The 242,225-nt window shown below is 39.5% G+C and overlaps 6 protein-coding genes and 3 long non-coding RNA genes across 12 annotated transcripts in view; 5 read left to right on the top strand and 4 right to left on the bottom strand.

Annotated features, from left to right (window-relative positions):
• Window positions 1-13,286, top strand: part of LOC119894852 — a 39,383-nt gene extending 26,097 nt beyond the window's left edge. The window contains exons 2-3 of the long non-coding RNA XR_005442986.1: window positions 12,633-12,816; window positions 12,945-13,286. This is a non-coding gene — a long non-coding RNA (uncharacterized LOC119894852). The remainder of the gene's footprint in view (window positions 1-12,632; window positions 12,817-12,944) is intronic.
• Window positions 13,287-17,731: 4,445 nt separating this feature from the next.
• On the bottom strand, window positions 17,732-69,731 carry ptprb (protein tyrosine phosphatase receptor type b). The gene is made up of 40 exons (XM_038707769.1): window positions 69,310-69,731; window positions 65,991-66,396; window positions 59,658-59,777; window positions 58,363-58,503; window positions 58,013-58,285; window positions 57,670-57,936; window positions 56,643-56,759; window positions 56,392-56,538; window positions 55,765-55,882; window positions 54,096-54,241; window positions 48,888-49,154; window positions 48,639-48,697; window positions 46,637-46,841; window positions 46,457-46,554; window positions 45,953-46,118; window positions 45,749-45,879; window positions 44,476-44,623; window positions 44,122-44,391; window positions 43,109-43,284; window positions 42,841-42,991; window positions 42,430-42,530; window positions 40,988-41,153; window positions 40,618-40,893; window positions 35,930-36,208; window positions 33,557-33,706; window positions 31,711-31,850; window positions 30,974-31,110; window positions 30,786-30,892; window positions 30,580-30,685; window positions 29,712-29,792; window positions 28,254-28,271; window positions 27,903-27,984; window positions 26,040-26,130; window positions 21,802-21,878; window positions 21,588-21,722; window positions 20,366-20,488; window positions 20,092-20,255; window positions 19,817-19,952; window positions 19,482-19,602; window positions 17,732-19,231 (listed from the first exon to the last, which is right to left on the bottom strand). The coding sequence occupies exons 1-40, from the start codon at window positions 69,376-69,378 to the stop codon at window positions 19,209-19,211; spliced, it is 5,988 nt and encodes a 1,995-aa protein (XP_038563697.1). The 5' UTR covers window positions 69,379-69,731; the 3' UTR covers window positions 17,732-19,208.
• Window positions 69,732-72,748: 3,017 nt separating this feature from the next.
• Window positions 72,749-122,912, bottom strand: ptprr (protein tyrosine phosphatase receptor type R). The gene is made up of 17 exons (XM_038707768.1): window positions 122,823-122,912; window positions 121,720-122,119; window positions 115,427-115,725; window positions 97,265-97,378; window positions 97,016-97,165; window positions 95,549-95,656; window positions 93,616-93,738; window positions 93,415-93,536; window positions 93,200-93,328; window positions 87,626-87,815; window positions 85,109-85,193; window positions 83,134-83,213; window positions 80,725-80,862; window positions 79,136-79,246; window positions 78,889-79,046; window positions 78,683-78,796; window positions 72,749-77,790 (listed from the first exon to the last, which is right to left on the bottom strand). Exons 2-17 carry the CDS (start codon window positions 121,799-121,801, stop codon window positions 77,697-77,699), a joined length of 2,097 nt encoding a protein of 698 aa, XP_038563696.1. The 5' UTR covers window positions 121,802-122,119; window positions 122,823-122,912; the 3' UTR covers window positions 72,749-77,696.
• A 161-nt stretch (window positions 122,913-123,073) lies between these two features.
• Window positions 123,074-133,203, top strand: LOC119895421 (tetraspanin-33-like). Its single transcript, XM_038708546.1, has 9 exons — window positions 123,074-123,319; window positions 124,405-124,585; window positions 127,001-127,078; window positions 127,165-127,290; window positions 128,563-128,637; window positions 129,593-129,688; window positions 129,864-129,920; window positions 130,060-130,107; window positions 133,063-133,203. The coding sequence occupies exons 1-9, from the start codon at window positions 123,231-123,233 to the stop codon at window positions 133,201-133,203; spliced, it is 891 nt and encodes a 296-aa protein (XP_038564474.1). The 5' UTR covers window positions 123,074-123,230.
• A 3,014-nt stretch (window positions 133,204-136,217) lies between these two features.
• On the top strand, window positions 136,218-147,383 carry LOC119895007 (tetraspanin-8-like). Of its 2 annotated transcripts, none has more exons than XM_038707765.1 (9): window positions 136,218-136,375; window positions 137,889-137,954; window positions 138,050-138,166; window positions 138,815-138,889; window positions 141,342-141,437; window positions 143,664-143,777; window positions 143,855-143,893; window positions 144,002-144,085; window positions 145,567-147,383. In XM_038707765.1, exons 1-9 carry the CDS (start codon window positions 136,313-136,315, stop codon window positions 145,708-145,710), a joined length of 798 nt encoding a protein of 265 aa, XP_038563693.1. In that variant the 5' UTR covers window positions 136,218-136,312; the 3' UTR covers window positions 145,711-147,383. The 2 variants fall into 2 exon arrangements, with proteins under 2 accessions (XP_038563693.1, XP_038563694.1); XM_038707766.1 differs by lacking the exon at window positions 145,567-147,383 and adding an exon at window positions 144,772-144,831 and having other exon boundaries at window positions 144,002-144,178.
• A 954-nt stretch (window positions 147,384-148,337) lies between these two features.
• On the bottom strand, window positions 148,338-165,052 carry rab21 (RAB21, member RAS oncogene family). The gene is made up of 8 exons (XM_038707767.1): window positions 164,628-165,052; window positions 155,485-155,544; window positions 155,285-155,392; window positions 153,173-153,236; window positions 152,826-152,880; window positions 152,598-152,686; window positions 150,960-151,099; window positions 148,338-148,853 (listed from the first exon to the last, which is right to left on the bottom strand). Exons 1-7 carry the CDS (start codon window positions 164,763-164,765, stop codon window positions 150,960-150,962), a joined length of 654 nt encoding a protein of 217 aa, XP_038563695.1. The 5' UTR covers window positions 164,766-165,052; the 3' UTR covers window positions 148,338-148,853.
• Window positions 165,023-168,564, top strand: LOC119895009. 2 transcript variants are annotated; one of them, XR_005443018.1, is made up of 4 exons: window positions 165,023-165,151; window positions 166,301-166,643; window positions 167,608-167,718; window positions 167,967-168,564. It is a non-coding gene; the product is annotated as an uncharacterized LOC119895009 (long non-coding RNA). The 2 variants fall into 2 exon arrangements; XR_005443017.1 differs by having other exon boundaries at window positions 167,608-168,564.
• Window positions 168,565-171,840: 3,276 nt separating this feature from the next.
• On the top strand, window positions 171,841-225,236 carry LOC119896042 (leucine-rich repeat-containing G-protein coupled receptor 5-like). 2 transcript variants are annotated; one of them, XM_038709515.1, is made up of 21 exons: window positions 171,841-172,022; window positions 172,129-172,454; window positions 188,829-188,900; window positions 193,526-193,597; window positions 196,473-196,544; window positions 198,806-199,021; window positions 203,751-203,822; window positions 209,399-209,467; window positions 210,654-210,725; window positions 213,667-213,738; window positions 213,845-213,913; window positions 214,773-214,844; window positions 216,447-216,512; window positions 216,831-216,902; window positions 218,287-218,358; window positions 220,295-220,420; window positions 220,880-221,034; window positions 222,272-222,355; window positions 222,548-222,791; window positions 223,453-223,607; window positions 223,695-225,236. In XM_038709515.1, exons 2-21 carry the CDS (start codon window positions 172,150-172,152, stop codon window positions 224,423-224,425), a joined length of 2,868 nt encoding a protein of 955 aa, XP_038565443.1. In that variant the 5' UTR covers window positions 171,841-172,022; window positions 172,129-172,149; the 3' UTR covers window positions 224,426-225,236. The 2 variants fall into 2 exon arrangements, with proteins under 2 accessions (XP_038565443.1, XP_038565444.1); XM_038709516.1 differs by having other exon boundaries at window positions 171,841-172,454; window positions 223,453-223,601.
• Window positions 225,237-230,038: 4,802 nt separating this feature from the next.
• LOC119896041 lies at window positions 230,039-231,277 on the bottom strand. The gene is made up of 3 exons (XR_005443156.1): window positions 231,189-231,277; window positions 231,051-231,072; window positions 230,039-230,284 (listed from the first exon to the last, which is right to left on the bottom strand). It is a non-coding gene; the product is annotated as an uncharacterized LOC119896041 (long non-coding RNA).
• Window positions 231,278-242,225: the final 10,948 nt, after the last annotated feature.

Here is a 242,225-nt window from a genome sequence, read left to right as displayed (position 1 = left end):
CAGCATTCTAAATTTAGTTTCAGTAGTGTCAGCATTCTGAGATTAAAATCAGCATTCTAAGAAAGTGTCAGAGTTCTGAGTTTAGTGTCAGTAGTTCAGAGTTCTGAGATGAAAGTCAGCATTCTAAATTTAGTGTCAGTAGTGTCAGTATTCTGAGATTAAAGTCAGCATTCTAAATTTAGTGTCAGTAGTGTCAGTATTCTGAGATTAAAGTCAGCATTCTAAATTTAGTTTCAGTAGTTTCAGAATTCTGAGATTAAAGTCAGCATTCTACATTATGTGTCAGCATTCTGAGATTAAAGTCAGCATTCTAAGTTTAGTGTCAGAGTTCTAAGATTAAAGTCAGCATTCTAAATTTAGTGTCAGTAGTGTCAGCATTCTGAGATGAAAGTCAGCATTCTAAATTTAGTGTCAGTAGTGTCAGCATTCTGAGATTAAAATCAGCATTCTAAGTTTAGTGTCAGCATTCTGAGTTTAATGTCAGCATTCTGAGTTTAATGTCAGCATTCTGAGTTTAGTGTCAGTAGTGTCAGAGTTCTGAGATTAACGTCAGAGTTCTTAGTTTAATGTCAGCATTTTGAGATTAAAGTCAGCATTCTAAATTTACTGTCAGAATTCTGAGATGAAAGTCAGCATTCTAAATTTAGTGTCAGTAGTTTCAGAATTCTGAGATTAAGGTCAGCATTTTAAATTAGTGTCAGTAGTGTCAGTATTCTGAGATTAAAGTCAGCATTCTAAATTTAGTGTCAGAGATCTGAGATGAAAGTCAGCATTCTAAATTTAGTGTCAGAATTCTGAGATTAAAGTCAGCATTCTAAATTTAGTGTCAGTAGTTTCAGAATTCTGAGATTAAAGTCAGCATTCTAAATTTAGTGTCAGTAGTGTCAGTATTCTGAGATTAGTGTCAGTAGTGTCAGCATTCTGAGATTAAAGTCAGCATTCTGAGTTTAGTGTCAGTATTCTGAGATTAAAGTCATCATTCTTAATTTAGTGTCAGTAGTGTCAGCATTCTGAGATGAAAGTCAGCATTCTAAATTTAGTGTCAATTCTGAGTTTAGTGTCAGTATTCTGAGTTTAGTGCCAGCATTCTGAGATTAAAGTCAGCATTCTGAGTTTAGTGTCAGTATTCTTAGATTAAAGAGAGCATTCTAAATTTTGTTTCAGTAGTGTCAGCATTCTGAGATGAAAGTCAGCATTCTAAGAAAGTGTCAGTAGTGTCAGAGTTCTGAGATTAAAGTCAGCATTCTAAATTTAGTTTCAGTAGTTTCAGAATTCTGAGATTAAAGTCAGCATTCTTGAAAGTGTCAGTAGTGTCAGAGTTCTGAGATGAAAGTCAGCATTCTGAGTTTAGTGTCAGAATTCTGAGATTAAAGTCAGCATTCTACATTATGTGTCAGCATTCTGAGATTAAAGTCAGGATTCTAAGTTTAGTGTCAGAGTTCTGAGATTAAAGTCAGCATTCTAAATTTAGTGTCAGTAGTGTCAGCATTCTGAGATGAAAGTCAGCATTCTAAATTTAGTGTCAGCATTCTGAGATGAATGTCAGCATTCTAAGTTTAGTGTCAGCATTCTGAGTTTAATGTCAGCATTCTGAGATTAAAGTCAGCATTCTAAGAAAGTGTCAGTAGTATCAGAGTTCTGAGATTAAAGTCAGCATTCTAAATTTACTGTCAGTATTCTGAGATTAAAGTCAGCCTTCTGAGTTTAGTGTCAGTAGTGTCAGCATTCTGAGATTAAAGTCAGCATTCTAAATTTAGTGTCAGTAGTTTCAGAATTCTGAGAGTAAAGTCAGCATTCTAAATTTAGTGTCAGCATTCTGAGATTAAAGTCAGCATTCTAAATTTAGTGTCAAAGATCTGAGATGAAAGTCAGCATTCTAAATTTAGTGTCAGCATTCTGAGATTAAACTCAGCATTCTAAATTTAGTGTCAGAGATCTGAGATTAAAGTCAGCATTCTAAATTTAGTGTCAGAATTCTGAGATTAAAGTCAGCATTCTAAATTTAGTGTCAGTAGTTTCAGAATTCTGAGATTAAAGTCAGCATTCTAAATTTAGTGTCAGTAGTGTCAGCATTCTGAGATTAAAGTCAGCATTCTGAGTTTAGTGTCAGTATTCTGAGATTAAAGTCATCATTCTAAATTTAGTGTCAGTAGTGTCAGCATTCTGAGATGAAAGTCAGCATTCTAAATTTAGTGTCAATTCTGAGTTTAGTGTCAGTATTCTTAGATTAAAGAGAGCATTCTAAATTTTATTTCAGTAGTGTCAGACTTCTGAGATGAAAGTCAGCATTCTAAATTTAGTGTCCGTAGTGTGAGCATTCTGAGATGAAAGTCAGCATTCTAATTTTGTTGTCAGTAGTGTCAGCATTCTGAGTTTAGTGTCAGTAGTGTCAGTATTGTGAGATTAAAGTCAGCATTCTAAATTTAGTGTCAGTAGTGTCAGCATTCTGAGATTAAAGTCAGCATTCTAAATTTAGTGTCAGTAGTGTCAGCATTCTGAGATTAAAGTCAGCATTCTACGTTTGGTGTCAGTAGTGTCAGCATTCTGAGATTAAAGTCAGCATTCTACGTTTGGTGTCAGTAGTGTCAGCATTCTGAGATTAAAGTCAGCATTCTAAATTTAGTGTCAGTAGTGTCAGCATTCTGAGTTTAGTGTCAGTAGTGTCAGTATTGTGAGATTAAAGTCAGCATTCTACGTTTAGTGTCAGTAGTGTCAGCATTTTGAGTTTAGTATCAGTAGTGTCAGAGTTCTGAGATTAAAGTCAGCATTCTACGTTTAGTGTCAGTAGTGTCAGCATTCTGAGATGAAAGTCAGCATTCTAAGTTTAGTGTTAGCATTCTGAGATTAAAGTCAGCATTCTAAATTTAGTGTCCGCAGTGTCAGCATTCTGAGATGAAAGTCAGCATTCTAAGTTTAGTGTCAGCATTCTGAGTTTAATGTCAGCATTCTGAGTTTAGTGTCAGTAGTGTCAGAGTTCTGAGATTAACGTCAGAGTTCTTAGTTTAATGTCAGCATTTTGAGATTAAAGTCAGCATTCTAAGAAAGTGTCAGTAATATCAGAGTTCTGAGATTAAAGTCAGCATTCTAAATTTACTGTCAGAATTCTGAGATGAAAGTCAGCATTCTAAATTTAGTGTCAGTAGTTTCAGAATTCTGAGATTAAGGTCAGCATTTTAAATTAGTGTCAGTAGTGTCAGTATTCTGAGATTAAAGTCAGCATTCTAAATTTAGTGTCAGCATTCTGAGATTAAAGTCAGCATTCTAAATTTAGTGTCAGAGATCTGAGATGAAAGTCAGCATTCTAAATTTAGTGTCAGAATTCTGAGATTAAAGTCAGCATTCTAAATTTAGTGTCAGTAGTTTCAGAATTCTGAGATTAAAGTCAGCATTCTAAATTTAGTGTCAGTAGTGTCAGCATTCTGAGATTAAAGTCAGCATTCTGAGTTTAGTGTCAGTATTCTGAGATTAAAGTCATCATTCTAAATTTAGTGTCAGTAGTGTCAGCATTCTGAGATGAAAGTCAGCATTCTAAATTTAGTGTCAATTCTGAGTTTAGTGTCAGTATTCTGAGTTTAGTGCCAGCATTCTGAGATTAAAGTCAGCATTCTGAGTTTAGTGTCAGTATTCTTAGATTAAAGAGAGCATTCTAAATTTTGTTTCAGTAGTGTCAGACTTCTGAGATGAAAGTAAGCATTCTAAGAAATTGTCAGTCGTGTCAGAGTTCTGAGATTAAAGTCAGCATTCTGATTTTAGTGTCAGTATTCTGAGTTTAATGTCAGCATTCTGAGATTAATGTCAGCAGTCTAAGAAAGTGTCAGTAGTATCAGAATTCTGAGATGAAAGTCAGCATTCTAATTTTGTTGTCAGTAGTGTCAGCATTCTGAGTTTGGTGTCAGTAGTGCCAGTATTGTGAGATGAAAGTCAGCATTCTAAATTTAGTGTCAGTAGTGTCAGCATTCTGAGATGAAAGTCAGCATTCTAAGAAATTATCAGTCGTGTCAGAGTTCTGAGATTAAAGTCAGCATTCTGATTTTAGTGTCAGCATTCTGAGTTTAATGTCAGCATTCTGAGATTAATGTCAGCAGTCTAAGAAAGTGTCAGTAGTGTCAGCATTCTGAGTTTAATGTCAGCATTCTGAGATTAATGTCAGCAGTCTAAGAAAGTGTCAGTAGTGTCAGCATTCTGAGATGAAAGCCAGCATTCTAAATTTAGTGTCGGTAGTGTCAGCATTCTGAGATGAAAGTCAGCATTCTAAGAAAGTGTCAGTAGTGTCAGAGTTCTGAGATTAAAGTCAGCATTCTAAATTTAGTTTCAGTAGTTTCAGAATTCTGAGATTAAAGTCAGCATTCTTGAAAGTGTCAGTAGTGTCAGAGTTCTGAGATGAAAGTCAGCATTCTGAGTTTAGTGTCAGAATTCTGAGATTAAAGTCAGCATTCTACATTATGTGTCAGCATTCTGAGATTAAAGTCAGGATTCTAAGTTTAGTGTCAGAGTTCTGAGATTAAAGTCAGCATTCTAAGAAAGTGTCAGTAGTGTCAGCATTCTGAGATGAAAGCCAGCATTCTAAATTTAGTGTCGGTAGTGTCAGCATTCTGAGATGAAAGTCAGCATTCTAAGAAAGTGTCAGTAGTGTCAGAGTTCTGAGATTAAAGTCAGCATTCTAAATTTAGTTTCAGTAGTTTCAGAATTCTGAGATTAAAGTCAGCATTCTTGAAAGTGTCAGTAGTGTCAGAGTTCTGAGATGAAAGTCAGCATTCTGAGTTTAGTGTCAGAATTCTGAGATTAAAGTCAGCATTCTACATTATGTGTCAGCATTCTGAGATTAAAGTCAGGATTCTAAGTTTAGTGTCAGAGTTCTGAGATTAAAGTCAGCATTCTAAATTTAGTGTCAGTAGTGTCAGCATTCTGAGATGAAAGTCAGCATTCTAAATTTAGTGTCAGCATTCTAAGTTTAGTGTCAGCATTCTAAGTTTAGTGTCAGCATTCTGAGTTTAATGTCAGCATTCTGAGATTAAAGTCAGCATTCTAAGAAAGTGTCAGTAGTATCAGAGTTCTGAGATTAAAGTCAGCATTCTAAATTTACTGTCAGTATTCTGAGATTAAAGTCAGCCTTCTGAGTTTAGTGTCAGTAGTGTCAGCATTCTGAGATTAAAGTCAGCATTCTAAATTTAGTGTCAGTAGTTTCAGAATTCTGAGATTAAAGTCAGCATTCTAAATTTAGTGTCAGCATTCTGAGATTAAAGTCAGCATTCTAAATTTAGTGTCAAAGATCTGAGATTAAAGTCAGCATTCTAAATTTACTGTCAGAATTCTGAGATTAAAGTCAGCATTCTAAATTTAGTGTCAGTAGTGTCAGTATTCTGAGATTAAAGTCAGCATTCTAAGAAAGTGTCAGTAGTGTCAGTATTCTGATATTAAAGTCAGCATTCTAAGAAAGTGTCAGTAGTGTCAGCATTCTGAGATTAAAGTCAGCATTCTGAGTTTAGTGTCAGTATTCTGAGATTAAAGTCATCATTCTAAATTTAGTGTCAGTAGTGTCAGCATTCTGAGATGAAAGTCAGCATTCTAAAATTAGTGTCAATTCTGAGTTTAGTGTCAGTATTCTGAGTTTAGTGCCAGCATTCTGAGATTAAAGTCAGCATTCTGAGTTTAGTGTCAGTATTCTTAGATTAAAGAGAGCATTCTAAATTTTGTTTCAGTAGTGTCAGACTTCTGAGATGAAAGTCAGCATTCTAAATTTAGTGTCCGTAGTGTGAGCATTCTGAGATGAAAGTCAGCATTCTAATTTTGTTGTCAGTAGTGTCAGCATTCTGAGTTTAGTGTCAGTAGTGTCAGTATTGTGAGATTAAAGTCAGCATTCTAAATTTAGTGTCAGTAGTGTCAGAGTTCTGAGATTAAAGTCAGCATTCTACGTTTAGTGTCAGCATTCTGAGATTAAAGTCAGCATTCTAAATTTAGTGTCAGCATTCTGAAATTAAAGTCAGCATTCTAAATTTAGTGTCAGTAGTGTCAGCATTCTGAGTTTAGTGTCAGTATTGTGAGATTAAAGTCAGCATTCTACATTTAGTGTCAGTAGTGTCAGAGTTCTGAGATGAAAGTCAGCATTCTAAATTTAGTTTCAGTAGTGTCAGAATTCTGAGATGAAAGTCAGCATTCTAAGTTTAGTGTTAGCATTCTGAGATTAAAGTCAGCATTCTAAATTTAGTGTCCGCAGTGTCAGCATTCTGAGATGAAAGTCAGCATTCTAAATTTAGTGTCAGCATTCTGAGATTAAAGTCAGCATTCTAAATTTAGTGTCAGCATTCTGAGATTAAAGTCAGCATTCTAAGTTTAGTGTCAGCATTCTGAGATTAAAGTCAGCATTCTAAGTTTAGTGTCAGCATTCTGAGATGAAAGTCATCATTCTAAGAAAGTGTCAGTAGTGTCAGAGTTCTGAGATTAAAGTCAGCATTCTAAATTTAGTTTCAGTAGTTTCAGAATTCTGAGATGAAAGTCAGCATTCTAAATTTAGTTTCAGTAGTTTCAGAATTCTGAGATTAGTCAGCATTCTAAATTTAGTGTCAGTAGTGTCAGCATTCTGAGTTTAGTGTCAGTTTTCTGAGATTAAAGTCAGCATTCTAAATTTATTGTCAGTAGTGTCAGTATTCTGAGATGAAAGTCAGCATTCTAAGTTTGGTGTCAGTAGTGTCAGCATTCTGAGATTAAAGTCAGCATTCTAAGTTTAGTGTCAGCATTCTGAGATTAAAGTCAGCATTCTAAATTTAGTGTCAGTAGTGTCAGCATTCTGAGATTAAAGTCAGCATTCTAAGTTTAGTGTCAGCATTCTGAGATGAAAGTCAGCATTCTAAATTTAGTGTCAGTAGTGTCAGCATTCTGAGATCAAAGTCAGCATTCTAAGTTTGGTTTCAGTAGTGTCAGCATTCTGAGATTAAAGTCAGCATTCTAAGTTTAGTGTCAGCATTCTGAGATGAAAGTCAGCATTCTAAATTTAGTGTCCGTAGTGTCGGCATTCTGAGATGAAAGTCAGCATTCTACGTTTGGTGTCAGTAGTGTCAGTATTGTGAGATGAAAGTCAGCATTCTAAATTTAGTGTCCGCAGTGTCAGCATTCTGAGATGAAAGTCAGCATTCTAAATTTAGTGTCAGCATTCTGAGATTAAAGTCAGCATTCTAAATTTAGTGTCAGCATTCTGAGATTAAAGTCAGCATTCTAAGTTTAGTGTCAGCATTCTGAGATTAAAGTCAGCATTCTAAGTTTAGTGTCAGCATTCTGAGATGAAAGTCATCATTCTAAGAAAGTGTCAGTAGTGTCAGAGTTCTGAGATTAAAGTCAGCATTCTAAATTTAGTTTCAGTAGTTTCAGAATTCTGAGATGAAAGTCAGCATTCTAAATTTAGTTTCAGTAGTTTCAGAATTCTGAGATTAGTCAGCATTCTAAATTTAGTGTCAGTAGTGTCAGCATTCTGAGTTTAGTGTCAGTTTTCTGAGATTAAAGTCAGCATTCTAAATTTAGTGTCCGTAGTGTCGGCATTCTGAGATGAAAGTCAGCATTCTACGTTTGGTGTCAGTAGTGTCAGTATTGTGAGATGAAAGTCAGCATTCTAAATTTAGTGTCAGTAGTGTCAGCATTCTGAGATTAAAGTCAGCATTCTAAATTTAGTGTCAGCATTTTGAGTTTAGTTTCAGTAGTGTCAGAGTTCTGAGATTAAAGTCAGCATTCTACGTTTAGTGTCAGTAGTGTCAGCATTCTGAGATTAAAGTCAGCATTCTAAATTTAGTGTCAGCATTCTGAGATTAAAGTCAGCATTCTAAGTTTAGTGTCAGCATTCTGAGATGAAAGTCAGCATTCTAAGAAAGTGTCAGTAGTGTCAGAATTCTGAGATTAAAGTCAGCATTCTAAATTTAGTTTCAGTAGTGTCAGAATTCTGAGATGAAAGTCAGCATTCTAAGAAAGTGTCAGTAGTGTCAGAGTTCTGAGATTAGTCAGCATTCTAAATTTAGTGTCAGTAGTGTCAGAATTCTGAGATGAAAGTCAGCATTCTAAATTTAGTTTCAGTAGTGTCAGAATTCTGAGATGAAAGTCAGCATTCTAAGAAAGTGTCAGTAGTGTCCGAGTTCTGAGATTAGTCAGCATTCTAAATTTAGTGTCAGTAGTGTCAGCATTCTGAGTTTAGTGTCAGTATTCTGAGATTAAAGTCAGCATTCTACGTTTAGTGTCAGTAGTGTCAGCATTCTTAGATTAAAGTCAGCATTCTAAGTTTAGTGTCAGCATTCTGAGATTAAAGTCAGCATTCTAAATTTAGTGTCAGTAGTGTCAGCATTCTACGTTTAGTGTCAGTAGTGTCAGCATTCTTAGATTAAAGTCAGCATTCTAAGTTTAGTGTCAGCATTCTGAGATTAAAGTCAGCATTCTAAGTTTAGTGTCAGTAGTGTCAGCATTCTGAGATTAAAGTCAGCATTCTAAATTTAGTGTCAGCATTCTGAGATTAAAGTCAGCATTCTAAGTTTAGTGTCAGCATTCTGAGATGAAAGTCAGCATTCTATGAAAGTGTCAGTAGTGTCAGAATTCTGAGATTAAAGTCAGCATTCTAAATTTAGTGTCAGTAGTGTCAGCATTCTGAGATTAAAGTCAGCATTCTGAGTTTAGTGTCCGTAGTGTCGGCATTCTGAGATGAAAGTCAGCATTCTAAATTTAGTGTCAGTAGTGTCAGAGTTCTGAGATGAAAGTCAGCATTCTAAATTTTGTGTCAGTAGTGTCAGAATTCTGAGATTAAAGTCAGCATTCTAAGAAAGTGTCAGTAGTGTCAAAGTTCTGAGATTAGTCAGCATTCTAAATTTAGTGTCAGTAGTGTCAGAATTCTGAGATGAAAGTCAGCATTCTAAATTTAGTTTCAGTAGTGTCAGCATTCTGAGATGAAAGTCAGCATTCTATGAAAGTGTCAGTAGTGTCAGAATTCTGAGATTAAAGTCAGCATTCTAAATTTAGTGTCAGTAGTGTCAGCATTCTGAGATTAAAGTCAGCATTCTGAGTTTAGTGTCCGTAGTGTCGGCATTCTGAGATGAAAGTCAGCATTCTAAATTTAGTGTCAGTAGTGTCAGAGTTCTGAGATTAAAGTCAGCATTCTAAATTTAGTTTCAGTAGTGTCAGAATTCTGAGATGAAAGTCAGCATTCTAAGAAAGTGTCAGTAGTGTCAGAGTTCTGAGATTAGTCAGCATTCTAAATTTAGTGTCAGTAGTGTCAGAGTTCTGAGATGAAAGTCAGCATTCTAAATTTAGTTTCAGTAGTGTCAGAATTCTGAGATGAAAGTCAGCATTCTAAGAAAGTGTCAGTAGTGTCCGAGTTCTGAGTTTAGTGTCAGTATTCTGAGATTAAAGTCAGCATTCTACGTTTAGTGTCAGTAGTGTCAGCATTCTTAGATTAAAGTCAGCATTCTAAGTTTAGTGTCAGCATTCTGAGATTAAAGTCAGCATTCTAAATTTAGTGTCAGTAGTGTCAGCATTCTACGTTTAGTGTCAGTAGTGTCAGCATTCTTAGATTAAAGTCAGCATTCTAAGTTTAGTGTCAGCATTCTGAGATTAAAGTCAGCATTCTAAGTTTAGTGTCAGTAGTGTCAGCATTCTGAGATTAAAGTCAGCATTCTAAATTTAGTGTCAGCATTCTGAGATTAAAGTCAGCATTCTAAGTTTAGTGTCAGCATTCTGAGATGAAAGTCAGCATTCTATGAAAGTGTCAGTAGTGTCAGAATTCTGAGATTAAAGTCAGCATTCTAAATTTAGTGTCAGTAGTGTCAGCATTCTGAGATTAAAGTCAGCATTCTGAGTTTAGTGTCCGTAGTGTCGGCATTCTGAGATGAAAGTCAGCATTCTAAATTTAGTGTCAGTAGTGTCAGAGTTCTGAGATGAAAGTCAGCATTCTAAATTTTGTGTCAGTAGTGTCAGAATTCTGAGATTAAAGTCAGCATTCTAAGAAAGGGTCAGTAGTGTCAAAGTTCTGAGATTTAAGTCAGCATTCTAAATTTAGTTTCAGTAGTTTCAGAATTCTGAGATTAAAGTCAGCATTCTAAGAAATTGTCAGTAGTGTCAGAGTTCTGAGATGAAAGTCAGCATTCTGAGTTTAGTGTCAGTATTCTGAGATTAAAGTCAGCATTCTAAATTTAGTGTCAGCATTCTCAGAATAAAGTTAATCTCAGAACTGCTGACTTTAATCTAAGAATGCTGACAGTACGGACACTAAATTTAGAATGCTGACTTTAATCTCAGAACTCTGACACTACTGACACTAAACTCAGAACTCTGACACTAAATTTAGAATGTTGACTTTAATCTCAGAACTCTTACACTAAACTCAAATTGCTGACTTTAATCTCAGAACTCTGACACTACTGACACTAAACTCAGATTGCTGACTTTAATCTCAGAATACTTACACTAAACTCAGATTGCTGACTTTAATCTCAGAATGTTGACACTAAATTTGGAATATTGACTTTCATCTCAGAACTCTGACATTACTGACACTAAACTCAGAATGCTGACTTTAATCTCAGAACTCTGACACTAAATTTAGAATGCTGACTTAAATCTCAGAACTCTGACACTAAACTCAGAATGCTGACTTTAATCTCAGAATACTGTCACTAAACTCAGATTGCTGACTGTAATCTCACAATAGTGACACTAAACTCAGAATTCTGACTTTGATCTCAGAACTCTGACACTAAACTCAGAATGCTGACTTTCATCTCAGAACTCTTACATTACTGACACTAAACTCAGAACTCTGACTTTAATCTCAGAATGCTGACAGTACGGACACTAAATTTAGAATGCTGACTTTAATCTCAGAATGCTGACACTAAACTCAGAATGCTGACTTTCATCTCAGAACTCTGTTACTACTGACACTAAATTTAGAATGCTGACTTTAATCTCAGAATACTGTCACTAAACTCAGATTGCTGACTTTAATCTCGGAACTCTGACACTACGGACACTAAATTTAGAATGCTGACTTTAATCTCAGAATACTGACACTAAACTCAGATTGCTGACTTTAATCTCAGAATACTGACACTAAATTTACAATGCTGACTTTAATCTCAGAATGCTGACAGTACGGACACTAAATTTACAATGCTGACTTTAATCTCAGAACTCTGACACTAAACTCAGAACTCTGACTTTAATCTCAGAATGCTGACAGTACGGACACTAAATTTAGAATGCTGACTTTAATCTCAGAACTCTGACACTACTGACACTAAACTCAGAACTCTGACACTACTGACACTTTCTTAGAATGCTGACTTTAATCTCAGAACTCTGACTTTAATCTCAGAATACTGACACTAAATTTAGAATGCTGACACTAAACTCAGAACTCTGACTTTAATGTCAGAACTCTGACACTAAATTTAGAATGCTGACACTAAACTCAGAACTCTGACTTTAATCTCAGAACTCTGACACTACTGACACTAAACTCAGAACTCTGACTTTAATCTCAGATCTCTGTTACTAAACTCAGAACACTGACACTAAACTCAGAACTCTGATACGAATAATCTCAGAATACTGACTTTAAACTCAGATTTTTTCACGTTTTGCCTGCGTGATTTTGCTGATGTTTAGATTTTTTTTGATTTAGTAGTCAGTGCTTGGTTTTTGTGCTGGTTTTATGATTAACTAGTTAAATCTTTTCTTTTTGTGTCGGTTTGAACTGTGTATTTTATTAATTTATGATCGGAAGTATACACAGGGTGTTTTTATTTTGAAAATCTCCCTGTTCAGTTCGATCTGCTCTGTGCAGCTTGACATGGCTTCTGTCAACAATAGACTTGCGTATTCTTCGCAGAACCGAGAGCTGCTTGTGGGACGCGCTGTGTCTGTTTGACTCCCAAACATTGACTAGAAGGGCCACAACCAGCTCCAGCAGCCGCGGCGCAGTGGACACGTGCGGACTTGTGTAAAGTTTATGTACTGCTGGATTTGATATGCAGAGTTTTCCATGAGCAGAGCACGCATTTAAAGGCAATATCGGCGTCGATCATGTTCATTTAATTGCGGGAAGCTAAAATCGTAATTGCGATCAATATTCAATTAATTGTGCAGCCCTACCTATGGTTACTTACTGTAAAAACACCTGCTGGCCCCTCCTCTTCCTGTCTCTCTGTATGTGTCTGCTCTGCTGACTTTCGCTATCAGCAGTACGTTGACATCTGCACTTGTGTCTCCTCCTTGTGTTGCTCTACCTCGTCCATGCTTGTAAAATAACCACCATCTGGTGTCTTGTAAAATAATAGTGTCACGAAAGACTGCACCTGTCACATACGAGAAGATGACCATATCGTCAAGACAAAGGAAAGCAGCAAATCCTCACCAATGAAGTTAAAACTAAAGAATATTGTTTTTCTGTCAATTAACTAATCAATTAACTAATCGTTCTAGCTCTAGAAAATATACTACTGAAAAGTAAAAGTCATTAACAAGGGCTGCTGCTATTTTTATCATTGATTGAATCTGTTGATTAAATTTTTGATGAAATTATTAAAGATAATAGTGAGAAATGCTTATCAAAAGTTCCTAGAGCCGAAAGTGAAGTAGTAAAACAGACGCTGGTCGTTGTGTTGCAGGTGAAGTGTGATCAGTACTGGCGTGCAGACCGAGAGCCTCTGTCCTACAGTGACCTGGTCATTCAGATGCTGTCAGAGCATCGGTACCTGCTCTTTATCTCAGTTCCTGATCCAGTTTGTCAGGATGGTCCCGGGACTACGTGGACCGATCACCCACCACCGGAGCCACCATCGTACACTGCAGGTAGGACAGAGCGTGTGTGGACGTTTGATTGGCTGAGAGGAAACCGAATCTAAAGAGCTAAAATGATTTTTAATTTTTCTCTCCAATGTGAGGATTTGCTCTTTAAAGCTGACTCTGTGTGTGTTTAGTGCTGGTGTTGGCCGTACAGGGACCTTCATCGCCTTGGATCGGGTTCTGCAGCAGCTGGACTCCAAAGGAACCATCGACCTGTACGGCTGTGTCTTCGACCTCCAGCTGCACCGCCAACATATGGTCCAGACTGAGGTACAGCCCCATCCTGCTGAAGTGTGCCACATAAGACTCTAGGGCTGTATGAATACAGGACCAAACTAGGGCTTAAAGGCCAGTGAATACAGGACCAAACTAGGGCTGAAAACTACCAGGGATGTGATTTTTCCGCATTAATCTGGAATTCCGGATATTCCGACCTAAAAATCGGTCCCACGTGAATCATGAACAAGGATGTTTGTTTGCGTTCAGCTGCCCGTTCCACACCTGCGCAGTGTGTACCACAGTTGCTCTCGCGCATCTGTGGTACGTGACGTGTTGGGCAGTAATACTGTATATTATACTTTTCCCAGTAAAGTACAGTGTGACGGATTACTATTTCCAAAACAGTAATTATTACAGTTACTAGTCATATTAAGGACCGGACCTTATCAGATATTAGCCAAAAAGGAAGCGAGGGGAACAGGGAGAGAGAGGTATTTTCGACAGCTGTTAAGTAACGTTGTTGCCATTATTGTGTCACAGGCTAAGATGCAAAGAACATTGTCATCCGTTGTAAACTTTGTGTGACCAGCAAAAAGTTTTCAACCGCGAACATTTCTACATTGACTTAGGCTAATTGAAGCATCAGCTAAAGCAACACAGCAACGTGAAACTCAGAAAGAAACTCCGGCCGCTGCTGCCAGTGCTGCTTGGACTCATCAGGAGAGAGTGGCGTTATATCACCCAGTAGTAATAAAAAAGTTAAAAAAAAAGGACCCAGCTAATATTACTTTTTTAAGGAGTATATGCTAAGTAACTAGGTAATAGCTATATTATTTCTGAGTAACTTTCCCAACACTGAGACATGTGACAATGACAATAAGTATCGGATAAATTGGGTATGTTTTGATGATTGCTTGTTATGAGCTATATCTAGTGTTTACTTTGACTTTGTTGTCAATTGATCAATCATGTAGCCTATATACTTTGCTGTATGAACGGTTGCTTTTTAAGTCGTCCTTATGTTAAAGGTTTTGGCAAGTTATAAATGAATGTCTTGTGAATGGTTGTGACAGGGTTTATAAGGCCTGGATCTGCGGGGTCGCTCTGCGCTCCTCATTTACATTTACATTAATTAATCCAAAGCGACTTACAATTGCTATACAATACATGTCATGCTGACACCAAAGGCATGCGTCTTATCCATTGCGCCATCACCACCCCTCAAGACAGGCAAACAAGCTCTCCCCGAGGTAACCATGGCAACGGCTTCTGTGTAGCTGCCGCGATCCCGTGAAACTGTCGAACTTTTTCCTACAGTTTATCAATAGACAGCAGACTGATCAGCTGTTTGATCTGAGTTTCCTGAATAATGTCACTGTTTCTTTCAGTCAGGCCACCAGGTCTTAAACAGGAAACAACCTTTTGCTGCTGTCTCTAAAAATATTCTATTAACTTCTACTAAACTAATCTAAAAGTTAGTAGTTATATTACTAAAACAATATTTCTACAAACTAAGTGTTGTAGTATCACAAGCAGGATATCAATGATTTGTGGGGTGACTTTTGAGACACTACAGCCTTTAACAGTGTAGTTATTGAATAATAAAAATAGGCCTACCTAATATTAGGTATGCAAAAGTCTTTTTTCCCCCAAACTAAGTGTTGTAGTATAACCAGCAGTATATCATTAATGTGTAAGGTGATTTTGGGGCCACTACATTGTATAAGTGTGAAGTTATTGAATATCTCTGCAGAATGTGTTTTCGGTGTTGCACTTTGTAGAAGGTCCCTGCGGACTCGTCTCGTCGTGCCGCTCCTAGGAAGACTCATTTGTGACAATGTACTTGTAGCTTGTTGTCTACTTAACTACGATAATAAAGAGGCGCCGTTTGTGCTTATGAGTTATTGATCCCGGAAGTTCGAATCTGTGAATATAGGCTATTTCCAACTTTACCATTATCTAGTATGACATCTTTTCTCGTAATTACGAGATCAGGATCTGACTGTTTCTTTTTTAATATTCATATATCTGCCGCTGCAGATTAAATGCAATCAGCTCATATCGGCCGATAATATCGGCCGTGCTCTATTAATAACAAAACATAATAACTTTACAAATTTTACAGAAAACATTTGCAAAGTTACTAAAGCTAATAAATGTAGTTAAGTAAAAAGTGCATTCCCCCCCCTGAGGTGAAGAGAGTAGAAGTAGAAAGAAGACAAACACATTGAAACCTAAACTTTTGAGCAGTTTCTGCACCTTGTTTCTAAAGTTACGTTTCCCATGACACTGTGCATCCTGGCCGGACCTGAGCTCGCTGTGAGGACCAACTTGAAGCTTGTGGGACATTGGACGATTTTTAACTTTTCCTCTGTATAAATCTCTGCCAGGATATAAGAGGGGGTATGGACTGGAGGTTTGTTCCTGAGGGAACGGCCTCTCTGACAGGGCTCCTTGCATCTCTTTTAAGCCCCTGACAGCTGTTGTATCTGGGTTACCCAGTTCTGCTCCGGCCTCAGCGTGCCCTAGATCAATATGGAAATCAGAAGTCCACAGATGAACTGTAGAAAAGGATCAAAGTAGCCAGAGCTTATTCTGCTTGTGAATCACTGTTTTCTTGCCCAGGGTTGGGTGTCTTTTAAATTTTATGATTCTGATTCTACTCATGGAATCCAGTTCTTATTGAATCTCTGCTGGTTCCTTCACCACAGATGTTGTCAGCGCTCGCTGACCTTCATCTTCCTCTTTGTCTCTGAAATGAGTCTCTGTCCTAGAGCGGCGTCTCTGGGGACTCGTTTCATCTGTAGCCATCTTTGGTTTCCCTTCAGTATAAAAGGTGAACGTCAGCTCACCTGTGTTTTGTACCTGAGGCATTGCTGCTGTTAGTGTTAGCTGGGGTGTCATTGTAGCTGAAAGAGCGCATCACGTTGAACACGGTGAAGCGTTCCTTTAGATGCACACCATTTTGTAGGAAACGCTTCGTCATGTTGGAGCTGCTTCCTCCCTCGCACCAAACCTCCTAACTGCAGGTGCTGCAGTTTTTTAGTGAAGCTAAACCAAACTTTGGAGCCTTTTGCTGCGGTTAGGTCGGCGTAGCAACTCCTGGCTGATAAGAGACAGTTTGATGGGCTGTAAAATGCTCACTGCAGTTCAGGCAGGAGCTGAGATATGCAGGAAGTTGGGAACCGAGAAGCAGGATCCAAACGCACGGGTCTTATCCAATCCACAGTTCTTGGAAATTTGGTTCTCCATATCGAACCCTATTCTTACCTGCTTCAAATCGCCTCATTGTTAAAGGAATAATACCATATTTTGGGAAATCGTTGTTTGCGTTTCTTCTGGCCATCTGATTAGAAGATCAATATTAATTTCATGTTCCGGTGTCTGATACAGAGAGGCAGTGTTGCCAGATCCTGCTCATGAATTCCTGCCCAAAAACTGTTCAAAAACCGCCCAAAATATGTTATCAGTATTTATTTCAGTATTTTAACTTCCACGTGTCCTTAGGGTTACATTAGATTTACATAGCCTACATACTTTACATACAAGAAATACACACCGGCAGCCGAAGCATAGACCGTTTTAGGTGCATTAGCGCCACCTGCTGGACTGGAGTGTAAGGTTTTAATGACAGCATCAAAACCTTGCGGTGAAATGATCCTCCACACACTGTATTTTTAAGTCAAATTTATTTCATCCAATGACATGACACACTTTAACTTGATTCACGAAATTTGGGATAGTGCATAGATTACCATTGTTTTTTATATATATATATATTTTTTTTTTTGACAGATTACCTTTAGCGCAGCACCCTGTATGTGTATATAGGGTGCGAACTACTGGGGAGCCATGGGAGCTTTGTTCCCCTAAAAGCATGATTTGTGATATTTGGGAGGTCTCTAAAATATTGACAGCATGCTTTATTGCCATTAATTTCTATATTTCTCTATCCATCCATGCGTAAATTCAGGAGCGTCAGACTTCATTCAGCCAGAGAGAACGATCACTGACAGTCAGCAGTGGGCCTGTCCGCTCCACTCGGTCTCCGGTATACGGGTTGTGCCGCTAGTACGGCCGACGCGAAGAAGACATCTGAACGCAACTTTGTGGAACTAGGTACAGTTTGCAGAGCTGTCTGGTACCGTGAGCAACGTGACTTTGAAGTGGGCGTTGCTCAGATAGTGATTATTGATTGGATGGAGTACATGCACTCTTAAGTTTTGTCAGAGACAAATTGGTCTTGTTTCAAATTAGCCTACCTATAAAGTGCTACTGTTAAAAACCGCCAAACTGATCCAAAACACCGCCCAAACAAATTTTGACCCGCCCAATCAAAATCGGGAACCCGCTCAATCTGGCAACACTGCAGACAAGAGTCCAGGATGTTTGAATTCACTGTAATGAGGGTTTCAGCGGTTCAGCTACAAGCCTGAAAAAGTTTCCGGAAACTGTAGCTCAAACCTTGTAGGTGTGAAAATGTCAAAAAAAAAAAATACAGGAAGTTCAGCCATCACAATGCAAATTTTTATCAGCTTCTGAAGAATCCGTGTATGGTTCATTCTTTGATTATTTAGTTTCAAAACCAAAAGAAAAGTTGTGTAATAAGACCACTGCTGATGAAAATGTGTTTTAACAACTGATGATGCAGGATTTAATGAATAAGTTTGCTTCACTCAAAAAAACAAAACAACTGACAAACATGGTTTGGCAGCTATTTTTAATTAGCACCTAATAATCGAGTTTACAGTGATTTTACAGCAAGTTATAAAATTATATTCTCTTAGGGCTGATAGTGATAGGGCCAACATTGATATAATGTCAAAATATATTTGATACGAAAATGTCACAGTATGACTAAATTGAACATAAAATAATCAAACTGGTGGTATAAATTACATCAGGAAGAAACATTTGTGTAATCATAACTTTTAATGTCTAATTTTGTTAGTCTTTAAATACAAATAATATATCACAACATGTTTCTACTAAGAAAAATGTCATAATTGCCCAGCACTGTATTCGTTTAAAGTGATTTAAAACCAATGATCATTATGTCCAAAAAATATAAATCATTTTTAAAAAAAACCTGAAACATCCAGCAGTCGAACAGAAAGACAAAGAAGCTTTCCAAATATTATTTATAATATAAAAAAATGTTGGAATTGCAAATGAAAATTTTTTAAACATGTTTTCAAACTTCGGGATCAAACAAATGTCACACAATTCTCAAAAATTTAAACAACAAAGAATATTTTATCCCAGAAAGTAAATTGAAAACATTAATACATTTTAACACAGGGGAGTTCCTGCCTTGCATTCAGACTTTTATTTTGTGTGGTAAGTTTTGACAGTTTAAAGAATGTGTCTGTATGTTTTAAAGCGTTTCCTTCCTCCAGTTTAAAAGTTACAGTAACTTAAAGTCTGAATACAGCAGGTTATCAAGTGTTTTATTTCATTAATGACACACAATCTCAGTATTTCACAAGATAAAAATAGTTGACCTACAGTTTATATTCATTATCATATAAAAAAGAAAAGAGTATTACATCAATATTTACATACAGCAATATGTGTAACTTTTTAAATAAACAGCTTATATGGAGCAGTGAGTGAGAACAGTTATATTAGAAAATGGAATAAGGGTAGTTGGCACGATGTCACTGCTAACGAGCATCAGACTGATTTTGTCTTTAAAAAACAACAATTTAACACCAACGACCTGAGATCGACCCGCTTTTCCTTCAACACTGAAAATCATTAACCACGTTAATTAATAGGAGTCTGAAGTTTGATTTTGGAAGTCACAACTTTATCTAATTAAAGTCTACCTGTAATACCAGCAAACATTTAAAGTTCCGTTTTAATTGTAATTAAAACATGTTTTCCTGTTTACAACGTCAGCATTTATCTTCCATAAACTCTTATCACTGATATACTGACAAGTGTAGAAGTTGTTGTAATGTAAAGGTGACTTAAAGGACTGCAGAGGAAAAATCTTAACACTAATTTGTGTTTTAAAAGTAGTTTGTCATTTGTGTTATATTTTTATACTTTGCTACACAAAACAGGGAACAGACAGCAAATGCTCTGTTAGCTCAGTTTTTTTTAATAATGTATTTAGGGAGCTAATGTAGCAACGCTTCTTCTCCCTCGATCAGATGGACGTCATCGTCTGTTTAGCGTCCAGTGTAGATGAAATCTGAGGAGAGACCAAAAAAAAAATTGTCATCTTTCATTGTGTCTGAATGCTGTAAAAGATCTGTCACAGGAACACTTTTTTTTTTCTAGTATTATTAAAAATAAACAAGATGTTCTGACACATGTAGTTTTTAAAACATAGAGCTAACAGCACCTCAAAAGCTCACTGATTCACAACTGTTGTTGAATTTCTCTTTGCTGGTTAGAGTAAGAAGTTCATTTAGTTCTGGTGGAGTTTTTAAAAGTCTTACCACGGCAGTACTCGGGGTTGAAGTTTTCATAGATTGGGTAGAGAGGATTCTCCTGTTCACTTCGATGCTTCCTGGCTCTAAGGACATCCCGCACACACTGGTGCAGGAAGGCATACTGGCACTGCAACACACAAGGACATCAACAAGTCTTAGATTACAGCATGTCACTTTGCATTCAACACTCAGTCATGTTTGGTCCACTTTTAACTTGTATTTCAGTCCTATATTTAATGACCTTTTATCCCTGGTGTAGTATATACACACACAGGTCTTTCAGCCCTAGTTTAGTCGCGTATTCACTGGCCTTTCAGCCCTACAGTCTTATGTGGCTGTACCTCAGTCTGGACCATATGTTGGCGGTGCAGCCGGAGGTCGAAGACACAGCCGTACAGGTCGATGGTTCCTTTGGAGTCCAGCTGCTGCAGAACCCGATCCAAGGCGATGAAGGTCCCTGTACGGCCAACACCAGCACTAACACACACACAGAGTCAGCTTTAAAGAGCAAATCCTCACATTGGAGAGAAAAATTAAAATACTATATTATATATTCATCATTTTAGCTTTTAGTTTCCTCTCAGCCAATCAAACGTCCACACACGCTCTGTCCTACCTGCAGTGTACGATGGTGGCTCCGGTGCTAGGTGATCGGTCCACGTAGTCCCGGACCGTCCTGACAAACTGGATCAGGGACTGGGTGCTCTCTGGGACTCCGTGATCGGGCCACACGGTGTAGTGGAAGTGACGCAGCATGCGAGGGTAACTGCGGCTGCTCTCCTGCCAAGAGTTAAGTTTTTAGTTATACATCAATAAAAAGCTCTGAATGAAGTGTAGATTAACTAGCAGGAGAAAACATCTCTGTACAGTCAGAGATAATAAGCAGGTACCGAGATGATCTTGAACTCTCTGATGGTCCACTCGGGCAGGACGGACTCTGACAGCATATGAATGACCAGGTCACCGTAGTACAGAGGCTCTCGGTCTGCAGGCCAGTACTGATCACACTTCACCTGCAACACGTCAACACAACGACCAGCGTATGTTTTACTACTTCAGGAAGACTTTGTTCATTCCGCTCCCAGCCGTCTCTTTTCTTAACTGATTCAGGTTGTAAGTTACAATTATTAAGAAAAACATGCAGCTTTTCTGTTTCTGACATTTGAAAACATCACTATGGAATCTGGGAACTTTTGATTAGCATTCTGCACCATTATCCTTACTAATTTATAAAAGAGAATAAAAATAGCAGCAGCTTTTATTAATATTTTAGAATACTTTATAGTAGTATATTTTCTATAGCAGAAATGATCAGTTGATCGACAGATTAATAGTTAAAGTGGGATTGGTCAATAAAACAATGAAAAATATTGCTAGGGAATTTTCCGCAATAACAATATAACCAATGTTTGATTTAATTCATTAGAATAATGAATGAATTATCTCTTAATTTTTCTATTGTTGCGAAAAAGAGGCCTGAAAAGACTCCTGCATATTTGTTAAACAGATTTTATCGTAGCAGTTTTGAATGTTATGCTTCAGATTCACTGTTTCGCATCAAGTGTTTGTTCTGACCATAAAGAAAAGTTTAAAACCACAATTAACCATCTGGTTTCTTCAACTTCCACTCAGGAGCAAAAAAAAAAAAACAGCCTTCAAACTTAAAACAAATAATGATTTGACATTTATCCTGATAATCGTCCATACCGAATGATGGGAAGTTTTTTGTTGCGATAACATTTTCGGCCATATCGCCCAGCCCCAATTAAAAGCAATTTTTCAAGAAAGAATAACAACCATTTTCTAGTTTTAGCTTCCCAACGGTGACATACTGCTTTTCTTCGTCTGCACTCGACTGTTTTTGGGGGGTAAATCATCTTGAGCTTTATGGAAAGAGGTTTTTTTTTTTTTGGTCCGGGGATTAAACAAACGTCCTCTGTCTATTAGATTTTAATATTTATAGTGTTCCCTCCAAACATAAAGTGGAAAAGGTCACGAAAATCAAAAAGGGCACCATGAATGAATCTATATTAGATCTGGCAGGTGTTAAATATATTAGATATATATATAGACCAAACAAAAACACCAAAAATGTAACCGTAAGTGACTCACCCGCCCCTTCTCCACACACTGCGTCACCATCACCACATTGTAGACGCCGTGCTCCCACACCATCCGCCAGAAATCGTCCTTAGTGCCGGGCAGCGGCCCCTGGGTGGCGATGTACTCCCTGCGGTAGTTATTACCCTGCACACACAGAGCAGAGGGTTGTTAGTGTGAGCGCCTGTGTGTGGATGTTTAAGTGTGTGTGTGTGTGTGTACGCACAGGTACGTAGCTGGCGTTGATGTAGTCGGAGCAGGGGTCGTCCTCCAGATAGGACAGCTTCACTCGTGTAGAATCATCTAGAAAAAAAACACTTATTATAAAAGATAATTTCTTTTTTGTTTCAGTGTAGGTTGAACTTTTAATGCAATAATGTGGATCAAAGCTCAAAATGTTCTTGTGATCCAGACAACAAGTGAGCATCACTTTTGATTGTGAGGCTGTTATTTATTGGTTAAGATGCTTTAGTGAACTATTCACCGTCAGAAAAGTCAGTGACACGTTTGATTTGCGTTTCTTTATTTAATTTTAATCAGTTATGAATCTGAGCTCATAGTTTCTGAAAGTTTCACCAAAAACCTCCCAGACGTCACTGATTAGCTGTGTGTCTGTTCTGTGATCAGCGCTCATAACTTACTGTAACCCAGAGGTAAAATGGGCAATAAATAGAATAAATAAAAGTTGCTAACTCACTAATGGAGAACGTCACTGTAACAAGGGGGAGGGAAAAAAACAAAAATAAATGAGCACAGTTCAAACGCCTTTCGGCATTCAGACTTTAGAAAAGTTTTTTTTTTTTTTTTTTTTAATCTGAGCAGGGCTTCAAGCTGGGATTGATGATGCTCAGACAGAATAAAAGAATAAGAAGAATGCTGCACTGTAATCCATATTATATATTATATTATTAGCTATATGTGGTATTGTATTACTATTTTATTTAGTGGAGAACTTGTTAGTAGTTTGCAGCAGTATTTCTTTTTTATTTTATCATTTATATAATTTGTTTAAGAAATTGTAAAGTAACATGGAAGTTTACAAAAGTTCACATTGACACCATCCAATACAAGGGTATATTGTTATTATGGCAGTCTGAGTGTTAGTACACCCTAGCCAATAGTGTTTAGACCCGCCTCTCAGCCGTTTGCGCCAGTGGGAGGCAGGAAGTGACGCCAGTGTAGCTGAATCATCGTAGCGGCGCATTAATTATAAACTTTAAGTGTTTATTTAATTCTGTAACTAATAGTGTGAAAAACTAGTGAGAGTCTAATCCGGAGGGCATGTTCAAGCTAATGTGCCGATCCATTTCACCGCTAAGTTTGTTTTGTTCCGCTTGCCTATATGCTAATGTCCGCCATTTTTGTGCCGCATTGTTGTCATTGTAAACGGCGCTTGCTGCCTTGAATCTACATGTTTATATAATCCAGCAAATAAATCTAAGTCAGAAACAGTCGTGGTTATTTGGAAAAGGTGCAATATATAAATGCATCTATATTAGACGTTGAGAGTCGCAACAGGTCGCTCAGAACTGCCACTGCAACTAACTGTTATAATTAATACACTGATTAAAATCTCTGATTAGGGCTGGATGATGTGACCTAAAATCAAAAGCTCGATTACAATTAATGAACAATTATTTAGTTTTTTTGCCCTCAAAAATCACTGCCAAGGTTTGTACTGTAAATATGCTCAACTATTAAAGGTGGGATATTTTTGGGAACATGGGAAAATTACATATGTTAGAGGTTCTGATTATTTGTCCAGCCCTAACTCTGAATATAAAATACTGAAAAATATCACACTTTTCCCAAAGCCCAAGTTGATGTTTTTTTCTTAGTGAGAGTTCATCCGTGATTCACACAGAAGAGGGAGAAACGGCCATGATTCATTTTACTACGGGAGTGTGGGCATAATTACAGCTGCTGTTGTAAATGCGTCACCTCAAGTTATTGATCACATTTTTCTGTTCGTATAGAAACACGATGAACAGCTCTAAAAATAAACACACACACTGTCACTGATTGACTGCAAACTCCTAAATTTGATTTTAAAACTGTTAGTTTATGGAAATAACTTAAACATTATTAAACTGACTTTGCAAATTAATGAAGGAAACAATAGATGTTATCATTATCAATTTGTTATAAAAATAATTTTAGCATTGGTAAAGTAGACAAATATGTCTGGATATTACATTACAATAAATTTCACATTACAGGACGCACGGCGTGTCAGGGAAGGCAAATTAACTCAAACACATCATGCTACAACCTTTTTGCTACTTAATAATAAAGGAAAAGTTGCAAGGTTCTCATTTTCCAAGACTAATCTAAAAGAAAAGTCTGTTTGATGTTACATAATTTACTTGGATAGTTTGCTGAGTTCCCCATGTGCTCTGGTGAAGGGTTACACTTTCTTAATGTATGAAACAACCAAAGCAGGCCCCATAATCGCCCACAACAACCTGAAAATGAGCAGTGCGTGTTTTGGTTGTTTGATAAACTGATAACCAGAGCACACAGTGAACCAGCTGCCCGTAAACACACAGCTCAGAGCATCCAAATCTCTATCCAGATAGATAAATCTGTGTGCTCGAGTTTGAGGGTAGAGATGCACCGATCGGTTTAAGACAAATTCTTTGATTCTAGCTTCTTTAATGGGAATATCGTCTTTACTAGGGTGACCAGACGTCCCCTATTCCCCGGGACAGTCCCTGGTTTTGGTGGGCTGTACCCAGAAATGTCCCCGTTTGTGTAGCTGTGCGCTAATCATAGACTGTATAAGGTGTTAACAGACTTGAAATCAGATTTTACGTGGCCAGAAAGAATTGGACAGCAGAGCACACTGGTGTTGTGCCGAAAAGTGAGCGCAGAAAACCGACTGCCGTCCGCGGGAGCGCGCTCCGCATGTTTAAGCTGTATTGTTCAGTGTCTTTACAACTGCAGCTGCTTTTATCTGGATCAAACAGATATAATGTCTTAATAAACATCACTTTATGTCCGTGGTAACAGCAAATATGTATTTGTGATACGTTTCTTCTAACGGAATAATCACATTGTGGCTAAATAAGTGTTTGCAGTTTATAGAGTATTCAGGCATGACATTTACGTGATTAAACGCAATAAGAGAAGCCTGCTGTTGCCGATGGATTATGTGTTTGGTAGGCCTATGTCTAATATCCTTGCTGCTGAGTTATATATAAAATAAAGACATGATCACTTTTGCAGTTATCCTTCTGACTCTACATTAATTAACTTGCTGGTTACCAACCAATCCAGTGCTTTTTACCTGTTGAAATACCTTTAAATGGCCAAAACAACCCAGAACATGCAGTATTTCACTTGTCTGAAAGGTGGATTCTGTTTCAAAATGACTTGATTTAATTCAGAAGTTATATTTGACAGATTATAAAACTGAATATCTTTTGAGTTGTGGACATTTGAGGACGTCCTCTTGGGCTTTGGGAAACACTGACTGACATTTTATAGACCATACAACTGATCGATTAATTGAGGAGATAATCAACAGGAATTAATGAAAATAATCATTGGTTGCAGCCCTCCTGTCACATTTACACGCAGGTGAACTACTGAGTTGATGTTAACCGCGGTGTGCTGTCAGGAGGTGCAGTGACTTAAACAAACGGTAAGTCAGGAAGGTAAATAAAATTTAAAAAAGTTACTTGTTAAAAGGTCCGTTAGCTGTAAAACAAAATTGTAACTAGCAAGTTATAGCAGTTATGTTTGCTCAAGCGGAACTAAACACGCCATGAGGTTCGGCTTTATTCGGCCAAAACCATAACCGAAAATGCAATTCAAGTAATAGCACGACCTGATATCCAGGTAGACGTGATTTTAAAGATCGTTGATCTTGCCAGCCCCTTTTAACAAGCGCACCAAGAAGTGGTAATCCCTCGTTCACTCATTCACTAGTTCCTTTATAATGGACACTCAGATTTCACACATGTATGAATCATCAACATCGTCTGTCCTCGCTGAGCTGTAAAAAGTGACGCACGCCGCGGACTGAGGATTGACTATTCTGATAATGACTGATGACTGAGGGGAAAGACAAACAAGTTAAAAAAGAAAAAGATATTTAAGGAAGTTAAATTTACACTCTTTAAATGATCCACAACTCACCTTCTGCTGCAGCACAAAACATCATCTGCATGTTTAGTTTGTAGTTATTAATGTTTTTATTACCTCGACCCTGAGACTGGTACATCACTGTCGCCATGGGAACAGGCGCCGTCTCGTTAATTAAAGCTTTTAACAATGTCGTCATTGTAATGATTTTCAAATTAATTGGTCTATTTTTTCCCTCACTGGGGGACTCGATGGCAGGAGGGTTTCTCGTTAACTTTTTACCCTGTGTTTAAAATTTTTTATTTGTTGCTGCAGCAGACACGATTAATAAAAGCCATAAATCTCACACACACACAGTCACGCAGCGGTACTAACATGGCAGGATGTTGTTGTAGCGGTTCTTTCCTCGGTTCTCCGGCACTCTGGCGACGTCCATCGTCTGGTTGCGTCCCACATCCTTCAGATCCTTCACAAACATAAATGATTCATTCACAGTCTGAAGTATTTCTTCCTCTCAAAACCCCCTTTTACATTTAACACATGAAGCCAAACGTCTCTGGTGTTACATGTTGTCTGAACAGCAGCAAAAGCCCAAATTAGTTCAAATGAGCCGAACCTTTAACATCTGCAACAGTCAAATGCAACATACACATAAATGCAGCAGGAATATAATATTCTTACTTAAAGGCAGGACTTCCACTTGCAGTGGAGTATTCCCACAGTGTAGTATTAGTACTTTTACAGTCTACCCCCCAGTTTCCTGATCTGACAATAGCCGTGTTTCCATCAACGTTTTTTAATGCACATTTTGAAGTATGGCATTAAAAAAAGTTAGTGAAACGGCTAAAATATTTATTTAAATTCTTAATTTCGCAGTTTTTACGCTCACTTGAGGTGGTTTTTGCCTTTGTCGAAAAAGAGTAAGGGCCTGATTTACTAACGTCCCGAATAAAGAGGACTAAATTGTGCTTGTGTGCATTCTAAAATATTGCACGTGTAATTTTAGTACCTGTTATGGGTGATTTACTAAGAATTATTGTGTAGATGACAATTCTTATGGTTCTAACGGTTTCCGCCATGGAGAGTCGGGAGGGAAAGCAGCCACCATGTAAAAACCTTGGTTTGTTTCGTTCAGTACGTCCCGAGTGTGGAAATCGTCTGTACCTGCACATCCTGCACTAAGGACTTGAGACAGCACACCTGAACAACTGCTTTGGGAAACCTCAGCAGAAACAGATGCAGTATGCTGCAATGACCCAGACGCCAGGAAATGCCAGCAGATCGTGCTTCATCCAGCCAGAGGGAACGACCACAGACCGTCCTCAGTGTGCCCGGTCGCTCCGCGATCTCCTGTCCCTGTCCGCCCCGACGCCCCGTTCCCTCTCCAAGACCTACAAAGGGTTGTGTCGCTGTTGTGAACAGTTGGTGAACGTTCCCTCTGGCTGGATGAATTTTACGCCTGATCCATGCTGTACTGCAGCTGGGGGCTCTCTGCAGCACCAAGCAACTTTCTAAATTCCTCCATCTGACGGAGAAAAGAAGTCCGGTCGAAACAAAATTTGCTTGACTGGCATGAATGTTAAAACAACAGTATCACCAAAGCTAAAGGAAAATACAAAACAAATTCTATTCATATATTTCATTGAATAAATTAAATACAATAACAGTATTTCTATATATTAGATATAGAATATTATCATCTAATATTGTTAATTTCTCAACGTCTTCTTTCATCACGGCTGTGTCTCCTTCTGGCAACGATAACAGCAGCCATCTCTGCGCATCACTTGGCGGTTTGCACCTTCCTCTCTAACGTATTAAATCCAGAGGCTGCTGCACTCACATGAAATAGCGTTTAGGCTTGGTAGATCACATTGCGTGTAGTAAATAAATGTATTTGCATGTTACGCCCCAAATTGCATCTTCATTAAGGCAAAAGTAGTAAATGACCAACAGGTGCTATGTTGCACTTTTTAAAGACGTCACTCTGCGTGCACGCCGTTAGTGGATCAGTGTTAATTTGCTGGTGAAATCAAGTTTGCACACGTTTTTACTCGCGCAAACCTTTAGTAAATCTGGCTCTAAATGGGAGATGGAAACAGCCTGGCTTGTTCGCTCCAACCCAGCTGACGGAAACTCACTGATTTTGCAATGTCTTTTTTGCAACATTTCAAAAGAACGCTTAAAATTTGCATGACAATTACATGAAAACATGGCTAATGAATGTTAAACTTATACCTCAAACTCCTCAGACAGCAGGTAGTTGGAGTCGGCCTGCAGCTTTGTCAGGTGTGACTCAAAGTGGCAGGCTTTGATTGGACTGCACAGAGAGACACAGATATTTATTAAACAGACGTTTTCAAAGCTGCAAATTAACAGAAATTATATTTCTTGAGACCTGACCGACTCTTCTGCCTTATTCAAGCTTCACCATCAGTGTTATCTTAGTAAAAACTTCATACTTCAATGAAAAGACCTCAGAGCCTTTCTGCCATCTCTGAACCTTTGCTATAAATGATCGGTTTCTTGATGCGTAAACTGTCTCTGACTGAATTGATTCGGTTTACCATCGAAATAAGAGACACTCACCTGGTGACCCGACGATTGCTGCAACAAAAAGAAAGACAATCAGTTATTAGTCATGGAGCTTAACAGTCCTGTTTTAATGTTCAGGAGGGAGATTCATATTATTTATATATATAAAATGTTATGTTTGTGATTTGTGAGAATGTGAATGAGATTACCGTGGTAACCCGGACACCTTGTCTACTGACTGTTTGTTTTTTAAAAATTCCTCCCAAACTATTGGCCCAAACTTTGATGTGTGAAAGACCTGCTCCCAGAGACATCAGTCCAATCAGTCATCTTTCTAGCAGGGGTGCGAACTTTTGGCAAAATAAGCCATTGATGTGGTTCATGTAGATCCAATGAGTTTTTCAACCCGGGTCTGGACTTCCTAGCCCCCAGAAAGTGCTCCGTGCTTTAAAGTCAATTTTATTAGTGGCCAAAAAGCGGCTATAAAACGGTGGATACAAGCTCTGCAAAATGACTCATTTGACCATCAGAATTTGATCCGTTCGTTGGATAGCCACATGATTATTATCACTTTACCCCCATTCAAGTTAGCGAAGGACTAAACCGGAAGTTAGCCGGTAAGTCAAGGAACATATAGCGTCAAATAGCCACCAACTTTTCACCCCTGATGAGTTTCTGATCCAGGCACTGATGTCTTATAGGGCTTTTCCTGTGCTGAGTGTCTGGAACACCGTGAGTCCACGTTACCACGAGCTGGATGTTTAACTGCTGCTGCAGCAAAAAGCAGCTTCTTATGGCTTTCCTGATATTTTCTCCAGACTTTATGGAACAAAAAATACGTTTGCAATATTTAAAATTAAATCGCAGCCCAACCCGTCCTGGACATTTGATTTGTCTGTAGGAGCCACCTGTAAGTAAGGTCTCTCTCTATGTTTATGGTCTTTTATTCATAATATTGCACTGATATTGTTGGTGGTGGGCGTGTTCGCCGGGGTTAGAGTGGAAGTGACCCTAAATTGTCCTTAGTGTGACTGGTTGTTTGTCTATGTGTGGCCCTGCGATGGACTGGCGAGCTGTCCAGGGTGTACCCCGCCTTTCGCCCCAATGCCAGCTGGGATTAGCTCCATCCCCCCGCGACCGTGTACGCAGGATAAGTGGTTGACGATGGATGGATGTTATTGTCCAACTGACGAGCAGATGTTATAAACGTGCAGCTATCAGCTCTTACAGCCATCTAGAAGAAGCTCTGTTTCCACTGTTTGTCAAACTGACACCTAATGAGCTGCGGTCAATAAACAAAAGCCTGATCAGCACACAGACACACAGAGTAATTACCAGATGCTGTGGACTGTGGCGGGTGGGAGAGAGAGAGAGAGAGAGAGCATATTATTGGAAACTAATACCTCACACGCTCACATAATGAACGTAGGAGATATTGGAAACTCTAATCTCTCTCTCTCACTCTCATATACTGGTGAAAAATAATTACAGCTCTGGCGCGCACACACTTACCTCCTGACACCCATATATAATCCTGAAGCTGGAACCTCCTTCCACATACTCATCCTCACCACCGGGTTCTCCTGCACAGCCCTGCACACACACACACACACACACACACACACACGTTAGGAAATATCTGCACCAAACAAACAGCGTAAAGCACCTGAAGACATCAAAGAGCTGGGAGTGGAGTCTGTACTTCCTGTTCTAGTTTTTACTTTTGTCAGACAAACTTTAAACAATAACAATCTGTTCACTTTGAGTGTGTGTTTAATAGCGTATAATATAATGTCAACTGTGAAGTGTTAATATCACTCTTTTTCAGATTTTGTTTCTCCAAATCTGATTTATTTATTTCTTTGTGTTATGTTTTATTAGTATCCACAGTACATTTAAATGCAATTAATTTGTATATAATTGTGTGAATGACAAGGAAAAACAACCCATGAGGCCTTTCAGTCTCTGCTAATTAATGTGTATAAACAATCTATTTAAGTGACTCATTAACTTACAGCCTAAATTAACTGATCCTTATAATAACCTCAACAACTAAAATGGTGTGTGACATTTTCTGGCACTGGAGCTCATTAGGCTGGAGTGTGCCACCGAATAATTATCAATGACTTAGCTTATGATTTATAAATTGTGAAGTGGTTAATGACAATTTGCATTTACAGAGTGCAGTTTGAAAAAGCCAGTGTTAAAATCTTAAACCCACCCAGTTGTTTTCAGCTGGTTGTATTGTTATTCTGTTCCAGTATTTTTATTGTGTAAGAATAAATAAATAAAATTAGGGGGAAATATATACAAATAAATGCTCATTAAAGGATCTTATTAGATGATGTGATTGAGCGTAAAAAAGTGTTTGTGCACTCACACTTTGCGCAGCCTCTGCCTGTAGACCAGCAGAGAGACGACGGCCACCATCATACCGATCAGGAACATCCCGGCACTCAAACCCTCCACTACGCCCCCTAAAGGCTCTGACGCACAACAACAACACAGGAAGGGACAGGAAGGGACAGTTAGATCCATGCGTGAAGTGTGTGTGCGTGCATGTGCGCGTGCGTGTGTGAGACTCACCTGCGTGCGTCCTGAGTGGTGAGGACAGGTAAGTGTCGCTGAAGAGCGGCTGAGGAAACTCTCGGTGGTTTTCATCAAACAGTCTGGTGAACGCTCGCACACTCAGCCTGAAAACAAACACACAGTCATATTCTTCAGACTTCAGCAGTGTGTGTGTTGGTGTACGCGTGCGTGTCTGTGCGTCGTACCTGTAGGAGGTCTTGGGTTTCAGCGGCCCGTCACAGAAATCGCCATATCCGTCGTTCAGATAGAGGTCGTCGTCATGATAACGATCACAGGCCCCACCCAGCCGATCCCCTCCTGCACCCAGGTTCACCTCCACCACCTGATCGATTAGTGAGTAGATACAAACAGTCACATAGATAGTAAAAAAAAATATTTATGACTTTTGTTATTTGTATTTTTTTAGTAGTCTGTTGAATTTATGTTTTTAGTGATATTTTAAGGCGTTTTATTATTTTGTTGTAGATGTTGCTGTTTGAATAGATTGTTTTGTTATTGCAGGTTTGTTTTTATTGTTTTGTTGCTGCTGATGGTATCAGACAACTTGAATAAACGTATTTTCAATTGCAAGAAATATAGTTAAACACTTATGTGTCATTTTTCTCCCGTTGCAATTTTGTTTTCTTTATACTGAAATTACAACCTACAACTTAATAACATGACTATAAACATCTTATTGTTACTGTATATACTGCCACAAGCTGTTTAATGCATTCAATTATTCATTAATCTGAACAAAATAAAATACTTTTATTAATCATAATTTTAACCCAAACCTATTTACATTTAAGAAGCTTGAATCAGAGAACTTTGACTCTTGAACTTTTGACTTGATTGATTTTCAAAATAGTTGGCAAATCATTTAATAGTCAACAACTATCTATTAATCGTCGTAGCTTTAAGTGATTGTTTCTGTTGTCACCTGTCCAGCGGAGATGTCGGCGTCCTGTGGACAGCGGCTGGAGAAGTATGCGGTCTGATACGCTCTGACAGAGGAGTTGTTGATGTAATCGCGGTAGGATGGCAGAGGGTGGCGCTGGTCTGGCTGCAGCATCTCATTGGCTGTCAAAACACATGTAAACAGTTAGAGGAGGAGCTGAGAAATTTACTTCCTGTTGGCAGGTTTGAAATTGTTTTGGGTAGCTTCTGGTCATTTGGGCGGGGTTTATAGTTTGCTTAAACTTACAGTGAGCCAAAGTCCCTCCCCTTTCGGCCCATGCGGAAAAAAAGTCGGTAGTGAATAGCAAGAGACAACTAATGTTTTGATCCCGTTGAAATTGTGTCCTGATGTTTGTCAGTTTAAAAGATAATTTAAGTCAAGAAAGTCGCACTTTGTCATAAAACTGTAAAGTAACGTAAAGTTGTGTGTGAAACCGCTCATTGAAATACATCTCTCATCTCGCACAATATACGTCACAAACATGTTAGCGCTGTAATGCTAAGCTAACATTTATTGCTTGTGTGCAACTAGCTAGGTAACTTAGCTATGTTGCATGCACAGATAGATTTCACCCGATGTGTTTAATCCAACGACTCCTGGTCCTTTCATCACATCTTTTACACATGGAAGCTCTTTGACTTTAGCTTAAAGTAACGTTAGCTCCAGTAACGTAATCTTCAGTAATGTTAGCTTAAGTACCATTAGCTTCATTAACATTATCTTCAGTGACGTCAGCTTCAGCAACGTTACATTCAGTGACGTCATCTTCAGTAACATTGGATTCAGTCATGTTAGCTTCAATAACGTTATCTTCAGTGACTTCAGCAACGGTATATTTAGTCATGTTAGCTACAGGAACATTATCTTCAGTGACGTCAGCTTCAGTAACTTTAGCTTCAGTCACGTGAGCTTCAGTGACGTTAGCTTAAGTGACGTAAGCTTCAGTCATGTCAGCTTCAGTAACATTAGCTTATGTAACTTTACATTCAGTCATGTTAGCTACAGGAACATTATCTTCAGTGACGTCAGCTTCAGTAACTTTAGCTTCAGTCACGTGAGCTTCAGTGACGTTAGCCTAAGTGACGTAAGCTTCAGTCATGTCAGCTTCAGTAACATTAGCTTATGTAACTTTACATTCAGTCATGTTAGCTTCAGGAACGTTAGCTTAAGTGACGTAAGCTTCAGTCACGTTAGCTTCAGTCATGTCAGCTTCAGTAACATTAGCTTATGTAACTTTACATTCAGTCATGTTAGCTTCAGGAACGTTATCTTCAGTGACGTCAGCTTCAGTCATTGAGAGAAACAGTTGTCACATACCCGACTTTAGGGTTTTTAGTCTTTCTAATTACGTATTTTCAGTCATACTTAAACAGTTTTACGACAAAATGCCTCACCGTTAACTACCAAACATATTTTTTCCAAATTAAGGTCCAGTAGCAGTCCACCGGAAAGAGAGGGGCTTAAATTCTCTATAATCTAGTAAATGATCCGAAGGCCAGAGGGGCATCTTCTGAACACTTTGTTGATTTTATTCAGCTACAAAACATTCCAGGGAGGCTGTACTTCACTGTAACATTATTTTAAAATAAATAAAAAACTGAATAAGCATCAATACGAAGCAAAAGATTTGGCTGCTTTCATGAAAGCTGGGCAGCTATTTGTTCTCCAGAGCTGAAAATCAGTGCTGGTAAAAACGTTTCTGGTCTCAGAAGACTCAGAGCAGAAGGCAGATTATAAAACCAATGTAAATTTGTGAATCCTTTATACCTGTAGTCAGTGGATTCATATTAAGCATTTAAAGTGTGTGTGTGTGTGTGTGTGTGTGTACCATCTGACTCGGCCACGATCACAGCGAAGTAACGGACGGCCCCGTTGGCGTCACTGAACCAGGAGCAGTTGAAGCGAAACAAGATGGAGGACGATGTGACCTTCGATGACCTCCCACTAACACGTACGCTGGGGGGCGGGGCCGGAGGGCCTGAAAGGAAACCGATTCATTAAACAGACTGTCAGCCAAATAAATTAAACAGCATAACGTTTATTTTGTTTTTCTTTGTCTTTTAAACTTTATTTTTACACTATTTTATATCATCTTTGACACGTCTCCACTTCCTCCCACTGCAAAAAAATAAAGCCAGAATATCCCGGACCCGTAACAACATTGACTAATTATTATTAATAATGATTATTCTATAATATATGTTTTGGTTATTTTAAATTATAAGATGGTAAGTCAGAATTATGACTTATAAATCACCTCACTAGTAATTATGAGAGGTCAGACTTATGACGTTAAATGATTTATTTACAGGACATGCCATAATTATGAATATTTTAAGATTAGGTCATATATTTGACTTACCATGAGTGTATTTATTTCTGTTATGGCTACTTTTTCATGTTTTTGAAATGTGCTTCTGTAAAAAGGAAAAGCCTCCAAACAGAGAGAGAAACTTATCTCCCTCTGCTCAGTTTCTCTCAATAGAAAAAGGCTCTCAGGGACTTTACAGAGTCGTCGTCTTTTTATTTTTGTTCCTCGTCTTTTTCTTTCTGTCTCAGTCCAGTTGTGTCAGGATGATTTATAATGCAACACAGGCAGAGAGAGCGAGTGTGGAGACAGACGGATGTGAACAAAGAAAGAAAAAGGGTTTTGGGTCACAGTGACTTTTTATGAAAAAGGAAAAAATAAGCTAGTGATCAGACCAGAGTATCTTTTCAACGCTGTGGTGAACAAACAAACTAAAGAAAGTTCCTTTGTCATTTGTTCTTTTCTGCACTGGCTGTTAATGTTAACACACAAACTACTTCTTATACAGAAATAAGTTGTTACTAACTAAACCTACTTCCTGTCTGTGGCTTTCATTGGTTCCTGCACACAAATATTTAGTTTAATTTTTAAAAAGGTTCAGAAATTTTCTAAAACATCTGCTCACTGTAGTTTCTTTCAAACAAACAGAGGGAAATAGTGCATTTGTTGGGGACTAGACAGAAAAATTAAAAGTTGTATTTTAATTAATATTTACTAATCAGCTTTCTGACAAGCAGAGCTGAAATTAGGTTTAAAGGCCGTTTGTGACAACTGCATATAGAGATACTAATTTTGACAATTGTACAACAGGCTGTTTGAAACAATCAGCACAGAGATGTTTGATTTGTGTTCACTACAAGGTTATCGAAAACGAGGCTTGGGAAAACAGTTTTGTTAACTGAAATTTAAAAAAAAAACTTTTACAACGATAAATAAATGAAACTGTATTGTCTTGTTTGCAAAATAAACAAATTATGCAGTAAATGGTTTTAGTTTTCGTCTTTGTCAATGTATTTCATAGGGACTACAACTAACACTGAAACTAATGAAAACTAAACTTAGCATTTTCAAAAAAACAAAAAAAAATAGCAAACTAAACAAAAAGTGTAAACAAAAAGTAAAAACGAAAATAAAAAATATAATAACTTTGTGTTTATTAGAGCCCAAAAATATTGTGATCAAATTTATTTCCAAGATCAAAACCCCTTGAGATGTACCATCTCATTTTCGAGGGCGTCCTGACCAAAAACATACGATAATACAAGATGACACAATATACAGCAAACAACAAACACACTTACAATAGTAAACATTTAAGATTACAAAAAGAAAACACACACAAATTCTAGACACCAACACTAACAGTAAAACAGTACAGTAATAATTAAGAATAATTAACAGGAGCAGTCTGTCGTAAGGTGAGTAATAAGAGCATTTTAAATGAACCTAGATACTATTTAAGAAAAAAAGGAGTAATTTTGGACCCAGCTTATGTCTTTTAATAAACTAGATTAATACCAGCTTTATCTTTTAATGGTGCCACCTGATTTAATCAATGACTAGTTTAAAATTAGCGGGCCGTTTTCAGAGAACAAACTTAATGATGAATTTCTGAATGAACCCAGTTTGGCTGTTCCCTCCGTCTCTCTGCGTCTCTCAGGGGAACAGTCCTATTTAAACAGAGTTTTTATTTAAACACCAGACTCAACTACAGCACCTGAGGGGAGAGTGAGTGTGTGTTGTCCAAAAACCGGGATTTACTATACTTGTGGGGGCCACAATACTGGACCCATAAGTTTAAAGCGCTGTTTGAGAGCTGAATTAAGTTAAGTTTAGGGTAAAGGGCTAGGGAATGCATTATGTCAATGAAGATAAACATGAGTGTGAACTCACGGTCTATCATGGTAATGGTTGTATGAGTCGCAGGTGGACTCATCTGTCCGGCTGACGACACTCTGACTGTCACTGAGTACTTCCTGTACGCCTCCAGGTGGTCCAGCGTTACAGCGGTGACGCCACCCGCCAGCCTCAGCTCCGAGGTCAGATCCCCGTCATCGTGGCGACGACACTTGACCTCGTAGGAGTCGAAGTCGGCGAGGGGAGGCGACCAGGAGCAGGAGAGGGAGGACGAGGACAGAGGGAAGCAGTGAATGGACTTCAGTGGAGACGGACCTGGAGGAAAGAAGGAGACAAGGACACATGGAGAGGAGGAGGAGGAGGAGGAGGAGAGACAAGAGGAAACAAGTGGGAAGAGAAGGAGTGGTGCGAAGGAAAGGTAACAAAAGGAGGAGGAGAAATCGGCAGAGAAGAGTGTAGGAGTGGAAACGAGGGAAGGAAGAGACGGAAAGGTGAGGCGATGAGGGAGAGGAAAGAAGTTGAGGAGGAAAGGAAAAGAGGGTATGAAGAGGCAGAGGAAAGGAAGGAAGGAGACAAGAGGAGAAAAGGAAATTAAAAGGAGGCAGGAAAGGAGATGATAAAGGTGAGGAAGAAAAGACAAGTGAGGTGAGGGGAGAATAAAAGGAGTGAAGGAAGGAGTTCGGAGAGAAGAGGAAAGAGGAGAGTTGAGAAGAAATGTGAGGAAAGGAAAGAGGATAGGAGACATGGAAGAGAAGGAGAAAGGGAGGGAAAAGAGGATAGGAGGGAAGGAAATAAGAGACAAAGGAGAGCAGAAGGAGGAGTTAGTCCAATAAAATTATTTTATTGTGTTTTTTGCTGAGTCACCGTTCGTGTTTCCTCTTCTTCTTTTGTATTTTCACAGGAAGGTCGTCTGTACTTTAACTAATGAGGGACGAGTCTGCTGCTCGTTTCGTCTGATGAGGCGATAAAAGCGTCTCTGAACGGGATGATGAATGTGTGAGAGGACGGAAAGACGAAGGTGAAGGAGAACACATTCATCTTTTTGTTTCTGTCTCCTCGAAGCAAACGGAAGATAAAAACCCCATAAACTCGCAGTTATTTATGGGAAAACATCAGCTGCTGTAGTTTAAACACGCAGACTTTCTTTCGGAATTAATCATTTACGAAACTGTCAAATGGCAACAGGATGTTCTGGTTTGTGTGACCAAACTATTGAACAATCGGTCTTTGTTCTATATTTTTCTTAATGTCAAAAAATCCCATGTGAAGTCTGTGGCGATCAGCTCCAAGCCCATTGGTTCCTCCTGAGGACACGTCACAGATGCATGATGTAGTTTCAGGAGGAAATAGTGCACTTGTTGGGGACTATTTTCAGCGGCGGATGAATCTGCATGTGGTTCTCTAGTGAGTACTTGAGGCAGCAGGACGGACTAATAATGTTATGTCAGATCGCTACGCTCTGTCACGTCTTTCGCCGTCTGTTACCAACGCACATGGTGCTAAAAATATACATAAAACAAAATAACAGAAAAGTCTAAGTAGGTGGGACAAAACCCGGACTTTCACAGAGGAGACCGGAGTTCGACTGCTGTGTGAAAGAAAGTCAACATTGATTCCTTTTACTGATGTTACATAAGTGGTGTTACTGAACCGTATTGGTCCAATTTTGACATTTTTTCCCCCTGAAGAATTAGTCTTAAAAACTCACCTCGTCTCATTTCGGGCTGTATCACTTTTAATATACACCCACAACAACAGATGGCGCCAAATGTCAGCAAAGCGCATGTTACCCTCCTGACTGAAGCGCGTCACCGTCCCAACTGAAACATGAGGACACGGCGACCGTTTCGAACAAAGTGGCTGAAAAAGTTGGTCAAGTTAAGCAACAGCTGAGGCGGAGCTGTGATACCAATTTTTATTTTTCCACTGAGATGGACAGCTACCGGTAGACTGTCTGTTTTCATTTTTATGATATTTACTGAAAATATCATAAGTAATTTATTTACAAATGCGATAATCTGATCATTTTATTTACATAGTAATTTTAAATGTGACTTTAAATGCAACATTATTTTATTTAAAAGATGTTAAAAACAACAACCTACCTTGTTTTTTATTATTATTAAAATATATTTTTTACTTTCAGTCTTTAAAAACGGAGGGGGGGGATCGTCTTATATTCAGACCATCCGGTAATTTAAGTCAGGTGAGTAATGTACTTATTTTAAGTCAAACCAGGATCTTTTCCTAAATCTAACCAAACTGCAACGTTTCAAAACGTTAACCACTAGTTTCATTTTGAAAGTTTAACCGTACATCGCATATTTATTCTTGCCAACTTGACCGCGGAGCCCGACACGTACAAAAAGGGCTGAAGGGTACCCACCCTCGCTTGTACTGACTGCACTATTTGTTAAATCTTACCTCTCCCTATGTTTCTATTGATGCCGTACGCGTTAACAGCTCTTACTAGTGTCTAAGTTGTTTCGGATAAAAGCGCCCAATGAGCAAATGCAGATGTAACAGCTGTACAGTGTGTTGAAGTTAAGCGTTTGAGCTGGTCACCCAGTTTTTCACACCACTGCAGTCTCACTCCTGCAGCCGTATCTGGCAGGAAGCGGCTTCTTTTTGTACATATAAGTTGTATTTTCTTGTCTCCCCTGTGTGATCAGGCTCAGAAAAAAAGATCCTCTCTGTGCAGAACTCTTTATAAACCCTCAACGCCAAGGTCCCCACTGCACCACAGGAAGTTGGTGTGTACTCGCCACAATATACTGACTGTGTGTGTGTGTGTGTGTGTGTGTATTTCTGGTAAATACTGCATCACCTCTTTGGCTGACCTCAGCTGAAAGAAATGAGAAACTAGGTCAGTCCATACATATTTATAATGTGTGTTCAGTTTTATTCCTTCTGCCGATCAGTTTTGATCCCTGCAGCCAAAACAGAATGTGATTAAAAATCAGAAGAGGAAACAGAAGAGAGCCGCGTTTTCCTTCTGCTTTCAGGGCCTTTGTTATGTTCTGCCATCTAGTGGTTTGAATAAGAAACATCAGATCTGATTCATGAAGAGCTTGAAGAGACTTTGAGTAACAATGAGAAGGACATCTTAAAGCCACAGCGCACAGTGATGTGACACGAGTGATCTTCCAGCTTTGTGTGGAACTTGAGCCCAGCACCCAAACGTATCAAGTCTCTCAGAAGAAGTTAAACCAGATCCCAAAGCGGGACTGAAGGTTATATAAGAGAGAGTCGTCGTTTTGCAGCACTCTCGGTCGTAGACATTTTGACGATGTGTTGAGGCTTTTCTGACTGTTGTGATTTGAAATATTATCTTTATTTAAAAAATGCATTTCTTGTCCAAGTGCAGAGTCCAAAAAGGTACAATGCTCCCTTTAAAAAGCTCTTATGTTATTTAATTTAGAAAAATTCATCAGCTACAGAGGTAAAATATTGACCTGTGATGTTTTATGTGTATATGCAAATATGATGCCAAAATCAATAAATAGCTTCAATCTTATATTGATATTTACCACTGGCAACCCAGGAGCGTGGCTTAAATATGCAAAATAAAAGTAATCTGACTCAGCAGCTTGAAATGATCCATCCAAACATTTAGTTTCAGAATACCTATAATGGTGCTACATGCTACATGTGCAGTATTTGCACACTCAGTGATGATGTTGAAAACTTTTTTGTGGACTATAGAGATTGTTTGCACAGAGGGGACACTTTCCATTTCTTATTTCAGCTACAGCCATTAAAAGGAAAGCTTTCTTATTTTGGGAAAATTTCCAACAGTGAGACGAGAGAATGAAAATTCTTGGCTGAAACCAAATATAATGAAAAAATTTGCCGAATACCAACCATTGCATAAATGAAATAGTCAAAATGAGCTTTTTCCTCAGTGTTTCCTGCAGGATGTGGAGAGACTATGGTGGGGGGTCCGGATCCCGAGAGGGTCCGGTAAAGTAAATTACATGTGTCCATTTATTTTTAATGGACACATGTAATTTGTTTTATACTTTCTGTGAATATAATCCAATTATTCTTATTACCATCCAGTCCGACCCAGTCAGATAAATAATGTTGTATGTGGTTCTCCTACGGCGTAACACGAAGACTTCACAGCCTCTCTTCATACTAAAGTGACAAACTGACAGGATAAAGTCTCTAACCTGCCTGTCAGCTCGCTCTGGGCCGCTTCACTTACCGTAAAGGCTTGAATACGTGTGCACTCCAAATGTAGGTGCGGCTAGCTTAATCTCCTTCTCCGAAATGAGTGACAGAAACACTCTTTTCTAAGAAGTCAGCCACAGATGGAGTGGACGTGCTGGGAGACGATTCAGCAGAACAGCGTCTGCAAACTTTTGCGTCTTTCTCGGACACTTTAAAATACTTCCAGACTGCCGACATGTCAGCGTAATTGTTGGGTAAAATTCGGTCTTTTGACGTATTAGGCCGAACACCGGAAGTGCTTTTTTTGGCCAAATTATTTTGGTGACCGAACATTCGGTGCATCCCTAAGGATGATATCAACGTGAACGGAGAGAGTCAGGACATGGTTAGCATAGCTCAGCTCCAATTGATTTGCAGTTTTGGGTTTTTTGGGGTAAATATTTCCGAACTGTCATCACGGTAGAAATTAAAACCTCATAAATTCAAATTCAAGACAATTTGATGAGTTTGGAATTTGTAAAACTGAGTTTAAGTCTTTTTCCACCTACTTGTCCTGACGCCTCTCTGGATTGGCCGGCTCCTGACTGCGGGTCCGGCCCCTGCTCCACTGATGGTCGCCACTGTGAAGTTGTAATATCGCCCTGGAAACATCCCGCCAAGGACGCGGCTGGTCAGGTCAGTCTGTGTGACTGACAGGCGGTCTGGAGGAGTCCACTGCAGGCTGAAGTTGTCGTAGTCCCCGGAGTTAGGACCGGACCAGGACAGCTCTATCGTGTCATTGGCCGTGCCTTGTTTGACTGACAGGTGGGTGGGCGGCTCTGGAGCTGGAAGGAACATTAATAGTATTAATACAAATAGTTAATATTGTTTAAGTGTCATTAACTACAACTAAATCTGTGTTTAAGTGTTTGTGCTTACAGGTGCGTCCGACGGCTGAGATGTTATTGGTCAGCTCCCCGCTGTGCGTGATGACCTCAGCACGGTACAGCCTACCAGGGATCAGCCCAGAGAACACGTGACTCGTGTGCTCTGCCCCGAGCGTCTGGGCTCCCAGAGTGGCGCCAGAAACGTCGTACAATACCACCTTAAATCACACGTACACAACGGGTAAGATTTAGTAACAGTGCTGCAGGAAACAGAGGTTGTTTAAGAAGCAAGAAAATATCATTCAAAATTACTTTTAATTAAATTTTGCAATATGTTTTTTTTACAGTGACTTGAAATCATGTTTTATATTAGCAATATGAAATCCGGTGGCCTCCGGCAACAGTCAATGAGAGCAAACTGACCGGGAAGCGTCCCCAGCGTGTTGTGTATCTGCTCTATAAAATGTAAACCTGCTGATTCCCTCTTCTCAGCCTCAAGTTCATCCAGCACACACAAGGTCAACCAGCCTCCATGTTTGTTCCTGTCTGAAGTCACATTTGCGTTTCAGTGAGATGACTGGGAACCGCCACTCTGAAACCGTTTAGTATAAACCGCAAGTCTGTGGTCCTGCACTGTTGTGTGTTTTTTTAAGATTAAAATACTAAAGAGGTGGAATTAAAATCTTATTTAGTGGTTGTACCAGAACAGGTTTACATGGTTTCATTAAAAAAAAAAAACACCATATTTTTTGTCATACTGCACATTGCTGCAGCTCCTCTTTTCAGCCTGTGTTGAAGGCTTCATTTTAGCTATGGAGTGATACATCTTGTCTCTAAATGATCTTTGTTGGGAGTTGCACATGCTCAGTTCCTAGTTAAGGACTACTAGCCAATAAGGAGCAGTAAGCTTGGGTTCAGCTGTACATGTTGCCGACCAGCTTGGCAACACGGACTGGAGCGAGAGTTTCAGAGCGGTGAGTTATTAATCTGTATCCATAAAGTTTTAACTGAGCTCTGTCTCTACATCACAGGAACAACTTTATGTCCACTGACTGCCTGGAGGGTAGCTAGTGTTTGGAAGGGAGAGGAGAGCTGTGTGCTGCAGCTCGCTGTTTTTGGTGTTTCTGAGGGCGTGTCGGAGTAGCCGCTTGGCGAGTGTTATGAGGCGCATTTAGCTTTCATCCAAGGGAAGCGGCTGGACTACAAACGAGCTGTTTTCAGTTCAGAGCAGAGTTTTCTGTGGGAGATGGGAACTCCCTTTGGGCTTTTTCACTTTGCAAACCTGTTACATTCACAAAAAAAGAGATAACTCAAGAGAGGGGAAAAGCCAAAAATCAGAATACCACCCCTTTAAACTTTGCTTAAATCTGTTGTTATGTCTGAGGTATCCCACGTTTTAAAATCAGTTAAGATCTGAAAATCCTCTAGTGTGGACATTAGGGGAGTCCTGGATCATAACTTCTGAAACTTATCTTATCTTCCAGCATCCATTACCTGATAGCTGCTCCTGCTTCCCTCTCCATGCTGCCAGCTGACCATCAGTCTGTCCGTCCGTCCTGAACTCTGAACCTGAAGAGACGAAACTGAAGACGGCACTGCGGAACAGAAAAGAAAGATTATAAATAAGGAGTAAAAATAACAATGAAGAAAGATGGTAAAGAATAAGAGGAAAACAACAAAATGTAAATGTAGAAGAAGGATGACGGGAAAGCAAATGGACTGGATGAGTGATGGAAGAAGAGATAGAACAGACAAAGAGAGAAGATGAAGAGAATAAAACATGAAGTTGGAGAGGACAAAAGGACGACGGCAAACAAAATAAAGATGAAGAAGAAGATGATAGATAATATAAGACAGAATCCAGTGTACCCATCAGTACTTATATGATGGCGGCGTTGTACTGACCGGTTCTGGCCAGCACGGCGGAGTCGCTGTTCATGCCTCTGCTCCAGCTCACCACCTGCAGTCTGTACAGACGTCCTGCTCGCAGGCCGGAGAACACACAGCTGTCTACAGCTGGACCGACCTTCTGCAGGTCCACCAGCTCCCCCGCCGCCTAACACAGGTACAGTACGTCACACGGTGACATGAAGTACTATTTATCATAAATATATTACGTATCAAGATAAAAGTACATCAAATGTTTACATGTAAAATTTTTAATTAATCCCACCTGTTGATGCTCCTTCCTGCTCGCCGCAGCGTCCTGTCTGTGATTGGTGGTTGCCTCTGTGACGCTGTAGAGCGACAGGTCGTAGATGTCGACGTGGCCGTCCGAGGGACGCCAGGAGAAAGAGAGAGAGGAGGTGTTGGTGGAGGTGACTGTTAGATTACTGACTGCAGCCGGACCTGGACAACAAACACAGAGAGGATTTAGGTTTAGCAGGTCACAGTTCAGGACTCGTGAAATAAAATGTGAACTGCTCGTGAGAAAACGATCACTAGTTCCTTCCGTCATCATTGTCTGGTATTAACAGGAGGTTAGTTAAGGCAACTCTGGAATTAGGGGGTTGAAAGAGGAAACCCACGACCCAAGGAGTCACATTCTGTCATTGAGTTACTTACGGATGGAATTATAACGAAAATATTTCTTTCCCCTTTTTGCTTAAACCACCTCAAGGACCCCTGGACTGCCATCACTTTTATTTTTTTAATTTAAAATATCCAAACTTGATCTGAGCCTAAAGATTTACACAGCAAAACGCAGATTCATGAGCAAAATTGAGTTTAAAAAAAAATTCTTTCACTTTTTTGTTTTCATCGGACTCTCTTACCCAGTGAGAACCACAATGGAAATAAGCTTTTATTGTGGTTGTATTCTCGTCGGGAACAGGTGATTATAGTTTTATAGATCTATCTGGGCGATGTGGCCAAAAATGTAATAACGATAAATATAATATCATTCAGTATCAATAATTATCAGGATAAATGTTACATCATTATTTCTTCTCACAAATCTGAGGTAGAATATTCAAAACTATAGATAAAAACTTCTCAGTCCTTTTTTTTTCCCTCAACAAAATAAATAGTAGAAAAATTAAATGCTAATTTGTTCACAATTTAAATGAATTAAATCCAACATTTAACAACAAAGTATCACAATCAACCGATGAATAAACTAACACCACAGAGGAACATGCGTCTTTGACCCAAGTCCTCTTCATAGTTGTTGTAACTTTAACTCACGTGTTTGTCCCTCTGCTGTGGCCTCCAGCGACGGGACGCCGCCGCTGAGCGTCGCCACCTTCACGCGGTACCACTTTCCTGACGTCAGACCTTCCAGACGCTCGCCTCGATTCTCTGCGGGAACCAACCGAGTGGCAAGAACGACGCCGGCCTCGTCCAATAACTGCAGACTGTAGCCGTCGTACACGCCCGACGGCTTCTCCCAGCTGACGGCGAGACTGTGGGTGGTGTGGTCGTTATCCGCCTGCAGGGCGGTGACTCTGGCCGGAGCTGCAGGGGGGAAATACAGTAATCAGCTTTTTAAAGGTTTTTCTCCAATTTAAATGAATCAGATCAAATCTTGTGGCGTCTTACCGGTCCTGCCTGTGGCTGTCTTCCTATTGGTTAGCGTCCCGCTCAGTGATTGGATGGTAATGGTGTAGGCGCGGCCTGGGATCAGATCCACAAAGTCCAGGGAGGAGACGTGTTTAGGGACAGTGCGAGTCTCGACGATGGCGCCATCCTGGAAACAGGATGTGACAGAAGAATATTCATGAAACCACCGTCTTATCAGTTCATCCATTTCTCTCCCTCGTTCATCCTTTCACCAGTTCACTGATCAATCTTTCATCCACCATCTCTATATTTTCCTTTAAAGTCGGGAGACACAAAATAATCTTCCGTCTCTTAACTCGTCTCCTGGATGTCAAATACTGGAGCATCTTTATCTTTTGTCCTGTGAGAGGTGTAAAGTTACAATCAGTCCCATCAAAGATCAGATTAGACGACCATGTTTTAGAAATGCAAACAAGCTGCTTTGTTTACAACTTAAACCCACAAGCTAACGGGTCGAGTGCCGTTATACCGGCTAGCTGATAGATTTGATAAATGTTTGTAGGAGGAAGAGGAAAGATGGATTTTGTTATATTTATATATTTTATATTTGTTATGTTATTCATCAGAAATGATCCCTGAGGGGAAACTCTTGTGTTACCATTGATCACTAAGCACATCGAGGCAGAAAGGAATAGAAATAATAATAGAAAGCCGGTAAGTAGAAAATGTAAGAAATGTACAAATCTGAAAACATAAGTAAAATATAGGAGGAGTGCAGATTATTTGTATTTTAAAGTATTAACAGAAGTGTAATGATAAATAGTGGTATTAAGTATTAAAACAGAGAATACTGCGCAGTATGTCAGTTTAATGAGTTTCTGCCACTGAGGGAGGAGTTAAACAACGTACACGAAGGACACGGGATAAGAAGCTAGAAAATGTATTTTTTATTTCATAGTTTCTTCAAGGAGAGTAAAAAAAAATCTTTTCATCGCTGGTCCTGAACAAGAAAATACATTTTCTCTGGCCTTTTTTCTATCGCCACTTTTAAACATCCTCCTGCAGCAGGTTTTAAGAAGAAGAAGATTTACTTTATTTAATTATTTAGTTATTATGTTAGTATACACACAGGTCTAAGTTATTGTCATGGCGACACGACTGCTTCATTTTTGTCTGTTACACTTTTTCACCTACTTGTTTTAAGTTGAAGTGCTTTTCTCTTTAAAAGATGACTTCATACGTCCAGGGGTTTTTCTGCTCTCTTTGAATAAATACTGAATTTACTCTTTTACTGTGAATTAGTTGGACTCACCGTGGTGGACAGAGAGACGTTGTACACGTCCAGGTCTCCGTCTCCAGGCGTCCAGGAGACCAACAGCCCGCCAACGGAGTCCGTCAGGCCGGAGCGAGGCCCCAGATGAAGGTTCCCGACTGCACTGGGGACTGGAGAGGACAGTCTGGGTTCAGCAGAGCCGGACTCAAGATGTTTAAAATCAAAGTTAGGCGATCGCCTCACCTGTCCGCACCTCGATGAACTGCGCCTTCTGGTACGGCCCGCTGAACGTCGACACCACGATCTTATAAAGACGCCCGGGGGTCAGAGAGGTCAGCCGGTGACGTCGCACCTCGCTGCCCAACGTGACCGGAGGGAAAACCCGAGTGTCGTTGAAGAGCAGAGTGACCTGAAGACAAGCAGAGTGAAGAGCAGGACTAAAACTCCTCTGAGGCAGCAGCGATCACTAAAATCTTTGTCCTCAAAATACAGAATGAACGTTCTCAGTTAATGTCTGCGTTTATGGTGACTACATGAAGCTTAACGTCAGCAGCAGAAATTTGCCGGATGGATATTTATATATGTAGAAGTGTCACATAAAATCAGAATAGTAGCTGTAAAAGTTAAGCAGTAAAAGTCAGTAGGCCACATTAAACACTTACAATCACTTTTAAACTCCACTTCCTCATAATATGGTTAGTTCTTTGCCTAAAACAGACTCTAATCATCAGCAATACAAACGCTCACCTCATAGTGGTCCACGTCTCCGGGGGCGGGGCTCCAGGTGACGGTCAGTTCAGCTGTTCCTGCTTCACCTAGCGACAGATTTCCAACAGCTGACGGAACTGAAGGACAAACAAGACGTTAAAGCTCAAAACAGTCAATAAAAAGCATGTGTTACATTTGTTTCCCCGCTTTCTGACTCACAGGTGCGTCCGTCGGTGGAGACGCTGCTGACGTAGTCTCCGCTCCATGTTTCCACGGTGACAGTGTAGAGTCTCCCCGGCGTCAGAGACGAGAAGACGCACTCGTTGTGTCCGGCGGAGACGATCTTGTTCTGCAGCACGCTGTTGTTGTAGTGGATCAGAACCACGTAGCGGTCCAGATCCCCAGCTGCATGACGCCAGTACACCTGACACGGGGAATAACACTTGTACTGAACAGAAACTTAACAAATATGACGGTAAAGCTGCAATGATTAGTCCCAGCTAATCTATGAAATTACTATTAAATTAATTACAAACTACTTTGATAATCAATTAGTCGTTCTGAGTCATTAATTAAGAGAAAATTTCCACACGATTTCAGCTTAAATGTGAATATTTCCCGGTTTCTCCTCTGACCTTCTCCAGCGGCCTGTACTACGAAGCGAAGTAACTGGATCCAGATAACTTCAGGAGTAACTTTGTGATGTCGGGTGTAACTTCCAGATTAACCCGTACGACCAAAGGTGGACAGGTGTTAACCGAGGTCTGTTGCCTTGGTGATTTATGCCGCATCTCTAAACTGCTCCGAGCAGGTTTTGTTCGTGGTTAACTCGAGGTTACTCTGTATACGTGGACTACACACCACATCTGTACTCAGTGTTAATGACGAGAAGTATTAATACACGCCACTTCATAAAATACGTCATGTCAGAGAATATTCAAGTTTTTTACTTGTAGATTAATCCTGGAAATCAGATTATTCCCCCTCCGGCTTTTTTTTTGTTTTGTTTTTTATTACAATGGACCTTATGTGCAGTTGCACCTTTATATCCATCATATTACACATAAAAGAAGAGCCAATAAAATAAATAATAGAGACTTACAAACAAGAACACTGTGAAGATAATTACTAAATGCAATGCCAACAAGCCTCTCTGGCGTTGTCGGCCGCCATGATATTAGATTTAGCCGTTAACGTGTCTCCTCATATCCTGACACAATCAACATGCATTCTTCCGAGGAAAATACAGAGCATGTGCCGTTGCAGAAAAACACCCCTCTTATGCGAATGCGCACCAACTAACATCTTATTCACAGTCGTCAACCCTGAGTTTACTCAGAGTAGGCCACTGATCTTGAGCTTTGAGAAACACTGATAAACATTGTTTTTCCACCATTTTTTGACAGCTTATAGACCAAACATCTAATCGATTAATCATGAAAATGATTGACAAATTAATCGATAACAAAAATAATAATTAGTTGAAGTCGTATATGATGAGTGACGTTTCTAAAAATATTAAAAAAAAGGCACAATGAATTAACATTTACTTGGATTTAAATGGAACAGTGGATAAACTACCCGAACTAAAAAAGACATTTTCCGTTTTATCAGTACACACTGCTGTTCTTTTCAGGGAACTAAAGGAAATTTACCAATAATTATATTACGATATTATGTCTAAAAAAAAACCTTTAAAAAGAAATTATTTCAGAATAAAAGCTGCTCACAGCTTGTCCACACGGAGGCTTTAACCTGTGCCGAGGCTTTGCAACCAGATTGTGTTTGTTTTAAGGGCTCACAAACCACAACGGTTGTGAAATACTGCGTTATAGTCATATATCCTGGCGAGCTCTGTGTCTTCTGCTGAGGTTTGACACAGGAAGTAACCTGCTGTAAATCTAATATCCATCAGGGCTGCAACTGAAACGATTGTTTTCATCGTCACTTATTGTGTCGATTAAGAGTTTAGTTGTTTGGTCAATAAAATGTCAGATAATAATAAAAACTAATTCCCAAAGCCCAAGATGACGCCCTCAAATGTCTTGTTTTGTCCAAAATATATTCAGTTTACTGAGGAAAAAAAAAAAAAAAAAAAAGACATTTAGAGGCAATTTAGAGAATTTTTTTAAAAATTGCTCAAACCGATTAATTGATTATCAAGATAGTTGGTCATTAATTCAATGATACCATGATATATAATCAAGAATTTAAAACACACCTTGAGGAAGTCGTCTCTTGCAGAGTGAACAGCTGATGGGTTTTGCACAGTGGCCGGTTCTGCAACACAAACAACAAAATAATGTTTTAAAAAGTACAACATGCATGTTTTATTCCAGCACATATGATCTTCATGCTTTACTTAGCTGTGACTTCAGGTTTGGGAAATAATCTAATTCAGTATTTGAGTGTAAATCTGAATAGAAAAGCACATCAACATTAATGTCACAGTAATCATGAACTCTCTCACGTGTTCGTGCTTGAACCGTGGTGGCGTTCTCCAAGCTTCCGCTCCGCGTCACTATGATGACCGAGTACAGTCGTCCGGCTACCAGCGATCTGAAGGAGCACTCGGGCGGCGAGGAGCGGGACACGGCCAGCGTGTGGACGGTTCTACTTCCCTCCTGAAGGCGAACCAGGTAGCTGTCTACGACACCCACCGCTGGGCGCCAGGACACCTGCAGGGCGTCCGACCTGCCGCTGTTGGCGACGGTTACCTCCGAGACCGATGCCGGGGCTGAAAGTAAAAGATGACAGCGGTCACAAAAGATCAATGTTTTTGTTTAGAAAAGATAACCATAGTTCAACCAACACGGCCTTCACATCAGATGTGTATTTCAGTAAATATAACATTTACACCAACGCAGTATTTATTTATTGATATCCATCTTCACCAACTCAAGCTGTTGGTCCAAACATTGTTCAAAGTCACATAACTTCATTTAAAATTATTTTGGCGATTCCAAAATTTCCAAAGATACTTTTAGGAAAGTATTTTGAACTGTAAATAAAATTAGCGTGTTGCTGCCACCATTACAAAGAAAACTATGCTCAAAAGTTCTCATTTTAATGAGATGCTTTACAAGATTTTTTTAATTTCATAACATGTTTGTTATAACCTTTAAATTCAATTAATTTTATTTAAATAGCACCAAAACATAACAAGTTATTTCAAACTGTCTTCAAAGCACCGACAGAGATCACTGATATTATGTCCAGGTATAATAATTAATATTTAACACGCCTCTGGAGAAACTAGGGGTTAAGTGTCTTGCTCACGGACACATTGGTGAATGTTGCTGTGGGAATCGAACCCGGGTCTCCCACACTGGACGGACGTGTCTTAAGCTCCATCGCCACACCTTACTATTAAAGTAATAGTTCATCATTTTGGGAATTACATTTAGGCTTTTTTGCCAAGAAGATCTGTGCTGTAAGCTTGGAGCTGGAGTTGTGTTCATGTGTCTGTTTGCGTTCCCCCCTGCTTCCAGCCTTTATGCTAAGCTAGGCTAACTGCGTCCCGCCACAGCTCTTTGTAACATACAGACATGAGATCCGTCCGAACGCCTCACTGTCAGAGAGAAAAGGTTCCCGCTGGACGGCGCCAGCCAGTATGTTTTTAGTTCCATCTATCGACCAATAGGAGGCTATCTCGGGGGGCTGGGGGCGGGGTTTGTTTTTGTTTTCGCCGAGTGCCGATTGGTTGGCAGGTGAACACACATCCAGTCTGTCCTGAAAATAACTGGGACATTATGTGGGAACAAAAGGTGCTCTGAGCAGGAAGTAAGTGTGTGTGTGTGTGTGTGTGTGTGTGTGTGTGTGTGTGTGTGTGTGTGTGTGTGTGTGTGTGTGTGTGTGTGTGTGTGTGTGTGTGTGTGTGTGTGTGTGTGTGTGTGTGTGTGTGTGTGTGAGCGCAGGAAGCCTTTGAGCACTGGGAGTGTCTTTCATTCCAAACCTCATTTCTGGCATTTCGGCTATTGTTCTAAAAACTGCGATATTATCACCGAATACACTTTTACACACACACACTCACACACACACACACACACACACACACACGTTAACCTCTGGACCTTTAAATGTTGGTAACTCACTCTTCTTATATAAATCCATAAAGGTTCAGATAACACAGCATTGGCTCCATTTGTAAATGATGACTTAATTAATAATGACATTGATGATTAAAGCGTTTATAAGTTTTTGTGGAGATGATTTTCGCTTGATGTAATATAAAGACAGAATAACAGGAAGTTGTTAAATAAAGTCTTTTTGCTTTTCTTTTTTTTACATGAATCACCTGATCAATTAGAAATAAGGAGCATTCGGCTCTTTAAAGCTCAGTTTTATTTCTTTAAATTTCCCTTTTGATTTAATTAATTTAATCATTGTTTACGCAAAGTTGTAGTTACATAATGTATATTATGTAACAGTGTTGTAGTACTCAAGACCGGTCATTGAGGACTCAGGATTTTATTTCAAGACCATAACTTTGGGAATATCAATAAATTGCTTTTGCATTGTCTGATTTATTTGTTAACTTCCTAACTTTGATTGGATGTTAAACGTATTGCTCCAAATGCAACCAATAACCCTAATTAAAAATGTGTTGTTCCTGTTAACGGCTGTCCCCGCGATGGTCAGCATGGAAAAGGAGTGTTGAATAAAATGCTTATGTTGATTTCAGAGTTTGTATGTGGGTGTTTTAATTGGGAATGTAGATCTTTCAGTTCAGTTTAAGAAGTACCTCTGATCTTGTTCCACATTTTATTGTGTGCCATGTAATGTGGGGAACTGATCTTGCTCTCAGCCCCTAAAAGTCTTGGTCTTGGTCTTGTCTCGATAAACTCCAGTCTTGGTCTTGACTTGGTCTCAGTGTGGGCGGTCTTGCCTACAACACTATTATAAAAAGCTACTAAGGTTCTCGTACATTTGTTTTTTCTTTCCCTCCTAAAACATGATTTTCTCTCTAACGCAGGAAGTCATCTAGTTTTTGTTCTGCACAAATTCAGCTGCTTTAACATTTCACTATATAAGTCTGTTATTTTTAATAAAATTAAGTTGCCATTTTTTAATGTTTACAATTTAATGTCAAACTATCAAAATCCACTTTCTGGCTTTATTTGTTGCTTTGAATTACGTCCCATGATCTTTTAATCAGTTGTATACAAGAACTTATTGTCACATGATAAAAGTTTCATTCTGGTTGAAAGCTCTGGGAAGAGCTAGTAGTGAAATATGGTGTAACAACATGTTTTTTATGGTTTCAAACTAAAGTTTCCAGGGTCAAGAATTAATTTTCACAATAAGATAGAGACAGGTTTCTCACAATAAAATGCTATGCTAATAAAATGTTATTAACTTCGACTCAGTTTAAGAACTAATGTATTGACAAGCTTCTGAGTTTTGTTGCTGTTGCTCCTATTTAATCTGTTTTATTCTATTTATAAATCCTGTTTGGGTCCTTTATATATTGTCTTATGTGAAGAACTCTAAATTGCCTTTTCATTTTTGAAAAGCTGCTAAACAAAGAAACTTGACGTTGTTACATGTTTAATTATCTCAGTAGTGTTTGAACACAGAAGAAAACAAATCTGCATTTTCAGTTGTGATTAGGTCAGAATGACAGAAGGTGAACTATATCTGAGATAGATAATAAAAACACGTTACTCTCTTGTCTCAGGATCTTCTGGCTGATGTACTCTGAACTGTTTGTGAACATTCCTGTTGGTTGTTTTTCCTGTAAGCAGCAGCTGAACGTGTTTGATGGGAAACCACACAAGTCCTGAATGGGAATATTGTCTCAACACAAAAAGAGTCTGACTGACCGGCAATCAAACACACTTACATAACTCTCATAACCAAACAATCGTGCTTCTGCTGAAAAAACAAACGTCTACTCTCACAGTGACAAACTGGGAGAACGTCTGGTTTTAATCTTTTGCGTTAACTTAAAGGGTACTTGGAGATCCAACCAAAAGCACATTGGTGTTACATGTAGTTTCCACTTTTTAGGAATTTTCTAGAAACAAACATCAGCGTCTTGAAACTAGACAGAATAAAATGGCCGGACCCTACGGGTCTGAAAAGTTAAGCCAATGCTGAAGAGCCTTAAACCTGCGTCCTCTCCAGCAGCCAGCAGGGGGCGACTCCACCGGCTGCAGAAAGAAGTGTGATTGTATAGAAGTCTGTGAGAAAATGTTTCTACTTGTCAGCTGATTTATTCCCTCAGTAAACACTTTCCTGATGAGTTTATGGTCTCAGTCGCTAGTTTCAAGTCTTCTTCAACACAGCATGATGTTCATTTAGTAATTTATGGTCCCATTTAGAGGAACAGAGACCAGGAAGCAGGGGAGGCTTTAGGGCGGGGCTACAAGGAGATTGACGAGTTGAGGCGACTCATATCTGCTGCTCTGTGTACATTAAACCAGCGCCGCTGAAAAAGCTCATCAGGAGTCAGCGGTTCATTTTTCCAGTAAGTACATTTTGTTTTAAGCCTGTTTGTCGTTAGCCAGAATTAGCATCTCAGCTAAAATCACAGTAAACGTGAATTACAGATGCACCTAGCTAACCAAGCTAGCCTGCGCCACAGTCCAAATATCATCATGTCCGTTGCCTAGTTGAAAAAATAAAGAACAAAAACAAGATGTCCGCTTCTTTGATACCGTCTGTAGCTGCTACACAATGTGCAGCAACTGCAATCTGAAGAGTTCAGTTCATACTCGTCAAAATCTGAGTTTTGGGAGTCGTGGCACTGCAGTGTAAACAGAAAATATGTATGCAGGCAGAGACACGGCTTCTCACTCATCAGGTTCATTGGCAGGGTTTTAGAAACACTTATGTGCCCCCGCCATAAAGAAGGGGTCAATTATTTATAATTGGCCAAATGTTTTCTGTATCTGTATTAATACAGTTAACTGTTATACAATTATGTTTTATGTACATTTTATTTCCAAAGCTCTTTTTTAAAATGCCTGGAGGAGAAATACTGAAGCCTTTATTTATGTTATTTTATTGGCCTAAAAGTACTCACATTTAAACCTACTAGGGATGGGTATCGAGTAGCGATACCTTTAAGGTATCGACCAAAACAGACGAATATCAAGTATTATCGAAACGTCTCCAGTCAAACCAGTACTTCATTCGATACTTTTTGCAAACAGATTGCATAAAAAAATTACTATTTGTATGGTTTTGCTTGCAGTCAACCACACAAGCAACACACCGAAAGAAAAAGAAGAGCACGGCTCTTTTTTCTATTGTGTGCCTAACAAACAAAAAAATTTTACTTTAACAACAAAAAAAAATAGCAAGGTATCGAATAAGGTACTAGTTTTGGTAAAATTTTAAACGATACCAACCCTAAAACCTACTGAGTGCTTATTTTACTCTACTGTAACTTCCTGATCATATTCTACAAGCTCACCTGATCAGTATTTCAGTCAGTGCACACGAGGACAGCTAAACATGTCAAACGTGTCTACAGGAAAGCATACATACAAATATGGACAATAAAGTTTCCAATAGTAAATCAATAATGGATACACAATTGAGCTACTTTTTACTAAAATCACTGCCAAAAATACATAATTATTTCAAGGAAACTTCCAAGAAATTACTGAGAAACTACCGACCCATAAAATAAAGTGTTACAGTGATAATATCAAATTTAGTAACTTACCGGCGCGTCCTTCCAGACTGGTGGTTTCAGACTGCAGCCCCCCGCTGACAGTGGTGGCTAGCAGCCTGTAGAGGGCGCCAGGCGTCAAACCAGCCAGCAGCAGAGAAGAAGAACCAACCGTAACGCTGTAGTTCTGAACCACAACGCTGTGGAGGGAAAAGGCAGCTTAGAGTCATGCTGATGTGGAATAATTAACTTTAAACTTTTATTTCTCCCTCTGTTCTGTCGCTCGATTCGTACCAAGTCAACATAAACATCCTCCATGGTGCATCAATTTAAAAACATCTGTATACATAATCTGACAGACGAGCACAGACAGAACAGCTTCTGCTCTCACAGCTATCAAGATGTGTGACCCTATCAAAATAAAACTCTGCGTATTGTGGTTCAACCAGTGGTTCCCGACCTTTTCAGCTCGTGACACAGTTTTAGGTGTGTGTGACTTCACCAAAGAGTGAAATCCTCATGTGGTTTCTCCCATGGTTTAATTTCAATAACTCATTGAGGCCCAAAGAGCTTCGACGTTCAAATATTTCACAATAAAAGTCCGAAAATTTTTAATGAATTTGTGTAGCTGAACCTTTTTTTCTTTCCTGCTCGATAATTAAACTTTATTTTATTAATTTTTTTACACAAAATGATAGTTGCATGATAAAATATTATATAAAGCTAGCAAGGTGCTCCTAAATTACATTTTTCTTTTCCTCCTAAAACATGATTTTCTCTCTAACGTAGGACCTCATTTAGTTTTTGTTCGGCACAAATTCAGCTGCTTTAACATTTCACTTAAGAAGATCTGCGCTCTGATCTTTTAAAATGAGCTAAACAAATAACTAATTTAATGTAAAACAATCATACTCAACTTTCTAGCTCTTTCCGTTGCTTATGAACCCTTAAAGGAGACCTATTAAACTGATTTTCTAGACCTATATTGTAGTTCTGTGACTTCTGTATGGCAGCTTTGTATGATTCAAAGTTCAAAAAAATATTTTCTTTTCTTATACTGGCTCTTCATGTAGGCCTTCATTTCAGCCTCTGTCTGAAACAAGCTATAGATGCTCCTGTCTCTTTAAGGCCCCCCTCTCAAAGCCCACTGTCTTCTGATTGGCCAAGACCTGAAGCATTTTACCAGGCTGTTGTTGTTGCTGGGCAGAACAGGCAGACTGAGCCGTTGCCGTGCCGTTGCTATGGGAGCACATGACCATATATGGAACAGCGGCTCCGTCTGGCTCCGTTGGTAGAAAAAGCAGTTGAGAACAGAGCGTTCAGAACAGGAGGAAATCTGAGGTTTTGGCACACACTGATTTCTTTTAAATACTTTAACCTCATTTTTTGAAGCTTTGGCCGTGTTTAACATGAACATCCAACATTATAACATTGTAGAAAAGTCATAAAATGTGGAAAAGCATGACAGGTCTCCTTTAAGATTCATCTTGTGATCCTCCAGAGGGTGCCAGACCCTTACGCCGGGAACCACTGGGTTAAACATGTGGAGATAAAGTTTTACAAATAAAATATGTGACCAACAGTAAAAACATCAGAGAACCTGACACCTGTTTTGGTTTTTCCGCACAGTGTTAGAGCTGTTTGTTTACATGTGACCGAGCGAGACGTCTTGTGGTCCCTGCTGTGTCCCTGAACGCACCCAGACTCTGGTTTAGAGACACACCTGTCGTGCAGCAGGATCAGTGAGTACGAGTCCACGTCTCCTGGTGGTGTTTCCCATGATACCTGGAGGCTGTTGAATCCAGAGCTTCTCATAGTGATGACACGAAACGCCATGGGAACTGCAACACACACAAACACACTGAGCAGTTAAACATGCATGTGAGGACCTTAAGTCTTTTAAATATATAATGTAATTATTAATTTAACTGTACTACTACACTTGAGGTTCACAACATGATGGTCTTGTTTTCTACATTAAATTAAAAAAGGGTGAGGAAAACTGTTTTATTTTTTATATATTTATCTCGGTATTTTTTTCTTTTTCAAGGCCTAAACATTTGATTTTATTTTAATGGTAAAAGCTTTAACAACTCCACTTTAAATTTTAAATATAAATATATGAAAGACTTCTGGTCCTGAACTTCCCATCCCTGGTCCTAACAGTGCAAATACCTGCTTGTAAACGTGACAGAATGTACTACTACTGTATATTTTATAGTTTATTTTAATGATGGAAAGGAACAACGGTTTATTTAACTCCTCTTGTATCCCCAGTAGAACATTTACAAAGGTCCATTTCTGAAACCTCACAGAGGAGCATTAACAGATATGAACATATAAAACACACCTGTCCTTCCCTCCAAAGACACAGAGGTGTTCAGTTTCCCGCTCCTGGTTGTCACGGTGATGGTGTACCGTCTCCCAGGTGTGAGCACATTGAACGTGCACTCCCTCATGTTTGGCTCCACCTCCCTGGTGTCCACAGTGACGTTACCTGCGAGATACAGGAAGCAAATGAGAAAGCCCGTCTCTCCAACCTTTTCAGTTATTCATCAGAACAGATACAGGTGAGCTGATCTACGGCGTCTTGATGGTTACCGTGGCGAATGGTCAGGAAGTAGCTGTCACGTGACCCGGAGGGGGCGTGGCTCCACATAGCGCTGAGCGAGGTCTCGTCCGAGTGCCGTATGTGGAGGTCCGACACTGGAGCCGGAGCTGCAGGGACAGAAGGACGAGGTTCAGGTCGTCAAACACAAACACAAAACGCTCTGCAGTAATTCTCTTCTGTATTTCTACCGCAGTACTTTCTTTTTGTAGTAATAACTATATATTTTTACACACTCTCAGTTTTGCTGTCATGTATTTCTGAGGTTTTGCTCTGCTTTTTTTGTCACGTGTAGTGCTGTTTTTGTAGTGATATATATTTTTTATGTCATGTACTGACGTATTTTATCTCTTATATCTTTGCAGTTTATGGAGTTATGTTTCTGCAGTAATATGTATTTCACAGTTATGTATTTCTAAAGTGTTGCTAAGTATTTTCTGTCATTTTTTATATACATATACTCCATCTGTTAGCTTTTTAATCATCAATTTCAGTGGCAACGATTAGTTCAAATAATTCTATATCTGTCTTTCAATTTTCTGTAATGTACAGACATATTTTATCTCTTGCTTTCCTGTATTTCTGGAGTTCTGTAGTTATGCTCCTATATTTTCAGGGATATGTTTTCTATGTTTCTGTATTCCAGCAGCAGTACATATTTTCAGTTATATATATTGTATTTCTGAACATATTTTTTTGGTCATACTGTTTACTTAAGTTATGTTTATTATCATTTAACCCATCTTTGACTAAGTAAGACCTGTTTAGATCAGTGATCTCTTTTACAAAGGTGACCTGGCCAAGACAGCAGCATGAAAAAGTTTAAATATGTTAAGTTATGTATTTCTACAATAAAAAATTTCAGTCATACATTTCTGTAGTTCTTTCTGTATTTTGTCAGATGTTTCTAAAGTTTATATATTTTCTTTCTGCCATTATATATTTCCTCTGCTAGTTATATATATTGTCTTCTGTATTTTTGCAGTAATATATATTTCTGCCGTAGTAGTAGTAGTAGACCTGTTTGTCCTTCACAGCTGCTCTCGGCCGTCAGTCCTCCACTCTCCACTCTCAGCACGGCTCTGTACAGCCTCCCAGGCGTTAGACCCGTCCCAGGAAAGTTGAAGTTCACTGCCTTTCGGTCCAAATCGGCGCTGACTAACTCCTGAGAGCCGTCAAACAGGAACAGCCTGTAGCTCTCCCAGCGTCCAGCGGGGGGCGTCCAAGACATGAGGAGACCGCCGGAGGAGGAGAGTGTCAGGGAGAGGAGGGACGCCGCCGCCGGAGCTGAAGACAAGACGAAGACAGGATGAAGAAACAGAAAAGGGAAAAGGGCAAAAAGAGAAAAAGAACACCACCTCACCTGTCCTGACGGTGATTTCTGATTGGTTCGTCAGCTTGCCGCTCCTCGACGTCACTGCGACCCGATAGGCTGAGCCAGGAGTTAACTGATCGATGGTGACCGCCGTGGCGTCCGATGGAAGAGTCGTCTCCCGGCGGCTCGTGCCGTTGGTCAAGAGGGTGACGATGAGCGTGTCCAGGTCGCCGCTGGGCTGTTGCCATGACAACGACAAGCTTGTGCTGCTGCTGTTGTTGTTGTTGTCGTCAGCTCTGAGGTTGGAAACAGCAGCGGGAACTAAAAAGAGATTGAAATGTAAGATTTCTTTCCTTCCATCCTGTCCCCTCTCTCTCTCGCTCTCTCTCTCACGCTACCTGTCTGAGCCTCCATCATCTGGCTGTTCTGCAGCCCGCCAGCCTCCGTCACCATGGTAACGTTGTACAGTCGCCCCGGCGTCAGGTCGAGGAGTTTGTGTTGTGTCGCCGTGCTCTCCAAGGTCTCGTTCCTCAGCAGACCTGCAGACACGGAGGAGAGGAAGAAGTAGTGAGGTGGAACAAAAGGTCACATGACTCTCCAGCAGCTTGTTCATTGGGCAGAAGACCCTGTAATCATAACCTATGTTAGAGGACGAACTCAAACCTTTTACCTAAGTAGAAATATATATAGTTTTTTGGGTGATTTTAATACTTTCAAATAAAACTCTTTATTTTCTAGAACTTCACCTTTTGAAAACGGAGATCGTTAAATTTTTTTTAACTATAACAGAGTATTCATTCTTTTAGCAGCGGAGAGCTTTGATGTTCCACGTCATCATGTTGTACGCTCACAACGACGTCCTCACGTTTCCGGGGTGAAAACGCTTGGTGGCACTAAAGGACTGGCGTTAGACAGTTGTTTGCATGATTCTGTTAAAAAGTGATCCAAAATAATAAATAACTAGAGCATTCGAGCTTTTTGCAGCAGAAAGTTAGGGCTTCATGTTGTACGCTTGTGGCGACGTTATTACGTTATGTTGCGGTGAAAAATCACACGATGGCCACACGAGTAGCGCCAGAGGAGCGGCTAAGCAGGTTGATAGGAATGTCCGAGAGAGATTAAGAGAAATACTAGTAGTTTAGCGTAGTTTAGTATAGAGTTATAGTAGTTGTAGTATATTTAAACACAGTAGGCCTAATTATCAAATATTGTAGTAGAAGTAATAACATGAACTGTGAACATACAGCACTTATTAAACATCTTTGCATCCTGCTCATAAAAATGAGCAAATATAAAATTTTTTTTTACATATTTCAAATAATTTGTGGTATGTTAATAAATATTTTTTCATCTTTCTACCTTTAGGAATCTTTTAGATCAAAATGTTTTATGCGTTTACTTTTATGAGAAAATATTCCAGATTTTGTATTTTCTTTTTAATTTATGACACAATTTCACTTTTTTTATTTACTTTTATAAATTATTATGTTTTTTGACTTACATAAGTTCAAATGGATAGAAATGACATCACAATAAGCTAAAAATAAATTGTTGCAGGGTTACCACCTTGTTAAGGTTATGTGGTATGACCTTTGTGAGGCTTCGGGGTGTCAAATTTTGACGTTCAACTCATTCGCACTGCGAGCTGTGATATTATGTTCTTCTTGTTGGGGATGAAACATGACAGACGTACCCGTGTGATCCCACAGTTGCAGCCTGAAGCGCTGCGTCCTGCCTGGGCCGGCCTGCCAGGAAAGGCCCAGGCTGCTGGAGGTCCTGGAGGTCACCGCCAGGCCGCTCACCGCTGACGGCCCTGAAGAGGCAAACGGACACGGTGAGAAAATCCATCACTGATAATTTTGAGGTACTTTACTGGAGCATCTTCAGTTTCTGCTACTTTATTCTCTTACTTTACACTTCTGAGGAAAATTTTAATTACTAGTTACTTTGCGGACTGATATGAATAATACAAAATATTAACAAATAAATTAGAATACATTATTGCGATTAATTAATTAAGCTGCAACAACAATACAGTGATGAAGAAATGGATGCATGAATAATTGTAATGCAATTATATCATGTATGTTATTCTGAAATGGGTCATTCTGCTTAATGAGTACTTTTAATTTTGTTCTAAGATTTATTTGTGCAGGTCTTTTACATGTAACAGAGTATTTCTACACAGTAGTATTGCTAGTTTTACTTAAGTGTTTAGTACTTTGTCCAGCGCTCAAAAATGACAAGGAATCATCACTTTGATAGACATGTGTTACGTTCTCCGTGTGTAAGAAGACCTTAAACTGCTTAATCTCCAAGTAATGTGCTCCCATTACTAGTGCAACTAATATATAAATATATTATTATATTATGTTCACAATCCCGACATTCAACCTCTCTTTTGGTTGTGATGCCCCCATGAACCCCCCCAACCAGCCCAGTTTCATCTCTGTGTGAGCCTAGCTTAGCGCAAAGACAGGAAAATCTACAAACTGCATCCTAAAGCAGTGGGACTTCAACGTGATTTATCTGTTGTGAGCGTGAGGAAGGTTTCGGCAGGAAGGATCCATCGCCTCAATCTGTGGCCTTGTCATCAAAGTCTGAGCGCTGTGGGAGTCCTGTTGACACACATATACTATAAAAACACTCCCATGCTTCTCTTCAAGCCATCCGCCTGCCTGAGCGCTCCCGGCTTCCTGGTTTGTGTTTTTCCCACAATGCCTCTGTGTGCGCCGAGGTTGAACGATGTTATCAGGCCGCGACATCTCTGCCGCCAAATGCCACAGCGAGACAAACAGAAGTCTCTCCTCTGCAGCCACCTCTCAGTCCGACTGTTGATGTTTCTGTCTCCATCAGCGGCTCCTTCATCACTCGCGGTGTTTTCAGGGAAATGAGCAGAGCTGGAGGAAGTGCTCAGATCCTTGAACTAATACCACACTGTAGGTCCTGCTTTGGAAACTATACTTAACTAAATGTGTGAGAGTATAATCAGGAAAATGTAGTAAAATGTCCCTGTTGTATCTTCATCATTAATGTGTAGCAGGATGTTGCTGCTGTAGTCGTTGAGCTGCAGCTCATTCTGAACTGTTCAGTTTCAGACTGCAGCTGATGATTCTTTTCATTGCTGATTATTTCCTCCATAAAATCGATTGTTTGGTTTGTAAAGATTCTGCAGTCACAGTTAGCCAGAGCCCAAAGTGACTCCTTCACAACGCTCGTTGTGTCAAAACCACAACGTTCTTTTAACAAACATTACAGTTATTACAATCACTCAGAAGAAAAGCAGCAACTGTTCACATGAGAGAAGCTGAAACCATCAGAATAGGGCAGCACAATAAAACAATTATCACAATATAATTTTGGTCAATAACAACAGCATCAAGTGTTTGTTCTGACCAGAAAGAAAAGTTTAACCATCTGGTTTCTTTAACTTCAACAAAAATCAGCCTTTAAACTTCAAAGATTTAATTAATTGATATTTATCCTGATAATTATAGATTTTGAATTTATACAAACTGTTGCGTAGTTTAATGGCTTTGTGTAAAAATCTGTGTAGTCATTACCGTAAAACTTTAATAGCTTTTTCCACCAGTATAAATTTTACTTTAATACCATTTTTTTCATTTTGTATGCAGCAATGTAATGAAAACAAGCGTACCCAACAACACTGAGCAGGAAGCAGAGAAAAGTGCTGCAGAAGTTATCAGTTGGAGAGAAACTTCACAACTTGGATAATTTTTTATGAAAAGCTGTTTTGATTCTTTTGATCGGTGGAGCCTTGCAGACTAAAGGAAGATAAACAATCGAGGAACGGACACATTTGGACTTTACGACCGCTTCAAAAAAAAAAAAAAAAAAAGGTCTACGCCGGTATAATCTGAGTGAATTAGACTTTGGGGCTCGTTCTTTCCATAAAGTGAGCTGAACAATTAAATTGTGGAGAATCTAACCGATTTAACGATGTGTAGCCTGTTTGTACTGACAAGTTTAAACATTTATATTTGTATTCACGATCTAAGCAGCCAAAGCGAGCGACCCGACAGGGTTTAAAGCTGTGTTCACACACAAAGTCAATGCAAACATGCGAATTCATGCAAATTCGCTCCAGGCGGTGCGGAAGACGCGTTTGTTGTGACATTTGCTCAAGTTCAGAAATTTGCTTGACACCATGTTGTGAAAGACCAGGCAGAGCTGGCCGACGCAGAGCTGTTTAAGTCCAGGGAAGTGTAAAAGAAAGAGCCGGGAGCCGCACTGCAGCTTTTGGACAAATAAACATCCGTAGTCGGACTGAATTATGCTCGGACAACTACGCCGTTTACCCGCGGGAGGAGCTCAGTAAACTGCTGTTATTAAATTAGCTTTTTACTTTAGTTTTTGGGATTAACAAAGTTGATTTATCTTCACCGGAGCTTCTCAGCAGCTTCCTTGCACATCCGGTTCCACTGTTGTTGTTAGCCTCGGTTGGCACGCAGAGCTCTGCTGGACTACGATTTCATATTTATATAAAAACCGGACAAAACTGGACATTACTTGGAGAAAAGAAAGCGAGGAGGTTGAACTACCTGGTGAGTTCAGAAAACATGTGTCTGTAACTTTATTCCAGCTGTCGTTGTACTTTACTGTGACTAAGTTAGCATAGCCCTGATCGATCCAAACTCCACTCAGAAAACAAACATTTTAAAAGTTGTTGTCCTGCTTACTTGTTGACAGACCAGAGAAAGCATGAATTCAGATGTCTAACAAATCTGCATCATATTGTAGTTGTTTCGGCATCAGTTTGATCCGTTTATTGCCATTAAATCACAGCAAAATGTTTACTTTAGGTTCATACAGCTGTAATATCCACGGGTTGTGTTTATTCGCATTATCGCCTCGTGTGTGAACACTTCGCAGTTGTCCAGCGATACAACGCACGCGAGGAAAGCGTTGTATGTGAACACACCTTAAGAGGTTTTATACATCCAGAGAACTTTTATAAAAACCAGACCAGGCGTTTAAGACCTGCGTTAATCTGTCAAAATGTGTTCCCACACCAGGCCAGTGAACGGGGTAGGCGGCTGTTTGGGACTCTGCTATTAATTGAAGTTTTACGGTTAACTAAAGCTGTAAGTAAGTGAAAGGTAAGCAGGTAAAAACTGACCTGCAGGGGTCACATGAACACTAAAGGTCACAGTCACAGCGCCTCGAAAGATTAGAAACCACAGAACAAGTGTTTTGCATTGCTGAGAAGGTTACTGTCGGTACTCGACTGGGTGCAGCTACACCCTGTTTCCTCCACACACACACACACACACACACACACCCTTTCCCAATGCTTCCCCCAGAACAAAGAAACAATGGAGGCAGGAAATGGCTGAACTCTGAGCTCTGCCCACGATGGAAATACACACTGAGGGCCCAACTTCTGTTCTGGACGCCCGCCATCACGGAGACACAACACACACACACACTTTTACTGCTCTATCACTCTCTCTCAGCAGGGCCGAGGTTCCTGTGGCTAATCACAGAGCTGCAGAGAGGGAAGCTACATGACATTAACTCAAGACTCTACACAACAAGGAGGTTGTGTTCTTTTACTTCAAACGGCGAGAGGTCAGAGGAGATGGAAACAATAGGACGGAACACAATAGAGTGTTTGTTAAATAACTGTGAACGGGGTGTTTAACTTCTAACACTGCAGGTTGTTACAGGTACAGGTGTGTGCAGCCGTCCCAGCTCAGTGATCAAGTCTATTTTTATACATCAGCAGTGGAAGAAGAATTCAGACCCTTTAAGTGCTAATACAACAGTGTGAAAACACTCACAGGCCTGCAACCAAAACTTACAATATGTAAGTTTTATCACAAACATGTACTTAGTAAGAAAATAAAAGTACTCATGTTGCAGTAAAATGTTTCTCCATTATATCTGATGCTTCTTACTTTTAAAACCAGCTTGTCTGTAAAGCACTTTATACTTAACTAACCTGTACCAAAGATGCCATTCAAATAAAGTTTGACTGAACCCAACAGCATGTAAAAATTGGTAAAATCAGCTTCACCTTGACCGTAAAATACTGCTTTCCTCTGGGAGATGCAAATCTCAGCAAGTAGCCTACAAAATCTTTGCCGAATTATGCGTCCACCTCCTAAGGTCCTTTTCAGACACTTTGCTGTTCACATCGTTTAAACGTGGTTAACGCCACATGTTTTTGCTGCAATTCCAGGAATGGTACTTTTACTAAATGTAATAATATATTAACGATTGTTAACCTTCATAAAAAGAAATACTAATCATTTATCACTACTGATGACCCCCACAAAGAATTGTATAGCGTTTAAAAGCATAACACCTGTAAAAATGGCACAATGAACATTTTCACTTAGGGGTGTACTTACTTTTGTGAGATACTGTCTATTCTCTAGTGATAAGTAATTCATACAACTCCAAAAAATCCAAACTATAGGGAGGTTTTTCAGACGCCTCTGTGGCACTACTAGAGAGAATGATGCTCGCCTGACTCCATCCAAATGTCGCACTCTGTCCTTTGTTTCTCTCCTGGCCAGGTGTGCGATACTGCCTAGATGGAAGGACGCCGCTCCGCCCACCCACACTCTGATGGACGACACGTCCTGTTTAAACCTCGAAACATGCACTCTCCTCTGTCCCTCCATCTATATCACCTTCAGGGAAACGCCTTAGAGCTAGCAGATGTAAAGGTAACCGCTATAAGCTGTCCTTCATCCCAACTTCCATAGTGCTCCTAAATAAACAATCTGCTCGGAACAAGACGGCTTGAAGCACTTCCGGCACTTTATTTATTTATTTTTAAGCATAGTTTAATATTGTTTGATCGCTTGCACTAATGTTTTTTAATCAACCAGATCTTATATGAGTATTTCTTTTTTTAATACAGAATTGTGGCGGTTGTACTTTTATTGTCTGTCATACTGTTTTCTGCTTTATGTGCTCAAGTGCAATTGAATATAATAATTCTGAGGTTTCATTTCACTCAGGTTCTACTCATCTTGTAATCAATGATCGACAGGGGCAGGGTCACGGATACTTGTGTGAATGTAATGTAAATGTATCGTGGATTGTATGATGCAAGTGAGTGTAAAGTCCGGATGTGATACTGGTGTGTTATGTTTCACTTCTTGCTCTTACATCCTGGACCAAAGTGATTTGAAGTAAACTCTGTTAGAGCAGGTTTTGGGGAGGGATAAGGGAACGAGCTGGTACCTTTTCTACATTAAGCAGACACTGCACACGTGACATTTGTTTAAAAAAGTATAAAATAAATATTTGATACTATAAATCCAGGTTTCCATCCACTGATCACCGGTTTCATCTCAACTCTAGCTAAAAAGCTAGAAAGAAACGGGGGTAAAAGTAAGAAGAAATAAATGAGCAGTGTCAGCTGCGTAAAATGTGTAACTTTACAACAATCAACTGCAGGACATCCAACAGACCTTTTCAGTGTGACACAGGTGTAACTAAAAACATTAGTAATGGCTGAATTCCATTTGCTGCTACTGGGAGTGCTGGCTCACTGACTGGAACAGAGCCATCAATAATGTTATTGGTTACACCTGTGCAAAAGGTCTATTGAGATCAGATCAGATTTTAATGTATTAAACATTTGTTCAGAAATCTATTCATAAAAGATGGATATCTGTCAGGATGCACACGGGAGGGGGGCGGGACACTTAAATAAAATGTAACACAGTGGATGATCCAAAGAGGTGCATGTGTTTTTAAATTTTAACTCTCACTCACTTCCTTTCCATCATCTGTTTACAGACTAAATGTACTTTTACCTGGCACAGAAAATAAGACAACATGATCGCATGCAGCGGAATGAGCTTCAAAGTTAATTCTTTTAATTACTTTACACTTTAAGCACAAAAAATGATTAAATACTAATAAAAATGTATTGACTTTTAACTGAGCAAACACCCTCTGTGGAGGACGACTGTGTGACACTGATGAAAGCTCCGGAGCAAGCAAAGAAATGGACTGAGTTTTGTGTAGTATGAGGACTCACTGGTGTGCAGGGTGAGGTTCGCCGTCTCCTCGTCTCTCCGGGACTGAACCAGCAGCTGGTAGGCGGTTCCAGGCTCCAGGTGATCCAGCACGCAGGTGAAAACATCTCCTACCTCCTTGTTCCCTCCATCCTCGACTCCTAGCTGGTTGGTTTCCAGATAGTTAGCTCCCATCTCCACCTCTTTCACCTCCTTCGCTCCTCTGATCTCATTAGTCTGTATCTCCTCGTCTCTTCTTCTACACTCGCCGCTGTCTCCTCCGGCGTCTGGAGACGTTACGGTGAAGGAGCAGTTCTGTCCGGTTGTGTTGACTGTCAGTGATATGGAGTCCAGGCCGGATACTGGTTCAGACACGGAGATGCTACATGGGATGGACTGGCCCTCTGTGGGAGCCGCACGGCTCAGATCCTGACGGGGGAAACAAGACGCAAAGATTTCCATCTTTCAGCTCTTTCAGGTCACTTTAGATTCATGTTAGTTCGAATTTGTTCCATTTCTGAGCAGTGAGTTTATTAAAAAGTCACCGCCTTCTGCTAATTAGCTAATTGCCAGCTTGATAAGATCGGGCCCGCCCCAGTACATTTAAGTCACAGAGCTGAGCATCCGTTTACAAAAGTTTAATTAATCCAGAATCCTAAAAGATGTAGAAAAGTATTCCATCCACTGCACAAAAAAAAAGGTTTTTAACCCGTTTCTCAAGTTGTGACTGTATTCCCTATTAAGGTATATGGACATGATCTCCTTGCTTGTTTTGTATAAAACAAGTCAAATATAAATGCAAAAACATAAATTTATAGTTAGTGAATTGAACATAGATACATATAACTGACAATAAAACTCTGAATTAATGATCTGAGTACTTTCTAGTTAACTGGACAGGAATAACTTGGCAAACATGTTGAAATCTTATTTATGGTGCAGAAGATTAAATATCTTTTCATCCATTTAGTCTTTGAGGATCTTGGTGCTTCGCTCTTAGATTCAAATGTTATGATAATCCATGGGGCTAGGGTCATGTGTGAAGACTGAGATGGAAGTTGGAGATGTGGGTTATGCAGGAGTGGTTTGAGAGGTTTCTATAGATATTTTGCTGCTCTCCATGAAGTAGGAAACAACTAGCCTTTATAGCCAGAAGTGTTTTATAGTGTGTAGTAGTATTTCTTTGATCCTATTGTTCTGATAATATTTCACTCACTACTGAGATCTGAACCAGGCTGACTTTAACTGTTAATATATGGCAGACAAACAGCAACAACACAGTAAAACCTGTGCTCACCAACCACCATAGCCCGAGACACTGCTGAGAAGTTCTGGGCGGATGGATACGTTATGCTAAGCTAGGCTAACTATGTCCTGACTGCCAGCTCTGTGACTCAGAAAGAAAAGTGTTTGTCCCAAAATGTTAAATTATTTCTTTAAAATGTCCAGTAGATCACCAGTCAGACTTTACAGATCTTTGTGTTTGTTTGTTTTTCTTATTACAAAGGGACTCTGGCTGATGAGTTGATATTCAGCAGCTCCTTTTCCCTCCATTAGTGTAAGCATATTTTGATCCGTGCTCACTAGAGGAGCTGTAAACTGTTTCGTCTGGAAACACTACAAATGTTCAATGTTGGGGAACACAGAACTCAAATTATTTTAATCTACTACAATAAAATCTTCATATTGTTCAGTTAAAATTATGTTAAATCAAAAACAATGGAGCTTTCGTGTTGCTGCCAAGACGCTGTCAAATGGACAGTTGTAATTAATCGGCTTTAGCTATTTAAAGTGTAAACTGTAACTGCACGTGTTTTTATCACTTTTGGGTTCAACCTCGAGTTCAACCAGTAATATTTTAAACCGGAAAGCAGTACAGTAAATTAAATAATTTGTTTCTGATAATGAGGTTCAGCGAGTTCAGAGACAAACGGTACCGCAGGGAAGACAGAGACATACGGGAAGACCGGGAAATGACGACTGAGGAAAATTGAAAAAAGAAACTGATATTTTTGGGAAGTCGTGTCCAGGTATCTTGTGTTCTCTTCTGTGTTGCAGTTAGTGCACATTGAGCTTGTGTGAGCTCTTGTTCTTGTAGGTTGGTGTTCAATTAGCTCTTGGTAGCTTCTGACCTTGGAGCATAAGCAGGGTTGTTTGGGCTGCAGCTTGATGTTGATTCTCAGTTGGATTGGCAGTCCTATTACTTTATTTATTCATCTAGCTTTTATCCAAAGCGACTTACAATTGCTATATATATCAGAGGTCGCACGCCTCTGGACTACAACTAGGGGTTAGTAAGTATCTTGCTCAGGGACACAGTGGTGGATGTGTCGCAGTGGGGACTCACACCAAAGGCATGTGTCTTATCCACTGCTCCATCACCACCCCTGCCATCACTTGTTTCAAAATGCCTCGCTCGTTCACTTCTAGCAGAGGACACCATTTCCCCATATGTCTGCCTCTGTGCAATCAGCTATCCAATAAAAGCAAATATTTTCCCAAAAAATGTTGTAACAAGGATTTTTGAGACAACCTTTTCACCCTTTGTTAAAAAAAGAGAAGATCATGGCTGAAAATATGGCAGTAAAACAAACCATGACTAGAATGACACACAAGAAAAGACAGTGGAGAAAATCCCTGATGACTTACAGATTACTACCCTGTTCCCATATGTACTGCTTCACAAGAGAAAAACTTTTAAGCCCTGAAAGTAAGGATAGGATTACCTTTCAAATACTCACGCATGCTGTATCATATCTTCAGCACAGTGGTAGCAAAGCTGCTCTCAAGTTCATATATCACATTTTTCATTCTTATTAGATGCTGTTAGAAGGACTAATTTCTTGATTTAATGAGAAAAGAGACAAATATTTATTTTCCGTTTGTTTTTCAGTTTCACCTGAATTCCTAGGCATGAAAATATAGTATTGCTTCCATATTGTCCATATTATATGGTAAAACTGCATGAGAATGTGAATTAATATTTAACTTTAGTAGTAAAATGATGAACTGGTTGAATCATTTAAGCCGTGGCTTTGTTTAGATAGATATACTTTTCTGGGTATAATGAAAAAAATGCAAGAAACATTTTTATATACTGAAGTCAGTTCTTCATTGTCAAAAAAAAAAAAAATTGAAAAATTGCCTTTTATTTTTGATATGAAGCTCAACTAAAGTAAAAAGTGTCTGTTTCAATCTTATAAGCACTTAACATATTTTTTCACTATTTGTTGCACAAAACTTGACATTATAAGCTTGATATTGCATTTGAAACTCCTTTGTCAGTTGATTTCCTACATAGATCATAAAAGGTATGAAGTAAAGAAATGTGAGCAGACTCACCCGGAGCAGCAGCAGCAGCGCCGTGAACCACAGGCGGCATAGATAGCTGTGAACTTTACATTTCAGCATTTTGATCGTCCTTCAAATCCTGAGACACACCACGCACCACCATACTCCTGAGGCTGAGGTAAAAGATGTATGTTTATATTCACTTAATAATGATGAAAATATCCCTCTTTTGTCTTTGAGGTCTTCAGCGGAGAACGAGTCCTTCTGCAATACAAAACAGCTGGAAAACAACTAGCTAAATGTCCTTTTTCTCTCTTAGAAAAACAAAATACCTCAATTTGACGAAAAACATTAATTAGGTCGTTTGTCCTAGAAATTTCATCTCTTTTGTCCGTTGGCTCTTCTCTGCCTCGTGTCCATCCTCAACTCAGACTTCAGACACAGTCTTTCCTCTCTTTTCTCTGGACTCCCCGTCTCACCAGCTGTCTGTCTTTCTTCCTGTCTGTCTGTCGGTCAGACTCTATAGTGTAGAGGTCGGGAGTCACTAACAGGCTTCCTCAATCAAGCCAACAGCTCTGTGAGTCACTGCAAAGGCACGTCTACAAACCCTGCCTGGATGGAGGATATAAATAGGCCTGTAACCACAATGGCAGCACACCTAGCTGCACTAACAGCAGAGGTAGATGTTATAAATAGAGACGAGTGTTTGATTAATTCCCACTGAGACCAAAGTTTGCTCCATCTCTTTCTTTCATGACAGCATTTTGTGTGTATTCATCTGAGTGGGTGTAAATTTAGTTTCCCACATTAAATCCGTCATTTTGTTTCGGATTTGCAGTTATGGTTCTGGAGCAGCTGATAATTAATAAACGTTGGTAATTAGCAGTGCACCTGCTTGAAACTTTATAGCAGTATAACAGTATGTATATTTATATTATTATCGAACCAAATGACTCTGATGTGAAACTGGTGCTAGTACTGTCAATCCAACTGAGAATCAACACCAAAATGCAGCCGTTCAACAACTTTAGCCACTTCTAACTTCATAGTTTGGGTTTCTGTACCTACACGCGTAGACTCCAAGGGCAGAATCTGACAGCTAACTGTACGCTACCTTACAAGAACAAGGGCTAACACACGCTAGCTATACGCTACTAGGACTAAGCTTAAGTAGTTGTTGGTTAACACATAGTTCCTTACTGCTTCGCCTAAAATTAATCTTTTTATTTAAATTTTGTTATTTATTATTAGGAAATTGTTTGAAAATTATGGAGCTATAAAACAAAAAAAGGTTCCTATTATGTGGTGCATGTTTATTTTAAGAACGGTTGTTCTAAGTTAGCAGTTTGTTTGTTCTATCAGCATTTTATATCATTCCATGAGTTAAATATCTTATTATGTTAACAAGATGAGAAGCCTTCCATTGATCACTCAGTAATTAACATTTCTTAAGTTAACTTTGGCTTCATTGGTGCATAAATACATTTTAAGACTTATTCTGACAAGGTGGTAATTTCATTTTTTTAAGATATCAAATTAGGCCTACAGTTAATGTTTATCTTAAGAATCAGTTCGTCTATTATCTTTATAATTGTTTTTTTTTAATTAGTCTATAATAAATGACCATCTTAATTTCCCCAAAACAATCTAAAAATCCCAAGCCGAAATTTTAATTACATTTTCATGTCAAATACAATGATAAAAAACACAGAAAAACATCAAAATCATTAATTTCGTCTCGATTTGTTTCATCATTACTGTATATAAAAGTATTAGTTTGTAATTTAAACTTATTTATCTCTTTGTTTCCTGCTGCTGGTTTTGGTTTCCAATCATGAGAGGAGCTCAGTACTAATACAGCTGATTTACAGATTTAAGAATCAAGTTTTACAATAACACTAACACTTCCTCAAGTCTTAGAAGACAGAAGCCCAGAGCAGTCGTTGTTATTTCTAATTAAACACTTCAGTTGAAATTACAACGCTATTTATCTAAGAAATGTTCAAGATAAACTTTCTTTGGTGATACTGCTCATCAGACAGACAATCAAACCCCACATTCAAAACATGTTTTGTTAAAAATGTAAATACGTTAAATTAATCGTGCACATTCTTATTTTGTGTTTGGAGATAAAGTTAATTTCTCATCGCCATAATAAGTCTTGCATTGGTACATCTGTTGCCTCACAATTCACATAGTTTACATTTGAGTTGATTATGCAGCATTACAAGTTAAAATACCAAATGCTTTGTTTCAGTTGGCTGGAGCTACTTTTAGTCATCCACACCTCTTTCCTTCCTTCCTGCTCCCTTCCCCTCTCTCTTTGTCTCACTCTCTCTTGTTAAATGACAGCATGTTTCTAGGAACACCAGTTTAAGATCCATACACACCAAACTGTAACTGTGTCTTTACAGGTCTCCCTAATAAAATTTCAAATCAGACAGCTGCAGCTTATTCAGGACGCTGTTGCTGCTGCTCGAGACCTCACTAAGACCAACAAAGTGGATCGCATCACTCCAGTTCTGAGGTCTTTACACTGGCTTCTTGTCTGTCGAGTAACTGATTTTACAATACAGCTGTTGGTTAGTTCTGAACTTCTGTTATGTTATAAACCATCCAGACTCTCTGCTTTCTGTCCCCACAGTCAAATCTAACCCAGGAGAAGCAGTGTTTAGTTTTTATGCTTCATTTATCTGGAAGAAACTCCCAGAAAACTGCAGATCTGTTAACTGTTTTTTTTAACATAAAAATGTATTTTAAGCCTTCTGATTGGTATCTTACACTGCTCTATAACTTTTACTGCCGCGTTTTACCTTTTTTTTTTTGTTACTCGTTTTTTATTTTATTTAAATGTCTTTTTATTGCACCATGTTGCTTTTATGTAAATCACTTTGAATTTCCTTGTTGAACTGTGCTATACAAATAAACTTGCCTTGCCCTCCATGAAGTAACTTCACTGTCAAGAATCTGAACAAATCTTCAAAATAATCCACAAACATCCATAAAAGTGAACATGACCTGTTAAGTCATCCTGTGCTCGATCCTGGATCCCAGCTGAGGATCAAAGCTCTGGGTCGGCTGAACTGTGTTTACCCATCTAACAAACAGGAAACATTTTTCTTCCCTAGTCCTAACTTCAGTCTGAAGCAGTGTCACCAGTTTGCGATATTCAAATGGCAAGTCACACAAATGCACGGTACAATGTTCAATCAATAATATCCACAAATTTACAATAACTTCAAAATGTCATAACAACATAGTATGTGGTAAACTGATCCTGGATCTACGATAGCCAGTGCTGCCACTCACAACCTGTTTTTTCATACAGCATCTATCTGCAATCTGTAAGCTCTGGTAAACTTTCAAAACCTGAAAGTTCCAGTTTTTTCTAAATCAAATCATACAATAACTCAATAAGTACAGTTCTTTGTTTTTTGCACCCGGCAACATTGGTCTGAAGGTTATCAGTCAGTCAGAGTCCAGGACAACATTAATTGTTTATCCAGTGTTTATATACAGATTACAGGTAACAATATATATGTATATATAGTAGAGTAGATAAAGAGGTTACAGCACTACTCAGTGGCTAATGTTCCCGACTATTACAACATTCAATTTGATTAGTAATACAGTTAAAAACCACGTACCGTACGTACACTTATTAGCATTAGGTGTACGCTGACCGAGCTGAATTGCCCACACAGCAGGAGTTTAAAGGGACACTAACATTTTTATTTTATTTTAATGTGGCTCTACATGGAATCTGTCCTAAAAATTCTTGTTCATATTGTTGCCGTGCTGAAATTCACACTAATTATTAGAACTGATGTGTGTTCAGATCAAGATTGTTGAATTTTAAGATATTGTTAGCATTGACATAAATGTGCTTGCTAAATGAATCTGCTCGCTAGTCAGTGAGCTAATGGTTATATTTATTGAAGGTTTACTGCCATATTTTGTTTATTTTTTAAGTTTGAAATAAAGTTCTAGTTTTTCAACCCTAACGAGTACTAACTTAGACACAAGCCGTCACCCCTCCCTTTCAGATCAGGACCTTCTGTCACATTTGACTCCTCCTACAGCACATGCATGTACAGCAGGTCAATCTAATTAAAATATTTTTTTATGTATTCATCATTATGTGCAGGAGAAATAAACATGCAACAAAAAAGCTTTTTTTAAATGATTGTACCACCACCTGGTTTTGTAACAAACAGCTATCATTAGCAAGCTAACTTAAATCAGCTGATTGTCTTCGTAGTTAACTAGCAGAAGAAAAATGTGGTGTGGAGGATTAGTTTGAAAATAAACCTCTGGTTTGCACTAGAACTTTTACACAAGCTGAAAATGGTCATTTCATCAGCTATTATTAGCAAAAGAACTTTATTAGCCAAAGTTGGTCATTTCATTAGCTAATCCAAAGAAGGTTAAAGTCGACAGCAACTGGACTTGGGTGAGGGACGAAGTATTTGGTGAGGGCCAAAGTTGGTCCTTGTACTAGTTAATGTTAGCAGAAGGACAATTTATTTACATGAGCTTTTTTTCCCCTCACTTGTTATAGTAGTAGTAAACTAACCAACTATCGTTTGCATGATCTTAAATTGGCAGTTTAACTAGCTAATGTTGTTATGAATTGCTCTGCTCTTATTGACATGGGTAAACAGCTTTTTCAATTCTCCAGGGCATTTTATTTTAATAAATATTTACAAATTTCAGTTTATTGGTTTAGGCTGTGTTTTAAAATCGAGTAAAGTGCAACTTAACTGTGACATTACATTTAAATTTTATTCATTTAGCTGACGTTTTTATCCAAAACGACTTACATTTTAACAACTAGGGGTAATGTGTCTTGCTCAGGGACACATTGGTGGACGTGTCACAGTGGGGAATTGAACCAGGGTCTCAGTGTTTGTTCAGTGTATTTGTTCGGAAATAAGGTCCCATTGGGCGAAAGTGAAGCGAGAGACTTAGGCTCTCTATTAAACCCACAAAAAATGTAAGTATTTATTACTCTATATATGTTGAATTGTATAATTGTCTGCCTGTTGAAGAATTCTCTAATTACAACTAATTAACAACTGATTGGTTATTATTAATTCAAGTGTACTGTGTCCAATTCCCTATTTTTAGTTGCACATTTCCGAATCCTTTCCAGGAAACATCCTATGATGCATTTCATTTCTCTATTTAAAATTTGCGAAAACTATGTGAGCTCTAAAATAAAGCCTTACACACAATGTTAAACTCCGACATTGGTAACCAATGAATGCATATAAAGAATATTTTGTTCTCTACAACAGCATGACAACTGTCTAAAACTGAAAATGTGTAGTGTCCCTTTAAGCTCCATCAACAGTCAACAACAACAGAGTACAGGACATGAACCACCACCTACTGTACATACACAATACTACGTCAGAGGCAGTGTGTGTTGTTGCACCCGCTGCTGCAGTGGGTGTGGAGGTTGGGATCAATTCACTTTCTGTAGTGAAAGTGAATTGATCCCATCATCAGTTCAAACAGAGAGTTACGTCAATATCACAATGTAATATTTCAGATTTTTAACCACTTTGGAGTTTGAAGTCAATCCAATTCTTGAACTGGCCGAAGTCAAAATTGTTTTGACGGTGGTCCCACGAGGCATGTTGGGCACGAAGAGACGCAGGTCCAAAGTCCCTTGATTGTATAACAAATAAAAGGAATAAATAAAAAAATATTTGGTACATAAAAAGAAAGAGTCCTCCAAGATTCTCTCGTTTATTGTCCGTCAGCGGTCCGGTCCCAACGCTCCCAGTTTTAGCAGCAACACCTCCATGTTTGTAGCCCATGGATTGAAACTCGACTTCTTACATTAGGTTTAATAGCACTTTAACATGTACCACACAACATTATCCCATTCACACAGACAGTGGATTAGATGTATTTGTTTATGTTCTTCGTTACTGGCATTACTGTAGAAACCCCAGATCTCTAAAACAAATCAACACCTCAGGAACTAATAAAACCACCTCAGTATTTATTTCATTTCTTAGCCTTTTATGGTTAAACATGTAGTAATATTGGGCGTATAAAAACTGAGCATCACACCCTTTTCTTGACTTTATTTTTCCAATGTAATGGCACTCGAATGGTTTGGTTGAGTTGTGTAGTCTCATTACTATTTTGACATTTTTCAATGCAGTGTCAATGTAATTATAAAACTTATCTAAAGAAATACAAAATCAATCCGTATTGTTCACAACAACTTTATCTCTCAGTATTTCATGTTTATTCTTCTACTGCTTAAAACGTATTCCTCCATCATTAAGATAGTAAAGCTTAAACAACGGGTGTGGCTTGTTCAAAATTCGATTTGCTGATTCGGATAAAATTTGTATTGTTTTTTTTCATCTGCTTCTGTTAAATTCAAGATTTAGAGATTTGAGGTTCGTACCTCACATCGTGAGCTTTCATGCGAGGTGACAAATGGATAATAGCTGCTAAACTCATCAAAAACATGTAAAAAAAAAACAGTATAAAAATAAAGGTATTATTTTGATACACTAAAAATAACGCACTTACTAGATTTACAACAGCACACTGATGAGATGACTGCACCATTGTGACAATTATTTCACATTTTTGGTATAAAGCAACATATTACACAACATGGGAATTGTCAATTCAATAAACAGGGTTAACTACTATAAAGAGTTTAAGTGTAAATCTGTCGTGTGATGAATAAGTCTCAGCAAACTATGTTTTTCAATTTGGCCCTGTGCTGAAAAACTAAACTTTGGCTAAAATGTCAGTTTTCATTTTAATTGTGGATCAAATCTATAAATTATGCCATTTTTAAATGTTTTGTACATTTTATTCCTTGGGTCTTTCTAAATGTTTTAACATGATGGTGGGGTGTTGTGTCCATATATTCTAGGATAACTAGGTCTCTATTGCTACCATCAATTTATCTATTTATCTATTTTAGATAAAACAACAATTAGTAGGTCAGCATTTGTAAACAGCTCCCATAATTCTTACTCAGTCAAAACCTCGGCGAAGCTGAATTTGTGAAATAGTATTACAAATTGTTATAATATTTTACGAGCATGGTTTAGCTGCGGAATATAAGATTAATTGGTTTAACAAAATATTGCATAAGCATAGCGGGCTAATAATAGCATGAGCTTATAGGTTAGCATCCATTAATGACGTTAAAGCATACGGATTAACACCGAACTACAAAAGCTAGAATTAGCCTCTATGAGATTGCTGTACTACTAGTGCTAGCTTAGCAGGAGCTTATTTATCATTACATTGGTTTGTTAGCCTTTAGCGTGTGATCTATGGCTGGAGTTAGCCCCGTTTGTGACTTCAGCACTCTGTAAGTTTCAAAGCTGCAAAACATACGTCCAGTGGAAATGCGCAGAGCAGTGACGACAGGGAAAATAAAGATTATAAAGTTGGTTTAATCATTCGCATCACAAAAGTTGTACTTTTATTAGTCTTGGTTACAAATGAAATGGGTTTTAAGATAATGTCAGTTAGTTAGCTTGCTAACCATAGCATTGACTCACCTACTCAACACTGTCTGGTTAAACAGAAAGTAACGTTAACATAAAAACATAAAAAAATAAATGTGTTTGCTAAATGTTTCTGCTGGCTAGTTGTCAAGCTAACTTTTCAGGTTACTTGAGCTGAAGGTTTTCTGACATATGACATTTAAAATTAAGTTCTAACAATTAAGAGATGATGATGAAATAACTTTGATGATACAACCCGCCTCAGGATAAAAGGTCCAAATTAATGTTCGACTTCCCCAAAAAGTTTGAAGGTGGGTAATGTAACGTGGCAGAATCACGGAGTATCGTACGGAGTGTGGATGTCACAAAGGGAGGCTGGAAGGGTTTGTTCAACAGTTGTATCGTAGCTTAACAGAAAATGCAACCTGCTAACAGTCAATTTGTGATTGCCTTTCTTATAAGAACCCCACATTAAAAAATAATTTTTAAATCTAAAAAGACACAAACAAAACAGTGTTATGAAACAAAGTACCATCAATTTCAGTCAAACTATTTCTACGTCTCCTTGACAGAAAAGAGGTAACAGGACAATCTGGTTAGTTAAAAACGTCTCGATCCGGCAGTCAGTTGGTTGAGAGAAGTGAAGTGGGCGGGTCTTTCCAGTTCTTCTGGAGAACCCCCCACCAACAACACATGAAGAAACAGCAGAGAAGAACGGATATATTTCATTTCCAGAAATGTACCTTTCCTCTTTCCTTCAATAGGCTCCACCCACAACTCATTGGTTGTCCATGTTGTCCATTAAACTTAAAAAGACCTCTTCCAGTTGTTTCTAATCTCAAGAGAACTTCCAAATCTCAGGGATCATACCTGCTAAAGGACTCACTATGACAACACATCCAGGTTTAGGTCGACACCTCCTGTGGCGGCGCACACTCATTGGCCTGTTTCTGCAGATAGGCGGGTCTCGTACAGGCTCAAGGCGTGATGGACGAACTCGTACTGCTCACCTGTCTGGATCATCCCTCCTCTGCACAGACAAAAAGAGAGATTATAAGTTATAGTGTTTAAAGAAAATAAACCAACACTATAGTAAACATACTGATGGAGCTGAAATGTGGGGTTTTTTTTGTTTTTTAATTTATATTTTATATCTTGATAATGGAAATTCAGGAAACTTAGCCTTTTACGTTAAGTTGTTGAAAATGTTTATAGCAAAATTAACCATTTGTTTTAAGATTTAAGGATGGTTTCACAAGGTGAGTTTTAGAGGTAGCACAACACAACAAAGTCATCACGACAAGGTGCAAACACAAAATGGCTCTAAACAGCAAGAAACTAAGCAAAAATGCTTCCACACAAGTTAAAACTTGAGCAAAACAACGGGAGCGTAAACAAAAATGGGAAGAAAAAGAAGACAAACTGAGGGAAATGACCAAAAGAACTGGATTTACTGGTGAGTCTGAGCGGTAAAATAAAAAGACACAGATGACTACATTGTTAGCTAGCAGCTACAGCAGCAACATCTGTACAGCTAGTACACACACATTCAGTCAGAACACACCAAAAAGGTCTAAAACACACTACATAATATTTTTTATTATATGTAAATGGTTACTATGTTGGGTAAATTCTTGCTGTGGATTGGCTGGGACTCCAGTGTTTCCCCACACTTACTTAGGCGTGTCGCCCAGCTATATTAACAGCCGTGACTGTGTGGGAAACACTGCAATCATTAGGTTATCATTAGGTCCCAGGGACTGACGTCGATGTTCCAGCCCGACAATAAATGTTCATGTATTTCTCCGTGGTTTTCTGAATGAAAGTGAAGCTAAAATCATTCACGGTCACTCCGCAGAAAAGGTGGGCTCTGTCTTTTTCCTTCCCAGTCGGTAAAAATGGAAGGAAAAAGAGTGTTTTACCTGTCAGCTCTGAGCCGGCAGGTGATGCTCAGAACATCCACCACTCCCTCCAACTGCAGCTGTCGACAGCCTATCGTTGTAGCAATGAAGCATCCTGTCCGGCCAATCCCGGCGCTGCAAGCAGAGGAACGTGGGTAACTGAGTTATTTCAAAACATTTGTCAGGAGTAATAGAAGGGCCCTTTTCACATTTCCCCCTCTTTAGACCTGCAATGGACGATAACGGGTCCCATGGCGGCAGCCGTCCGTCTGTCCGTCTCAACGTCGGTCATGAGCTGCAGTAGCGGCATCGCCGAGTCGGGGGTTTTGTGGTCGGGCCATGATGTGTACCAGTAATGCTGCAGCATGCGGGTTTGATTCCCACACTGCACACAAAAAAATGTGAATCCCACAAAGGCATTTATTTACTTATCACAACACAGAAGTAATAACTAAGTTTGAAAAGTTTGCGTACCTTTAATGTAAGGCTGCGAGCGGTGTAATGTTCACACTCTCTGACGCTGTTGACCAACACTTCGACCTTCCCATAGATTCCCCTCTTTTCAGGCCAATACAGAACACACTTCTACAGAGAAATGCAAAGACAGTGGAAACATATTTCATACACTGCTGGTACTTTCCATTCCTGCTGAGTACTTTCCAAATCATCCCATCAGTTTTTAGACTGATTTCCTAGTTTACAAGCAGCTACTGGTTTCATTTTTTTTTTTTTTTTTTTTTTTTTGGAAAAACAACTTTTGTAGAGATTTGATTTGATTTACATTATTGCAATGTTTTCCTCAAGCACCGTACTTAAAATAAGAACCTCTACATTGTACTTGAACATTTCAGAACGAAAAATTGTACTTTTTACTCCACTAAATTTATTTGATAACTTTATAGATAGATAGATTCAGATTGTTTATGCAAAATATTATCTAATAAAATATAATGTACTATTTTACTATAGATTAAGATACCCACTAGTGGTTAAAATTAGCTCCACATTTAGCAGCTACATCAATAATTATTATGCTGTAAATTTATATATGATTCTGCAATGGGCAGACTTTTGGTACACGTTGATGATCATGCTTTTGTACTTTTACTTGAAGGAGACCTATTATACTGCTTTTCCAGGCCTATATTGTAGTTCTGTGACTACTGTATGGCAGATTTGCATGATTCAAAGTTATAAAAAACATTTTTTTTTTCATATAGGCCTTCATTTCAGCCTCAGTCTGAAACAAGCTGTAGATGCTCCTGTCTCTTTAAGAGCCCCCCCTCTCAAAGCCCACTGTCTTCTGATTGGCCAAGACCTGAAGCATGTTACCAGGCTGTTGTTGTCGCTGGGCGGAACAGGCAGACTGAGTGTTGCTGGGCCGTTGCTATGGGAGCAAATGACCATATATGGAACAGCGGCTCCGTCTGGCTCCAAATGTCTTAGAACGGAGCAGTTTGTAGAAAAAGCAGTTCAAAACAGAGCGATCAGAACAGGAGGAAATCTGAGGTTTCTGCTCACAGCGATTTCTTTTAAATACTTTTACATACATTTTTTGAAGCTTTGGCCGTGTTTAACATGCTACATTATAACATTGTAGATAAGTCATAAAATGTGGAAAAGCATTAGAGGTCTCCTTTAAGTAAAATTTTGAATGGAGGACTTTTACTTGTAACAGAGGATTTTTATACTGTAGTTGTGTTTTTTTTTACTTACGTAAAATATCCAAATTATTCCTCTGCCTCTAACACTGGCAGATAGAGTAGGCACCAACTTATTAAAAAATATTTCTCTGTTGGTCACGGACGCTCACACATCTGTAGTTTTAGAACAGCAGCGTCTTCACGACAACAAACAACCAAACTCACTTAATCCGTTACCGCTTGTATTCTGGGTTCAGCTTTACTACAATATAAAAAAGCTTTCCAACAACTAAATGTTAGAGCTTTCTTAAGAACAGTCCCAGGTCACATGTAGAATTGAACTTTGCCCTCCACATCCACCTCTCTTCCGCTTCTTTTACTGTACTTTAGCTTAACTCCCCCCTCCTCGTCTAACGATACCTCATTCTTCTCCTTCAGTTTGGTGATCATGACGATGACGGGGGACTCCTCCTGCCAGGCCATCTGCCAGAAGTCGTTCACCGTGTTCACCATGGGACCCTGGGTGGCGATGAACGCCTTCTCGTCGCCTAGGTAACCCTGGGAGGGGAGCCAATCACACAACAGCGTCAGCAGCTTGCTGTGAGGAAGTAACGGCACTGTTGACACGAGCTCTGAAAGACTTCTTAATGTGAAGAATTCAAGAAATTCATGACGGCACCTTTTGTCACTTTTGTCTGACAGTAGGAAAACTAAAATACCTTAATCAGTATTTTTACATTTATTTAAATTGACTGTTCTTCTCGAGGTGAATGTATGAAGTGTCCTGTAGATGCACAGAAAACTTCAAAGTAAGGTGGTATTATTTCTTTGTGGTGTTTGAGTGATGCAAGCAGTCAACAGAGTTTGTGAATATTACTCAAAACGTTGAATATCATTTGGACTTGATCCATTATAGCACCAGAGGAAAACTTTTACTTCTTAAGGACAATTTACACTTCTGTGTCGACTCTACGCCTTAAGGCCAATTTATACTCCTGCGTAGGGCCTACGTGCGTACCTACGCCGTAGGCTACGCACGTAGCGCTGCAGCGTCCACCGTGTTGACTTTTGCCGGCCGAGCAGGCTAATTTCCGGTTAAGTGCTCCGCTAACGTAAATGGGAGTAAAATTGTAAACGTGCGGCTGGTGTAGCCTTTTAAAATGTTGTCGACCGAGTGGATCACATTCTCATTTTGCTCGGGTTGCAACGTCCAGTATTGTTTCACTGTGTCACAGCCGCTGTTTTGGCCGCTATCAAACGTTACTTCAAAGCACGGGGTACTTCCGGTCGAGATGGCAGCATTGCGAGGCTACCCAGCCGACCAATCACAGAGCTTACGGTCCGCGTCAACTTGACGTGTAGTTACATTTTTGAGGAGGTGCATGTCAGGCGATGGCGTAGCCTCTGCGTAGCCTGTAGGCTACGCCGTCACCTACGCCGTCGATTCGACGCAGAAGTATAAATTACGCTATACCTGACGGCGTAGACTACGTGCCGTCATGAGCATTTATACTTTTGCGTTGGTGTCTGCATCGTCCTGCAGTTACACCTCCACAACACAAGTTGGCGGTGGGGTTCCAATGTTCCGCTGTGTTCACTTTCTTCTTCGTTCGTGTAGGCTACTACAAACAACGGCGACTGAAACTGAGCGGATCGTTGGAGCTTATCGATGCTGAACAGCAGTTACTTTTAGTGAAATTACTAAAACGCAGAAACAAGATAAAGTGTCGGAGGAGACGGTACGTACGACCCCTGAACTGGTTAGGGCAGAAGAAGGAGGACAAGCCAGATATTATGTGTGTTCGAGATGACTGCGGCGGACTTTCGCCGACTCTAACATGAGCTGCAAGTGACTGCAGGGGCGGAGTATAAAAACAGCCCCATCAAGTCGGACACAAGACTGCGCGAGCTTCTTGTGAGTTTAGAACAATGACTGATCCTGCGACATCAGCATATCAATCAAAAGGTGGTTCCGACTTTATGCAGCCAGAGAAACGCAATGCGGGTGTCGGACTCGGTGACTGCACAAGTCAAACAAACATAACGCATAGGAGGAAATGCGATGTTACCAAGTGGACCAATCACAGGTCTTGAAGTCTGCATTGCTGCGACATATATTTACATTTTTTTGGAAAGTGCGCGTCAGGCTGCGGCCTAGATTTGATGCAGAAAAATAAATTGGCCTTTATATTCTGCTTTTTTTATTAAAAACACATTTTTGTGACACAAATATTTAAAAATACACATTTGGCATTAAATATGCTGATTTCATTTCTTGGTCAGTCATATTGTCTAAATATTAATTCATAATTGTATTAATATAGCACCTTTTGAAACAAAGTTATAGTGCTTCAGTCAAAACGTTTTAGGTGAAATAAAAGAGTTTTGATCAAAGTGATGCTTCTTCCTGTCGTGTGATAAATGTGCTTTGGACACACACTGCGTGGTATGTCCAGTAGGATAAAGAATCTGAACACAGCTTCTGTTCTCATGCGGTCTGACAGTTTAAATAGCTTCAGTGGAGTTTCCTGACAGGAAGAGAGTCTATTGTATAGAGTCTGAGAACAACATTACAGACTTCTGCAGTTTTTTGCAGTACTTTCACTGCCTTTGTGTGTGTCAATGAAACCAAAAGACATTACACATCAGTGATGTGATCATGTCAGTGTTGGATGATTGTTCTCAGGTTTAGAGAAGATTTAACAAATAAATGTTGTAAAAACTTGCCATGAGTCCTTTAACAAGTGTATAATTTGATCTCCTTTGAGCAGCCACAAAAGCTACAGAGCCAAAAATAGGAGGCGATTCTGGACTACTGCTGCTACCCACCCGTATGTAGTTAGCATTGATGTAGGAGCTCAGCAGGTCGTTGCAGCTCTTCGACTTCAGGATCACTCTGGAATGAGGGTCTAGGACACACGGCAAAGATAGGAGGTGAGCAAGGGGAAGAGGAAGGGAAGGAGGCAACGGCGGAGGAAATAACAGGAGAGAGAGAAGACGAGATTTAGATCGGGCCTTTACATTTGGATTTCACTGGAGAGTTTGATCTGATCTAAATGTTCTGCTCTCCGTACCATCAGTTTCATATAAAAATGATTGGTGTATGTATCCTTTCCCCCCCATAATCTCTGTTGGCTCCTGACCCCATCTGGCCTTAGTCTTGATTTTGTGTCTATGTTTGTGGACTCTACTGCGTTTTCAAAGTAAAACTGAAACCTTCTAGCTTCGTTTGCTCCTTCCGTCCAGACTAAAACGGCGAAAAACAAAGACCTAAAACGGAAAAGTTTGGAAACGCTGCCGCCCCCATTTTGCGTTTCGAAACTCCGGAGGGCGTTTTAGTGAAGAAGGGCCAAAACGGAGGACTTTAGAAACGATGATGCAGACGCTCGGCTCTCTGAGTCTTATAAGTCATGCAAAGCAGACACACAGTGCGGTCAGTTTTTGAGTAAAATATTCTGTACCGTGCAAATAACACTTACACTGTGCATGTCGCCGTTTACTTTGCGACGACTCCCAGTCTGTTTTCCGCCGCCACACTCCCATGTTACATTCAGTAACAGTCCCAGCTCATTATCGGTGCATGCAAAGAAAAATCTGGTCAGTTTTTCTTTATTCTTTAGCCAAATCTTCTGTAGCTACGGAATAGACCATCCGCTTCATGCTTACACTGGCACGCCCAGCGCACCCGAACGGGCACGGGATGTGCGTTTTAAGTCGTTTTAATGTAGACGGGGATCACCTCTGATACGCAGCTAAAACGCTGCTGTGGACGGAGATCGTATCCGTTTTAATTCTCCGTTTCTAAACTAAAACGGAAAGTACTGAATCAGTCTCTGTTCTGACTTACACCCGTTTTACATGTTTTTTTAACATTCAAGTACCTTTTAAACTGTCTTGACCCTGATATGCTTTTTGGACCAGGTCTTAGTTTCCGTCTGGATTTGACCCTGACCTGCTAAAGATGCCGTCTTTCACTTAGGGTCAGTCTTGACCTGCTTTTAGACTTGGCCTCACTTGATTTCCATCCCCTGTAAATCAGTCATTTGGTCTTATACCCTTTTCTTGAGCCAGTTTATGACACTTTCTGACACATTTCTCTTGTGGACATCTCAGGTTTTGTCTGGTTTAGTCTTTTAAGGCTTTTAATTGATGCCAACCTCCATTTAGACTCGGTCCCAGTTAAAGTCTTGACCTGGTTTCGTGCCTGTTAAAGCCTAGGCACCATCCTGATCTGCTTTCAGACTGTCTAGACTTGGTTTCAAGCCCCTATTACGCTTCAGCTCAAACTCGACTCAGCCCTGTGAACACTGAAGAAAAGACAACACAGAAACTCAAACATGGGAAGGAGTTTGATAGACAGCCGACTAGGTGAGCATTCCTTACCCTTGATTGGCCGGAAGGAAGGAATGAAGGAAGGAACACCCCCCTTCCTTCACTGTTGTGTTGAAAACCCTTTCCTCTCTTCACTACACAGACTAATAACTAACACTGTGTGTGTGTGTGTGTGTGTGTGTGTGTGTGTGTGTGTGTGTGTGTGTGTGTGTGTGTGTGTGTGTGTTATATAACGTCTTAATCAGGCCTGGCTGGTAGTGTGAGAACAAACTGTACTCTGAGGAAAATGTATTGTTCAAGTGTGTGTGTGTGCTCAAGGAAGAGGGAGGTGCGATATTAGCTGTCCTTGGGGTTGTTGGCCTTTGACCTTAAGCCCCTCCTACATAATCAAACAACTTCCTGATTCGACAGGAAATGGCAGATGAGGACTGTTTTTGAACCGTTACTGTTTCTTAGCAACAAGAGTACTCACTGGGAAGTATGGTCTTGTATCTGTTCTTGGGTCCGTAGTTTGGGATGTCCAGATCTTTGGGATCGATGAAATTCATGGGGATTTCCTGACACAGAAGAAGAGACGTTCAGTGTTACATATGTGTATAAGAAGTCATCCTGCAGCTGCATCAGTGGTGGAAAGTAATGAAGTATAAGTACTTCGTTACTGTACTTCAGTAGTATCTGTACTTACTTGAGTATGTTTAGTTGTTGCAACTTTTTACTTTCACTTCACTACATTTCAAAGCCAAATATCTGACTGTTTACTGCGTTACATCCTGCATTAGAGCTCGTTACGTTGTTATTAGTCGCCTATGCAGCGAACCTGAGTGGAGCAGCAGGGAAAAACAAATGTAAACTGATAAAGCCGACTCGGCACGAATCAACGCCAGCCAGCTGATGCGACACCGGCATACGCAGTGATAGAAAACAGGTCACTCTCGCCAGAGACGACCTTGCCTCACTCTCATGTCAAAGGTGAAAATACAACTATGATGAGGGGATGAAGAGGGACCATCTTTCTTGGACCGTGTAAAGAAAAAACTCAATGGAGAGTGAACTACGTGAACGTCGGGTAAGCATGAGGTCAGCAGATAACAAGTAGCCTAACATTAATATGCAGCTGCAGTGAATCTGTCTGTCCTGTGCTAACCAGCTCAGCAATGTTGAGTGAAATATAACTATTAACTATTACGTTTGATAAACGCACACGGACCACGGTGTTTATAAACTGTAGCTTGGAAAAGATGAGCGCATTCCAGCAAGAAACATCTGTGGGAGCAGTCCAGACAGGATGTGAAGGCACTAATCATACAACATTTTAAAACAACAACTCTGGACTAATGCAAGATGGGAAGCAGTGGATTAACTAGTACTATTGAAAAATAAAAAGCTGATTAGTGGATGGGTGGATGAATGTCTCAGTAAATACTAAGCATCACATATTCAGCCCAGTCATTTTATAAATAGTATTTTATATTTGAAGATGTATTGAAGGAAACCTGGAGGAGCCAGTTTGATGCAGCTGACAACATTAATATTTAGAAAATATCTATAATTCACAGGGGCTGAAGTTTGTCAGTAGAGTAGATGCTGGATCATCAACCAGTCTGAGCACAGCTGATCCACATCCAGCCTTTAGTCTTTAGCAGGTCCCACAGACCCAGGTCAAACACAGGCAGCCTCAGCCAGTGCGAGTGCATGACACAAAGACCCAGAAGATTGCCCCCCCACCCCCAGTCTTAACAGACTTCATGAGTTAGCGCGCAGAGGTCTGTTAAAACCGGCGCTGGATTTTTCTAGAAGAGGTTTCTATTCAGGCTTCTTACAGAGGGAGGATTGTGGTGTCAGGTGTGACTGTGCAGCAGTCGCAGGGAACGCAGCTGCTAGAGCTTTGGATTATAGACATCTGAAAACTGAAGCCAGCCTTGCTCTGTGTGGGACTGTGAGCTGCACTTTATGAGAGGTGCTCAAGTTAACACGCGTGGGGTTTTGGTGAGATTGTGAATTGAGAAGTTCAGTTAGGTTTGGTTTCTGCCTCCTTGTCTCATCTTGACATACCCAAAGTCCCAAATGGGGTTCTGTGTGCGTCAGACGGTCTGAAGGGGATACTTCAGTTTTCCTTACTGTGATTCACTATAACAAACCTGCCTTGAGTGAGTTTAAAAAAGATAAATTGTGTTTTGAAACTAGGTACTTTTTTTACTTTTACTTGAGTAACATTTTTCATGTGGTATCTGTACTTTTACTTCAGTATGAAAACTGAGTACTTCTTCCACCCCTGAGCTGCACCGACACCCGACAGGTAGACGCACATCTTTACAGTGTGAAGGGATGCTCTGATCGACTGGGTCCCAAGAACTGTAACTGCATCTGTAGGGGCTGGGTATCGTTGGAAAATGTTCTGTACCGGCGCCAGCTGATCCAAAATCCATCCCATCAATGCATACCTTAATTTGAGGAATATAAAGATGCTGCAACTCAATATATGGTAGTGCTTGTCATAACACTTCTAAAACACGGTCCATATTTCCACACTCCTGTTTATATTTCTACATTTATATTTGTATGTTTCTTTTTATATTTTGTACTTGCCAAACTTTTATTATTTCTATTCTTTAATGCTTTGATTATCAAAGTGAGCAAACTAACTTAACCTCGCTGGTTGCTGCCTTTATGCTTACATTTTTATGCATCCATCTGTTGTTTATATTGATGCTTTTACCTTGTAGCACTTTGAGATTTGCTTCAAATGCAAAGAATGCTGAGTAAGCATTTAGTGCCTACTTTCGATACTTGACAGTTTGATACCCAATACTATGGACGCATTGCAGTACTCATAACGTGTTGAAGTTTAAAATCCTGCCCCGACAATCAATAGTCTGGTGGTAGTAGTCTTAAGTTTTTGCAGTTGCTTTGATATTACAATCAAGTCTTCCTGGAAAAATAGGCTGCATTACTGACATTTGGTGAATTATTTTACTGTTTAACTACTTACAGCGAACTCAGCGTGCAGCTTGTGTGTGTTGTTGACGATGTCGCGGAGCTGCTGCCGGGCCAGGGGCCGGCCGGCGGCCAGCAGGTACTCCCTGGCCGCCGCCTCTCTGGGGGTCACCACAGTAACGTTAAGGGGCTCCACTGCGCCGAGAGCCGACATGTCCAACACCAGAGAGACATTAGAGCCACGTCTGCAGGGGAGGTGAAGATAAATGAGGGAAAGAAAAACAAATTGTGTTAGAACTGGACCGCCATTGAAGTCTGAAGCCCTCTGTCTTGTGTTTTATTGTTATTTACTCACTAGGGGTGTGATGAAACACTGAGACGTAACATTTGCACAAGTTTGGTGGCCATGACTACAAGAGAAGAATATATTTTAATAGACCTACTATTTTAAAACAATATTTATAGATTAAATATTTGATGGGGGGGGGGTCTGGGGCTCCTCCCCCCGAAGATTTTTAGCATTAAACACTTAATTTCCTGCATTCTGGAGACATTTTCTGCACCAATACAAGGTCGAAATGTCTTTATTTTTATAAAGGGAAGCACAAAATTCAGGTGGCAGGTGACAATTCAGAAAATCTAAATCTAATAATAATAATAATAATAATATAGTAATCAGTAGCTTATTATTATTATTTGCTTAAGTTACTTCTTTTGAACAACGCAGAGGTTTCCTCATTATTTACACTGCAGGTTTTCTAAAGCACAAACAAACCTTTCTCATAGCATTTTTATTTGTTTATCTCTCTCTCTCTCTCTCTCTCTCTCTCTCTCTCTCTCTCTCTCTCTCTCTCTCTCTCTCTCTCTCTCTCTCTCTCTCTCTCTCTCTCTCTCTCTCTCTCTCTCTCTCTCTCTCTCTCTCTCTCTCTCTCTCTCTCTCCTCTGTGATTGGGCCAGTCCAATGTCAGTATTGAAAATTACCCAATGGGCCGCTGTTCATGCTTTACAGGCCGATTGTTGGCCCGTTTTTAATAAATAATTTACGTTACACCGGCCCACCAGGCATTTGATTAGCAGTCCAGCCCCGTCTGTGGCTATTATTAAATATTCTATTACATGTGTAGACATGACGACAAACTGATCTTGTCTTAATGTTGTTTTCTTATAGTAGTTGTAGTATTATAAGTCCTTTCAGTTCTATGCTTGGCACGTGCTTTTGTCGGGCTGTATTTTAATCGCTGCTGCCTGAACACCAGTAAATATTAGCCTAAAATGTAGCCTAGTAACAAATCCCAGCTTTCTGTTGAACCTTAGTTTCTAAAATCTCTGTGGTCCATAGCACGCGTTGGACCACTGTCACAGCGCCACACTTTATTTAAACTTCAAAACGAACTCGGTGTATTCGAGTTTTATTTTGTCAGAAAACTGGCACTACTTCACAGGTGTGCAGACATCAAAGGTTAATCACAAAATAACAGCAAGCCGTGGTCAGTTTATCACCATATATTAGCCCCTTTACTAACAAAGCTAATCCCAACCGATTGTGAGCTAAAGTTTCATGTCATGTTATAGCATTAAGTTTTTGAAGAGACGATGCCAGCAGAGTTTGGAGGATAATACAACTTACATTATTCAGAGTTTCAGTCACTTGAATTAATGTCATCCAACTTGTGCTACTATGTGACGTGACTCAGGGCGTGTTGTGAGCAAACGTAACATCATGTTTCTCCAGTGTTTTCCCATGACTGGAAAATTTGTCAGCTGTTTTCCAGGTTTTCCAAGACGCGTGGGAATCCTGCAGTTGCTCTGCTGAAGTTCAGAAAAATATCATTTGGATGTGAGAGTTAATAAAACCAGCTGGAGGAGAAATCTGCCTCTTTCTCAACCAGATAAACATAAACGCATTCTGCATGTTCAGAACAAATCTTTTTTTTGCTAAACAATCATTCGACAGTATCTGGGCCTGGATGTGCTGTTCAGCAAGTGAGCATGAAGGTTTATTTCTAAACCTCTGTGACACTGTTTCAAGCCTTCATCGACACTATTCCAACAATCTGTGGCGCCATTTTTAAATCACTGCTCTCAAATTGGACTAGTGAGGCTGTACTTTTTCTGCAGCAATGCTTGTTCAACCTTTAGTAGCAGTAATTTCCATCTCATAATCTCTTTCTACCTTTTCAATAAAAGGTTTTACCTGCAAAGTGTTTACTGATGGCGTAACCAAATGTGTATTCCACGTGCTGGTTGTTGTCTAACAGACATCCTTAGCTAAAGCAGATATCCAGATGACGTATTATATAAAAACATATTTTCTTACTTAAACAAGACATTTTACATGACGCTGACAAATTTCTTTACTGACTTATCTGACCAGGTTAATCCCTGAAACAGGAGCAAAAACACTGAACTGATTTTAGAGTCATGCTGAAATTGGTTTAGACTTTAGAAAGAGAAGAAAATACAAGGTGTGCTTTGATGGACTGTGTTTGGGTGGACTCTCATCGTCTGGCTACGTGTCGGACGGCTTCCTCTCCAGGATGCTGTTAATTCCTTTTCATCTGATTGCTGATTGGCTGCCATCCAGAGTGGTCAAAACACACACAGTTACACAAAGAGACACAGACACCAAGAAAAACATCCTGTTCTCACTTTGGGCCTGAAATCTTCCTTCCTTTTCCTACCTTAAGATACTCAGCGTGTTCTCTGCACTTAACACCCTCACACTGAACTCCGCCAGAACAAAATGGCCTCCGAGGTTCGAGTCTGCGGAACGGGCGGTAAATCAACGGAAGAGTTCCGAGCTGCAGATAAAGGTTAAGTGCTCAACTCTGAGCTGAGGTGCAGATAAAGACGTTATCTTTCCGATTATGTAACTACTTAAAAGGGAAATGAACTTCGGCCAAACGTTGAAGAGCTCTTAAAGCAACATTTGCAGAAACACAAGTTCACCATCTAAGGTCAGTCTTACTTAACAAAGAAAATGTTCCTCACGCCCAAACGTGGCTTTCAAACTTAAAATACTTTTACTCTACTGGAGGAATGAATGACATCTTCCAAAAGATATTTGGTCCATAGATTTGTATTTTCGTTGTATGTCTTTGCAGATGAAGAAAAATCTTTCAAAGTCACTTGTTTTTTTTCCTCCTGGCATCTTGACCTTAAATCCAAGTGAACGGGCTCTGCTCAGCATTTTTACACTTCACTAAGGATGACAGGACGTGCTCGTTTATGGAAGCATCTGCATTTGTTTTGTTTCTCCACTTTATTCCTTTGGCAAATAAAACCAAAACTACATGCATGGTTAGGAACCACAAGAGCAGGGGTCGGCAAATAAGTCTGGCATCGAGAAAAAACTTTTTCAAGTCGTTACATGGCGGGCCGGAACAAAGTCAAATAATTTCAAGTTATGTGCACGTTTAGCTCAGTCGGTACTGTGCGGGACTCCCGTTAGGTAGGTTGTGAGATAGATTCCAACTTACTGTGGCTATTTTTTTATCCTTTGTTAAACAAATTGAATGAAAGGACACTTTTGCACTTGCTCACAATAAAGCGTGTGCTGCAGTGTGTGTTTGTGTTCCAGTGTTTGATCTACATTCATAAACCTATGGACACTTATTTTCATTCCCCTGAGGAAATTCAGGGGAATCCAATCACATGTTTACTGACTGCTTTTCAAGAGGTGTGTCAAGCAGGCCAGAGTTTCTTTTGAATGTCCTTCAGAACTCTTCAAAGTAAAAGCTCTTAATAAACTCGACATCAAGCATTGCTGCAAAAAACGTTCTTGCACTTTTATTTTAGAGGCTCAGATTAAACAGGTGTGCAAAAAATTCACACAGCTGACTAGAGCAGGATTTTAACAGTTTGGGGCTGATCCCATCAGGCGCCGCCGCCTTCCCCTGCCTGAGTCTGTCCAGTTCCCTCTAAACCTGGAATGAGGAGAATGTTAAAAGTCCGGCAGGTGGTGAGGTGGGGCTGGAGCAGGAAGTGTTGGCCACCGATACCAGACAATTAGGGGCTTGACAGTCAAATCTGTTAAAAAAACATGTTCAGGTCATTAGCAAGAACTAAACGAGCAGTGATCCCCTCTTCTGCCCTTTCTCATGCCAGACCAGACCTGCCTCACTCCATTCTGCTTCCACTGCTGTTCCAGTTTATATTTATTTTATTGATATATAACTGAGCTGACCTAACTGGTAATAATGAATCATGTAAACTGCAAAAAGTAACCTAGATGTTTTCTACTTCTTGGCTCGTAGTAAAAAGGTTATTAAAGGAGACCTATTATACTGCTTTTCCAGTCCTGTATTGTAGTTCTGTGACTCTTGTACGGCAGCTTTGCATGATTCAAAGTTCAAAAAAAGAATTATCTATTTGATACTGACTCTTCATGTAGGCCTTCATTTCAGCCTCTGTCTGAAACAAGCTGTAGATGCTCCTGTCTCTTTAAGCCCCCCCCCCCCTTAAAGCCCACTGTCTTCTGATTGGCCAAGACCTGAAGTTACCAGGCTGTTGCTATGGGAGCAAATAACCATATATGGAACACCAGCTCCGTCTGGCTCCGTATGTCGTGGAACAGAGCCGTTGCTAGAAAAAGCTGTTCAAAACAGAGCGTCAGAACAGGAGGAAATCTGAGGTTTTGGCTCACAGGGATTTCTTTTAAATACTTTAACCTCATTATCTGAACGCCATCAAAATACAGGCAGCAGTTCCACTTTGCCACAGCGATGTAATAAGTTTATAGTAACGTCACGTTGGAGAAACTACCGAAACAGCTAGCGTGTTCTAATGGCAGAAAAGCAATACCTGGAGATTCAATAAGGTAGTTCGTTGTATGTCAGGATCGGGGCAGACAAAAAGGACACTCATCAACCCATATTTCTGAAATGTTTTCTATATAACGAAGCCGATCAGAAACAACATAACAGATGACTGGTCATCGGATTTGGGCTCCTAATAGTTATTCTATGCCAATAAATTGACAAAGACCTGGCTGCTTTCACCCAAAAGGGGCGGGGCATAAGGTGGGGGCAGTGACATCATATTCCAAGGAAAACGCTCCCTTCGGGGGCAAAAAAAAAAGACGTTATTATCCGCTGCCTGCCAACCAGGAAGCAAGTGATACACCATTACTTTGAGTTTGTTACTTTTCGCGTTGCCAAAATGCTGGATAGTTTTCTTGCTTTCAGATTTATTTATCGAGGAGGAGACGAGACTGGGCTGTGTTAGGTGAGGGATTCCCCAGAAAGTAAAAGTAAACATTACCGCAGTCGAGCGGCGGCAGGGACCTGGCGGTTTTTAACGGTAGAAATGCGGCAGCGGACGCTGTAACGTTATATGGATCGGATATGCCCAGCGCTTGCAGTTTGTGTTCATATCTTTCTTTTTCTTAAGTTTAAAGGTGATCCAAATAAAACCTGACTGCTTTTGTGGCGTCTCTGCGGGGGAGTCGCGGTGTTGGTCTGTTGTTTTGCGCATGTCACGTGACTGAAAACTATGAATACTTGTGGATCAATTCAGTTAGTCTGTAAAAAACAAAATTCATATTGTTGCCATTTAGTTTGAGTCCAAACAAACTAATATGCAGAGAGGCGGGGCTACAACACAGGAAGTCATCTCTCTGTCTTCTTACCTTTCTTGCAGCCCTGCAGCAGGTTTCATCCTGAAGGGGGAGGGGCAGGGCTTGAGCTCGTTATTGGCTGTCGTCGGGGCAAAGCTGGCCAGGTGGGCGTGGTCGTTGACAACAGGGACAAGGGCGGGGCTAGGAGGACAAACACAGGCAGACACGTGGTTTATTTCAGTATCTTGCTTTTGAGGAATATTAGGATGCATTGTCAGCTGACTGACCTGGGCAGAGGGACTACAGGAGGAGCGAGGCGGCGGCAGGCTACGATTGGCTGCTGCTGGGGAATGGGCGTGGCAACAGTTGGAGGGAGCTCAGCTTGGACCATGCTTCCTGACGTCACAGCCTGGACAACAAATTAATGAGTCATTCCTATATTTTCTATGTATTTTTACACTTTAACAGTTCTGGTGCCTGGTGCCGACCTTGGTGCCCTTTAACCTCTGGGTGGGGTCTGGAGGGACAGTCGGGGTCAGGTGGCGGTCAGGGGGCGGAGCTTTCAGCTGTCTGTCAGAAACCTGAACCTTTTCCTTAAGTCGGTACAAAACCTGGAGATCAGAAAGGAGAGGAAAGAGAATTCATCAATACATTTTCTTTTCAAATGAGGGACTGATGAAGGATCTGTGAAAATCCAGGAAGTAGTCCCATCCCGCCTGAGTACACGTCTGAACTGTGTCCATAGCACTGACTATAAAAAAACGTCAAATATTTCATTCTGACATCATTTTTTTTACTTATTTAAATCAGGAGGCCTTTCTTACTTTATAACTAACCTTTCGAAAAGTTCTTTATTTAACACTGATTCATTGGGGAGTTTGAGACATTTCGGTAAATAAATAAAAAAAGTATTAAAACATTTCTCTTTTTCTCAGCTTAAAAAAAGTATTAAAAAAACTATTGGTACAGAATCAAATGTTCAAATGATATTCAGCTTTGTTTAGTTGACAGAGCTCCTTTTTCCTGCTTCTGGTTGTCACAAATTTATCCCAAATGTGCAGACAAACCCCAGCTATTTAAAAAAAGTCGTGAAAAGGTTTTGACTAAATCATTAACAGAAACTCTGTGGGAGACATTGTTCATATGAACCTCACTGTAATAAAAAGGCCTATTTTGTCTTTAAATTAAAAGATAAATGTCTGATGTTATATAATTCTGCTTGCAGTGAAATGTGTCTCCTAAAATTTTGTTCATAAAAAAATATACAGAAAACACCAAATACTGTTTGCAGACAAGATCAAGCTGCCTGGGTATTATACTTTACTTATTTATATTTAATAGCAATGAAATATTTGTATTTAGTGTATCTGCACACGGTTCATTGCCAGTGCAGTACGGTCACAGTCACTAAATTTAATTTGGTTTTCCTACAATAATCTGCTCCTGACAACTCAGGCATGATTTTATGCTCACATTTATGAAATCTGAAGAATCACCTGGATGTAGTTTTTTTCTAAATTCACTGAATACTGAAACTGAAGCCAGATCAGAAGGAACACAGCAGAGAAAGACACAGTGAAGAAAGTCTGTTCTCGAAAATGCAAGTTTCCAGCTGCTTTCTCGATATTATTAACATAATAATGAATAAAAAGCTAAATTGCGAGCGGAGAGAGAAAACTGTAAAGAGAGGACTAATAAAAATGTCACATTTAGATTTAATTTAAATGCAGACGTTTCATCCAGCACATCAGGTCTGAGCCACACAGGACAGAAAACTGATTATGAGCTGGTTTCTCTGTGCAAGTTCTCCCTCTTGTGGATTAAATGTCACACTGCAACACCAGAATGGGGACAATATTTTATACATGACGTATGTATACACATAGTATTTATTTATTACTAGTTTCCTCTTTATTAATATCTTTATCCTTTTCTTTTACCATCTCTTTAGTTGACTTTCTCTTTGATTATTTGTTATTTGTTTGTGTTTTATATCCCGGTGGGACTTTAACCTGAATGCACAGGTAGAGACGCTTGTTGAGGGTTAAGACTTGGTTTTAGGGTTCAGGTTAGGGTTAAGCATGTGTTTGTGGAGGTTGAGGTTAGAGTTAGGGGACAGGGAATGCATTTTGTCAATGTGATGTGTGTGCGAGTCTGAAGGCCAGGGTACAGTGACCCTGCCACCGTGGCCGGCTGCCTCAGCCAATCAGAGTGGCCGGGGTTTAGGAACGTGAGGTCAGCGATAATGCTGATCTGTGTGTGCTCTTTTACTTCATCCATCTTTGTGAGGACAGGTTTGAGTTTTACACCTTCAAAGTGACGACTGCCTGGTTCTTACTTCTTCAAGGAGTCTGAGGTTTGGTTTTAAGGTTTCCCCACAAGTTTAGTTGTTCCAAATGTGTGTGTGATACTGTATTTTACCATCAAGCAGGTGATGACGATGACGAAGATGGTGAAGAAGAGGACGACGGCGTAAAAACCTTCTCTGCTCCACACGTGATCCCTCTGCCCGCCCTGCAGGACGTTTTTCTGCAGGTATCAGAGAGAATGAGAAGGGAAATAATTTGAGTAAAAGCTTTACAAGACTTATACTCGTAGCAGCTCCAGTCCTGCAAAATGATTAAAGAATCCATCTTAAGCAGGCCTGTAAAAAGTTCTACGTTAACTCATTTCAAAGCACTGATCATTTCGCTGAGCTGTCAGCATCAGACCATCTAATATTTTCTCATACATGCAGGATAATTACACACTTGCAGTTTCAGTCTCTTGATATTTAACATTCAGCAGCAGAAAAGCAGAAGAAAAACTTTACTTTCTGGCACCAGGTCTGATTTAGCAGCAGTTTATGCAGATCAGATGAACTGCAGCTCATTTACAGCTGCAGTTTTAGCAAATACAATCCAAACTGAAAAACTGTCGTGTGGTGAAAACTGTGCCCCTGTGTCCCAGGTATTAGTCTAACCCAATTTACATAATTCCATGACATGATGTCTGCATGAAACGTGGGTAAATGAACAACACGGTAACAAAATAAGCAGTCAAGAGTTGATTATTTTATTTATCGACTTATCTACAGATCATTTTCCCCATTAACTGATTAGTGTTTGATCTGTCAAACATCAGAAAAGAGTGAAAAATAAACAACGTAATTCAACAGAGCCCAAAGCGATAACTTCATATAGCTTTGTTTGTTCAACCAACAGCACAAAAACAAACATTTTCAATGTAACTGATTGGAAAAGTGACAAATCTTTACTTTAGAAAACGTGGAAATTTCAAATATTCGGCATCAAATCTGTGTGAAAATTTACCTTAATAATGAACTGATTATCAAAAGAGCTGCAGATAAATTTTCTACCCATCAACAAATCGTTGCATCTCTAATCAGATCTAATCATTTCAGTTAATGGTATGACAGTACAGCGTCCCCTTATTGAGAGTTTGGAGGCGACCTCCAACAGTAATTCACTTATTCCTAAAAACATCTCAGAAGTAGCATCTTTAGTGATTTATGTGAGATGACTGCAGTGACAGGATACATGTTTTAATCTCAGATATTTGCTGGAGTATTCCTTTAAAAGGATGCAGACAGACCTGTTTTGTTGCGTCTGCTCCTCAGTGATACTTACAGGGAGTTCCTGATCTGTTACTGTAATAGTTTTATTACAGACGAGCTGTCACATTTCTCATGGCTGGAAGTGAGAGTAATAATATTAATACAATCTATAAAGCTGCTCTGTTCTTCCTCAGGCTGATCGATGGGACTTTAATACTTCCATTAAACCTTTAGCAGCAGCACTCTGCTCTCTAATAATCCTCTCCAACCGTCTCCACGGGGACCAACGAGGCTGCTTAACGAGCCGCCGTTACCTAGCAGTAGACACACACCTCGGTTGCGACTTCAGTGATGCCGAAGTGTCCCAAGTGGCGGTGAAGGACCCTGACGTTCAGTGATTGGATGACCTCTTCAGCAGGGCGGGGCTCAGAGATCCCCAACCTATCAGAGGACACGAAGAGCTCGATGCCATTCTTCTCCTCCTGTAAGAGCAGTCAGTCAATCAATCGGTAAAATCAATCAATCAATCAAATCAATCAGTGGAGTGTAAAGTCTGAATGGTGCGAGTCTGGGCGCCTTACATTCAGCCGGTTGATGTGCACGTGTCCTGTGGGAACGCCCAGCGCCGCCGCTACACCTTCGCGGAACCACCGAAGAAGACTGGCGTTCAGCCTCCTCACATCCACGGCCAGGTACTGCGAGAGAATCAGAATCTTCAGTTAGCCTCACTTTAGCCTTGGCTTTACAGAGCACAAACGGTTTAGACACTGCGTTGCACGAAACATGGTGTCGTGACCATGTATCCACCGGTCCTATTAGATAACGAGAAATAACTGTATCAACTTGATTGAAAAGTGTCTAAACAGGGAAGGGACTCAAGAGGGACGATAATTTGGTATAAATCAGAACCAACAGACTGTTGAAATCATAAAAACTGAAGAATTCTATATTTGGCTATAAATCAGCAGGGGAGCGACAGGTTTATCTTTGTGCTCCATGCAAACCTCCACCAACGAAGACAGCTCCTCCATTCTAGAAAGAGAAATTAGACACTTCCAGTCACTGAGAAATGTGCTGGTTTATAGAGACCTAATTGCAATTATAGGACAAGAACCCGATATTTTGAATCCACCTGGAGGAAAGGACACCCCGCCCCCAGAACTAACTATGGTCGCGCTCTGGAGCCCTGCAATAGATGATGCTAAACGTCCATCGCCGGTGATCATTCCTCTAATGACTGTATAGGCGACCAACTGTATATTTCATGCATTACATAAATCAGTATGTCAATACGTACAACAAGCCCTCAGTTAGGGTTGGATATCGAGAACAGGTACCAAGTTGGAATTGATACCACATTTTCAAGAACTTGGAATTTGATTCGTCAAGACCCGTGCGTTTAAATTCTGCTTCTCGGTTCCTAACTTTCTGTAGTAGCTCCTGACTGAACTGCAGTCAGCATTTTACAGCCCATCAAAGTGTCTCTTATCTGCCAGGAGCTGCCACGCCGACCTAACGTCACCTCACTTGTTACGTCGACAAAGCCTGAAGAAGAGATTGCTTCTGTTTCCTGTCCTGGACTGTGGCGGACCGCAGCAAACGCTTGGCTTAGTTTCACTAAAAAAAAAGAAAAAGAGAACAACACAGCAAAAATGCACCAGCTGCAGTCAGGAGGTTTGGTGCGAGGGAGGAAGCAGCTCCGACATCTGAAGGAACGCTTCACCGTGTTCAACGTGTCGCGCTCTCCCAGATCCAGCTAACGCTAACAGCAGCAACGGCTCAGGTACAAAACACAGGTGAGCCGACGTTCAGCTTTTATACTGACGGGAAACCAACGGTGGCTGCAGATGAGACGAGTCCCCAGAGACGCCGCTCTAGGACAGAGACTCATTTCACTTTCAGAACCGAGATTCAATAAGAACCGGATTCTATAAGTAGAAACTATAAAATTGAAACCCAACCCTACTCTGGGAATACAAACCTCTCTGAATGGTGGAGTTATTTCTGAACAGCCTTATAAGTTCACATTTAGGCCTAAAAAAGTCTAAGAACTAAATCATCACTCCTTCCTTAGAGACACCCAACATGGACCTGGAGGATTTCTTCAGTTTGCAGCTTTTATCACCGAGCAGATCGAATCATAACATCATGTCTGCGTCTCCTTCTGTGTTATTTTATCTCCCTCTCTGCTACGCCCACCTCGCCCCCTCTTGTTTGGCTCCTCTGGTTTTCCCAACAGTCACTCAGCTTTCAGTGAAATGTGAGATAGGTGAAACACGGTGTGTGTGTGTGTGTGTGTGTGTGTGTGTGTGTGTGTGTGTGTGTGTGTGTGTGTGTGGATCGATTAGGGCTGCAGCTAACGAGGACTTTAGTATTCGAAGCTTCTATAGATTATTTCAATGCTTCATCGATACGTCGTTTAAGAAGTACTTTTACTTGGCGGCGGCGGCGGTGAGTTAAAAAAGGTGCTGCTCCCCGACACCCAGTTAATGCTCGACTGTGAGGTCACAGCTCGCGGCCCAAACAGGAGAACAACAAACGCACGTGGTCACATTTTCAGCTGAGGACTGCGGCTTACTTTGGCTTCAACTCAGTACAGTAAATCATGATTTCAGTTAGACGCTAAAGTTGCTGTTACCTCGTCTGTGGTCCGCTGGCAGAACACCGGCTGCTTTCTGATCAGGCGCCGTCGTGCTGTTGCCGAGGCGACATAAGTTTCGTTTTACGGTGGACGGACTGTGACATTACAGAGTTGTTGTTTTCTTTTAGCTTAAAATAATCCCATACTTTGGACACTTTCTTCTTCGTCCCTCGCTGTTTTCCCTCTTCCTCCACTTTGCAAACAGCACGCGATGTGCGACGGTAATAAATGTCCCTGCGAAACAGTGCGCTGTGTAGTTATACGGATTAAAAAAACGAAGCATCGATGGAAAGAATTTGCGTCGATGCATTTAATTAATCGATTAATCGTTTCAGCCCTAGAATCGATACTAATAAACTCCCATGATTCTCAATACCAAGGAGGAAAAAAATAAAAAATGTTTTCTGTCCTTGTGCTGCTGCCGCACCTGAATTTCAATAAAAGGTTTATTTTTTCATCCGGTCTGTCTCTTTCTTTGTTTTATATCACTAAGAAGTATGAAATATCTTTGATTGGTCTAACATAACAAGACATTAGAAGACATCACAGACTGATTTTTTCAATATTTCCTGAAATCTCACACATAAAAACTATCAAAATAATAACCGCCAGATTAAATCAACCATGTTCATTTTTTGCAACCAGCGGCACCGGATGTGACCACATTCAGATGACACAGTGGCGCTAGCTAGTTTTGTTAGCAAGGTGCATTTGTAATTCACATCAACTGTAATATTAACCTGGGATACTAAATTTGGCTAGCGACAAACAGGCTTGAAACAAAACATACTTATCAGAAAAATCTTTTTCAGCGGCGCTGGTTAAATGTACACAGAGCAGCTGAGGGAATAAATCAGCTGAGAAGTAGAAACATTTTCTGTGTCCGAAATCCCCACTCACTCCCTACGCCCTCTGTAGAAGACTATATAGGGAGCTCACTCGCATTATTAAAACAACACTTTTGGACACAACCCCGATCCTTATTCCGGCGCCGTTAATTATGTCACTGCCGTCAGACAATCAGTTTTTTTCTATCAGCGCAATGCATGATGGTATATATGGCTTGGTTAGTGACATCGGTCGTCCAGTACTTTTCAAAATGCATTCTGGGATACACTGAGTGGACTATATAGGGTATAATAACTCTCACTATACATTCGGACAGCACTACAAAATGGCGAGCTCACTATAAGGTCCACTATATAGTGAGTAGTGGGTGATTTCGGACACAGCCAGAGACTTCTATACTTCTTACAGTCTTTGAGTTAAGTTAAGCTGAACACATCCTGAATCTCTGAGTCTGAACTGGACGCACAGAGATTAAACAGATATTGATAATTACATCTGTGACTTAAAAAAAAAAACAAGACCAGTTCCCCAAAATGATCGGATTGTTCCTTTAAATCAAGTTAAAAGAAAACAAACACGTCTGACCTCTGCGAGTCTCCGTCCATCAGCTTCAAACCCACCGACTGCTGCTGCTCTAACAACACTGTTAGCTCTGTGTGTGTGTGTGTGTGTTTGTGTGTGTTTGTGTGTGCGCTCTAATGGCTAAAACAACATGTTCTGTTGCCACTTAATTCAATATCAGGAACAATAACCACGGCCAGACAGGCTCAACACACACACGCCGCTGATGTTATTATCAGTCTGTCTCTGGTTACAGTTTGTTCTGTTAAAGAAAAACTCTATTTTTCCTCAAACTGTCCAAATAAATAACCAGGCACCTGATATATGGTTTTATTTTCATTATCCACTACTATTTCAATTATTTTCCAAATGAAATCAGTCAATCCCTCAGCCTATAAAGTGTCCGTCCAAAACCCCAAATATTCAGTTTACTGTTAGAAAACCAAGAAAAAGTAGAAAATCTATACATTTAGGAAGCTGGAAACAACATATTTTTGTACTTTTGCTTTAAAAATATGTCTCAAACTATTAATAAATTATCAAAATTGTTGCGGATTCATTTTGTTTCAGCTATGACCTGCAATAAACCACTGCAAAGTTTAAGCAAAAAAAACTGAGCCAAACAACAATTAATTAATTCAGCAACAATAAATAACATTAAAACAGACAGCAACCAATTAAAGAAACCGTTCAACCAAAGAATTAAATAGTAACAGCCAATAAATAAGAAGAAAAACCTGGATAACCTGAAAACAACTCTAAACAACAGCTCCAGTCTTACCAAGTGAACACGGTTGATCTCCCCGTCGCTCACAGGAAGATTTTCACTCAATAGATACAGAGAGAAGCTGCCCGCCTGTCAGTCAGAGCTCAGGGACTTTTCGCTCCATTTCCTGATCTAGCCATTCCGTGATATCTGATTGGCTTAGAGGGGACAGGAGCTCAACCTGTCACCCGATTGGCTGCTGTCCAGGTAATGCCATTATCCTGCTGCGCTTCCTGTCAGGATCAGGTGCTATTTCTGTCCCCCACACACACAGAGTAATAACCACTAACTAGCTGATAGCCCTCGGGTCAGCGGGGGGGGAAGCCAATTTAGACCAATCAGATATCACAAAGGGGAGGGGGGTGAAGAAAACTGTTTACAAGGCGGGGATGAGTGATGAGAACTAAAAACAACAACAAAACCAGAATTAATTGGTCAAAAGAGGCAAAAAGGTGAAAATAAAAATAAAGGATTAAAATGAGCCGTTAGCAGCTCGACCATGAATCTCCAGACAAGTATCACAGGAATCTGCGATACTGAAGAAAACTTAAAAACAGGATTGTTGTCAGGTTCTGCGGCTCCTCGTTTCTGTCATTTCTAAGCCGAGTGGACGTGGAAGTCCTTTTCTTCCTTCTACCTTGCTGTAGGCTTCACATTGAGTCTTTACTCTTATTTTAACATCATAAGATCTTTAACACACACCTGTTTTGATCAACTTTTAGCTTGTGTGACATGTTCTAATTTTACGGTTGGTTTCCTGAGCGTTACCATCCCTAATTTATTCAAAAACATCAACACTGTTTTTATTTTAGTATTTCCAGTGAGCTGAGAATCTCTGCTCTTTTATGAATGTCATGAAGCGATATGATTGGCTGAAGCTGTACACAGAGATATATATTATGTCTTTAAAATTCCCTATATTTTAATGAATAAGCCTGAAATATTAAATTAATGAAAGAGTCAGTTTCTGCAGCTTGTTAGCTGTGCGGCTTCTCTTCAGGGCGCTGACAGAGAAAAACGTGAGCGCCACGTGCAACATCCAGCTCAATGAGATCACACACACACACACACACACACAGCTGAATGAGTGGGTTGACACGAGGTTAAATTATTCACGCTTGTGTTGGTTCCTTTGAGAAAAAATGGCTGCAGTTCAGAGCAGAGAAAGCTGAGGAATCTGTAATCTGACATCTGACCTTCTTACTGCTTTAATTTTTATTTCTGTTTAATCGCTGACTGTGGAATAGTTTGCTAAATTAATATTACATTAATATCATTCATCATTACAGCATTATCTGAACATAAATATGTCGCAACGTATTCAAAACAATCAAACTGACAGCGACCAACAGCACTTTGAGGGCGGCACTGGTCGCACTGGTTATAATTCGGGATGAACTCGAGATGCAGCGTTTCAAACATCTTTGCATCAGTAACATCCGATTTATTTATATAAACTTATTAGTAGAGGCCCTATGTTTTTCCTCATTTAGAACAGTGACCAATCATTTGGTATCAAATTGGTTACGTGACATTTAGTTTGATTCCTCCTGAAGTGTCGAGGCGTGTCACTTTAGATCAACATGGAGGAGAAAGAGCTCAAATGTTTGAAGACACTTTGGATTTTTCAAGCGAGAAAAGACGCATGCAGTTTGCTAAATATGTGGAGTGTGGAGACGTCTTTTTCGATTAAGCTAACGACTAATTATGTGTATTCTAAAGAAGAAAAAGTTGCCCGTTACTCGATTAATTTTGACAATTTTTTAAACTTTAAATGCTTCTGACGTAGGTTTATTTCAATACTGAGTAATGCAGTATGATAATAAATGTATTTCTGCATCAGTGTGGAGCAAAGAAAACAGACTGTACTGTTATTGTTGTCTCTAATGTTAGTTTCAGCTGCCGTTAAATAAACTGAAAATATGAAACGGCCGAACGTTGGATGACACACGGTTAACGTTAACGGGGCAGAAGTTACTTTTAACATGAAGGCGATGAAGAAATACTTAGAAAAAAATTTTAACGGACTACATGTCCTCATGCTGATAATGTGCCGTGCTCGTGTGGAGACAGGAAGTAAACAGGATTTGCGGCGCTGCCGTCAGTGCTCCGGGATACTTTCACGTCACGTGTTCCTGCTGCTTCACGTGTTCGTTGTTTCCAGTTCACAGAGCGGCACGTTGTTGAGTGTCAGTCGAAAATACTCCCAAACTTCAGACGGTCGAAGGCGCGGTCTTGAAGCTGGAGCTTTTCCGGGGGAATCCCTGCTAACAGCGGATGCAGCGAAGCTTCGACGCACGTAATGCGAGTCGACGTATTTACGTAATCGATCACATCGACTACGTTGACAAATCGCCCCAGCCCTATCTACAACGATGCACAATGTTTCCTCTTAACGGTTGTTCCCACACATCCATGCAAAGAAAAGGCAACGGCACAACACAAATGCATCAAAAATTCTTAGTTTTAGTTTAGTTTTGGAAAATTCTTAGTTTTAGTTTATTTTTGGAAAATTCTTAGTTTTTTTGGAAAATTCTTAGTTTTAGTTTATTTTTCATTTTTGGAAAATTCTTAGTTTTAGTTTATTTTTGGAAAATTCTTAGTTTTATTTTAGTTTTTATTAGTTTCAGTGTTACTTTTAGTCTAGCAGGATGCCAAGCTCAGTTCAGTTCAATTTATTTTTTTCACAAAACATTAAAATACAAGTATAATCAGAAATATTTGTGGAAAGGGACACCCTTTTTTATATATGAAGTAGTGACGCATTGTTGAAATAAATACAACTAAATGAAGCACATGAAATCTACAGTATAATTTCTAACCTACACACACAAAACCCTAAAATCAAACTACCCTAATCCTACAGTGGTCTCAAGAAATGTATTACATCAGTGTCTAGCTCTATCATTCTTGGTTAAATAGGTGAAATACAATAAACTGAGGTGAAACACAATTGATGGACAGCTTAGACATTGGAAGATAGTGGAGGCCCTTCGTGGAGCCACAAACAACAGGTCCCTAGCACCCTGAAGGCAAGTATGACTGGAAAGTAGTTAAAATGAAAATCTTAACCTTTATTAATTCAAAAAATAGGTATAAAAACAATGTGAAGCACAAAGAGACAGTTTGGCTGAGATATCAGTGAGCCCATAAAACACACACTAGCTGACATGCAGTCAATATAATGACCAGCAGACACGTTAACGCAGTGGAAGGGGAGCTCAGTCAGTGGGCAAGTTCATTACCTGATAATCATGTCATCATCATCTGAGCCAGACCATCAGAACAGAACAAGGAAAAGAAAACCATCAAGACAGCGACTCACTACCTGCAACCCAAACTAAACACGGTCACAACAACTGCCCCACAACGTTAGTTCAGTTCGGCTTCATATCCACTTGAAATGTAGGCTTATTTAGGTCCTATAAAATAAATAAAACAAAAACTAAGGACTTTTACTCTTTAATTTTAGTTAGTTGTTTTTGTAAAGCCTCGTTTTTATTTTTATTTCAGTTCACCACAATGTTTCTTCACATCTAGTTTTCGTTATTTTGTTCTTCTTCGTAAACGATTATAACCTTGCCCACCCAAGAGCCAATGCAGTGTGCAAAAACAAATCAAAAACAACATTTTTTAAAGGTCAAAAAGAAATCGCATAAATTAGATGCTTACAGAGTTGCATTACTAAGAAACAAATATAAAGTAATTTATGATTCATCTCAAATAAAATCAAACTGAACCATGCTGAAATGCTTAGCTTATGCTCATTCCTTTGCATCACGTGGTATCGCATTGTGTGGAATATAATCGTATCGTGTCTCATAGGTAGTTGCCTCTTATCTTTAATGTATGAGATGTGGTGTTATACAGAAAACAGATGAAACTGCAGTCGTAACACAGAGTCCTGGATGAATCATGTTTCTCTCTGTGGGTTTTAAGTGGCGTCACAGTTCTTTCTACTAGCAGAGGTAACACACACACACACACACACACACACAGCTGACATTAATTATTCAGCACACACACACACACACACACACACACACACACACACACTAGTCTACAGCGTTCTTATGCGAGCAGGCTGATAACCTGGACACAGCGAACCAGCCTGCTGTGATTTAATTGTTCTTGTTCAAATATCTATTTAAAGAAATTAACGGATTCGCAGGAAAAGCAGCAACATTCAAAGAGTCAAACTGGCCCTTTCAGCCGATCAGATCGCTTTAAATTAAAAATCCAAACCCGCTGATCAGGATGTTTGCCTGTGATTCCTTTATTTGTCCTATGATTTGTTGTCTGCTGAGATTTTCAGTGCCTCAATCGTCTGCTTGCATAGCAGACACTGTACCCTACACTTTGCTTTGCTTGCTGGTTCTTAAACCCAAAAGCAAATGGCGTTTTGAGGCAGGCTGTGGTCGTCTTCCAACCACCAGGAGCTGGCCTACATGTTCCACTCTTTATTCCTCCCTTATTTTCACATAATTTGCACTTAGTGAAGATACTGAAACCAAATATTTCCTGCTGATGCTTCACCTTAAAGGTTTTTCACCAGCAAACCAGCGGCAGATTTTACTGTGAGGCATCTGGTAGCATTAGCAGCACTCTTCTTCAATGAATATCAGTCTAAAATGTATATTGTGAGGCCCCACAAAGAACCGTGAAGATGCCGTGAAACTGTAACCTGTGTCAGCAGTAGGGCTGGGCAATAAAACAATAATGATAATTATTGCAATATAATTTTCCTGAACAACAATATAATAAATTTTCAATATATATCATCAATAAATATTTGGTTTAATTCATTTGAATCACGAACAAATTAGCACTTTTTCTATTAAAATATTTATTTTGTTTAGGAAAAGAGACTGAAAAAAGATTTACTAATCATATCTGTTAAATTTGTTCTCCCTCAGATTTGTTGAGTGATCCACTGTTTGATCCAGTGTTTGTTTCTGACCATAAAGAAAAGTAGAACCACATAATTATCCATCTGGTTTCTTCAATTTTCAGTCAGAAGCAAAACAAAAATAAAATCAGCCTTTAAACTTGACAGAAATAATGATTTGACATTTATCGTGATAACATTTTTGGCCATATCGCCCAGCCCTAGTCAGCAGCCTGGGTAACAACCCTCTACAATACTGACGAGGCTGCAGCTCCTCCTACTCTCGTGGATTTCAACTAAATATTTCAAAGCACAGAAACAAAATTCAGCCTAATTCAGCTTCACCGACAACACACACATTCAGCTTTTCATGCTGGAACACACAACCTCATTCTAACACTCACACACACTAGACTACAGCAGAGTTTGTGTGTGACAACCAGCCTGCACGTGATGTGAGCAAAGGCCACACACACACACACACACACACACACACACACACTAATGTCTTGCAGGCATGTGGTGTGATGCAGAGATGGGAGGCGACTGGGTACCATCTGGGTCTTACACAACCTCTCTCCCTCCCAACTTCCATCTAAACACATTTTCTTCTGTTATATTATGTTCAAAGACAAATATTGTAATAATAATAATAATAATAATAATAATAATAATAATAATATTCTTATGGATAATATAAAACAATAGAAAAATAATCATAGGGCTGCAACTGATGATAATATTCCACATTTAAAAACACCCATCATAATTTCCTAAAAACAAATCGCTTGTTTTGTCCAACATAATGTATAATAATGTAGAGCTGGAATGATTAGTCAGTTGATCAATTTAAATTACTCCCAAATATTCTCTGCAACATGTTAAATGTGAGGATTTGGTTTTTTAATAACTGTAAACTGAGTATCTTTGGGATTTGGACTTTTTTTCAAGACATGAATATCACGTCGGCAGATTTTCACTATCAATTAAGAATTATCGACTGATGAATTAATACTAAAAATAATTAGTTGCGGCTTAAATTAAAATCATAATAAAAATGACTAGAAAAGCAGCAAATAATCACAAGAAGCAGGAACTAGCTAATGTTTGGCATTTAAATCTGAAACAAACTTGCTTAACATTAACATCAATTACCACAATAGTTGCCAGTTTATTTTATATCAATAGACTAATTTACTTTTTCATTTTAGCCATAATCAATAACTTTTATCAAATCTGCCAGATTCGTACATTTTGAATTACTGACTCTCGTGTGTGATCCGATAGTGATGATGATGAAATTCTAATAAATCAGCATCAGCTTCAAATACCAATCAATAAACAAAATGTGTTGTTGGTTGATCACAGTACTGACACTCAGATACACAAAAGTTACACAACAGATTTTGGACTGGCCTAGTGAAACCTGCAGGTATTTAGAGTTTGTAAATGTATTCCTCTGCACAAATGTGTAGTATTCAGTTTTTTCCTCTCCATCCATTAGTGACGTGGTCATAGTGTTGTGATGGAGCAGCAGCAGCCTGCAGGGACAGGTCACATGACCACACACAGGAAGTCAATTAACACAGAACAGGGTTATGTAACACAGCGTTTGAGCCTCCGAGCATTTTCTCATTGATAAAACAAGGGGCAGAAAGGGCAGCAGAGGACGGAGCGGGCTGCAAAAGTCAAGTGTTATTTTCTGTGATCTCCTGTCCTGTCACTTTGTGCTACACCAGTAAAACAGTAAAATAAAATAAAAAGATAAGAATTAAAATCTTACGGAGTATTAGGGCCACATAGGAGAAAAAAAATAAAAATAAAGTTGTGTTTTTAAGCTACATGTTAGGGGAAATATCACAAGGGCAGCCTTCCACAAAAGAGGCAATTTCCTCCAAGTCCGTGTGATTCTTTCTTCAGAATAGAGACAGTTTCTTGCATAGTCTTTTCAAAGTCCTGATACTTATGATAATTTGGTGCTGATGTGTGATGAGATTTAGTATCTCGTTATTTTCGAAACCTATATTGAAGTATAACTTCACAAGATTCTCCACGTTCCTCATTTTAAAGCAGCAGGCTGCTCTTCTGAAATTTCCCTTAACATGTAGCTTAAAAATACAATTTATTCTCGTAATATTACGACTTTATTCTGATAATCTCTGATTTTTTTTACTCCTCAATGTGGCCCTAATACTCCATCGTAAAAACTAACAAATAAAGTCATCACCAATTTTTGAGCAAGCACACTGCCTTCTCAGCGCACTGATAGATGGTTGCTTAGGCTTTTCTAAACAGCTGCTATGTTTTCAGGTTCCTCGGGTGCTTGTGATGGTTGCAATGGATAAATTGTTGCTAGCGTGGTCTGCATGTTGAGGAGGCCACGACCAAGCGGGGATAACCAGGTCTAAAAAAAGTGACGTCAATGCTGAAGCGCCTTAAAGCTGCGTCCTCTCCAGCAGCCAGCAGGGGGCGACTCCAGCGGCTGCAGAAAGAAGTGTGATTGTATAGAAGTCTGTGAGAAAATGTTTCTACTTGTCAGCTGATTTATTCCCTCAGTAAACACTTTCCTGATGAGTTTATTTATAATTATTAAATTATGGTCCCATTTAGAGGAACAGAGACCAGGAAGCAGGGGAGGCTTTAGGGCGGGGCTACAAGCTGATTGACAAGCCGCTACCATGGCGACCTATCAATCAGGATAGAGGCGACTCTGTGTACATTTAACCAGCGCCGCTGAAAAAAGTTATTAGCAGTTTGCTGTTCATTTTTCAAGTACGTACGTTTTGTTTTATACCCGTTTGTCGTTAGCCAGAATTATCATCTCAGCTAATATCACAGTTAACGTGAATTACGGATGCACCTTGCTAGCTTGCGCCACACCAAGCTAGCTAGCGCCACCCACTCCAAATATGGTCACGTCTGGTTCCAAAAAAAACAAGATGGCGACGGCCAAAATGCCAAACTGGAGGCTTCAAAATGGCAGTCCACAAACAGACGGGTGACGTCACGGTGGTTCCGCCCACTTTTTAAAATAGCACATCCTCAGTGAGCCACGTTTCAATGAAATATATGAACTGCTGGAGACATGCAGAACACTCACCAACGCAACAAGCTTTAACTGACAAATAATACACTTCCTACTTCTTTAATTATTTGGTCTCTTCATAAAGCTTTTTGAATAACTGTTCTTTTATTTTATTGGTCCAAAAATGGAACTGCACGACCAGGTAACCTGAACATGAATAAAATATTTACTGAAGCACAAATTTAGATTTCATATAAATTATTAATTTCGATCTTAAATGTGTGTGCGTTTTATTTATCATCAGGCACTGTGCAGGGTGACCTATATCCCACTACAAAGACCTCTGGATTCTGACTGCTGTGAAGACCGAACCAGAAACAAACTGTAAACAGACAGAAAAACTCCCAGCATTCACGTCTGTCTTTTGGTTTCCACCGGAGGTTCCTCCAGATTGCCTCTCCTCCCACAATGCATCTGCGGCGACAACACTTCTGAATGTTTTGGCAGAGGATTGTACGAGTGTTGGTGTGAGACACGCAGATATTAAATTAAATTAATAATCTGCTACATGTCTCCTATTAATAAATGTCCGCCCACTGTGAATCAGACTGTGTCCAAACACTTCCAGTCTGATCCTGTTAAGTTTAACACTGTGTACTAATGACAGCCCACTGCAGTTAGTACACAAGACATTAATATAGTTTATAGTTAGTTACTTTGGTATTTCGATTTATTGTTTTAACACTAGACCATGTGAATAAAGTTGATTTTTCATATCTACAGTCTGTATATCATCGGTCATAATCCCTCCAAGAAACAATGCACATCACATCTTCAGTCTTTGTTTCAGTACTATACTGCATATAGAAGTGCTAAACAAAGTACTTTTTGAAGTAGACATTCCTGCTCATCAAGCTAGTGCCATAAGAATTCAAGAATTTAAATTTATAAATTTAAATGAATTAATGAATAATAATAAAATATTAGTTATTATAACATGTAATAATAATTTAAAAATGTAATCGATTGATTCTGAAAAATAAATAAAGAAGATTAATCAAGAAAATAGTTTCCAGAATAATAAATAATAGGAAAATAAAATAGCAGGCTGTAACCCAATAGCAATGGTCGGCAGTAGGCGGCCAAAGCTGGCCCGCCAGCAATAACATCTGGCCCGTGGCCAGATTATTTTGGCTACGCTCAGCCTGTAGGTCTTAATGCTCAATTACAATTTTTTCAGTTCACATTAGTACTTAAATGTGCCACACGTATAATAATAATAATTATTACCGCGGTTCCGTCTTCTACAGCAGGAAGGTGAAAACAGCTGCTCTAGAGTGTCCAGACTCACATCGCATTTAAAAGGATCCGGGGTCTCATTTATAAAACTGCGTAGAAAGTCCAAAAGCCAAAAAAAATATTCAGACTTGTAAAACCGTGCATACACACAGTTGTAAGCAAGTTCCCTTTATAAATCACAATGAACTTGAGCATGTGAGGGAGCTCCATGTCCGACCCTTCAAACGCCCATAGTTGCCAATAAACGGTCAGTGAAACGCCGCTCATTAATATTAATACGTCCTGACTGCAGGAAGAAAAGGAGGTAAATTCTGACAGAGAAGCTACAAAACGAGATTTAACTCAGCGTGAACCTCATGTTCCTTTTAGTGAAGCTGAAGCTGTTTGGTGGGTAAAAAAATAAATAAATACACTTTTCATGCAATGCTTGTGCACCGGAGGAAAGGGGGCACCGGAGCTCCGCCCCTTTATAACGGATCTGCAGGAAGGGGCCTCCCTCCTTGGTAGTGACGTCACTGACCGGAGGGGGACACAAGACTGGATGACCCAGGTACTAATTTGGATTCCCCCTGTTTGAAAAGAGAGTAAACCAAATGCTTTCCAGCTGTGTTTAAATATTTATTTACAGCCCACTCACTTAACAAGGCTGGCGATGAGTTAAAAGAAATCTGACTTAAGCTGAAAGATTTACTTAATAAAATAGTGTTACATTTTCCATAATGTGTTTTTACAAGCAGCGCATCACATCCGCACGCTGGCGCTCAGCGTTTGGCTCTATAAGGAAACGAACATGTGATACATGAAACTATTTACTTATATTTGCTCGACTGACGCACTGAAAACAGCATCAATTTAAATATATTTTTGTCCTCCTGTTCACCCTATTTATGGAATAAATTTCAATCCATGCAAGTATTAATTAATAATACCTGATTACAGTCATCCGTTTTCCTTTAGGAATATAATTAATTAAAGTCCAATTTACTGACCAACAAAAGAGGTTGGTGTGTGTGTTCTGGGGTAAACGGCTATGTTTACTACAGAAAGCCTTCGTTGTCCAAAACGCTGTACAAAGTAGGGATGTGGAAAAGAGACAGACTGTAGACAGAGTTATTTTCTTTTTTCCCCAGCAGAGTTGGGTGAAGTTTTGGAAAGTGCTGCAGTGTGTGTTGGTCAGCCGGTCTCGTTTGTTAGTGCAGCTGTTCGGTGCTCCTTTCAGTCTGGAGGTGGTGGAGTACAAAGTACTCACAAAATACTTCACCTTAGCCTAATAAAACTAACTATTAGGTCCTAAATCCAAAATATGCAAAGATTAACTACTACTCTAATATGTGTAAAAGTAGTAATACCAGTGTACAAATACTGCATCCTGCATTCCAAACTTTGCAACCTTGCAGTTGAGTTTCACTTTTGTTACGTCAATATAAAACTTAATTAATCTTATTACAAACATCAACTTTTGGAATTTATCTTTTACACCTGGCATTAAAATGCATTTTGGATGACCCAATTATAATCAAATAGTACTTGACCTCATGAAAAGTACTTTTGTAAGTGCACCCAAGACACATCGAGGACAAATTGTGATCCCATTGGCCAAACCCACCCAAAATGACCACATTGAACACAAGTGTAAACTACAGGCCGTGGGTCCGTTCAGTTAAGGTTGCAGCTGTCGATCATTTTAGTAATTGAGCATTCTTCAGACTAATTCCATCAAGTAATCAGGTAAGTAAACTTTAGCTTGGCACCAAACCGTTTTTTACCATCTGAAAACGCCTAGCTGGGAGCGCTAGGCTGCGTTTTGGAGGCGCAGTGTTTTTTTTTGAGGCTGTGGTTGCTATGATACATAATCTCCGTGGGAGGTGATGTGTTGCAAGTAGGGTACTTAATTTTACTGTGTAGAAAATGTCACTACAAAGTAGGCTTACTTGCTCTGCATGAAGAGAAGACGCATGAAGCATGAGGACAGAGTCGCCGTATGTGGGTCCATGAGAATTTTCGGGCAAATAAACACATTTTGTTCAAGACCAGATGTGCGCGGTATGGTGTTTGTCCCGCCCCTCCTGCACTGTGATTGGACGGCTGGGAAAAAGTGACAGTGACAAGCGCTGTGTTTTTCCCAAAGTTGAACATGGCCTTTAATTCTTTTTGCACAAAACTGAAATTACTATGAAACAGTTTATTTATTTCAAACAGAATAATACTTAAGTAAAAATTGTCAAAACACACGTCATTCATTCATTCATTTGATCTAGCTCCCAAAGACGCCTTATGCGCTTTTATTTTGAAGGCAGCAACCTCACGAAAACAACAGGGATGAGAGAAGTTAGCAGACAGAGACAGGATTCACAACTTGGATTAATTTTTCTGAAAAGCTGTTTAGATTCTTTTGATCTGTGGACCCTCACAGACTAAAGGAAGATAAATAGTCAAGGAACGGACACATTTGGACTTAACGAGCGCTTCAAAGTTAACTTGAGTCATCACTTTTCCCCCCCTTTTCCTCTCTTGTAGCCATGCAGGTTGCACCAGTAAATCTAGAAGAATTATACTTTGGGTGTTGTTGTTTCCGTTAAATGAATTTAACAGTGGTATTGTGGAGAATCTAACCGATCTAACGATGTTCAGCATGTCCATATTAATTATCAATTAATTATCTAAGCAGCTTAGAAGCAGCTAAAGCAGCGACCCCGCAGGGTTTAAGAGGTTTTATACATCCAAAGAACTTCTATAAAAACCAGACCAGGCGTTTAATTGAGGCAGGCGTTTATTTGTCAAAATGTGTTCCCACAGCAGGCCAGTAAAGGAGGTAGGCGGCTATTTGGGACTCGGCTATTAATTGAAGTTTTACGCCATTAGTCCTTTCGGGAATTTATAGTGTGTACAGCAAATATCTGACCAACAACCAGACAACTGCTTTACCAACACAAACATCAACAGAGTGCTCTATAAGTTATACTGAGGTGCAGCTCCTCTTAACTCATGACTGTGACGTTACAACCCAAACTCACGTGTGCACATTTTCAGCTGAGGACTGCGACTTACTTTTGCTAGCCTTTACGGTGGACGGACTGTAACATTACAGAGTTGTTGTTTTCTTTAGCTTGAAATAATCCCAGACTTTAGACACTTTTCTTCTTTGTCCCTCGCTATTTTCTCTCTTTCTCTACTTTGCAAACAGCGTCATTATAATGCAAAGAATTTGCATCGATGCTTTTTAGTAATCGATTTAATCAATGAATTGTTTCAGCCCTGGTGCACACATGTAGCAAGGAAACGCTGGCAGGCGGCAACTAAAGTTTCACTTTCCAGCTCAGCTGAGGAAAACACGGTGCATGATCGCGAAGGAAAACAAATCATGGTGTAAAGGGGAGTTCAGAAAGTTATTGGACCCGCACAAATGCAAAGGAGGACGTGACTTGGTTTAAGCTGGACCGAGCGATCGGCTGTTAATCTGGACACTGGAGATTCATAATAATACCAGATGTCAACGGCCTCTATGATTTAAGCGAACAACAGAGGAATAGCTGTTCTTGTGCGAATCGATTTTTCAACAGTCACCATCCATTTTGACCTTCCCGTCTCTCTGTATCGCCGTCCGACTCCCCCATTTCTCATCTTCCCGTCTCTCTCATTAACAACCTGAACATACCTGTCTCTACGTCCGAGTCTGCGTCTCAATGTCACTCTGAAGGTCGCTGCTGTTTATCTACGTTACGCAACCACCCATTGTGAAGGTAAGTGGGTCTCTCTCACACACACACTCATGATTAGTGTTTCCATGGCAACAGAGAGTTCAGCATCCCTCCTCCAGCGCCGCAGCTACAGAGGAGTCTGCAGCTGCACAGCCATCATTCACTTACAGTCTGTTTGCTGTGACCTCTGACCTCCTCAGTATTAGTCGACCGTAACGTTTGATAAAAGAAGGTCATCTCCTCCCTCGCAAAACGATGGTATCAGTGAGCGTCGGTGGGAGTGCAGGAGTGCTTACTCACACACCAGCTTCCAGATATTTCTAGTCTGCAGCTTTCAGCCGCTGGAGTCAAAATGAGGCTCTCAGCTTCCAGCTGTATGATCCTGCATCGAAAACACCTTTAGACGATCAACGTATCCTCACTGACAACAATAAAGTGGATTAAACACTGGCCTATCATGGTGCATTTGACACTTATCACTAAAACCCACAACACAAACTGGACTGGCCAGGAGTACAGTAGCCAGGATGTGCCAACTAGTGAGGCAACCCTTTTTACAACCCTGCCTAATAGGGCTGAACGATTAATCATTTTCAAACCAAAATCGCTATTTGAAGCTTGAAAACTAATGAGAACTGAAGGAGATGAAGAGGGAGAGACAGCGAACCGACCATGTGCGCAGCGTTTCACTAACTGATGTCCAATAACAATTCAGAATCTCAACCAATATTCACTCGTTTCTAAAAACTGGATTGACTAGAAAGAGGCAGAGGAGAAAGAGGCAGAGGAGAAAACGGTGAAATCAGCTGGGGAGGTGCAGAAGAGACATCTTTCAAGGCCTCCATTAAATTCCAACCTTGCTGCCACAGTTTGTCACAAAACTGCACGCCAAATACACGTTAAAATTTCGGGATCATTCAAAGTGTTGTTCAAATGAGAAGCGAAAGTTAACACTATTCAACAGGTATCCACAGAAATGACTGTCAGGTGACCCAATCAGGGAGCATATTACTCACCACGGTAACCAGATGGCGTGCAGACACTACAGCGTGCTCCGGCGGCACCTCGTGATGGGGCCGCGCCAGCAGGTTGAGGGTTCGCTGACCCCTGGGCTCCTGACGGAAGCGAGACCCCAGGAGGGCGGCTGGCATCTCTTTGTCTAACCTGGCAGGGTGCTGATGAAGGTGATGGTGGAGGTGGAGGCGGTGGGACTCGTGCTGTGGGTCCAAGTCGTGCTGGTGGTGCAGAGGCGGATGGAGACGACTAGAGCGGCGAAAAGGGAAGAGCCGAAACTCGTGATCACCGGAAGCCGATTCTGAGGAGAGAAGAAGATATGAGATTAAAAATGCTTTTGTGTACTGTTGCTACACGTTTCATGTTTTGCCTTCTTGCATGACACGTATACGTTTTACAATGATAAAAGGCTGCAGTACCTACATTAACACTGACAGAGACTTCTGAAACATTGCGTTGTTGAAGAAGTAGACAAAAGCAATTTCTCATTTTTAGTCAAATGCTGTCAATTTTGCTGAAATGAGAGGCATCTCTGGCAAAATGAATAAGCTGTAGCTAGGTAGCCAATTACCGTTTACTCCAAGAGCCGGTTAAAAACGCAGTCTGCGGCTGGAAAATAAAACAAAGAACCCACTCTAAGGGTCTCAATTATGGGTCTATATACCAGGCACATCTAAAAACATTATAATATTGTGGTTCACTGTGAGTACCAGAACCAGACAGAGAGGAAACCTTTGCAGATGCTGAGTTATTTAGCTGATCAGAGCTCTTCTCGCGTCGACATTTCTGTATTATAAATTCTTTATTCTAAAATTCAAATTTAAAAATGGTACTGTAGTTTTGATTTCTAATAAGCTGTAATCATCAAGATTAAAACAAAACAAAAAAAAGCCTTGAAATATTTCACATTATGTGTATTTAATACATGAATACATGAAATTATTAATTAAATTACGGAACTTTTTACCAATTACTTTTCCCAAGATACTCAATTTTTTGAGATGCACCACAAGACTGAGGCCAAAGCCAACAGGTCATCGACATCATCGACTTCTTTTTCAGGGTTTGATGTGCCCAATTTAGAGATCAAGGAAAAATCTAAGATTTAACTGCCATTCTTTTCTAACATACTGATGCTCACTACAGAAAAATCACACTTTTAAAAGCAACACAAAGGTTTGACTTATGCTTATTGTTCCCATTTTAAGGAGAACCACCAGAGGATTTTGGTGAACTAATGTCATGAGACTGATGGTGTTCTTCTAAAATAACCTGTAAAGTACTGTAGTTAGCTAATGGTGTGCCAACTCTTGGACATAACAGTTGGTTACCACTGCATGTAGTGAGCTAATGCTAACATTAGCAGCTCATTATAAAGCAGACAAACGCACTGTTTAGACCATTCCTTTCACTTTTGCATTGTTTATTTTTAAAAAGGCAATAAAAGTGACGCACTTTGGTACGGTTTTTTGCCCGTTGGGCAGGACTCCCAGAGACACAGCAGTGAAAGAGATGAGAGCGGGAGATCCCATCTGTCTCTCTGCTGTCACAGCGTCTTTGGTCAGGACAGAGCATTTCATCCATCTGCAGGCAGGCTGAGAGGAAACCCCTGCACGCCGTCTGAACTCACCCAGCCGTGATGAATATGAACACTGCATAATTCATACCCAGTCTTTACTTATCCTGGGAGAAAAATTAATCTACTGAGCAAAGCGCTCATTCCCCGGCAGCATCCGGCTTCACATTCACAGCTACAGACATTCATAGTGAAAGGACCCGAGGTGGACCTGCAGTCTCTTTAAAGAAACCTTCAGCGGCTGGAGCTGAGCCCAGTCGTCTTGACTTCCAGTGTCTGTTGGTTGGAAAGACAACATGGACGTGCAGGTTGTTGACACAAGCACCAATAAACATTGTATGCAGACCTGAGAGCCATTTAAGGCTTGAGGAAGAGCTGATGCTGGAAGTTTCTCAGGCTCCCTCCACACTACTACGTTTTCGTTTTAAAACGGAGAAAACGCTGCTGACCCCGTTTAGGTTTTAAACTCCAGGTTAGCGTGTTAGTGCTTACAGGCAAAAACAGAGGACTTTAAAAACGATGACGCAGACGCTTGGGTTCCTGTTTGGGTCAAACAAGAACACGATGCTACTGCCAGAGTTTCCGTTTTGGTGTATTTTTATTTAAATATTTTGTACCGTGTAAATAACACTAACACACTTGTTCTGTGCATGTCGCTGTATTTGCTTTGCGGTGACTCCCAGTCTGTTTTCCGCCGTCACTGTCTCTTTGTACTCCCGCGTTACTGAAAGTAACAGTTCCTCCTCGTTGACGGTCCATGCAAAGAAATCTCTGGTGAAGTTCTTCGTCTGTAGTAGTACTCGCCAAATCTTCTGCAACTGCCGAGTAGACAATCTGCTTCCTGTTTACACCGGCACGCACATGCCCAGTGCACCTGAACGGCCACTAGATGTGCGTATTCAGTCGTTTTAATATAGACGGAGATCAGTTCTGACAGGCAGCTAAATTGCTGGTGAGGACCGAGATCGCTTTGGTTTGAAAACTACGCAGCAGCTTGGATGTAGTTTTGTACAGCTTCAGTCTGACCTCCACGCAGTCTGAGCTGACAGAGTGCTCGTGCGGGCGTCTACTGTTTGTTCTGGCAGAAAATAAACAAAAAAAAGGAAGCCAAAAAAAATATCTAACAGCATGATCTGACTTCTGTCTACCAGACCGTCTGCCTGCCGAGTACAGGGCTATTTCTCTTGGCTGGATCTGGAAAAATCTGTCACTAAAAGGCATGTCTGACAGATTCATGCGAGCTTCCTGTTTTTCTGCTTACAGCCAGTTCAGAGGCTGCAGCTCTAAAATAAATGCCTGCTTTATATTTTGCTGTGTTAGATTAAAAAAAACAACCTGAAACAGCAGTTTAAAAGCAGGTTTCAGTCCACTGAGGGAGTCCTTAGAGACGGCTGTGGAGCTGACACAGCGTCTCTCTGGTCTCTCTTCTTTTCTCCCTAGCCGCAGCGTCCTGGTTGCTATGTGCGAGGCTGAGCTGGGCTGTGCTCTGATTGGACAGAAGAGTTGGCCTCGCCTCTGTGGGAGCTGTCAGCCAATCCCAGGTCGAGTTAGAGAGGGCTAACCCGGTAACTCTGTGGGGAGACGCACTAGAAAACAACCTGGGTTTGTCTGTCTGCATCTAACGTTATACAGCTAAATTAAAATTAATAAACATTCAAAAATTAAGCCTTTTGACTTCTGTGGTTAAGAACATAACGCTAACTGTCCTAAAGAGGCCGTTACAGCTCAGGACCATGGAGGTGTTATGTAGAAAATACTAGCAGCTCCAGTTTGTGCCTCAATATTCATTATTACAGTCCAGGTATTACAGAAACTTCCTATCCTAACCGCTTGGTAACCATGGTAACAAGGGTTAGGAACTGATTTAGGAAAAAGGCCGTTACAGATTAACAGTTCCTGAGTCAATGTTCCTTTCCTAACTTTAGATAAGAAAAGTGTTTTACAGAAGCATCCTAACTCCGTAAAATCTTAAATAAACTCTCCTAACTTCAGGAGAACTGCTGAGCTGTCCTAACTTTACTTTTCCACCAGCTAGAGTTTGCTAACTCGTTTAATCCATGTGGCTGCTCTTTACAAAAAAACAAAATGTCAATGAGCGGAACTTATTAACTGATTCGACCGAGGTGTTTGATGGCAAAGGAAGGCTGTCGGCGATGTAACGTTAGATAATGTCTCATTGTGTAAAGGCTTGACCACTTAGGAAGCTGGTGTACAGCTGATCTTTACTTTTATTATTTGGTTTAAAATACATTTACTGCATTAAAGCTCAAGAAAGGATAGTTTCAGCTTATTTGTTTTTATTTTCTCTGCATTTTCCCTGCAAAATCACTCCAATAATTGTAGGATGCTTAATTCTTTTCAAATGGAGCACTTGAAGTCATCTGGTATTTTTTCATATCGCAATAAATATCACAGAAAACAAATTGCAATGTCAGGTTTTTTTCCCCCAATACCGTGCAGCCATTCTAAAATCACAGATAAATTGTCTTTTTTTTTTGCATTTTCACAAATACAATAAAAAAAGTTTCCCTTAACTGCCGAATCGGACATTTCAGTGTCGTCAATATTTGTCACTGAAATGCAGTCGAGTAGAATTATAAAGTAGGAGAAAATATTTAAATAAATTACAAGTACCTCAAAATTGTACCCAAGTACAGTACTTGAGTAAAAGTACATAGTTACTTTCCACCACTGCCAATCTGTGAGATCAGGCCAGATGTGACAGATCCTGATTATAAACTGATATTTGGTCACTATCATCACATAATATAATGCCTTCACTATAATATACATTATTTCAGTCACAGTGAGCTGCTGACTGTTTTAGTACTACTGCAGTCCATCGCCTCATGTTATCTTACATAAAAATTATTCCCATAAATTCCACTCTGTGTGGCATACAGAGTTTAAATTTGCGGGGAAAGAGAGGACTGGTTTGCATGAGTTGAGGAACTTAATAAAACCATTGCATGAAACAAGTGGTTTGGTGCATCACAACAGACGTGGACTCCTTCCTGCAGTTACAAAAATGATCCATCTGGTGTTCTGTAAAGTTTTTTAAAGCCATTTAACAAAGATGTAAATATATGATTCACTCTGTTATGCTCTATGTTTCAAAAAGTGCCACACAAAAATCAAGTTTCCTATTAATTTGGCGTGTGCTACTGTTTAGCCTGATAAGGAAAACACTTAAAAAGCTGACTGAAGTGGGTGTAACATCACTCACAGCCTTCTGAAAGCACCAGTGGAGTTAAGGGTTTACTGACTGCAACTATCTGGAGCAAGAAAATCTAAATTTGGGTAAAGCGATGGGGCTTGGGAGGAGCCGAGGGCGCAGAGCAAGTAACAACTGCCACTGACAGGTAGAGCTGCAACAGTTAATCGAATAATCGATTAGTTATCGACTATAAATTTAATCACCAACTATTTGGATAATTGATTAATCAGTTTGAGTCATTTTTTAACAAATTATTTGAATCCAGCTTTTTAAAGTGTGAATGTTTTCTGGTTTCTTTCCTGCTTTATGACAGAAAACTGAATTGTTGTGGACAAAACAAAACATCATGGGCTTTGGGAAACACTGATCGACACATTATAGACTTAACAGCTAATCGATTAATCGAGAACAAAAACAGATTAATCAGCAATGAAAATAATCTTTAGCTGCAGTCTGGGACAAGAGCTGGGACACTTGGTAAATCAAGCACACAAACAAATATCTGTATATCACCAATTTAGTATTATTTTTGTTTTAAAAAAGGAAACATTATGAAAATCGAGAGAGCTCCACTCGTTTGGCTTTTTGCACTCACATCAATACAGTCGGCATCTAACGGTCATTGAAGGAGCTGCACCTGGGAGCCAATTAGGCATTCAGTTTTATAAGATCTCAGTCTAGTGGTTTAGTCTGACCTGGATTCAGTTTCTGAGTTTTCACACAGGAAACGTGGCATTTAACAGCCCTGAGGCTGCAGAGGGTTTATCTGTGTTTATTGTGCTGCAGTTTCAAATAATCATAAGAGGTGTTAAAATGTTTAAATCTGTTGTTTTGGTTAAAATATTAACTGTTAATTAAGCATTGAGCTTTAAACCTCAGGAGGTCTATCCACAGGAAAGGTCTTCAGCACCAGTTTCATAATAAAAAAACACAAACATTATCTGGTTCCAGCTGATTCAGTGTGAAGATTTATGTTTCTCATTTAAACATAGGGGGGGGGTGTATGACCTCTAAGAACTGAACATTTGAATTTGGACTATTCCTGTATCAATAGTAGAAATGATCATCAATGTGTGTTGACTTTATCTTGAGCTACTTTATGGCAAATTCTTCAACCATGTAGGATATTTTATACACACACACAAACACACACGAGAAGACAGCATATTCTGGGGGCATTTCTCCACATACTGTATTAGGCTGTAACAAATATTATTTAAGAATTAAATAGAAACTATATGATAAAATACCTTTAAATTGCCATCACAAGTTAAAGATGTTATTTTGCTTATTTTATCTGGAGCAACACGGATGTTCGGGTTAAAAACAAACAAATGTTCGCATTTGAGGAGCTGTTACCAGCGTTTTCTGGTCATTTTTATAATGCAACTGAGAGAAGACTATTAAATTACCAAAAGAAATAGCTAAACCATCGTGCCATTTGTGCACTTTTGCAGTTAGTATGTCTTGTTGGAGGCAATATTGAGATAACAGACGCTTACCTGTGATCAGCAGCTGTGTCCATATTAGACAGAAGACGTGAAGAAACATGGTGAGAAATCCTGCTCCTCCTCTGCGACCCATTCTTCCTTTCTGCAGCTCAAACTGAAATAAATCGGGTCCTGCAGATTCTCTCAGTGTTGTTATTAAAATGCATCAAGGAAAGCAGCCGGTGTATATTTCCGTACTTCTATCTGTAGGTCCGCAGCATGAGGGAGGAGACGCCGCCAGAGCTCCAGAGAGACGCTCCAACACCGGTTCCCTGCGAGGCTCCTTCCCCGCCCTTCGATGTCCTCCAGCGGCCTGGCTATAGCAGGAACAGCCGCTATGCAGCAGGAGCAGCTCCGCCTGACATTCAGAGACAACAGGGAGGTGTTTGGCGAGATGTGGTTCAGGTGGAGGCTGGTGGTGATGATGAAGAGAGAGGAAGAGGACATTTAGTCAAGATTTGATGACAATAAATCTATCTGTGTGTGTGTGTGTGTGTGTGTGTGTGTGTTCCTGGTTAATTTTATTTTATTTGTCAGTTTGTTTTATTTTTTAGCCATGTTAGCAGCCGGGCAGTGTCGATAACGTTAATAGTTGTCTATAACAACAAAGCTACAGATCGATAAAAATAAAAGTGTAAAGTTACAGTTTATAAATAATCAAACTGTCCCCCAAAATGTTTACGTTGAGCCACCAACAAGTCAAAATCTTCGAAACTTCGATTCACGATATAATAACTTAACGTGACCTCGAACAGAAGCGTTAATGCTAATATAGCCACATTAGCATTAACGCTTGTTAATGCTAATATAGCCACTATGCTCAAAATTAGCATGTTACATTAACATGCTAATGCCCGTTTAGGCTAACATAACATCAACTCCTAATTTAACCCTAAGCAGCAAAGTGGGGGAAACGTCCACGTCAACTATTGATGATGGAAATTTGGAAATTTTAATATGATTCCCAAGTGATAAAAGCACCGCAGCCTCAGCTAGCAATACTGAAGTAGCAGCTTGTTATTTACTCTACAGCTAATTTAGCTAACTATGCTAATGCCGTGTCACTTTATACCGTCTCAATCAAAATACAATGTGATATGTAAAATCACACAAACCGTAATTACTCGCAGTAAAGCGGGGAGAAGCATTCACATCAGGCCGTAGTTGTAATTATGAGTCAATTATAACATTTATGGCAGTTAGAAATAACCACTAGCTTAACGTAATTAAAGTTAAAACAGTTCAACCTGTGGCAAAATGGCCGCCACTGACGACAACCGTTAGCCCGTATCTCCACATAAAATAATAATAAAAACAATTGATTTCGCCGATTAAAAAGGAGCTAACAAGTCTGTTTTCAGTTTATATTAAGGATTTGCCTCTTAATCTGTTATTTAAAAAATTAATTTAGCTGTTTTCTCTGTCATTGTGTGCCAACCTCAGCAGTTTTGGATGAACTGGGTTGGTTTCCAGCTGCATGCTTAACTCTGTTTAATTTGTCTGCTCACATCTGATCATCAGGAATGTTTTTTTGGATTTACAGAGATGGGACCAAATCCTTCTTTTACAAAGTCACAAAGTTTCAACTCAAGTCCCAAGTCCAGACAAGCAGGTCCGAGTCGTGATCCGAGTTTCGAGTCCTAAACAAGTCATAATGTTTTCTTCACCAAATTTAATACAATTTCTTATTTTTAACAAGAGTTAAATTATTGATTAAAGCATTAACCTGCTTTAAGAAAAAGGCTGAGGCTCAGTTTCACACAACAAATGTATAATTTCATGAATTAAATGAAGTGTTAATGCGCTGCATAGTTTTTATGTACATGATAATTTATATTTGGACTTGGGGAGGGTATTAAGTCAATTCAAGTCAAAAGCCTCAAGTCCAAGTGAAGTCACGAGTTGCAAGTCTTGATTTTGGCAAGTTGAACGTGACTCGAGTCCACAGCTCTGGTGATTAATCCTTTACATTATCAACGCCAGACTTTAATTTCAGCATCTAGGCCATCATTACATCCTATTAGATATTAAGGAGGAGACGAGCCTCACTCTCCAAAGAACAATGAAATCCAAACAGAAAAATCCACTTTTACAATGTCTGTGAAGAGTCTCAGTCATCCAGGTCATAGTTTTTGAAGGCTGGGTTAAATCAAGGGTTACTGGACTGGGTTGAAGACACTTGAAGATTATCTCCTCTCATCCAAGACTTCCTGGCAGGGAGTCCCAGTTATTTAACCACTGTGGGGTCGGTATGAAGGTGATGGATACCGCTTGGTTCGTTATTGCTCCTGGTTATTGTATTGCATTGTCACATGAGGCCAAATGTGAGCGTTTTTTTCAGTTTCCTGGGAAGGGATGAAAGGACAGCATTGTAAGTGAGGTGTCTCAGCCGTCCTCCCATGTTGAGAGATGGTTTCTCTACTCTGGTGTAAATGGTTTTTTTCAGTCCTCTTTCGATCCATCTGTCCTCCCGGTTCAAGACCTTCCAGTCAGTCAGAGCTAAAGAAGCCTCTTGGATGAGAGGTGAAAAATCTTCGAGCCTCTTCAACCCAGTCCAGATCCCCTTGATTTTAACCCACCTTGGATAACTACTATGAGACTCTTTATAGACATTTCATTGTTCTTTGGAGAGTGAAGCTCATCTCCTCCTCAATATCTTATCCTGAAGCAGCTTCCTCTACCTCCCATCTTTTGCAGGAAGCCCTGCCCATCATCTGTCTCCTCGTTTCACTTTCATAACCTGCTCCGAACAACAGTCAACTCAGGTCAACATCACTGTCCATTTGGATGTTTTTCTCCTCTAACCAGCAGCAGCAACATGCCTCTGGTAAACCCCTGGCTCAGGTGCCTCTTCATCAGCTTCAACGTCTTCTTCGGGGTGAGTAACTGGATTTTAAAGCAGGCTACTTGTGTTTTTTGAGAAGATACAAAGTGCACAGAGGAGAACAGTGATGATGACTTGCAGCTGAAACAGAGAGAACATTAATGACCTCTGCTGGTGAAATACAGGAGGTGCATTTATGAGTCAGGGTTTAAACAAACCGGAACAGGGCTTTGCATTTCACTGTTATTGATTGATTGTTTGTTTGTTTTTACGTTAAAAAACACAAGCCAAATCCATAGTCATGGCCACATTAAGCCAATTACAAAGTCAGCCTGCTGCTCAAGCCCTCACTAAGACCAACAAGGAGTATCTCTCCAGTTCTGAGGTCTTTACACTGGCTTCCTGTCTGTCAATGAATTTTTAAAATACAGCCGTTGGTTTATAAAGCACTGAATGGTTTTGGGTCAAAATACATTTCTGATCCATCCAGACCTCTCAAGTTGTCTGGGATCAGGTCTGCTCTCTGTCCCCAGAGTCAAAGCTTAACCTGGAGGAGCAGCGTTTCATTTTTATGCTCCATATATCTGGAACAAACCCCCTAGAAAACTGCAGGTCTGCTTTAAATCACAGCTAAAGACTTTGTCATTTTGCCCCTGCCTTTTATTAAATTCCAGGCTTTTAGATTAATATTTTACACTGCATTGTAACTTTTACTGTCTGTTTGTTTGTTTTCTATCTTAGTTGAATTAAAATGTCTTTTTATATTACCCTATGTTGCTTTTACATTTAGTCTTTGTTTCATGTTTAGCACTTTGACTTGTTGTCGAAATGTGCTACACAAATAAACCTGCCTGCCCTGAAAGAGTCATGTGACTCACTTTATGTCAAACTGACTGATTTACGGTCAGTTTGATAAATGGAAAATATTACAGATGACCTCAGCAGAGCTGTATCAGGTCTGCAAAGAGCCCCAAGCTTCAGTGTAAATTGAAACTTACCAGCTGCTCTCTGTTTACAACAGTGAAACAGTTCGTCTGTATTTGTTTTTCCACCATTAGAGCTGCAACTAACAATTATTTTTAATATCAATTTATCTTGTGATTTTTCCACTACGTTTTTTGGACTATGAAATGTCAAAATATAGCAAAGGGGACATCTTCAAACATCTTGTTTTGTTCAACCAAAAGACCAAAGCCCAAGACTTTCAGTTTACACTGATATAAAACAAAACAAAAGCAGCAAAAGCATTTTTTCCAGCTAATCACTGAATCAACTATTGGTTTCAGTGTAGGCTTCATTTTATACAAATGCAAATTTGTGCAATTGAAAGTTCTTAACAGGATTCTAAGAGAACAGAAAAGCAGAAACAAGTATGTATACTCATATATAAACACGCATGTACATTCGCTCATACTCATACCATCATATATATAATAAATCTCATGTGCAGACTCAAACAAGACCTCACAGATATATGAGTTCATGTTTAAAAAGGCTCAGTCATTTCCTAAAACAGCTGCTTGCTGTAGTTTCTATCAGACAGGAGGAAGTAGTGCATATGTTGGGGATTATTTTCAGCGGCTGATGAATCCACATGTGCTCTAGTCGGCTCTACTGAGTATTTGGGGCAGCAGGACGGACAAACATTATATAGTATGGATTATGGACTGCATCTCTAGTTCATTTGCAAATAATTATCCATGACTGGCAAAGAAAAGTGCAGCCACGTATTCCAACAAATATATTATCCTCACAATGTATAAATATTTTCTCAGTTTTAAAAGGAAAGTCTTTCCATCTCGTGCATCTCTTCGATGATTTACAGCCAGTTCTCCTCGGTAGGTGGATCGGCCTATGCCTATTGCAAGCTTTATTTGCTGCTGCAGTAAATATTTTATAGGGTTTTCTGTCATTTCTTATTCCTTTTGTCAAATAGAGTGACACTTATGTCAATGGGATCTGCAGCCCAAGAATCTGTTGTGCGATTCACCAGATTTTTCCCCAAAATATTTGTACCTTTGCACAGGTCTAAAAGAAAAAAACAACATTCCAACAGAATTCACACAAATAAGAAGAACAAGAAGTAGAAATGATAATAATAATAAATTAGATTTATATAGCGCTTTTTAAATGATCTTTATTGGGGGAAAGATTAACCTGCGATGGACTGGCGACCTGTCCAGGGTGTACCTGGCCTTTCGCCTGAGGTCAGCTGGGATTGGCTCCAGCCCCTCGCGACCCTGTACGCAGGATAAGCAGTGATGATGGATGGATGGATGGATGGGGGAAAGATAAAAGTAATTAATTAAAAAGAAAAGGAGGGGAGAGAGGGAAAGGATGTTAACTGGGGAATGCAGTCTTGAAAAGGTACAGGTTCATTGTTGACTGGTTATTTTGTCATTAAATTATTTCCACATCTGTCTTTGATATAGATTGTGGTAGTTTTCCTCCTGTCCTCTTATGTCTTAGATCTGTAGTGGACTCATCATCATCGTCTCCTTGGCTCTGCTGTCTCCGTCGCTGGACGACTTGCATGGAGGAGAAGACGTAAGACGGAAACACCAGCTATCACTGGAGACACACCCAAAATCATTGCACATCACTAACCGGCCAACCAACTCTCCAAAATGCAGGTTGAAGTTCAGAGAACCAGTCGCTACACTACAGTTGTCCTCTACATCGCTGGCTCTGTTATCATGGCGATCGCCATCTTGGGAGCCTATGGAGCCTTTAAGAAGAACCGGGTAACTCTGACTGTGGTGAGCAGAAACCTCAGAAACTAAATGTAGTGACCACTAACAGTCCAGGTCACTTGCGGTGCACAGGAGGACATGAAACCCTGAGATACTTAAATGATCAGTGTAGTTTATTTCTAACAAAGAAAGCACCGAATTTATCATCAGAAAACAACAAACGACACGGTGGGAACTGACAAGCCGCTACCTGTCAATCAGGATCGCGGTGACTCGTATCTGCTGCACTGTGTATATTTAGTGAGCAGTGAACTTGTTGTTGCGACTTCACTGCCTTATTTTCCCGAATTATTACGCCAATATGCCGGCTTGCCGCGCTAAATGAAAGGTACGGAGCCGGAAAGGGGGGTCTGATTTGATCAGCCTCTGAGCCGGGAACGTTGGTAGTAACAGAGACAGTACGATGTTTGTATAACAAAAGTCCTTTTCCCCAGGTTCTGTCTTTATGTGTTGTCGTGGAAAATTGTGGTATTCCTGGTGAGGGATTGAGCAAATCATTGAGTTACAACAAACCATTGTCTTTTGAAGAATTGATTATTAAAAGAGAATAAACAGAGAAGTATTAAAACTCATATGCAGATGGATCAGAGGACCTAGGACAGTCACTAACGTCTGGCCCAGAGCAAAGGGCTGCATGATCATTTACAAAGTCTGGGTTTCTATGTTTTGGGGAACAAAGATCGCTGTCACAGCTAGTAAGAAAAACAATAAAACAACTTCACCTCCCTGACCCTGATGTGGACAGACTACAATAATGAGTATAATAATAAAAAGAACAGGTTAAAGATTAAAAACAATATATAAGACATAATAATAATAATATAAAATAGTACTATTAGTACTTGCATAACAAATTAGAAGGAGAAGAAAAAACAATTCTCTGCCATCACATGTGTCACTTAGGGACAGACTCTAAAAATCTTACCAATCAGAACGTTCCCTTGTGTAACGGGGGCCTCCAACTGGGCCAAAGTGTGATGGCTTACAATTCTGTCTTCAATTCATAGCCAATCAGACAGACTCACTCGCATCCAAACCCACCAGCAGGAGGAGTGCAGCGTGAAAGGTTTAAAAACTGATGTCGGGACAGATGTCCGGTGTCCTGCAGGCTGAAATTTGTACAAACGTTTGGTTCCAACAAACCTGATAGTGGTTATTGATAACTTTAAACCTAACTTTAAATTTGCCTCCACCCAAACATTTCATTCAAAACCAAAAAGAGAAAAACTACATGGATCTTCTTTCTTATGATGACTTCTGGTTTCATTTTCTCTGCAGTTCCTGGTGTGTACGGTCATTGGAAGTCTGCTGATGCTCCAAGCTGGAGTCTCTGCTGCCAAAGCCCGACCCAAGGTAACAACCCTGACTGTTTCTAAGAGTCTACAGCAAACTCCCTGCCCTGACTCTTAACAAGACTGCAGCTAAAACCTTAGCAAACAGTATGTCAATCTGTTAATATGAATGTATCCCTGAAATGTATGTAGTATTTTATGAATTCTGTAAATATAAGCTCATAAAGAAGCTCCTGGATGACCTCAACGTGGTAACGCCACATCACCTGCAGATCCAATTTAACAACTTTGGTGCCAGTTTTTGAAATTTGAAAGACATTTCATTCAGTGATAATATTTTCCCTAATCCTATTTATATGTTTTTAATTCAACTAAACCTTTCAATTTTATTACCCAGTCTGTTGTTGTGTTCTGATGATCGTAGGCCAATGTTCAAAGCAAATAAATGTCTTTAATGTCTAATTACAGCATCAGTTTATCTATTTCATGAATGAATTCATAAATCACAAAGTAATTTTTAAATTTGAAACCTTTTCCAAAATATATTTATGGCTCAAAATGGCTTCCAAATATCTGTCCACTGTAGAGGACGTCATGCAAGGAATGAGTTTCACCTGCAGGTCCATCTGCTTACATGTTAACGCATCAGACAGGTGCTTACTTTTACTTCCAATACTTTATGCACATTTTGATGATAATAATTCTTTACTTCAGCAAGATATTGAATGCTGACTTTTACTTGTAATGGAGTATTTTTCCACTGTGCTACCTTTACTTACATCCAATACGTCTTTCACCATGGCTTTCTGGTGCTGTTAAAGGGTAATTTTGCTATTTGGGGCCCTATTTTCACAAGTTTGATTTAATTTTTTACCTTTTTTTCTGACATTTTAAAGACAAATCAAGTAACTAAGTTACTAAACAATTGACTGACTGTTTTACTGGATAAACTCCTCCTTATTATCATCAGTTGCAGCCCCAGTGTCTTTCATTTAATTTGCGATGTGTGTTTGTAGTTGGCGAGTGTGATGGAGGAAAGGTGGCGTTCGTTTCTTCCACTGGATCAGGCTTCAGACGACATCAAGAATCAGGCTGAAGCTCTGCAGAAATCAGTAAGATGCTCGCACACGCACAGACACAGTGTGTGTTTTCACATTACAATAATATTTTGGTAAATAATTAGCTTTCTCTTTAAGAGTCATGTGAGAGGATGGATATAAATCTCTGTGTGTTGTAATGAACACTGCGGCCTGTAGGGGGCACTAGCTCTTCTTCTCTTGTGTTTAGCTGCACTGCTGTGGCCTGTTCAGTCATGAGGACTGGAACGGGAACCTCCCGGCTCCTGTCTGTGCAACCAGGAGGAGAAGGAGCTGCAGGGAAAGTGTCACTCCATCAGATACGGAGTCTGTATTATTAAAACACATTTTTGTAAGTCTACATGAACAAAACCAGACCACTGAGTTTCTTTGTGTTTCTGTTCCAGAACTTTGTGTTCAACCTTTTCTGGGAGAAGAAGTCTGTCTTCAGACAGGTCAGTGGACAAAAGATGATTATTAACAGTCTCATCATGCTCTTATGCCTGTGAAGCAGTAAGAGCATGGTGGAGGTTGCTTTTAACCTCAAACAGGAACTTTTTGGAGATCAGAAGGACAGGACTTCTTATTCTCACCATATAGACTTACTAGATACCACGGAGTGTAAATAAAAACATGTGTTTTTCTGTAACGTGGGTGAACTGTGGCTCCTTTCTCTCCTCCCATCACCAGAACTGCTTCCTCTCCTCCTGTCCTCTGTTACAAGAAGTGCTAACATCATACTGGGCGTCTTCTTCACTCTGTTCGCCCTGGCGGTGGGTTGAATGTTTTGGGATTTTTAGACCCACCACTAATATTAAACAAAATAACTTTTCTCTCAGCCATGACAGAGAATAACTAAAAGTAAATATATATGTTTTATTGGATGCTGTGAGTCAGATGAGAAGATGGATATCTGTTTGTTCTCTGCACATCTTAAGCAGACATGGGTCCAGGATGTGTTTAGCCTAGCTTAGCACAAAGATCGCAAGCAGCAAGAAACTGCTTGGCTAGCTGGGCGCAATGACTGTAAATGATTTACATGTTGTATCAAAGAGTAAGATGGCGTTTGTTGACTAGAACTGGTGGTTAAGACACTGAAGCTAACTAGTTAGGGCTTAATTTCTTCTTCGTACAATTTGTTTGCGTTATGCGTGGTGCACACTAGAGGATTTTCACATGTAAAATGATTTTTAAAAAACGTGAGATACCAAAGACATAACGACATTTTTAAGATTTTAATCTTAAGAACACCAGATGATTCAGTTCAGGCGCAGGACCCCACACTCGGCGTTTATACCAAACGGTTTCAGAGTGGCGGTCCCAGGGATCAAAAATGACTTAGGACAGAAACAAACATGGAGGCAGACTGTCGTCGTCAGCTGGTTGCAAAAACAAAAAAGAGAATCAAACTGTGGATGAACTCGAGGCTGAGAAAAAGAAATCACCACGTGGGTTTATACATTTTATAGCACGAGCAGATACACAACACGCTGGTGACGCTTCCCTGTCAGCTCGCCCTCATTGGATGTTACAGGTTTCTGATTCACACCCATAGCGTGAGGAGTTTAGAGACATACTGTAAAACTTCAATTAATAGCAGAGTCCCAGATAGCCGCCTCCCTCCTTTCCTGGCCTGCTGTGGGACAAGAGAAGAAAAGAAAAAAAAGTGCCGACTCCTGTTACCTTTGAAGCGCTCGTTAAATCTAAATGTGTCCGTTCCGTGATTATTTATCTTCCCTTAGTCTGTCAAAAGAATCAGCTTTTCAGAAAAATGAATCCAAGTTGTGAATCCTGTCACGTGAAGTCCGTCGCTCTCTGTCTGCTAACTTCTCTCATCCTGCACCCTGTTGTTTTTGTCCTTACGTTGCTGCCTACAAATTAAAAGCGCATAAGCCGTCTCTCGGAGCTAGATCAAATGAATTAGTGTATTTGTTATTATTTTAGATATTTTTAATACAAGTAATATTCATACTCTTTGAAATAAATAAACTGTTTTCACAGTAGCCCATTTAGTTTTGTGCAAAAGAAATTAAAGACCCAAATATAGGCAGGGTCAATTCAGTGATTTTAGCAAATAAAAGCCTGGGCTATTAATCAATGTTTTACGGTAATCTTATCAATAGCACCCATACTACGATTCAAAATCAGGGAGCCGGTGATCCAGTCGGTGATTTTAAGATTATATCGCTCACACTACAGGATCTTTTGGGCCAATAATCTGTGGGAAGGGGGAGTCAAACCCAAACTTGGCCCATTTATCCTCTGGTATGCGGCCGGCATTAGAGGCAACGATCCAGTAGTTGTTGTGGTGTCGAATGACGTCTAATTCCAAAATAAAAATAAAACCACATCTTTTATCTACATGTGGTGTCCTGATAGCCGAGAAGCTTCAACCACAATATCCATTTGTCACACCATTCAACAAACAGGATACGCCCATGGCCGTAACCAGCTATGAGGTCACAGAGGCCCGGAGTCTTTACAAATAGGCTAGATCTTATCAAGAAAAATTCTAATAAAAAACATGTGTGAAATAAGGTGAAGCGAGACACAGTGTGCATTTACACACAAGGTACAGCAACATAACATCATATCTAAATCTCCTGACACGCCCCAGGATCAGTCAGGGTCTAATGTTAATTCATGTTCTTCTCCACATTCAAAAGGTCTCTCACACAGTCCAGGTTCATCCAGTGAAACTGTTCTGAGTAAAGCAGCCGTCCTCCTGATCAATCCTGAGCTCCGTCAGAGCGTCTGAACGTGGATTATAGAAGAAGTTGAATTCTGTTTCCTCTGAAGAGTTTCCTCTGTCACGTTTACTATGTCCCATGATATTTGCTGTGACATAACCGTGCCGTGAAAACGTTTTCACATCAAGGAACCCTTAACGGACACAAATTAAAATAGGATATTGGGTTTTTAGATGTTTAATTAATGAAAATATATGAAACTCATGACCAAAATAGTCATACATTCTGTCATTGAGTTACTAATGAATGGAATTATAGTAAAAAGACCCATGGGGATCCCCACTTTGAGAACCACTGGTTTAAATGACTGACAGCGGCCTCTCTGATCATTAAAGAAAACTCTAATCCTTTTTTGTATGCATTTTGGTATGAATTGCTATAAATAAGCTCTATTAAAAGAAACAAAAGGTCTGGACTCATTTCTAAACCCTGGCTGCAGCCCTGGACACAACATGTAAATCAGACAGACTTGGACTTGTTTTCCCTTTTTAACAAAGCTACACCAGCAGTTTCCCTGTGCTTTCAGTCTTTAGGCTGAACACACCCAAGACTTTACTTTGTACTGGAGATTAAACTAATCTGACTCTGTAGAAAGAGGATTAGCAAGCATGCTCGCAAGTGAAAGTGTCAAAATTAACTCTTAAGTGTGTTTCCCTGCAGCTGCTGGGCTCGGTGCCGTCTTCACTGATGATCTACCAGATGTACAACACCTCCGACAGGCCGAACATGCCGCTGTTTGTACCAGTGATGTTCATCGACCAGCCGCCTGCCTACCAGCAGCTGGACAACCTGGCAGAGTAGGCGGCTTCAGAACTTAAACCATGATGCGAAACAGCTTCAAGATATTCCTCTGCTTTTCTTTTACCTTAGCCAAGATGGTGCGAGGAGGACTGGACTGTTTGTTGAGGGTCCAAATACTGATGTTTACCTGTCAGACACATTTCAGCAAAATGAATAACTAATTAAAATAGCTTTTTTATATATATATATATATATATATATATAAATAAAGGGCATGAGGCTCAGGCTGCTCCAGAAGCTTCTAGCTCTCTCGGGGTCTGAACTACTGGGATCCCACATGAACAGAATTTAAGTCTGATGAAAGTTGTTTGTTTTTTGTATGTTGCTTATTTAGCCATGAATGTTTAATGTTAATAGAGAAAAACGTAGGAGTTTTAAAAGGAGTGCAAATGTAAACATGTCAGGAAAATAAAGAGTCGATTTGCTTCTTAAGAGTGAAAAGTCCTGCTCACACTCTCACCTGACTAATCGTTGCATGAAGTTGGCATGAACGTCCTTTCACACCTCATCGCAACCTGTCTGCACATGTAACACCACAAAGACCATGTGAGTCACTTCCTGCAACTGTACTGGATGAAAGCCAAGACATTGCAAGACACCGATCAAACAAAAACACATCAGCAGTTCAGCTTTCACCCTCAGCAGTTACAAAACAAAGGTTATTGTGTTTCTCAAGAATAAGCTTCTTTTTTTCTCTCAGCTACACACTGGTCTCCTGGAGCTTGCTTCAGTCACATTCCTCTGCAGTGAGTTACTACACCTCCCCTCCCCTTACAGAAACACAACTGCTTTCCAGAAACGAGCCAGGAGCTGGAGTTTATGGGTTTCCACAGTAGTATTTTGAACCACATTTTTCCTTCTTTCGCTTGACGTCAGCTGGGATTGGCTCCAGCCCCCTGCGACCCTGTACGCAGGATAAGCGTTTGGCGATGGATGGATTTTTCCTTCAAACCAGGTTCAATAGGTTCACTTCCCATTATTTCTTTTTTCTCCACCAGCTCACTGTTCATGATCTTTCTCTCTGTGCTCGTATCTCTTCATCCTTTCTTAACAGGAAAAGTAGTTTATAAGAAAACTTATTATCAAGCAGCCGTTAAACCTGTTTGTCATGTATTAGGTCATCAGATGCATGTGCAAACAAAGAAGATCACTCACTCCAAAGCACAGTCTAACAGTCTGACAGGGCATGTAGACAGGAAGGATTACTGAACCGTGCTACCGAGCACAGGCCCAGGGGCCTCTCAAGGGCCCCCTGAAAGTCAAACGACTACAAAGAGACACAAAATTACTACAAGAAGAGACAGAAAGACATCTTAGAGATGCACAATTACTACAAAGATACAAAACACGACCACACAGAGACATAAAACAACTACAGTGTGACGGAAATACTGCAGACAAAGCATTTAAGTTCCAAAGAGACACAGAAATACTGCAGAGATACGAAACATCTACAAAGAGACACAAAACAACTGCAAAAGATACAAAACATGACCACACAGGGACACAAAACAACTACAAAAGATACAAAACATGACCACACAGGGACACAAAACAACTACAAAAGATACAAAACACGACCACACAGAGACACAAAACAACTACAAAAGATACAAAACACGACCACACAGAGACACAAAACAACTACAAAAGATACAAAACATGACCACACAGAGACACCAAACAACTACAAAAGATACAAAACACGACCACACAGAGACACCAAACAACTACAAAAGATACAAAACATGACCACACAGAGACACCAAACAACTACAAAAGATACAAAACATGACCACACAGGGACACAAACAACTACAAAAGATACAAAACACGACCACACAGAGACACAAAACAACTACAAAAGATACAAAACACGACCACACAGAGACACAAAACAACTACAAAAGATACAAAACACGACCACACAGAGACACAAAACAACTACAAAAGATACAAAACACGACCACACAGGGACACCAAACAACTACAAAAGATACAAAACACGACCACACAGGGACACCAAACAACTACAAAAGATACAAACACGACCACACAGGGACACCAAACAACTACAAAAGATACAAAACACGACCACACAGAGACACAAAACAACTACAAAAGATACAAAACACGACCACACAGAGACACGAAACACGACACAGAGACACGAAACACGACCACACAGAGACACAAAACAACTACAAAAGATACAAAACACGACCACACAGAGACACAAAACAACTACAAAAGATACAAAACACGACCACACAGAGACACGAAACACGACCACACAGAGACACGAAACAACTACAAAGATACAAAACACGACCACACAGAGACACAAAACAACTACAAAAGATACAAAACATGACCACACAGAGACACAAAACAACTACAAAAGATACAAAACACGACCACACAGAGACACAAAACAACTACAGTGTGACAGAAATACTGCAGACAAAGCATTTAAGTTCCAAAGAGACACAGAAATACTGCAGAGATACGAAACATCTACAAAGAGACACAGAAATACTGCAGAGATACGAAACATCTACAAAGAGACACAAAACAACTACAAAGAGACACAGAAATACTGCAGGGACCAGTACCAAAAAATCATGCTTTAGAAGACGTACGTCCTTTTCTGCTCTGTAGTGTTATAATGAGTTTTCAGGAAGTTCAAGTCAGTAAATTCCGGGATTTCAGGCCATGGGATTTTTGTCAGGATTTAACTCCGCCCATCCCTCCAATCCCAAACAGGCTCTCCAATTACACCCACACACCATCAGTTGAATAGGATTTTTCCATTCGTCTTCCCGGAATGAAGCCTTTCTCCCTCTCCTCCCATCCTCCCCTCCCCTTTTCCTTCTCCCTTTCTCTCCCCCTTTCCACCAGTTACAACAGGCACCGGAAGTCTCAGCAGACATCCCACCGGCGCCTCCTCCTTGTTATTTACTGGAAACCCCGCCCGCCGGGCTCCATCTGGCAGCTAAAAGCAGCATCCTCCGGCTGCCTCCTCACTTTCCTTCGCTGCAGTCGGAGCTTCGTGTGTCTAAAAAACTAACAAGTTACTGAACTTTTCGGTGTATTTCCGTCTGTAAACATGGGTCACCAGATCAACCCGTGCCTCAAACGCACCTTCACCGTCTTTAACATCTTATTCGCGGTAAGTTCGTTAAAAAATGGCCGCCTTTTATCTTCTGCTGTGTAATAAAAAGTGCGTAGTGGAGCTCGGAGTCAGTCGGGCCCGCTCGGGCCTGACGGGTTTACGACGCCGTTTTTAGACTTTTATCAGCGATTTATATGTTTTTATACTGAAATTAGTCAATAATCAGCTGATGTACTGAGCAGTAAGGTTTTTAATGAGGAAAAACAGCAGTGTTTGCATGTTTATTTATATTTATCCTCGTTGCAGACTTCAACTGAGGCTTAGAAAAGTCAAACAAACCGATTTTAAAGTTCAAAATGTTTCTTCTGAATAAATATAATATCTTTTTCATAGTTGTAATGTTTAGTGTATGTATGTGTGTATACGCAGTGATATGAGTTTATATGTGTGAATGTCAAAAAAAAGTGCGGTCATCGACTGTCTCATGTCTCAGGATTGTTTTGGAGACTTTGAAACACAAAAAAAGTAATTTTATTTTAAGCATTGTTGGTAAATAAGTTAGGGCTGTAGTTTCAACATTTTCATTTATCAATCAATTTGTCTAGTTTGTCTAAAGTTAGTGAAAGCTGCCAGTTGTAAATTCCAAGGTGATGTTTTCAGATGTCTTTGTTCAACAATGCAAAGTTAATTAATTCACTATAATGTAAGACAAAGAGTCCTAAAAGAAGCTGGAACTATCAAATGTTTGTTATTAATACTGAAAACGTGATCAAAATGCTTGCTTTTGTTTTTTGTTCTCTGCTGGTTTCAGTCTGAAGGCAAAATGACTTTTTAATTTGACAGTCAAGCTTATTTAATTATTAACAGTACTTAGAGGCTTTTCTGTTGGTCACATTCCAAACAGCTTCCTTGTTTTGCAAAGTGCAAGTTAGAGCCTTGGCAATACTGGATTTGTGACGCAGATATTTCTCATTGAACAATCAATTTATCAACCAGCAGACTGATCATCATGTCAAACTATGCAATGGTGAAACTTGTCATTAAATTACCTCAAATTCATATTTAGCATATCCAAAATTCAGCTTCTTGAGCAAACACTCAAAGTCCCAGCATGCAAAGCTCTAAAACCTAGAAAAGAGAAGTAGAACAAGATTAAACTGCAGAGATAAAACAACCTGCAGTGATCTGTGGCGGCCGACCTCCACTAAAAGTTTCAAATGAAGTTTTATTTATGAAGCGCATTTTAAAAACAACCAGAGTTGACCAAAGTGCTGCATAATAAAATAACGTAAACAATAATCGATAAATAAAGTAACCTTTTTTTAAATAATTGATGCGTCATCTTTCATCAAAAGCACCAAATACAAGTTTGCAGCTTCAACGATGTCACGATTTTTAAAGTTAACCAGTTTTACAAGTTTGAACAAAAGCGGAACATTGGCGGGGGGGCGGGGCTTGTGCAGCCATCAGATTTATCTTGTGATTGTGATGGACTTAAAGTGGCACTTCCTGTGTGCTTTAATTGTTATGGTGTTTTTAGTTCTGATCAAACTCTTGTTTTTGGTTTCAGCTTGTTGGCGCAGTCATCATCACGATCACGCTGCTGGCTCAAGTCTTCACCAACGTCAATGGAGACGTAAGAACAAACACCGTTTTGAACGTGTAATTAATGAACAAAAATTAAACAGCTCCTCGCCATATTAACCTGTCAATCGCCTCTTCTTCCTCCAGCTGGAGGGTCGGGACACCGGCCTCCTCGTCCTGTACATTGTGGGCTCCGTTACGATGGTGATCGCCATCCTGGGAGCCTATGGAGCCTGCAAGGAGAGCAAAGTGTCCCTGATCGTGGTGAGTATGACGATCAACTGACGCACAAGCTGTACAGGCTGATGAAACCTCAGAATAAAAGAGGTCATGGCACAAACTTGTTGTTAACAATCGTTTCATCATACAAAAAAACATCCTGGCCTCATGTTCCTAAAGCAGACTCTGCTTTTGATTGAGGTGATTTTGAAAAAAAGAAATTTCCAGATTTAGGTCATTTGTGACTCTGAGGGGAAAACCAAACCAAACCAAACCAAGCTGCTGCTGCTGCTGCTAACACACACCTGAGGAGGACAATGAGAACAGAGTGTGTTTACACTGTCATTTCCTGTTGTTGTGAGTTTGGTTTAAACAGAGCGCTGCAGGTTTGTTCCTGTCCAACACTTTATTTCCCCTCTGTGACTTTAAAAAAAACGGGGTCTCAGTTGGAGCGTTTAATAATCAGCCAAAGACTCTTTTATTCAATTTGTCTTGTTGACTGATTCCCTTTATTTGATGCGTATGTTTGCTTGATTTTCTTGAGTATCTAGTCAGCTGACATTTGACCTGGGGAAACACTGTATTAGCACATGTGTCTCCTGAAATAAGCAGCTTTAATGAAACCCTGTGATGCAATCTGTGGATTTTTGGTTATGATTGTGTAATAACTTCTTTTCCCGTCTACCTCTGCAGTTCCTGGTGTGTATGGTCATTGGAAGTCTGCTGATGCTCCGAGCTGGGATCCCCGCCGCCGTCGCCCGCCCCAAGGTAACAACCCTGCATGACGCTCGACAGCTGGTTCTACTGCAAATAAAAGATTCACCTGATTTAATTGTGAACAGGTTGTTCAGCTCGCTGTTCTTTTTTGAGCTGAACTATAATCTCAACACTTGGCTAACGTAAAATAAATATCTGAGTGTTAATTTTTTTTTAACACGCATACACACTTTGACTGTTTTATTTACTATATATAATATATATCTCTCCAACGAAGGTTAAAATCAAGGGCAACTGGACTTGGTTGAAGATACTGGAAGACGTTTCGTCCCTCATCCAAAGGACTTCTTCAGTTCTGACTGACTGGCAGGGAAACTCAGCTATTTAACCTCAGTGGGGTCGTTGGCCCGGGTCATCGATACCGCCGGTTCGTTAGTGTTCCTGGTTGCTGTGACGACAGTCGTTACAGTCGTTAAGACTACCTGTGGCCAAGACTGAACGACCATCGTTGGTATCTTCACCTGAGGCCAACAGGTTACGTTTGTTGAGTTTCCTGGGAAGTGATGAAAGGACAGCATTGTAAGTGGGGGATAAGTGGTGGCGTAGACCCCCTCCCCTGTTCAATGACAGCTTCTCCACCCTGGTGTAGATGCTTCCTGGTCACCTGGTGGTCCTCAAACGACTGCAGAGTCTTGACCTGAGGAGTTGGCTGGACTCTGCAGTCTACTTACATCTGAAGGACAGAGGACACTCGTTTGAGGACCACCAGGTGCACATTTTAGACAGAGAAGATGGATGGTTTGAAAGAGGTGTCAAGGAAGCATCTACACCAGGGTGAGAAGCTGTCATTGAACAGGGGAGGGGGTCTACGCCACCACTTATCCCCCACTTACAATGCTGTCCTTTCATCACTTCCCAGGAAACTCAACAAACGTAACCTATTGGCCTCAGGTGAAGATACCAACGATGGTCGTTCAGTCTTGGCCACAGGTAGTCTCAACGACTGTCGTCACAGCAACAAGGAACACTAACGAACCAGCGGTATCGATGACCCGGGCCAACGACCCCACTGAGGTTAAATAGCTGAGTTTCCCTGCCAGTCAGTCAGAACTGAAGAAGTCCTTTGGATGAGGGACGAAACGTCTTCCAGTATCTTCAACCAAGTCCAGTTGCCCTTGATTTTAACCTTCGTTGGATAACTATGACCTGGATGACTGAGAATCTTAGACATATAATTAATTTATATTTTTTATAGTGATTTAATGAACTGTAGAAAATGTTCTATTTATTGTCTGTTTATTTCTAGCTTTGGCAAAATTGTTGTTTTACATTCATGCCAATAAAACTAGATTAAAGTCACATTTTGAAGTTTTAATCCTTAAGATTTCGGCCCTTGCTGATGTTTAGGACCCCTGTGGTTACTGGTTATAACAGCAGGTGTGATTTTTAAATCAACCCTCGAGCAGCTGCTTTGTTGGAAATCCAACAAAGCAGCTGTTTACAATTCAGCAGTGGTACAAAATATATTAAAGTGTGTTTATAGTGCTGAATCATGCTCCAGGCCTCGGCACAACCCACAGGGGTCACTGCGACTGTTTAGTTGTAAACATTAGGAAACCTTGGGGTGGATTCTGTTGTTTAGACCAGATCGACCTGAAAAGTACATCTTCTATTCATCAGCAGCCAAACAAACGTGTCTGTCGTCTTTTTCCGGCCTGCAGCTCCTCAACTAACCGCTCCCTGTGGCTTCTGACTCTTTACTCCCTGACGGATTTAAAAATGATGCCCTCAGACGTTTTCGAATCAGTCAGCGCTTTTATGAGAAATACATATTGCATTTCCTTTTGGCTGCTTCACAGTGAAAGCCACTTGGTATTTTACCAGTGAGACCAAGACTTTTTAGCGATATTAAATTTGCTGAAGAGCACATTATGACTGGTTTAGGACTCAAAAGTAGAGTCGTTTAAGAAGTACTTTTGCTTGGCGGCGGACTTAAAACTTGACTGGGACCTGCTTGTCTCGACTTGTATAATAATGACTTGGCCAATTTAAAAAAAAAATAATAATAATAATAAGTGTGTGTGTATATGCGGACACTGGCAACTAATTACTGAAAAGAAATATCAAAAATAAGGTTTTATATCCTTGAAAAGTAGTAGTAGTTTTATGCGTTTTAATTGTTAAACCAGGGCTGAAACTAACGATGATCTTCTTGTGAATTAATCTGGCGATTTTATTTTTTTCAATTACTTCAGTATCTGTGTTTCCCAAAGCCCAAGATGGCGTCTTCAAATATCTTGTTTTGGAGGAGGAAGGAAAACAGGAAATATTCACATTAGAGAAGCTGGAACTTTTTAATTAATTTTTTTTTTTAGTCAAACCAATTAATCGATCCTCACAATAGTTTGCGATTTAATTTTTAATAATTCAACAGCTAATCGATTTTTAATGGTTGCAGCTCTACTGTAATCCCAGGATAACGCTCTGTGTTTTGTGTTTGTAGCTGGAGGGCTTCTTGGAGGAAAAGTTCCGCGCGGTGCTGCCTCTGGACAAAGCTTCTGAGGATGTGAAGGACATGGCCGACGCCATTCAGACACAGGTGAGAGACACACACACAGAGACAGTCCAAAGAGTTTTATGAGGTTTCAGCACAACACAGACAGAGCTCCATATTGTCCTCATATTGAGATACAAGGTTATATTTGCATATTAAATTAACTAAATATTAATGAGACCATAAAAGTGCCTTTTTAAAAGAATGGACATCCGAACAAATGAAGACTACATGATCTGCTGAAGAGAGAATCAGCTGTTCAATTCATTTATTAATAATTTAATTAATTAATTAGCAACTATTTTAATAATTGTACAAACATTCACTTATTCCAGCTGCATTTCATTTGGTTTTGTGAGTGTTTGTTGGAACAAAACAAGCCATTTGGAGAGATCACCATATGGTTATAAATTCAATGGGCATTTTCACTATTTTTTATTTTTATTTTTTTTTACATTTTTATAGACAACATTAATTGATTTTAAGAATCAGGGGCTAACGTTAAGTCGGCACTTTGGTGTGGAGCTCAACTTATGTTGTAATTGTAAAGTAGTAACGTTAAACAAGTATTCCCAGAAGCTGAACGTCAGTTGCGCCGTGAAATGTGGAAAAACAAGTACTCTAACCAGGGCTCATCAGCGTTTCTCCGGTAAGGTGCAGCCCCATCTCTGACGTTAGACTTCTGTGGAAATAACGCCTGACGTTACATCCAAATTATACGATGCTGGTGTTCGCTAAATCAAAACGGCTCAACCTCATCGGGCCGATGAACAGACGGATCACCATGTAAGCTGAGACTCTTCAGGCGGACAGATCGAGCTACGTGTTTGAACAGTTTACTTCCCTGCTATAAAGCTGTTGTTGACAGTTTCCACTCCCAGAATTCCTCAGCCAGCTGTGGCCCGAGCCGTCTGATTGGCTGACAGACGCGTCGCCAAGCAGAAATGTGCATCAATCGAGAGTTTAGTGCAGCGAAGAGGAAGTGGATTAGTTAACTGTCTCCATACAGTCGGCTCAGGTCACCGCTGCAGTTTGGATTATATATCAGTTCCTGTTTTTTTAAAGAGGAAGACACTCACCGGGTTGTTCTTTAACTTCCACATTTTACTCTGAAAGTGGGAAAAAAAACTAACAAAAAAACAGAGGAACAAATGTGACATCTGTCATATTAAATTATCTTCAGTTAGTTTCTTGAGGAACAAACTTTTTAGTTTTTAAACACATTGTTTTTCTTATAGACTTTGGTGCAGTCGACTTTCTTAACAAGCAGTTTTTGTGCACAAGCCTCAAAAAACACCCAAATTAAACTGGTTTATTCTGCTAATTTAACAGAATAAACTATGAATAAGACATTTCGTCAAGTTTCATGTTCTAAAACAAGCGGCCGTTGCCTCAGTGATGGTGACATCTTAAAGAAGTTCACACAGGCAGAACTGCGAGGCTTTGTGGGTTTAAACAACTTAAAGTTCGTCTGTGTGGAGTGACTATTCCACTGCACGCCATCCCAAGTAACGCCCGTACACAGTGTCTGAATTTATTACCTAAACCTAGCAGATCTTTTAGTCACAGAACATCACCAGTAATACAAAGCATTTTCAGGAAACGGTAGAGCTTAAAACAAACGTTGGTGAGCCCACATGTCAGCGGTTGAGCAGATAGAAACTCTTTTAAGCATCAAAGCAGCGATTGTAACTTCCTACCTGGCTTCACTAGGACTAACTGCAAACAGTATGCAGCTAAACACTGATGTCATAGTAGACTGTTACTACAGTTGGTATAAAAGAAATGTACAGTTTAATATGAAGGGAAATCTTCATCTTTTAATCTGCAAACTGTTACTTTTCCCGTTTAAATGCGCAAATATGGCAGCTAGTAACAATACTGTGTTCTCAATTAATCATCTAACCGGTAAGTAAAACATCAGAAAACGCAGAAAAATATATTATGATAGTATCCTACAGCCCAAAGTAACATTGATGCGTCTTGTTTTATTCTGAAAACCCCAAATATTCAATTTACATCAGGTTGGGACCAAGAAAATCAGCAATTTCTCACATTTAAGAAGCTTAAACTGTGAAAGTTTTGGCTTTAAAAAAATAAATTAATAACATAGTTAATATTTTGATAATCTATTAACTATCAACTAACTGATTTATCTCCCTCCTTGCTTCACATCATTTCATTACAAGACTGCAACACAATCTCTTCTTCATGTTACTGACAGGAAAACGCTGATCACTAACCACCTTCTTCTTCTTCTCTGGTGTTTAGCTGCACTGCTGTGGTCTGTTCAGTTACGAGGACTGGGAGGGCGACATCCCCGACTCCTGTCTGTGCAACCAGGTGGAGGAGATGGAGGGAAAGTGTCAGACTGTGACCTACAGAGTAAGTTTCAAACAAACGCTTTATCTCCCTAAACTGTGTTTTTAAACGGCCGCTCACTGACGTTTTCCTTCTTCCAGCTGCTCATGCTGCAGAAGCAGAGGTCCATCTACATCAAGGTGAGTGGAGCCTTTAATTTAACTCAAAGCCGACTGAACACATCGTATGAAGATAAATTAATATCACGTGTGAACAGGAAGTGACCTTTTCTCTCCTCCCATCTGCAGACCTGCTTCCCCATCATCATCAGCTACGTCCATATGATCGCTGACATCACGATCGGCATCATCTTCACTCTGGCTATACTGGCGGTGAGCATCAAGAACCCTACAATTTACAATTTATTTAGTGACGTAATGCAGTCCCCTCTCAATTTCAAACGCCTCGTGGTTTCACGCCTTTCCGCAGCTGTTACGGTCAACGTGCTGCTCCGTTCATAAACATAAAACTTTGCATCGTGTAGCATGATGAACATGTTTGTATGTGCAGACAGGCGACTCTTCAGCGACCGCTAAAACTTAGAAGCTCATCTATCGGCTTATAAAAGAGGAACGATGAATAGAAATATTATGGCAATATTAAACAAGTGCAATATGCAAATTGCAATAGATGCAGGTGTGTGTGAGACGCCCCGCCTGCAAATCCTATCCTCCAGACGTAAGGGAACGTGGTTGTTCAGTACAGACCCTCAGCAGACATCACGTTGTTTTTATATCTTTGAAATGCAAAAACTACCATTCGCAGTAGAATCGTGACTCATCTGTGAAAGTATGAAGCTGATGCAATGCTCCCTTAATGAACCGAAGTGGGTGTGTTTTTCCTTTCACCTGCGCATTTTCAGTTTGCACACCTGAGCAGGACATGCCAAAGAACTTGAAACGCTTGGTTGAGGAGGCGCAAAGCTTCAACTGCAACACAAATTTTGACAGACATGAAAGAAAATGGATCCATCAAGTTACTAACGAGTATTCCCCGAGCCCTGACCTCAGTAACGTAGGAGGAACAAGTGCTAATTAGGGCTTATAATAAATGTTTGATTTAATTAATTTGAATCATGAACGAATCAGCACTTTCTCTATTAATATATTTATTTTGTTGAGGAACAGGAACCAGTATTTAGATTCTTTACTTAAGTGAAAGTATGTAAGTATAATCAGGAAAATGTACTCATGAAATTCATGTTAAAGCAGGATTTTACTGTTCTAGATGTTTAAGGTTCAACTATTTTTATTATTTTTTTGGATCTGACTGCAATTAATTACTTATCATTATTTATTAATCCGCTGATTATTTTCTCCATTAAACGTAGAAAAAATCTGAAAATAGTGAGAAATGTCGCCCAGACCCCAAAGTGACACATTCACAATGCTTGTTCTGTCAGTCTAAACCTCAAAATCTTTATAAAATACATTAAAATAATCAGAGGGGGAAAAAAATCTGCAAATATTCACATTTGTGAACTAATGAAATGTTTTTAAACTGTTGGAGTTTAATTTATAATAAAACGTATTTTCATGTGTTTTGTGTGTAATTCTATGAATCTCTTGATCAATACAACATTAGAAAATGCTTTTTCATAATATCCCTGAGTCTTTAAACAAAAAACCTAAATAATTTAAGGAACCAAGAAATCAGCTGACTCTCACGTTGGCGACGTGAAATTTATGGCATTTTCAATTGATTATCATTTGATGATTGCGACACGGACAGAAGACGGTAATATTTTCCTGAATAACGGCAGTTTTGAAGCTGAAGCACTTAACTTAACTCGCCTCTCTTTGTTTCCCTGCAGCTGCTGGGCTTGATTCTGTCCTCCATCATGATTCACCAGATGCGTTACCCGGACCGACCCACCATCCTGCTGTCTGTCCCCACCATCTTCACCACTTCTCCTCCCAAATACCAGGAGCTGCACAACCCCCCACCGCCTTACTAGAGGAGGAACACCGCCACCTGCTGATAGCTTGATGTTCAGGAAGCAGAGCGTTTGTGTTTTATTCTTGAGGTTGAGGCGATTTTATGCAGACTGTGTGTCCAAAGTGCCTTATGTTACTGTGAGGAGTCTGGACGGTTGGCTCCATTGAGATCAATGGAAACCTGATAGAAACTTTAACAAAAACACCACTGGGATTCTTTTTTCTTTTTATTATAATTTCTTTTTTTTTCATGTGAAGTAGCTTTAAACAGATCTGCAATGTTATGTTATTAGTTGAGAGTGAATCTGATTGGTCAGAAGGCGGGCGCAAGGATTTCATTTCGATCTCAAAGCAAAGTTGTTGTTTAAGTTTAGAAGAAAATAATTTGCCCACCGTGGGATAAACATTACAAAAGTACTTTTAATATCGAAATTGTGACTTTTTTTTTTTCTAAGGCGTTTGGCTCTAAAATCCTCTTCTGGAGACACATAAATGTTTAAGTCAAGATTACAAAATAATTTTAGATCTCAACAGTATATTTTATGTAGAGACACTAATTCTCTAAGACTAATGTCTCTATGTCGAAAGGCAGACCTTTTTTTTTTTACTGTTTGGCCCTAATCCTCGTTTGCATACAACATAATCAAGAAAACATCTCTCAATATGCAAAATTAAAAAAAACATTGAGTTGAATATTTAAATTTATACTTTTTTCTGACAGTTTTCGTGTCATGTATGTTATACAAAAGAGAAGACCAAAAGAAAACCCTAAAAAGCTGTGAGAAGGTCAAAATGTTTACTTTAATCTCAAATTTTCTACACTTTAGAGGATTAGAGCCAAACTTCATAGAAAAAGTCCAAATTTAAAGGGTTTTTTCGTGACTCATCGACCACAAACATCAACTTCACTTGATCGTGCAGAAATCTTTACCAACTGCCTCTCTGGCCTTTCTTTTCATTCCACACCTTTTTCAGGAGAGCTTCAATCTTTTGTTTTTCTTTCGCTGCACTTTTACTGAAGATTGTTTTAAAACCTTAACTCCTCATTTAGTTCAACAAATGTACAAAAAACAGCAGCATATGGCCTCGTAGTGCCTGGAGCATTGTTTGTCCTGCTGAAGCACTTATATGAAAAAATAATAATTTTGAGCTGCTAGCTTGGCTGTAGACTTAAACACTTTTGACAGTGTAAAGTTCTTCCCAAACCTGGACTCACTGTTTGACTTGACACATGGCACTTTTGTGTACATGTACATCCGGTACTTTGTGTTCGGGAATGTCAGTGTACTTTCTCTGTTCATCATATCATTACGTTTGTCCTAAATAAACCTTTTAATAATACACATTAGAGCGTAGAGCAAGATGTAAAAACCTGTTGGGAACATTGAAAAATCAAGGATTTTCTTTTGGGAAAAAAAACTTGAGTTGCCATGTTGATGAAGCTTTAAAAGCACGTACTGTTTGGAGTTGTGAGGTTTAGACAGCCTAATATTTTTTTTTTTATATATAGTAAAAAGGGAGAAAAACAGTCACTTTATTAGATGAATAAGCCGATTAATGTCTGTAAAAGTGGGGAAAAGGGAAATACTTTTGATTTTTCTTCTGTTCTTTGCCTTGTTTGATTCTTGTGAGCAGACATTTCCAAAGACTTGCAGAAATAAAAACAATAAAAAACTCTTGTGTGAAATACTAAGGAATGTATGTATTTCTTTAATGATGTACTTCCAGAGTAAATCATCAGTATGTTCTAACATGTTGTGGGGAGAGTCGACCTATATGCCGGTGGTTTCCAATATGAGGGTCAGGATCCTCACAAGGGGTCGCAAGAAAAATAATTTCACCTTAAGATGAAGTGTTTTTTTTTTAGGCCAATACATTAGATTACAATTTGACAACTCATGTACCAAAAAGACTTTGAGGGGTCGTACACATTAATTTTCCGAGTTGGGGAAATAATTTTTGATTAACACCACAAATGCACCATAACTTGTAGCCTTGCAGAGCTGCTAGCATGGCTGGAGATCGTGACCAGCAGGTGGTCGTAATGTTATGGCTAATTGGTGTAAATAAAGGCTGCAGTCCTCACTGAATCCGAGCCGCAGCTCATTTGCAGCATGTCTTGCCCACAATTTATGTCTCTCTCTTTGGCGGTTCAATCACAAATTTGAAAAATCCTAGCAGATAGATTACCTGTTTAATGTTTAAACAGGTAATTCCCTAAAACAGCTGCTCACTTTGGGGTGTCCCCACTTTTGTTGTCAGCGGTTTAGACATTAACGGCTGTGTGATGTTATTTTGAGGGGACAGCAGATTTACACTGTTATACAAGCTGCACACTCACTACTTTACACTGGAGCAAAGTGTCATTTCTTCATGAAAAGATATAATCAAATATTTACAAGAATGTGAGGGGTGCACTCACTTTTGTGAGATCCTGTATATTCTCTGCTGGTTTGAGTCTTTTTGTGAGATATTTTGATAACAAATTTTTAAATCGCCAGACTTATCCTTTGAATGCGTGCACTTTATTTTCTCCTCTACTTACCTAAAGCATATTTTTATTCCTGTAAAAACCCATTTTGAAGAGAGTAAAATGTAAAAATGTCATTGTGCATGTGAAATAACGACAATGTGTGCGACACCTCCATGCGTTGTGTAAATCATTATAATTGTTATTTTTACAAAAAACACTTTGACACTAGCAGTTTAAAAAATTACCTTTGAAAAAAAAGTGCTCTGATTATTTTTTCCTTTTCAACCACATGTTTTAGTTTTTCTGTTATTCCACACTGAACAGGACAGCGTTTAGCTTTTCTTCTATGTGCGCAGAGTTTCCCCGAAAGGCAGATAAAAACGTCCCGTCTTGATGTTTTTCTTTTGTACAATGTCACTGTAGTTTTTATCAGTAAGCAGGGAGATTAATGGAGCTACAGGCCCGGTGGAAAACACAGTAAAAGTACACAGCAAGTACACAGAAAACCTTCGTTCATGTACAGATTTCCATCACCGCCATGTGAATATAACTTATTAAATAATTGCTGTTCAGTTGTTTTTTTATTTACCATTTCTCTTAGAAAGTAAAACAAACAAAGCATTTTACAGAAATCAAACATGCATGCTTTTACTTCTCTGTCCAGGAACAGAGAGAGTGTGTGTGTGTGTGTTAAAAACCGTGTGGAGGAAGAGGAGGATGAAGGAGCAGCTGCACAACACTGCGAAAGCCATTATTATATTTAGAGCTGAAACACTTAGTCAATTAAATAAATCACAAAAGATATTGACAGAAATTTAAGTTTTTTTTAAGCACAAATATCTGAAACAATCTGTTTTGAGCTTCTGAAACGAGAGGATTTGCTGTTTTTTCCATTTTATATCTTTGTAAATCAAATAATTTGCTGTTTTGATGACAAAACAAGCGATTTAAAGGCGTCTAATTTTCTGATGTTTCAAATAAATGTTGCTGCAGCCTGATTTCTGAATATTTCTGCTGTTAAACGTTTTAATTGATTCTCCAGATTATTTTTAACAAACTGATGTTTGTTAAAACTAAATAAAATTTAGGAATTAAAAGAAAAGAATTAACTACAAATATCAGAGTGTAGTTAAATTTACAGACTGAAAAACGGAGCAATCGTGAATCAAAAATGTCAGAACATTTCCTGGTTTCAGTTTCTCCAATGTGAGTTTTTCTGTGTTTTATATTTTTATAAACAAAATATCTTCCATAGTTGGATAAATAAGATAAATTATTATTCTTTAGTTTTATATCAGCATTTTTTAAAATCTCTAAACTTGACTTTAACGGCAGCTTCAGATTTATTTTTATTATTATATTTTTCTTCTCACAAAACCGGAAACATTTTTAATTTTCAGGTTTTTAAACTTCCTTTAAACGAAGTGTGCAGCTCTGAATGAAGTGAGAGATTTATTGATTTAATAAACGTTATTAAAGGACAGGTTCCGACTCCCCGTCTATATTAAGAAAGCACAGAATAAAAACTGAGGACTGCTTTCAAAGTTTGCACCAAATTCACTTCACTGCAAGTTGCTGACTGGGAATATATATAAAAGAAATCTGAAACAGCTCTTCTACACTTTCAAATTTCACTGGACCTTTTGTGACTTATCATTTTGCAGCCACTCGGTTATTGACTTTGTGGTTTTGGGTCAGTGTTACTGCTCGCTCTTCGTCCCTCCTATCGACGCCGACCCTGAAGCAGCGACTCTTTCCGAGATGGAGGACAGTAAAAGTTCAGCTGAAGCTAATCTGAGGCTTCAACAGTCAGACGGAGTCAAATCAAGTGAAAGTATCCCGTCGTTTTTGGCACCAGAACTCACTTTAAAATGTTGCTGCCTCCTCTTCCTCGCTCTGTTGCATTGTGGGCCAACAGTGTAAATCAACAGCACATTCAAAATCAGGCGGATTTGAAAGGTCAGCAGGTGGAGTTAAGGATGTTCTTTCACGCTCCTCATTCAGACTATTTACTGTGACCTTTCTAAAAACAAGACGACGCATCAGCCGATGTTATAAACACGGGACAAACACATTTTTCTACCAGGACTAAAGATGTCCACCTGCTGAAGCCTCGTATTCACTTCAGAAAACTTTCAACTCTCCATCTCTCACAGAGAAGTTGTGCGAGGACGGTGAGTATATTGAAATAAACATGAAAGCAGGTGAACCTGCCCTTTAATGTTCCTCTTTCATCCTGCAGGTGGAGCTGTTTTACTACAAACTGTCGGCCGGCTGCTCCTCCGGGTTTGAAAACAGGAAACATATTTATATTTTTAGATAAATATGATGATTAATGGAGGTTTATACAGTGTGTGTTTGTGTGTCTGGATGCATGTTTTATCCCCCCCACCAAAAAAAAACAAAACAACATAAATCCCTGCTGAAGTTTGAGCCGCCATTTTATGTCCTCAAGAGTTATTTCAGTACTTTCATTAATGTTGCTAAGTATTAAATACACAAGTTATACAGGAAATTATAGTAATCAAAGTGCTGAAAATGAGATTTCTGTCCAATTTAATGGCTGAAAAGATACTCATAACCGTAAAGTTACTTTTATTTTGGAGGGAACAAGGATTTAAAATGAATTCCCGCGCTCCTTGGCAGCAGAAGCGGAGCTGAATGAACACAGCGGAAACATTTGGGATTATTTTAAAGGAGACCGACTGGACAACAGAGACATTTGTAAATGTGTGTGTGTGAATATTATGTTTGCAAGCATGTATGACAGAGAGAGAGAGAGAGAGAGAGAGAGAGTTAGCCAGAAGAGCAGCATCCTCCGGCGGGCGTGGCTTGTGGTTCGTCGTCGACTATCTGTACGCCCCGCCTACCCGCTGCTGATTGGCTGGCTCCGTTGCCCTTCAACTTCTCCTCAGACTGAGCCATTTCCATCATCCCTGAAAACACAGACAGAGGTTAAAACCAAGCGGGAACCTCCGGCTCTGAAGAGTGAAGTCAGGGCTGAAGTGCCTTTAACCTGCATTCTCTCTAACAGCCAGCAGGGGGCGACTCCACTGGATTGTATAGAAGTCTCTGAGAAAATGAGGCAACTACTCAACCAAGCGGTCAGCAAACTGATGTCCTTTAAACCTGCATTCAATGGAACGGCTCCATTAGCAATAATGGTGTTCATTTAGTAAATTATGGTCCCATTTAGAGGAACAGAGACCAGGAAGCAGGGGAGGCTTTAGGGCGGGGCTACAAGCTGATTGACAAGTCACTACCATGTCTGACTTTCCAATCAGGATAGAGGCGACTCGTATCTGCTGCTCTGTGTACATTTAACCAGCGCCACTGAAAAAGATTATTAAGAGTCAGCTCATTTTTTTCCAATAAGTAACTTAGTTTTAAGCCTGTTTGTTGAAAATTAGCATCCCGGCTAATGTCACAGTTAACATAAATTACAGATGCACCTTCAACATCAAATAACAGAATAAATGATCATTTCTATTATAATCACTATTTTTCCCTCCTCTAACCACTTTAATCCTTCTCATCTACTATTTTATCTATATCTCTCTCTCTATAGAGAGATATAGAGATAGAGTTAAGTTTAAAGCCCCAATAAAACAAAGGAAATAAAAGTAGATGTCTAAATATGATATCCAAATATTTCAGCCTGTTCAATCAGTTTATCACCACTCAGTTTATAAATCTAATTACATATAATAAATGGGACCATAATTTACTAAATGAACATCATGCTGTGTTGAAGAAGACTTGAAACTAGCGACTGAGACCAGAAACTCATCAGGAAAGTGTTTACAGAGGGAATAAATCAGCTGACAAGTAGAAACATTTTATCAGAGACTTCTATACAATCAGGTGGAGTCGTTTCACTTTCATGACTGAGATGAGAGAAATAACATTTGACAACAACTCGTCACGTAACTACAAATCTGGATTGGACGACGGTCAAAAAGCTGTAAAACAACTGCAGGATGTTGAGTTTCATTTTTTTTAAAATACTAATGTTTTTGCACTGGTCCGATTGGGCCAGTGATTTGCTAGTTCAACTGTCCCGACGTTACGTTTTACTGGCCCTGGACCATCGGGCCACCGTTACTGTTGAGCCCTGAGAACCATCTAAGGTTGTAAAATATTATTATTTTATGTAGTTTTGTCTCATTTTCTTCTGCTCAGTCTATTTTCTTCCTGTACGAACTAATTTTGTTGTGCGTTATTTTATTTAAATAAACTTCTCTGCACTGAAACTAAAATCCATCTTCTCATCTGTGTATTACAGGAAAACAGAAGTGGATTTCTTATTTAAAAACGTCACTGTGTGAAAACATTTTGATATTCACTTGATCTCATGACGTTCGTATTTCAGAAAAGGTCGTCAGTCGGGTTTAACTTTGAAGCGTGTTTCGTGCGTTTAGGTTCGGGTCTTACTTTTACAGAGATCCAGGAAGAGCTCCTCGATGCCTTTATTTAACTTGGCTGATGTGTGGTAGTGTCTGGCTCCCACCGACTCTGCGTAACTACACAGACACAAAGAGAGAGACGTATACTGAGCATGCTCAGATAACTCCAGACCACCACGTGCCCACCGACTGAGCTGCGTCGTCGTCTGGTTTCATTTGTTCACAGCAGAGCGACGTGAAAAACCCATGTTCTTACCTCTCTGCCTCTTCCACTGAAACATGTCTGTCTTTGTCCAAATCAATTTTATTACCTGCAGAGAAAAGAAAGACAGACTCAGTCGATCGTCCTGCGGTCGTCAGTCCGGCTCATCCAATCACTTCGTTTTCTATTCAAGTAAAACGCCTGATATTTCTGCACCACAGTTGTTGAGTTAAACACTCTTTGGAATTTCTTATTGTTAAAACATTTTTGTCCACATCGCCCAGCTTAACTTCAGCCAGAGATTTCATTTAATTAGGGCCCTCATGTGGTGATGAGGCTCGTTTGTTGTCGATGCTTTCAAATGTTCAGCTGAAGTAAACGTTTCGTTTCTGATAACTTACCTACTATACATAAACAAATCTCGTTCCCCAACATTTTCCGCAACTCTTTCACCCAGTTCTTCACCTGCAACAGCAGAAACACGATAAATCAGACTGTGTTACATCAAAAAACATGTTAGAAAAAGGGAGGAGAGAATAAAAAGAAGAACCGAGAAGTTAAAAGTTAGAAATGAGAAACGTAACATCATAAAAAGAAAGAAGAAAACGAGCAGAAGTTCACATTTAAGAAGCTGGGAACAAGATATTTTGCTTAAAGAAAGTATTTTAACGATTTATCAATTATAAAATTTGTCCGTCTGAGTTTTCTGTCCAATAATCAATGAATCCAGAAATTATTCCAGCTCTCAAGTGTTTAACAAAGAGGTCCGTTCCGGTGCCGTATTCTTCCCAGGCTACATACTAAGAACAAAAAAAAAATACTTATTTCACTCTTTTGGTTTGATGAATATATACGTTACATATCTGCCTGCAACAATCTGTTTTCATAATTTATGGTTTAGAGCAGGAAATATCTCACTTTCTGGACGTGATTTTAACCTGATTACATTTACACCTGGTTTTAAGATGCGTCTCCAGCGTCCAAATTAAGGCTGCATTCCAAACCGCCTACTATACTAGTACTACGTACTGATTTGGCCCAAATGTAGTATGCAAACAAACGCAAAATCTGCAGTATGCCAAAAATACCCGGATGGCGTACTGATTCGGGAAAAATCTGCAGTACGCATCGGACCAGTCTACCTCACGTACTGTGGCCCATAATGCAAAGCGCTAGACCCGTAACAACAACCAGCCGTCTTTTGTTTAGGGGACAACGACAGAACTTGTTTTACAATTTTCATCATTATTCTAAATAGATATTACATTTTTAGTGTAATGTTACAGTTGTGGTTATAATACTTGCTTTTAATTTGCTTTTATTTTATATAATTCTTATTTATGCGCCAATATACCGAAGCAAACATCTGCTACAGCTTGGCTAGAGATTTTTAAAAAAGAATTCGTTTTAAGCGTACTTACATTTATATTCCTCTTATTGTTCTGATTTTGAAAACCAGAAACTAGCAAAGCCTGGTGTAGCATGCTGCAAAATAAATCTATTTAATAGTTTCATACTACATACTATACCTCAAAGTGTGCAGTATACAGTACATACAGCACACTGCGGTTCAGCTTAAGAACAGATCGCTCTGTCAGGGTCAAACGTCACGTCCTCCTTTGCACGGGTCCTAAAAATGCTTTATAATGACAAACTGTATAATAACTATTTGAACGGTCTCTTTCCACCTTGATTTGTTTTCACTCAATGGATTATGCACCTCTCTCTTCAGCGGTGAAAGTGGAACTTCCGCCTGGCATCGTTTCCTTGCTACCTTTGTCATAGCGTGTCCTCATTTCTGTTATTTTAGGAGCAGGTTTGAGTGAGTTCGTGGACACCAAATCTCCACCCTAAACCCTGATCCTCACAAACTTAGTGGACATTAACTGTCTGCAAGGGCCCGAAATGGTATAACACATATCACGTAACATAACTTCACCAAAACAATTGTCGGTTTGGGGCTTTTTATTTCACATATTTTACTTTTTTGACGGCCGAAGCACTGAAGGGACCGACTGTCTGATTTGAATTTATTCCAGGATTTTGTGGATTAACTTTATGATTTGGACAAGAGGTCATTTTACCTATTTTCTTTTACCGATGGCACAATGCTACGAAGGCAAAGTCTGTGTGCATAAAGGGCCCCTCATGCACCTGACGATTTGACAACGGGACGACCCTGGGCCCTTAAGGACTCACCAGGAACGCGCCGCAAAGTCCGTGAGTGTGAAGATTGTGATTTAGGCGTCAAACTTCTGATTTTACTTGTGGACGGCTCCAAGTCCGAGAGCGGTACGCATTTCCGCTCTTGCGTTCAATGCGGTCACAATGTACCCCTGATCACCTCCAATCGGATCTCAGGTGCATTTAAACCTGTACTTTCATGAGGTCGAGCACTATCCGACTGCAATCCCATCGCTGGTTTTAATACCGGGTGTAAAGGGGCTGTAAGCACCTGGTTTGAAGCTTCATCTAACGTGCAGGAAAAAAGGAAACATCCAAACAGGCGTTACCTTCTGAAAGGAGTCTTCGTCTGTAACGTCGTACACTAGTACGGCTCCATTGGAGTCTCTGTAGTAGATGGGACCTAACGCATGAAAACGCTCCTGACCTGCTGTGTCCTGCACACACACACAATAAAGGTTAATGTTTTTTACAGTTTATTATATTGTACATTATATATGTGATGGTTATCTTTATGTTCGGCTCTTACCCATATGGCCAGGTTCACTCTCTTTCCTGTGATGTTGAGCTTCTTCGTGAGAAAGGACGCCTGCAGAGGAAGAGGACGACACAATCATTATAATGATCAGGTTTAACAAATCAGGCTAATCGAGGGCTTGTTATTAAAACACGTGGCTCAAATCCAGGTCAAACCTCGACTCCTTCGAGACAACAAAGGGAAATTTGGCTCGGGCACAGTGAAGCGTTGCTTAATACAAAACAACAACCTGAGAAACATTGACATGGTGACGTACCGCTCAAGAGGAAAACATAAAAACAGAAGAAAAGGACGTACCATGGAGTAAAGTGTGGTTATTGCACATTGCTCCATTGAACTGAGGCTTGTGTAAAGTACATGTGCTAAGGTGCTACTATTTTTATTGCACACTGCCGTATTGCACCGAGTGCTCACAGATTTATTGCAATATTTCCTTTCCGGTTTTTATTTCCGGTCGTCTCATGTGCTCGTGTTCACTCGCACAGACTTCACTCGGTTAAAAACTTGGTAGGCTATGATGCGACAAGTCACAGTGGATATTTTATAGAGCCTTTCCTCTCTAATTTATCACTTCTAAATATTTTCTAACATCGCCAACAGCAGATACCGCTGCCTGTTGCTAAATTAGACACGAAGCTAATGCCGTGTTTATCAGTGGAGGAGGCCAACATCAATGTGCGATTAAACTGTAGAGTCTCTAGTTACAGCCGGCGTGTCAGAAATGATTAAACGCGAGATGAACAAGTATCTAACGCACAGTTGCAGGTCGTCGTCGTTGAAGACAGTTATGTAGTATTAGATTATTCAGGGGCAGCGTTTGGTTGCGTCTGCCAGAAGTGTGTTAGGAAATCGTTTCTGTAGCTTTGGAATTAACAGAGTGCAGGTGATAAACTAGATGTAGAAAGTGGTCATCGTGGCAGATTATATGTAAGGTAATGACTACTGCATGACAAAATATATATATATATATTTATTATGATAGCAATGACATGAGAGATGATATATGGTATTATTATTTTTAGGAGTAGTACTATATTGGTATATTTTATAGTTTGTTTTGCTGGCCCTAATGTCAACAGGAGTGGCTTTACTGTTGATGCAGCGAGGAAGCAGCAGAGGTGGAGAGAAGAATATATTTGTATTTTCAGCCCCTGGCAAAGAAAGTTTAAGGAAGTGAAAGCAAACTAGTATTTCTTTGAAGACGGCTGATCTGTGACACATTTGAGAGAAGAGTTCAGTCTTCTGCAACAGGTACTTCTGCAACTTCTCATATTGTGCCACAGAACGTCTGTTAGTTTCACTGTAACCTGCAACCTGAGATGGTTTCCTGCCAACAGTTTGTTGAACGCAGCTTCTGATAAAACAAACAACAAAGAGGTCAAAGTCCGTCTGGGTAAAAAGGTTATGTTTTTTTCCCCTCCAGGCCCTTTTTCTGATTTATCGGACTGTTTCGGTGGGAAAGTTAAACCCAGGGTCAAGATTCAGATTCAGAGTCAACAACAGAAACGATGTGAAGGCTCAGAGACTCCGAGAGACTCGAAGCGAGCGAGCAGGAGTAATAGAAACGTTTTTATGCGGAGGAGTAAGTGTGTGAATGTGTGTGAGTCCGGTCAGCTGACTGGGTGTGTTGTTGACCTTTGACCTCTAAATAAAGGTGTTGTGCTCCTGCTCGCTCTTCTTCCTGGTTGCTGCAGTAATTCTTCAGTTAATCAGTTGTTCGTTTTATCTACTGCAGAGTCACATCAAGTGTTTTATTAACGCTAGCACACGGTTTTATTTCCAACATGTCTTCTCTGCTTATAATTCTTGTTAGCATCTTGTTTTATTGTTGCTTTTTCCATTTTATTTTTTGTATTGTTTTAAAATTTGGCAGATTTCCCCCCCCCTCCTTTTTCAACCCTGTAAAAGCACTTTGTAACTTGAAAAAGTGCAGTATAAATAAAGTTTATTATTATTAAATATTCAAAATAAAAAGACAAATGCTCAGAGCCAAACTGATGTTTTCAAAACTAGCTGCGCAACAGCCAAAAAGTCCAAATGTGTTTAAATTAAAATGATTAAAACTAAAGAAAAAGGCTAAAAAGTGTTTATTTTGGTTGACAAATTTGACTTTAATGATAAATTAGGGAACTAAGCTACACATTTCTACAGTTAGAAGTCACGGGCAGCTCAGACCTGGAGTTATAAAAGATCAGCAAACATATAAAACTAGAATAAAAAGATATCTTAGCTCCATCCTTTCCCAGCTGTAAGTCTTCTCTATACACAGAGAGCTCATTTAAAACAGGAACATCAGGTGCTAATCAATCACAAACAATAAAGAAGGACATAAACAGCAGTTTGAGCTTCAACTAACAGATTTAATCTACACTTCCTGTCTCAGCTTTTTCAGGAACAGCCGGCGGTCTGAAACACACACACAGCTGACTCTGTTAGTGAGCAGTGAATTAAAAGTTCACACACGTAACAACTAGAGGCTGACATTTTTTCGCGAACCCTGTAGGTCACAAGATTCCTGTGGGATTCCCGCTGGATGTGGGTCAATTTCACTGTTCATCACGGGACTGTGAAACAACAACAACAAAAAAAAGCCAACAGTAAACTGTAACCATAGATGAGTACCATGAAAAAGCGCCCTGGAACTAGTGTAATAGTGTAATCTGTGACCGAGCACTGCAGATATGTGGCTGCGAGCATGTGATCGTGACCTCCTCCCATCATCCCCTCTGATTCCTGGGTCCTACAGACACATTTGAGCCCATGAATGAAACACACTGAACCTTTAATTCCTCCTGCAGAGACACACAGCCTCTGAAGACGTCTTCGATTATCCGTCTCGAGGTTTCTACCTGCTAAAGGGAGGTTTTTCATGCCACTGTGGCCGAGCGCTTGCTCAGGGTGGGAGCTGTTGTGTCTCTGTAGATAATATAACAAAGGGTACGCTACATGTGCTCTACGTGAAAAGTGCAATGAGGTAACTTCTGCTATATAAATAAAAGGGAATTATTCCAACCTGTTCTGTCCAAGCGGGGACTGAACAATTCGGGGGGGAAAATCTAATTTGCGATTTTTTTTATTGAAGTTTCACTAAAGTTCAATATTTTTGACAGAAACCACGTCAAGCAGCACAGAGCAGGTGAACCAGGCAGGAAGTCAGACACAGAAGGCATGGAGAATCTGGTCGCTTTTCAAAATAAAACATCCTTTGCAGACTCCCGATCGTACATCAACAATAAACACAGTTAAAACAGACCAAAAAAAACTAGCTATTTAACTATGTAGCCTACTTTAACCATATTAGAAGCACAAAAATCAAGGACAAGTGAACAAATAAGCAAAATCTGAACAAGTCAACAAAATCAGGCAGGAAAAATGTTCTTATTCTGAAATGCTCCATGTGGATATGTAACGTTAGAGAGCAGATGACAAATTAACAACACATTAGGGCGGCTAAACGCTCCGCTGCTGAAACACTTCATTGTGAGTTAACGCCGGACAAAACCGCGGCACAAACAACCATTAACGCGTTTTCCTCTAGTTCCGTTTGTTGTTGTAAAATGTGCACGCCCAGTGGCCGCTCTGATTGGTGAGTAGGACCGTAACGGCGCTTGTGACTGGCGAGCAGATCTGTCACACAAGGATGACAACTGAATGAATCTTTGATGCGCCGTATAATTAACCTACATTTTAATCGCCTTCGTCACGATTAGCTAATCGTTCAGCCCTACTTCCTACATTTCCCAGAGTACCATTCAACAGCTGGGATTAATGGCAACTCCCAGGGCCAGGAATGGAAAGTCAAACCCAACATATGTTTTGGGTATCGTTTAACATTTTTGCTACCACCAACCAACCCGATCCCAGAGATATAAGAGACTTATTCTATTTAATTAAACAACCCAGTATGCGTTTTTTAAATGAATGTGTCACGATGAACAATCGTAATAAATGCTCTGATACATGGCAGCCATTTCACACCTGGCTCAATAAAGCTGAACCTGACTGGCCACAAAATCCATTGAGTGTGTTTCTGGAAAAACACGTGTTGATGCGTGTTGAAATGGGAACGGCGTCCAACACAAGCTCACATTCAGACTCGTAGCACGGTCAGCACCATAAACCCTCACCAGGAATTTGTTCTTAACAGAACAAGATGAAACATTTTGGTAAGTTTGGTTATTTAATAATTCTTACCGAATTGTTTACTGATGCTAAAACGAATGGTGGTTTCAGCTCTAAAATATTCACATGTACTGTAGTGCTCGACCCTCATAGACAGTGTTTCTAACAGCGTATTGTCTTGTTTGGTTCGACTGAATCAAACTCCGGTTCGTATGCAAATCGTTTCGGCAGGTGTGAATAATAGTAAAAAGTAGGGACCTCACCATACCAGAAATTTTGTAGTCGATACCAGTAAAATTCCACGATTCGATATCGATCCGACAGTGACCAAACAATAAATCCCATGTGCTTCAACAAACACTCCTTTAAGAAAAACATCTCAACATTACAAAAAACAACTAACAGCTGTGAAAGCTGTGAGAGGACGTCCAGGACAGATGAGAGGTGGTTTGAGGTCAATATATTGAAGATGTTGAAATTACAACCTTGCTCCCTGCATATTTAAATATTAAATGAATTACTTAATTTTCTTAACTTTTTTACAGTCTCACAGGTGTGAAATGTTGAGGGTAGTCTCTATCTATATTTGCAGCTGTCTGAGATTTTTAGATTAAAAAACAAATCAGTTATTGATGATTGAAATGGATCGTGTTGCCCTTTTCAGACGCTCCCTAACTCCTCCCACAGTAACAGGAGCGTCGGACAGATATTCATCGTCACTTTTGGTGATTTTCAGGTGATCAAACTATGAAACTTCTGCCTGAATCGGCTCTCCAAGAGATCCAGAACTGGGAGAAATCCAGGCTTTGACCCGGAGCTGTTGTTGAGTGTTTCTGTCACTCGTCTGTGAAAAGGTGATTAAGCTAGCTGCGCCTAAATTTGGAGTGCACACGTATTCAAGCCTTTATGGTAAGTGAAGCTGCCCAGAGCGAGCTGACAGGCAGGTTAGAGACTTTATCCTGTCAGTTTGTCTCTTTAGTATGAAGAGAGGCTGTGAAGTCTTCGTGTTACGCCGTACAAGAACCACATACAACAGTATTTATCAAACCGGGTCGGACTGGATGGATTTAGCACGAGGAGGAAACGCATGTGACAACGTCTGGTTTTCAAAATAAGGCGTCTGTACAGGATGGAAATAATATTAATTGGATTATATTAACAGAAAGTATAACACATATTACATGTGTCCATTAAAAGTAAATGGACACGTGTAATTTACTTTACCGGACCCTCTCGGGCCCCGGACCCCCCACCACAGTCTCTCCACATCCTGCAGGAAACACTGAGGAAAAAGCCCATTTTGACTATTTAATTTATGCAGTGAAATGTGAATGTACTTGGTATTCGGCAAATGTTTTCATTATATTCGGTTTCGGCCAACAATTTTTGGTGCATCCCTTCTATATGGCTGCAGATAATAGAATATCCTAAAAACTGTGCAGAAGAGCAACAGATGAGCCTGACGACGCCAGCACCTCCACCTACAGTCACTTTATCCTTAAAAAAAAAAAACATAAAAATTTGCAGATTTCTGGGTGAGGTTTGGCTTCAATACACGGGAGCTCCGGGGTGTTCGGCAGCTTAAAACAACCACAACCGACTGAAGATCAGCGCTAATCTCCAGACACACTGCGTTGCAGAGATTCAGTCAGAGCGGCGGTAAGTCATCACTGGCTGCTCAGATGGAAAATGCTGCATCACACTTCCTGGATTTTCTCCTGAAATGTGCAGTCAGTGAGAGGTTTTTGTAACCAGCAGATAAACAACCAAAACAGAGTCATAGTGGCAGAGCAGCTGGCTCGAAATCAGATATTATGCAAACACACTTTAACTATCTTTATCACCTCTCGGGCCGCTTCCACCACGATATGTTTAATCAGGGAGCTCAGTTTACATTTTGAAAGTCTTCCATCCACACTTGGTATTTTTGTAATGTTCTCTACGAGCTTACTGTCCACAGTGAAACTGATCCAGAGATAGAGGCTGCACCCTGAGAAGGTGCATTCATTTCATTTAAAAGAAAATAGATCACCTTGGTTGTCCATAACAACAATAAAAATAACACCAATCAACTACTATGGCTTCAACAGGTGGCATTTTAAGCAAGGTATTGCATAAAGTACTTTATATCGGTATCACATTAAGGGTACTGGTTTTGGTACTGGTATCATACAATTTTAAACGATGCCCAGTCCTAAAACAAGGAGAATCAAAATCGGAACCAGCAGCAGAACCAGAGATCTCCTCTTATTATTCCACACATTCATCTTCCTAGTCAGATCCTGCATTTCCCAGGATGCAACACATAGCAGTAGCAGCTAACGTGGCCTGTAGTCTACAGCATAGATGAGCAGTGACTCCAGAGGTCTGCCCACCCACCTGGGAGAACCACCGACACACCTGCTCGGCTGGTTACTACAGGTACATTACCTCGTCCAAGGTGAGCTAACTTTATCTCCGTTTCAATCAGCCAGCAAGTTCATTTCCTATCAGACGAGAGCGCTGAAGCAATAAATTGATAATGTCACAAGACGAAGAATGTGAATAATCAATTAGTTGTTTATGTAAATATCAAAAGAAAATTCAAAATATTTGATGGTTTCAGTTTCTCCAGAGTGAGGATTTGTTTCGTATCATTTTAAATCTAATATCTTTGAGTTTATACATTTAAAGAGGTGTCAGCTTCGGGTCTGGACCCACAGACGGTATAAAAGAAGTGGACGTCCCCTGTTGGTTTGTGGACTTCTGTTCTGAAGCCTCGAGTTTGCCATATTGGTTTTTTGGAACCAGATGTGACCACATTTGGAAATGGCTTAAAACTAAATGTACTTTTAAGCAGCGCTGGTTAAATGTACACAGAGCAGCAGATATGAGTCGCCTCAACTAAAGCCTCCCCTGCTTCCTGGTCTCCGTTCCTCTAAATGGGACCATAATTTACTAAATGAACATCATGCTGTGTTGAAGAAGACTTGAAACTAGCGACTGAGACCAGAAACTCATCAGGAAAGTGTTTACTGAGGGAATAAATCAGCTGACAAGTAGAAACATTTTCTCATAGACTTCTATACAATCACACTTCTTTCTGCAGCCGCTGGAGTCGCCCCCTGCTGGCTGCTGGAGAGGACGCAGGTTTAAGTCGCCCCCTGCTGGCTGCTGGAGAGGACGCAGGTTTAAGTCGCCCCCTGCTGGCTGCTGGAGAGGACGCAGGTTTAAGTCGCCCCCTGCAAGTCCAAGTCAAGTCTCAAGTCGAGACCAACCAGTCAAGTCTCTACTCCTGAATAGGACTGAAGCGATTCATCGATTACTAAAATGCATCGACGCAAATTCTTCGCATCAACGCTTCGTTTAATCCATATAAATATACAGCGCCTTGTTTCGCAGGGACATTTATTACCGTCGCACATCGCGCTTACGCTGTGAACCCGACGGGATTTTGATGCCGCTGTTTGCAAAGTGGAGGAAGAGAGAAAACAGCGAGGGACGAAGAAGAAAGTGTCCAAAGTCTGGGATTATTTCAAGCTAAAGAAAACAACAGCTCTGTAATGTTACAGTCCGTCCACTGTAAAACAAAACTTATGTCGCCTCGGCAACAGCACGACGGCGCCTGATCAGAAAGCAGCCGGTGTTCTGCCAGCGGACCACAGACAAGGTAACAGCAACTTTAGCGTCTAACTGAAACCATCCATCCTTTCACCCATATTCTTTGTCTTTATAATCGCTATCTTTATAGTAACAAACAGCTGTTTCGTCTGCCGCCAAGCAGAAGTATTTCTTAAATGACGCATCGATGAATCGTTGAAATAAACTACAGAAGCTTCGTTAGCTGCAGCCCTACCCCTAAACGTTGAGTTGAGTCCTAAACAAGCTATAATGTGCTCTTTGCAGACTTGAATTTCATATTTAAAATGATAAAAATAAATAAAAAACTTTATTGAATAAGGCGTTAACTCACGTTGATGTGCTGCACAGTTTTTATTTATATCATAATTTATATTTGGGCCAAGTGAAGTCACCAGTTTCTGGTGTTAAAGTCAAAGTAGGGCTGGACGATACGGCCAAAAATGTTATCACGATAAAAACTTTCATATCTTTCGATATCGATAACTGTGACAATAAGTAGAAAATCGTTATTTCTTTTCGAGTTTAAAGGCTGATTTCTGCTCCTGACTTAAAGTTGAAGAAACCGGATGGTTCATTGTGGTTTAAACTTCTTTACGGGCAACACTTGAGGCCAAACAGTGGATCACATCATTTCTTCAGTCCTTCTTCCTCAACAAAATAAAACATTTACTGAATATTTATTGAACATTTGTTATGTTGTTATTGAAAATAATTATATCGCGATAATTGGCGTTATTGTTTTTATTGTCCAGACCCAAGTCAAAGTCGAGTTTCAACTCTCTTTCTGATTTTGTCAAGTGGAGTCTGAAGTCATTGTGACTCGAGTCCACAGGAGAGAAAGCATCTCCTCCGATCTGAGTCAGGTCACATGTAATAAACAAGTTACAGCCAACATCGGCGTGTAAAATGTGAATTTAGAGCTTATTAGTGGTATTAATGACATTATAAAGGGCATCTTACAGAGTGCAGCAGTTTATCTGTTACTGCAGAAAGCGCGTGATGTGCTGACCCTCAGCGGGTTAATGGTCACAATATAGTGTAGTTATTGATGAGGCATCGATCATTAACTGTCTGTGAGACAGCTGCCCGCCTGGCTTCACTCCGGATAAACCCGAGTCAGACGTGAAATTCCGGTTTCAGCCACAACACCAGCCCTGTTTCGCAATAACCCCGCTTTCCCGGGACGGCTCGGGGTGCGCAACACGCGCACACACGCAAGTGACAGCAACACAAACACCTCCCCGCCGCCACAAATAAACTCCCCCGCCGCCCTCCGCTTTCATTTCAGATAAATAAATAATAAATAAATAAAAACACGTCTTTAACCAGCGGGCTAGCCGGCTAGCCAGCTAGCTACCCCGGCTTCAGCCGCAGCTTCCCGGGTGTCTTACCTGTAGAGTTGTGATGTGTTTGTCGTTGAATTTGTTTTCGCAGTATCGCAGCACCAGCGACGTCTTCCCCACGCAGCCTTCCCCCAGCAACACCACCTTGAAGGAGTAGGTCCTGCCGCCCGCCCCGCCCGCCGCCATAGCTGGCAGTCTGTTACAGAAAGTCCTTTCGGCTTTATCAAAACAGGCGTTATCAAGCTAGCGATGCTAATGCTAACCCTCCCGTCCTAACTGAAGTCCTGCGTAGCTCACATCAGCTTCCGACTTTGGAAAAACGGCTAAAATCAGGAGAAATACACCTCGACAGCATACGCGAGGTTTACTTTTACCACTATCTACCAACAGGTGTGAGATAAGCGGGTCTAAACAGTGAGCTACTTCCCTTTTCAACCTGATGCGAATGCCTGCTTTTCTCCCAACTAATGGCGTCTCTTTGAGCTAGCAGTTAGCCCGCTAGCTACGCCGAAGATCGTCTACACTCGGGAGGATGGATCACTTCGGTTTCTTAAGACCAGTCCAAAATGATGGTTTGGTCAATTTTAATATTTCAAGTTTATTATTACCATAACTATTACCATACTTTCATTCATAGTAATTATAATAAAAATGTTAAAAACGTTCATAATAAATTAATAAAAATAAATGTATTAAAATTATTATTTGTCTATTTTATAGAGCCTATCTACGTCTATGTAAACCTTAAACTGGTCTTTCTAAAACTCTCAATATTGAATCATAAATTAATTGAGTTGAGAAAGTTTGTTTTATAGAGCACAATGTAAGCTAGATCATATATCTATAAGAGATATGATCCTGTGACAAACAATAATTTGTGTGTGTTGACTAAATAAAACAGTAATTATAATTTTAATCTTCATAATTTTACACACTGTTTCTTGGGTCTTTTAGCATTTACATATACAGAGTTTTTTTTTAAATTAACTTTTATCATTCTCATGTTATATGGTATTTTATCTTTAAATATACCACACAAGTGGTATATTTAGAATAAGTCCATGAAAAAAACATATTTAGATCAACCGTTCTGTAAATGTCTGGCTGGTTTGGTAAATTAAATAATAATAACACAATAAAACTCAAATGAAACGTTACAAGCTGAAAGTAAACATAAATAGAAGCTTTTTTTATTGTTAATGTTTTTATGGGCTATTTTTTTAATCTGCAAATGAGGTAACGGCCTTACAGGGCGAGGTAAAATGACTTGGCATACAGGAAACATGTCGTTTTCAGAAAACCGCTGTTAAAGATTAGCCAACGCATTAGAAACACACTTGGTGTAAAATTTACTGTTTGTCACATGAACAAATCTCTCATAGATATCTGATGTGTGAACTACCTAACGTTGAGCTCTAGAAAACAAACAAATGTGAACCTACATGGAAAATGCTTAGAAAGATGAAATTTACCAGTCTGTGGTTAACAGATTAAAATAGACAAATAATAATGTTTATATATATTATTCAAGATTGTTTTTTTTTTATGAAAGTAACAATAGTTGCAAAATATCTTGAAATCTGAAAATTCAAAAGCAAAATCATCATATTGGACAGCGGTGTCTCACCTTAACAAAAGAAACAGACATCCCGCCCACTCTTTTTAACTTTTGCTCATGTCAGTTTATTATTAACATGATGTTTTTTCCCCTCAAACATTAGTGACTTCATCGGGCTTTCTTTGAAGCTGAAACAACTCTGGAGTCTTCAGTCCGGACTGCAGATCCAACACTGGTGCTCTGAACTCGCAGCAGAGTGGGAGCTCGGCGCTGCTTCCGCCTCTCTGCAGCGTCACATGATGAAAGAGTCGGCTCGCTGTCACAACCTCAGAGCTGCAGGGGGTTTCTGATGTTGGCACATCAAACAACAAACGGCCCAGAAAATCATTTTAGTACTATTACACACAGTTTTTTTGTGTATTTCTTTGACTTCCTTCCCCAGAATTTTTAAGGGACAGGGGTAAGAGGTTCCCTGAGTTCCCTGATGTGAGCAAACGTCGTGACAGGTAACCACATACATATCCAAACACTTTTATCTGGTATTTTTGGATTGTTCGTGTTTGAAAATACTTTATTTCTTTTTTTAGTGGCCTAAAAAGTCCTTTTCTGCATGATATATACAAATAAAAAGCAATAAAATGAAAGAAAAAAGAAAGAAAAAACATATAAGATGTATAAATAAATAACTATTTATATATATATATATATATATATATATATATATATATATATATATATATAACTGATTGGATTATGAATAGTGATGCATTATGTTAAACCATCACATTTATCCCTTCACCCCTTGGCCATCAGACTTTTAAACATGCACATACTATACACCTTCTTGCCTTTTTAATATTTTTATTCAGGTTTTGGATACACTTACCTGGTTGCATGTTGTGCATGTTTTATTTTTTTTTTTCTGCAAACATGCTCTTAAGTAACTGCCCCTAGTGGGATCAATAAAGTTGTTTGAACTTGAACTTAAATTTAATGTTGCAGCTGAAAGGGCGGGGTTGATGTCAACTATACTTTGTAAACCACTGGATAGTTTAACCTTTAATTATTTATCATAATTTATTTGTTGATTTATTAACAATCTGGCAAAGTAACTAGTAACTGAGGTTATCAAATAAATGTAGTGGAGTAAAAAAAATACAATATCGCCTTCTGAACTTCACTGAGTAAAAGTATAAAATAGAAATATTCAAGCACAAGTACCTCAAAATTTGGGGGTAAGTAGGGACCAACAGCTATCAAAGACTGTATCAAAGATTTAAATGGATAAAGAAAATAAGTTGGCAGTGTTTTTATACTCTGTATGAACCTGCTCAAGCACCCCTGGAACGACTTCAAGGCCTCCAAATGAGCCTGAGTTTGTTAGTTAGTTGGTTTATTAACTCAAACATCGAAATAAAGGCATATAAAATAACTTATTTTGATCTCAGCTTTCTGTTTCTCTGGCTGCAGTACCACCACTCGACCACTAGAGGTCAGAGTCTGACTGAAAATGGAGCAGCAGGGAAACTTTCAAATGCACAAAGAAGAATCAGTGCAACTGATGTGGAACCAGGTCTAATGGTAATCATATAAATGAATGTATCAAATTATTTTATTTCTGAAATTCTTTAAACATTTAAGTTTTGTAAGATAAGGTGTCATACTTACATATATTACCAATTCCACATAGTTCTTACGCTTATGGCCTTTGATTGCTTTCACATTTGTGATTAAAAGTGAGATTCTACACGTTTAGAAGAGAGCTGATGCATAAAATTGTCCTTACAGAGATAAATATAAAGTTGTATTGAATTTAATTGATCTTTCAGGAACCGTACACAAGAGTTAAATGACAGCCGGCGAGCTCAACTTTCTCTGTGGTTAATGTTTGTTTAAACATGATGGAAATATATTTGCATCTCAACGGTCACATTATTAGTTTATTTTTATATTTTGTTAATTTTATAGTTATATATTTATGCAAAGCATCTCCCCCTGTTATATGTCTGACCAACACAAATCTATTTATACATTTTTAAATCTATTTTTTGTCGACTGTACTTTAATGTCTAGCAACTTAGCACTGCTGCAAATTCCTCATACGTGTAAAATACTAATTGGTAATAAAACTCTTACTGATTCTGATTTATTTAAATTTAATTTTTGTTTAATAAAAATAATTTGTCACATTTTAAAATGTAAAGAAAATGCTTTCGAACTTGTGTTTGCTTTTGCCGAATTCTTGTTTTTCCATTTCTAGTTTTTTAATCTCTATATCGTTTTTTGATCATTTCAGCATCTGTAGGTTTGGAGCTAGCTGTTTCCCCCTGCTTCCAGTCTTTATGCTAAGCTAAGCTAACATCATACATGAGAGTGACATCTGAACTATTGCTTTAAATAAACAGAGCCTGAGAGCCAGAGACTGCTTTAGACAGATTGCCTCATTGCTTTGGTGTAATGTGTGTGATTACATCTTCATATCTCACCTTTACCTGACCCCCACCAACGCACACACACACTCACACACACACACACACCTTTAACTCCCAGTTTTGTGCTCCTTTCCTGTCTGGTTCGGCAGCTGTTTACTGATAAACACCGTACACGAGCAGCAAACAGCAGACGGACTCGGCTGGTGAACATAGTGGAGTGTGGAGTGGAGGCTGAGCTTGTGTGAAAGAAAGTCAAAGTTGACATGTTTGAAGTTAAAGAACCCTTCGTAGACGACTTATGTCACACGACTTAAAGGTTCAGTGTGTAAGATTTAGTGGCATCTAGTGGTGCGGGTTATGAATTGCAACCACCTGCCCAGTCTACCACTGCCCCCTAACCTAACAACAGTGTGAAACACTGTCACTGTTTCTGCACCACAGTTCATTATAAAGTACACATTTAATAAAGTTTATACAAACATTAACAAGGGAAACACGTTCATTCTCTCTGTGCTTATGGACCCTCACCAAAACCGCCCGCCAACAATAATATCTGGCCCGCTGCCAGATTATGGTGCTCTGATTCCAGCAAAAAATATAAATAAATAAATGCTTTGCAGCAACAGTTACTCACATAATCACTTCCTCTTCAGTGGTTTTGCCTACAAAACAAAAGCGTGAGAAGCTTGTTTACTGTAATGCAGATTTGGAATTGAACTGAGCTTTTACTACATTAAAAGAGTCTGTAGCCTACTGTAGAAACATGACGATGCAACGTGGCGACGTCCACAGAAGGGGGTGGCCGCGGTTATGTAGATATAAATGTCTCTTTCTAAGTGAATAAAAACATAATGGTTTATTATGTAAGGTCTTTACAAACCCCTGAAAACATAGTTATGGATCTTATATTGCATTTCTGTCTATAGATCCTCAGAAATATTAAACACAACCTTTACGTAATGCACTGATTTTACCCAAACAACGATCTTTTGCTAAACTGAACCAAGTGGTTTTGTTGCCTAAATCTAACCAAACCACGACCGTTTCACAATGTTCACCACATGTTAAACGTCACGTGACTTACATAACTAACTGAAGGTTGCTGGATTGATTCTTGCCAACGCTTGTACGTGTCATTTTGGGGAACCATCATATATGTCATTGTAATTTTCAACAGACATATATGTTGTTTTGGGACACTTCAGCCTATTTAGTCACTTAGATTTGAGGACATGTTGCATTTCTTTGACTTCAAGACTTCAAACTTTGTCAGTTTATCTTTCTCTTTTATTTATAACATGTTTGTGTTTTTACTTATTTACTACTTTATTTTACTTGTTTTTAGATAAAGTGAAGTTACTTATTTCATCCATTTTCTTTATGTTTATTTAGGCCTGTTTCTGTCACAACCCCCCAGCAGAAGTCAAAAAAAGCTCAAGCGCAAGATTCGGGTTAGCAACATAGCCTTGCTAGCATCAGAGCGCTTTTGTTTGTTTATGTCAACACATGGATCACATTCATGCAACTTTAGGTGCCCTCAACATCCCCGACCCCCCTGAAGTGGCTCTATCAGCCTGTTCTCACTCCCAAGTACTCACACATGGACGCATGGTCAAGAGCCGTAGTCGTCCGTTTGTGACGCACTGGGGACCCTTTTTTGACGGTAAAGGTAGGTATATGATATTTAACAGAACAGACTGAGTAAGGAGGTGGATGGAGGGCCAGAACCCGGACTTTGAACCAGGAGACCGGGGTTTGTGTCCCCTGTGAAACAAAAAGTCAACATTAAATATTTTTATTTCGCCAAGTTCCGTAAATTCATGACGTTAGCTTACGTGTTAACTGACGTACGTAGCCAACCCATGATCTTTTCCTAACCAAGTAGTTTTGTTGCTTAAACCTAACCAAACTGCAACGTTTCGCGACTTTAACAACACGCCGTTTCAAAACGCTAGCGTTTTATTTTGAAAGCCTAACCGAACGTTGTATATTTGTTGTTGTTAAGCGTTGCTAACTTGACCGCCGAGCCCTAAACCTCAATAAATGACGCAAAAATGGTACCCAGGGCGTTAAAAGGCGACGGCAAAGGGCCTTGACCTTCAATATGTGAGGTTTTGGGAGTGAGAACGTGTTGTCTCTACGCTCCCTCAGGGGGACCCGCCCCCCAGATTGAGAACCACTGATTTGGGCTATGAGACTTTTGTAATACAGGTGATAGTAATATAAGTAATAATGTTGTTTTGTAATGCTTATCATATTAATTGATGATTATCACACATTGTTTATTTCACTTTATTTGATTAATACTGGTAAAACAACAAACGTGTCTTTGTGGCAAAAACTGATAAAACTCATTGAAAACAATAAAAAGTTAGTTAGCAGTAATTTACACTTGTTTCTTTTTTTTCATTCATGTTTCCACATGTGCGTTATGATATTTTATATGTTTGTAAGTTTGTGAAGATTTCATATGTATCAAAAAATCATATTAGCCACTTAGTTAAGCACTGAAGTACAATTTTGAGGCACTTTACTTGAGTATTTCCATTTACTACGACAATTTGGATGGAGGTATTGTACTTTTTACTCCATAACATTTATTTAAAAGCTACAGTTGCTTTGATTTTACATACAAAACATTAAAGAACTTTTAAAATATTAGATCTGCTCAGGTTGGAGTTCTGCGAAGCTTTGCAGGGATCCACAATAAGAAATGTTGTTGAAGTTGCAACAAAACTTACAGGATTTGTTTTCTTTATTACATTTTTTTATCAAGACAACTTAGGGTACAGCAAACAGAATCATGTGCATGTAAGATAAACAAAAAACCTTGGTGGCCTCAAAATGAGTAGTTTTATTGGACATTTTCAGAGCGTTTTGCTGCTAATGCTCAAATATAACTTTGGTAAGATTTTGAATGCAGGACTTTTTAAAGGAGTACTTCTTCCAAAACTGTAAATGAAACTGCCAGTAAGCGTTACAATATCAGCAAGGCGAATTTATTGCATTAAAATGTCAGAATAAATCCGTGGAAACAATTTCACATCAACTGAATCACCAAAATAAACTGTGTCATAAACAAAAACCTTATTGATTCAATTGTTTGTATTTATTTATTTATGGCTTTCATGTTGTTGTCATTAATTCATTTACTTGTTGATTTTGCTGCTGCTCTGTTCCCACAGACAGGTAGAGGCAGGCAGGCAGGCAGACAGACAGACTTGGAGGGTATATAACAGTGGGCTGACACACGGTTGTAGTGAGTAGGACTCACACTTTCACGCACACGCACTCTGGCTCTGCTGCTGCACGCGTGCAGCCTGGAAAGCGACCAAACTGCACACTTCAACTCCAACAACCTGGACTTTCTATCTGACTGTTTTATATTCTTTGTGCGCCGCTTTCAAGGCAGATTAGCTGGAGTTAATCTGAACCGTTTCCAGTGAGACTGCAGTGAGTAGAGACCAAAAACACATCCACGTCCAACACTGCAACTTTTGTGTTATTATTTCCAAGTGTGTGTCTTTCTGTTTGTTTTTGTTTTTTGCTGAACCTGAAGCGTTAAGCCTCCGGAGAGGACATGCCGGGGTTTGTGGTTTTGTTGGCCGTGTTTGCACTCCTCTCAGCCGGGTTAAGGAGTTCTGTGGCCGCGGTGGAGATGCAGAGCTCCGCCGTGCCAGCGGTGGAGAGGACAGCGGCGGCTGCGGGGAACAGCTCCGCGGTGGCCCGAGTGGAGAGCACCGGAGACGGGGACAGAGGAGCGGAGTGGGCCGGCTGCCCTGGCCGCTGTCGGTGCGATGTGGACGGGCTGCTGCACCGGGTGGACTGCTCGGACCTGGGGCTCCGGGAGATGCCGAGCAACCTGAGCGTCTTCACATCTTTCCTGTAAGTCAACACCCAGGGTTTATGTTTTAAATAGTTTCCCCAACATGTTGCTCTGAATCTGCACATAGCAAATGAGCAGCAACTCAGATTATGTGTGTGCGTGCAGGCGAGCATGCGTGGATGTTATGCAGTGGTGGGAACCGGAGCACCTGTTCCACTCTGCCCCTGTGTTTATGTCTCTCGCGCGTGTTCTGTTGTTCATATGTTGGTTAAAGCGGGGATTAGGTGATGGCCCAGCTCACTGCTGACTGTAGAAGACAGAGAGAAAGGTGAAAAGCTTACAAAAAGTAAGCAAAGGAACAGTTCCAGATGTTCCTGAAGAGCGTTTCTTCAGGAACGTCTGCAGGTTCTTAAAGAGGTTCCTGGAGCAATTTTTGGATTTTGAGAAGGTTTCAGGTGTCCTCCTTGAAGTAGTTTTAGTTGTTAACACAGAGGAGGCTAAACTGGTACTTAAATATGTTCCTAAAGATTTGGAGAAGTGTTCCCAAGGGTACTAGATGTGTCTGAAGAGCTGAACATAAGGTTTAAGTGTTCTTGAGGACGTTCTGTAGAAAATGTAGGCGTACAGGAGTTCTAAAATAGGTTTTAGGTGTCCTTGAGGTGATATCAGGTGTCCATAACAATGTTCCAGCCATACGTTCCAAAATCCCTTGAGCACTTTTTGAGGTTTGAGGGTTTGTTAAGAACATTTTAGAGGTCCTTATAGAGGTTCCTCAGAGTATGCTCAAGTGGTACTGGAGATTTCTTAAGCTTTTGAGAGGTTTCAGGTACCAATGTGACCTCTTCAAATTTTGAAGAGGTCCCATTGGTACTTAGGGAATTCAGGGTTACAAGGGTTCTTGAAGTTCTTAAAGAGTTTCCTAAAGCACTCGAAGAGGTTCCTCTGGTTCTTGAAGACGTTTCACAGAGTGTGCTCAGCCGGTCCTGTAAGAGATTCTTGGAGTTTTTGACAAGATCCGGAGGAAGAGATTTAAAAGTTTCTTTAGGAAGGTTTACATGTTCTTAAAGAGGTTCTTGGAGCATGTGAAGAGGTTCCAGGGTTTTTGAGAAGGTTTCAGGTGTCCTTGAATAGATTCTAGTGGTTCTTAAAGACGTTCCTCAGAGTATGCTCAAGTGGTACTGGAGATATCTTGAGCTTTTGAGAGGTTTCAGGTTTTTTTGAAGAGGTCCCATTGGTACTTGGGGAATTCAGGGTTACAGGGTTCTTAAGAAGTTCGAGTGGATCTGGAAGAGGGTCGAGGAGAAGTTCTTAAAGAGGTTCCTGGCGCAACGAAGAGGTTCCAGTGAATTCCAGTGTCCTCCTTGAAGTGGTGTTAGTGGTTAAAATTTTTGAAGATGTCCAATTAGTAGGCTACTTAGGATATTCAGGGATACACAGGTTCTCTAGAAGTTCGAGTGGCCTTCTTTAGAAAGATTACAAGTCTTTAAAGAGGTTCTAGGAGCACTGGGAGTGGTCCCTGAATACACTAAAGGGCTTCTTAAAGAAATTCTACAAATCTTTGAGGGCCTTCCAGATGTTCATGAGGAGCTGTAGTTACAGTTTTTCACAATTGCTAAGACACATTTCCTGAAACCTTCATCCATTTTCTCGAAACTTTCAACACAATTAAATTTAATTAAAATTTAAACCTAATCTATAAACTACATTCACAAAACCCCCGACTCTTCTGGCAACATCAAAGTATCGTCACAAAACCATATGATCTGTGCTCAAAATCAAACAATGCTTTCAACAACACTTTAGGCACTACATCAAAAAATTGCGAACACAGAGTCCAGGGCATGTAGTTACACAAAAAGGTTTTTTACATTTAGGAATAGAGCCCGACTGATATGAGATTTTTAAGTCTGATGCCGATTTCAATATTTGAGGATTTTAAAATCCGATAGTTGATATATCTGCCGATATTGTTTTTTTCCCCTTATGTTAAGAAACACATAACATAAACAAAGATTATCCCTAAAATGTTATGTTGAATAAAAATAAACTTTTTTTATTGTTGTAAATAGTACTTTGAACAAAAGTACAACAAAATATATCAATATTGTGATGAATAAGAGTCATAAAACTACAGAAAAATTTGAAAAATGTCTGTACTACTACTAGTAAACAGTGAATAGTGTATTGTGGGGGCCAGCAAAACAGAAAAAAAATAAAATAAAAATATATATATAAAGACTGTCTACAACAAGGGCCTGCAACTTTGAGATTTCACACTAACGTTTCACATTCAAAAGAAGAGGTAACGTTAGAGAACTTTGTTAGGCAGGAAGCCGTGTTAGATACTTGTACAGATCACGTTTATTTACAAGTCCGCTCTGGTTTAATTACTTCTGACACGCCGACTGTAACTAGAGACAAGCAGCGCGCAGATATATTTAGAATTCGTCAAACACTGTGGTTTAATCGCACAATAACAACGTTAGCGCCCCTCCACTGATAAACATGGCTTTGTCGATATGGCTAATTTAGCAACGGGTGCGTTAGCTGCTGTAACGTTACGTTTAATAATATTTAGAAGTAATGAACTAGGGAGAAATGAGAGGACCGTTCACTAGAAGTGACGTTAGCCTACCTGAACATGTTTAGGGTAGAGCGGGCTGATTTGAGCCTGTGGGGAAGTTGAGTCACCCCTTGTTTCTTGGCAGCCATAGACAAAATTGGTCATGTGACCACACATTTTTGAGGAGTCATCCCTTTTACTCACCTTGTGGTGGAGAGAGGCCCATAGAATAAGTTATAAGCACATTTAAGATAAAAAAAAAACAGTTTGTTGCCGTTCAAAGTGATTTTTAGATGTTCAAGGAGTCCTGATTCTTGTGTCTGAACAGTTACAGACAGGTTTGAGAAAATCTTACGCATGTGTTAGTGCTTTAGGAAGAACAGTATGAGTCTATACTGTTAGCATGACGTTACCCTCAAACAGCTGGATGACACAATTTTGTTAAAATGGCAGGACGGGTAATTTGAGGCAAAAGACCTGGGGGAAGTTGAGCCAGATATTTGACTGTAATTTTACATTTCATTCTTGTGCATCACGAAATGAATGTGACATTATGCATTTTAGACCAGAAACCATCATCAGGTCATGCTGCAATGTTTCACTATCTAAGTGCAACTGAATGTTGGGACCTGGCGTTTGCACGATGAAATCACATTGATGTCATTGATCCTCTCCCCTGGCTCAACTTACACCTCATATGGGGCAAGTTGAGCCAAGAGACCACTTTTTTTTGGAAAGCTATATTTTGAAAACAGTTCATTTTAGATCCAAATTGATTATTCCCAGAGATGCACCGCATCCTAAAATATATTTACATGTTTTAGTTGAAGACCTTCATGTCCTCACTTTAAATACACCTCAGGTAAAAACTGGCTCAACTCACCCCGCTCTCCCCTAAGGGTTTGCCAAAAGAGCGACAAATGGGTTTAGGCCGCTGAGCATTTGGTTCAGAGAATGGGGGTTTAGTGTTTTAGCAATTGTGAAAAACTGTAATATTTGAAGATTAGGGTTTTTCTAGAGGCTCCAGAGAATTACTGAAGAGGTTCTGGTGGTTCTTGTAGTGTTTCAGAGTCATCTTTGTAAAGGTTTTGTTTTGTTTTTGGTCCTAAAGGTACTTTGAGGGGGCTCCAGTTCTTGAGTGGAGTTTTCTTGCAGAGGTCACAGAGATACTACAGGAAGTTCCAACAAGTCTTGAGAGATTTTAGGGTCACTGTGAAGGTTTCAAGAATCTTTTAGTGGTTCTCAAAGTGGGGTCCTTGAGTGGGACTCCAGGGTGGTCCCCAGCAGGAATCCTTTGTTTTTACTGTAACTCCATCCCTAAGAAGCACGATGAAAGAATATATGGCTGTTTTTGTCGTGGGTTTCATAAAGTTTCTGTAATGTCACATCTAAAAGTAAATATCCTGTTAGACGAGGGACGCTGTGACAAAATCAAATGGGGGTCCGTGGTCTAATTTGTGTCAGCTTAGGGGCCCTTGACGTCAGAAACTTTGAGAACCATGGCTTTAGAAGATTTCAAGTGTTCCTGAAGAGATTCAAGGAGTTTTGAGGAGGAGTGAAGAGGTTTCAGGGATTCTTTGAAGAGGTCCCAAAGGTACCTGGACGGGTTCCAAAAGCTCGAGGAGGTCCTAGTGTACTCATGGTACATGGACAGGTCGTTGGAGCTTCAGAGAAGTTCAAGGTGTTTCTGTGAACGGTTCCAGGCTGTCTTTGAGAAGAGAAGATTGGGCTGCTTTAAGCTAGTGCATCGAGGGGTGATGGGCTTCCTCTGCCTGATTATTTTAACGATTTTAAGTCTGTTCTCCGTCAGGAAGCAATGACCTCTGACCTCTGAGTAGGTCGTGTTGTGCAGTTTGGCAGTGGCGAGTTGGTTAGCGGTGATCACACAGGAATAAACACCCGGGCACACCTTGTCGACTTTAAATATTAGAGGTGGAACTCAACAAATGATGAAAACAGAGTTGATTAAAGTGTTTAAGTGTGTAAAGTGTAAAGTGTTTATTAAATAAATCACAATTCAGCTGTTTATCATTTGCCTGCAGATTGAGTCGTTCCTAAAGCCGAAACGAAGTCTGCAAACGCAGCTTCTTTTTAATCCTTCATGTCTTTGTAAGATCAGTTTAAGTTTTAATGACTACATTTCTGTGAGCTCTACCCATTAGCACACAGGGCTGCTCCACTGCATGCTCACCAGAAAAGATTAAAGTTTGTGATTTGTATTTAAAAAATGCTAAACACTTCTGTTTGGTCCTTTTTTAACCAAAGTGTCAAGTGAAGTTTCAGTGTTTCCACTTGATTGTGAACTCTTGTTAAAGCGAAACACTAAAACTAATTCAAATCCATTTCACCTCACAGCAGGTGACCAGCCTCGATACCAGACATGTTTCAGCTCTGGCAAAACCATTACGTCACTTTGTGTGTGTGTGTGTGTGTGGAAAGAAAACCTGCCCGTCTTGGCTGTGGTCTAAAAGCAGCACAATGTCCAGGATTTAAATTTCACTCTCATTAAAGAAAACCTTCTTCTATTCAGAATAGCCGAGTGTGTGTGTGTGTGTGTGTGTGTGTGTGTGTGTGTGTGTGTGTGTGTGTGTTAATGAAAGCACTTGCCTTACAGTTTGTCTAAGACAGGCAGATGGACGCACACACACAGCGAGAGTCGATCAAAGGTTCTTTGTGTATTTATTAAAGCTTTAATCAGGAATAGAATCCAACAAAACATAAAGGGGTTTCTGTGTATTCATGTGTATTTGTGTGTGTGTGTGTGTGTGTGTGATGGTCACCAGTATCCCAGACTCCACTGCAAACTGGTCACCTTTGCATGATGCATTCAGGTGGTTTTGCAGGAAATGAGCCATGTGACCAGTTGGTATCGGCAGGTGTTTGTGTTCAGGTGCACGTCATTGGCGGAAACAGTATTCAAATCATTTACTTCGGTAAAAGTAGTAATAGCACACTATTAAAATACTCTAACTAAAGTAAAACTTGCATTTAAGTGTGAAAGTACTGGCAACACAAATGTAATTAAAGTATCAGAAGTAAAAGTACTCACTGGGCAGAAGGAACCATTCCAGTGTGATATTTTAGAGCATTATTAAACGGTAATTTCTGTATTTCTAACACTATTCTCACATATGTTGGTGTGCAAATGATTAGTAGGTGCAAAAAGTTTTGAATCTGTGCAGTAGATGCTTCAGCCGGTAGCTGAATCTTCTGCAACGTATTCCTGGCGTCCACAGAAAGAACTTCTTGCTGCCAGCGACAGGCTCAGACTGTTACTCCAGGTGTCTCACAGCATCATGGAAAGGATCCCTACGACGGACTCCCGGTGACCCCCTTTGTTTTTAACGGGAAGTCTCGCTCAAGGACAGTTCTCACTCTGAAATGTTGTGAGAGGCGAGTTGTTGAAGGAAGACGATGGTGGAAACGTGAGTCGGAGTTGGAGAGAGGGGTTTGTCGTGTTAGAGTCACCTCTACGTATACAACAAACTCCTGTGTCCAACATAAGTTTCCACCGGCGTCTTCCTGCAACTCTTACATTGCACATGTCGCTTTAGTCATCTGAAGTGCACAATTATACTGTAAATCACTTTCACGAATCAGCCCCCTAAATGTAGTCTCCCATCATGTTGCCTGGAACAGCTTTGTCGCAGTGGTTCTGGACTTCCTGGGCAATCACAAGGCTGAAAACTATGTGGAGCTGGTTGAAACTTTGGTGAAGAACTACAGCATAATAGGCTGTAGGATTTCTCTTAAAGTCTCTATCCTTGATGCTCATTTTGATAAATTCAAGAAGAACATGGGCGCTTACTCTACCCTACTTTAAAACTTATTTTGCCACTCTTGCAGGAATGAAGTGCTTTGCAAAATCCAGTGAGGCGTTTTGAGATCGGCTCAAAACTACGACAGTTACAAAATAAAATGTCTCCAGCTGGAGTCATAAATATGTCTTACTTACACAAACCGATCTACTTTTAAATTTCCTATTGCTGCACGTCAGAAAACTGTTGCTCCAAGTTTTTTACTGCAGCACATGCTGATGGTGCTTTCACCATATTTTTACAACAATTAGCTGCATTTTACTTTACCTAGTTCACAGAGCTTAGCTCATATTAAATCACCAAAAACGAACTATAATGACCTCCATCTGAGACAAATAAATAAATAAAATGAAACTCAAAGGAAAAATTAATATAACTTATGAATAAATTATTATTTCTGACTTTATGTGAACGAAAAGAAAGAAATTCTCCCGTTTCCTTATTGGATATAGGTAAATTTCACAATATCCTGGTCACAAAAGCAACGTTTGTGGTGAATTTGAGGCGTAAGCAATTAGGAAATAACACTTACTACCCAGGAAAATTTCTCTGTAAACAGACTGATGCCTTGAGAACTTTTAACAGAAAATGAGACAGTAACTGATCTCAGACCGATGGACAGACATCAGGGAGAGTCAGTTTACAAACGCCTTCTGTCTGTCTGTCTGTTTGACCTCCGTCACTCTGAATACTGCCATCTGTCAATGCCTTTTTGTGTGTGTGTGCGTACACTAGCTGCATGCCTAAGCAGAGCTGTCTGAGGTCTGAATGGGCCTGTAAGTCTCTATTCTACCTCTGACTGACAGCAGGAGCACAGGAATGCATTTAGCCTCACTGTGATGAATGAACCGATGTGCATATGAAGGATTTTATGGCCCCGCCCCTTTTGGCAGCCATATTGTACTTCCTGAGCTACGTCAACAACTTATCTGATTGTTTCATTCCCTCGTTCTCCTCAAGTCATCTGTTTACACTTAACTATCTGTATGAACTGTTTAGTAGAGAATTGTTTTTTGATATTTTATGATAGACAGACAGATAAACCCGTTATTGTTTAGCTGACCTCTCTCACGACCTCAGAGGAAGACAGGTAGACTGTTAACCTGTGCAGGATAAAGCCTCATTACAGAAACAGTTCCTAACTGCTTGTCCTGTCTTAACTTAAGTTTCAAAGATCCTCCTATTAAGGAAGCAATTCCTAACCTCGTGGCTGTGTCCTGTCCTATCTCAGTCTTATCTTAAGAATCCTACCTAGAGCTGTAAACTGGATTCTTGTATCGGCACTCGTCCCATCAGGCCTGTATCTGTGTTCACAATGTACACAAGATTGTATTCAGCTGCGATAATGGACATGAAAAGACAAAGGGTAAATTCTAGCTTCGAGAGATTAGGTCGAAATTATTATATAAAGATTTGAACGGATGTGGTACATCCATCTAATTCAAATTGAGTCGTCTTGGGAGTCGATGTATAGCCATTAATACACGGTCCAGGAAATTTAAAGCATCGTCACAAACTTTGAGTGGCCTTTCATTCATAATAAATCATTTAATTGACTTTATTTATATTTCTTTATTATTATTTATCTTCATTGCTGTAAATGTGCCCGTGTTAGCCAGCTGGCTTATTTTTTTAACTGCAGTCCTTTGGCGAGATGTTTTGAAACCGTTAAAGTGATAAAAATAAACAGAACAAAGACATCAAAACGCCTTAAAGATTCCAGCTAAACAAGAATTCTCAAGACAGAACATAAAGCCATGCAGAGCAGCATCAGCTCGATAATACAATAACAAACACCATTTCAGCACAGAGCAGCAGCAGCAGTGTTCATGTTGCTCCCCATATTCACTGTAATTGCCATACAAGCCTCACAAAAGCGGTGCTGCCATTTATAGCGGTTATTTTTAATTTAGGAAGAGGCGTATGCTAGTGGTTCTCAAACTGGGGGTGGGGGGGCAGTTAGTCAGAGCTGGTTAATGTTGCTCGGGAAAGGAAGTTTGGGGTCCCCTGTTGGATCTGCTGCCCCCGTGACCCGACCCTGGATAAGCGATTTAAAGCCTCATTTATACATCTGCGTTGAATCTACGCTGTAGCTGGACGTGCACCTTCCAAAAAATTTAACTACACGTCGCAACAACACGGACTAAATGTAAAGTGCATTACAAATAAAATGTATTATTATTATTACAACCCCCTCGAAATGACTAGCGTTTCACCATCAGCATTTGATCCATTCGGTCGATAACATTTGTAACTTTTAGAATATCTTTTACCCTCATTCAAGTCAGGGAAGGCCTAAAGGCCCATTTATACTCCTGCCATGCATTTATACTTGTGTGTAGGTGCGTCCGTCATTCTGCAATTACACCCCCAAACGCTAGTCAGCAGTAGCGCTGCAGCGTCCACCGTGTTGACTTTTGCCCTGCGAGCAGGCTAACTGCCCGGCGACCAACTATCGTTTTGGTGGTGTGACTGCAGAACAATGCAGACACCAGTGCACAAGTGTAAATGTGTAGCTTACATCCTAGGCTCAACGCAGAAGTATATATCAAGCTGAAGATGGGTGGATGGAAAATTAAATACACTTTTGCTGGGGTGGAGGGGTGTGAAAGAAAAACTTTTGAGAACCACTGGCCTATGCCATCCTCGGTTAGGAAATTCTTCAGTTCTGTAATAACTAAATTCTTATTCTTAGATAATATATTTTCCTTAGATGCAGTTAGGAAACATGTTTATGGAACAACACAAACACTTAATGTTGTCCTGGGATAAGAAACAAGTTTCTGTGATGAAGTCCCTGGTGTCTGAGAGTGAGAGAGCGTTAAGCTTTAGTCAAGGTTCAGATGAGCTCATGTCATCAAGAGGTGCCACCATAAACACACACTGAGTTCAAACACCACAGACAGGTAAACAGACTACCTGTCTTCCTGTGAGGCCATGAGAGAGGTCAGACAGACAGATATTGTAGAGATGCAGAATGGATGCTGCTTTCCTTGAGATAGTAATGTGTGAATAATAATATTATTATTTTAATGCCGGTCATCGTGTGATTACAACAAGATTTTTCCCAAGAAAATAAATCTTTTTTTGTACTGAAAGTAAGATTTTGAATGCAGGACTTTTACTTGTAATGGAGTATTTTTAGTGTAATGCAGCCAGTGGTTTCAGACAGTGTGCAGGTGTACAGTACAGGTGACCGTAAGAACCGCAGCAATGCTTCAAAGACGACTGCAAGCAAAGATGGATGTAAACCAGGCAAGTTTCAAACTTTTGGGAAAAACCTGCCTTGCAAATGTTATAATAAATGAAATGCATTCAGCACGTTTGTTAGACCTCAAGGAAACAACTCATGTGTGAGAAAAACTGAATGTAAACAAAAACAAGGAAACTCCACAGGGCACCTTTTTAAGGTTTGTTATTGACCACAAAGTCATGTTTTTAAAAACACCTTTAGATACGGATCCAGGAAGATATTAACATAATTAAATCTCACAGTTCCCCTCCACTCAGCACTTTCTTTAGAAGACTCTCTACAGTTTCAGGCTGCCAGTAGAGACTGTTTGTATCTTCAGATCCCTACAGAGCCGTTGTTTATGCTGTTGGTATCTTTTTCTTTGGGACGAGGCAGCACAGACTGACAGGACGGATCAGGGAATAAACCCCCTGCCTTCACTCGCCCCGGGGGGCCCCCGCTGACCCGCCCCGAAGCACTGAAATAAAGACGAAAAGAAAGAGTGAAAGAGGACAAAACCAGAGAGAGGCCTCGCTGTCACACTACGCCTCCCAACTACACAACTCTCTTTTCTTTCTTTCGGCAGAGTTTGTCTTTCTGCGGGCCGCTGCCATTTGAATAATCGTCTGATATCCATCAGTTTGAGCCTGAGGAGACGGAAAAAAGACAGGACACACACAAAGCTACATCTAACTTATTACCAAGAGGGGAAAAACACTCAACGTGGCTAATGAATTCGTCTTTTCTTTCATCCGTCTTGTTCTTCGTGCCTCTTTTTCTCCTGAGTCCACATAAAAAAACAAAGATCAGCTAAAGATCTGAACTTGTACAATAACACGGTTCCTTATTGTGGATCTGCAACTCAAACTGTGACTGGCTCAGGATCAGTGTAATACTTTGACTTATACTGGGAGAGGTCTAATGATAAAAAGGTTGTTTGGTGATTTCAACTTAAAGCAACCGAACTATGTTTTTAATATCAAATACTCAATGAATCTAAAAGAAATATAATTTTTTTCGATTCCAATTTTGAAAATATTCTCTTACATTTTTTTACTTATATCATGACTTTAATCTTTAAAATATTCAGACAAAATATTTGTCGAAATGTTATGACTTTATCTTCTGAATATTTTGACTTTGTCATAAAAATTTTACAACTTTTTACTTTATTCATGAAATATTATAACTTTTTCTCAAAATAAAACTTTTTCTTGTTATATTGACTTTATTTTCAGAATATTAGAACTTTATACTTAAATATTACAACTTTTGACTTAATACTCAAAATATCACAACTTTATTTTCAGATATTAGAACTTTGTACTAAAAATATTTCAACTTTTCTGAACCTTACTTTTTTTGTTGAATATTACACCTTTGTTGTTTACATTTGTGACTTTATTCTCAATATATTAAATATATATTGACTATAAAATATAAAATAAAGTATAAAATATATTAAGTGTGTTTTGAATTGAGTTAATTCTCAAAATATCAGGTTTCTCAGGTATGATGGAGTATTAGTGACTTTGTTTCAATTACTTGTTAAATGTTGATTCATACGCTCACTGTGTAACTGAAATATGTTCCCTAAAAAAACGACAGATGTACACAGCTCACTGAACAAGTGATGAAAAACATAATAGAAACCCTGACGAGTATATTCACATTGCAACTGGAATTCGGTTTATCAGATAAATCCAGCTGTTTCAAAATAAAAGCTCTGGTGTTAGAAAGCAGTGAAAGTCGGTGCAGAATAATCTCAGCATCAAACTGCTGTTGTTCATACAGTATGAGGTCATATGACAGCATAGGTTGTAACAAGCAGGGTAATCAGGGCTACGTATTTCCTTATTGTTAAATTTCTACCATCACCATCGTCATCCTGATCATTACATTGTTCTCTGAATTTAGTAATGTCCCTCATCTCAGGGCCGAAGGAAATCAAAACACACAGCACACAATCAACCATAAGTCTGTGGTGGTGGAATAAAGTAGAATTCAGTCCCATTTTAGACTCAGTTATTAAATTTAAGAAAACAGACCAAGTGCAATAATGATAAATTCATTAATTGAGTAGTGTATCATTAATTAATTAACTTGAAACATTTTTGATAATCAATAATTGGTAAAGCCAACTGGAGATGACGTTGATCTAATTCAGTTAAAATGGTAAATAAAAAATTGTAATATTGGCTACATATGATTTTAACAGTAGTTAACGGGTCACAAAGCTGCCATAACATTAACTATGCTAAGCTACCTATAATCTAATAGCAGCTTGGACTCAAAGCTAATGTAACAGTAGACGGACAGTGAGCCAACATCAGCTAACAGGGCAAAAATAACGTAACATTAGCTATGCTAAGCTACCTATGATCTAACATCAGCAAGACTTCCAATAATTCAACATTAGCTAACAGGGCACAGATAATGTAACTGTAGTATTGGCAGGTCTAAGCAATCGGTCAACCGACATCAGCTACCAGGGCCAAGCTGTGCTAAGCTACCAGTGATTCAACAGTCGCAAACAGGGCTAACAAGGCACAAAGCTAACGTAACAGTAGAGAGGCAAAACTACCTTTGATTCACGTCAGCTAAAAGGATATGAAGCTAAAGTAACATACAAGTGGCAAAATGAATGGCATTCCAACTTCAGCTAACAGAGAACAAAGAGTACAATGCTATGCTAAGCTACCAGTGATTCAACACCAGCTAACAGAGAACACATGCTAAATTACCAGTGATTCAACGTTAGCTAACAGGGCACAGAACTAACGTAACATTAGCAGTGCTACGCTACAGGCAATCCAACTTCAGCTAACAGAGATCAAAGAGTACAGTGCTATGCTAAATTACAAGTATATAAACTTTTGCTAACTGGGCAAAAAGCTAATGTTACACTAGCGGGGCTAAGCTAAAGGCATTCCTTCAGCTAATAGGACTCAAAGCTACACTTAGCTAACTGAGATTCAAAACAAGTTAGCAGGGCTATTTGCAAATTTAGCTGCCTGTCATTTCACATTAGAGGGTAAGCAGTTAGCAAGACAATCCGCAAGATTGTTAAATTGTCTTAACTTGGTAGAAAGTTTAATAAAATTCAAAAAAAAAGTTTTTCCATGCAGGTTTGCATCTAATAAACCTTTTAAAACTTATTTATGGCTTCAGATTATTCTCTCTCTGTAAATTATGTTGAAAATAATGAACAAACACACACAGTCTTATGTGTAAATATAAAGTTTTTTTGTGCTAACTGTTTAGGTTAAGATATGCGACCACATGTAGAGAACATTTCAGTCTGAGTAATGAACAACTCCACTGTCTGAAAACACACACTCACATATACTGTATATAAATATATATTGTGAGTGAGTTAGCTAATGAATGAAGTCAATGAAATCTGCTTTCAAGCACAGTAATACAAATCTGCGTGTGTGTGTGTGTGTGTGTGTGTTAAAGTAGTAAAAGCCAATCAGCCGTAACACTGTTAGTCTGGTCAGAGTGAAGGAACGTTCTGCTGAAATAAGTCCAAACAAACCTTGTCTCTGTGTGGACTACCTGTCGACAATGTTGTAAAGCTACACACACATATATTAACAGGCTTTATGGAGTGTTGAGAAAGTTCCTTAACAGCCGGTATATTCAACCTGCAGACACGCCCTCAGTGTGTGAGAGAGACAGAGACAGTCTGTTTCCTTTCAGACCTGAGCCCTCCTGAGTGGAAAGACGCTACCTGCCGATAGTTATCAGTCAACACAAAGAGCAGAAAATAGACGGAGTCAGATAAGGAAAGAAAAGATAGGAGGAACAACGCCAGGGCTGCGCACTGACACACACACACACACACCAAATTATGTCCCTGTTGCTCTGAGCCAGTCAGAAAACACTGATGTCACCTTGTTTTGACTTATTCTAGTGCTGGAAAGTAAAATTTCCACTGCGTTGTACTTGCACTCCACACAATTGTTATTTTTGTAAATGGAATCTGGTTCGCTTTGATGAGAGCGATATAGCGACTGTTTCTGGTTAAACTATTAAAAACTTACTCTTTAAAAAAGGTCTCTCTCTGTAGTGATCCTTTCCATAATGTTGTCAGACACTTATAATAACAATCTGAACTTGTCAGTGGCAAAAACAAGCACTTTAGTGGACGTACTTTGACGAGGCACAAGGATTAAGTTGCAGCCCTGTTTTGCTACTGTGGATTGCAGAGTGCTCGCTCAATACTGGACCAATTTTAAAGTACTAAGACATTAGTCACGGGGATGTTTGGTTTTAGCTACAGCAGCAGCACAACAAATAGTCAGAATACCTTTTGTAGAGACTGATAAATGGACCTTTTTGACATAGTATGTGCCTTTGTGGTGTTGGATATGGATAGACAGCTGTGGACTAGCCACTTCTTTTAATCCTTAGCCGCAGAGGTTGATTATTATACAGTTTATTACAACCCATGTTTAAATGTTCAGTGTGTAAGTTTTAGTGCCATCTAGCGGTTAAAGTAGCGAATTGCAAGCAGCAGCTCACAGTGCATTCATGTGCTCCTCGGATAGTCCCATTTCCCATGTTGTTAAGTCGTTCTTCAGACTTCAGTGTGTGTTCACGTGCAAGGAATCTCGGAATGTGGAATCAACATGGACGCTACTACAAAGATGTGTTTTGTGGATTATCATTATCAGAGCTAATATGGGTTGGCGATGGAGCAGTGGAGAAGACACATGTCTTTGTTGTGAGAGATCTGGGTTCGATTCCCACCACAACAACTAATGTGTCCCTGACGCTGGTCAGCTAAATGAGTAATTGTTATTATTTAATTATTTATGAACAATACGCAGACATCTAGTTCACTCTACATAGACAGCAAACTAACCGTTATAACCATATTACAAATTACATGTGTGCTAAATATGTATGTATGTCATTTTGCATGAATCAAAGTTCTGTATACTTCTTTATGTCCCATGTACAGGAGAAGCTACAGTGTCCGACACACTCTGTCGGCTCTTGTGCTAAATAACACGTGCGGTCCTCAATTTTTCCAAATTTCACTTCTTTTCTTACTTCTAAAAAAACAGACGACTACTACTACTGCTACTACTAACGTTACTTGTTGTTCTTCTTCTTATATGTATTATTTCACGTCGCTTAACTGGTACTTGCCAATGCTTCTGTTTTTGTGGTTTTGGGCCACTTAACAATCAACCTATTTTGTCGTCTAGGTATGAGGACGTGTTGGTAAGTAAATGTTTGAATGCAGGATTTTTAATTGTATTGAGTATTTCTACAGTGTGAGATTACTTCTTCTACTTAAATTGTCTATAAAGATTCTCAGTCATCCAGGTCATAGTTATCCAAGCCTCTTGGATGAGAGACTAAAAGTTTCTTCAACCAAGTCCAGTTGCCCTTGTTTTTAACCCAACTTGGATACTTATACACTGCTGCAAAAGGAGGAATGACAGAATAACACCGTCTGAGTCATTCATTCATTATTTTATTTTCTTGCTTTCCATCTCTTTCCAGTAACTTCCACTCCCGTCGTGTTTCTCACTCAGTTGTGTGTTGACTTGTTCCTTTCACGGGCTCTTTGAAGGCATCATGAGGTCGTGTTTGTGTGATCCTACCGGAGTTCTGAGTGGATGCTTTGTCAAACCAAATGTTTTCATATGTGAAATGTGTGTTGAATGGTCTCTTTGAACATACCAGACTCTCTGTGGCTGTTTTTATGAACTTTGTCTTTTTAATAATTATCTTGAATGATTTTTTTTTGGTTGTGCTAAAACAAAAATGCTACTATAAAATTTTTCACCCCCAAATGTTTAAATATTTATATGTATGTTTAGTCTGTTTATCTATTTATTTGTCACTTTATTTACTTCATACAAACATTGAATGTTTAAACCACATCCTGGATAAAAGAAGCGGACGTAGCCACCGTGATGTCACCCGTTCGTTTGTGGATTACCATTTTGCCCGTTGCCATGTTGATTTTTTGGAACCAGACATGACTATATTTGGACGAGTGGGTGGAACTAGCTAGCATCTGTAATTCACCTAAGCTGTGATTTTAACCAGGATGCTAATTTTGGCTAACGACAAACAGGCTTAAAACAAAATGTTTTTACCAGAAATATGAACAGCTGACTCCTAATAAACTTTTTCAGCTGCACTGGTTTAATGTACACAGAGCACAAGAAAGCCCCGCCCTAAAGCCTCCCCTGCTTTCTGGTCTCTGTTCCTCTAAATGGGACCATAATTTACTAAATGAATGTGCTGAAATGTGCTGAAGAAGACTTGAAACTAGCGACTGAGACCATAAACTCATCAGGAAAGTGTTTACTGAGGGAATAAATCAGCTGAGAAGTAGAAACATTTTATCATAGACTTCTATACAATCACACTTCTTTCTGCAGCCGCTGGAGTCGCCCCCTGCTGGCTGCTAGAGAGGACGCAGGTTTAAGGCTCTTTGGCGTTGGCTTCACTTTTCAGACCCAGAGGGTTCACACTTAGTTTTGTTTTCACATTTTAACTTCATTTAAAAAAAGCTTCTACGATATTTAAATTTTGCTTCTGGTCATATTGCGATTTTGATATTTTGATTAATTGTGCAGCCCTAGTTATTTTAGTAACTTTTATTTCAAGGATTTCACAAATGTCTGAAATTGCCGGTGGAGTCGCCCCCTGCTGGCTGCTGGAGAGAACGCAGGTTTGAAGGCACTTCACTTTTCAGACCCGGAGGTTCCTGCTTGGTTTGATTGTACAGGTGTGATGGTAGAGAGACATTAACAGTCTCTCTCTCTCTCTCTCTCTCTCTCTGCAGTGATCTCAGTATGAATAATCTGACTGTGTTGTCCGGTGGAGCTCTGTCCAACCTGCACTTCCTAGAGGAGCTGTGAGTGACACACAGACACACACACACCTTCATTCCTTGCTGTTGTGTCATCATTTACTGTGTTAAGAGTTTAGGAGGTGACTTCAGTTTACTTCCTCCCCACCTGCGGAAATTCTCTGAATCTCAGTGTGAATCAAAGTTATCAGATTTCCAGGTCAGAAGCAGAAAATCTTCATCAAAGAGACGCCGTCTGTTAGTTAGACACAGTTTTAGATACTGTGTGTAACACAAATGTACCATATTTACTAGAAGACATCTAATTTTTTTGTATTTGATGGATATGTTTTAGACAATTAGTTGATGAATTGATTAATTTTGATTAAACTGTATCAACATCAAGATATATCTAATATATAACTTATTTTTTGGTGCTTTTCTTTTGTGATTGTAAGCTGAATATCTTTTCAAGCAAGTTAAAGATGTCACCATAAGGCTTCAGGCATTTTAAAGTTTTTTCTTTTACAAATTTATAGACCAAATAATTAGCAGATGAATTGAGAAAACGATCGTCTGATTAATCGATAACGAAAAGAGGTTAAAATAGAGTGAGGTTTGATACACACATGCCAATGTGAATGTAGATTGTAATCGCTAAGAAAAACACTTGCAGAAGTGAATATAACCAATGCTGACATCTTTTAATAACTTGCATATTACACTGATATTATACATATATGTTCATGTACTGTATGTATGTATATACATAACTAGGGCTGCAACTAACAGTTATTTTCATTGTCAATTATTCTGTTGATTATTTTCTTGATTAATCGATTAGTTGTTTGGTCTAAAAAATGTTGATCAGTGCTTCCCAAAGCCCAAGATGACACCCTCAAATGTGTTGTTTTGTCCACAACCCAAAGATGTTCAGTTTACTGTCATAGAGGAGGGGAAATAACAGAAAATATTCACATTTAAGAGTGTGTGGAGTTTGCATGTTATTCCTGTGTCCCCCCGGTTCTTCCCACCGTCCAAAGACATGCGGGCTAGGTTAACTGGTGACTCTTAATGTGAGTGTGAGTATGAATGGTTGTTTGTGTTGGCCCTGCGACGGACTGGTGAGCTGTCCGGGATGTACCCTGCCTTTTGCCCAATGTCAGCTTGGATTAGCTTCAGCTTCGTGACCCTGTACACAAAATAAGCGGTTGAGTGAGTGAGAATCAGATTATTTTCTTTTAAAAAATGACTCAAACTGATTAATCAATTATCCAAATAGTTGAGTTTAGTAAACGAGTATTCTAAAGATTAATTGTAGAAGAGGTACTTTTAATTTCGTTTTACGGTAGACAGACTGTAACCATGGCTGGGCGATATGGCCAAAAATCTTTATCACGATAAAAACATTTCATATCATTCAATATCGCTAATTATCACATGTCAAATCATTATTTCTTTCAAGTTTAAAGGCTGATTTTTGCTCCTGGCAGAAAATTTAATAAACCAGGTTGTTAATTATGAGGTTAAACTGTTCTTTATGGTCAGAATGGGACAAACACTTGAGACAGTGGATCCCTTAACAAAACAAAACATTCAGAACTATTATGAAAAATTTAACAAATATGATAGTTAATCTTGTTTCAGTCTCTTTTCCTCAACAAAATAAATATTTTAATAGAAACATTAAGTGCTAATTTGTTCGCGGTTCAAATGAATTAAACCAAATACGATATTGACGAGTTATTGAGCAAAATTATATTGCGATAATTATCATAACTGTAACATTACAGAGTTGTTGTTTTCCTTTAGCTTGAAATAATCCCATACTTTGGACACTTTCTGTGTTTTTTTTTGTTTTCTGGCCGCTCTCTCTTCCTCCACTTTCCAAACAGCGCCGTACTAACTTGATCGCACCATAAGCACGACAGTAATAAATGTCTGTGTGAAACAGTGTGCTATATAGTTAAATGGATTAAACGAAGCATCGATACAAAGAATTTGTGTCGAGGCCTTTTAGTAAAGGAATTATAAAGGAATTACTCGAAAAATCGTTTCAGCCCTAGTTTATTGTTTTTATTTTACTCTAATTTAAAATATGTATTTTTTCTGTGTGTGTAGAGCATAGAGGTGGCTACAAGTGCATTTCACTGTGCAATCTTATTGTATAATGATAATAATAATGCAGGCTTTCATCCACCATGTATGACCAAAGTCTGCCAGAGAGCGGCTTAATTAAGCCAGGAACCCTCATATTTATTTATAATTTATTGGTCATCTCCGAATATACATACGTTTTACTGGACTGACTTGATAGTGTGTGTCTGCGTTTTCAGACCTCAGATATCTTCATGAACTCTGGTTGGTGACTGAAAGTATGGATGATACTTAGTGAGGGTGTCTGAGCGGGCGGCGAGCTCAAATATCTTTGAGGATACGACATGTGATCCCTCCTCACCTCCTCAGCAGTGTCATGTCATGTATGAACACCTTCACAACACTGAATCTCCCCAGACAGAAGCTGATGGACAAAATGAAACCTCAGTGCAGAGACAGCAGAGAGGTAGAGAGACCCAGCACCAGAGCCGGAGAGAGAGAGAGGGTTCAGCCTCTGAACAGCTGACCTCACAGAGACCTGAACATGACTCTGACTGCTGTTCTGCTCTGATGCCAGCTATGTGTGTCTGTGTGTGTGTGTGATATTTGTCACTGTGGCGTGAGAAACGTCACTACGGCGATAGGACACCGCAGAGGTGCATGCTGGGTACATGCGGACTGGCTGAACTCTGTGTGGCCTCTAAAAACAAACAGACCCGCAGGACCATTACAGCTCAATGTTTTCTACTGGTGTTAAAGTAAAGACCTACGGGGAAGTTCATTATAACTGATTTCATACTATTGATATGTCACGATTAGTAGGGGTGAGACGAGATGTCGTGCTGCGATGCTAAAACGTGACTATTTCTCTTCGAGGTGAAAAGCTGTCTCATGATATCAGCATGACGAAATATGAGGGTGAAATTAGCACTACTTTTATATTGTTTGTGTGGCAGCATTTTAGGTACCCGGTGGAAACAATAAACGGCGACAAGGTGACAGACAACATTTCAAAATGCTCTTGCATTGTTTTGCATTTTGTGACTTTGAGTCAAATAAAAGACCATTTTTTTCCAGCCATATATTCCGTCATGGAAAATTTGTTAAAAATGGGTTAAAATATCATCTCGTCTCGTGACCCAAGTGTATCAAAACACCCCTATTGATTAGCTATTGCAGCTGGTGAGCTAACTGTTAACACAGTAGCCAGTCAGTGACATGCTAAAGCTAATCAGACGCAATAGCTCTCCAAGCTGGATAGCTTGCTTGCTAGCGTGGCCACTAACAGGAAAATAAGTTTTCACAGTTTATTCAAGAGTAGTATTTGTACCATTGACTCCGTATGCTGTATATATTATACTGCAGTATATACTATATATACTCAATAACTCTCTGCTAACAATAGTCCATTTCATAAACGCGGAAATAACGTCCGCCAACAGTGTTGGGCAAGTTACTTCCAAAATGTAAAACATTATAAAAATAAAAAAAATAAAAACACCACTTAATTTCGGGTTAAAATGCGTTGTAACACGTGTTACTGAGATTGTAACGGGTATAATATTAGTGGGGGGTTTTTTGTTTTTTTTACAAATGCGTTCTATTACTGCGTTACAGCAAAAAGCAATATATTACTGTAATCGAGTTACTCTCAACACTGTCCACCAATATGCCAACAAAATATTGCAGCATAATCTGAGCACGTGTGTGCTTTCACATCCGGCTTTCCAGGTTAGACTGTGGGGGGGGCTATAACACAACAGCGTTGAAACGCCACACCTGTCCCCTGACAGCATGCCAACTGTGGCTTTTCACACATACATCTTTCCGGCTGTGTTACTACCAACGTTCCGGCTCAAAAGGGGATCAATACGGACTCCCCTTTCCGGTTTCTGTACCTTTCATACAGCGCAGCGAGCCGGTGTATTGGTGTGATAATCCTGGATAGTAAGGCAGTGTGAAAGCGCCTCATGTCTCTTTTGTGGAGCATTGTGTACTCTGGCAGAGCAGGGTTGAATGATTATTAATATTGGACAGCTGCGAAAACAATGTCAAGACTTCCCCAGTGGATCCACTAATCGTGCTGAACTGAAATCACCCTGTCCCAGACACATTTTTAGAGATCTGAGACCAAAACCGCTGAGTTGGGACAGATTTAGCACTCGTGCCCATCACAACAGCGCCAGGACTTTGACTGAGCTGCCCCAGATGCTGTGACAGGTTTCAAACACGGTTGAGTTCAATGTGGCCAAAAACAAGATTTGTTTGGGAAGGACGGGGGCAGCAGTGACTTCTTGTGTGTTTTTGTTTATTTTTATTCACTCCCACTCTCAGTAAACTGGAATAATCTTGTTATCAGTATACCTTGTCTGAGATCAGTTTGGCTAGCTTAAAAAACCAGCTGCAGGTGGAAAAGTTAAGCCAATTTTATTACTGTAATAGATGAAGTTTTAAGGTTGAATGACTTAATGGTTAACAGTAACGCTGTTTGGGAAAGTTGGTTTTGCATGAAAGCTAAAAAATTCCCCATAAATACATCAGGGATCTGAAAGTCCCGGGCTTCAACCCTCCTTCCCTCTCTCAATCTATCTCAGGCGGCTGGCGGGAAACGATCTGTCATTCATCCCCAGAGGAGTGTTCACCGGCCTCTACAACCTCAAAGTGCTGTAAGTCCACACACAGACACACACATGTGTACATACTTGTAATGACCCTGAATGACATAATGCATTCCCTAACCCCTTAACTGCTTCCTAACTATGAACTAAATGCCCATCCCCAACTTTTACCCTAACAACGTATTCTAACGTAATCTTAACCTGATTCTATCCTGAACCTTAAAACCAAGTCTTTAACCTTCAAACAGTCCTCGCAATGCAGGAATGTCCTCACTATGATGGTTTAAAACTCGGTCCTCACAAATATAGCAATACAAGCCAGCACACACACACACACACACACACACACACACTGTAATAATGTGTGGTATGTTTACTGGTGCTAATCATTCACAGAGACCCTTTGAAGATTTCATGTGCGTCTCAGTTTAATGAATAGTTTCTGCAGTTTGGAACGACACTTCTGTTCTCTGTTTACGTTTCACATGTTTACTCATATCAACAAATTATTTCTGTTATGTTCATTGTTGGGTCACTTATCATCATTTTGTGTTGTTTCTTTCGTTTTATCCAACTAAATCATTGTTAAACTACTGTTATTACAATTCTTACAAATACTGCTACTACTGTAGTTTTGCACAATCTTACAAACACGTCAACTACTGCTAGAGCTAACTACAACTATCAATATTGGCACTGCTACCACCACTACTAATACTGCTGCTACTAGAACATTTGCTGCCTTACTAAGCTCCCATCTACCGCACTGTTAACTTTAGTCCAGTGTAACCAGCACTGTCCTGTTATAATACATCATTTTTAATAAACACATCTTTATTGGGAATATGAATCATGTGAGCACAAAATAACCCAAAATAATAAAGATGTTCAAGCTATATTTTGACACAGGGTCTGTCTACACGTGGTGTTGGAATAATCAGAAAAAAATTATTACCGGACTGTGAAAATTCACGCAAACGCCCCCTATAGTTGGAACAACAACTCTGAAAGTCTGGGGAAATTTTGCTACATGAGTTGCCGAGTTGGTGACGTCATACACGTGCAAACATGGCGGGCAACATGGTTGATGGTTAGAAACGTTTGATTAATGGTGCAAAATGACGTATTGCGTGTATTTTTTGCTAACATGTCATTTGTGACATGGTATTAGTTAGTTGGTTAGTTTGCTGTTCATGTACAGCATCTAGATTAATTAGTAGAGTTATTTATTTTCAGTTTTTGCAGTACAAGTAATATTTTAGTAGTTTCAGGTAATGTACTGGCGCAGTAACAAGACTGGTTTGTGACAGAAACTGTTTCAGGAAACTTGGATGACAATGACGATCCAACACGTCTTTGTAGTAGCGTCCAAGTAGTTTCTACATTGCGATTGAAAAGCATGTGAACACACTGAAGGTAGAAGACCTCACAGCTCAGGAAATGAGTCCGTCCGAGGAGCATGTGAATTTGGCCTGAACGATTAATTGTTTTCAAATTTGAAATTGCGATTTGAAAGAACGCGATTAGCTAATCGTAAAGACGGCAATTAAAATGTAGGTTAATTATACAGTGCGTCTGACCCGTTTCAAACAGTCATGCAGTTACAAATTCATCGTCATCCTTGTGCAACAGACTTGCTTAGCAATCACCTGTTATGGTCCTACTCACCAATCAGGGCGTGCACATTTTACAACAACAAACAAAATTGGAGGAAAACGTGCGATCATGGCGTCAGCCGAACAGATACAGGTGTGTGAAGGTGGAGAGAAGAGGAGCAGATTCAAGTCGTAAATAAACATTAAAATAAGGTGGAAAATGACCAACAATAACCTACTGTCAATACAAATAGGCCTACACTACCGTCCCACAGGCCGCCGCCACCACAGTTGCACTCTCTTGATGCACTCTCTCAGGGAGTGGGTGTGTCGCGGTTTGGAGGATTGGACCCCCAGACACCCCGCTCGTATCTTCCAGCATTGAATATGTCTTCAAAATAGTGTCTCGTCTAATCTCGGCCTTGTGAACCCATTAGCATGTATTGTCATGTCTTGTGAGTTCATTTTATTGTCACAGCCCTAATAGGAGCCCCAGTGTCCCCACCACTTTTCTTTTATTTGGCCTTTAACAAACACCATGTACCATAAGATAGCATAACCTAGACCTTCTGGGGCTAAATCTCAGGGCTAGACAGAGAGTTGCAGTTAGTTCAGGCATGTCTGTAGTGATGGCAGAACACAGAGGCGCTGTAGGAGTTTTTAAACAACAGAGATAACAGCTAGAAAGTAGGAAAAGTTATGTTGGTGGGTGAGTTTGCTTGCAGTTCTTTCATAAGAGCTGTAGTTTTTTCCTGCGCTCATAAAGTAAATGTTTAACTTTGTTAAAAGCAAAAAGATGTCAGCTTCTTACAGAAGTAGGAGGCAATATAATGGCTGTATTTGTCTCAGAATATAGAAAGTAGTCACACAGTCACAGAGACCGATGAAAGAAATGCTGAATGAGAGATTTCATTTTACAGATGCAAGTCAATCAGAGGCTAGACAGGAAGTGATGTCATAACTTTGGCACTTTATAGTCCAGCACATAACACCCTGTAAAATGGTCAAGTTTGATTTTTGCATTAATATTTTATTGTGCAGATTAAATAAAATAGATATGTGTTAATTAGTGAGCCGGTAGGTGGATTTTGTTCCCTTTGGACAGAGCCATGCTAGCTTTTCCAGTCTTTATGCTAAGCTAAGCTAACAAGCTGCTGACTGTAGCTTCTTGTTAACCGTACAGATATGACAGTGGCATAAATCTTCTCTCAGCAGGAAAGCGAAAAAGTGTTTTCCCCCTAAAAATGTCACACTGTTGTTGTTCGTTGTCTTAAACGTTTATTTTTATTTTTTTTATTGTTCACTTTGACTTTGTCATGTGTTTCCAGGATGCTTCAGAACAACCAGCTGAAGTCTGTTCCTGCTGAGGCCTTAAACAACCTGCACAACCTGCAATCACTGTGAGACACACACACATGCATGTTATTGTCTCATTTTACACTTTGGTGGAAAGGAATTTCTAGTCACACACACACACACACACATGGACCAGTATATTAATGTATGTAGTCCAGACACTGTTTTCCCTCAGTACTATAACAGACAGTAATTATCCTGAAACTGTACCTGTGTGTGAGTGTGTGTGTGTGTGTGTGTGTGTGTAGATAAGGGTATAAGAATGGAGACGTCTGAGTTCTTCTTTTTGTCCAAAGTCTCTCCCACATTTATCTGATGGACCATTATGTGAAGTCCCATCCTTCTCTTCTCTCTCTGTCTGGACAATAACTCCTCTGTTCCCATACAGACAGACCTCTTTTTATCTACATGCATGTTTATGTTGCATGACCTGAAGAAGTCCCGCGAGTTTTCTACCTGAACCCAGATGGACCAAAATAAAAAGGAAATGGAACTATATGAAAGATGGAGTAAAAAGTAGGAAATAATAATAATTATTAATAAAAGTACAGTACTTGAGTAAATGTACTTTAAACCACTGGTTGCTACATCTCCTATTTTGTTGTCTTGACTAATGAAGACAAAAAAATTTTAAATGGTAAGTTCAACAAGAATCCTTTTCACCAAATTCTGTTTTCTTGTGATCATAAACTTACCTATACTTTTAGTTGTGTGGCTGCTAACTGAACGCATAAACACTCGTACACACTCTCAGCAATAAGTCTGTGCTCATTAAAATGCCTTCGTTTTGCTTAAGAGCACGTTGGCTGGCTGAGTGGTGCTCGAGAAACCTGGCGATCATTCCTCTGTTCTGTTCAAACACTTGATCTCTAATGTTCCTCTTAAACTGCTTGAAGGTGAGGTGCAGCCTCTCGTTTTACATTCTGCAAATACAGCACTAAATCAAAGCTGAAAGACTCTTGTACATGTTGAAAAAATAGATGTTTTTTGAATTGCACAAAATAAAACCTGAGTGGACATGCTTAAAATTCTTCTCTGGTACACCCTGCTTTATTCATTAAATGTTCTCAGCAAACGTCCTTGCACTACCACCCTGATAATGATAAGAATTTAATATCATAGACTGTGTATACTTAACTTTTTTTATTCAGCACTTTTCAAAACAAAGTGCTTTCCATGGTGGAATCATGAAATATTTTAGGAGGCAATGAGGCAAATTATATCAGACAATTAAAATAATTAGAAAATAAAATGTAATCAAATATCTGTATAAATAAGATAAAAACATTCACAAGAAAACGTTGGAAATGAAAAAAGAGTACTGGCATTAATAAAAAGCTTTTTTTAAAATGATTTAAAAGATTACTGATGTAAATGTTACACTGAAATGGTTACCGTTAAAGTAGATGTAGGGGTTACGGTGTAGCTACGAAGCCTGTAAAGAGTTACTGGTCCTCCATTAATCATGAAATCTTGTTATATCCTCTTACGTATATTTGAGTAAAGGTAGTTGATGGGAACTGCTTAAAACGTGCAAACAATTCAATTTAGAATACGTTATTCGTCACTCAGAGGGACAATTCAAGCAAACATAACATATATAAAATACAATTATGGTATCACATGGGACTGGAACCTCTGTTTCCTGAGTGAAAGTCTTGAGTTTACTTGACTCATCCATCAACTCTACCTCCTTACATAGCATTTGTCGCTCCTTACACTCTTTCACCTGACTTTTTTCTGCCACTAGCGGTCATTGCCAAACAAAAAATGTAAATCTAGGTCGTAATAAGCTGCAGCATCCAACACATCTTTGTGGTAACGCCCATGTTGATTCCACATTTTGACTTAACATAAAAACACACTGAAGTCGGAAGAACGACTTCACAACTCGGGAAATGGGACCATCCGAGGAGCACCTGGATGCACCGTGAGCCACTGATTGCAATTTGCAAACCTCACCACTAGATGCCCTTAAAACTTACACACTAAACTTTTAAATATAAGTCGTAATAAGCTATATGGCTGTGAGATGAGGACGGGCTCTGAGATACACAGGAATTGTGGCCAGTTCACTGTTAACCATATCTAACACCACAAAGGCACATATTAATTGAAAAATTGTTGGAAAAATGGTTATTTATCAGTCTCTACAAAAGGTTAACTGACCATTTCTTGTCAAGCCAAACTTCCTTCTAATTATTTTTACATACATGCAATAAGTTAGAAGACTGTTTATGTGTTTTCCATTGACACATAACTGGTTACTTGAATGTAAACGCACTCTTTGTAAATTTCTCCATAGACGTCTGGATGCAAATCACATCTCCAGCATTCCCATTGGCTGTTTCTCCGGCCTACGCTCGCTCCGTCACCTGTGGTTGGATGATAACTCTCTGACGGAAGTGCCGGTGGAGGCTCTGGGCGAGCTGCCCGCCCTGCAGGCCATGACGCTCGCCCTCAACCACATCAGTCATGTCCCAGATCACGCCTTCAGCAAGCTGGGCCGCCTGGTGGTGCTGTACGTACAACACAAACACACTCACACAGAAAATTAATTTTTGAAGTGATATATATGCTGAACCAGTAAGTTAACATTAGCCATGTAGGTTAGACAGTAGGTTAGCAAGAAGGTTAGTCAGTTGGTTAGCAGTAAGTTAGCTAGTTGGTTAGTTAGTCAATTTGTCAGTCTGTAGATAAGCCAGTTGTTTAGCCTGTAAGTGAGCTAGAGGTTAATCAGTTAGCCATAAAGTTAACATTAGCCATGTAGGTTAGTCAGTAAGTTAGCTAGTATGTTAGTACGTTTGTTAACAGTAAGGTTCCTAGTTGGTTAGTCAGTCTGTTTTTAATTCAGTTGATTAGCCAGTTGTTTAGCCTGTAAATGAGCTATAGGTTAATCAATTAGCCAGTAAGTTAACATTAGCCATGTAGGTTAGTCAGTAGCTTTGCTAGTATTTTGGGCAATTGGTTAAGTAAGTAAGCTAAAAGGTTAGTCAGTAAGTTAGCGTGTATGTTAGGCATTTGTTTAGTAGTTAGTAAGTAAGCTAGGAGGTTAGTCAGTTGTTTAGCGGTGAGTTAGCTACTTGGTTAGTTTGTAGAAGATTAGCCAGTCGTTTAGCCTTTAAATTAGTTAGTGTGAGGAAGTTGGTTAGTAGCAAGTTGGTTAGTAGGAAATGTGTTAGCAGGTTAATCCTTTTGTAGCAGTAAAGCTTGTTGCCGTAGCCAGCTATTTTGTTTACATTTGCAGAACTGCCAACTTTTCAGTTTAGTTTGGAGTGAGATTCGCTGTTGGAGGTCTGTTCATTTTAGGCCTTCTGTGTCATATCCCACCGCAGGGGTTGGGGTCACCACTCTTTAATGTGCAAGCCACAGCCACACGTGTAGATGAAAAGCCAAGTCAATAATCATGGTCAGATCAGGAATATTGGATGATGGAATATGATGGAATATTATAATAAGAAAGAGTGTAGGTTTTCCTTTAGCAATGGAGGAGCCACTTATTTAGAGGGGGGGGGGGGCAGCAAATTTTTTTTCCTGAATTCTGGTGATAATTTCTGCATCAATTTATGGAGGAAATGTATTTATCTAGGCTATGTCAACGGAAACAAAAAACTCAGGCAGCAGGTGACTATTTACAATATAAAATATACCAGAATGTGTGGCTTTCAAGCATTCTGTATTTCTTTTTCTTTCATGATTTAATCTTCCCTCCTCTTTGTGTCTTTGTTTGGGGAAGTTCCTCTTTAAATGCGGCACCTTTTCACCTCAAGAATAAATGTATTCATTTTAATTCAGTTAGAAACTCCTGGACTAAATTTTCAAAACTTTTTACATCTATCCCACATGTTTAATCTGATATATCCAGAAAGATTTTTATGAGAATAACATCATTATTTAATCACAGTATTTTTCAAAATATCTCGCCGTATAATCTGGTGTTCATTAATTGCTCTGCTGATATGATAGAATCCCAGACAGAAAGACACAGAACCCGTTTGGGACTGTATAGATGAGACATGTTCAAAAGGAAACTAACTGAAAACACAAATCCTCAAATGTTATCTTCAGCAGCTCTGTGCAGCTCCCATTCACAGCAGAGCAAGGCTGTGCTTTAGGTTAGTCAGTATATTAGCCATTTAATTGTTAGTAAGCAACTTGGTTTATAATTAGGTTTGCCTGTGTTCTGACCTATGATACCCTGATCTATGCTGCCTTGTTGAAAAATGCTACCGTAGCGCGAATCGACTGCAGAGACTATCGAGTCGCTCTGCCCCATTGAAAAATGCTACCTTATGTCTTCCCCTTTTCAATCCCATAAAGTTATAACTCTCACAGTATTATGACATCTTCTGTTTTTTGGTTATATTATAACATCATTTCAGGGGTAGCGTATATTCTGATTCTGACTAATATCCCCAATCAAATAATGCTCCCATTACAGAATCCTTTTATATTGCACCACTACTCACTCCATATGTAGTGTAAGGAGATGGGGAGTATGTTAAAATACTATATTATGCCATCTTTATTTAAGATATCAGGGTTAGCGTTTTCTGATATTATTTTTTTTGATATTACTGACAGATATTGACTGATCAGCACTTTCTCGATGGCATTCCCAACAGCAAGGTTGCACAGATTTACAGTGGGGGAAATAAGTATTTGACCCCTTGCTGATTTTGCAGGTTTGCCCACTTACAAAGAATGCAACAATCTACAATTTTAATCATATGTACATTCTAACAGTGAAAGACAGAATCCCAAAGACAATTCCAGAAAATCACATCATATGAATTTATAAAAATTGATAACCATCTGATGAGGAAAAACAAGTATTTGACCCCCTGGACAAACAGCAAGTATTCTGGCTCCCACAAGCCAGCTAGTCTTTCTTTAAGACACAGCCCCAATCCCAACCAATTATCTACATCAAATACACCTGCCTCACCTCGTTACCTGTATAAAATTCAACTGTCAACACCCAAACAACCAGCATCCAACATCACCACCATGGGCAAGACCAAAGAGCTTTCTACGGACATCAGGGACAAGATTGTTGATCTGCACAAGGCTGGGATGGGCTACAAGAGAATCGGAAAGCAACTTGGAGAGAAAAGATCAACTGTCGGTGCAGTTATCAGGAAATGGAAGAAGCACCACACCACCGCCAACCTCCCTCGGTCTGGGCCTCCACACAAGATCTCGCCTCGTGGGGTGTCCCTGATCATGCGAACGGTGAGGAATCATCCCAAAACCACAAGGGGGGAACTGATGAATCAACTGAAGGCAGCTGGGACCACAGTTACAAAAGAAACGGTTGGTAACACACTACGCCGTCATGGATTGAAATCCTGCAGCGCACGCAAGGTCCCCCTGCTCAAGAAGAAACATGTACAGGCCCGCATGAAGTTGGCCATTCACCACCTGGACGACTCAGAAGTGGCCTGGAAGAAGGTGATGTGGTCAGATGAGACCAAAATAGAACTTTTTGGCCTCAACTCGTCGTGTTTGGAGGGCAAAGAACACCGAGTACAACCCAAAGAACACCATCCCCACCGTCAAGCATGGTGGTGGCAACATCATGCTTTGGGGGTGCTTTTCAGCCAAGGGGACGGGACAACTCCATCGTATTGAGGGGAGGATGGACGGGGCCATGTATCGTGGAATTCTGGACCAACATCTCCTTCCCTCAGTGAGAGAGATGAAGATGGGTCGAGGATGGGTGTTTCAGCACGACAACGACCCTAAGCACACCGCCAAAGCAACAAAAGAGTGGCTGAAGAAGAAGCACATCAAGGTTCTGGAGTGGCCTAGCCAGTCTCCAGAACTGAATCCAATTGAAAATCTTTGGAGGGAGCTTAAAATTCGAGTTGCCAGGCGACAACCTCGGAACCTGAATGATTTGGAGGCTGTCTGCAGGGAGGAGTGGGCCAACATCCCTGCCGAAATGTGCACAAACCTTGTCACCAACTATAAAAACCGTTTGACATCTGTGCTGGCCAATAATGGCTTTTCTACAAAATATTAACATGCTGTTTGTCCAGGGGGTCAAATACTTGTTTTTCCTCATCAGATGGTTATCAATTTTTATAAATTCATATGATGTGATTTTCTGGAATTTTCTTTGGGATTCTGTCTTTCACTGTTAGAATGTACATATGATTAAAATTGTAGATTGTTGCATTCTTTGTAAGTGGGCAAACCTGCAAAATCAGCAAGGGGTCAAATACTTTTTCCCCCACTGTATGGGTGTGGAAACAGACGCTTGTGGATCATAGGCAGTTAGTTACTAGATTAGCCCATAGATTAACATTAACCGATTTGTCAGTTATTAATTAGACAGTTAGCAATAGTAGGTTTGTTGGGCAGTTAAGGAATTATATCAAATGTGTTCCAGTCAGGTGAACTTGAGCTGAACTCAGATTGACAGACCATATGGCAGGCGATATGGCCAAAAATGTAGATTTCATATCAATCGAGATCAATAATTATCACGATAAATGTCAAATCACTGTTTTTTTCAAGTTTAAAGGCAGATTTTTTTATGAGTAAAAGTAAAAGTTGAAAAAAACAGACTGTAAATTGTGGATTTAAACTTTTCTTTATGGTCAGAACAAACACTTGATGCCAAACTGTGGATCACTTAACAAATTTGAGATAGAACATTAAAGACAATTTTCTCTGAAATATGCATGAGTAAAATTAAGTAAAATGTTTTTTATGTCCCTTTTCCACAATAAAATAAATATCTTGACAGAAAAAAATAAGTGCTTTTTTGTTTGTGATTCAAATAAATTAAATACAACATTTATTGAATATTATCACCATATCGCAATAATTATCATTATTGTTTTAAACTTCCTCTTGGTAATACTTTTACTTTTTTCATGTGTTTGTGTGTGTGTGCGTGCACGTTGCTAGGAGCTGTTGCTGCATTCTGCATTGAGTTTAACCGTGGCAGCGACTGTCCCCTCTGTTTGTAATAGCTCCTTAATAACATGCAAAACTCTCTGTGTGTGTATGTGTGTGCGTGTAATGGCATTCAGCGCGGCAGCATTGAAGTCTGCTGTCATTTCTTTTGTCCAATCTGCTTGAAGCTAATTTGCATGAAATTACCACAAAAAAAACCTTCTTGAGAGGCCCCGGGGCCCCTTTTTAAAAGACACATGCACACAGGCGCGCACACACACACACACACACACACACTCTTTGTCTGCTTCATTAGTTGATCAGTCTCTCTCTCTCCATAGGCATCTCAACAACAATAGGATCGTTTCAATGGGAACGAACTGCTTCCACGGACTCCACAGTTTGGAGACGCTGTGAGTTTCTGTGTGTGTGTGTGTGTGTGTGTGTGTGTTTTTGGGGAGGAGTTGGAGAAGTCAGGGTTGAGTTGGGGTCAGGGTGAAGAGGTTAGGAGATGAGAGACAGGTTTAATTTATACGTTTGTTAAGGACACTTAACATGATTTATTCAAACAACGCTTCAAAATGTTTTAGGTGGATCTTGTTTTTTTATCCTCCCCAAAGCCAAATGAGAGCTCATCAGCGGTTTCATCTGTTCCCATGATGCTTTTAGCCGAGCTAGTCACCGATCCATCCTGTGAGAGAGAGAAAAAAATGTCAGCTGACTGATTAAAAAAAACTAAAACTTTTACTTAAATTTAAACTTAAAATTTATTTATTACATACAGAACATGACAATGGTCAGCACGTTTTCCTATAATATGGAACTGTTTACCTTGACTACACATACCTGATGCTTCAATAAAAGTCTGGATTCAACAGGAGGAAGCCTGTCACATTTGCTTAAAGCTCAAACCTGGAAACCCCACTATGAGAACAGGGTTTTAAGATGCTGTATGCAGTCACATTTATTCATTTAGCTGATGCTTTTATCTGGAGCAACTAGGGGTTAAGTGTCTTGCTCAGGGACACATTGGTGGATGTTGTCACAGTGGGGAATTGAACCCGGGTCTCTGTAACTACAGTTAGTCAAAAATCAGGTCAAACACTAATTACATTTCTATTTCTACACCTGTCTAATAAACAAGATACAAAATGTAATGCCTGGTGCACACTAGAGGATTTCTAATCTTCCTGGATTCTGGACAGAATTAACCGATTTTTAATATTTTAATCTTAAGAAAACATACACCAGACTGTTCAGTTCAGACGCAGGACCACACACTTGGCGTTTATACTAAGTGGAAGTGTGGAAGTTCTGGGGACTTGGGATCTCACAGAAACTCGCGTGATCAAACGTGACTTCAGACATAAACAAACATGGAGGCAGACTGTCGCCGTCAGCTGGTTGACCTTGTGTGGGCTGTTTTGCAAAGGAAAACCAAAAAGGATAATCAAACTGTGGTTGAATTTGAGGCTGAGAAGAGGGAATCAGCATGGTTTATACATTTTATAGCGCGAGCAAATATACAACGCACGGATCACGCTTCCTTGTGCTGTCACTCATTGGCTGTTTTAAGTTTCTGATCAGAGGCTACCTGATTTTAAATCTTAAATAACAAGATATTTACGATTCAAAATTGGCCTCAAATCCAGTCGGCAACATTAGGATTATGTCTGTAAACCCCTCAGAGTACAGGATCATTTGGGGCGATAAGATGTTCCAACCAACCTCTCAGGAACGCCTCCCGTGATTGTCGGGAGGGTGAATCGGACCCAAAACCGGCCCTTTTATCCTCCTAGTTTTGGGTCAGCATAAGTCAGTAAATGTAGTCTTATAATACTTAATGATGGGTTCTGTTAGCCAGTTGCATTTTGGTAAAATACACGTAATAGTTAAAATGCGCGGCCAACGAATAAATGATCTTATCCTGAGCTCTCTTAGATGGTCGCTTTTTGACACCACAGACATCTGCAGAAAACACACCTGGTGACATTTACAAATACACATGCTAACACAGCCACACAGTTGTTGTTATCTTAAACGTTCAAAAATGTGGATACACTTCACAAAAGTTAATGATACAAAGCAAATATTTGTGGGAGGGGGGACTCTTGCATAAATATGTATCTACTAAAGTAAGAAATTGTGTTATTTTTAATAACCTGAGGCTTACATTGATTTAATAAACACATCAGATAGCTTTTTGAATTATTAGTTTTAGCGACTGAAAAGCAGCAATATAAAATTATTTCCTGTGCATTAACAGCTAACATCCCCCCTTTTTTCTTTGATTTCACTTGTTCATTAGCGCTTTTTCACTTGACATTTGTGATCAGGAAAAACTGCACCAATCTACAATAGTGGGACAAGACTTCGTAGGGTGATTTTAAATGTTCAGAATTTATTTTATTTTATATTTAACCCACTGCCACTGCCGGTTAGCATGTGATCAGGTTTTTGGCGAGTATTTATGGATATTAGATCGAGTCGGGTTAAATTAACCATTGTGTATTTATGTTGGTGTGTGTGTGTGTGTATAATCTGAGGAGTGTGTGTGTGTGGAAATGTTTCTGTTTTCTCAGTCAACCAGAGAAGTAGGTTTAAACACACAAACACACGCTGCCTTCATTTGGAAATACTGCTGTGTGTGTGTGTGTGTGTGTGGCTCTGTGTGTGGCCTTGGCTGTATGCTAATCATAATTACTATTCATGCACACACACACAGGCAGCATGTGTTTGTGTGTGTGTTTGTTGGAAGACTGTGTACCTGTGTGATCAGCAATAATAAACCACAGTAGGGACTCATGTTCATCTGAAACTACAAACAAAACAGAGAGAGAGAGAAGGGGAAAAAAACGGAAATAAAAACTGAAAAAAATGAATTAATCCAACAAGCGGTTGAGTCTTAAAGAAAAACACACCCAAGTTGTAGAAGAACACACATTTACTAACATCAGTGTTAAGTTCAGCTGTGGTGGTTTCCAGTCTCGTACCCACCTCTGCTTCACCTAAAACCCTTTTTGCCCAAATTAGGATTTTCTGGTTCCAGTAAGTGACGAAAATAGCGGTGAGCAAAAAACCAAAATCCAGCTTTCAAAACATCTCTTCAGAAACCGCTGAAGCACCACAAAAACACTGTGTAACTGTCTGTGACTGGCATAAACCCCACAAAACCACCAGAACGGAGACACCTGTCAATCAAGACAAATACATTCCTTAACAGAATTAAAGGAATTATTCAACATGGGAGCTAAGCTTATTTGCTTTTCTTTTACGACTAACTACAACCTAACTTTAGTTGTAGACACACACACACACACACACACATACATACATACATACATACACACATATATATATATATATATACACATACACACACACACACACACACACACACATATACATATATATATATATATATATATAATGGGCCTATCAGGAGTTACTCGAATCGGGGTATGACGTGTACATACACAACAAACAGGATACTCCAAAAACCACAATCATACCAAGAATACTAGTGCGCTAATTGTAAGACATGCTCATTGTTTTGCCTGATGATTCAACCAGGACAGCTTCCAACAGTCACCTGACATTGTGTATGGGAGAAATTCACAGCCCGATGTTCCCCCACCCACTAACATAACCCCTTGAACCTAATCAGCATGCGCAATTTACAGCTTGACATTATGATAATTAAGATTTTCCCAAAACCTCTGGATCTCCCACGAACCCCTAAACTGACTAAATCAGAAACCTATTATGCAATCAATCTTTCCAAATTCCATCAATAATAGTTTGGCAGAAAGCATAGCAGCCATTGTTTTTACAAACCATCCTCTGGACAAACACATGTACTCACACACTCAGGACCAGACTGAAGCAATTTCAATTTAATGGTATTTTCACAATGTGGCAGCTTCATTCCACACAGTGTGCATGTGTGTGTGTGTGTGTGTGTGTGTGTGTGTGTGTGTGTGTGTGTAATAGCCACCTGCATCCCAGAGATGGTTGAGAGGACCTAATTGAAGCCATGTGTTGACTCGAGGAATGCTCTAGTCTCTACTGGTGATGAAAGAAAAGTGCAAGGCACAGTTAAATGTTTCTTTAATAAACTGGAAAAAAGAGTAGGTTAAACATCGAGCCTGATTCACAAACATTTACATTACATGAAACAATTTCCCAGTCTGAAGCTTACATTCCCATAGCATTGTAGAGCACTCTTCTGTTAGTCTATGGCGCTGAGCTATTGTTCCCGCTATACAGCTGACATTTCCAATATATAGCTTTATTAACAGTCTAGAGCTGACCATTCCCAGTACATAATTGGTACTTACTGTCTGGAGCTGACATTCCCACAGCATTGTAGTGCTGGCCTTTTGATTGTACAGCTAACATAGAGCTTTCATTCCCACTATACAGCTGAAATTTCCAATATGTAGCTGTGCTACCAGTCAATGGATGGTATTCCTAGTATACAGTGGCATTCTCTAGCTTTACTACCAGTCTACTTCTGATCATTCCTAGTTTAGAGTTGGTTTACCCAGTTTAGAGCTGACATTTCCAGTCTGGAGCTTACCATTCCCAGTACATCATTGGTACTCATGGTCGAGAGCAGTTGTTCCCAAACTTTTTAGGCAACGCACCCCCTTCTACATCTTGCCCGGGTTGCTGCACCCCCAAACACCCTCTCTCTCTAGGTTTGTGTGAGTGTATGTATATGTGTGTGTATATATATATTTATTTATTAGTATCTGATTTGTTACACGTCATGAATAATAGCCTATATATCAACACTTTGCTCCGGTGACCAGCGGAGCAAAGTGTTGAAGAGACGGTAGGCGATATTACTGAAGGTACAATAAACATCAAAATCTGATGATCTGTTTCTATGATGACAAGCAGCGCGGTGCCCCTGTTACAGCAGCGTGAACATGTCCGAAGTCACTACTACGTGGTTTCACTCAGTGACACGCTTTTGAATCAGTGGCTCTCTCCTTACCCACTCACTGTCCTTAAACACAGCATGCATCTGTCTTCTCTGTCTTTTCACTGATCGCGATGTAATGTTATATATAATATGCTTTATTTCCAGTCTACTTCTGATTATTTCCAGTCTAGAGCTGACCATTACTAATGCATCCTTGATAGTCACAATCTAGAGTTGACAATCCTACAGCATTGTAGAGTTGACCTTTCTATTACAGAGCTAATGTTGAACTGTCGTTCCCAGTATACAGCTAATATTCCCAACTGAATTACCAATCTAGAACTGACCATTCCCTGTGTAGATGTGACAATTACCAGTGCAGAGTTAGAAGTAGCAGTCTTGAGCAGATATTCCCAGTATAAAGGTAATGTTTCTAGTCAAGAGCAGACAGAGTTGACAGTTTTATTTCTGTGCTGACCGTTTCCAATATGGATATTCCGTCCAGCATTTCCATTCCCACTAGAGTGGGTATTCAGCATAGTTTGTTTTCCCAGTCTAGAACTACCATGCCCAGTATGTAGCTGGTTTTCCTTGTCTAGACCTTTCATACCCAGTATAGATCTACTATTCCCAATCCTAAAGTTGGCCATTCCTTGTATAGAGTTAGTATTCCCAATCTAGAACTGGCCATTCCCAGTGTAGAGTTAGTATTCCCAGTTTAGAGCTGGTATATTGCAGCATTACCAGTCTTGAACTGTTATTCCAAGTCTAGAGCTCCCCATTCCCAGCCAATATTTCCAAAGTTAAAGTTGACACACCTGATTTGAAGCTAGTTAAACTCACATTCCAAGGTCAACCCAATATTCCCTGTTTATGGTTGCAATTCCCAATGTAGATGTAACATATTTGATGTAGCAGTGCTAATCCCAGTCTAAAGAGGAAATTCCCAGTCAGAACAGGTATTCGCAGTCCGTGTGTGTGTGTGTGTGTGTGTGTATTCTCAACTTTCCCACTATGTTTTTCCTGTCCTTTATAACTTCCTTCTCTTTCTCTCAGGGATTTGAACTACAACAGTTTGGTCGAGTTTCCAACAGCCATCCGTTCACTCAGTCACCTCAAAGAGCTGTGAGTATAAACTGTTAGTGTGAGTATAAATAATGTGTTTGATTGACAGAGACAATATTAATGTATTATGCAGTAGTGTTGTAGTAATCGAGGCCGGTCTAGTCCCGGACTCAACAGCATTTGTCTCGGGATCAGGCATTGACGACTCTGGATTTTATTTTAAGACCATAACTTTGGGAATATCAATGAATTGCTTTTGCATTGTCTGATTTATTTAACATCCTAGCTTTGATTGGATGTAAAGCGTATTGTTTTAAATGCAACCAATAACCCTAATTAAAAATGTGTTTTTCCGACTGTACCCCCTTCCGCGATGGTAAGCATGGAAAAGGAGTGTTGAATAAAGATTTTTATGTTGATTTCAGCTCTTAGTGTTTGTATACGGGTGTTTTTATGGGAATGTGGATCTTTCAGATCAATTTGAGAAGTACCTGTGACCTCGTTCCACATTTTATTGTGTGTCATGTAATGTGGGGAACTGGTCTTGGTCTTGATTGGGTCTCAGCCCCTAACGGTCTTGGTCTTGTCTCAGTCCCTATTAACTCTGGTTTTAGTCTACCCTTGGTCTATGTTTGGACGGTCTTGACTACAACACTATTATGTAGGGCACTTTAGCAAACAGCATACCTTGTCTTTAGAGAAAACTTCATGTTTGGGCAAAAAATGGAAACGTAAGACCTAAACCTGAAGAATTTGATTCTTTCAGGATAAACCATTCGAATTGTTTGCACTCTACAACCAATCAGTGTCTTTCAGTGTCACAAATATGCCTTTATGAGTTCCATTTGACTGCCATCTTCACTTGTTTTGGTTTATTTTAATTATTTTAGTTAATGGTTGCTAATGATTTTAATGGCAGAGAGACAGTGTTTAAAGCACTTTACAGACAATAAGTGCAGTAAAAACTAGCTTACTAGCTGAATGTATATAAAGTAGTTAAAACTAGCTCCACTTTAAGCTGCAACAGTAAAATTCTGCTCTAAGATGGAAACTTCATTATTAACAGTCAAATAATGTCAGATAGAATCAGATATCAGTAACAGGAGACATTTTACTGCACAACAAGTACTTTTACTGCTGATACTAGTTATTTCTTCTGATGATACTTAGGATTATGATTATTATTATGTTAACCATAAAGGGATCGGAAAGGAAGGGGGAAAGCTAATTCCTGTTTCCTGTTTAGTGGTTTTCATAGTAACAACATCCAGTCGATCCCGGAGCACGCCTTCACTGGGAACCCCGCACTGACCACCATGTAGGTACCACTGACTCATTTAATGTGTGTAGCGTTGTTTGACAAAACATCTCAACTCAAGGCTCACTTATTGTTTTTGTTTTTTTTAAGGAGGCTTTCAACTGTATTGTCGTCCCTGTCGGTTTAAAAGTTAAGCTACTCAAAATATCTTAGTGAAGTGATGAGATCATTACAGCTACTGGGCACGCTCGTCCATTGATCCATCTCAATGAAAACTGATGAACTGATGAAGTACGTGGGATAGAGTGGAACGCTCAGGAAAAAGCTCATAAGGGGTTCCTTGAGTTGGGATGGTTTTGTGAAACTGCTATTTCCAAATTCAAGAATGAACTTACTGCTTACTCATGATTTTTATTTTTCTATTTTTCAATCTTGTTGAAATGTGTCCTTTTTATATTGCCTTGTATTTCTTTAAAGGAGACCTATTATGCTTTTCCTTATTTTATAACTTATCTACAATGTTATAATGTATAATAAACATGACCAAAGCTTCAAATAATGAGGTGTGTTTAATAGAAATCCCTGTGAGCCAAAACCTCAGATTTCCTCCTATTCTGAACGCTCTGTTTTGAACTGCGGCTCCGTTCTACGACATACGGAGCCAGACAGAGCCGATGTCCCATATATGGTCATTTGCTCCCATAGCAACGGCACAGCAACGCTAAGTATGTCTCTACCGCCCAGCGACAACAACAGCCTGGTAGCATGCTCCAGGTCTTGTCCAATCAGAAGACAGTGGGCTTTGAGAGGGGGGGCTCTTAAAGAGACAGGAGCATCTACAGCTTATTTCAGACAGAGGCTGAAATGAAGGCCTACATGAAGAGCCAGGGTAAGACAGAAAACGGGGTTTTTTTTAACTTTGAATCATGCAAAGCTTCCATACAGGAGTCACAGAACTACAATATAGGACTGGAAAAGCAGTATAATAGGTCTCCTTTAACATCTCATCTCACTGCCTTTTATTCTCTTTGTAAAACCTTGTCATTGAAAGGTGTTATACATTTAACTTTCCTTGCCTTTATGTCTAGTGTTTGGTCAAGAAATCATATTTCAGTAAATTTAAAGTGAATTTGCAGAGTAAGAATAATCAGAAAAATAACTTCCCATGTGGGAAAATTCACGTGAATGCCACCGGAAGTTGAAACTGAAGAAAATTTTGGTACACAAGATGCCGAGTTGTTGACATCATACACTTAGAAACATGGGGCACAACCATAGGGCACAACATGGTGTATGGCAAGAAACTTTTGAATATTGGTGTGAAATCACATAATGCATATACGATTTTTGCTAACATGTCATTTGTAATATGGTATTAGGTTATAACGCTTAGTTTGCTGTCCATGTAGAGTGACCTAGATTAATTAGCAGTATTTGCAATACAAACAGTGGCAACTGGTCATTAGGTGCTCTTGGTGAACAAAAAGAACTGTGCAAACAAATTATGTTATTTTTATTTAAAAAGATATTAGTAATATATATCATAATAATAATATCTTTAAATATGGGCGCATGCTTAGAGTATTTCTGTAGTTAATGTAGATCACACAAATGAGAAGAGCGAGGGAAGATTGTTTTAGCTATACTTAAGCCAGCTAACATGAGCGAGAGTGAGAGCAAGTGTAATTGATACTGTAGCACAGGTTTGAAACTCCTAATTTGAAGAAGAAACTGGAATTAAAGCGTCTTGGTGCCCACCAACCACGGGATATTGTCATCACCCAAACTGATGGTAAAAGCAACCTCGAATTTAACTTTTTGAGGAAACATTGAGGAAACATTTGTATGTTAACGGTTAACATTAGCATACAAAAGAATGCTGTTTTCCATGTCTGCTCTTTGAAAACAGACGTGATCACCCGTGATTACTATGTGGTAGATGTGCTACAGCACTGCAGGGCCGCGACTAGTCGAAGGACTTTCTGAACTGAGGAATATTGAGATGCATGTCCAAAAACTTTTACTCACGGGGACAGCCTAATGTTACTCAACGAACTGTCTATGCTGTCCATCGAAAACCAACGTACTGTCTTTCTCCTCAAGTGAGCTCTCTGCTGTGGCGAGTGAAAGCATATCTTATCATCCTGACTTTGTGGTGCTGGTCCGTGAATTGGCCATATTGTTGGACTGGATCGATTGATAATATAGATGGTGACAAGTGTCAGTGCGTCCATGCTTATCTGTTAAGCTTGTTGTCATAATGTGTTATTATAATAATAATAATAATAACAATAATGTTGTGTCATAGAGTTGGTCTGTATCCTTAAAAAGTTGTCTGTGCACTTCGTTGTGGCCTTCATTGGTAATGAGCTTATGGTCTTGTAGACTCATTTGTTCTGAGCTTGGTTGTATCGGCTTAATGCGTTTTTAATTTAAGTTTATGACAGGTGGAATGTAACTTGTGTAATAGCTCTCTGTCTCTCTCTCTTTCTCTCTCTTTCCCCCGCTGTGTTGGCCTATGTTTACAACACCTGGTTTAAGCAAGCTGCAAGTGTTTTGTGGTGCCATGCTGTTGTATTGTTAAAAAAACACATCAGTAGCAAGAAAGAGTAGCCTTTTGTAATTGTACTGGTATAGCCTTTCCTTAGAAATGGTTGGTGGCCCACCAGTTTTTTACATATGAAAACGCCACTGACTACAAGCAATATTTTAGTTGTTTCAGGTAGTGTACTGGGACCAAAATCCCTTTATAATAGAAAGCTGCAAACTGTTTCAGCATACTTGTATGACAATGACAGTCCAACACAACTCTGTAGTAGCATCCATGTTGTTTCCACATTCCAATTTAAAAACACATGAACACGCCAACTTTTCACATTAAACCTGAAAATAAGATAAATTTGCAAACAATGAATGACTGAACTCTTTAGTCTTTTGCTTAATATGTTGCCACGTGTTATTGAACTGATGATGACTCTCTGTGTCTGAATGTGTGTTATAGATTTTTCTACGACAACCCGATCCAGTCTGTTGGACGTTCTGCCTTTCAGAACCTACCAGAGCTACGCACACTGTACGAAACACACAGTCAATGTTTGCACAAACTCAATGGAAGGGGACAATATTTCTCTGCTTTTTGCTGCTTGAAATAAAACAAAACCTCTCCGTCTGTTTCTCAGCTCTCTGAATGGAGCAGCAGATCTCACCGAGTTTCCAGATTTGACGGGAACCAAGAGCCTGGAAAGCCTGTAAGACACACTCACACACACACATAGAGGAATGTTTCATATCTGAGTGTGTTTGCTGTTGTAGCCGACATCACTGTGTGTTTTGAGAGCTAAACCTCAAATCAAACTGCTGTTATTAATATTGTGCAGTTATTATTCTATTCGACAGACTGTAACTTGATTTTTCTGCAGCGCGGCCTGAAATTAAAACCCCCTTTTTCTCCTTGTTGTGACCCAGTTTTCCATGTCATAATAAACACCTTCACAATGTTTATTTTCTTGTATTTTTCCGTTTAAACCCAATCCTGAAAGCAGTGTGTGTTCAGCAGTAACCTCACACTGAACCAGTAGGTGGAAATAAAAAGTCCAACCAAACAAACCGTCACACATTCTTCAACTCTCGACTTTTAAATCAACCCTCCCAGTGTTACTGAACGCTTCGACATTCTGTCTCAGCAGGACATTAAACTGTAACATCCTTTAACATCAGACTATCTCCAAACAATGTAGGTTTTTGTTGGAGTTTAAAATAATTTAGAATAACTAACAGCATGTATCTGATAAGGTTTTGTCACTTATTTTGTTGCAACAGGTCTGACACACAGTCCACCATAATGCCATTAAATCACCTGAACACACCATAATGCTTATGAAATGTTCCTAAACACACCATAATATAGCTTAAATGCACCTTTCAATACATCCTGAACTCGCTTTTCTCAACATATCAAGCTAGTCCTGTTGCAGTTGCAGTGTCTTACACCTTTGATGCACCTGAACACACTATAATGAATCACTTTGGATCCTGCCTAGGTTTAGCCCCCCCCCTCGGACCTAGATTAACAAATGTAACACTTTTCTTTTGTCTTTGCATGTGCAGGACTATCACAGGAGCTCAGATCACCTCTCTGCCCAGTTCAGTGTGTGAGCAGCTTCCAAATCTTCAGCTGCTGTGAGTTCAAATCAAAACTCACTCAACAATAACAGCCTCACATTAAACATAAAGTCTAAAACACTCTTCAGTCACCCAGGTGCTCTCTCAAATCCACAACTGTCATTGTCATTGTACAGCTGCTATTGAGATGTTTTCAGGTAGGAAATTAACCATTTAGAATATGTGGTCAATTTATCAAAATAATGGAGATTTGAGAATTAGTTTTGGTGTTTTCGGAGATGTGACAACTTGCTAGGTAGGCGAGACCGCCAGTCATCGTCCATGGTCATCCCAGGAAGAACCGTCTTACCCTTTGGTTAATTAAGTGGTGGCAGTGAGAGTTTACAGCAGGGCTATTCGATTACAAATTCAACTTGACCACATTTTCAAGCCAGGAAATGTAGACAGGCCTGACATTTTCAGCCGCATGACTTTATTTTTTTAGCTTTTGCGATGACAAATCTTTAAACAAATGCAAATGAATGTCATAAAAAATAGGGTTAGGTTTAGTCTCTTGGTCCGCTCGTGACCGCGGCAGGGCAATAAGGCTCTGAGCGTAAGATGCAGTCAAACTCTGCACTCTAGCATCACTCTTCTGTGATCCCTTGGGACATTTGTCCAGAAAGTTGAGTGTTTCTCAATGTGGCGCCTCCAAATATTAGCTTATATTTAATATTAACTACCACAATGCGCTCATCGGGAATAAAACACACTGACTTAGCATTTGGAGACGGCGGTAAAATAAGTAAATAAGTACTTGCCAGGCAGGGTGAAACTGATGAAACTCTAGTGTTTAGGGTTTATATTTTTAGAGTTGTGCTAGGTGAAAAATCGTGAGAAGTCATTACATTTCATTAGATTTCATGGCTGGGCAATAGGGCCAAAAATGTCATCAAAACTAAAACATTCATATAATTTATCACAATAAATGTCAAATATTTTTTTCTTTTTGAGTTTAAAGGCTGATTTTTGCTCCTGAGTGGAAGTTGAAGAAACCAGATGGTTAATTGTGGTTTTAAACTTTATGGTCAGAACAAACACTCGATGCCAAACACTTCACAAATCTGAGGCAGAACATTCAGAATTGTTATGATAAAATCTTTTTTTTTCAACAGATATGCACAAGTAAAAAGAAGTAAAATCATTATTTCAGTCCCTTTTCCTCAACAAAATAAATATCTTAATAGAAAAAGTGCTAATTAGTTTGTAATTTGAATGAATTAAATCAAACCTTTATTGAACATTTATTAAACATTTGTTGTATTGTTATTAAGGAAAGTTTTCTTATGATAATAATCATATCATAATCATTGTTTTATTGCCCTGCCCTGTCCTCTGGGGTCCATGAATGTCGGGACAAAATTTCATGGTAGTCCATCAAATAGTTTGTTAGAGATATTATAAAGGTAGATATTTTAGTCTGTACCAAAGTGGTGGACTGACCGACATCGTCATCCCTAGATCCGTGCTGCCGAGTAGAAAAATATCTAATGCTGAATATCTTGCATATATCTTGAATATGTTGCTCTTCCAATGCTGTGAGCTCCTGTTGACTTGCTGCGCTGTGATGCGTTCAATGTGTTTTGGACTTTGATGACAACTGAAACTGTCTCTCTGCAGGGATCTCTCCTATAATCAGATCCAGACTCTTCCCAGCTTCTCTGGCTGTGAGAGCGTTCAGAAGATGTAAGTTTTATTGTCATTTAAATTTTTTAAGGTTTTCATTTGACACTTTCTCAATCACAGGTCCTTTTTTTTTAAGTATATTAATTTTTGGACCTGTAAAGCCTCTAACACACAGTGTTCCAAACAGCTACAATAGCAACCAATAAAGTACAGCCAGCTGTGCATTGTGGGAATAATTAGCACAGTTGAAGTCTGTGTTTAACCAATCCGATCACTCAGAAAAAAAACTGTCTTTGCTCTAAAACAGATTGATAAACGTGACGTAATGGAAATATCAGAGCTAATGCGTGTGTGTGTGTGTGTGTGTGTGTGTGTTAGTGAGCTGCACCATAACGAGATAGAAGAACTGGAGGAGAACATCTTTCACGGTCTGATGTCACTACGCTCTCTGTAAGTACACACCTACACACACACACTCTGAGTCTGCAGGTTTAATTAGGCTGGCGATCCTGAGCAGCGATCCGAAGATGCCCCCTTTAAATACTTCCAAATGGAAACACACACAAATCCAGGTGGTCTGGCAGTTGATGGGACAGGTATGATGCCATAGTTTGGCTCAAAGTCAGGAATCTACACAGAAATACTACGACTGATACCCTGCAGGGGAACCAGTACTCAGATTATTTTTTACTTAAGTAAAAGTAGCAGGACCAAACTGTAGAAATACTCTGTTACAAGCAAAAGTACAAAAGTATTAGAAATAAAATATACTTAAAGTAGCAAAAGTAAAAGTAATCATTATGCAGAATGGCCAAGAATAATATATATTATATCACTGGATTATTATTGATGCATTAATGTTTTCATAACTTTAATGTTGCAGCTGGTAAAGGTGGAGTTACTTTAAATTACTTTATATACTGCTGCTTCATCTATAATCTATAATATTATTAATTTATTATTTGATTTATATTTTGTATTACTCTAATTATCTGACCCTGCAAAGTAAAGCTGTCAGATAAATGTAGAGGTGGAAAAAGTAGAAAGCAGCATAAAATTAATAAAATACTCAACTAAACAACAAGTACCTCAACATGTGTGACATCTAAACAGCCCAAATTATTCATCAGCTGTAAATTCAAACCTTTTCTTGCTAAATCACTGCAAAATATAATCAGCAAATCCATTATTTTATATTATTATAGATGAAGGTATATATAAATAATTCATTTTAATTATTGATGCGTTAATGTGTTAATCACTTTAATGTTGCAGCTGGTGAAGATGGAGTTCATGGCTTTATATACTGCTGCTTCATTAAAATGCTATAAAAATATGTATTTTCTGATTATATTTTGTTATTATTTTATTAATAATCTGAATCTGCAAAGTGATGTTGACAATTAAATGTATAAATGGATACAAAAGATATGATTTAGGTGGATTATAGCTTCATAATAACAATTAACCTGCCTTTTAAATAAAAAGCATTGGATGTGACCACAATATTAAAATATAATTAACAAGTAAAGTATGCATGTATGTTTTACTCCCAACACTTTCTGTCATGCCTTTCTGAACATTATGACTTATGTTATTATCATATTATAGAAATAAGAGTATTATACACACACTTTCTTTCATCCTGGGATTAGAAACAAAGACTGGTTGTTAAATGAGAACCCGTGGTGATTTTGCTTTAATCCAAACCAACATGCCTACACAACAGCAGAATGTCAAGTCAGCACCCAGAGGCCACTGGGAGATTAAAGAAATACGTGCACAGAAGGCTGCTGGTTCAATTCCCTCACTGCCCCTCTGTCTCTCTCTGTAGTGACTTATCGTGGAACAGGTTGTCATCAGTGAAGCCAAACTCTTTCTCTGCTCTGCCTGCTCTGACCAAACTGTGAGTAACCAAGACTTCCTGACCATAACATAACCCCATCATCACAAAAGTGGGAAAAGAGCTTTTTTGATGTTTGCTCTGATTGAAAACACCCAGACTGACCTCAGATCTGCTAAATAAGTCTGAAGAAAGACACAAACAAAATGTCTTGCTCAGGTTTTTATCTGATTGGAGGTTGAATCCCAGAAGAGACAAAAACAGGTGAATTCAGGGATTATCTGGCAGCTTTTCAAATAGATATTTATTGTGAGATGTGCACGCATGCAGGAGTTAGAAAATAAAGCTTAAACTGCCTTGAACTGTCAGAAATAATGTGTGGGAAATGTTCAATATCTGGAGAATTAGCATCTTAGCATTACTTTATACAGTTAGCTAGTTTTAGGTTTTAACCTCTGTATATACAGTTAGAAAGTTTTAACTATAGTTAAACAGTTTTGTCTACTGTATGTGCAGTTAGCTAGTTTTAGGTTTTAACCTCTGTATATACAGTTAGAAAGTTTTAACTATATTTAACTAGTTTTGTCTACTGTATGTGCAGTTAGCTAGTTTTAGGTTTTAACCTCTGTATATACAGTTAGAAAGTTTTAACTATATTTAACTAGTTTTGTCTACTGTATGTGCAGTTAGCTAGTTTTAGGTTTTAACTGCTTTATATAGACTACAGTTAGCTAATTTAAACTGCTTTATCTACAGTTAATTAGTTTTAGGTTTTAACTTCTTTATAACAGTATACATTTAATAAGTTAAACTGCTTTATGTAGAGTTAGCTAGTTTTAGGTTGGAACTAGTTTAAACTGTATACAGTTAGCTAGTTTGAACCACGTTTATTATAGTTAGCTTTTTAAATAGTTTATAAACAATTAGCCAGGATTAACTTCTTTATATACAATTAGTTAGTTTTAACTACAGTTAGTCAGTTAACTACTGTATGCGCAGGTAGCTAGTTTTAGGTTTTAACTGCTTTATATAGACTACAGTTAGCTAATTTAAACTGCTTTATGTACAGTTAGGTAGTTTTAGGTTTTAACTTCTTTATAACAGTATAAATTTAACAAGTTAAACTGCTTTATATAGAGTTGGCTAGTTTTAGGTTTTAACTACTTTATATAAACAGTTAGCTAATTTAAACTGCTTGATATAGAGTTAGCTAGTTTTAGGTTTTAACGTTTTTATAAATGTATATATTTAACTAGTTTAAACCGTATACATTTAGCTAGTTTGAACCACGTTTATTATAGGTAGCTAGATTGAACTACTTTATAAACAGTTTTAAATAGTCTATATACAATTACCCAGGATTAACGTCTTTATATACAATTGGTTAGTTTTAACTACTGTATGTGCAGTTAGCTAGTTTTAGGTTTTAACTTTTTTATAACCGTATACATTTAACTAGTTTAAACTGAGACAGTTAGCTAGTTTCAAACATGTTTATACAGTTAACTAGATTGAACTACTTTGTAAACAGTTTTAAATAGTCTATATACAATTAGCCAGGATTAACGTCTTTATATACAATTAGCCAGGATTAACTTCTTTATATACAATTAGCTAGTTTTAACTTTATATATAGGTAGCTTGTTTTAACTTCCTAATATACAGTTAGCTAGTTTAGTCCAGGGGTTCCCAACCTAGGGGTCGGGCCCCTCCAAAGGGTCTACAGATGAATCTGAGGGGTGATATATGAATAGGGAGGGGAAAGAAAGAGGAAAAAAAAAAAAGCTCTGATACACAAATCTTTCATTTATTTTTTGGACTTACTTGTTTCTATGAAGTAGGAAAAACTATGAATGCTAAATAAAGTTTAAATGCCTTAAAATACTACTTGAGTAAATGTACTTAGTCACTTTCCACTACTATGATTATGTTATGGGAAGTCCTGAGTAACATGTAATTGACAAAATGTTATAAATCTCTGTTCATATTCCTCTTGCAGTGACCTGTCGTCCAATCAGCTGTCGTCTCTGCCTCGGATTGGTCTGCAGAGTTTAACTCACCTGCGATTGGCTGGAAACACACAGCTGATAGAGTTAATACCCCAAGAGGACCTGCCCAGAGTCAGGTAAACACACAAAGGCTGTGTCTGAAATCACCAGTCATTCACTAACCCCTAACCCCTACGTGGGTAGTTATATGTGGAGGGCGGCTGAGGGGGGAGAGCGGGTTGCCAGTTAATCAGAAGGTCGGTGGTTCAATCCCCGGCTCCTCCAGGTGGTATGTTGAAGTGTCCCCTGAACCCTGAATTGCCTCTGGTGGCTGTTCCACCAGTGTGAGAATGTTAGTTTCTGTTTGAGCACTTAGGCTTAATGAATGAATGTAGTGTGAAAGTGCTTTGCTGAGTTGTCGAAAAGACTAGAAAGGCGCTATACAAATACAGAGCATATCATGAGCTCATTATTTATATATATTATATCGCTATATATTATTCTTGGCCATGCTGCATAATTTACTTTCGGTGCTTTAAGTATATTTGTTGCTTTTTTACTTAAGTAAAATATCTGACTACTTCTTCCATAACCAGGGTGATGGAGCTTCCTTATGCTTTCCAGTGCTGTGCCTTCGTCTCCTGTGACAGGAGAGGAGGAGGAGGAGGAAGAGGAGGAGGAGGGTTATCCTGGGAGAGAGAGGAGGCAGTAGACTCTCATGGGAAAGAAACATCTGTCCTCTCCAGCCAAGGTGACACCAAACACACACAATCACATCTAAAACAAGTACTGTTAGACAGCGAGTGGTCACCGTCGTTGCCTCTGTTGTTTCCAGTGTTAACACAAGGGCAGCCCTCAGGAACCACACCAAGTGAAGCGATACAGGAGCTCAATTTACTGGTGCGAGTACCCGGAATTATCCACCTCTTTACCGTCAGTGGACAAACATATTAATTTAAAAATAGAAACGGCTTCAAAGTTTGATTATCCAGTTTGGTCCAATGAAAAATGTTCATGATGTCACTGTAACATTTTATTTTCAGGTAATATTTCCAACCAGTTCTTCTGTCAAGCTCATGTAAAGTGTGTCCCGAGGGTAGCGCTAGAGGAAAGACATTAGAAATTAAATAAAAGAAACCCACTGGTTTGGGGACTGCTGTTCTGAAGCCTCGAGGCATTTTAGCCGTCGCCATCTTTATCGCCATATTTGGACAAGAGGGTGGCGCTAGCTAGCTTGGTTAGCAAGCTGCATCCAAAAATCAGGGTTGGTAACTTTGGCCAGCGAAAAACAGGCTTAAAACAAAATTGACAAAATGTACTTACGATAAGCGATAAGCTTTTTCAATGGCGCTGGTCAAATGTACACATGCAGTCGATACCAGTCGCCTCTATCCTGATTGACTGGTTGCCTTGTCAATCAGCTTGTAGCCCCGCCCTAAAGCCTCCCCTGCTTCCTGGTCTCTGTTCCTCTAAATGGGACCATAATTTACTAAATGAACATCATGCTGTGTTGAAGAAGACTTGAAACTAGAGACTGAGACCATAAACTCATCAGGAAAGTGTTTACTGAGGGAATAAATCAGCTGACAAGTAGAAACATTTTCTCACAGACTTCTATACAATCACACTTCTTTCTGCAGCCGCTGGAGTCGCCCCCTGCTGGCTGTTAGAGAGGACGCAGGTTTAAGGCTCTTGGCTTCACTTTTCAGACCCAGAGGTTACCGCATATCTGAAACTGATAAGCAAGTATTTCTGTCAGCAGCTGCAGGTGAATTTTTCTCTGTCTGGTGGCTTAAACTGCTCATGATCTCAACAGATGAAACTGTTGGTAGAGGAAGACCCGACGCAGCTCATTGCTTTGCACAAACTGCTGCTGTTCTTTCTGCTAAATACCGACATAAAACTAAAGGCCTGCCAGTAAAGAGGGAGTAAAATTGTATTTTAAGTCTTTAAAAACTGACGTACTACTCTTCTTGCGGTCTCTGCAGTCGATCCGGACTGGAATGATTTTCTGGTGGACTTTGAAGATGAGCCCAAACTTCAGCACTCTGTCCACTGCAGCCCAGCACCAGGTAACATTAAAACAGCTACAGGTGTAAACACTGCTGGCAGGTTAACACCTCAAAGGTTAAATACTAAAGGATGCAGTGTCAAACTGTCAGTGTACTTCAGCACCTTTTACATGTAATACTTTAAATATATTTACATACTTTATTTTAAAAACATCATAGTAATGTTCATGCTGATATATGATTATCCTCCAGGCCCGTTCCGACCCTGCCTCCATCTGCTTGGCAGCTGGTTGATCCGTGGAGGGGTGTGGCTCATCGCAGCGCTGTCATTGGTCAGCAACAGCCTGGTCGTCCTGTCTGTCTTCTTTTCCCCCGCCAGCTCAGTGACACCACCCAAGCTGCTGATTGGTCTACTTGCCCTGGTGAACGGCCTGATGGGAGTGTGGAGCGGCTGGTTGGCGGCGGTGGATGCCTGGACGTTCGGCAGCTTCTGGAGGTACAAAAACCGAATCAGAGGGACGCTGGGGAGTTTAGAGGTTACGGGGGGGGGGGATTCTTGAAGCTGGGCATTACTTTACTTTACTTTGCTAGAACAAATTTAAATTTACAATAAGGCAAAGCCTCCTGAGGGAAGGGGGTGCATGCTAAAACCTGGGAACTCTTGGAAGTTAGAGAATACTTGGCAATGTAGGAACAGTGCACCAAAAGTTATTTATATATTTAAGTATGTAACATCTTTTTCTTAATCACATGCGTCACTAAGATACTACAATAGATAATATTAGCTTATGCAGAATAATAACCAGTGTCATTTAAAAACAATAAATACAACCTGGACCTTATTTTTTGTTTCCTTTGCTTGTGATAACAGTGTACTCACCAAATTAACAGCTGAGATCTAATGTGGTGAAATAAAAATCAGACAGGCTGGAAATTAAAAATAAAAATTATACTTTTTTCTTCTCAAATATAAAGTTCATCTTTGAAAAAGCAGCTGACAAAATTATCTAAACACAAGGTCCGTTTAGTATCTGGTAAATGTAGCTATAGTGAGACTGAACCGCTGTTTCACACTTTTTTTGACCATTTTGATCTGTAATGATCAAATGATTTAAAAACACTGCATTAACATGAAATTTCACATCTTTGTGTTGCAGGTACGGGGCGAGGTGGGAGAGCAGCTTCCTGTGTCGACTCAGCGGCTTCCTGTGTGTATTTGCGTCGCAGACCGGCCTCTTCCTGCTCACCGCCGCAGCTCTGGAGCGGTGTCTGGCCGCCGCAGCACACCGCCGCAAGCCCGACGGAGGTAATGGTGAGAAAAACATGCACACACAAACAATCATAGATATGGTAAGTATTCCCCGGGTCATGTGTGACGTCACTCTCCTCTCCTCTACAGGTCGCTCCTCCTCGCCGCTGTCCGTTAGTATGGCCGTCTGTCTGTGCTTCCTGTTAGGCCTGGCCGTCACGCTGCCTCCACTGGTGGCCGGACACAGTAGTACCTCCCTCTGTATGCCTTCCTCCTCCTCATCATCCTCCCTGGCCTTCTCCGTCTCCCTGGTGCTCCTCGACTCGTTGTGTTTCCTCGTCATGACGCTCGCCTACACTCGCCTCTACTGCCGGGCCAACAAAGCTCCACCCGCCACTGAGGAGGAGGTGGCGTTGACTAGACATGTAGCCTGGCTGCTCTTCTCCGACTGCCTCCTCTACCTCCCCGTTGCCTTCCTCTCCTTCTCCTCCTTGATGCGCCTCTCCGCAACCGGGCCTGAGGCCGCGAAGGCGGTGCTGCTGCTCGTGGCTCCGCTGCCGGCTTGCGTCAACCCGCTGCTCTACATCCTGTTCAACCCACTCGCTCGGCAGGAGCTGGCAGCGCTCGCCAAACGCACCTGTAGGGCTGTGGGGGTACCTAGACTCGGCAGAGGACGAAGAGGAGGAGGAGGGGGATCAGTTGGAGGGAGGTCGAGGCCGAACGTGATGGATTCAACGTACGACGAGGACGCAGAGAAACAGTCATGTGACTCGACGCAGGCGCTGGTGGCAGTCGGAGGAGCAAAGGAGGACGAGGAGGAGAGAGGAAGAGGAAGGAGAGGGATGCAACATTCAGTGGAGTTTGTTGTTCCACATCATTAGACTGACACACAAAAACACACACACGGGGTCTGAAGTTCTCACCTGCCAAATATCTCCACAAAACATCTGCTGAAAAATCAAAGAATCGTAGAGCTCGTTGGATCCAGTCCGTTTAGATCCAGTCTGCGGTCGTTTTGTTGGTTTTATAGTATTTTGGGGGAATTTCTTTTGTTGGGGAAGATCCGAGACTGGTCGGAACTTTTATCGGCTCAAATGATCCTGTAGCGTGCTGGGTTTACAGACATAACCTTAAGGTCGCCGACTGGATCTGATTTATTTACGATTCGAAATCGCGACAGCCAATGAGAGCAAGCTGATCGGGAAGCGTCGCCAACGTGTTGTGTATTTGCTCGCGCTATAAAATGTATGATTCTCTTATTTTGTTTTTCTGTCAAAAAACACAGCACACACAAGGTCAACCAGCTGACGACGACAGTCTGCCTCCATGTTTGTTTCTGTCTGAAACCAGTTTGCACATAAGCAAGGGCCCGATGGCCAGTTAAAGTGTATGGCGGACAAGCAGATTGGTCCATTTGGGGAGTGTCTACACCTCTACTCAAGCTACTAAATGCTGCTAACTATCTGTAACGTTTCTTAGTTAGCCGTGTAGTTAGCAGTCCTATTAGCTGACTCAGCACCGGGTGAAAAAGCCAGACACGGCAGGAAAAATGTTACACTGGACACTAGTCTGAAGTCACGTTTGATGAAGTGTTTAGTTTAATATAAACGCAGAGTGTGTGGTCCTGCGTCTGGACTGAATCGCCTTCTATGTGCGTTATTAAGATTAAAATTAAAATGTGTAAATAACATTAAAATGTGGGATACCACAGACATAACGACAGTTAATTCCGTCGTTATGTCTGTGGTATCCCACATTTTTAAAATCCGTTAAGATCAGAAAATCCAGCACCAGGCATAAGGCAAGTCCTGGATTATCTAGTTTTAAGAAAGTCAGATAACAAATTATTAAATCAGGTAAATCATTATCCGATGATTAAAAACAGAAAGCCTTTATTTAAAATACATATACACATTTCTGCTCCAGTCCAGCATGCATCACGTTAAGTCAGCACTGCGCAGCGCCGCATTAAGTCAAAAGCACCTATTAGCTCTGCCATCAGTATGTTCTTGTGGCTGTAATATTCACTGCGGCCTGTAGGGGGCACCGCGAGGACTTTTGGCAGGTGAGACTTAATTTAGGACACCACACACATATAGAGACACTGCAGACTGATGGGACTCTGTGGTAGCAAATGTAGCAGAGGACAGTGAAAGAAGGTACACGAAGGTGGTCACAGTGGTGGTGTACAGTACACGCCGCTGGTTCGAGTCCAACTCCAACTTTTTTGTGCTGCGAAACAACTAGTAAATCAGATCAAAATGAATGAATGAAAGAAGGAGAACTTTGCCCTGGGCAGGACTTCCAACATCTTCTGCTCTCTGATTGGTCAGTCCAAGGCTTCACGCCAGAGGCCACACGCACCCACACACACACACACACAAGCATTGTGAGCAGTCAGCAGCTTTTATTTTGAAATATGACCCGATTTACAGCATTGTGTTACCAAATGTTCTACCAAATGCTGTTGAGCGTAGTGTGTGTGTGTGTGTGTGTGTGTGTGTGTGTGTGTGCGCGCATGTGTGAGTGTGTCCACAGCTAATGTGTTTTTGCGAGTGTGTGTGAAAGCTGCAGCGTCTGTGTGAGTTTTGTCACAGACTCGATCCCGCAAACAGAAATCAGAAGACAAACAGGATTAAAAAGTTGAACTAAACAAGCTCACGTTCAGCTGCTGAAAGTCAACCAGTGAAAAGGTCCTTTAACTTTTTAGCGTTTTCTTAAAGGATACAATATCTATTTACACAGTGCCGGTAAAATGTTTTAGAATAACCTCATTTTATTTTACTTTACTTATTGAAATATAAGTAGTTTTAAGTCCAGTGAAAAACTTTAAATGGTATCAATGGCTGCCAAAATTAAAATTAAAAACATTTACTCCACCATATCAGACATTTTCAGATCTAAAATTTAACAATTAAATGTTTTGTTCATTATTTCACTGTAGGATCAACCGATGACCAGCTGCTCTGTCTTACTTCATTGATATTATATATAATATTGTACAAATAAAGCTTTTGAGGGTGTTCCAAGGTATTTACTGTTGAAATGTGTTTTATTTACTTGCACTGCTGCAGATTAACTTGAAATTGTTATCATCACTTGATCCCTTTGATGAAAATTATAAGTCTCTGAAATTTACATTATTCTCAGTTTTGCTGATCTAAACTTTGTCTTTAGCTTCTTTGGTTGTTCTGCAGCAGTGGAAGGACTTTTTTACAGTTAACACCTTGGAACAGGAGCTTTATTTGTACAATGTTCTATATATTATATAATATTACTGAAAGAAGACAGAGCAGTCGATCATCAGTTGAACCTACAGTGAAATAATGAACAAAACTTTTTAATTTAATTGTTAATTTTAGATTGACGTAAAAAATGTTTTCAACTTTGGCAGTTTGCTGCTTACTTTTGTACCATTTAAGGTTTTTCACTGGACTTGAAATACTTAGATATTAATTAAAACTAGAAAAATGAGTCTGTTCTAAAACTTTTGACCGGTAGTGTATAAATATCTATATTTAACACTTATCAACAAATCCCATGAAAATACCAACACCATAAATGTATTAATATCATGTTGTTGTTAAATGTAAAAAAAAAAATAAAATTTACATGTTAAATGTAAATTTAATGAGTTAAAGTAGATCACATAGAATAACCTAAATGTGAGTGATTGGTTAAAGAGAGAGTTCAGAGATACTGTAGTTTTGGGGAACTCAAATACACAATTTATGATCTGAAAATGCATTTTGGGGGCATTTTAAAAACTCTCCAAAGCAAATAGAGAAAAGGAGTCAGGGGCTCTGTGGCTGTGTGTGTGTGTGTGTGTGTGTGTGTACAATACATGAGTGTACATATTGTTGTAAATACAGGCTACTGTGACAATCCTATTTTCCTATTGTGTAGACTGTTGTGTAAATGTCTTCGCTGAAATAATTTTTTATGATGTTCGTACTTACATTAGGGCCCCGTTTACACTCGTCATTTCAAGCATCACATCAGGATTTAATTTAAACCTCGTCGGACACACTGTGGTCCAGAAGGTGGCATCAACACCCTTAAATCTCCATTAAAGCCACAGCAGTAGAGCCCCCCCCCCACACACATTTCTACTTAAGTCGAATGTGATAACTTAAGTCCAATTTTAAAGTCATCTAAAAATTCCATTTTCTGCTACTTTCGACTCCACTATACTATACTTTTGCTTGTAACAGAGTATTTCTACTCTTTGGTATTTTTAGATACAAAGTGACTGAGTGTAAATGGGGTAATAAATAGGGCTGCAGCCCAGAAAGGTTTTCAACACATTCTCAGTGTTTTGTTTTTTGTTTCTTTTTGGGGGTTTTTGTTAAAAAATTTAAAACTTTAAAGTTTTAAACCTGCACGAGTCTAAAGATTCTACTAAAATGATTATCCTTCATGAACGTGTTGCACGAACATTGTCTTCATCCTGTGAGACTCAAGAATTGCATGAGCCTTTTACACAAATCTCATGTGAGTGTGAATAAAAAAACTTTACTCCAGGTCCACCTATAGCTTTCAGCCGCATCCCACGGTCTTCATCAGTGGATGGAGTTCTGCTAAGTAACACATGTGACCGAACATATGACAGAAAGCCCAAGTCCCTCCCTTCCGCTTCCACCCATTGGCACTTATTTCGGAAAAAATCTGTACGGTAGACAACGGCGAGAGACAACAATTTTTTTGGTCCTGTTGGAATTGATGATTGTCAGTTTAAAAGATCATTTAAGTCAAGAATGATGCAGGTGGTGTGAAGTAACATTTAGTTTTGTGTGAGACGGCTCGGTGAACTACATCTCTCGTCTCGAACATTATACGTCACCAACATGTTAGCGCTGTAATGCTAAGCTAACGTTCATTGCTCGCTTGCTACTAGCTAGGTAACTTAGCTATGTTTCATGCACAGATGTATCTCACCTGATGTATTCAATCCAACGACTCCTGGTCCTTTCACCACATCATCTGAACATGGAAGCTCTTTCACGTTAGCTTCAGTCACATAAGCTTCAGGGACGTCAGCTTCAGTAACAACGTTAGCTTCAGTGACATTAGCTTCAGTCACGTTACCATTAGTGAACTTAGCTTTAGTGACTTCAGCCTCTGTAATGTTTGCTTCAGTCACCTTAGCTTCAGTGACGTTAGCTTCAGTGACCTTGGCTTTAGGGAAGTCAGCTTCTGTAATGTTTGCTTCTGTCACTTTACCATCTGGGGCGGGGGGGCGGTGGTTAGCACTGTCGCCACTGTAGCAAGAAGGTCGTGGGTTTGAACCCCGGTTGCCCCGGCCTTTCTGTGTGGAGTTTGCATGTTCTCCCCGTGTCTGCGTGGGTTCTCTCCGGGTGCTCCGGCTTCCTCCCACCATCCAAAGACATGCAGGCTAGGTTGATTGGTTACCCTAAATTGTCCTTAGGCGTGAGCGTAAGTGGTTGTTTGTCGATGTGTGGCCCAGCGATGGACTGGCGACCTGTCCAGGGTGTACTCCGCCTTGTGCCCGATGTCAGTTGGGATTGGCTCAAGCCCCCCAAGACCCTGTACGCAGGATAAGCGGTTGACGATGGATGGATGGATGACGTTACCATCAGTGACCTTGTCTTCAGTGACCTTTAGTGATGTCAGCTTCTGTAATGATTGCTTCAGTCACTTTACCATCAGTGACCGTATATTCAGTGACGTTTTCTTCAGTGGCCTTAGCCTCAGTGACGTTAGCTTAAGTCACATTACCATCTGTGACCTTAGCTTCATTGACATTAGCTTTAGTGACATCAGCTTTAGTGACAGTAGCTTCAGTCACTAAGAGAAACAGTAATGACATCACATATGCGACTTTTGGGTTTGTAATTAAGTATTTTCACTGTCTGATATTTTACTGATACTGAAACAGTTTTACAAACAATAACAAACTTACTTGACTTAAACTATATTTTAAATTGACGAACATCATGTGTTTAATTCAGGATTCAAACCGGATCAAAACATTGGTTGTCTCTCTCCGTTAACTACCATACATAGGTCCAGTGTAAGGGGAGGGGCTTAGGCTCTCAATAGTGATGATAACTGATCTGTGTCCATGACAACTGAGAAAACCACATCTACTGAGGAAGATATGGGATCTGGTCAAAAGATCTGGCAAAAAAAGGTTAATAAGTGGACCTTGAGATAAAAATAAATGGTAATGTGGTTTGAAAAGTAAAAACATATGTACAGCTGCAGCAATGGAAATGGACCAAAAAACAAAAGAAGCATTGATTGTTTGAATGTCTGTGTGTGACAGATCAGCACTTAAAATCTCTAAAAGTTTTTAAAAAAGAGACGTTCAGAAGCCTTTTATTGAAATCAGAATGATTCTAACTTCACGTTTTCTCTTCCTGTTGTAAACTTTTGTAAAATATTTGAATGTTTTTGAGTTATTTCTTGTAAAATCCAGTGTGAAGTTTTAGTTTGACGTGTATGTATAAAAACAACAACGTGGCTGTAACGTGCTCTGAGGTGTCTTGTGTTTTATTTCAACATGATTCATCCAGATCGTCTTTCATTAAGTCATTCAGTTTGAATGAACCCACAAACAGGTTGCTGTGAGTCATTTAGGCTAAAAAAAGGTTTGAAGTATAAACAATTACACAATGATCCACAGCCACATTACGAGCTGAGCGGTTTCTCTTGTGGACAGCAGAGTCGTGAGCTCGTCGTTCCACATCAGCAGATTCTGAAACGTGTCTGAGGATCTGCAAGACAAAGAAGATACATACAGACGTATAATCAATGAGCATCTCTTCAAGCTTCAGTAGCTTCTTCTCCACCAGAGTCTTTTTAGAAATAAGAGAAGAAGAATAGCACTGCAAGTATTTGGATCATATACTGGCTGCTGTCCTTATCAATATATTGATACACCGTCATTTATAATGTAAGTTTATTCATGGATACCACTTGTTTTCAAGGGGGTCCAGCACAAAACATATACAAGCAGCTGCATGGTGTTTTGAGAAGAAGTAATGAATTAATAAAGAGGCATTATGAATTTATTGATCTATTGTTAATAGGGAGGTTGTACCAGTGAAGGAGCTTTATATTTGAAGGCTCGTCTGCCAATTTCTTAGTTTTGGGAACAATAAAAAAAAGTTGCAGATTGTTTCTAACTAAATAATTTAATCTTAATGTTGCTGTTTTTTTCACTCGAGTTTTATAGCTGGACTAACGCAGAGTGTTCGCACACAATTCGTGATGTGAATAAACACAACCCGCGATTACTACATCAGTATGAAAGTAAATAGCACTAAGCGAATCAAAACGATGCCGAAATAAATAAAACATGACGTCGATTTGTTAAACATATACATTCATGCTTTGTCAGGTCTGTCAGCAAGACATCAACTTTTAAAATGTTTGTTTTCTAAACGGATTTCTGATCAATCAGGGTTATGCTATGCTATGCTAACTTGTTCACAGTAACAGTAGCTGGAATCAAGTAACAGATACATTTTCTGAACTTACCAGGTAGTTTAACTTCCTCCTGCTGAAGAGCGCGAGAGAAGACAACGTTTTAATCCCCAAAATAAAAGTAAAAAGTTAATTTAATAAAAACAATGAACTCTGAGCTCCTCCCACAGGTAAACGGTACAGTTTACTTACATTTGCAATTCAGGGATTTTATTTGTAACAGGGTATTTTGACACTATGGTATCAGTACTTTTGTAATGTAAAGGATCTGAATACTTCATCCACCACTGTGAGTTAGAAACAATAATAATCCAGTTCAGCTTTAAGAGTCTGGGTTAAAGATTTGACTTTCACTTCAGCCATGTAGACCAATCATTACAGCTGAACTGTGTGGACAGTGATCAGAAACCAGGATCCGGTGTTCTGCTTTCTCTTTCTAGAAGTTCACAGAGACCAGTTGTTGGTGTTTCTTTAAGCGCAACAAAGTTTCTTATATCGGGGAAGTTGACACGTAGATAATTGTGACGCATTGTTGATATTTATATTATTTATATGATATTTACTGAAGAAGAAGTGTGATTTCATAGAAACATGGTGATTCATACCGAATTTACACTAAAGCAATTGCACAATTACACAGAACAAATACTAAAGACACCGGATTGCTGAGTCATCGTTTGTTGTTTTTGAAGTTATATTATTTCATTTAGATGCTCTTCTGTGTTTGGAGAATCCCACTCGGTGACTTTCACATGAACCAAGTGAGATTTAAGAAGTCTGTCCTTCTGTGGTGGATTTACTCCATAAAAATATCCTGTGATTTGTTAAAAGGCTTAATTTAATATTTACAATTCAACAAAGTAACACCATAAAGCCATATCCTTGTTCTTTCCCTTCTTAAAGAGGTGGTATTATGCTCATTTTCAGGTTCAAAATCTTATATAGAGGTTGTACCAGAACAGGTTTACATAGTTTCATTTTTAAAAAAACACCACATTTTTTGTCATACTGCACATTACTGCAGCTCCTCTTTTTGTTGAAGGCTTTGTTTTAGCCACATCGTGTCTCTAAATGGGAGCTGCACATGCGCAGTTCCTAGTTAAGGACTACTAGCCAATCAGAAGCAGAGAAGGGCGGGTCAGCGAGAAGCCGGTAAACAGCTCAGGTTCAGCTGTACATGTTGCCGACCAGCTTGGCAACATGGACTGGAGCGAGAGTTTCAGAGTGGTGAGTTATTAATCTGTAACAAAAGGATCTTTCATCCATAAAGTTTTAGCTGAGCTCTGTCTCTACATCACAGGAACAACTTTATGTCCACTCACTGACAAAAAAGGTTTATAACTCAATAAAGGAGAGGGAAAAGCCAAAAATCATAATACCACCTCTTTAAAGAAAGAGAACTTCTATACATTCATTAGATGCAATAAGTGAGAGTCACTAATCCAGATATTTAAAAGATTTTTTATCCATCAAAACACATATTTTATTTTGTTTGTTTATTTTGTTTCTCCAAGTTGTAAAAGTTTACCTTTTTCTCAAACAGTTATTGTCACATTAAATATTTCTGAACCAAAATCTGAATTTTGTTGTTTCGAGTTGCTGAAACATTTTCAACCGGAACAGCTGGATATATTTCTACTTAAAATTATTGTTGTGTGCTTGTTGGATAAGTTTATCTGTCGCCTGATTTTGTTATTTGTAGTCATTGTGATCAGGTCTCCCATTTCCAGCCTCAGTGGGATGTTGCTGTTTAAATAAAGTTCAGTAAGCCCGGGCTATTAATGGAAGTTTTACGGTATTTTTATTCTGGATTAATGTGCTGAATTTTTTCTCTAGTAAATTGAGTGATTGTTTCGTTTGTAAAGACTCAGCCGTCACAGTTAAACAGAGCCCAAAGTGAAACCTTCACAACGCGTGTTGAGTCCAAACCTCAATGTTATTAAGAAACATTACAGTTATTACAATCATTCAGAGGCAAAGCAGAAAATCTTCACATGAGAGGAGCTGAACCATCAGATGTTTCTACAGGAGAAATTACTTGATCAATAGTTTCAGCTGTACTTGTCTAAACTGTCAGTGAGATTATTTATAACAAAACATAACATTTTTTAAGCTTTTTATATGTTTTCTGTGTAAAAATCTTAATTTGTAAAGTAACTAAACATGTCAGATAAATCTTGTGAGGTAACATTTGCAATATTTCCCTCTGAGATGAGCAATCAAGTAAAGTACAAGTACCTCAAAACCATTGTACTTAAGTACAGTACTTGTACAGTAAATGTACTTGGTTACTATTGCCTTGTGCCACTGTCACAACATTTATAAACACTCGCAGAAATGACAGCATGAGGAGACGCTGTCATTTAATCTGGGATCCAGGTCACTGATAAGAAACACAATACAGATAAGAAAGACAATGGAGTGTGTGACGATGATAAGATAACAATGGACAGAAGAGTTATTGTGAAACAGGCATGATTTTTATGTTTCATTCACAGAGGCAGCCAAGAGGTCAGAGGTCAAAGGAACAGTGTCACCAGACAAAATAACATTAATTCAAAAAAGATTACAAATGCACTGCTGCTTTGTTAAAACGCCTAAAAAGTTTTTTGTTTTAAAAATAAACTGAGGTCAAACTGTTAATTTCCTGTATGTTTTATTTAAATGAAGCTGCTCTTTGAAGAAACTCATCTGGAAATCAACTTATAAACATGACTGCCTCAGAACTGTGTCTTTGTTTTTCATAGAATTAACACCAGATCACAAAGTTCTTTCCAAGAAACTTCCTCGATAATTGTTAACAATTTATGGGGCTCGTAAAAAGGAAGCATTACCAATTCATTTCCCAGCGTAAAAATCTACAAGCTGTTTTAAAGACTTCTCCACACTGCCAGGAATTAAATGAAACCCTGGCTAAATCCTGTATCTGTTTATTATTTCGTTGGAAAATAAATAGAGAGGATGTCTAGGTGTTAAGTGACTTCGATCTGACAAAGAGTCAGGACTGTTTCCTTTAATCTCACTAACTAACCTTAACTAAGTAACTTATGTGCCTTAAATCTAACCTTAACCTTCAGGAAAATTATCATATGAATTATGTTTGTAAATTTGTGTAAAATATTAATGTAGTTATTTTGTTAAAGTGAATGTAATTTATTTTTCATAATAATTATGTTTCATATTACATCATTAAAAGTTTCTCTGGTAGTGATGAACCTACAAAGAAACGGGAGGGTGGAGCTAGTTTGCTTGGTTAGCAAGGTGAATGCGTTACCTGTGACATTAGCTGCTAATTTTGGCTAGCAGAAGCTCCTAATAAGCGTTTTCAACAACGAGTCGCCTCTATCCTGATTGACCGGTCGCCATGGTAGCAACTTGTCAATCACCTTGTAGCCCCGCCCTAAAGCCTCCCCATATTTCCCTCAGGAGCTGGTGGAGACCAAAGTCAGAGTTAACAGAGAGAAAATATTGGAATCACATTCATCATGTGATGCAAACACGACTCCACATGAACCATCATGCTGCTCTGTAGCCGCTGCAGGTGGAAATAAGTTCAACATGTCAACTTAAAAGGTGAGAATATGTCAGGTTTGTTTCTTGTTTCCGTTGCTCCTAAGTGGCCAAAACTAAAAATCTGTTATTGCAGGTTTAGTTGTTTCAGCCCGTCCTCGCCCAAAAGCCATACGATTATGCAGGCTTTTACTCAGAAGACTAAGGTTCAAATCCTCAGTCAGTCAAAGCGGACCTCTTTTAAGTTGAATAAAGTTAAACTTAACCAAACTACCATTGTTTCATCAGGTTTACCACTTGTTACTTGAGATCCTTCACAACTGTCACAGGACTGATATGGGAAATGTCATTTAGGTATGAAGGTGTGTTGCTTATTTTGGTGTGAGGATATTAAATATGTCCATCCAAACCTTCTCGGGCCCTTGTTTGTGTGCGTTTCTGCCCATGTGGGTCAGTCATGGATCAATGTTAATGACGATGACATCTCTGTTGACAAATGTTTATCTTTACTTGCATACATTTTCATTAAATCTCCCCAAAGTTTGCAAAAGAACAACAGACACCTTTCTATAATCATGTCTGTAAATGTCAGATGTTTGAGCCCAAATGTCAGCTCATCCCTCACCTACAGGTACAGTATGTGGGGCAGATTAGGACGCGTTTGACTTGACAGAAACTGCTGTCCTGTTGCACCATCTTCTGGACAGAAAGAGCAAACTGATCAGGAATTATTTTTTCTTTATCTGATTTAACTCTGTTGCTCAGTAAAACATAGATATTATTTCTAATACTTCCTATTTTACTTGCAGACCTGTTCATTTTTGTTTGGCAGCTTCAGATTTTTACCATTCATGAACTCAAATCTACATTTACTCTTTGAACAGCCTGCACTGCCACCTGCTGGCTGAGTGATGGTGCAGCATGTTGTCTAGATAAATAGATTACAACAGAAAGCCTGTGTTACAACTGGAGGTGTGAAAAGATATTCACCAGGCTGAGAGGGTCATTGCTTTTGACTTGCATTAAAAGTGTCCTGTAATTTGTCTGTTATGCATCCTCCAGCTTTATGGAAATTCAATACTACTGTAATGTACAAAGAATGAACATTAAAAAGTTTGCTGAACCAGCGTTCTGTTTCTATGCACCAATGCATTGGAACAGACTTCCTTTAAAAAGAAGAGAAGCTATTTCTAAAGATAATTAAGAAGCAGCTCAAAACCTACTTTTATGCTTTTGCTTTCAACTGATTAAACACACTTTTATTCATGTATTTATTTAATTTTATAGCCCTGTCTGCTCCCTTTTCCCAGATTTAATACCCGTGTTTTGTGCATCCTGCTGTCTTTATTTATTTGTTAATAAGGCAAGGCAAGTTTATTTGTATAGCACATTTTAACAACAAGGTAATTCAAAGTGCTTTATATAAAAGATAAAAGCAACAGGGAAATATAAAAAAGTTTAAAAGCAACATAAAATATAATAAAAGTTACAGGGTTAAAAGAGTTAAATGGATAAAAGCAATGATAAAAAGCTAAAAACAAAGAAAAAGAAAACAGGACAGTAAAAGTTAGAGTGCACTGTAAGTTATCAATAAAAAGAAAAATCTTAAATATTTAATTAAAAGCAATGGTAAAAAGAAAAGTCTTCAGTCTTAATTTAAAAGAACTGACAGTTTCAGCAGACCTGCAGTTATCTGGGATTTTGTTCCAAATATACGGATCATAATAACTGAATGCTGCTTCTCCTTGTTTAGTTTTGACTCTGGAGACAGAAAGCAAACCTGCCCTAGATGACCTGAGAGGTCTGGATGGTTCGTAACGAAGCAGAAGATCAGAAATGTATTTTGGCCCTAAACCATTCAGTGCTTTATAAACTAACAACAGGATTTTGAAATCAATTTTTTCACATACAGGAAGCCAATGTAAAGACCTCAGAGCTGGAGTGATGTGATCCACCTTTTTGGTCTTAGTGAGGACTCGAGCAGCAGCGTTCTGAATCAGCTGCAGCTGTCTGATGGATTTCTGGCCTGTAAGGACGCTGTTACAGTAGTCGAGTTGACTGAAGATAAATGCATGAATAAGCTTTTCCAGGTCCTGCTGAGACATAAGTCCTTTAATCCTTGATATATTCTTCAGGTGATAGTAGGCTGACTTTGTAATTGTCTTAATGTGGCTCCTCAAATTCAGGTCTGAGTCCATGACTACACCAAGATTTCTGGCTACACCAAGATTTCTGGCTTGATTTGTGGTTCTTAACATTACAAATTGAAGTCGAGCACTGACTTTCAATCATTCCTCCCTGGCTCCAAAAACAATAACTTCAGTTTTATCTTTGTTTAATTGAAGAAAATTCTGGCACATCCAATCGTTGACCTGCTCAATACAGTTACTCAGCGCCTGTATGGGATCATAGTCCCCTGGTGAAATGGTTATGTAAATCTGTGTGTCATCTGCATAATTATGGTAACATATTTTGTTGTTTATCATAATCTGAGCCAGTGGAAGCATGTAAATGTTAAACAAAAGAGGTCCCAGAATGGAGCCTTGGGGAACTCCACATGTCATTTTTGTCAGCTGAGATGTGTGATTACCTATAGACACAAAGTAGTCCCTGTCCTTTAAGTAGGATTCAAACCATTTTAGTACTGTGCCAGAAAGTCCAACCCAGTTTTCAAGTCTGTCTGTATGTTGTGGTCGACCGTGTCGAATGCAGCACTGAGATCCAATAATACTAAGACTGAAATTCTGCCACTGTCAGTGTTTAAATGGATGTCATTGAAGACCTTAACAAGAGCCGTCTCAGTGCTGTGGTGTGGTCGAAAACCTGACTGGAAGACATCAAAACAGTTATTTAGTGCCAAGAAAGCACTAAGCTATTGAAAAACAGCCTTTTCAATGATTTTACTTAAAAATGGGAGATTTGATATGGGCCTATAATTGCTCATTAGTGAACTGTCTAGATTGCTCTTTTTTTAAGAGTGGCTTAATGACTGCAGTTTTCAGGGCCTGTGGGAAAAAACCTGAGAGAAGAGACATGTTGACAATTTGTAGTAGATCTGAGGCCAAGCATTTAGACACATTTTTGAAAAAACCTGTTGGCAGAATATCAAGGCAGCATGAGGAGGATTTCAGATGTTGTATTATGTCCTCCAGGTTTTTATGGTTAATAGAATCAAATTGTCTCATGCTATATGAATTGTTTTTAAGTGGACACAGCGACAAGACATATCCTGTTACTGACATGGAAGCACTGATTGAATAAGTGCTCATAAAACACTTGGAGCTGCAGTTTATGTATGAAACGTGCCATACAAATAAAGACTATTCTTCTATCGCTCCTTTGTGGAGAGTATTTACATTTTTTGTTCTATTGTCTGGTATTTTTCATTTTGAGTTAATAATAACAAACTCTATAAGATATAATATACATGCTTTCATCACCAGTTGTCTTGACTACTATAATAGCCTTCTCTCTGGCCTCCCCCCCAAAAATTTGTATTTTGTTTTTATTCTGAAAGTTAACCCTAAAAGTATTGATGAGACGTATTTTAGGCAAAACATCCTCAAATGATCGAATAGGTCGATAGTTGACGACATATATGAGAGTTCTGTTCCTAGCTGTAGGGGTGATGGTTAGGGTTAGGGCAGGGAGCTTCAGGGGGCCTTCAACATCTTTAACAGTAACATAGTGAACGGTAACATTAGCTAACAATGGTGCTAACACTGGTGCTAAGAGTAGCTAAGGCTACACAAAAACAAAACACTAACGCTAACACTAGCTAGCTAACACTAGCTAGCTATCTGAAATGCTAAAAAAGTAGTATAGTATTTTTTTCGTTACTTGTATCGTACACCTGTTTTTTTTTCACATGCACTTCGTCGCACGGCCGCAAGAGGGCGCACATAATGTACAATTTGGTCTTTAACGATCGACCTATGTTGTGGATGAGCTGATTTTAGCTTCTATGGACCTAGGCTTTGGAATGCCTTACCAGGCAATATCAGAGAGGCAGAAACTCTCAATACTTTCATTAAAACACACTTTAAAGTGCTTGCCTTTATATTTTACCTCTACTGTGTTCTATTATTTCCTTTTGATTTAACATTAATAACATTTTCTTATTTAAAACAACCAGGGTTGATGATCTGAGGGTCTTATTTATTTTCATATACTTTTTAAAAATGATAAATTGTATGATTTTTTGACAGCCACCCAAAACCCACAAAATCCATTGTCCTCAGACAAGAGATTTCATTTCAATTTGATAAAAAAAGGAGGAAAAAATTTGTTCTTTATGGCCCAAATTGTTATTCTGTGTATTTAATGCTAATGATGAACTTGGTGTATGATACGTGTAAAAGAGTACATGTGAAATGGTATAAAAATGAACAAAAGTTAATATTTAACATTTAATAACACAAATATGTACCTAAATAAATAAGATTAACTGGCTTTTTATTGTGTCTGACAGTGTTGACAAAAAATAAGTCAAGACAAGTAAAACACATATTTCATGAAAAAATTACAAAATCAGGAGGTTGCACCAAAATATTACTAGATTGGTGTGATCTTGTAAAATAAACACAGATGTTTAGATTTCTTATTATATATTTTATTTCTTTTCCAAATCAAATTCTCAAGAAGCAGTGATCTATCTATCATGATTTTAGGATTACTTGTGTTCTTTATGTGTTTACTTGGGTTTTTACTTGATTTTTATGTACAGCACTTTGACGTTAATGCTAAGCTAAGCTAAGCTAAGCAGCAGCTGGCCTTTGCTAAATTTTGGTATCAGTCTTCTCATCTAACTCTTTGCAAGAGACCTAATAAGCATTACATTTTCTGAACTTTTTTCTTTAACTCAGTGCTTCCCCACCCCGGGAAAAGAGGATTTAATTTTTATCAATCAACCACATTCATGTCACCACGTGAATCATATTCATGAAACTTTAGGTCCGCTCAACATCCACAACCTCCCTTAAATGAGAGGTTTGAGAACCTCTGCTTTAAGGTTAAGATGAGGTTTAAGGTTTAGAGACTTGTGAATGACTGAATGTCACTGAGGGACCTCACAAGTATAGCAATACAAACGTGTCTGTGTGTGCACTTCCTGTAAGATGACTGCCTGGTTTATGGCTTCATCACACACACGAACAGGTGTGTTATACGCCTGCGTCAGGTGTGTGGATGATCTTTTACCTTTTCCTGTTCAAAGCTCAAAGTTCAGCTGGCAGACAGAGACGATCCACAGACGCCACAAACCACAAGAAGACAAATTCATATCTAAAAAGGAAATATTTCTCTGAGCTAAAACCACAGAGGACGTCTTGACACATTTTGGAGGAACTCTTGTGTCTAATATCTGACTCTGACAGATGGATTGTACCTGAGGACGAGCAGGTCAGATAAACTCAGAGATCACTGCTGATCGACTGCCAGGTGGCCATCTTGGAGAGACAGACAGGTGTGTTTGAACAAACTTATGTCTGCTGCTGTACCTGAGCTGTTTAAACAGAGACACAACAGAAACACAAAGTTTATTTCATCATCCATGTTGTAGTTCAGGTATTTAGCTGAATTGTTAAGTAAGACATCAGAAAATCCGGATAAAAACAGAAACATTTAATAAAAATTATATTTGTCAAACAATTTCACATGCGCTTTTTTGTATTTTCAAATTAAGACTTGACAAAATCTGATGAATGAATTAATATACAATCATCATATTATATATTATTACACAGAGAGAGCTCAATTATTTCGGTAAATCATCCTACATAATAACTAAAAGAGCTCCAAACATGCTTCTCTGGTGGATTATGTTCTTTTCTGAGTTGAATTTACATTTTAGGAGACAAAAACATTTAAATTAGAGGATAATAACATGTTAAATGAGTCAACAATTACAGTAACGTGTGCACAGAGGACCATATCCAGCATCCATCTACTCAAATCTGCAGCGCAGATCTTTTATTTGCTTCAGCCACTGAACTCTCCCAGCCTATATTTAGAACAAGCCTTTAATTCCTTTCCCACACAACTCTCGCTCATGTTTGGAAATGGGTTACTGTCAAATTGTTTATTTCGACCAGTATGAATATTACTAGTATAAAAATTAGGAGAGCGAGACAGAGAGAGACTGCCGTAGAAAGGATGAAAGTTTACCGTAGTTATTTCACCTTGGATTACTTTTTATGAAAAAAAGATGTGAAGCATGTCCATATCAATGTAAATTTAAACATTTCTATTTGTATATGCAATCTACAATCTCTATCTCCAATATGTCTTATATGTTTTAAGAGGTTTTGTACATCCAGAAAACCAGACCAGGCTTCTAATTGAGACCCTGCGTTTATTTGTCCAAACGTCTAGCCACACCAGGCCAGTAAAAGGGACAGGCATCTAATTGGGACTCTGCTTTTAATTTCAGTTTTACGCTACATCGCTACTGGTTCACCAGTGCGGGACTGTCACCACACACACCAGATTTAGAAACTCCAGTATACTGCGAATGCACAGAGATACACATAGCGGCAAGAGGCTTAATCACCTTTATGTGAACTTGGTTGGCTTGAATGTAACGAACATTATATGTCATTTAAATGAAAAAGTCCTGAACGCCAGCTGTAACTGTCCAAACACGAATGTCTGAATTCATGGGTTCCAAATCAGCTCCAGAGTCCTTTTCAGTGCAGCGTATTTAACACTCAACACTTTCTGAATGCTGAATTAAATATGTCTCTCTGAGTATTAAAGTGTCAAGATTCAAAAGTTGGTATTAAATGCTTGCACACTTGTTGTTTAAATTTGTTTTTATTCTTTGATCAACTTTAGACCAATATTTTTTTTTTTTTCCAGTTTTTAATCTAACACTGAGGCGCTGATTAACTTGTAAGTCAGATTTAATAAGAGGGGTCACAAAACATGTTCATATTCTCCAGAATAAAGTATTGTGAGGCTCCAATAAAGAACTAAGACCCATAAATCCAAAAAGCCCCCGTAATTCCTCTATTATTGATGGCCTAAGAGCGAAGATGAATTACAATCCAGGCAAAGCAGGAAGCTGCCACGGGGCCTAAGAACCTCTGAGGGCCCAACGGCTCCAGGTTACCTTGTGGCATTGGGTTTGTTCAGGGGAACCCACATCTCATTTTTTCCCTAGAGTCCCTTGAAGGTAAAAATAAAGCATATTAAGTTGTTTTATTAAATATCTATGTTTCTATTCTACAAAGAAATCCTTGTTTATAAACTAAAACTCAAATTCCCAGAAGAAGACATCACCTCAGCTACAGCCACGCTGAGCAATGTAATTACAATATTACTGTCAACTGTCATTACTGTCATCATTAAGTGATCAAAAAGATTAATTTATTCATATGTGAGTGTCTGAATGTTTCCATGCGCACTGTTAATAACAGTAAATCTGTAAGAAAAGTCTGGCCAATGGCAAGTATAAGTGACAAAACCTCAAAATCCAACAACAACAGCGGATTAAAACAAGTTTAAAGAGGTGCTATTCTGCTTTTTGGCTTTTTCCCTATTCTTTATTGAGTTATATACCTTTTTTGTGCATGTAATAGGTTTGCAAAGTGAAAAAGCCCAATGTCCAGCCCAAAGGGAGTTCCCATCTCCCACAGAAACCACTGCTCTGAGCTGCCTGAAAACAGCTCCTTTATGGTCCAGCCACTTCCCAGGGATGAAAGCTAAATGCTAAATGAA

The sequence above is a fragment of the Micropterus salmoides genome, unplaced genomic scaffold (genome assembly GCF_014851395.1).
Source record: "Micropterus salmoides isolate LMB-PRFRI ecotype aquatic unplaced genomic scaffold, ASM1485139v1 Ms_hic_scaffold_9, whole genome shotgun sequence".
NCBI classification, from domain to species: Eukaryota; Metazoa; Chordata; class Actinopteri; order Centrarchiformes; family Centrarchidae; genus Micropterus; species Micropterus salmoides.
Note: the sequence above shows the minus strand (reverse complement) of the source record. Positions and strands in the feature narration are given on the sequence as shown.

What these genes read in the sequence shown, in the direction of transcription:
- ptprr (XM_038707768.1), bottom strand. Translation starts at nt 121,801, where the DNA reads ATGGGTCGCAGAGGAGGAGCAGGATTTCTCACCATGTTTCTTCACGTC. An exon ending in AGAGGTTAAAGGGCACCAAG is followed by an intron (nt 93,537 to 93,615) that starts GTCGGCACCAGG and finishes TTTGTTGTCCAG; the next exon opens with GCTGTGACGTCAGGAAGCAT. An exon ending in CCTGTAGTCCCTCTGCCCAG is followed by an intron (nt 93,329 to 93,414) that starts GTCAGTCAGCTG and finishes TTGTCCTCCTAG; the next exon opens with CCCCGCCCTTGTCCCTGTTG.
- LOC119895007 (XM_038707765.1), top strand. Translation starts at nt 136,313, where the DNA reads ATGGGTCACCAGATCAACCCGTGCCTCAAACGCACCTTCACCGTCTTT. An exon ending in GCAAAGTGTCCCTGATCGTG is followed by an intron (nt 138,167 to 138,814) that starts GTGAGTATGACG and finishes CTACCTCTGCAG; the next exon opens with TTCCTGGTGTGTATGGTCAT. An exon ending in GTCAGACTGTGACCTACAGA is followed by an intron (nt 143,778 to 143,854) that starts GTAAGTTTCAAA and finishes TCCTTCTTCCAG; the next exon opens with CTGCTCATGCTGCAGAAGCA.
- LOC119896042 (XM_038709515.1), top strand. Translation starts at nt 172,150, where the DNA reads ATGCCGGGGTTTGTGGTTTTGTTGGCCGTGTTTGCACTCCTCTCAGCC. An exon ending in CTCCACAGTTTGGAGACGCT is followed by an intron (nt 203,823 to 209,398) that starts GTGAGTTTCTGT and finishes TCTTTCTCTCAG; the next exon opens with GGATTTGAACTACAACAGTT. An exon ending in ACCAAGAGCCTGGAAAGCCT is followed by an intron (nt 213,914 to 214,772) that starts GTAAGACACACT and finishes TTGCATGTGCAG; the next exon opens with GACTATCACAGGAGCTCAGA.
- LOC119895421 (XM_038708546.1), top strand. Translation starts at nt 123,231, where the DNA reads ATGTTTTTTTGGATTTACAGAGATGGGACCAAATCCTTCTTTTACAAA. An exon ending in CTGCCAAAGCCCGACCCAAG is followed by an intron (nt 128,638 to 129,592) that starts GTAACAACCCTG and finishes GTGTGTTTGTAG; the next exon opens with TTGGCGAGTGTGATGGAGGA. An exon ending in AGAAGTCTGTCTTCAGACAG is followed by an intron (nt 130,108 to 133,062) that starts GTCAGTGGACAA and finishes GTTTCCCTGCAG; the next exon opens with CTGCTGGGCTCGGTGCCGTC.
- rab21 (XM_038707767.1), bottom strand. Translation starts at nt 164,765, where the DNA reads ATGGCGGCGGGCGGGGCGGGCGGCAGGACCTACTCCTTCAAGGTGGTG. An exon ending in ACGAAGACTCCTTTCAGAAG is followed by an intron (nt 153,237 to 155,284) that starts GTAACGCCTGTT and finishes CTGCTGTTGCAG; the next exon opens with GTGAAGAACTGGGTGAAAGA. An exon ending in CTTCCTGGATCTCTGTAAAA is followed by an intron (nt 151,100 to 152,597) that starts GTAAGACCCGAA and finishes CTGTGTTTTCAG; the next exon opens with GGATGATGGAAATGGCTCAG.
- ptprb (XM_038707769.1), bottom strand. Translation starts at nt 69,378, where the DNA reads ATGCTGAAATGTAAAGTTCACAGCTATCTATGCCGCCTGTGGTTCACG. An exon ending in TCAACGCCAGCTACGTACCT is followed by an intron (nt 21,723 to 21,801) that starts GTGCGTACACAC and finishes CTGTGTGTGCAG; the next exon opens with GGTAATAACTACCGCAGGGA. An exon ending in CAACCCCGAGTACTGCCGTG is followed by an intron (nt 19,232 to 19,481) that starts GTAAGACTTTTA and finishes GTCTCTCCTCAG; the next exon opens with ATTTCATCTACACTGGACGC.